The 269871-nt window shown below is 37.5% G+C and overlaps 14 protein-coding genes, 1 long non-coding RNA gene, 1 other non-coding gene and 1 pseudogene across 27 annotated transcripts in view; 12 read left to right on the top strand and 5 right to left on the bottom strand.

Moving 5' to 3' along the window:
- Nucleotides 1–304: 304 nt before the first annotated feature.
- Nucleotides 305–4913, top strand: LOC135771250 (uncharacterized). Its single transcript, XM_065281428.2, has 15 exons — nucleotides 305–738; nucleotides 1128–1226; nucleotides 1306–1380; nucleotides 1603–1677; nucleotides 1761–1856; nucleotides 1998–2307; nucleotides 2569–2854; nucleotides 2966–2989; nucleotides 3083–3292; nucleotides 3388–3473; nucleotides 3622–3726; nucleotides 3832–3946; nucleotides 4024–4105; nucleotides 4359–4523; nucleotides 4613–4913. The coding sequence occupies exons 1-15, from the start codon at nucleotides 560–562 to the stop codon at nucleotides 4869–4871; spliced, it is 2166 nt and encodes a 721-aa protein (XP_065137500.1). The 5' UTR covers nucleotides 305–559; the 3' UTR covers nucleotides 4872–4913.
- Nucleotides 4914–6272: 1359 nt separating this feature from the next.
- LOC141282512 (uncharacterized) lies at nucleotides 6273–7288 on the top strand (annotated as a pseudogene).
- Nucleotides 7289–14147: 6859 nt separating this feature from the next.
- Nucleotides 14148–76258, top strand: LOC135771257 (integrin alpha-D-like). The gene is made up of 10 exons (XM_073815619.1): nucleotides 14148–14251; nucleotides 14445–14547; nucleotides 67251–67330; nucleotides 67456–67529; nucleotides 73553–73658; nucleotides 73744–73821; nucleotides 73907–74028; nucleotides 74205–74356; nucleotides 74455–74608; nucleotides 75769–76258. Exons 1-10 carry the CDS (start codon nucleotides 14224–14226, stop codon nucleotides 76078–76080), a joined length of 1209 nt encoding a protein of 402 aa, XP_073671720.1. The 5' UTR covers nucleotides 14148–14223; the 3' UTR covers nucleotides 76081–76258.
- Nucleotides 15356–28463, top strand: LOC135771266 (integrin alpha-E-like). The gene is made up of 12 exons (XM_065281452.2): nucleotides 15356–15438; nucleotides 16018–16123; nucleotides 16199–16264; nucleotides 16350–16471; nucleotides 16623–16773; nucleotides 16873–17026; nucleotides 17786–17930; nucleotides 24889–25010; nucleotides 25187–25338; nucleotides 25811–25964; nucleotides 27560–27695; nucleotides 27968–28463. Exons 6-12 carry the CDS (start codon nucleotides 16922–16924, stop codon nucleotides 27970–27972), a joined length of 819 nt encoding a protein of 272 aa, XP_065137524.2. The 5' UTR covers nucleotides 15356–15438; nucleotides 16018–16123; nucleotides 16199–16264; nucleotides 16350–16471; nucleotides 16623–16773; nucleotides 16873–16921; the 3' UTR covers nucleotides 27973–28463.
- Nucleotides 47765–51118, bottom strand: LOC135771268 (uncharacterized). 2 transcript variants are annotated; one of them, XR_010542874.2, is made up of 8 exons: nucleotides 50848–51118; nucleotides 50322–50489; nucleotides 50069–50141; nucleotides 48983–49545; nucleotides 48684–48861; nucleotides 48453–48605; nucleotides 48012–48384; nucleotides 47765–47911 (listed from the first exon to the last, which is right to left on the bottom strand). It is a non-coding gene; the product is annotated as an uncharacterized lncRNA (long non-coding RNA). The 2 variants fall into 2 exon arrangements; XR_010542873.2 differs by having other exon boundaries at nucleotides 47765–48384.
- A 3457-nt stretch (nucleotides 76259–79715) lies between the features above and the next one.
- On the top strand, nucleotides 79716–91121 carry itgae.2 (integrin, alpha E, tandem duplicate 2). Its single transcript, XM_065281419.2, has 32 exons — nucleotides 79716–79857; nucleotides 80014–80116; nucleotides 80227–80306; nucleotides 80403–80476; nucleotides 81456–81558; nucleotides 81661–81726; nucleotides 81821–81895; nucleotides 82058–82179; nucleotides 82326–82477; nucleotides 82577–82730; nucleotides 82846–82990; nucleotides 83522–83592; nucleotides 83736–83856; nucleotides 84939–85066; nucleotides 85192–85332; nucleotides 85412–85615; nucleotides 86154–86278; nucleotides 86755–86888; nucleotides 86971–87119; nucleotides 87431–87550; nucleotides 87707–87777; nucleotides 87860–87983; nucleotides 88081–88170; nucleotides 88253–88332; nucleotides 88430–88504; nucleotides 88591–88663; nucleotides 89034–89135; nucleotides 89225–89257; nucleotides 89607–89687; nucleotides 90016–90102; nucleotides 90175–90285; nucleotides 90604–91121. The coding sequence occupies exons 1-32, from the start codon at nucleotides 79830–79832 to the stop codon at nucleotides 90655–90657; spliced, it is 3276 nt and encodes a 1091-aa protein (XP_065137491.1). The 5' UTR covers nucleotides 79716–79829; the 3' UTR covers nucleotides 90658–91121.
- A 1125-nt stretch (nucleotides 91122–92246) lies between these two features.
- On the top strand, nucleotides 92247–109256 carry cul5a (cullin 5a). Of its 4 annotated transcripts, XM_065281422.1 has the most exons (21): nucleotides 92247–92375; nucleotides 93634–93743; nucleotides 93833–93932; nucleotides 94759–94935; nucleotides 95019–95160; nucleotides 95298–95342; nucleotides 95441–95586; nucleotides 95713–95793; nucleotides 96037–96130; nucleotides 97611–97741; nucleotides 97913–98020; nucleotides 100027–100091; nucleotides 100873–100956; nucleotides 101055–101187; nucleotides 101296–101427; nucleotides 101527–101650; nucleotides 101752–101927; nucleotides 102684–102845; nucleotides 104702–104820; nucleotides 104902–105025; nucleotides 105115–109256. In XM_065281422.1, the coding sequence occupies exons 1-21, from the start codon at nucleotides 92358–92360 to the stop codon at nucleotides 105307–105309; spliced, it is 2466 nt and encodes an 821-aa protein (XP_065137494.1). In that variant the 5' UTR covers nucleotides 92247–92357; the 3' UTR covers nucleotides 105310–109256. The 4 variants fall into 4 exon arrangements, with proteins under 4 accessions (XP_065137494.1, XP_065137496.1, XP_065137495.1 ...); XM_065281424.1 differs by lacking the exon at nucleotides 100873–100956; XM_065281423.1 differs by lacking the exon at nucleotides 95298–95342.
- A 946-nt stretch (nucleotides 109257–110202) lies between these two features.
- trnastop-uca (transfer RNA opal suppressor (anticodon UCA)) lies at nucleotides 110203–110289 on the top strand. Its single transcript has one exon. It is a non-coding gene; the product is annotated as a tRNA-Sec (tRNA).
- Nucleotides 110290–110635: 346 nt separating this feature from the next.
- On the top strand, nucleotides 110636–112880 carry mrpl28 (mitochondrial ribosomal protein L28). Of its 2 annotated transcripts, none has more exons than XM_065281449.2 (6): nucleotides 110636–110774; nucleotides 111086–111397; nucleotides 111558–111710; nucleotides 111938–112072; nucleotides 112163–112252; nucleotides 112666–112880. In XM_065281449.2, exons 2-6 carry the CDS (start codon nucleotides 111110–111112, stop codon nucleotides 112759–112761), a joined length of 762 nt encoding a protein of 253 aa, XP_065137521.1. In that variant the 5' UTR covers nucleotides 110636–110774; nucleotides 111086–111109; the 3' UTR covers nucleotides 112762–112880. The 2 variants fall into 2 exon arrangements, with proteins under 2 accessions (XP_065137521.1, XP_065137522.1); XM_065281450.2 differs by having other exon boundaries at nucleotides 112166–112252.
- A 2299-nt stretch (nucleotides 112881–115179) lies between these two features.
- relb (v-rel avian reticuloendotheliosis viral oncogene homolog B) lies at nucleotides 115180–128758 on the bottom strand. The gene is made up of 11 exons (XM_065279990.1): nucleotides 128725–128758; nucleotides 128172–128267; nucleotides 127863–128044; nucleotides 124532–124831; nucleotides 123893–124053; nucleotides 123661–123752; nucleotides 123402–123533; nucleotides 119603–119707; nucleotides 119300–119515; nucleotides 117431–117508; nucleotides 115180–117344 (listed from the first exon to the last, which is right to left on the bottom strand). The coding sequence occupies exons 1-11, from the start codon at nucleotides 128756–128758 to the stop codon at nucleotides 116905–116907; spliced, it is 1836 nt and encodes a 611-aa protein (XP_065136062.1). The 3' UTR covers nucleotides 115180–116904.
- A 2986-nt stretch (nucleotides 128759–131744) lies between these two features.
- On the top strand, nucleotides 131745–132994 carry mos (v-mos Moloney murine sarcoma viral oncogene homolog). The gene has a single exon (XM_065281444.2). It carries the CDS (start codon nucleotides 131828–131830, stop codon nucleotides 132815–132817), a length of 990 nt encoding a protein of 329 aa, XP_065137516.1. The 5' UTR covers nucleotides 131745–131827; the 3' UTR covers nucleotides 132818–132994.
- A 1568-nt stretch (nucleotides 132995–134562) lies between these two features.
- On the bottom strand, nucleotides 134563–152134 carry clptm1 (CLPTM1 regulator of GABA type A receptor forward trafficking). The gene is made up of 14 exons (XM_065281433.1): nucleotides 152060–152134; nucleotides 144917–145038; nucleotides 144367–144490; nucleotides 144064–144222; nucleotides 141256–141373; nucleotides 141067–141152; nucleotides 140863–140983; nucleotides 140063–140307; nucleotides 139840–139933; nucleotides 139563–139753; nucleotides 139373–139468; nucleotides 139152–139287; nucleotides 136127–136294; nucleotides 134563–135721 (listed from the first exon to the last, which is right to left on the bottom strand). Exons 1-14 carry the CDS (start codon nucleotides 152111–152113, stop codon nucleotides 135543–135545), a joined length of 1893 nt encoding a protein of 630 aa, XP_065137505.1. The 5' UTR covers nucleotides 152114–152134; the 3' UTR covers nucleotides 134563–135542.
- A 2223-nt stretch (nucleotides 152135–154357) lies between these two features.
- On the top strand, nucleotides 154358–201976 carry hip1 (huntingtin interacting protein 1). Of its 2 annotated transcripts, none has more exons than XM_065281420.2 (31): nucleotides 154358–154739; nucleotides 176760–176823; nucleotides 178543–178685; nucleotides 179107–179163; nucleotides 181130–181210; nucleotides 181973–182049; nucleotides 182239–182300; nucleotides 184751–184891; nucleotides 185922–185979; nucleotides 186129–186204; nucleotides 186319–186462; nucleotides 187378–187475; nucleotides 187586–187658; nucleotides 187744–187927; nucleotides 188636–188724; nucleotides 190701–190817; nucleotides 190902–191003; nucleotides 192201–192395; nucleotides 192480–192627; nucleotides 192744–192830; nucleotides 193228–193335; nucleotides 195768–195904; nucleotides 196169–196279; nucleotides 196386–196444; nucleotides 196651–196744; nucleotides 196848–196948; nucleotides 197135–197240; nucleotides 197323–197446; nucleotides 200063–200124; nucleotides 200198–200315; nucleotides 200419–201976. In XM_065281420.2, the coding sequence occupies exons 1-31, from the start codon at nucleotides 154620–154622 to the stop codon at nucleotides 200427–200429; spliced, it is 3147 nt and encodes a 1048-aa protein (XP_065137492.1). In that variant the 5' UTR covers nucleotides 154358–154619; the 3' UTR covers nucleotides 200430–201976. The 2 variants fall into 2 exon arrangements, with proteins under 2 accessions (XP_065137492.1, XP_065137493.1); XM_065281421.2 differs by lacking the exon at nucleotides 154358–154739 and adding an exon at nucleotides 168176–168567.
- Nucleotides 201977–211885: 9909 nt separating this feature from the next.
- ypel2b (yippee-like 2b) lies at nucleotides 211886–226153 on the bottom strand. 3 transcript variants are annotated; one of them, XM_065281453.2, is made up of 7 exons: nucleotides 225978–226153; nucleotides 224697–224816; nucleotides 221746–221890; nucleotides 220830–221059; nucleotides 220580–220623; nucleotides 216523–216631; nucleotides 211886–215889 (listed from the first exon to the last, which is right to left on the bottom strand). In XM_065281453.2, the coding sequence occupies exons 3-7, from the start codon at nucleotides 221774–221776 to the stop codon at nucleotides 215800–215802; spliced, it is 504 nt and encodes a 167-aa protein (XP_065137525.1). In that variant the 5' UTR covers nucleotides 221777–221890; nucleotides 224697–224816; nucleotides 225978–226153; the 3' UTR covers nucleotides 211886–215799. The 3 variants fall into 3 exon arrangements, with proteins under 3 accessions (XP_065137525.1, XP_065137527.1, XP_065137526.1); XM_065281455.2 differs by lacking the exon at nucleotides 221746–221890 and having other exon boundaries at nucleotides 225978–226144; XM_065281454.2 differs by lacking the exons at nucleotides 221746–221890; nucleotides 224697–224816 and having other exon boundaries at nucleotides 225978–226143.
- A 798-nt stretch (nucleotides 226154–226951) lies between these two features.
- On the bottom strand, nucleotides 226952–235609 carry gdpd1 (glycerophosphodiester phosphodiesterase domain containing 1). The gene is made up of 10 exons (XM_065281445.2): nucleotides 235099–235609; nucleotides 234589–234631; nucleotides 231637–231772; nucleotides 230273–230318; nucleotides 230029–230150; nucleotides 229769–229858; nucleotides 229553–229686; nucleotides 229182–229241; nucleotides 228865–228916; nucleotides 226952–228719 (listed from the first exon to the last, which is right to left on the bottom strand). Exons 1-10 carry the CDS (start codon nucleotides 235232–235234, stop codon nucleotides 228582–228584), a joined length of 957 nt encoding a protein of 318 aa, XP_065137517.1. The 5' UTR covers nucleotides 235235–235609; the 3' UTR covers nucleotides 226952–228581.
- Nucleotides 234899–239879, top strand: tmem120ab (transmembrane protein 120Ab). Of its 4 annotated transcripts, none has more exons than XM_065281441.2 (13): nucleotides 234899–235064; nucleotides 236156–236283; nucleotides 237128–237246; nucleotides 237355–237471; nucleotides 237564–237623; nucleotides 238181–238276; nucleotides 238359–238448; nucleotides 238518–238583; nucleotides 238766–238827; nucleotides 238944–239036; nucleotides 239151–239215; nucleotides 239373–239441; nucleotides 239563–239879. In XM_065281441.2, exons 2-13 carry the CDS (start codon nucleotides 236215–236217, stop codon nucleotides 239671–239673), a joined length of 1017 nt encoding a protein of 338 aa, XP_065137513.1. In that variant the 5' UTR covers nucleotides 234899–235064; nucleotides 236156–236214; the 3' UTR covers nucleotides 239674–239879. The 4 variants fall into 4 exon arrangements, with proteins under 4 accessions (XP_065137513.1, XP_065137512.1, XP_065137511.1 ...); XM_065281440.2 differs by having other exon boundaries at nucleotides 235047–235184; XM_065281439.2 differs by lacking the exon at nucleotides 234899–235064 and adding an exon at nucleotides 235899–236075.
- Nucleotides 239880–240045: 166 nt separating this feature from the next.
- The window catches only part of tyw1 (tRNA-yW synthesizing protein 1 homolog (S. cerevisiae)), an 85532-nt gene continuing 55706 nt past the window's right edge, over nucleotides 240046–269871 (top strand). Inside the window, exons 1-10 of the mRNA XM_065281426.1 lie at nucleotides 240046–240244; nucleotides 240846–240976; nucleotides 241093–241227; nucleotides 241334–241435; nucleotides 243949–244143; nucleotides 244223–244501; nucleotides 246435–246554; nucleotides 254920–255052; nucleotides 268781–268833; nucleotides 268921–269039. Of these exons, the coding sequence (XP_065137498.1) occupies nucleotides 240163–240244; nucleotides 240846–240976; nucleotides 241093–241227; nucleotides 241334–241435; nucleotides 243949–244143; nucleotides 244223–244501; nucleotides 246435–246554; nucleotides 254920–255052; nucleotides 268781–268833; nucleotides 268921–269039 (1349 nt within the window). The 5' untranslated portion in view covers nucleotides 240046–240162. The remainder of the gene's footprint in view (nucleotides 240245–240845; nucleotides 240977–241092; nucleotides 241228–241333; nucleotides 241436–243948; nucleotides 244144–244222; nucleotides 244502–246434; nucleotides 246555–254919; nucleotides 255053–268780; nucleotides 268834–268920; nucleotides 269040–269871) is intronic.

Raw genomic sequence — 269871 nt, forward strand, 5'->3', positions numbered from 1 at the left:
GAACTGCCCAAGGAGCTCAGACACAGGCTGTTTTTCAATGTCAAGGATACTTTCTTGGCAGGACTGGTCTTTCCAAGTCACTTCCTTCAGAGGTTAGGCGAGGCTCCTCTTTAGAATTTGGAGAACAAGTAAATGGAACAGGCAAGCAAGTGAACGTCATTGCGTCATCACGTCAGTTAAAGACACACTATGCAGTTATTTTACCTTAATATAACAGCTTCAAAGTCATTTCGATGGTAAACGAAGTCATAGTATGGCGAATCATCCTCCTGTTGAAGCTCGGGGAGGACGCCGCTAGCAAAACCACCAATGCAAGCTTGAAAGAACCGCCCCTGACAAATCTCGCGAGAATCACGACTTGCTTTACGGCAACGACGTCACACACGTTAGGCCTGTTCGGCTTCGTGCAGCGCTGCAAGAACCGGCAGTCGGATGACGTAAAATTACCGCGAGAATGATCCGAGACGGAACTTTGACGTAATCCGGCTGTCGGTTCCTGCATGAAGTCGCACAAGCCTATAACAACAACTTCACGCGCGTACTTGAGACGTGATGCTTGATGATGGAAACAGCTAAGAAAACCCGTTCGGAAGAGAGTAGAAAGCGAAAAAGAGAATCTGACCGAGTTAGGAACCGGACAAGAGTCCCACTCGGCCAGGCTTTTAGTCGTTGGCGTGAGCTAAAAGACAGCACTGGATGCAAAAGGGATGCTGATCTGGCGATCTTGTTGATGGACAAGTAAGTAAATCTCTTATTTGTAAATTTGTTTGCGGTCTATGTTGTATGTGGTTGCGCTTGCTTGTAGTGTGTATTTTTTTACTATGCTGTTCATTCATCCAGTGTTGATAATTAGACCAGTAAAATAATTTCGACATGGGTCTAGCTAGCTTACGATCATAAGAGCATTTAGCAGACTTGCTAACAAACACTCGTTTCTCTTACATGTTTTTTTTTTGCCATCTAAACTCAAGTGTTGTGTTGTGATGTGTACCTAGTCATTTGTCTAATTATGATTTCTTATGGCGTGTCTGTGTGTGTGTGTGTGTGTGTGTGTACTGTGCGTTTACAAACTTTAGCTGACTAAAAGTTTGTTGATTGAGAAAATACCGATCTTGACCTTTTATTAGCTACCAGGATCGGGTCGTAATGTCTACACCCAGCAAAGGACACAAAAGACCACCAAAGCCACCCGTGTCAAGTATAACAGAGGAGTCAGAATGTGATCGGTATGTTTTTCTGCTCAATCCTAATAATTCAGGAATACAAAGCACACATTGTAAACTATTCATTTATCTTTTGAATTAGAGATGAAAATTTCCCTGAAACTGGTGTCCAGCCATTAGTCACAGAGACAGAAGAGGGTGGTGTTTTGGAAACCAGGTTTGATTTCATATATATCTCCATGTATTTCTCATTCATATATATATGAGGATATAATAGGAATTATATAAACCTTTATTATTATTATCAATGAAATTAGTTGTTGGTCTGTCATTTGTACAGGTTTGTTTATCAGGATCCTTTGATGAATAGGACGTTCAAATGAACAGCATTTGTTTGACATATAATTGAAATAAAAAATAATTTTATCTCTAATTGCAGCATGCGTTCTCTGAGCATTGCTGAAGAACATGACTCTACAGATGAGGGGGATGCCAATGACTTGAGGAACAGCTTGTAAGTACTGTGCTGTACTGGTAATTTGCCTTCTACTGACATGTCCTTTCAGTCTGATGTTCATCTGTGTATCTCTTGAACAGCATCGAAATGGATGATTGTTGGGTTGATCCTTCTCACAAGGACTGGAAGGATGACTATAGCTCGGATGAGGATTTTGTTCCTTTCCTACAGTTACGGTACATTTCACGTAGTAGTTACATTTTGGGTTCAACTAATGCTATGTTCATTCTCACAACTATACAGTTCTTTCATTGTCACTTGATTTCTACCATCTGGTTTGTGTAATCAATGTCCATATACTCTGCTTATATACACAGAACTGGTCGTGTCAACACAAATGATCTTGCTGAAATAAGTTTAGATGAAGCTGTGCTTGATGTAGCAACACCCAATCCCCCTGAACTGGAATACATTCCTGAACAAGAACGAGTTCTCTGTGAGGATGATCTGGTGGGAAAAAGTGCCAACATCACCTACAACAACAACCTCCATCAGCTTGCCATGTACTTGATGCTACCACTACAGAAGTGCAACTACATAGACAGTATGTCTGGTGTAGCATGCCATGGTGAACCGCCATTTCGGGTGACCCTGAAACCTCGGGGGACTGGAGTCATTTTGGAATGGGTAAGATAAGATGTACATGCATGCAGGGTAGAAGAGCGAGTAAACTGTTTGTAACCAGTAGAGTTGTTATAACATTTACGTACAGCTTATTTATTGTTGGTGTCACCAAGCAATATATTATGTCCTTTACAGTACTTATGCATTTGTGGGTTTTTTATATTAAAGTTTTTCTACACATTTGAGAAGACTATGTCCAAGTGGGGGCAATTTTTTTATTTATTTATCTTTTTAAATATTTTTTATATATATATCACAATGCAGTTATGCCCCTTTGGACACACTCTGTGGAAATGGAACTCACAGCCAGTTTTGAAGTTCGGCATGCAAGGGGGTGACTTCATGCTGGCTACCAATATTCTTCTGTCTGGCAACAACTACAGGAAGATTGCCCTCCTCTTTCAATTTATGAAAATGGCAGTGGTTGCTGAGGGGACTTTCTTCCGAAATCAAGACGCTTATTGTATTGATCCTGTCCAGGAATTTTGGGAAAAAAATAGGGCAAACATCATAGACAGGTTGCGTCAGGAAGAACATGTCGTTGTCCTAGGTAAGGTGTAGCATATTTGTTAACCACCATTGAATGTATATGAATTTTTAACACAATCACATCTAAATACAATCATTATTCTAATGGATGTATTTTTGCTCTATTCAATAGGTGATGGCAGAATGGACTCTCCAGGTACTTTGTGTTTGTGAGCAAATGATCCATAAAGTCCAAATGCTGATAGCTGAATTGTGAACTAAAAATTATTATTTTTTTACTTTTTACTAGGACACTGTGCACAATACTGCACTTACACAACTCTTGAGCAAGAGTCAAGAGACATTGTGCACATTGTCACCGTAGACAAGCGAGAAACAAAAAGGAATTCCGTGATTATGGAGAAGGAGTGCTTCATCAGGACCATGGATGCACTAATCAAGGAAATTCCTGTCAGAGAAGTTGTTACAGATGCCCACCCACAAATATCTGCCTTGCTTAGTAAGAATAACTTCTTTGATATGTTGTCTAGAGTCATTGATTTTTATTTTCTTCTGATATTGATTTTATTAGAAATGCTGTGTTTATTGTTACAGATCCTGAACGTGGACGCTACAAAGGCATTCAACACTCACTCGACATATGGCATGCTGCCAAAAATCTTGGAAAGAAGTTACGACGGGTATGCAATCATCTAAATTTATTCAGTATTCTACAACTAATCAATGAACCTGAAGATTTAAGATTGCATATATTGACTGGCCATACTGTCTTAGTATGGTAATATTTTAGAGCAATATTTTAACCATAGCTTTGTATTGTGTGATCAGGCTGGCACCATAAAAAATCAGAATTCAATTCTGGTTTGGATGAAGGACATCGTGAACCACTTTTGGTATTGCTGCAAACAAGCATTGACAGAGGAGCAGTTCAAGGTATTTTATAAGTTTTTGTAATGTCACTGTAAAAACTATTACTTTGGGCATGCAGAAAGGTGAAGCTTCTAGCTTTATGTAATTTGGGGTGGTCCATTTATGCAGATGATGTGGCATGGAGTCTTGCACCATGTCCGCAACCAACATTCATGGGCAACTGGATGCTGTGAACATGAGCCTCTGGATGAAGGAAGCCAAAACAAGCCATGGATCCAGCAAGGTTTGAATGATTGTAGCCGCTTGATTTTGATTTGATCTTAGATTGTGAATTTTCCTCACTCTGATATGTAATTACAGGTTCAGCAGCTCATCAGGCACTTACAGCGATTGTGCTTGACAAGCGCTGGTTGAGCCAGGTGAAGAAGTTCATAAACTTTAGGTATGCATCTAATGTCATGAAATTATACATGCACAAAACAAAAGTTGCTAATGTATTTATTTACTAATATACATACTCTAACTACACTTATACATAGCCATATTCCATTTCATTCACATTATTGGTAGATGTGTGGGTGTGTAACACATTTTGGTAATTGTTTGAAGAGTGCAGGCTGAAAGTAGTGCCAAACAGATTTAGCCTTTATGACCATTGTGATAAGAAATGTTACTAATGTGTGCCTCCCCGATAGGACCACATCTGATTTGGAAAGCTTCCAAAATCATATTCTAATGTATGCGGCAAAGCGCTTCGCCTACAGCCCACCTGTATACAAGACGCGAGTTTTGCTTGCCGCCTTAGATTACAATAACCACAATCATCGCCTGCCAGCCCGTAACAAGGATGGACACAAAATGTAAGTATTTACTGTTACTACTGCACTTTGAGTGGATCTTACCAAACATTTTGAAAATGACTATACTAAAATCGACACTTCCTGTACAGATATAGAAGATACTTCAACAAAAAATCAAAAATCTGGAGTGTCTACACCACAAAGGAAAAGAAGCAGTATAGCTACATACAAGACCTTCAGAAGGCCATTCTGGGGAGAAGAATTCGAAGTGGGAGAGGCCTTCCCCGCAAACAGATGCTCAGGTCCGATGACCCAAGGCGCATGGGTTTGCTTGCTGCTGTACCGCCACCACCCACTGCAGAACTTGTGCAGGACCACATTGAAAGAGGAGACATTCCTCCACAGTGACTGTTGTACTGTAATCTTGTTCTTGTAAATATTTGTAATAAATGATGGATAATATTGAACTTTTCATAAAAATTCTTTATTTATATGCAAAAACAAAATAAGTTAAAATAAATAAAAGTAAAGTGCACAAATGCTGAGGTAACAGAGAACCAAACATACAATTCCCAAATGTTTATAAAATAACATGCTGTTTAGAAATACCTATATAACTATTTACAAATGGATAATAAAAAAAAACTATTCAAGGCGGCGCACCCGGAATCCAGTGTATTGGCCTCTTGGGTCAGGGAACTTGATTCGGACCTTCCATACACAACAGCTGGGTATGACAACTCTGTTGCCCACACCCAGGCGGCCATGCTGCCACAGCACATACTGTCTGTAGGCAGCATGTCTGTACTGACGCTGTTCAACACCTGGCTCCTGGCTGTCATCAACCGCAAAAATGTCATTCCAGGCCGCACGGGCCAGCCGTAACACACCCTCATCCAACACATAGAACTCCATATGTGCGGAGTTGCTTATGCAATTAGCTGGTGTCTGCTTACAACAAAGCCTTTCCAGGTCTGTGGTCATTTCTCTACAATTGGTGCAAGTGCACCAATGCAGGACATCTCCGACAGGGTCAGGGCTATGTGGTATCTCAAGCATGGCCATGACATCGAACATGAGACCTGGCAATCTTGTGAGTATAGAATTCAACAGCTTGTCTTTCTGGTCATACTCAAGCGATTGCAGTTTTACCTACAATGCAAAACAATTCGTTATATCATATATACACACGTCTGTCTGTCTGTCTGTCTGTGTGTGTGTGTGTGTGTGTGTGTGTGGGTGTGTGTGTATAATATATATATAATGTATATATATTGGGGGTAGGGCATATAAATATATATATATTGGGGTATTTCTACACACACACACACACAAATATATATAGTGGGGGAAAGATAAAAGATAAATTTATCTAAAATGACATCTTGAGCAATAATAAACCTTCATTTCAGCTGCACGTCTTGACCGCAGCTCCTGCAGCCTCGACTGCTCCTCAGGGTCGAGAATTTTTGCACCCTTCGCCCCTTTCGATTGCCTCCTCCGCGGAGGTTTATATTGCTTCGATTTGACCCCAATCGCCTGAGGGACATCAGACGAGGCTGACGACGCGGATTCCTGCGATTATAATTATCAGTACATAAATATACCTAGAGGTTGTAAATAGTGTAAACATGCACAGATTGCAAACCATGATGATAAATAGCAATAAACAAGTATGACATAATGGCCAATGTTATGAAAAAATGCAACGTACACAATTAACTTTGTCAATGCATTTTGTAATGTTTACATTACAATTAAAAAAAAACTTCTTATTATCCAATTACCATCATCTGTAGTTTAGTAGACATGCAGTAGCCTAATATTTGTATGAAATTGTGAAACATTACCTGGTCATTATCTTCGGAGTCCATCTCTGCATATTCACGCCCAACACAATCCTTACAGGTACGTACAGAGTGGGGGTGCGAAATTACGACAGTTGCAAGTTTTCCCCAGCGACGCTAGGGGTCGCTGTTTGACAAAAACGTCAAACTGCATAGAATGCCTTTAAAATGTGTGCTTTCGGCGCTGCATGCGCGCATAGGATTGTGGGTGATTTGAGAGCGCGAAGAGTGCAAAGGATACACATATGCATCCTTTCCAGTATATGGGATATTTTTCGAATGAAGGACTCAGTCCTTGGTTGCAATTCCGAGGATCCTTGACATTGGATCAGTCCTTCGACAGATGTCGATGACATAGCATTCTCGAAATTCTGGCTCCCGGGGATCCTTCCTTGACATTGAGAAAGGCTCACAGAATTGTGGCACGGCATGGATCTGGCCAAGGTTACAAAATAATTTCTGCAGTACACAAGGTTCCTAAGCGCTCAGTGGCCTTCATAATCTTTAAATGGAAGAAGTTTGGGACGACCAGAACTCTTCCTAGACCTTGCCCTCCAGCCAAACTGAGCAATCGTTGGAGAACAGCCTTGGTGAAAGGTAATGAAAAACCCAGAGATCCCTGTGGCTGAGCTCCAGAGATGCAGTAGGGTGATGGGTGAAAGTTCCAGAAAGTCAACTATCACTGCAGCCCTCCATCAGTCGGGGCTCTATGGCAAATGGTCCCGACAGAAGCCTCTCTTCAGTGCAAGACATATGCAAGCCTGCATAGAGTTTGCCAAAAAACACACAAAGGACTCATAGACTATAGAAATAAGATCCTCCAGTCTGATTAACTTTTTGGTGTTAATTCTATAAGCGGTATGTGTGGCGAAAACCAGGCACTGCTCATCACCTGCCCAATACAATCCCAAAAGTGAAACATGGTGGTGGCAGCATCATGCTATGGGGGTGTTCAGCTGGACGACCGGTTGCAATTGAAGGAAAGTGCTCTGGACCTCAGACTGGGCCGAAGGTTTACCTTCCAACAAGACAATGATAGTAAGCAAACAGCTAAAATAACAAAAAAAGTGGCTTCTGAACATCTCTGTCACCATTCTTGACTTAAAACCAATTAAGCATCTCTGGAAAGACCTCAAACGTTCACCATCCAACCTGACGGTACTGGAAAGGATCTGATAGGAAGATTGGCAGAGGATCCCCAAATCCAGGTGTGAAAAAACTTGTTGCTTCATTCTCAAGAAGACTCATGGCTGTACTAGCTCAAAGGGTGCTTCTACTCAATACTGAGCAAATGGTCTGAATACTTATGACAATGTGATATTTCAGTTTTTCTTTTTTAATAAATTTGCAAACATTTCTACATGTCTTTTTTCTGTCAAGATGGGGTGCTGAATGCTAAGTGTACATTAATGAGAAATAAAATGAACTTTTTTGATTTTAGCAAATGGCTGCAATGAAACGGAGTGAAAAATTTAAAAGGGTCTCAATACTTTTCTGGCCTGCTATTTACTTTCTCAATGAGACATGATAATATCACAAAATGTATATTAAAAAATGCAGATTTTTTCCAACTTACCATTTAAAGCCACCATAAAACCCCATAAAATCACAATCTGTGGAATGTACATCATGCACGTCATGCAAAGTGTCAGTAATAAATTATCAAAAGCTACAGCGTCTAAGAACAAGACAAAAAGACTGATGTCCTCTCTAGAGGGGCTGAGGTGTGATTTCTCACCCTTAAAGCTTTGTTTATACTCGCTGTTTGCTTTGCACCGCGAGCCTCAGCTGATCGCCTGCGCATCTCAACAAATGGACGAGACTCGTTGTTGCACTATTCTTTAAAACGACAGGGGCAATCGAGTCTAAAACCAACACAAAGTAAAGGACAGAAGTTGTTCTCAAACTTGTCATGAACTTTCCAAGCAACAAGATATACAGTCTTCATCAAACACCCAAGCACAGGGTAAAGAAGAAACTTTATTGATTATAATCTGAAACCAATGGAACTAAAGAGGACACAATCATTAACTATGGAATCAATAGAGGATTTACTTAAACTAATTATAAACCCAAGTGATAAGGAACCCAAGAACTGGCAATTATAAACTGTTAAATGCAAACTGCTGATAAAAGAAAGAGAAAGAAGAAGAAAAAAGAAGAAGAAGAACAAGACCAACAACAAGAAGAAGAACATACAGAAACAAATGGGAACAGAAAACATGAAAAGTGCACATGATACAAGTTCGTATGGATTGACTCATACTCCAGTGCAACATAAGGACAATCACTTTCCAAACCACTGACACTAAATTTAGCATTTTTGCGGACAATAACTCCATTGTGGACATTTTAACTTTTAAAATTGTATATTCACATCCTATAAATGATTACAAGTTATACCACAGGGCTGTTGAATGCTTTATTCTGATATGTTTCATGGGTATGCATTATTTTTAGATAAACGCACAGCTAAACTGTCAAATGTTTTAAAATAACTTCCAGAGCAATGTCTGTGGTAACCACGTTATAAGCAGAATAATGGACTCCAGTCTTTGAATTATTTGAAAATAATGCACACGCTCCGCTTCACATTGCTGCATTACCAACTTGAGTCTGCATTATTTTCGAATAATTCACTGGCCCTTCATAAATTATTCTTAATTCCTTACTTTTTAATAAACATTGTATTCTTTAGTATCTTTCAATGCTTGAATACTGAGAAACAGCTGACCAGGTCCACAATGTGTATGAGACCTAACATGTCTCAAAAGTTGTTTGATCGAAATAGCTTGTAGGAAAAGATTGTTACCCATCTTTGTATGTACATGAGCAGTACAGTACTGTATTATTATTTTTATATATCATATATTATTATTAACGGTTTATGTATTGCCAACAAACAAATCAAGCAAAAAAGTATCACTAATAAGTACACTCCATGAGAAGAAACTCATAACACATAATGATTCCAGAGTAAATTATGATGTGATGTAGCAGTCTCAACAATACACTCATTTTGCCCTGGACAACGCTAACATATTCCCGTTATAAAACATTTTCAAACACATTATTTTCCGCAAATTACAGAAATTTAGACCTGGCGGGGGATGTATACTGCTTGTGGACCACGTGCTAATTGCTAGAAGCTAGCGGGAGGTCCGGATCGTATATTGGGAAAGTGATAAGAGACTCGGGGGTACATTAGGCTCGTCGGAAACGCCGTAACGGTAAGGCCCGGTCTTGGTTAGCTTGGCAAAACACTTTTAGTTTGGCAAAGCACTATTACTTAGTTCATGTAGAATTGTAAAATAAAGCAAACTATCTAGCCTGCAAAAAATATCTATATAGCCTACTGTCTACAAACATTAATAATATAAACATTACTATACATACAAAAGGTATAATTTACGGGATTAGCATCAATCTATGGTCTATGTTTTGAGATACAGATGCTCTAGCATCATAAATGTAGTATTTTGTAACAGAAGATGACAACATGCAGAATATAAACGTGACTTCTTACATTTGTGTGTATATAACGATCGCGAATCGAATCCAGTCTGTTTCAGATGTGTGAATATTAGAGTTGGGGTACTCGAATGTGGACTCGAGTCCGGACTTGAGTCCAATTTTGAATGAACTCGGACTTCTCACGCACTCGGGTGAATTTGTACTCGGACTTGACACGGACTTGGACATTTTGGACTCGGAAAATATCCCGAGTACAGTCGAGTCCACGTCATGTGCAACATTAAAAACAGCATAAACCTGAGATGAGAAATTAATTAATGTCTCGTCTCGTACACACTGCAAACTTTCGAGAGTGACAACCGCATTTAAATGCGGGAGTGAATCCCCTAAATGTTCGTTTCATGTCTGTATGGAACAAGACTCACTCCCGAAAATGTGATGATTGACACAGAAATAACCATAGCAACGTTCTGCCGTCTCGCGTGCTTATCAATCACAGCTTTGACCAAAATAATCTAACAGCATTGTGTTTTGCAATGAACCTCCGTCCGGGCGTTGTGTATTGTACATAGGGCTGTGACGGTTAGGATATTTTCTCACCGCGGTGAAGCATAAAAAAAATCATGCGGTTATGCGGTTAACCGCACAACAGTAACCCCCAAAGCCCAAAAGCACAACCCCCCACCCCCGCAAAGCATCGGAAACGTCTTCTTATTTATTATTAAAACAACAAATTATATTAGCAATAACAACATAAAATAATATTTATTTCCATAGGTATAATATATATATATATATATATATATATATATATATATATATATATATATATATATATATAGCAATACATATATATATTTTTATATATAATATATATAATAATTATATAATTTTTTGTCATCGTTTATAACCCATTTTGTACAATACATTTCATACAATAGCAACCTGAAAAAAACTAGAAAGAACATGTCGAGCTTAACATTGTTTCCTGTAAGCAAAACCTTGATTCCAATTTCTTTAGACATTTTTAGAGTGTTTTTCGGGTAACACTCCGTGGATATAACGCACTCCTCCAAACGCAACGGGTTGACCGTTAAATAATTTATTGCACAATAAAATGGGTTACAAACAATGACAAAAACTGTTCCATAATTCATATTAAACTCAAAAGAAACGAAAATAAATGCTATTTCATGTTACTATAGTTAATATGTTTAATTATAATTTTTCAAAGCAGATACGAAACGAAATAACGTATTGCATCATCATCCCGTAAATAACTGCGCAAAACTTATGGATACTCCAATCAATGCTTTAAATTACTGCTGTCCATTTACATAATCAAGAAGATAATAAAACTTTTTTGATCCCGAGCTGGAGAAATTAGTTTACAGCATTAACGGGTCACGCGGTCAGTAAGCCCTCACCTGCCTGACTGATGTCACTCTGGTACTTTGCTCCTCTCGCAAAAGTCTTGGAGATTTCCAACTGTCGTTGCTGGGCTGAAGTTTTATGCTTTACTAAAGGTATGTTTGGTGCTCCCAAGTCCGACAAACGCCACAAGATAGTTAATCATCACAAGATGTGATTTAAGATAGTGGCATTTCCTCGCTACGATAGTCAGACATATAGGTCTACAGCCGACCGCGCTAGCCTTCATAACTATAGTTGGCATGTTTGACCATTATAGTTTTAAATAATTATGCTATTATTATCAGTACCAACGCGCATTTCGTGCTGCCCGGTGACCTTCTTGCACCTGAATAATGTAATGCGCGTGGCTGTGAGATTTCCTTGCACTTGAGATTTTGTTATTCGCGCAGTGAGTGAGTTGGTACAGTTCCATGGATTGCAATAAATATCAGAGCACCTGGGCATGACGCGCTTAAAGTAATGGCTTCATGTTTAAGAAGATTGCGCCCGTGACAGTAGGCTATTGTGTGTATTTAAGTACTGAAACTAAGTAATTAAATAACAATTATAAGACATGCGCACATAATAAACCCCTATATATGTTTAATGCACCGTCCCTCCCCCTTGTGCGGAAAGCAGTTTTTTCTCTAGAACCCTTGAACACAGGATGGAAGACAGTAAATTATGATTAACAATGACTTTTGTGTATAGTTCATATCATACACCATATGACTTCTGTAACTTTCACCAGCAAAATAAAGAAAATATAAAAAAGTGCGGTGATGACGATGATGAACTCAGCACCGCGGTTGGCATCTCATTACTGCGGTGATGCGGTGACGCGGTTATCGTCACAGCCCTAATTGTACACGCTTCTTTTGTGAGGCTGCTTCACAGCGCGCGGTCTTGCAGTGTTGCCAGGTCCTCGGCTTTTTTGTACGTAAATACCGTAAATTACTGAAGTGTGTGTGTACAGAACAGGATTAAGCATTAAAAGGTGAAGTGGCAACCAAATTAATATGCAGTGTGTATGGGACCGTCTCCCCTCCTGTTATTTTACTGCAACACACTGGCAGGCAGCAGCCAGTGGCATCATACTTGCAGACAAACACATCACACACATCAATGCGTGGCTAGCACGATGTCCTCAAAGTCAGCAATAATTTGTTTTGCTTACGAAAATCATAGAGAATTTATTTGCATGACATCTGGTAAAAAGAAGATACCTCTATATCCCTTTCTTTTCTTTGAAATCAGTTTTGATAGGAAACAAGTTGACATAGAATAAAAATGTTCAATGGCAATGACAAGATGCAATAGAGAAATTTTTATTACATATTTATATTGCCATTGGTTAAATGGGTTGAAAGGTTAAAGTATTAAAAGAAAGTAACCATTTACAATACAAATTTTGTATCTTTTTTCAATTTAATTACTTTATGGACTCGGGCGGACTCGACTTGGACTCGGCCTTTAAGAACTCGGACTTGAGTCCAACTCGGACCCTTTTGGACTCGGACTTGGACTCGGACTTGATGTTTAAGGACTTGGTCTTGACTCGTACTCGACAAAGGTGGACTCGGACCCAACTCTAGTGAATATCCCATGAAAACCGTCTAGAAAACATCCAATGACCATTTTTGTCCACAAATGCGTATAATCCCAGCCCAGTCTCACGAAATTTCGTTATATAGTCACGTATTTTTTTTATTCTTTTTTCGTGCTATTATCACGAAATTTCGTGTTTTTTCGTGATCGTATAACGAATTCTTGTTTTCGTGTGATTATCACGTAGTTTGTCCTATTTTCTTACCATTGTCGCTTCGGTTTAGGGTTAGATTTACATAAAATGACATCCCTAACCAAACCCAACTCTAACCCTAACACCAGGCGACATAGAAAAAAATAAATCAGAAAAAATAGTATAAACCAATATATAAAGTGACATTCTAATGTAAGCACCAAATCTAACCCTAAACCGAAGCGACAATGGTTTAAAAATAGGAAAAAGCAGTTGAGTAACCAATACGTGATAATCACACGAAAACAGGAATTCGTTATACGATCACGAAAAAACACGAAATTTCGTGATAATAGCACGAAAAAAGAATAAAAAAATACGTGACTATATCACGAAACTTTGTGAGACTGGGTAGATAATACGTGAAATATAGATATATAGTCTGTTGTTTACATCAGATTTTGCATGAACGCCTTGTAGTAGAATATAATATACAATCTGAGAACTATTACGTCATAACTGTATATGAGATTACACTTTAGGTTCCGATAAACGCGTGTTAAAACTTTGTGATGTGATGTAGCAGTCTCAACAATACACTCGTTTTGCCCTGGACAACGCTAACATATTCCCGTTATAAAACTTTCAAACACATTATTTTCAGCGAAGTGACTGCTCTCTAGCTACCTCAAACAGAATGTGACGACAAGGCTAGTTACGTCACAACGGAGCTGATTTTGCAATCTGAGACTCAGGGCAGAGGACATTCAGAAACCTCTCTCTCACTCAAAACAGCATGGATGGATTTTTTTCCAAGTTTGTATGCGTGTGGAAGCACCAGAGACACAAAAGAACACCCCAAAACCCAGAAAAAGTGAGTTTTTCATAATATGGGCACTTTAAACAATTGAGTTTTACTGTTTTGGAATCCATTCAGCTGATTTCTGGGCCTGGCGGTACCACTTTTACCATAGCTTAGCATAATTCATTGAATCTGATTATATCATTAGCATCGCACTCAAAAATGACCAAAGAGTTTTCCTTTAAACTTAAGGATCTACAGTATTCTTCATTTGATGCAGCGTGATTATAACTTCATTTATCATGGTTTTAATGATAACTATTTTAAAATGACTTCCTTATATTATTCAGAGGTGTGGTAAAATGGAAAGAAGGGGAGGGTTTAAATATTGACCACAATGAGCCGTTTTCTCTGTCACTTCTACTAAGTGCTCTCTCTGTAGATTTGAGTTTTAAAAGTGTAGGATTTATCAAATGCACAAAAATGTATGGAGGACTGATTTTTATGCTTGGTATGTATTAAAGTGTTATTTTCATATTTATTTCGTAATGAACATTTTATTGCCACAAGACATTTTTTAAACTCTTATTAGTTTAAAATGTCTTGTAAAAAGACAAAAAACATTTCATTTTATTAATCCTAATGAAACTGAATGTGCAATGAAAACCGATTACTGATCACACTGATTATGTTTTATATTACAGTGACATGCAGTGTGAACGGCTTCAACATTCACACCTCACCGGTGAAACATTTCACAAATGCTGATCTACTTTTTGGGCAAACTTTAATTCAGTCAATGGAGGGGTTAGTCATTTCTGAGAATCTTTTTGGAGATTTGTTTGTTTTATTAAATAATATTAGTAAAATTATGCTTTCCTTGTCATCTCTGTTTAAAACATTTCACAATCGTCTCTTTTTCAGTTTTGTAGGTGTGTTGTGCACTTCATGATGTTGCTACATTTTCTCTATCCATTTTAAATTTTTTGCAAAGTCTTGTAAACAGGAAAGGCATGTCTAGTTTAATATTATGCCTGTTATTTATCATATTAATTGACTAAATGTCAATAATATAGAAAAAGAGTATACCATACATTCTTTTTAATATACTATCTCATGATTTTCCAATTTTCTGTGTTTTCTTTCTTTATTTTCATGTAAAGCTGAATAAAAATGTGCTATATAAATACATTTTAATTAAATTATTATATACAAGTTTATCATAAAGCACATTGTGATCTGTTATAGTCAAATTATGTCATTATTTATTTTGTTTCAGAGTTTTTGTTTCTTCCCCCACACATGGAAAACTTTTCCGTTGCACACTAGAGAATGAATGTGTCTTGGTAAATTCTCAGGGTAGGTTTGTCATGATTTGTCCTTGTCTTTTAGCTGTAAACTTTAACTCCACACTGTAAAAAAATGCAGCATGAAGTTAAAACACCCTACTATTTTAAGTTTTGACCTGGGAATAGTTTAAAAAGTTGTGTAATTAAAATTCTTAAGTTAAAGTAGCATACAAATGTATGTTGATTTAATAAAAATTTAAAAATGTCTCACTAATTTATAGAATTGTATTGTACGATAAGCTTTTATTACACCAACACCAATATCTTTTCTAAAGATGAGACAACAAAAGGCCTGAGACCGATAGCATCACTAGCTGCTAGCGTGATATCAGACGAAGAGCATCTTCTGGTATGTTTACAGCTTCAGAGGTGGTAAATGTGGTAGAAAAGTGTGAATGAGAAGTGAACTGTTAATAATCAGATAAAGAGAAGCTTTTTATCTGTCTTACATTGGTTTCCAATGCAAGGCAGTGACAGAAATGCATCAGTTCTCATTTTGAGAACAGGAAAAATATTTAAGAACAAACCAATTATAAAAAACAGTTATTTGGGGAGTTTATTTAAATGTATTGACTTGAAACACATTTATTTGTGTGTTAGTATTTTGGGTCAACATCAGAAGGTAGTCGTATTGGGTGGTTTCACTGAAATCACTGATTAAGTTTTAACTAAAATTTTCTCACTTTAAGTAAAAAAATCTTAATAATAATGTTCATGTTTTAAATGTTTTAGGTGTTACCAATTGAAGTATTTTTTGTTTGTTCACTTAAAGTGAGAAAATTCTAATTCTAAAATTCTATTTCTAATACCAATTTTTTTAGGGGTTAGCAATTAAAGTTTTTAAGTAGAGCAGCTTTAATTTTTTTTGGAAGATATGTATTTTATTAAATTAGAATGGGATGTTTACATTTTGTTATTTCTTCTCAAGTTGTGTAATCAGGTTCGCACAAAGAAGTCATCAACCGAGTATTTGAATGGATATTGCACAATGATAAATCCCACGAGGACAATCAAATTGCATCCTGCTGAATTAGGTACGTTTAATGTGATATTTGATCATTTAATAATGCCAAATATTTCTGAATGTTTTGCATCCATTTTTTTTTCAGTTCAAAATCAAAATGCAGCACTCAACAGCAACAACAACAACAATCATGGTGGACGCATCAATCGGGGTGAGAAAACTCTTGTGATGGTGTTACTAATTGATCATGTAAATACAATCAAACATGTACTTTAGAGATACTTTACATGTTGTAGATGCTGGGACAGAGATTGCTTTTGTGTTGGATGGTTCTAGCAGCATTCACCCTGATGACTTTCAGAGAGCCAAAGACTTTATCAGCAAAGTCATGACAAATGTTTGGAAAACATGTTTTAATGTAAGTAAAGCTAAAGGTTTTTATTTTACATATTCAGCTCTTTATGTTCCTGCAGCTTAGTAAAGCTGTGGTTGTCATGGTTTCATAAATGTGTGAACTGTATTATGTTTGGTAATGAAAATCAAAAAGATTTAAATGAATCTCTTTTTAGTGTGCTTTTGCAATAGTGCAGTACGGAAGTAGGATTAGGACTGAACTTCCACTTCAAGACAATAAGGATGCCAGCACGACTTGGAAAAAGTCAAGGAAATACAACAACTTGGCAATCTCACAAAGACCGCCTCAGCCATCCACTATGTGCTGTGAGTTCTTCTATATTATTTATAATGACAAAAATCAAGCACCTTTGCTTCAGGGATTAATTAAGTCATGCTCTCTTTTACTTCATTTGCCGACTACAGTACAAATATTTTCGTCCCTGAGAATGGATCAAAAAATAACTCCAAAAAAATGATAATTGTCTTGTCTGACGGAAAGATGTTGGGAGACCCAATGCAGCTTACTGATGTTTTGAACATGCAAGAAATGAAGGAAGTAACTCGCTTTGCCATTGGTGTAAGTGACCTGTTTACTACTGAATGTATGACATTTATTTATGTACACACTCTTTCTTACATTTTTATAAAAATCTTTTCTATAAATGACTCCATACTAAAGATACTTCATACATTAACCCATACAATGATTGAAAAGGATTTTGCTCTTGTTAAATGTTTTGTGTCTTTCATGTGGTGGTCATGCTGGCCATTCTTGAAAAATGACACAAAACAGAACAAAGCGGTTTTAATGTCAAATAAAATAAATATGTTAATTTTAGAGTGGCAAACATTAAACAAACAATTTTTCATATAGCTACAGTTTTGGATTCAACTATGGACACGATATACTTATCAATTAAACAATGACTATTAGAAACATTTAGTATGTGCAGAATGTGTATATTATTAAGTTTCTGATTATGAGACAAATGAATCCCCACATTGCATTAATGCAAAAGTTTCTGAAGCCTCGTCTGCTGCTGCTAGAGGTGCTTATTTAGTAAATGCTTCTGTGTGTCATATTTAAGGGAAGTGAGCAACGATCTATGTCGAAAGTGTTGGAAATCAGGTTGGTATTTATAGTTTAAAGAACCTTTGCTGTGGAAATTAAAAGTCATTTATGGAACATTCAGCCCCCCCCCCAAAAAAAACACCCTTTAGGAACCTTTATTTTTTAAGGTTTCAACTTCATTTATATACAATACTTAAATAAATTACAAAATATATCATAACATATGCAGCCTACTGTTGCAATAACATCATAAATCATCTGTAGGTTGGTGACAGCATTCTGCGCAATCCAGAGGCAGTACAAGAAATGAAGGACATAGCAGATGCTGATAAGTTTTTTAATGTATCCAGTTACGCTGCCTTATACGACATCCTTTCTCACATGGAACTAAGCATAACTGGAATTGCAGGTATGAGTTTTATTCATAGACTGAAAGATTACAACATAAATATAGATTCTGATTTTACATTTTACATCAGTATTATTAATATTCTTCACATTGAAGGAGAAATTATTCAGGGTTTATACAGAAATCCTTAAGTTAAATTTACTACTTTTTACTACCTTTTTTACTACCTTCAGAATATTTTTTAAAACCATCACAACACTGAATTGCAAGTGTTAATCAGCGACCTTTCTATTATTTACACAGATTTTGACATATATAACATACAAAAAAGAATTAAAGTGAAAAAAATTCTTCTGACTGAAATATTTTTCAGGCCAAGTCATATTCCTTTACCTAACACTTTATGTAGGCAAGACCAATAGCATTTTAAGGGGAGATTTTATTGCCATAAATTCCATATTGAAGTCTTATGTGGCATATAGGTAGCTGTAGTTTGCAGGGCATTTCAGATTAAGGCAAAACATAAATAACTCACTATACTGTATAAAAAGAAAACATGAATATCACCACCTTTAATGAATCTTTTATTAATTATTTATTAATTGTAAATGTATTTATTTTAGCATTTACTAATAATTTTTTAATCAAAGTTGAAACTGTTAACATAAGTGAATGCACCATGAACCACGGTCAATTACTGTAATGACATAAACAAGAATAAATTAATGATTATATACTCTATATTTTTCATTGTTTGTTTATGTTATATAATTTATTTACTAATGTGAACAAATACAACTTTTTCATATCATATTATTCAGTAAACATAAACAAATAATCCAGGGTCTGTTCTGTTCACACAACAGCTTACAGTCACAGCTCTAATACAGAAACGTTATGTATGAACGAGTAACTCGAGTCAAACTCGTGTAGAAATCGCACAGGATGTCTGTAACCATCGTGACAGTTGTTAATTGAATGACTGTACATTTATCAACAAATTATTATTTTACAATAGAGGCAGCGCTGATGTGCTAGTTTATGCGCAATGTTTCTGCTGTTTACTTTCTCCTAAGACCTAAATGGTCGTGTTTATATGAGGATATTTGCAAAGACGGGATTTTTGACGCATATGTGTTATTTAAGGCCAATAAAGCGGCAAAAGTACGTACAACACAAGCTCAATGAGAAACGAATGCGCGGCTAGCGTGCTCCTCTGACACAGAAACAGCGGACGCACTGTTGTTTGTGTTTGAATGGCTTAAAATCACTTGTTTTTAAACTGCTGTGCTTAAATATATGTACAAATGTTACGTTTTTGTGCCCACAAGCAAATGCAACTGCAAGAACCGACAGGTGGATGACATCAAAGTCCCGCGAGAGCATTTCGGAAGCAGTCTCCTCTTATGATTCCTCGTCATTCGCTCTCGCAGGATTTGGACGTCATCTGCCTCTTGGTTCTTGTGGATCCACATGAAGTTTACCCACGAGTTAAACAAACCCGTTGTACCAGCCACTGGCTATATCAGCATAGCATTAAAAAGCGTGCCGCGGATGATCAGTAACGTGAGAAATCATTTACCCCCAAAATAGAGGACCCCTTACGTTAGTCATACTGTGCAAAGACACGCAATTACCTGTTTTCTTAGCCCACGAACTGAAAGGCTTGCCAATCTTCTTTTACACCTTTATCGATCTTCAAAACATCGGAGCCTTCCTGCATTATAAGTTTGACCATGCTAGCTGAAATAAAGTTTTACCTCAGCTTAACGTAATACAGTCAGAAAACCCGGAGTGGATCCGGTCCATAGTGATTACAGAACGCTTACAGCGGAGAGAGGAACGTGATTTGGTTCCACTCCAGGCTTTGATCACATCCCAGAGACGAAAGACCTTTGATTATTTGCCCAAATATGCAGGTGATTTGAACTAATTTCCAGGCATCATAACATTACAAAAGGCAATCGAAAATTTACTACCTCGTCAGATGACGCTTACTACTTTTTACTACTTTTTACTGGCCTTAATTTGGCATAATTTAATTTACTACCTTTTACTACTTTTTACAACCCCGCGGAAACCCTGTTATTTCATAATTTAGCACCCTACTGGCATCCCAGTGCATTAATGTTAACAGTTACAACCTTTGATTTTAAACATGCATCAGTAAATGCTGAAATTAACATGAAGAAATGCTGTGGTATTTTTATATTAAAAAGATACCCAAGAGACCACAGGCACTAAGTAAGGGATAATGTACAGGCAGCTTTGCGTCAGGTCCTGATCACACTGTCGGGGCTTATTTTCAGACATTGTTTGCCTGAATTACAACAGCTTCCAGTTTCATGGTGAAACATCAAACTTTGCCAGGCCGCCACGGACACACCTTTCAACGAAAAGTCAAGATCTTTACAATCTATCATCGCAAAGTCCTTAAGATCTGTCTGACCAAATAAGATGATGATCTAATTAAATTTTTTATATGAGAGGTAAATCACAGTGTACAACCTGACATTTCCTGCTGCCAGCAGGTGGCGCTATGACTGTATTTGAATAATTCCATGTTGATGTGTTCAGACCAGGGCACTTATCAATCATGTGAAGTGTGGGTCAGATTAGACTTTGTAAGCCTGAGTTAGAACAACTTCCTGTTTTATTGAGAAAAGCAGAAATTTGGCAGGCCGCCATGGACACACCCTCCAACGAAAAGTCAAGATCTCCGCAATTTAGCATCGCAAAGGCCTTAAGATGACACAGACCAAATATGGTTTTAATCTAATGAAATCTGTAAGAGGAGTTTGTTAAAGTATGAGCCTGGAAATGGCAAAATTTGCACTCAAACTACAGAGAAAATTAAAAATGGCTGACTTCCTGTGGGGTTTAGAACTTCGCTCCAAGAGACTTTTTTGTAGGTCTTGGGGTGATACATTATCCTATCACATTTCATATTTGTACGTTTACCGTAGCGGGGGGGCTGCTCTCTTAAGTTTTTGTAGGTGGCGCTATAGAGACATTTTTACACCTCCCCTTCTAAAGCCTATTTCAAATTAAAAAAATCCATCACATTTTACGTGTATGCAAAATTTCATGACTTTTTGAGCTTGTTTAGGCTGTCAAAATTGCGATTCATTTGTCGATATTTTGCAAGGCCACCACGGACATGCCCTTCAATGAAAAGTCAAGGTTGTTGCTATTTATCATCACACGAGGTCTTGAGATTAGACTGATAAAATATGATGTTGATATGGTTAAATCTCTAAGAGCAGTAAGTCACACTGTAAAACGTGGTATTTCCTGCTGCCTCTAGGTGGCGCTATGACTGTTACTGAATTATACCATGTTCAGTCCGGGACCCTTATCAAATGTGTGAAATCGGGGACAGATCTGACATTGTATGCCTGAATTACAACAACTTCATGTTTCATTGCGAAACATCTCACTTTGCCAGGCCGCCACGGACACGCCCTTCAACGAAAAGTCAAGATATTCACAATTTATCATCGCAAAGGGCTTAAGATCAGTCTGACCAAACAAGATGATGATTTGATTAAATCTCTAAGAGCAATAAATCATGGCGTAAAACATGGCATTTCCTGCTGCACCTAGGTGGCGCTATGAGTGAAGCTGAATTTTGGCATGGAAATGTGTTCAGGCCAAGACCCTTATCAAACATGTGAAGTGTGGGTCAGATTGGACAATGTATGCCTGAGTAAGAACAACATCCTGTTTCATGGCGAAAACGCTGAAATTTGTCAGGCCGCCATGGACACACCCTCCAACGAAAAGTCAAAAGCTCTGCACTCTAACATCGCAAAGGCCTTTAGATGATACTGACCAAATATGATGATGATCGGATTAAATCTCTAGGAGGAGTTCGTTAAAGTACGAAGCCTGGAAATGCCAAAATTTGCACAGAAAACACAGCGAACATTCAAAATGGCCGACTTCCTGTGGGTTTTAGAGCTTGGTTCCAAGGGACTTTTTTGTAGATCTTGAGGTGATAGATGACCCTACCAAATTTCGTATCTGTACGTTTTTCGTAGCGGGAGGGTTGTTCTTTTGAAATTTTGCAGGTGGCGCTATCAAGCCATTTCTACACGCCCACTTCTGACACCTATACCACATGTACATTTTCGTCACTTCTGACGCGTGTGCAAAGTTTCATGAGTTTTCGAGCATGTTTAGGCCCTCAAAAATGCGATTCATTTCGGAGAAGAAAAAGCAGAAGAAACTGAGCAAAAACAATAAGGCTTTGCACCCACGGTGCAGGCCATTCTGGCCTGCTCCTCGGTGCTTGGGCCCTAAAAACATGTCGTTAGCAAATTTCCAGCAACAATCACAGACATTAGGTAGGCTTATTCATATTGGCACGTGTAATGCAGCATATTGAACTTAATAAAACCACAGTGGAGATAGTACAGGGGTGTAAACAACGCGCTTTTCGCGTCAGTTTGGGTGACTTGGGTCTGAGAGGGGTTGGATTATAATTTCACAAAGTCATCTGAAGCCATTCCATAGCTTAATGTGAGGGACAGAAGTCTATTTACATCATTACATTAAAGTTTACGTAATCTCGTTCCCTCCTCCCTAAACATAACATGTCTAGACGTCTAAGCATTTTTCCTTGTGTTGTCAAATAGGCTAGACCTCAATATACTCAGATCTTGTCGTAATGTATTACTTTAGTATTTGTATTATTAGTAACGGTGTACTTATGGTAAATAAAAACACGCAAATTAAATTTTGGTTTCTTCATGAGGTGTGTAACCAAGTTTTTCTTTTTTATAGGGACAGCAGAATGAAAAGAAAAAGCGATATTACCAACTTCTTTCTAAAGAAGCAAAAGTCAGGTGCAGATCAGGGCCAAACAGATCCCAGTTGTTCTATTTTTGCTGTATACTTAATACATATAGGCTATAATTGTGTACATTTTGGAAAATAAACAACTTCAATTTAATATACATTTGTGGAAAATAATTTATTTTTAGTGTAATTAAATACTTTGTATATTGACCCCCCAAAATAATACCTTGCCACCCATTTGCCACCCCTGTTTTAAAAGTCTAGCTCCGCCACTGCTTATTTTGCGATAACTACCGGCTGCCTGTACATTATCCCGCGTATTACACGGCTACTTGCCACAAAAGGAAACAAACTGGACATGAATATGAATTTGAAACCTTTTATTGGCATATGAAACTGTTCAACCCGGCGCTCAGGTAGAATATTTGTGTGATAGGTGCTCTTGGGGTAGGGAAAAATCCAAAGACAAAAAACACAAGTCCCAGGCACTCAATCAAAAATAACAAAAGGAGAAGGAATTAATCAAAAGCCTTTAATATGTGTGGCTTACATTATTTAAAATCCAAACACCAACATGTTTCGACCAGCAAGTGGTCTTCTTCAGGGCAAAGCCAGTTTATTGTCATATTTGTTTTAAATTAACATTTTTATCCTTCCGCGAAACGAGTGACTAACATTCAAAAGGAATGTACGTTAGTACGACAATTTATAACATCTACATATGAATATATAAGTATTTTATTTATTTACAAGTATTAAGTTGCACATTTCTATTAATTGTGAACTGTGACATTGAAAATGTGGTCCCGGCACGGATGTTGAAGTTGATGTTTTTGGTAGAGTCAGCGAAAGTTTTCTCTATGGACTTTTTGTTGATTGCCCCTAAAATCACATTTATCATTAAATGTTGGTCCAGTGTTTGTCACAAGATGACGCCAAACGGTAATCTTTGTTGGCGCGGAGGGATTTTAAACATACAAGTAGTACCGGCTATTAGTGCTGGGCGATAATTCGATAACGATAATTTTACCGATATAAACTTTTCCGATAAAACGATAAGGGAAGTTCGATAAGTGATCGATAATGTTTACGCACTGTGCGTAATGTTGCGCGAGCACTTCCGGATGCGGCACGCGCTCTTGGTTTACAATCAACAGTGTCAGTTAGACTTGAAGGAGTGGAAGATGAGGCAAGTTATTCATTTATTAGTAGAGACCTATGATTTTCGCGATGCGGATAACGCGGACGGAATCACGAAATCCAAATGCGCGGAAACATTTTCTTGTGTGTAATGTTGGACGCGCAAACAGGGTTCGTCAAACACAGCAGACACAATAGGTGCAGTATACTGTACTTTTTATTCAGCGTCCGCCTTGCGTCCGCACAGCTTTAAAAGTATATTTACAGGACATTCACAAATTCAGGAAACTGAGGAAAAGCAGCAGATCCACCACTGCAGTGAATATAGTGTTTGCGTACGTGCGCTCCCTCAGCAACGTGACACTCTTGACATCCATTTATCAGCGTGTATAGCTCGTACATGTATAACACACGCGTGATCACTGAACTAAGTTTTCTTTCTTGTTTAAGTGAACATAAACAGCTGTTACTCAGTGTATTGAAACTAAAGCAGTCTGTCTTGGGTCTTAAAGTGACAGTAGTCTGCTGCTTTTGTGTCAGAAATGTGTTGATTTCATAACAAATAGATTTAAATTTAATACAGATGCATTAAAACAAGATTTTAGTATTTGTATTTGTCATGTTCTTAATAAAAAGTAGTTTAAAACCATTATTAACTGTCTGTTTTTTAAAATTTTCATTCAGGAGCAAAAATCTGCCTTTAAATTTGACAGGAGTAAAGATTTGTTATTTATCATGATAATTATCGATATCGACTGATATGGAAAACATTTTCTCGATAATTTTTTGGGTCATATCGCCCAGCCCTACCGGCTATACGTTATTACTTTGGAGCAGTTATTATTTGAAAAGAACGAACCTGCAAATGTCTCAACTGACCAATCAGAATCAAGCATTCCGGAGAGCCATGTAATAAAGCAAATCAACAAACCCTTTCTAATAAATTAAAACTAGTCTTTGTTATGTGATACATGGATATAGAGGATTTAAAGACAGAAACAACAAATAGATGGAGCAATTGTCTTACATTTAGAAACTTCTATGTTTGTACCAAACCCTCTACTGTATGTTGTAGATGCCGGGACAGAGATTGCTTTTGTGCTCGATGGTTCTGCCAGCATTTATCCGGATGACTTTCAGAGAGCCAAAGACTTTATCTGCAATGTCATGACAAATGTTTGGAAAACATGTTTTAATGTAAGTAGAAGCTAAAGGTTTGTATGTTATATTACATATGCAAATCAGTGTCTGTCATGGTTTCCTAAAAATGTGATCTACTACAATATGATGTCAAATCTTTGATTTGTTCAGTTTTTCTATGGTACAAATCAAATGTGGTACAAATTCAACTCAGAAAATTAATCTCTTTTTAGTGTGCTTTTGCAATAGTGCAGTACGGAAGTGGGATTAGGACTGAACTCCCACTTCAAGACAATAAGGATGCCAAGAGGACCTTGGAAAAAGTCAAGGAAATACAGCAAATTGGCAGTATCACAAAGACCGCCTCAGCCATCCACCACGTGCTGTGAGTTCTACTACATTAACTGTAAGGGGGCATGCACACCAAAGCTTTTACGCCAACAGCCGGTGTATGTTTTCAATAGTTTCCAATGGAAGCACAGAGTTTTTTAAAAAAGCAAGCAGCTGGCGTTTTAATTCACGCTGAAAGAGTTGAAAAATATTCAACTTTGAGAGAAAAGCACAGCTCGTCAATGTCAGTTCTCACACTGCCGTCCAATCACAGTGGAGGAGGGGTGGGACAAATATCACAACAACCAACCGGCACCTCTTACAACGACTGATAAACAAAGCAGAAGTATCACAGCAACCAAAGCAATCAGCTGAAGAAAACTGGCAGTCGGCGTCCGCCTGGCGTTTTCAGCCGCTTTTAAAAGCTTTGGTTTACCCACCCCCTAATGTAAAATATTTACAAGTGTGTGATAAATTTGGGGATGAGTTAAGTTATGCTCTCTTCTGATGTAATTTCCTGTTTACAGTACAAATGTTTTCATCCCTGAAAGTGGATCAAAAAGTAACTCCAATAAAATTATAATCGTATTGACTGACGGAAAGATGTTGGGAGACCCAATGAACCTTACTGATGTTTTGAAGATGCCAGAAATGAAGGGAGTAACTCGCTTTGCCATAGGAGTAAGTGACCTGTTTACTGTTGATTTTAATTACATGATATTATACAGATAACACAGTTTTTAAACATCTATCATGATATTTACTTTTCATCATGAAAGGAAATTTGTCCATCACTACCAATCAAAATGCAGGTTTGTTTATATGTGAACTTTGTAGATGGTCCCTTTCCCACCATTTTTCCAACATTCAATTAAAAAAATTGAATTACATTTGGCAGACGCTTTGTATACAATGCTATTATGGTATACTTTTAATCAGTACGTGTGTTTACTTGGATCAAAGCTTTGCAATGCTATTTTGAATGCCCTACCGAGTTACAGGAATTACTTATAGACCTTTTGCGAGTCGACGTCACAGTTACGTCACGCGCGCATGTGGTGGCAGAAAAAACAGTGGAACTGAATGAGACACGAGTGAAACAAACAATATAACTCACTAGAAAATGTTTTGTTGTGCTGTTGAGTGTCAGAATAGGAATGCCAAAATAGATGACCTTCATTTTTATAGTATACCGTCGTCGAAGACACCATTTGAAGATAAACGTAGGTGTTTATGGTTGCAATAAAAGCCCTCAACCGACAGACTGGAGTGATGAAATCATTTGGAAATCTTTTAATAATTACAATAGAAAATAATTAGAGAAGATATCCGTAGTTCTGTCGAAGTCTGATCCCTCTATGTGTTTCTTATAGCGTTTTCATCACATTACGTTTATAATTTATTTAGAAAGATTAAAGATTTGAATTAGTTCATAATATTAATAATATTACCATTTATTAAAGTTTTCGTATTTTTTCGTTTTCTATTATTTCTTTTTACCTTATATCTTAGCTTATGTCTTCTTCCTGTTTGTTCTAAATTATGATGTTTACTAATAAATATATAAACATAGCACACACACACGATGTAAAGTGTTAGTAATATATAAACAGGCCTATACAAATTAATTTGTATGTAAACATAATAGTTTTAGAACAAACACGTAGGCTAGAAATTTAAGGAAGAAATTGAAAACAGGACTTTATGATAATAAATGATATTATACAGAATGCATGATAGTATTGCTCTTATAAGTACGTCAGCGATTCATACTGTAAAAATAATTGATTTACCAATAAAGAACAATACATATACATTACATACATGCACATATCAGTAGCCAAGCCATTTAAACTTTTAATTTATTTAAAAAATAAACGTAACTTGGTGAAAACGTTATAAGAAACATTACACTTAAGAGAAATATATGGGAAACAGACTTCTACAGAACACCGGATCCATAAAATCACAGTTTAACGCTAAAACACTTCACACAGCTATTGAGAAGCATTCATTTTCTGCCACCAGTTGGGCTCCGCCCACAAAAAAACGTCATCTCTGTTTGCAAACACGCAAAAGGTCTAGAATCATGCAGATTAAACTTCACTCTGCAAAAAGGGTAAAGTTTTTGTGGCATCGTTTGCTTCTGGTAGAGACGCTACACTTTTGTGGGTCATACTTGACGGAAGTGACATACGGTTGTATGGGTTGGGGGACTCTGAATAAAATGTAATAATAAAATGTAAACCTACTCAATTATATCGTACTGTCTGTAGGTTGGTGATGCCCTTTTGTCTGATCCCGAGGCAGTTGAAGAGATGAAGGAGATAGCAGGAAACAATCAGTTTTTTAAAGTTTCTAATTATGCTGCCTTAGGTGACATCCTTTCTCAAGTGGAACAAAGCATTAAAGGTAAGCAGGGAATTGAGAGTAAGAGTTGTTAAGCGGCAGGATGTTCACACATGTTTGCCATAAAAGTGGATGGTTGGATGCATGCACAAAATGTATACATATCTGTTCCTAAATAGTTCATGTTATGACCTTTTTAAAGGATACTTCTTCAGTAACAGCTAGCTTGGGACCGTTTAACAAGGCACCCAAATCCAATAGGGTTGAAATATCGAATTTGTTTTCCAGAAAGCAGACTCTCCTAATTTCCTTTTTTTGTTCTTTGTTTTTTACAGATTGATGTTGGCGGCTAACAACATGATATTTGATATGGAGGACCAAAGGGAGCGTTACCAAACTCATGATCAAAAACAAAAGTATGAAACTCCAGCTATAGGTTATTACAGTATTAGTTAACTGTTAATTGTTATAGTATACTATAATTACAAATCACAGTTCATATTTGACACAGGACAAATCTGTACAACATTCTGAGAAGAAATATTTAACTGTAAAGTTACCTTTAACTGTGTACTCAAATTAGTTTTGCCTTCAATACATTTAAATAAAGGTAGGATGTAAAGGGTCAATGGATTTGTCCAAAATAATGAATGTTATCACTATGGAATCATTCCTAACAATGTTTTGTTTTTGTACTTTAAAATGAGATTGCAATTGTTGTAGTTTTTGTGTATCCAAGAGATTACTGGAGAGTGCAGACAGCCATCACTAGCTACGTTTACATGGACACCTTTTCCCTCTGAATTAAATCATTTTGATTGATGAATCCTATTATAGTGTTTACATGAACACTTAATAATGCAATCAAATTGATGTGGTGTTTATATGGCACAGGCTTCAAATCAGATTTAATCATTTTACATGCGCACATTGCACAAATATATATATATATATTTATATATATATATATATATATATATATTTATATTATATTATTTTATATATTATTTTATATATATATATATATATATATATATATATATATATATATATATATATATATATATATATATATATATTTGTGCAATGTGCACATGTAAAATGATTAAATCTGATATATATATATATACATACATACATACACACACACACACACACACACACACAACAGTTCTTTCTGGTTCTCGAATCTGATTAGCTAAGAGCTATGCTATATTCTACTGATAACGGCACTGTAACCGCTTCACCTTTCGTATCATTCCGCCACCTAGTGAATGGAGGTCCTTTAAACAGGCTCATCTCTGAATGGAAAAACTGCACGCACACACGGACACACACAAATGCACTCTCCGTGTGTCTCATTAGTTCACTAGCTCATAAATCAGTCTGTGAATCCCAATCGGAAGCGACAATTCCGTCAAAGATCAGCGCTCATGGATGTTACGTTAAACTTAATGGGAGTAATGTCTTGTCACATCGTTATAAGCAGCATGCAAAAAACATCTCTCTGACACTTATTAAAAAAACAGTTTTATATAGTACTGATAAGAACAATCAATAATCGAGTGCTCGTATCGCGTTAAGAATAAATGGGAAAGCAATAGTAACATTATATAAGTATAGTTTTATAAACTTTTACCTCGCGCCAAAACAATAACAACACAAAAGACACTAAATATGAATAAGAAAACAAGTAATAGTTTCATCATGACACCAAATACTGCTGATTTGATCTCATTTTTGACCATCAAACACAGACAGGGCCAACATCAGAGCCAGGGAATCCCTGTTGTAGCCCAGATAGGGCAGTGGTCAGCGGGGCGAGTGAACACTGACGTCCGCTCATGCTCTGGTTCTCATACGCACCGAATCTTACTAAGCAAACGTTCAAACAGGCGCTATCTTTAATAATCAACTGTAGATTAAATATAACACATATATATTCTCGACTGAACTAATCTTAAAACTACACTTTGTGACCAAGAAACGTTCATAAAAAGAAATGGCTTTTCCGTCCATTGAGTTATTAACTCTTTCACCGCCAGCGTTTTTAAAAAAAGTTGCCAGCCAGCGCCAGCGTTTTTCATGATTTTCACCAAAGTTTAATGCCTTCCAGAAAATGTTCTTCTTTAAATATATAAACATACAATATACCAAATGAAAGAACAGACCCTCTGCTTTCAAACAAAAAAAAACGTTTCATCCTACCTTTAGTGGTTCTTTTGCAATCAGCTTTTGAATATGGGTAGGTTTTTGCAAAAACACCATATTTTGAGCAAAAAGCAGAAATAATTCCATTTTTATGACGGACTTTTCATAGAGATCCGATTCAGAGCGATCTTTAAAACAGACACGGACATGCAGCAGCTTGGCATAGGGCAATACTTCCGGTTTTAAAAAGTTGCGGAAGGGCGCCACCTGGTGGATAATAGCGGTATTGCGGAAAGACGGAATATCTCGTCATTGGCGGGGAAGCGTTTTCTCTTAATTGACGAGAAATCTCGTCAATGGCGGGGAAAGAGTTAAGAGATTCAAAGCAGCCGAAAGTGTTACCTGTCATTCTGGCCGCCCTCAAATCCGTGGCGGAAGAAAGTAGTTCCCAAACAAAGAGGCTTTTAAAATAACTCCGTTGTTGTTTTCTAGTTCTCTTTTTTCAAACGTGTGCCGTCGAACTGTTGTATAAAAGCAATATCGCTCTCGGAGTCGTGTGATATAGCTCTATATCATCACGTCTGTGATTGCCTAATCACAGCCATGATGATATAGAGCTATATCACACTCCTACTCGAGCGATATTGCTAATATTCAGAAATGCATTCTCCGCTCACAAGCTCTGATCGGAACATACCCGAACATCACTGTCTGCTGAACTTGCGCAGAAACATCAAAATATAACCAGCTTTTTAAAATGGTATTACTAAAACTAAACATTTTGACTATGTTAGCACTAGGGATGCTCCGATTGATCGGCCGCTGATCGGTATCGGCCGATAGTGGCATTAAATGACTCGATCGGTGCTCGCTAAATCTGCCGATCTCATAAACCGATCTTTCTGTTTACTTTTGTCATCAAAAGGATCCTGAATGCGGCTGCAATTAAAGACATTTTTACGTAGCGCGGGCATTTTTACAACCCGCTGCACATGTACGGCGTGCAGATTTGTATGTCTCTCTTTGCCTTTACAGAGATATGCGTATTTTCTTTGAGGACGCGCTCCGGTCAACAGCGCGAGGCGTCTTCACATCCCCATCAAACAGCGTATACAACACATATCTATCACGGACAATTTTATTCTCATGCCAAAAGTTTATTATTTGCATGCGTTTTAAAGTTTTGAGCGTTTAAACTTTAATTTTCCTCACAGCTGCTCTTGTCTGCGTTCAGCTGCCGCCCACATACAGCAGCCGGTCATCAGTGCACGTGAACAGAGTGATCTCTCTCTCTCTCTCTCTCACATCTTAAAGCTGCAGTAACCTAATTCAACTCTCAATAAAATCACTCTCTGCTCTTGACTAAAGAACTTTTATACTTCATACGAATGCGTGTATATTTAATTAATACAGTAAAGACTGTGAAGTGTTTTATTTTCAGTACTTTTAAGAGACATAAGCCTTTTTAAAGCCATATTAAATTTCTCTTTGCAGAATAAATATTTGTTGTGCTTATTTATCCTCTTCAACCCTAAGGACCCTGTCCCGGGTCCAGAATTTCGTATTTTGACTTAATATAAAATATTATTTTAATCTTTAATGCTCCGTCATGGACCCCAGTACCACATATGAGATACTGTTTGAAAGCTTAGAGTCTCTACTTTCTGCAGATATGCATCACTTTGAGATATCTTTTACTGTAAGAAAGTTATTTACACTTAATTTACACTATCACCCCCCCCCCCCCCGATATTTTTTATATGATTTAATATTCACGTGTTTCATATTTTTCAAGTATGACAAACATGGGCAAGTCTTTTATCAAATGAAAGCTCTCACTCTCAGGAATAAGGCTACAGCGTTATTTTTGTTCTATTATCAACACATATCCAACAATCATCGAATGAATAATAAGGTAAAAAATGGTCTTTTGTAAACATATGTGAAACTTGAGTGTGAACTGCCTCAGATAGCCACAAATGATACACCATCTTTTATTTTAGGTCCTACTCTAAACAATTATTCCATTCACAGCATTTTCTTTGGTTGTGTGCATATATAATCCCTTGCTATTTATTATATGTGCAAAACAAAAAATTTATATTTATATGAAAAATGTATTTTCACACCCTTCAGTAAAATGAGCATAACTTTTGAATGCGACATGCTAAAGAGTTCATTCTTTTTTTGGGTGTTTACTGTCTGCTGCTGGTAACAACCAGAACAGTCTGCAGTCTGCTAGAGCACAAAGAACCAGAGTTATACACTATCAAATACAGTGTTTACAACATAAAAAAGAAAATTTGGTGTTTTATAGGGGTGTGCATTGGCACTGCCCTCACAATTCAATTCAATTACGATTCCCCAGGTAACGATTCAATTCAATTCGATTCTACGATGCATTGCGATGCATCAGAATTCTACTGTACACAACAAGGCAAATTTTTAATAAGTCAAGTAGTAAACTCAAGTGCAACTATTTTCAACAAAAACGAAAGCTGACCAGGGCTCGCAAAATTTTAAAATCCCTGGTAGCCCTTCGGGCAGACACTCTTTAATTTTTGGTAGCCCGAAATGAATATAAGTAGCCAGAATAAAAAAATACACTGTTTAATGTAGAATATTGATAAATCCTGGATTTCCATGTAAGCCAAATATTCCTGCCCATCCCAGCTAACAATTTGGTTCCCAAAACGTTCCCCTATTTTCCAAGGTTTTTGGTTAGCCAGGAATGTTTTCTTTAAGAAAATAAACATTCCCCTAATGTTATTTTTAGGTTATTTTAATGTTCCCCTAACGTTAGAATAATTTAATTGTTATATTACTGAAATATTATATGAATGTATTATAACACAGGTTATTTTTTATAAAAAATACCTCAACACATCACACATTGTATTTAGATAACATGGTATTTTATCAAATATATAAACAACCAGTGACTTTAACACAATATAGAAGACTTAAAGCAGATATTTATTAAAAAGGAATAAACATAATTCCCTTTATGTTCCCCTAATGTTAGACTCTGAGGTAAAACGAAATGAAAAAACACACATTCTATTCGCTTTAGGTAAACATATCTTACCACTGCTTTTTAGTCACCTTTCAGCTTGTAACCTAATACTCTCAATAACCTAGACGTAAATCACTCAAACATATTTTCCTTCTCACATACTTAAGTTACTAACTGAAGAAAGAAAAAAAATACGATAAAACAATGTTAGTCTATGAGGTAAAAATGAAATGACGTTATTTTATTAAATGACTTGAGTTCGCGCAAGCAGGTGCTCGTGAAGAATCTAGCCGGTAGAAGCGCGTGCAGAGGGTCGCGCGCATATATCAGACGTGCACATTAGAGGAAGAGTTTATTTATGCTTTCACTTCATTTCCTGACAGTTTCACTTGGTACGTGAGGATAATGACTGACAAGAGGACACCGAAATACATACACTATAATTACCTAACTAAATCTGAGACAAAGCAAAAACATTAAAATATTATTTCCTCCCCAAGATAGCCCGACAGGCAGGGTGGAGATACATTTTGGTACCCCGACAGGAATTCACAATAGAAACGAGACGTCGGGCTAGCGATTTTGCGAGGCCCTGCCCGAGATGAGAATTTTACACACAGCGTAAGTCTTGTTCCCCATTAGCTATCGCTTTTAATTTAACGGCTAATTTAAAACAATTATTTATCAAACAGATGGAATTTGAAATAAAGGCCTGTCTCTAATAAAAGCCTGCTTCAAATAAAAGCCTGTTACCTTTGGCAGTTTCGGTAAATAAAGGCCCCGGTCTTTATTTGAGGAATTACAGTATTTTATTATTATTATTGTAACAGCTCAGGTATGTTCCATGAGCAACATGTTTGTGCAATTTCTAAAGATTTTAGTTCTGTTTTGTATAAAGGTTTGGAAATTAATGCTTATCTTGTTTTTTGTTTTTTATCCGATTCATCAATTAATCGTAAAAAATCATCGACTGATTAATCGATTATTAAAATAATCGTTAGTTGCAGCCCTACACAATTCACTTCTAATATATTATTTTTACTACAGTGGAAATCAATGATGCGTCAGATCTGCTTGGATACAAACATTCTTCAAAATATCTTCCTTTGTGTTCAGCAGAACAAAGACATTTTTACAGGTCTGGAAAAACTTGAGGGTGAATAGTAATCATCAAACAATCATCTCTACGGCCCTTGAATATTTACAATTTAAAATTCTACTTACTTGCTCATCATAGTGTCTTAGTATTGCAGCCATCTTATTGCCACTGACAACACACTTCGCTGCCTTGGCTCTGAAAAGAGTTAGAAGCTGTGGAGTGTGTTTATCCAAGGAAGATGTCTGATGCAGATTTTGATTAGTGATTCTGTGAAATACTGCAAGTACCTGTAACAATGCATAAAAATGATGTGAAATTGACATAATAATTTGTCATACTTTTCTATAGAACAAGTCATTTCTGAACACTAAAGAGTTGCCAAGATGTGCTTAAAAGTATAGTTCACCCAAAATTATTGCAACATTTTAATTTACTCACCATCAGGGCATTTAAAGTGACATTTTTTCAGTAGACCAGTTAATAAATTTTTGGCTGAAACTGTGGTCCTCTGTGAATCATATAATAAATAATGGTTAGTATATTATATTTTTCTGAGAGTCAAATAAATGTGCAGACAGAACAAAATTAATACCTGTGGCTCATGACGATACATTGAAGCAAATTGATTGGACTTGCAGAATGATGCATGTGTGGGAGCAGATGTTTATTTCAAATCAATAGTATTTCATGATATTTGTTTTATTCAACGTGTTTTGCAGCAGTGAGTAATGTAGCCAATCACGTTCTCAAGATCACTCATTTTGACTTGGACTCTGTAGGAATAAAAGCAACAATAAATAAATAAATAAATAAATAAAGGTGCTTTTGGGGTATTATCAAATTTATTTTGTAACTACGTAATATTGTGACATAAAACTGATAAGCTATTAGGGGTGTGACGAGATCTTGCGAGATTAAATGTGTCTCGCGAGATTTCTTGTGGAGGTAAAATGCTGGCCGTTTCTCAAATAAAAGACTGCATCCTTCAGAGGTCGCATTTTTAAACTGCATTTACTTCATAAAGACTGTCTTTTTAGAGACTATTAACAATTATAAAGTTTACTAATTTTTTAGTTAATCGCAATCGACTTGCGAATGTAATGCTCAGTTAATGATCTGAAATAAACCTTGATGACTTTTACTGCGTTTGCTTTTTTGTTTGAGTTTCCAATAATGTTCGTTTGGGAACTTGTGTGAAGTCTGAGACGCGTGGGTTTGTCTGTTGATCAGTGTCAGATGTGAAGTCTCAGCAGATTAAACCCTCACTCAGAGTTTACATGATTTAATGTCTGCATGTTCTTGCTCAAAAAATGACAGTAGCTGTATAATTTCCAGTGTAAAGAAATAGAGATATATTAAATATTAACATTGATTTAAACATTGTTTGGCCAAAAATAAGCATTTCTCTCCATCTAAAGTGAAAGTGAAGATAGCGTCTGCGAGACGAGTCCACTATCGCCCCCTGCAGGCATTTGTTTTAATACATACATAATGCTTTTTGTTTATAGGCCACATATGTAATGTGTTTGTTAATGTATTGTTGTTTAATGTAACTTGGTTTTAATACTTTATTTGAACAAATTATTATTGCATCTTCATTATTATGTAATTTTAAAGGCTACTGCTCACTTGGGTCTATTTTTATTATCCAAAAAAATAACAAATTACTTCATTATCAGTTAGCAAAATAATTGTTAGAGCCAGTCCTTGATTAGTTAAAACATTTAAAAATAATGTGATTTCAGTTTCTTATTTATTTTATCATTGAGGGTTTCTTAAAAAGTGTAAAAATATCGTCTCGTCTCGTGGATTAAGTATCTCGTCACACCCCTATAAGCTATACACCAACCATCAAGAAATTAATCAAAATTTGTTGTGTTGAAGATTTAATTTATAGGCACTTACAATTGACCCTGATGTGTACTGGTCAACAATGCAGCAGCAGCCTACTGTTGTTCAAGGAGCGGGATGAACCTCTTTATAGTAAGGAGTTTTTGGCTTTTTACCCTGTAAGCAGTCAAAGGAAATGTATCATGCAATTCATATGCTGATCTGACAAAGAAGATCTCCACAATCTGCGAACTGTCTACATAGTTTGACTCAAATTTCTTCAGTACAAAATAAACACTGTCATTTAACAGTAAACTGTGCCTTATTTCATGTATCTGTGGCAACCCTTTATGTATTCCAGTGCAAACAAACATGACAGGTCTAAACACGGTACCATCAATGTTTACTTGATCTGCAGAGTAAATGGTGTTACTGTCAGTCATCCTGGTTATAAATGCCTGTGCATCTTCAGGCAATGTAACTTCTAGGACAGACTGCAGCTTTGTGGTTTGGACTTCAGGTTTTAAAAAGGCTGGAGAGGACAGATAGTATGTCATCATTTTTTGGTGTCGTTCTGCAAGCACTTTCAAATGAAGTTGTGTGTGTCCCGCACAATCTTTTTGAAAACTTTGTATTTACCTTCAAACCTCATTGTCCAGAGATGTATCAAAGGACCAAAGCATTTTATGAGGTGAGGATAGTGTTCAATGTAATGATGCGTCAGTCAATTAGCCTCATTTGCGCGACCTGGACGTGCCCGCGCCTCGCTAAATGCCTCATTGGCGTTTATCATGTGTGTATATTCTCAGAAGGCGAAGCACTGCTACTGGGTGGAGTGATATATAGTTCTCAGTATGTATACTGTTAAAATGGCTGTGTCCCATATGACCTTGTTATTTGTACACGGTGTGACTACAAATCACAACACACAAATAGAAAAATGTTTGTGTTATTTTTTTACTTATTTGGAGCAGTATGCTAGCTGGAGCCATTCACTTCCAGTCTTTGTGCTAAGCTAAGCTAGCGGGGGCTGTGTCAGACAGAGTTACAGCACGCACAGAGATGAGAAAGGTATGTACGAACTTATCTAACTCTGGGGGATACGGTGAATAAGCTAAATTCCCAAAATGTGGGCGTGTTCCTTTAATCAAAGGCTCTGACAATTGAAAAAGCTGATCTAACTGCTCAACAATTTCCTGAATAGCTTTTTCAGAAACATGCAACATTGTTTGCATTTTGAGAAATAAAGCTGCCAAATTGTGCTGAAGCTGGTCAAATAATTGACCCGTGTCTAACACAGCTGGCTCCAAAGTAGAAGGACTTTTATATACCTCAATATCATCAGAGGCAAACTACTGTGTATTGCATTGTAACTAACAATAGCAAACCAACCACATTTTCATCTCATCAACTGTTATTTTGTGATTCACGATTCCTGCGTTTATATCGTCCATTTTTTATTTGAATGTAGCTTCCAGACAAAATGCTCTTCTGTTCGAGTTTTGGAAGGCTTATTTAAAGCACTGCATGACACTATCAATGAAACTATTATTCATAATAAAGATTAAAAGACTTAAATAACTTGATATTTTATAGAAAATTTGGAATGGGTAGATTTACAATAGCTGTTTCCTTAGTTTTTCCACGTTAACGGCGGTCAATGTAAATAACGGTCAGTCAGTCAACACAAAATAGCGCGAAGCATATTTGTCTGTGGTGACCTGTGAGAAAACACACACCAAGATCGATTAATTTTTTTACTGACAAACCGGTAATGTAGTCACAGCTAAATTACTGATGCTGAGAAAGTAAAATAAACTTCAATGCAGTCTCTGCAATGGCAATTGTAATGTCCAGTTAGCTCTTCATAACTTTAACATTAAACAATACGGCATAAATTATGGCACTATCGATGAAACTTTATCTTTATTACAAATAAATATTTAAATAATGTGATATTTTATTGAAATATTGGAATGGGTAGATTTGCAATACCTGTTTCCTGAGTTTATCCGCGTAAACGATGGTCAATGTGAAGGATGGTCGGTCAGTCTCCACAAAATAGTGCGAAGCACATTTGTCTGTGGTGAACTGTGAGAAAACGATTAGTCGATTAGTTTTTCACTGACAAACCGGTGATGCGCCAACCTTCTCGAGCTGCTTTGACTTCTCCTCACAGCAGCGACACTGTCTGGCCTGACGTGATGACGTGCGTTTCAGCGGTCATCAACGTCATTAATCTTCCAAATATTTTTTATTTTATTTTTTTCCGTGTATACATGTATAACATTGTCATACTAGTTTTGCATCAATTTACACACAAAAATAAACAAATTAATTGTTGTAGTCCATTCTTTAGCTGCAGAGAAACCCAAGAATGTCAAAAAGCTATGGCGCCATCTACAGGTGGTATTAGGAATAGAGAATATGAATGGGCATTGTAGGCCCTACATTTTTCATACTTAAAAATTAAAAAACATTAAATAAATATGATCATTTTTTTAAGAACCATAGCATTGCATCTATCAGCTAAAGACAAGAAAATCTTAATAATTTTAAAATATGTAGCATGTTCACTATGAAAAATCTAACTAATGTAAATTTTTCATAAATTACCATGTAGTTGTAATACTGTATATGCTTACAGTGTATTGCAATTTCAATATCAATTACAGCAAATCTATTTTAATTTTAAAGTATACATCACTAAAAATAAAAAATGATTTTTTTTAAAATAAGGACTTCATCTGGTGTTACAGCAAAAATGCTGCACTTTTTACTTTTTATTGTAATTAAGCAAATCAGTATATTTTTTGTCAAATATAATAATTAATTATTTCATTATCTGTAATTTACATAAATCGTTTTTTTGTTTGTTTATTTGTTTTACAGAAGTTACAGAAGTCCACTTTTATGCTGAAATCTAACAACATATGATTTAAAACATATGTGCCAAATGGATGCATTTTGAGGCCCCAGTTAATTTTTTATTATTTTAAATTTACATTGATATCAATTTGATGTCAATTAGACATCAACTGAAGGCCTATAACATGACGTTGATTTGACAACTCAATGTCAAACATGTTGGCCCATATACTTACATAATCAATTTCAGTATGGAATAAACTCATATTTTCACAAATTAACCACCAGAAGGACTTAATGTATAATCTAACTTTGAAATGATGCTTTGCAGCATCTTGATCAAATCTTGCCTAATATTTGACGTCAAATTGACATCAAGGTGCCCGCTGGGGTATTTTCATTATAGCAAGTATAAAAAAATTATATGATGAAATTAAAAGATGAAATTACTTTTTGCTACTCATATTGAGCTGCAGGGCATTGGAAAGGCAGTGTGATAAAAGTCTCATTTGTGTAAACCACACAAAAATAAGTCTGACAACAGGCCTATTTGGTCTTTCAAGGTGTGTTCGTAAAAGATGGTGTTTGTAAAAGATTAATGTGTTGCCAGTATCTCCTATTCTGTCCATAAGGAGACCTTGGACAGAAATAACATGCAACTGTAACTTTGTAATAAAAGTGTGTCACCTAGTGGATGTATGGAGAAATGTCATGGAACTCGGAAAATGTATAATTTTGAGTTTCATGACATCGTTGTTACAATTCAGTAAAAGTGACTGTTAATCCTAAATAGAAAATAATGTCTAGTGAATTAATCTATACTGGCCTACTATACCGTAGCCTATAGGCTAAATAAATATATGAAATTATTAGTTTTAGATTTTATTTACTATTCACGACATTTAATACAAATACATTTCCTTTTTTCTCATGTCAAATTCAATATTTAAAATCAGGACTCATATTTTCTATGGATCTCGCGGTACTTTGACGTCAAACACTGATTGATCTGCGCAGGGCCACGTGATGTCGAAAAGATGAACACGTCTTTTATAATCCTTACAATGAAGATAAATGTGTTACAATGTCTGTTACACGTAAAAAGTAGTTCACATATCTCAATAACAGAATAAACATCACTCGTGTCACGTACATTTGTCGTTTCAGGAATGTGTTGACAAATTTTCCACAAATAAAGAGGAGCAGGAAAATGAATTTGCCCTAAAAAAATGAATGAAACTATTAAACATGTTATTACATGCATTAAAACAATTAAAGGCTTTAGTCTGAAAATGTGTTGCATGTCTGTGTTAGGGAAGTCTAGGCCTATTAGACCTTAAGAATATTAGACATAATATATAGTACTGTTTAAATATTACTATTTATTTATTTATTATTGAGTGATTTTGTTTTTTTACTGTTTGGTACTGTCACTGTTATTCGTAGGCTTTCAGTTGATTTAACTGAATTGCTTGGTGTGTTGTTAAGTCGCCTCGTATCGTTCTGCAATGTCGGTCCTGCAAGCATATTGCATCACGATGACGTATGATCGAGAACACTATAAATAGGAGTGCAGCGGCTTATTCTGGCGTAGAGAGTTAAGGTAAGTTTCAGAAATTAATAATACTTATTTTGTTATGTTTGGATACCACACACCAAAGCAAATGTTTTTATTAATTGTGTAAATTTATTTGTTAATATTCGTTAATTAACAGATTAATATTACTACTTGTAAACATAGCTTTGTATATTTTCCTTATTGTTGAATGTTAAATGCTTTCACATTTGTAAGTCGTTTGAACCTCAGCTAAATGACTTTTTAGAGATAATTTACCCTATGGGGGTAAATTGATTTACCATGGGGTTAATTATCATAAGCTTTTATGCCCGCGGCCGGCGCATGTTTTCAATTGTTTCCATGTTTTTTTTTTTTTAAGCCAAAAGCTAGCGGTTTTTTCCCGCTAAGCGCCGATAGTTAAAAAAGAATCAACTTTGGGTAAAAAGCATCGCTTGTCACTGTAAGTTCTCACACGGCCGTATAATCACAGTGGAGCAGGGGTGGGACAAATATCACAACAACAAACCGGCGCGAATGATAAACAAAGCGTATCCTAGCAACCAAAGCGCGCAGCTGAAGCTGCCAGTCGGCTGAAAAAATATGGCATTCGGCAACAGCCTGGCGCTTTCAGACGCGTTTAAAAGCTTTGGCCTTTGTCTCAATCAGCTCCCTTTTTAGGTAGTCCAGTGCAAATCCGTCCAATGCACTGGAACGATCGTTCCCTAAAAATTTCTACAATGCAACGCAAAACCCAGTGAGCATCACTACGCTCCCTTATCAGAAATCACGTGACTTTTTCTATAGCTCCTCAACTGAAAATCGCGTGAGCCAACTCAATAAACTTCATGAAATGCAACAGAACTTTTATAAAGGCTAACGTTTGATTTATTTTAGTTTTAAATATAGACACACATCACTAGAATGTAAAGGAACAACAATCTACTCAATATTTAAAATAATAATATTCATTTAAAATTGTAAAATAAAATTAAAATGTAATTATATTCCTCCAATTTTATGCAGGGATATGTAAGAGAATAATGACAATTCTTTTCAAGTCAGAGAGATGTTGGTTTTGCCGGTTGTTGATAACAGCTGTGAATGTTTACAACATGCTTATGAGCAGCCACGTAACAGGATAATAAGTGAACAGTCTCCCAATGTCAAGTGAGCTAGGGTTCACACCAGTGCCCGAACATGTGTACACGATATATTCAATTCAATTAAATTCAATTTTATAGCGCTTTTCACAAAAGTCAATTGTTTCAAAGCAGCTTTACATAAATAGAAGCAGTGAAAAGCACAGAAAAACGACAGATAGCACAACAAAATACATGATAGCATAAGCAGTTAAATTTGCTGCGGCTATGACTCAATATTATAAGTGAACGTATTACTAAAGTAACGTCTAGAAGAGGAAGCTAAGTAAAGCCCAAAAAGGCTGTAGGATATAGTAATTTACAACCTCGTAGCTAGGGAACAAATTGAGACACAGGGTTGGTGTGCACAGCCCCTAAGAGGTGGCATATGCATTAACATGTAGCTAAGGAGCAGCAGTTGCAAAAAAATAATAATAATAATTTAAGGGATTTTTGTGAAAAATAAAAATATGAAATGAAGAATAAGAAAATATAATTTTTAGATTATGAAGGAATTTATGCTTTGTGAGAATAAACCTGGCTATTTTCATGATAATGTAAAAATGCCATTATAGACCATGATACAAATGCTGATATAAATCTTAAACAGAATATGAATAATTTATGAACTCCAATCATTGTCAATTTTCAGGCGAAATCTGTTGTGATATCAATTGTGACATTCATAGCGAGATTCATTGTGTGAGCCATTGTGCGAACAACTTCAAGATATTTGACAAAATAAACTGCGGGATCAGTTGTGAGTTAGAGGTAAGTTTAAGAATTTGCATTTGTTACTTATTTTATTTGTAAGCCTATTTTAGATTACTTGTTTTTTTTTCCTGCTAGATCCCTCTTGACAGAACAACTGCTTCATCCATTGTGACATCCATTGCAAGATTCACTGCGGGATCAGTTGTGAGTAAGAGGTAAGTTTAAGAATTTGCATTTGTTATTTGTTACTTATTTTGTTTGTAGCCTATTTAAGATTAGTTTTTTTTTTTTTTTTGCTGCTAGATCCCTCTTGACAGAACAACTGCTTCATCCATTGTGACATCCATTGCAAGATTCACTGCGAGATCAGTGCTGTATTAATAAAAAGTCAGAGGTTTCGATATATTTATATTTTTGAGACCTCCCACTTAGTCTTAGAGATCAGTCTCTACTAAAATGAAGCCCTGGAGGAAAAAAATTAAATGGCTTAGCTTCTGCTGGCCGTGCTCAAACCTCAAAAGACAGCAGTATGCCAGTGAGGTTTACATTCCAACACAGGCATATTTCAGTGAAACAGAGACCCAGCAAGGAACAGATGCGGTACCCTCTTCACCTGACAAAGTGGCAAAACCATTAAAGGATCATGTGACACCTCAGCATCAAACCTCACTTGATGACTTTGAATTTTTTACACATTTTCCAGCCATCACATTGGTAGAACCACTGGTGATTGAAATGACCCCTCAGCACCAAACTTCACCTGTGGAAGAAGAAGAACTGCCAATGTGGCCATCCTTCACAGAGAAAGACTTAACTCAGGCACAGGGAACTGAGCAAGAGAGACCTCCTGAACGCTTTGGAGAAAGAAAGATAAGAAAGGAGCCACTGGTGATTAAAGTAACCCCTCAGTGCCAGATTTCACCTGTGGAAGAAGTAGAACTGACACTGTGGCCATCCTTCACAGAGAAAGACTTAACTCAGGCACAGGCGACAAAGCAGGAGATACCTTCTGAACGCTGTGAAGAAAGAAAGAAAAGAAAGAAACCACTGGTGAACACAGTAACCCCTCAGTGCCAGATTTTACCTGTGGAAGAAGAAGAACTGGCACTGTGGCCATCCTTCACAGAGAAAGACTTAACTCAGGCACAGGCGACAGAGCAAGAGAGACCTCCTGAACGCTTTGGAGAAAGAAAGATAAGAAAGGAGCCACTGGTGATTAAAGTAACCCCTCAGTGCCAGATTTCACCTGTGAAAGAAGTAGAACTGACACTGTGGCCATCCTTCACAGAGAAAGACTTAACTCAGGCACAGGCGACAAAGCAGGAGATACCTTCTGAACGCTGTGAAGAAAGAAAGAAAAGAAAGAAACCACTGGTGAACACAGTAACCCCTCAGTGCCAGATTTTACCTGTGGAAGAAGAAGAACTGGTACTGTGGCCATCCTTCACAGAGAAAGACTTAACTCAGGCACAGGCGACAGAGCAAGAGAGACCTGCTGGCCGCTGTGAAAAAAGAAAGAAAAGAAAGAAACGACAGGTGAACACAGTAACCCCTCAGTGCCAGACTTCACCTGCTGAAGATGAAATACTGCCGCTGTGGCCATCCTTCACAGAGAAAGACTTAACTCAGGCACAGGCGACACAGCAAGAGAGACCTTCTGACCACTGTGAAGAAAAAAAGATAAAGAAACCACTGTTGATAACAGTAACCCCTCAGTGCCAGACTTTATCTGATGAAGAAGAAGAACTGCCGATGTGGCCATCCTTCACAGAGGAAGACATAACTCAGGCACAGGCGACAGAGCAAGAGAGACCTCCTGGCCGCTGTGAAAAAAGAAAGAAAAGAAAGAAACCACTGGTGAACACAGTAACCCCTCAGTGCCAGACTTCACCTGCTGAAGATGAAATACTGCCGCTGTGGCCATCCTTCAGAGAGAAAGACTTAACTCAGGCACAGGCGACACAGCAAGAGAGACCTTCTGACAACTGTGAAGAAAAAAAGATAAGAAAGAAACCACTGTTGATAACAGTAACCCCTCAGTGCCAGACTTTATCTGATGAAGAAGAAGAACTGCCACTGTGGCCATCCTTCACAGAGAAAGACTTAACTCAGGCACAGGTAACAAAGCAAGAGAGACCTCCTGGCCGCTGTGAAAAAAGAAAGAAAAGAAAGAAACGACTGGTGAACACAGTAACCCCTCAGTGCCAGACTTTATCTGATGAAGATAAAATATCGCCGCTGTGGCCATCCATCATAGTAAAAGAACCGGCTCAGGTCGAGAGGATAGTGGAACAGAGACCACGTAAAAGGGATGGTAAAATAAATAAAAGTAAGGTACCTTTGCATCAGGCTCCACATGCTGTCGTCGAAATGTTGCATGTGCATGAAAAGCTAGAAGAGAAAATTGTGAACGAAACTGATCATCCAGAAGTTATAATTCAAAGACCTTTACCAAAACTTGCTTGGATGGACACAGGCAACAAACCAGTAACTCAACTGGAGGATTTACAGGTGGATGAAAAAAGCAGGCCTGAAGATCAAGTGATGAGAATAATAAAAGAGAAAGATGTTGAACCTCAAGAGGATGAACCTGGGGTTGAAATCTCGCCACTGTGCACTTCCATCACCGTGGAACATCTAGATCAGGTAGAGGAGATAAAGATACTAACTAAAAGGGGAAGACCAAAAAACATAAAGAAGGTGACAATAATGGATAATCTGAAATTCAATACTCCACCACCTTCTACTCCAAAACTTGCCTGGCTGGATACACCTGTAGTAACCAACATGGAGCCTGAAAATACACCACCACCTGCATCACTTAAACATTCTTGGAAGTCATCCAGCTTTCAAGGGACAAAACGGGTGATTTCAGACTTGTGTCCCAAGCCATCTTTTGTGCCATCATACACTGAGGATACATGTTTTCAAAGGAAAAAGAGGATACTAAAGGTTGACCCGAAACAGTTTTCAATAAAAATGGGAGTGAACAAGCTTACAGCATGGAGGGTCTATAGAAAAAGACAGAAGAAGGAAGAGGAATTAAGAAAATGGCAAGAGAAACAACAGATACAGGCTCTTCGTCAAAAATATTTAAACGATCCGGCAATGAGCCATCTTTTAATTAACAAGTACAACCGCTTTAAACAGGAAAAATAATAGGCCAACCTCTTCATGCAGTCTTCCATCTAGATTTACACTCCCTCCCCATCTATATTGTAAATAAAATCTATTGAAAATGTAGTAAAAAAATGTGTACGTGCTTTATTGGGATTCACACTTAAAATCAAATAATCATGAGAAATGTTTACAGACATTATAAAGCTAGTGAGTTGGTCCAGGTTATGCACTAAACTGAAAACAGTGGATAAAGCGAGAACACAATTAATCTCTGTATATTTATACACTGTAAAACCCGATAAGTTGACTCAACTTAAACCGCTTGATGAAACAGATTGCGTTAAACCATTTAAGTTTTAAAACGAATACATATGAGTACTGTAAACTGTAAATTATAAGTGCATATGACTAAAAATGTTTGACTTACCTTTACTCAAATATATTAAGTTTGCTTAAGTTCATACCACTCAAATAGTTTTGTTCACTTAATACATTTTATTTAGTTCACACAACTGTATAGCTACTCAAATAGTTTGAGGAAACCGATTGCCATAAATGGTTTAAGTTGACTTAACTCAAATGAATTAAGTTTCATAAGATCAGAAAAACATAAGTATAAAAATTATGACAACAAAAGGTAAAATTATTACAGTTTATTGAACAATCATTTATTTTACAAACATTTTTTTAAACAAAACAAAAGTGTGCTTTTGGGTCCAAATTCACATTTACACATTTCTTATGAAATAAATCAAGTATTCCTTTATGACTCAATGTACTGTACACTTTTGGTAAATCAAATGTACTGTTCCTTAATTCAAATGACATTTAAACATTAAGACGTACACTTTTCCCATGAAATTTCCAAATTACACAGGGTCACATTAGTCTATGCCAAACAGTGAGAAAACACAAATATTATTGTTTTACTGACAAAACTGTGGTGTACTCACAGCATGATGAGTAAATAAATGGGTCCACTTGTAGTAACATTTCTTTAGTTTTTGTTGTGTTAATGATGGTAGGAGACATTAACAGAAAACATAACATAAGTTTTCACTGCTATGCGGATGATACCCAGCTTTACATCTCGTCACATCCTAGCGAAACCCACCAGTTTGCTAAGCTAACAGACTGTATTAGTGATATTAGGGACTGGATGGCACATAACTTTCTTATGCTAAACTCCAATAAGACTGAGATACTTATTATTGAACCAAATCGCTCCAAACATAATATGTCAGATTACAAGTTGCCCATAGATGGCTGCACGATGGTGCCATCTTCCACGGTTAAGAATTTGGGCGTAATGTTCGACAGCAATCCATCTTTCAATAGTCATATCTCCAACGTCTGCCGCACAGCATTCTTCCATCTTAGAAATATCTCAAAAATACACCATATGCTGTCTGCAACAGATGCAGAGAAGCTTATCCATGCTTTTATGACCTCTAGAATAGACTATTGTAACTCGTTACTCGGGGATGTCACGCAAATCAGGTAAACAAGCTACAGCTGGTTCAAAACGCTGCCGCAAGAGTGCTTACTCGATCTAAAAAGTATGACCACATTTGTCCAATTCTGGCATCTTTACACTGACTACCAGTTAAATATCGCATACAATTTAAAATATTACTAATCACCTACAAAGCCTTAAATGGCCTAGCGCCCTCGTATATGAAAGAATTACTATCAGAATACAATCCACCACGTAAACTGCGATCACAAAATTCTGGTCACTTAATTATCCCTAGAATATCAAAAGTGTCTAAAGGTGGTAGATCCTTTTCCTACTTAGCCCCTAAGCTCTGGAATGATTTACCAAATAATGTTCGAGTATCAGACACAGTCGATCAATTTAGAGCTAAACTTAAGACATTCTTCTTTAACTAGAAGAATGCTTCTTGCTCTAGACGCGTTCATATTTACCTGTGAGAAAACACAAAAATATGACTAAATGATCCACAAACAGAACTGTGTTATACTAGCAAACTAATAAACAAATGTGGTACCTTTAAAGTTTTGATGGTTAGTTGAGAACAGTCAGCCAGTCTCCTCAATGGTAAAGATCCCAAATTATGCTGGATGCATTCGTGCTAACCTGCGAGAAAACACACAAATATGAATTACTTTTCCACTTAGAGAACTGTAGTATACTCACAACATAATAAATGTGGTAACGTTACCTTTTAAAGGTTTTATGAGTGAAGGGGTTATGTCAGTACTCACTGAGAGAAATTCAAACTCTCACAGGAAACGTTTGTGCTAAACAATGAGAACACACATAAATATGAATTAATTTTCAACTTACAGAACTGTGGTGTACTCAACATAATAAATGTTGAAATAAATGTGGTAACGTTACCTTTTAAAGGTTTTAGGAGTGAAGGGCCTAGGGTGGCCATTTGTGCCAGTTCCGCCGGACACGTCCCGAACATGTTTTCGGGTTTGTTCCCCGGAAGTCGCGTTAGTCGACCGCATACGTCATCAAGGTTTAATATTTGGGGTTTAATTCCAGAAAAGCAACAGTTATATTTCAAGGTAAGAATGAAACTACAATGATTGTATGTCTTAAAATAAATAAATATTAATTTTCTATTGTATTTTAATCTGAAATGCGAGAACCTTGATGACGTATGCGGTCGAGCAACGCGACTTCCGGAGAACGAACCCGAAAACATGTTCGGGACGTGTCCGGCGGAACTGGCACGAATGGCCACCCTATAAGGGCCGTCCGTCAGTCCTCACCGAGAGAAATTCAAACTCTCACGTGAAACGTTTGTGCTAAACAACGAGAAAACACATAAATATGAATTAATTTTCCACATACAGAACTGTGGTGTGCACAACATAAAAGATGAATAAATAAATGTGGTAACGTTACCTTTTAAAGGTTTTATGAGTAAAGGGCTGTACAGTGTTTCCCACAGATTTACAATCTATTATTGGTGGTAGGCCCCAGGGTGGGGGGAGGTATATAGCGGGGCAGTTTTTTTATGTTTAGTGGGTGCACCGGAGCAACGGTGGTAATGAAACAATGCAAAAATATGCTCCAATATTCAAACTGAAAACTTTATTATTAACTTGATTATTCTTTATGGCACATTTTGCAACCTTTGTTTGCACATGCTATTTTACGGGGCTTTCTGAAAAAATATTCTAATGCCCTCTCATATGGAAAGTCCTCTGTTTGAGGTCCATTTATGGAGATCCTTAGACAAGCAGAGAGGTGTTCTCCTTGAAGCTGATGTTTTCACCTAAATCAAAAAAGTAGTGTAAAGAAAATGCATAATTATATGTTTGTATATCAAAGTGTTTAACTTACCCTGTTCATGGTCGAGAAATCACGTTCACAGTGAACACTGGAAATGGGGATAACAAGGGCAATGCTTGCAAGAAGGCTCAGGAAGGGGTAAAGGTTGGCCCACTCGTCAAACTTGCTTGCCAGCAGACTCAAAAGCTCCTCCTGGGTCTTGTTCTTGAAAAAATATTTGATTTACTAAAGCATGATTAGCATCTTGTGTGTGTTGTAGTCATGCCCTCCTATTTTACCTACCTTAAATGCATGCCCCAATGAGAGCATGATTCTTAAATGAGAGCCATTCTTGCAGGACCTCCTTCTCATGTTGAGGGAATAATTTCCTGGCCAGAATCTGCAGATTAGCAATGTCTCTGTTATCTTGTGGGACAGCCGATTGTGGTTCCAAGACACTAAAAGCCCCAAGAATGTCCTTCTGTGAAGGTGTTTTTCCAGGCCACTTATGTAAGGGTGGATGACCCACAATGCACAGATCAACATCCTTTGTTATTAATTATAAAATTTCTTCTAAAAGAAAGGAGAGCATAAATACATACATCTCGCTGGAATCTTGCCCATTGCTCCTCCCTCTGCATTTCTTTTATGTCTTGCCCTCTCCTGTTCCTCTCCTCCTCATGCTTTATGTTGAAGGCTTCAAGTCTTTGGGGATCATCAAGGTCCTGTTGAAGTTGGGACAAGAATGATCCAGGAAGCGGCATCTGTGCAGTCTCTTTGATGCTCCTCAGACTTTGAATTGTACTTTGACCGGAACCTGAATAAAAAAGGATAGCTGCAGTGTAGTATTAGTCAGACATGCAAACTAAAGACATTTTAATGTATATAATTCACTTCAAGCAGATACAGTATAATATTTAACTTTCTTGCTCCTTAATATGGAGAAAGTTGACATTTAATTTTTGGACAGGTGTGCAAGGTGTGGCAATACATCAGCGTGGAGGCAAACAGCTGCTACAAATCTGTATGAAGCACAAAATGTGTAGAGTCCTTTTGCTCCTGGACATCTTCTCATCTCTGCCAAGGCTCCAAGGACTGAGTTGAGATTTCTCTGTAGGGTTTCAATGGCCCTGTGCTGAGAAAGCCAGCGTGTGTCCTTCACTTCCTGAAAGTGTTATAGACATGATGATTTAGTACAAATATAGAAGATAACTACTAGTGATGCACCGATGTATCGGCCGCCGATATTTATCGGCCGATTTTTGATGAATTTGAAACCATCGGCATATTGGCAATAGCACGAGAAAGGCCGATACCGATTGTTTATTAATTAACTGCATAAAGAAATCCGTAAAAAATTAGTTAATGTTGTTAATAAAATAAATGCTGAATTGCAAAAACCACCTTTGAAGGTTGTCATGCTGTCTTATTATATTTGTTTTAGCTTAATTTGTGCCTCTCTTATTATGTTGGTCAGTTGAATGTTAATTAGATCCAATCCATGTTCAGTAAAAATAATTTGATGCAGAAATAAACTAGCTAATAGACAACTGTATAGTCGGCCAGAAGTTGTCTGTTTAAATCAGTATCGGCCCAAAAAAATCCTATCGGTGCATCCCTAATAACTACTAAGGTATCAAATTACTGTATTAGTTATGAATAGCCTATTAATGATTTATTACTATTACCTTAATTTTCAAGTCACTCACACCCAGGGTGGCGGATGCTGCCTTAAGTGTTGCAGTTCGATTTGCACTGTTTCTAAAATACAAAAAAAGTTCTTGAAGGTGGTCCCTGAAAGTGGCAATGTATTTTACATCATTAGATGAAAAGTTGCTTTGCCACACCGTTCACACGTCCTGAATTTAAATACAATTATTTAGTGACAATGATGGGATACATCAATTGAATTCTGTCACAGGACCGTAATAAAATAATTACCCGTCATAATAACAGCTGCCCCATCAGTTCCCAGTCCATACAGTTTCTTAGTTGGGATAGCCTTCTTCATTACGTTCTTGATGGCTGACAATAGTGTCTGCTTTGCCATCAGGAATAGGGACAAAGCCCAAGAACTGATTAAATACATGTCCTTCTTTCTCCAGGTATCTGAAACAAAGGACAGGTAGGTTATTTAGTATTTACAGTTCATTAACAGGTTACAGGACTTTTGATTTATGAATATTCTGACTAGCTTCTAATAGCGGACATGCAAATCAAGCTGCCTGGACATCGACACATCTGTGCTCTCATCAACTTCAAGGCTTATTGCTTGTGATGATCTGATATCACTAAGAATTGGCTCCTCTACAACTTCTGCCAAGATCTCAAGCATATCATCAATAATGCGATTAGACTTATAATTATTCCTCTTGTCAATCTCTCTGACATGAATGGGAAAGAGAAAAATTATTTTTACTCAATATATATTTAATTCAGTCCTAAATAATTGCCAAGTTTGCTTTACCTTTGACTTCCTGAAGTAGTCACACCCTAAAAGCTCAGCCAGGCCCAAAAGCTTTGAGTAGTTTGTGTGGTGGGCTTCCTTGAGGAAATTTTTTTTCAAAAGAAGAGGAGGATACCAAACTCCACAAGCAAGGTTGACCCGAAACATTTTCCAATAAAAATGGGGGTTAACACAATTACAGCATGGGGGGTCTATAGAAAAAGACAGCAGAAGGAAGAGGAATTAAGAAAACAGCAAGAGATACAACAGAGACAGGCTCTTGGGACAAAATTTCCCGAAGAGGAGCTGCATGGAAATGACGACACAGCTGTTTCATGATTGGGCGGATTCACCACCTGACAACAATCACGTGTGTTTCGTGTTTAGTTTCACGCCCTCAGTTCCACAAATGCTTACAAATCTGTATTTTTTATAACAGTTAAAGCTATTTTCATGTATTCGCAATGTTATATTGTGTCATACTCATCAAAATAAAATGGATAAAAAACGTAGACCCCACTACATTGGTATTTAAATAATATATACTTATGTTAAACTTTATTCCTGTAAAAACAGATGCTGTAAGCCTCTTCTGTTCCACTCATGCTCATACTCAGACATTCAGAACAGTAAAATTCACTTTTTATGTTGTTTACATCTTAAAAATCATGTTTACTGCGATAAAGCAAGCAAACGGCACGTGATCAGCCATGCCTGACGTAAATGCAGCAATCTCCATTTTCAGCTCCTCCCCGCCTGCACGCGGCTAATCTCGCCGATCGGTTACATCCAGCCACTAACCGGAATGCACTGCTTCAAGTCAGCCGCCGATCGGTCTGCGCAGCGCCGCATGAAGTCGAACACACCTTTTGGCTTGTTCGACTTCATGCGGCGCCGCAAGAACCGACAGCCGGATGACGTCAAAGTTCCGCGAGAGCTATTAAAAAGCAAACTCCTCCGTATGATTTTGCCAGAGTCGTATAAAGAGAGAAGGCTTGTTTGAGATGCAGCTTGCCTCGCCTGAAATATAGGCGAGAGTAGCCGGCTGCAGTGAGGGGAGGAGTGAAAAAAGTGTAGGCAAGCCGGACGATTCATGAATCTCGCGCTGTGTTGTTGACTGCAAACGTCAGCAATGGAAGAGATCGCGTTCGCGTATTTTATCGCGGATTAAATAGATGCAACTGAAATACCAACAAATGCATTCACATTAAGATGTTTATAAGGGGAATCAACAAAGCTGAACTGTTTATTATTGGAAAAGGCTTCTTAGTAAATGTTGGGATGTAATGTCTAGACGTAATACAAATTCGTTTCTGTGTGAAATATAAACAGCACACAGTACAAATAATACAACACCAATAGAACAGTTTAAAGGAATTTTTTAATAATATAAACTTCATAAGTCAAGAACAAGTTGATTAAATATAAAAACTACTACAGGAAGTGGAGTTTTTAGAATTAAAAAGTCATCAGCTGACATTCCCGGGCAAATGAGCATTAAGCTGTGTCGTCAGCAAGTCTTTTCCCATCGTGCTTTTCGTCAACGCAGTCGGTGGAGAGCAACTGCGCTCGGCTGTAGAATCCGACGAGCCCGCCTCTCCATCGCGAGAGTTATTTTGTACACGTCAGCGTGACATCAGAGCAAGTCGGACGTAAGTCGGACACTTTTCTAACCGGAATGCATCTTGCGCTGATCACCGGTGATCGATTCTGTGCAGAATTTGCTCATCTCAAACAAGCCTACTGTAACGACTTTGATCTCGCCCCCGCGTGGTCACGTCATTCATGTAACGTTCTACAGTTCCAAACCAAGCTGTGCTGTCAATCTGTTTGCATTGGTTTTCAGCTATTTTAGGTAAATATTAGCTTGTAATGTAAATTGATTGACTTTTTTTACTAGGGAGTGATGGAAATTCAGTAAAACAGTTAATAAAGATAAACAGTTAATGGTGACCCAAAGAAAACTGCCGTTGTCTTGTCTATAGCCACTACAGCAACACAGTTTATCTTTTATTTTTGTGGCAAAAATATGGCTATATAAATTGCTATCAATCTGCTAAAAACATAATTCCTGCACTTTTACTATATTAAAAGCACGAAAAATATCGCCAACGCGGTTATTTGTAACAGTGAAACATAACAGAAACAATAAATTCATATTTAATTATATTTATAGTACACATTAAATGTTAATATAATTATACATGATTTTCAAGGATACATTACTAATGTTACCTACCAAACACAATGAAACACATAGCAGCATTGTGAAGCAGTGTGACTTTCTTATGAGGCATTTAGCTTCTCGCTGTTGCCCCCTAGTGTAACTCATTATAGATAAAAAAGATATTATAAGTATATATTAAAGTAGATGGCCACCAGTAATAAAATATTAAACCATTAAATCTATATTATTCACACATTATACACAACTCATTAAAATATAAGAATTTAACTAGTTATATTATTAACGATAATCATTACCTACAGCAGAGTTCATAAAATATCACTGTTGACTATATTCATGAAATGTCCGAAAATGTAAAGAGAAACGGTAATTTCATCGATTTACCAGCAGGTGTCATTGAAATGAATGGGCTTCAGTGCTGCGTTTGGAACTATGGGTCACTACATGACACGCTGTTACTTCCGCATTCCATTCTTACAACGGACGTCTATGTGAGTGTCGTAACCATAGATATGTATATAAAGGCTAGATGGCTCAAGGCGGAGTCAGCTGTGTCGTCACTTGGCGGCCATCTTAGGTCAGTGCTGCCATAGTGCTGCTCCCTGCTGCTGTGGACGGAAGGTGAGTGACATACGCCAACTAAAATGCTCGTAACTTGCTGAATTCTTGACGGATTACGGTTTGGTTTTTTACAAACGTTATTAACGTGGCTATAATTATGGATGCTTTAACATGTTTCATGAATTTTTTATTTATTTTTAGTATACGTATTCAGTGTCATAGGTACATCTTTGACGTTTATAACAAACCAATCCGTTTGAAAATCGGTAAAAAATTAAGCAAGTTATGGTCATTTAAAAGTACCTGCATCATTAAAACTCAATGCTACGAGTGAGCGAGCGCCCTGTCCTAAGATGGCCGCCAAAATGCGGACGTTCAACTCAATTGGCCATCAGCGCGGACGAGCCATCTAGCCTTTATATACATATCTATGGTCGTAACTCTCTTATTATACAACTCTGGATTTCGCGAATCACTCTCGCGGTACTTTGACGTCATCCGGCTGTCGATTCTTGCGGCGCCACAAGAAGTCTATGAAGGTAATTTAGCGCCTAAAAGATTTGCATGCGCAGGATAAAATTTGTAAGAATGTACTTAACATTGCAAGCGTAAAATAAATTTGCATATGCGAAAACCGTTTTGTAAAGGTGTAAATCAAGTTGCAAGCGTAAGAAAACAAGTTTTGCAACATACTACTGTTAATCGTAAGTGTAATTCATGTCTTGTAAAACTGAAACTTCATATTTACACTAAATAAGTATGAACTGTATGCATCTGACCTCAGTTTTTCCACGCCCTACACTTTTGGCACGGTTTTTGCGCTGAAATACTGCCAAAAGCATTGCAAGTCTGCAAACAGTGTTGAGCAATGAAAAACACACTTTCATGAACGGCAAATATGAATTAATCGCGCTGAATCTGTCTCTGTGTGTAAAATAAACCAGTTGTAAATGACTTGTATACGGAGGAAAACTATTTCCTGAAATAACCCGACATCTACTGGTCCCTCTGCGCTTGCAGTTTTGTCACGATTCTCTCACTGATTTGAGTTTGCAAGCGTGGGTGGGAAGGCGTATGGGGGTAATTTGATCCGCAAATGTAAAACAAGATCTACGAATCGACTTTGTGATCCACAAATATAAAGCATGATTTACAAAAAGAAATCAGTGACTTGTACTTGAAAACCAGAATTTGAATGAATGTAAAGTGACTTCTTTGCAGATGAATATCATTTTCTATTTGTAGATTGTGTCACATTTTTTCAGAATTCTGACACTATTGTTTCGCTTTTGTGACAAAATAATGCCATAATCGTTGAAAATGAAGAGACTACAATTTGTAAACACGAAACAAATCTGCAAATAGGTTCCAAATCTGCAAACAAACTCCTCATGATCCGCAAATGTAAAACGAGATCTACAAATATATAAAAATCCACGAACAGACTCTTCATGACATACAAATATAAAATGTGATTTACAAATAGATTTAAAATCCGCAAACCAACTCTTTATGATTCACAAATAGAAATCATCGACTTGTACTTGACAAACAGGATTTAAATGAATGCAAAGTGATTTGTCTGCGCATGAGGGTCATTATTTGTTTGTAGATTGTGTTGCATTTGTTTTCAGAATTTTGGCACAACTGTTTCGCTGTTTTCCATTAAAAAAATCTACAAATGCCCTCCTCATAATTTGCAAACAAACACAGTCTAACTTGTATTTTCCAACCATTGTAAAAAGACATTCTTACACATTCTGTGCAAAGTTCAGCATGCAAGTGTTGAATCTGTGTTTGCAGATCACAGGGCATTCACGAATCCTTCTGCACAAGTCTACAGATCTTTTTGGCACTATCTTTCCGCAGAGTTTGTCACTACGATCCACGCGTGTAGTCAGCCAATCAGGGGTATTGCTTCAAAGTGATGCCACGCCCCCTCAATAAGCTCTTTTCAAAATAAAAGCTGGGCTCACTGCCATTTACCGTTGCCGGTGTTACAGCGCTGAAAGGCGGCCAGACCGGGTTATCGATATTATATTAATGATATTAAAGCATTTATGTATAGCATGGCAAATATGTAGCATTAACGTGAACTAGAACAACCCCTCGTTTAAGTTATTATCAGTGCCTGACAATTCAGCCGGTTGACTGTATGCAAGTCTATTTTGTGAACAACAAATCCGTGTTGGAAATAACATAGCTAGCAAGTGGCGTGCAGCTAATGTAGTGTGTGTTTACAACTAAGCGTTACCTCCGGCTGGTGCTCAGTGTTTTAAGTTCAGGAGGTTTCCACCGGGAGGCGAATTAACACCGAGGTCATTAAATCGTTAAAAATACTGCATGAAGCGGTTTTATCCTTAAAACATCAGTGTCTCTTCAACGAACATTTGCCGAGCGTCAGCGAGCCAGCTGGATGGAGTGGAGCTGCTAAGGTGACTCAGCTAAAATAAAGCAAGCGGTTGCAACGATAATGTCACAGGTGACGGTTTGTGAGGGCGGAACCAAAAGCGTGGAAGACGATGGTTCCGCCCGGACGTTTTACTCTGAACACCGGAATCTCCGGGGTTTCCCCGAAGACGAAATCAAGCCTGATTTCGCCCAGGTGAGGATAATTTACACAGCGGTTGCTGATAGGCTGATGAGGAGAAGAGGTAGAGGATATAAAGACCTTTGAAGACATCAAACGGGGTGCTTGTTGTGTACTTTGTGTACGCTGTGTTGCTGCTTTGCAGACGGACTACGCTGGTCAGATCGTTCCCCTGGGGAAGAGAGAAAAGGAAAGTCAACTGGGCGAAGGAATACTGGGTGATTTCATTCGTGAGTGGGCGGATACAGAGCCATTGAGTTTGCAAGTACAGGAAACTATTGACAACGAAGAGTGAGTAACAGCTGTAGTACTTTTCTGTGCAATACTTGGAAGAGGAGTTGCTTGGTGTGTGTCTTTTTGTGTTTGAGGTCCCTGGCCCCACTGGAGAGGGAAGCGTGGGCGAGCCGCGGGTTGACCGGAAACACGGACGAGATATTTGGTAAGAAGCACCGTTTACTAGTAAAGCAGTGGCCCTGCGGGAAAAGGAAGCGCGGGTGAGCCAGAGGAGTGATAAACAACACGCTGGGGCTGTGAATAACATACATCTTACTCTCATCGGTAGCCTAACTATCGCCCAACTATCCTCTCGAGGAAGTCGAAGCCAGGTGGCTAGGTCGATTAAAAATCACGTGAAGTGTGTACAAGAGTGCTGTGGGTGAGTTTCACTTATTAATGGTGTTCACGTTATGCTTGCTGTGTGTATGCTGTGTTTGTAGCGACCAAACTGCCCAGCCTCGGACGGGTCGCGAGAGGACGACATCTGTTGTGGCCTGAGTCCTACGGAGAGAGAGAAAACCTAGTCTTTGGCCCCGGGTGTGTCCACGAGAGCTTCACTCCTCTAAAGAGCAGGCAGTGGTGAAGCCCAGTGGTGGATAGGAGTGAGTATTGTATAAAGTCAAGTGCACCGTGCGGATTGAGGATCATAGCTGTGTATACTGACCTGTCCAACAGAAGCCCGTGGTGTGCGGAGCCTCGACGAAAGTTCGCCCCAACTCGTGACCCCGGTTGTGGAAACAGGAGGGGGAGTTCTGGGAAGCGTTCGGCTCCGTGCCACTGGATCCATCAGTCCCTACGACGCCCGGAAAGCTTGAGTGAACGGGTGAAGGAATACGGTGCACCAACGCTGTAGCGAAAGCCCACTGTCTGTGAGTGAGTGTGAAGATCCCCCGTGCTTTGAGTAACCTATCCTGTGCAGTGATATTTGACCTGTGCTTATAGCAATCACTTACCTGTGTCCCAGTGAATGCTCTGGGTGAATGAGGATCCCCAGTGCTGTGAGTAACTTATTTTGTGGAGGGATATTGACCTGTGCTTATAGCAATCCCCTACCTGTTTCCCAGCGAATGCTCTGTGTGAACGAAGATCCCCAGTGCTGTGAGTAATTTATCCTGTATAGTGATATTTGACCTGTGCTTATAGCCATGGGCGTCGGAAGCAAATGAAAAGTGGGTGGGTCCCCACGTCAACACCCCCCCCCCCCCCCCCCCGAAAATACATTTACTGCAATAAATGCAATTTTCATGTTTCCTTTTAATTAACCTGAACATTTGCGTTTAAATAAAAGACAGTATTGCGGTCAGAATTCTGGTAATAGCCCTTTGAAAATTTTGCAAATAATGGCAGCTGTCATATTTCATTTATTTTTTTGTGTGACATTTTTTTTCTCTGCTGACAGTAGGCTACAATGTTTCTTTTTTATTTTAAGGAAATAAAAGGTAAGAAAAACGAATGAAGGTAACTGTTACAATTTTTGTATACCCTTTTTATTTGTTATACCCAGTCTCTCTTTCTCTCTCTTAGAGAAATATAAATGTGAGTTCTGGAAATGAGATCAATATATTTAATGGTATCCGTCGGGAACATGCTGTCATAAGAGTTTGAGCATATATGTACTTCTAAAACACAATCGATTAAACAATTGCAGAGGTATGACTTTATGAATCATTTGCAAATGTACCTCGCAAATAATGTTAATACGTGAAGACGTTATAATCGCATGAAAAGTAATTGCAGGCTTCTGTAAAAAAAAAAAAAACTTTATGGTGCCACGATCGCTGGATAATTTTAATCAAAATAAACTATTTTACTGCAGTAATAATATTTTAACGAGTAGTCTATACTTTTAACGGTTTGAAAGGGACCACATTTAGTGTGTCAATTATTATCAATAAAAGCATATGCTAAACTTAACGTCTCCGTGCCTCCGCAATTCATATCTGTCCTCCTCATCTCCTCCGTTTTTTTTCTTCTGTTTCTTGAACTTGGGGCTCGAGTCGACCTAATGTTCGAGCTGCCTTTAAAAACAGCAAGAGTTCGTTTACCGTTAATTATTAAGACTAAATGGGCAGGCAAACTCGTGAAACAGTGAAAGTAAAATAATTCGCCATAATATGGTTTTACACGTCTATAGAAAATATACTATAAATAAAGCAGTTATTGATTTTCCTAATGCATGGATGTTTGACCTTTACCTCCGTTTTTAACGTTATTCATTTCGCAAAGGAGGTTTTACAGCACTTTGTTTGAACAGCAACTCAGCAGCACCTCCCTCCGCGACTTTTTTTAAAAAGCTGAAACGGTCCGCGGTGTAAAAAGCAAAGGTTGGGGATTCCTGCTTTAGTGGAATGGATTTTGACTAACAGCGCATTGATAAGGGAACAGACAAATGCGCTTAAGTAGAGAAAAAGTGGGTGGGTCCATTATCATTGGTCTTAAAAAGTGGGTGGGTCCTGTCCCACCCACGTATAATGGTTCCGACGCCCATGCTTATAGCAATCACTTACCTGTGTTCCAGCGAATGCTCTGTGTGAACGAAGATCCCCAGTGCTGTGAGTAACTTATCCTGTGTAGTGAGATTGACCTGTGCTTAAAGAAATCACTTACCTGTGTTCCAGCGAATGCTCTGTGTGAACGAAGATCCCCAGTGCTGTGAGTAACTCATCCTGTGTAGTGAGATTGACCTGTGCTTAAAGAAATCACTTACCTGTGTTCCAGCGAATGCTCTGTGCGAACGAAGATCCCCAGTGCTGTGAGTAACTTATCCTGTGTAGTGAGATTGACCCGTGCTTAAAGAAATCACTTACCTGTGTTCCAGCGAATGCTCTGTGCGAACGAAGATCCCCAGTGCTGTGAGTAACTTATCCTGTGTAGTGAGATTGACCCGTGCTTAAAGAAATCACTTACCTGTGTTCCAGCTAATGCTCTGTGCGAACGAAGATCCCCAGTGCTGTGAGTAACTTATCCTGTGTAGTGAGATTGACCTGTGCCTAAAGCAATCACTTACCTGTGTTCCAGCGAATGCTCTGTGTGAACGAAGATCCCCAGTGCTGTGAGTAACTCATCCTGTGTAGTGAGATTGACCTGTGCTTAAAGAAATCACTTACCTGTGTTCCAGCGAATGCTCTGTGCGAACGAAGATCCCCAGTGCTGTGAGTAACTTATCCTGTGTAGTGAGATTGACCCGTGCTTAAAGAAATCACTTACCTGTGTTCCAGCGAATGCTCTGTGCGAACGAAGATCCCCAGTGCTGTGAGTAACTTATCCTGTGTAGTGAGATTGACCCGTGCTTAAAGAAATCACTTACCTGTGTTCCAGCTAATGCTCTGTGCGAACGAAGATCCCCAGTGCTGTGAGTAACTTATTCTGTGTAGTGAGATTGACCCGTGCTTAAAGAAATCACTTACCTGTGTTCCAGCTAATGCTCTGTGCGAACGAAGATCCCCAGTGCTGTGAGTAACTTATTCTGTGTAGTGAGATTGACCTGTGCTTAAAAGCAATCACTTACCTGTGTTCCAGCGAATGCTCTGTGTGAACGAAGATCCCCAGTGCTGTGAGTAACTTATCCTGTGTAGTGAGAGTGACCTGTGCCTAAAGCAATCACTTACCTGTGTTCCAGCGAATGCTCTGTGTGAACGAAGATCCCTAGTGCTCGAATGCCCTGTGTAAACCAAGATCCCCAGTACTGGAAGGCCCTGTGAGAACCAAGACCCCCAGCGCCGTGAGTAACCGACCTTTGTGTGGTGACACTTACCTGTGTTCGCAGCAACCTCTATGTGCATTCCAGTGCACGCTCGGTGGGTTGTCTCCCTGAACGTCTCGCTAACGATTCTCTGCTTCCAGGATCTGAAAAGCAACGTACCTAAGGCTCAGGAGAGAGAGAGAGAGAAAAACGGAGAGTTAGAGAAGTAGTGACCCGAAGCAAAGTACAGCTGGATAATTCTTTGTTTGATTCTGCCTCCAGGAAGAAGCGGAGTGCGCCACGGGTTTTAGGATTGGAGCCCCGAAGGAGCCCCTGTCCCCCATCCTTGGCATAAGTGGCCCTGGAGGCGAGAAGAAGCCACATTAGTTTTAATTTGCCCTTTCCCCTTTTTCTCCCTTTTAAATATTTAAATAAAGTTTATTTTAAATGTAGTTTACTCGTCTGTTTGGTCATTTGGGGTGGTCTTGGGAAACTCCTCGAGGTGGAAGAGTTGAGAGGGGCGTGACCTTTAGTATATTCGGGTCCGCCCCCGGCCGTGACAATAATACTGGATGTAACTTGCCGTAATTAACAAAAACATGAGCCTTATTTGACAGCAGCATTAATTGAACTATTTGACCATATGCATTTGACCGGAATGCACTTACAAATGGCGTTGTTATTAGAAACATTTAACTCTTTCCAGACTGAGCATGGAGACAAACAAGCACAAGCCGTTTATAGAAGCAGCTGCCTGTCAGCGTGTACGGAATGAAATCAAAACGGTCTCGGTTTTTAGACCGGCAGTCTGCCTGTGCCATTCCACCCTAATCCGGACAGCAAATGACATGTTAATATTATATCCACCGTTTACAATCCTTCCTTTAAGGTCTGTTCTGCTTTTAACAGCTCAAAGCTATTACTCTCTGTAGCTTTCGAGTCCGTTAGGCTACAGGTAAATTTTGCAGTTGTTTTAGTTAACTTTATCATTTTATTGTCGGAAATGGTCCTGGGCTAGGTTTCCCGATAACAATTGAACTTAGCACTCAAGAGCGCTTTCTACGAGCTTAAACGATCGCTCGCAGCTGGGTTTTAAAGGCTACTAACGAGTCGCTATCCGTTTCTCAAGTGCTGAAATGTCACTTACTGAATGACTCGTAATTGTAGCAGAAGCTTGTTTAGGCTAATGATCTACAGCCGATGTGCACTAATATTTTTTAAAATATTATTAATTATTTTTCAATGACTTATTAAATGTTTTAATAATTTGTGCATCATGAAATATTCTTTTTTCATATTTAGTTAGGACTCGTCCCACTGCGCAATGCCTTCTGCATTTTATAATATATATTATTCTTTTTATTTGTTGTTTATTATCTATGTTTATTTATTATTAGGGATTATTGCATTGTACCGTGAATATTTATTTGGTTTCTTTAATCAGATGCCATACCCTTCAAAAAAAAATTTTTTTGTACTGTAGCCTATGAATTATAGCAGCAATTGGTAGGAACCATTTATCAATTTGCTAGTACCAACTTTTACCAAATTTGTACCAAATACGTTTTCCTTCTTAATTAATTTATGTTTAGTCATTTAAATTTCATTTCTCGTTTGAATTTTAAATATATTATATTTAAGTAATTTAAACAAATAAACAAAGAAAACCCCAATGAATAAATATAGCCTACATTTTAAACATTACATTATCGTTATTGCAGGAGTGCAATTTGCTGGTTGTCCTGCAGGTGACCTTGTAACACTCCTGTCTTACGATGCACTTATAAATTAACGATTACTCCAGAGCACTCGTAGATCTACGATGATTTTCGAGTGCTACTTAAGCTACAAAGCTTTTGGGAAACGGCCCGTAATTCTAAGATGAATTGTACGATTGTTTTTACGATCCACTTAGCCTTACGATGCTTTTGGGAAACTCTGCCCTGTTCGTTTGGAATTTACCTGGCGCACAGCTCTAGTCAGAAAGATTAAAAGGCGGGCTTTGTTTTAAAAAAAATGTAATGCATTTCTTTATATTACAATAATGAACAAGTCACCCATTTATCAAGTATTGATTCATTATTTTCACTTAATCCTTTTTGCTTTATCCTTTAATCCTTTAGTGTTTTTAACGATTTAATGACCTCGGTGTTAATTCGCCTCCCGGTGGAAACCTCCTGAACTTAAAACACTGAGCACCAGCCGGAGGTAACGCTTAGTTGTAAACACACACTACATTAGTTGCACGCCACTTGCTAGCTATGTTATTTCCAACACGGATTTGTTGTTCACAAATGCAATTTCATCGAAAAATAATAGACTTGCATACAGTCAACCAGCCGAATTGTCAGGCACTGATAATAACTTAAACGAGGGGTTGTTCTAGTTCACGTTAATGCTACATATTTGCCATCCTATACATAAATGCTTTAATATCATTAATATAATATCGATAACCCGGTCTGGCCGCCTTTCAGCGCTGTAACACCGGCAACGGTAAATGGCAGTGAGCCCAGCTTTTATTTTGAAAAGAGCTTATTGAGGGGGCGTGGCCAGGGGCGTGTCTAGAGGGGGGCATGGGGTGGCACCGCCCCCCCTTGGAATATGATTGGCCCCCCCTGGTGCCCCCCCTCCAATCTCATTGGGCCAGCTAGATTTACTGTCAACCTGAAAATGCCCACCGCACCATTGGACCAGAGAGCTGTCAATCACTGTTTGATTTGAGACTCGCGCGAACGCGAAGACGAAGCGAGCAGAGTAGTTGCGCGTTTTTAAAACAGGAGGAAAGAGATACCATGACACCCACCACACCATTGGACCAGTTGTCAGACACCCACCACACCATTGGACCAGTTGTCAATCACTGTTTGATTTGAGACTCGCTCGAACGCGAAGGCGAAGCGAGCACAGTAGTTGCGCGTTTTTAAAACAGGAGGAAAAAGACACCACGACACCCACAGCACAATTGGACCAGTTGTCAATCACTGTTTGATTTGAGACTCGTGCAAACGAGAAGGAGGGCGCCCCGCCACAGACTCAACAGCCGCCACAGACTCAACACTGGCACAAATCAAAAAGATTTTCCATGATTACCATTTACATTTTATTTACTATTTAAAACGGCTTCATGTGCTTTTGCAAGCGCTCAGCAGCGCCTCTCTCTCTCTCTCTCTCTCTCTCTCTCTCTCTCTCTCTCTCTCTCTCTCTCTCGCGTGCACGCTTTCTCACTGCTGCGTGCGGAACCTCGACAGTGCCTCTCTGACACTGAGTGAGGGAGTTAAAAGTTGGCGGTGTTTCCACCTGGGTTCCTCTGTTGTCTTTTCACGTAAAAGTTAACAGCCAACAGATGTTACTGACAGAGAATACGGTTGATCGAGTATTATGACTTAACGAAAGGTTAGTGTTTTCCCCCCCACACACACACACACCAGTTCTCTGTGTACGAGCTCTCTCTCTCCCTCCCTATGGTGCGGTATGCGCGCGCACGCTTAACAGTATTCTCTGATATTTTTGAATTTGCGCTGAATTGCTATGCGCGATCTACAATAAAACTATCACTCGCATTTAAAATTAAAAGCGCTCATAAACACAATCAGATGAGAAGAGCAACCTTGCATGAGACACACAGGTAATCCGAAATCACCTCGTATCAGCTCTTCAATGTAAATTGTATCAGACAATGTCACATTTAAATTAGGATTTTAGCAGTATAAAGTAACAGCTGGTTGGATAAAACACGAGGTGTTATTGGGTCGTGTTAGTCACTAGCTTAAACTCTTTTTTGTTGTCTGACAACAGAACAGATAATATGTAAAAAATAGCATTCAGTTGTGTTAAAATACAATATAGGCTAATAAACAATGAAAGTCAGATCAGACAAAGTAGAAAAACAAAATCCTGATATGTCAGAATGTTAACTAATACCAGCTACACGCAATGTACTTAAAGGAACAGTTCACTTAATTTAAATGGTCATATACATAAACTTGTTTCAAACCTGTATGAGTTTCTTTCTTCTGCTGAACACAAAAAAGAAAAGAGTTAAGAATGTCTGTAACCAAAATCAGTTGATGGATCCCATTGACTTCATATGTAGGAACAAAATAACATGCAGTCAATGGGGTTCATCAACTTTCTGGCTACTAAGATTCTTCAAAATATTTTATTTTGTGTTCAGCAGAAGAAAAACTCATACAGGTGTGAAATAACTTTAGGATGAGTAAATTATGACAATTTATTTAAAGTGAACTATTCTGGAACAGAACTGTTGTTTAATCCATGCAAAATACAAAAAATTAATACCATCTATATTAGAGCACGTGGCATTGCACAAGAACCATGCTTAATATTTTCCAAACCAGTATTTATTTTCATTTGAATTTTTTGATTGGCCCCCCCTGACTGGTTCTTGGTCCCCCCTGTGCCCCCCCATTTATAAAATCCTGGAATCGCCCCTGGGCGTGGCATCACTTTGAAGCAATACCCCTGATTGGCTGACTACACGCGTGGATCGTAGTGACAAACTCTGCGGAAAGATAGTGCCAAAAAGATCTGTAGACTTGTGCAGAAGGATTCGTGAATGCCCTGTGATCTGCAAACACAGATTCAACACTTGCATGCTGAACTTTGCACAGAATGTGTAAGAATGTCTTTTTACAATGGTTGGAAAATACAAGTTAGACTGTGTTTGTTTGCAAATTATGAGGAGGGCATTTGTAGATTTTTTTAATGGAAAACAGCGAAACAGTTGTGCCAAAATTCTGAAAACAAATGCAACACAATCTACAAACAAATAATGACCCTCATGCACAGACAAATCACTTTGCATTCATTTAAATTCTGTTTGTCAAGTACAAGTCGATGATTTCTATTTGTGAATCATAAAGAGTTGGTTTGCGGATTTTAAATCTATTTGTAAATCGCATTTTATATTTGTATGTCATGAAGAGTCTGTTCGTGGATTTTTATATATTTCTAGATCTCGTTTTACATTTGCGGATCATGAGGAGTTTGTTTGCAGATTTGGAACCTATTTGCAGATTTGTTTCGTGTTTACAAATTGTAGTCTCTTCATTTTCAACGATTATGGCATTATTTTGTCACAAAAGCGAAACAATAGTGTCAGAATTCTGAAAACAAATGTGACACAATCTACAAATAGAAAATGATATTCATCTGCAAAGAAGTCACTTTACATTCATTCAAATTCTGGTTTTCAAGTACAAGTCACTGATTTCTTTTTGTAAATCATGCTTTATATTTGTGGATCACAAAGTCGATTCGTAGATCTTGTTTTACATTTGCGGATCACGAGGACTGTGTTTGTGGATTTTTAATCTATTTGTAGATTGCGTTTTGTGTTTACAAGTTGTAATATCTATTTGTGACTTTTACTCTGTCTATTTTCAATAATATTGGCATCATATTACCCCCATAAAGGCGGGGCTATGAAATGAGGCTCCTGATGACTCATTGTTTTCGAATGACAGCCAAAGATTTGTAAGCATCAATGGAACTTTGCTAACATCTCTGTTCATGAGTCTGCAATATGTAAAACACTAAACAAGCAGGGTATCTATGGAGTGAATTTTGTGCCATATTTAAACAAACAAATACAGCATGTTGCAAACAAACTCAATCTGCTTTGCAAAGGGAAAACTCGACTCGCAAACAAACAGAAAACGCTTTGCAAATACAAAAGGCAATTTTAGAAAAAAATGCAGAGGTGTTACAAATATGTACTGTGTTTTGCACTGGAGATTCACAAATGTGAGTTTCTCACAGATGTGGCCATGAGTTTCTCACAGATGTGGCCATGAGTTTCTCACAAATATGACCCTGCAATCCAAAACAGCAAAACAACAAAACTTTATTGGTGACATTTTAACTAGTGAAAATGTATATCTTACATCCTTTTATTAAATATTACAATATAATTACATTTAAAATTATTACAGTTAAATGTGCTTGCCATTTTAATTAATGATTTACTTAATTTGATCATTGATTTCGGATTCTCCCCATCTTCTAGCTACAAAATTGGCACTTATATGGCAGATTATTTACGGAAAATCTATTGACTGCCATACTACCACCCTTCTGTGCCTCAGTCTGCTGCAAATTTATTTAATAAACTTTGTTTTCTATCTTCTGATTCTTCAATACTGAGAAACACAGCTGCGTGAGAGCAGCCAGCAGAACTGTAAGAGTCTATTTACAGTATTCCTTATTTGATGCAGCTTTATTATTACTTTAGTTTCATGTTTTTTTATGATAAAAATTTTGAAATGACTTCCCTATAAATTAATTATTCCGAGATAAAGGTAAGATAGAGGTAAAGAAGGGGAGGGTTTAAATATTGTCACAGACAGCATCTGTGTTGTTCAAGACCACAATGAGCCGTTTTCTCTGACACTTCTGCTGAGTGCTCTCTCTGAAGTTTTGAGTTTAAAGTGTGGGATTTTTCAAAAACATCAAAATGTACGGAGGACTGATTGTTATGATTGGTATGTATTAATGTATTATTAACCTAATTATTTAGTAATGAACATTGATTTGACTTAAAACATTTTTTAAACTTTGATTAACTGAAGTTGAAATGTCTTGTGAAAAGACAAAGAACATTTTATTTGATCAATCCTAATCTGAATTGTGTAGTAAAAACATTGATTTATACCACAGTGACATGCAGTGTGAATGGCTTCAACATTCAGACCTCACCAGTGAAACATTTCACAAATGCTGATCTACTTTTTGGGCAATCCGTTATTCAGTCAATGGATGGGTTAGTCATTTCTGAGACTCATTTTGGAGATAATACTAGATATTTGTTTTAATAGATTATTGTTGTATCAGAAACATTATGCCTTCTTTGTCATCTACGTTTCTCGACCTCCTCTATTTCAGTTTTGTAGGTGTGTGGTGCACTTCATGATGTTTCTCAAATTGAATTTCTCTATCCAATGAATTTCTCTATCCATTGTTCTGTGTTTTCTTTTCTGTGTATTTTTTAATGTAAAGCTGTATAAAAGTGTGCTACTTTATACAAATCCATTTTAATTAAGTCCATCATAAAGCACATTGTGATCTTTGGTAGTCAAATTATGTTATTATATATTTTGTTATAGAGTTTTTGTTTCTTCCCCCATAACTGGAAAACTTTTCAGCTGCACACTAGAGAATGAATGTGTCTTGCTAAATTCTCACGGTAGGTTTGTCATGATTTGTTGTTGTCTTTAAGCTGTAAACTTTAACCACACACTGTTAATGTCTCACTAATTTATAGAATTTAATTATTAGATAACTTTTATTACTCCAATATCTTTTCTAAAGATGAGACAGCAAAAGTCCTGAGACCAACAACATCAGTAGCTGCTAGTGTGATATCAGACGACGAGCATCTTCTGGTATGTTTACTGCTTCAAAGTTGGTAAATGTGTTAGAAAAGTGTGCATGAGAAGTGAACTGTCAATAATCAGATAAGATATATAGAAGCTTGCAAAGGGATTTTTGTCTGTCTTTCACAGTAAAACCACATAGATTGCATAACAACCAAGGCATATCCTTACATTCTTTCTCTTCACTTTGTGATACTGAAGCGTCGCCGTAGAGTATTGCATGCAAAGCGGACATAGGCTTTCATGCGTTACAGCTGACATTTACACGGATAATACTGCTTCGCTTCTCGCTGTCCCGTGTTGAGTGTTCTATACCTTTACAGTAGCAGGTAGCTGGCCGCGATGCAGGCTGTCTACCTCAAGGGTTTTCAACGCAGCTCCTGTGGCGTTTTGCACGATGCAAGATCTGGGCGCGCAGTGGCTGGTTATTAGAATTAAGGGAGTGAAGCGGGATGCCTCGTGTCCCATTGGGGATTATTTGCCTGAAACCTTCCTCAGCGCCGTTAGAGTGCAGGCGGTTACAATCTGGTTTTACGTGAGCTATGCCCAGTCTGGGCTTTATATGTTTATCTGACTTCTTGAACCACAACACAGCAGTCTGAGCAGCTCTTTGTGCCGGGCAGCCTCTTTGTAAGCAGAGAATTTTGCGGTGGATGCAAACGCATTTGATGGGGCTTTCCGAGCTTGGGTTGAATGCTCAGGGAGGGCGACACATCGCCTCAGTTTTTAGGTTGTGGTCGCGTGGTTAATGCAAATTCACTGAGTCTACCACATGTTGCCAGGACAACTGTGTTACTGCTAATGTTGAGGTATGGAACTGTATTCGCTTCATCCTCGTTTCTTTCAAGCTAGCCTTTCTGATGTGCATCTTATGCTACGCCAGCAGATGCCGATCACAAGTATGCTTGCTTTGGTAATTTATTTCATTGTGTTTATCTGCTGCTCTGTGTAGTGCAGCGATAAGACCTATATGCTGGCTGTGTCTGTACTGTATGTACTCTGTCCTGGTTGGGATGAGTTTCTGATTGGGTCCCTAGAGCAGGGAAAGGCAACTCCGGTCCTGGAGGGCCGGTGTCCTGCAGAGTTTAGCTCCAACTTGCTTTCTAGTATGCCTAGTAAGACCTTAATTGGCCGCTTCAGGTGTGTTTAATTATGGTTGGAACTAAACTCTGCAGGACACCGGCCCTCCAGGACCGGAGTTGCCTATCCCTGCCCTAGAGGCTCTGGCATACAATCTTTTTCACGTTGGCTTACACCAACTGGGTTAAGACTGTGCTATGTGCTACTGCTAAGCATTGCAGTGCATGTGGTTGAGTAAGTTCCACTTTGCTCTTCGATGTTCTCACGGCATTCTCGAAAAGAAACGTCTCAGTTACTATCGTAACCTTGGTTCCCTGAGAAACAGGATCAAGACATTGCGTAAGCTGCCGTGTCACTGCTCAGATCAGCTCTTCTGTTGTTCAGTCGAAAGAATTTGAGGATAAGCCTTAAAGATGGTCGTTATGTAGCGGCAAAAGCCACGCCTCTATAGGTCGTCATGGAAGGCATTGGCCAGTACACTGGCATTGGTCTATAAAAAAACTTTAGAAAATCGGAAGACGATCTCCCATAGCATAAGCTATTGACGCAATGTCTCCTTCCCGTTTCTCAGGGAACCATGTCACGACTCGCACACACAAATAGTAAGATCCAAAAGCAGTTTAATAGGGGTGATCCAAAATCATAATCCGTACAAGCAAAAGGTAAATATCCATAAACACAGTCCAGAACAATAATCAAAAACACACACACAGAAGGCGATGTGACATACAACAAGGAATCCACAACAATGACTGAACGGACAGGGCTAACAGTTTTTTCAGTCGCTAACAAGCATTTGTCCAATCAGTTGTCACATTTTCAAAATTCTAAACACAATTAGCACAGCATCGGTCTTTTGTGGCCATACCATTCATTCATTTCATGTCGTTTTCACACAATATGCAGTCAGTAAACACATTTCCACAATGCATACATTTTCCTAACAGACAAGCTATACCTCCCACCAAAATTATGGATTGTTTTTGTAGTATTTACGAATGCTTACACACAACATCCCACAATAGCAAAAACAATATTCCAAACCATAGATACAGTATAAAAACCTTTATATTGGGTAAATTGGGCCAACCACAGCTGATTCCAGTCTGGCTTAGGTTATTTTTTCTATTACATTGATACTTATACAGTAAAAGCAGGACTTTGAGGAGTGATGTTTTTGAAAACAGAAACAGACAAACACTGTTATGTCTGGACGAGGAAGCATAAAAGCAAGGGGCACATGAAGAAGAGCAGGCCCAGTGAGAGGTGCAGTGAGAGATGCAGGTGCAGTGAGAGGTGAAGTGAGAGATGCAGTGAGAGGTGCAGGAGCAGTCAGAGGAGCAGGGCCAGGGAGAAGAGCAGGCCCAAGGAGAGGGCAATGTAGAGGTGTAAGAATGCATGGTGGTGGCATTCCAAGGGCTGCAAGAACAGTAGTCAGTGATGAAATTCACTGATTTCAGTAAGAGAGGCTGGTGAAAGAGTGCATCCCAATTTTAGGAGGTTGCCTCCATTATACGCATCTTTCAACAAACCAACAGGTAAGTATTGCATTTTACATGGATTGTTTCTATTCTCACTTGACGTGTCAATAAGGTCATACAGTAATGCATATGTAAAAAATTTTGTCCCTCTAAAGAATGCAACGTCTTCCACCCTCTGGGGGAAGAGGAAAGCTCCTCAAAAATTATCAAGATCAATACTGTAAAACTTTTTCTGTTCTATCATATTGTGTATCTACTTTACCTCCTGTAGTCAAGAGTAAGGGGAAAAACTGCTTTTTACTGAAAGCTTTTGAATGTGAACATGGTTGGGAACTGTGTGTCCACATGTACAGCAAAGACATTTAGCATAAAAACGGTGGATTGCATGTTTTGCATGCAAATACCTGTAAAACTGAAACATAAAAGTCTATGCAGTTTTTGTAATGTAAACAATAGCCAGTAATTTGAAACCTGGTGTACTTTGATTGACTGCATGTACCTTGTGAAGTGAAAAGATGTGTTATTCTTTGAAAGAATAATTTTATTTTGAGTCAGATTTCCAGTGTTTTGGTAAAGGTATTATGTGCAGAGAAAGATTTGTTCTATTTTGAAATGAAGAGTTAGTATTTATTTAACAAAATGTGTTTTTGAGAAGAAAATTATGCATTTGGCCAATTGTGTTTTGTAGGTGGAAAACTGTGTTAAGTGTTTAGAAAAATTATCTGAAGTATGGGTAAGCGCTTGTTAGCGATTGAAAAAAAACTGTAAATACACAAACACTAACAAGGTGAGTGGGAACAGCTGAGTACGATTAATCATGACAGACAGGATTATGGGAGATGCAGTTCAATGGCACATGTGACAGTGAGGACAAGAGACATCTGGTGGCTACTCGGGGAACAACACAAATACATCATTACATACACAGAACACAGTTTGGCACTGTGACAAACCAAGGTTAAGATAGTAACCGAGACGTTCTCCTTTACAGAAAAGGAAAAATATTTAAAGAGCACCTTTTGTCCGATTCCTTCAGTGTGTATTACTGTAGTACATGTTAAAGGAATAGTCTACTCATTTTCAATATTAAAATATTTTATTACCTTAACTAAGAAGAGTTGATACATCCCTCTATCATCTTAGTGCGTGCACGTAAGCGCTGGGGCGCGCTGCGACACTTCGATAGCATTTAGCTTAGCCCCATTCATTCAATGGTATCACTCAGAGATAAAGTTAGAAGTGACCAAACACATCAACGTTTTTCCTATTTAAGACGAATAGTTATACGACCAAGTTTGGTGGTACAAAATAAAACGTAGCGCTTTTCTAAGCGGATTTAAAAGAGGAACTATATTGTATGGCGGAACAGCACTTTTGGGAGTACTAATGAGTTTGGGCTCATTCCCCCAAGACGCAGCAGCATGCAGGCATAAATACCCCAAATACCAATCATCCAGCCATGAGTGCTCTGGGGAGGGCGAAGGGTTCCACTCCAGCCCAAGGATCTTGGCTGCCTAGGAAAGCATGTTCGCCATTTCAGCATTTGCCTCCGAAAGCGCTGCAACGCCTGAAGGCAGCTGCGCACAGGAGTTGTCCGCCTCTGATGTCGATAACACACCCTCCGATGCTGCAAGAGATAACTCATCTTTCTCTCGCATTCCAAAAGTAACAAAATTGCCAGCCAGCAAATCTTCCATATACTCTGGAGCTCAACATGCTGCAACAAACGTGTTGGGCAATGGACGGCTTGAGAGATATTATCTGACAAAGACACATCCACTGAAGATCCCATATCACCCTCATCACTACAATGTCCCTATCCACTGCCCCAGCAGCAGAGGGCGCGTGGTCGAGGGAGCGGATGAGGTAGTCATCCTCTTCTTAGAGAAGAAGGAGACATAAGACCGCAACGTTGCCAGAGACATGTTCTCGGTGTGAGAACATAATCCATAGATGAATGCTGTCTCCTCATTTGAAAGACCCAAATGCCCTCGACAGTGCCAGAGGGGGGCCCCCCACTGCACGACCGAAGAGGAAGTGAGGTCAGAGTGGTGCGGGACAGAACGTGTTGTGTCCATGCACTGAAACGAAATCGAACCAAAGAAAAAGGAAACTGCTATTTTAATGAGAAAATGGGGGCCCGCACCAAAGCGCAGGCCAGATGTGAAGGTCTCACCCTGCTCTGGGTGAGGCAGGACAGCAATGGCAACCTCACCCAGAGAGGGCTAGCGGTCGAGGGAGTGGGTGAGTTAGTCATCCTCTTCTTAGAGAAGAAGGAGACATATGACCGCAACGCTGCCAGAGACATGTTCTCGCAGTGAGAACATAATCTATCCATGAACGCTGTCTCGGATGGGAAAGACCCAAACATCTTAAGCAGCGATCATGCCCATCAGAGGGAGCAAGGTACCAACTGCACCCATAAGCACATACATGAAAAGGCATTGTGGATGTAGGAAATTGCACTATTTTAGTTGCTGGAAACGCCAAGGAGAATCTTCTTGCACTTCTCTGTGCGCTGGAACTCGGAGAAGAAGCTGCTGATCATGTCGTCCACAACCGCAGAGCAAGGTAAGAAATCAGAGCGATTGTGAGAAAACCCACATGAAGGCTCCAAAGCAAAAATTTGAATGAATGAGCATACCGGCCTCCCTTTTTACCCGGATGCACATTTCATTGGCCAATGTTCATTGATCATTCATTGGCCATTTTCAGATAGTATCAGAGTGATCGGTCTCCCAAGGTCGAACCCCTAGTGTATATTATCAACACAGAAGGTGTTGAAGGTGACACAAGTTGAACACTAAATGGAGTTTAATTTATATCGAATATAATGAGCCAAGTGGAATGAATTTGAGGAAGCAGCAGCGTGGAGGTCAAGGCTGTAGCCAAAATTCAGAAATGGACTTCAATTTATTAGGGCATTCCTTTAGTGGAATGGATTTGACTGACGGCGCTCTGACAAGTGAACAGACGCTGGTCTTATCCCACCCACATATAATGGTTCTGACACCCCACCATTGATGTGACTATCAGAAGGAAGTCATATTATGTTAGTCAATGCTGTTAATCATCATGAACCTAAATAACTATGGTGTGTGACTGAGGTTCCCTAATGAAACGTATTAAATTATTCAAATCTACAGACACATATCAAATCTCTATCATAAGGCTGCTCAAATATTTAAAGTTTAGCTGAATATAACAAGGAAACAAATGCAACACTTAAAATATACAATATGAGTGCCTTACAATGTACAAGTACAACTTTTTAATTTAAAAATAATTTCATTTGGTTATGCCTAAAAATGTGAAAAGTTTTATAAACTAAAATTTTCTCACTTTATTAAAAGTATTAAATTTATTATATTAAAGTAAGTTAGAGTAAGTAGAGAAGCTTTAACTTTTTTGGAAGATGTTTATTATATTTAATCAGAAGGAAATGTTTTAGTTGTGTTATTTCTTCTCAAGTTGTGTAATCAAGTTGGCACAAAGAAGTCATCAATTGAGGATTTTAATGGATATTTCACAATGAGAAGCTCAAAACTGAAGCTCAAACTGAATCCTGCTGAATTAGGTATGTTTAATGTGATATTTGATCATTTGATAATGCCAAATACAGTCTCTGAATCTCTGAATTTCTTGAATCTATGTATTTTCAGTTAAAAATAAAAATGCAGCATTCAACAGCAACAACAACAACAACAACAATCATTATCATGGTGGACGCATCAATCCGGGTGAGAAAACTCTTGTGATGGTGTTACTAATTGATCATGTAAATAAAATCAAATATGTACTTTAGAGATACTTTACATGTTGTAGATGCTGGGACAGAGATTGCTATTGTGTTGGATGGTTCTGGCAGCATTCATCCTGATGACTTTCAGAGAGCCAAAGACTTTATCAGCAAAGTCATGACAAATGTTTGGAAAACATGTTTTAATGTAAGTAAAGCTAAAGGTTTTTATATTACATATTCAGCTCTGGATGTTCCTGCAGTAAAGCGGTAGTTGTCATGGTTTCATGAAAGTGTGACCTATATGATGTCAAATCTTTGCATTGTTTAGTTTTTCTGTAATGTACATTAAAAAGTTTTAAATAAAAAAATCTCTTTTTTTAGTGTGTTTTTGCAATAGTGCAGTACGGAAGTAGGATTAGGACTGAACTCCCACTTCAAGACAATAAGGATGCCAGCAGGACCTTGGAAAAAGTTAAGGAAATAAAGCAACTTGGCAATCTCACAAAGACCGCTTCAGCCATCCACTATGTGCTGTGAGTTATTCTATATTATTTATAATGATAAACACCAAGCACTTTTGTTTGGGATGAGTTAAGTTATGCTCTCTTCTGACTGCATTTGCTGTTTACAGTACAAATATTTTCATCCCTGAGATTGGACCAACAATTAAATCTAAAAAAATGATAATTGTCTTGTCTGATGGAAAGATTTTGGGAGACCCAATGAACCTTACTGATGTTTTGAACATGCCAGAAATGAAAGAAGTAACTCGCTTTGCCATTGGAGTAAGTGACCTGTATATTGTTAATTTTAGTGACATTTTAGTGACATCATTTACCTTTAGGGGTCCAGCTTCATTCATGTTATATAGTATACCTGTCAACATTGGGATTTAAAAATATGGGAAATTTCCCAAACCTTAACACCACAACCCCAATATAGCACAAAAAACTGCCAATGGGGTAAGAAAAAAAAATCTTGAAATAAGTTCCCTTTTTCCTTAAACACTTAATTCAAGAAAAATGAATGTAACATTTTCATACCCATTGGCAGAAATGTTTTGCTTGTTTTAATCACAAGTTCACTAACTTTGATATTTTTGTCTAAACACTAAACTTACTTTCTTCTTAGAATTTTTTGATTTTTGATTTGAAAAATACTAAGTAAGAGAGTCATTTTATGCAGTGTATACCTTGAATCATTGTTTGTATGGCTCTCTTGCATCTGCAGACTTGTTTTACACATAGGTCGCAGAAGTTGCAAGTTAAGCAGGAAAGCATAAACAGCAGTATTTCACACGCAAAGTTACAAAAAATGCACACCCTGCAACACGCATCAGCATGCACATTAAAATGTGCCGTTGGTTGTAGCTTTGCGCACAGCTCGTCATCCTCTACCCAACCTCAGGAAGCGAACATCAAATACGGCCAGGGGAATCTTTTTATAGAAAGACTAAAATACGAGAAATTGTTTAAACAGAATGATGGGGGAAAGAATGGTAAAATACGGATTAATCCCGGCAAAAAATGGGAGGGTTGACAGGTATGCTTATACCATGGGCTTGCTGAAAGCTTTATTCTGATTGGTTGATAAATGTTCCATGGGTGTTGATTATTTTTCTGTAAACTGCACACCTACCCTGTCAAATTTTTCAAAAGAGGAATCATAGCAATGTTTGTTGTAACAGTGGTATAAGAGGAATTACTGACTTCGGTCCTTACTGAATTACTGAAAATAATGCACATCCTCAGTGTAACGGACTCCACTTCACATCGTGCTGCATTGCCGCCTTGGGTGTGCATTATTTTTTAATAATTCAACAGCCTGTCATCAATTATTCCTTACATATATTGTAAACCTATTATGTAGTTTGTTTATTATTATTTTATCAAACAAAACAAATCACAATATATCTTACCATACAAAAATCTTAAATCATTTATAGGTAGGAGAGGCGCTTTTGAATAATCCTGAGGCAGTTCAAGAGATGGAGGAAATAGCAGATACCAATAAGTTTTTTAATGTTTCCAATTATGCTGCCTTAGACGACATCCTTTCTGAACTGAAACAAAGCATAACTGGAACTAATGCCTTAGATGACATCGTTTATGAACTGGAACAAAGCATAACTCCAACACAAGCCTTAGATGACATTGTTTCTGAAATGGAACAAAGCATAACTGAAACTATAGATGAGAAAGTTTCATGGGTTTTTAAGGGATGTTTAGTAGGATGTACAGACTGCTCTTCGCCATAAAGGAAGGGTAATGTTTTTAAACCAGCATATAAGACAAAATGTCCCAGTTTGACTTGAATGACTTGATTTGAATTATTCTTAACAGAACAAAAAATTGCAATTTCTTTGTTCTGAACTTTAAAATAAAATATTATAACATTGTATTGTTAATATTCTTGATATAAGTAAAACATTTAAATTCAGTGGGTTAATAAACGCCTTTTGAAGTGAAACAATAGGTGTGTGTGAGAAAAGGTTCATATTTAATGCTTATTTAGTTATATATTATTTAGCTTATACTTTTATAAAGCAAAATCTAAGTGAGATAGATAGACTGAAATGCTGTAGAATTGAGTCCTGGGGCAGAACCTTGTCTTTTAGTGACTTCATGTAATAATTTCTAGTGCCAGGAGTGTTTGTTATTTTGCTTTGAAAATTACAATGAGATTTGATTTGCTTTATTAGATACATGACCATTGTACACAACAGTCTGTTTATGTGATAAAACTCCCTCAGCTGATGCGGGTACATTGTAGAGACCTGTCAAAGGTCAAAGAAAGGAAAAGTGCAGCCTGATCAACCAACCTTTTCACAAAGGTTGCGTGTGCGTGTGTGTTTGTACATACATACATCTGTGTTGTATTTTCTTATATAGGCTATGTATGCACTAACATTTGCAAATTTGAATATATGAATTTCACTATTTACTCTTCTACTTATTTTTACTTATGCTGGTATAATGGCCTTATTAATGACCTTGTCTGTGAAACCAGGTAAATATCATTTTCCTGACAAAGAGAGAGCTAGTGAGAGCTATTATACAAGACCTGTCTGTCTGTCTGTCTGTCTGTCTATCGTCTGCCTGTATGTCTAAAAGTCTTTTAAAGTTTACATTTCTTATCTTTGGGTTTTTAATGGTTTAATTTGCTTGATTGCCTTACATATGACTCTTTTGTAGCACTCTGAGATTTTCTTTAAAATGTAAAGTGCTTTATAAATAAAATGCATTATTATTATTATTATCCACACCCTTTTATGTAAAACTAACTTGAACCTATAGGAAAATTGTGTAAAACTCTGTTCTATGACAGTAGCATTGAGAGGGGGCTTTGGGTTCTTAGCCCTTGTGTTTGGTCAAAAGCCCCTAATCTTTTAAAGATTTACAAGTTTAGTTCAAAAATGTAATCAATTTTATTATTATTACTTATTAATTGTTTTCATACTACACAAATTATTATTTGACGTGTGATTTTTTTCTGTTAAAAGCAGCTGTGAAATCGTTTGTCTAGCGTTGTTAAACTGTTCCGGCCTGCAGGTGGCACTGTTCACCACACACAATTGAAGGAATAGTCCACGCAAAAAAAATGAAAATTCTTTCATCATTTTCTCACTCTCATGTTGTTACAAACCTGTATACATTTCTTTGTTCTGATGAACACAAAGGAAGAAATTTTGAGGAATGTTTTTAACCAAACCTATCATGAGCCCCACTTCTTTCCACCTTTTTTCAAACGTGAAAGTAAGTGATGTGATGTGACGTATTTCCCTTCTTTGTGCGAGACGTCCGTTTCGATAGCCGGTAGTGATGCAGAGTCCGATTCATTTTCGCGAACCGGCTCTTTTCGGACAGTTCGGTTCATTGAACCGGTTCAAAAACCGGTTCCTGACGTCATCAAGAAATTACATTACTACGCATTTTTTGTATCAATGAAACATTCAAATAAAGTCGTTTGTGTCAACACATTAAAACATTTAAATAAAAGTTGTTTTTGTGAAGGCATAACTGATTTATTGCCTTGCATTCACAAGTTAGTAATGTTTGTGGTCACAGTTTAAATCGCGGATCATAAATAAATAGTAAATGCCAGATATAATTGACCAGTTTTGACAAGCCTGATGCACAATTGCGGATTTGTGTAATAATAAATAAACTTGTGTGTTAAACTCATTGGTCTTTCTTCCTTAAACAACTACAATGATTTGCATGCAAAATAAATCGTATCAAAACTAAAGCTTTCTAATAAAAGAAACATATCAAGAAACTAATAAAACAAAAAACTTCGCGTATCAGGCTCGTTCAAATCCTCGGTGATTCACACGCAGTGTCAGCAACTCATCCGTCAGAATCGTCGGCAATCCTCGCCTCGGCAATCATCGACAAACTTCGTCCGGGTCTTTACGAGTCCGACGTGCTATTTCGGCTGTGCGTCCTGCGTCATCACTATGCCCAAAACTAAAGTTCGATTCAGTTCGATTTGCGAACCGGCTCGACCGGTTACTTCTTGAGAACCGGCTCAAAAGAACGATTCGTTCAAGAACCTAACATCACTAGTAGAAAACAGTGTAGTGCGAGAACGCATAAAACATGATTTAAAAAGTTAATATTTACTACACCTGCCATGTATGAACCAGTGTGAGGATGAAATTAAGAAGTGGCTTGATATCATATAAAGATATATTCAATCATTTCATGTTGTTGATTGGGGGTGACGGGTCTTCAATCGGAAAATATAAAAGCACAGAGACATACCATGGGACAGTCGGTCCAGTGTTTGTACATGGGGGCGTGCACACCAAAGCTTTTACGCCTGTGCACACAACCCCTTGAGGTTTACGTACTAACTCACTAGGCGTCCTCTGTTACATCAGCATAGCATTATGAGGGTTCTGTGTCTTAGATGTGAAAAGTGATGTCTTATAATGACCCTCATATGTCAATGTAGGCCTAATGTAGTATACTTGCCATGAACTTTCCAAACTACAAGATAATCAAAGTCTTTTCATGTTTCCTGCATGAATGTGGAGGCTTGATTTCTGCCAGTTTCTTAAAAGACTTTTAAAGGATTTTATGTATTGTTTTTTTCTTTTCAGGTCATTTCTATAGGCAAACCAAACGTAGATACTGTGGTCAATTTTTATGATGTATGAATTTATTTTTGCTTTTTTCAGGCTGTAGTCTCTGTTACCAAACTCAGACGTGCAGCTTTTTTCATGGTTACCACATCCTGCTACAAGCTGTGTGACACAAATTCACATGGCTAGACGTTTGTTCTGTTGCAACATAATGGCAATTGCTTTTCGAACTCCTCACGTGAAAATTAGCATTTAGGTTATTTTAGAAAAACATGTAAGCAATATTTTTTGTCGATTTGACTTGTGAAAGTTTATTTACTTTAAATTGTTTTAACTGGTAAAATTGTTGATATTCATCATCCTATACATTTCAAATGTTCTTGTCATTCTCATTTACTCACTGACATCATTGATTTCACATATAGTTTCTCTTCATTTTCTAACAAAATTGGCCCTTTTATGGCAGATTTTTTTTATTGACAGGCATACTAGGTTACCATTCTTTTGAGTCTCAATCTGCTGTAAATATATTTTATCTCCCAAAACTATAATACTGATAAACACAGCTGCATGACGACAGCGCCCAGGTCTTTCATATGGAAGAGTCTACTTGCTGTTTGATGCAGCTTTATAACTCAAGAACCTGGTTGAAACAAGTCACATAATCCTCAGTGTTGCCCCAAAATTTCTTTCATGAGTTTAAATGATAACAGTTTTGAAATGGCCTCCCCATAAAAAAAGTTTTCAGAGGTGTGGTGTGTAAATTGTAAAGAAGGGGAGGGTTTAAAAATACCGACAGTATCTATGTTGTTCTACTTTCTCAAGACCACAATGAGCCATTTTCTCACTTCTGCTAAGTGCTCTAAGTCTCTCTGGATATGATTTTTTAAAGCGTGGGATTTATCAAATACACCAAAATGTATGGAGGACTGCTTTTTATGATTGGTATGTATTATTTAGATTTAACATAAGACAGTTTTAAACTCCTATTAACTGAAGATTAAATTGTAACATAAAAAGACATTTATTTTATTAATCCTAATAAAAATGAATTATGCGGTGAAGATGATGTGTTCATACTGATAATATTTAATTTTACAGTAACATGCAGTGTGAACGGCTTCAACATTCAAACCTCACCAGTGAAACATTTTACAAAGAATGATCCACTTTTTGGGCAAACCGTTATTCAGTCAAAAGATGGGTGAGTTCTCTATGCGAGGGATTATTCAAGATATATCTTTTATTTTTACAAGTTTTCATAAAGCACATTGTGATCATAGTCAAATTAGATTTTTATTTATTTTGTTTCAGAGTTTATGTTTCTTCCCCCATCACTGGAAAACTTTTTAACTGCATACTAGATAAGGAATGTGTCATGGTAAATTCTCAAGGTAAGTTTGTCACAATTTGTCTTTTTCCTTTGGCTGCAAACTTTAACATAACAACATAACTTTAATAATTTTAATACATCGATATCTTTTCTAAAGATGAGATAACAAAAGGCCTGAGACCGATAGCATCAGTAGCTGCGAGTGTGATATCAGATGAAGAGCATCTTCTGGTAAGTTTACAACTTCAAGTGTGCATTTTAACAATTGAAGAGTTTTGTTTTTTGGTTGTGCATTCCAATTAATTTCAATTCAACTGCAGTTTTGTTTGTTTAAACCTTTATAACTTAAAAAAATACCGCTAAGTAGCACCATAAAACAAAATAATAACATGATAACATAATAATAAACATGTTTTGACAAAACTTTTTGTTAACAAAACTCTTCAATTGTTCTTCATTCTAAACGTTTTGTGAAATAAACGGCTGTGCTGTTGGGGAAGCTGTGGTAAATGAGAAGTGTTAATAATCAGACATCCAGTAGCCTGCTTGGGGCCTTTTGTCTGTCTCACTAAGCTTTTCACAGTAAAACCACAGACATTGGTTTCCCATGCGAAACAGTGACAGACAGTTATGCATCAGTTCTTGCTTAGAGAACAGGAAATTGTCCTTATATAAATGCCGGGTTATTTTCAACCTATGGACATAACCAACCGTTGGGTTATAAATTTATAACAGCCCAGCATAGGTTAATTTAAACTCAGAAGTTGAGCTTGTCTACATTTTACCGAGCATTTATTAGAGCGTATAGAAAACTGGAAAATGTGGAAATATATCAAGACTAATGTAAAAAGGACCGTTATTGGGGAGTTTATTTATATTCATTGACTTGAGACACTTTTCTTTGTGTGTTAGTATTTTGGGAAACTCTATCCGGTTGATGTGACTATCATAAGGTAGTCATAAAGGTTGTTAGTCATGAATTGTACGTCACCTGAAACTATGATGTGTGACAGAAGTTCCCTAATGAAACAAATTGAATTCTGTAAAATGACAGAAAATCTCGATTTGGCCGCGCTAATACTTTAAGATTGTGACAGAACAACTAAACTACAATGCTAAAATGAATACAAATCCAACCATTTATTCAGTTAAAATTAAAATAACTAGCCTATTTACTGATTTAATTTTTTGTTTTGTTTTTCTTCTCAAGTTTTGTAATCAGGTTCGCACAAAAAAGTCATCAACGGAGGATTTGAATGGAAATTGCACAATGATAAATCCCACAGAGACAATCAAACTTAATCCTGCTGAAGGTACGTTTAATGTGATATTTGATCATTTGATAATGCTAAATACAGTCTCTGAATCTCTGAATGTCTTGCATCCATTTATTTTCAAATAAATCCAAAATGAAGCACTCAACAGCAACAACAACAACAACAACAACAACAATCGTTATCATGGTGGAAGGATCAATCCGGGTGAGAAAATGATAAATAATTTAAAATAATAATGATGAACACGTTTAATGAATAATATAATTAACACAAACTTTTACTTGGCACTGGTAAAAAGCTCAAAGACGAATAAAAAGAGAAAATCAGGAGACGACAGACACGGCAGCAGGCGATGATGAAGATGATGATGATGGTATCAGTCTTTATTTGCCCTTTGTAATAAATAATACTATTTGTTATGTGATGACAGTGGTGTTATATCAACATACTATAGAGGATTTAAATACAGCAACCACGGTCTTATACATGAAGAAACATACATTTCTGTACTGATACTACATCCTGTATGTTGTAGATGCTGGGACGGAGATTGCTTTTGTGCTGGATGGTTCTGGCAGCATTCATGCTGATGACTTTGAGAGAGCCAAAGATTTTATGCACAACGTCATGAAAAACGTTTGGGAAAAATGTTTCGACGTAAGTAGAAGTGGCATAAATAGAATCATGGGCTCAAGATACTCAGCATGATGCACAGTATGATTTTACATGTTTACTTTGCTCAGTTATATTGTAGTGCCATTTAAAAAATTTCTACCTAAACAATTAGGAAACTCTCTTTTTAGTGTGAATTTGTAATAGTGCAGTACGGAAGTAGGATCAAGACTGAACTCTCACTTCTAGACAATAAGGATGGCAACAGGACCTTGGAAAAAGTCAAACAAATTAAGCAAATTGGCAATCTCACAAAGACCGCCTCAGCCATCCACCATGTGTTGTGAGTTCTTCTATATTAAGTGTAATGTAAAATAGTTGTGTGATGAATATCATGCATGAGTTAAGTTATGCTCTCTTCTGATTGATTTGCTGTCTACAGTACAGACGTTTTAATCCCTTTGAATGGATCAAAAAATAATTCCAAAAAAATAATGATTGTATTGTCTGACGGAAAGATTTTGGGAGACCCAATGAACCTTACTGATGTTTTGAAAATGCCACAACTGAAGGGAGTTACTCGCTTTGCCATTGGTGTAAGTGACCTGTTTACTGACATCCTGAAGTTTAACATCCCAAACAAAACAAATCACTATATGTACAGCGTACTCTGCACAATACAATAGCAATAACATCTTAAATCATTTATAGGTAGGAGACGCGCTTTTGAATAATCCTGAGGCAGTTCAAGAGATGAAGGACATAGCAGATACCAATAAGTTTTTTAATGTTTCCAATTATGCTGCCTTAGACGACATCCTTTCTGAACTGGAACAAAGCATAACCGGAATTGAGGGTAAGGGAGTTTCATTACACATTAGACACATAATAACAGATTATATATGTATGTTTGCGTGTGTGTGTGTGTGTGTGTAGCTCACCTATAGCATATCACCTCTGATGCCAAGGTTGTGGGGTCAATTGCCAGGGAAATATAAAAAAAAAAAAACTCAGTAGGATGCAAAAGTTAAAAAGCCTTTATTATTTGTTGAGGGCTAAAACATTGAAACACCAACTTGTATCGGGCCGTAGGCTTGGACTTTTTTTCCAATTATTTTTTATGAATTCAACTAACCCTTCCAAGAGCACCAGATGATACAAGGGAATACCACCAGCGCTCCAGCTCTCCTTTGCCAGAGAAACATACTGGAATTTTTTTCCTTCAATGCACTGCAAGTTGCTTTGATGTGTAGTTTAGTTTTAAATCTCTGATTGGATGAGTTATGGTTAAAGCTATTTAACATAACTAATAAGTGCAGGGTATACTGTAGTTTTACCACATACAAATCAGTTTTATATCATGTTAACTTTTTCTGTCTTGTTATAGGTACTCAACAAGGTGCAGGATTTCAGTTAGAGCTGGCTGAAGCTGGATTCAGCTCACACATTATGCATGATGTAAATAGAAATTAATACATTTAAAACAAACCTTGTTTCATACACTACATAGACTATGTGTCAATTTTTCTCAATATTATTCTGTTTGATATCATTTGATATAGTATACTATATTAATGATTTAATTCTTGTTTTCTGTTCAGAAATCTCTTCTTTTTGGAGCAGTGGGGGCTTATGACTGGAGTGGTGGACTCATTTTAAAATCCGATGACAAAGTGAAGTTTTTGAATGCTTCTAAAGATGGACCCAAATTTTCCTATTTAGGTGAGTGATGGCAAATGGAAAGAATGTGGATTGGGAAACATAATGGGTCAGTTTCTCAGACCGGGTTTAGATTAAGCCAGGACAAGGCCGTAGTTACAATAGGACATTTAAGTAGTTTTTACAACCATGCCTTGAAAAAGCATTAAGTCTCATTCACTAAGCATGCATACGCACAATTTGTTCATAAAATGTGTGTACGGATGTTTTAAAAACACTTTCATACTAAAATGTATTTTAAATGTATGTAAAAATGTAGGAACAACTTAGACCACACAAACGCAATAATCACGAACAAGGAAAAAATATATAAAATATATAACACAGACAGTGTTGGACGTAACGCATTACAAGTAATGTGCATTACATAATAATATTACTTTTCTGAAGTAACAAGTAAAGTAATGCATTACTTTTTAAATGTACACATTAATATTTGAGTTACATTTAAAAAAAGTAATGCGAGTTACTTTTCAGTTTAAATAATTCGCTAAAAAAAAATTATGTACTGAATTAAACTGAACGTAGTCATGAAGAATTACGCAAACTCTATGCGTGCGCACCTGAGCGGAAACAGTTTAAGTCAGAAACAGAGATGGCAGGCCAGAGCTTGACATTTTTGGGATGGAAATATGCAATTTCTGAATGAAGAACTTCTCGGTCATAAAAAGTAAGAAAAAGTAACGCAAAAGTAACGCAAAAGTAACATAAGTATTACTTTTCATGAAAAGTAACTAAGTAAACGCAACACTGAACATAGATATACATATTATAGGGTTCTTTTTCCTTGTTCATGATCATTGCACACGTTGTTCTTACGTTTTTGCAAACATTTAGAAGAAATTTTAGTATAAAAGTTTTTGTTGATTCATGTCCGAACACACATTTCAAGAACAAATTTGTGCGTACGCATGCTTTGTGAATGAGACCCATTACATCTTGGGATAAAACAATGGAACTGATATATCTTGTGTCAGTGCAAGCTGTTTTCAGTTAAGACAGCTAGACTAAAGCCATTTCTGGGAAACCGCCCCATACATGACTTATAAGTACATATCATAACATAACATCTGTCCTGATTACAGGTTACAGTGTTACTTCTGCTCGTTTACCGACTAAAACTCTGTACATATCTGGTGCACCACGGTATAACTTGACTGGTGGAGTATTTATATTTGAAGAGACTGAAAAGTATGTGCTCCAGGGAGAGCAGGTATGAAGTATTTTATGAACTTAATATCATTTATAATTTGTTACGAAATCTCAAGAGTTCAAGACCTCAAGGGACATTCACAAATGAGTCATTGTTCATGATGGAGTGTTGTATAATTCTCATAGGTTGGATCGTACTATGGATCCGTTCTCTGTGTCTTGAACCTTGATAGAAAAAATGAACTGGATTATTGGTTATTAGTTGGAGCACCACATTTTCATAAAGATGGAGAAGAAGGCAAAGTGCTTGTGTACAAATTAAATCAGGTAAGCTCATATATGCCATTGCAATGGGAAGTATACTGTATGGGGCAATAATAACCTCATGATCTTTAACATCTCACAGGAACAAAGGTTTGAGAACGTGAACATGGAGTTACAGGGCGATGCAGGACAGACCTTTGCCAGGTTTGGTGCTGCCATTGCTTCTATAGGAGATATTGATAACAACAAGTACAATGACGTAGCAGTGGGGGCTCCGCTTGAATCAGACACTTCTGGTAGCATTTACATTTACAACGGCTTCAAAGATGGTCTGCGATTTTCACAAGTGAGTTTAAGTTTATGTTCCGGCTAATGGAACCATCTTGGATTCAGTCCAAGATGGTGTCGTTACCGGAAGCTATTTGTTATAGTTTTAAATATTCTTCTTAGAATATCGCATCTATTAACCGCAAAAGACCTTTATTAACCCCTTGGAGTTGTGTGGATTACTTTTGTGAAGAATGAATGCACTTTTTTAAAATTGTTCCCTGATTCCTGTTTTCTCCCCAAAGCATATTATTAATGATAAATATATTTTGATAGCCTACATATCAATAATTTTGATTCATACAATGTTGGCTATTGCTGCAAATATACCCATGTCACTTATGACTGGTTTTGTGGTATGATATGTCCTTGATGGAGAAAAAATAATAATTCTAATAATTCTATACATTTCTATAAAAATTGCATAAATATGAACGTCATTACACAGTAAAATAATGACCACTCCGTTTTATCCTCACAGTTTAGATCCCTTTTCTTTTTCGAATGTGGAGTTCAGGACATAGTTGTGTTTTAAAGTTGTTCTGTTTTCTTTCCAGAAAATATCCCCATCAAATTTTGGAATGAAACTTGTGCATTTTGGTCTGTCAGTAAGTTCCGTAACTAATACAGAACCAAATAAGTATATTGCTGTTGGAAGTCAGGGAAGAGTAACAGTTTTTGAGTGAGTATAAAACATTATCTTGCCCTATTATTTTTTTTAATAGAGAGTGTCGCAGTGATGATATATTTTTGTAGGCCAACCCGGATGTGACGCTGGTTCTCTATCAAAAAGCCCATTTATTTTTCCCATAGACTTTTGGATTATCGCAAAAAAGCGCTCTGTGTTTAACAAAAGTTAAATGTAACATACATTTCGAATTTGGTGCCCATTTGACCAAGAAAAGGGGTGTTTGTAGTCTCACTCCCTCAACAAAGATATTGGACTTCCTTCTTTCAATGATGCAAAATGATGATTTTTACATCATTGAAAGAAGGAAGTGCAACACTGAAATCTGTATTTCTCCTGTCTCAGCGGCAACTGAGGGAATGATGCATGACCATTCAAAAACATGACTGGGGTTCTAACTATACAAAGCTTAATGCAAATGGGTGAAGTGTCCCTTTAAAATGTTGCTTCGCATTTACATTTTTTTACAGGACAATACCTGTCATAATAATAAATCCAATCATGACAATTAAACCGGATCTCTCAAGCATTCATCCCTCTCGGAAAACAGAAGATTTTAAATTATCTGTCTGCTTTGATGTTCTGAAGGGGCACCCTAAAAGTAGTAAGTTTTATATTTTAACCTAATGAATATTTTAAAGATATTCTCATTGTTGACTTTTAACAACATTTCATTTTCTTTTTAGCTGAAACCATTCCTATTCAATACCAGATTGATTTGGATTTTGATGGCAATGAAAAGCGCCTCAGTTTCGATGGCAGCAGTCTGTTGAACGAAACCTTCTCTTTGGATGAAGACAATGAGTGCACTTCATCTATCAACTTGAAGTATTTGGTATTTTTCCTGTTTATCTCTTTAGTAAAAAAATTGTTGTCATTATGCAGCTGGTTGCCAGTAAGTAACTTACTGTAGAAGATAAAGACTGAAAATGTTTCATGTTCATTTAACTTTGAACAAACTGTTGCCAGTAAATAGCATAAATGTAAAATCTACAGTAAGTTACCGGCAGCTAGTTGCCAGTAATACCCAGTAATACTGTAATTTCCACAGAATTTTTTACAGTGTAATATAGGAATTTAAAGATTAAAAAATATGTTCAGTATTGACATTGTTTCAAAAAGAAATTCACTGTGTCTTCTTTTCAGGGTTGTTATGATTGTTATTCGCCTATTAAAATTAAGTTGAATTTTTCACTGGCCCCAAACTCTGATGGAACCCCTATCCGAATCCTTGACATATTTACACCAACAGAAACTTTTAAGGAGGTAATAATAATATTTTACAGTAATTTCATTACATTAAAGATTTCACAAGCACATTGTGCAGTTTTTATTCATTGGTGAATTAAATCAAGGCTAAGTGTTCATATATTTTCAGAACAGTTTGAGGATGTGTATTTGCAATGTCTCTTTAATTTGTAGATCCCATTTGAAAAAGAGTGTGAGGATAAAGATTGTAAGCCACAGATTACATTATCTGATTCAAAAATAAGGTATGTTAATACAGTTCACCTAAAATTATATATATATATTATTAGTTTAACTAAATTTAACCTAAAACAATTTCTTTTACAGTAACAATCTTATCATAATTGGAGAAACCGAAAGCTTGAGTGTCATTTTCAATCTTACAAATACTGACTCCCCATCCTATATGACAACGTTATCTTTGACTTACCCCAGCATCCTCAGTCTAAAGGTAAAACAATACTTTTACCTCACGTTAATTTGTTTGAGACTGTATGTACATTAGCTGGATGCGTGACTACCTGTATTACTTTGTTCCTTGTTTTTAGAAAGCTGAAGTTCACTGTCCCATAAAGAACGACAATCACATACAATGTCTTCCTCTTCACCCTGAAACAGTTTTCAGAAAAGGTGTAAAGGTATGAATCTGTCACGCATCTTATGAACAACCTACATTTTTTTACAATTTGCACATTATGATTTTATTTTCACTTTTGACAGACCAGCATCCCCATCTCCTGGCAACCCATTGACAAGAAATATGAGCTTCAGAACTTTGAGATTATTGCCAATCTAACAAGGTTTAAGATGATTCTCACAGTCTCACTTCATGTCAGAAATGCAAAAATGCTAATATTTGAATGTGATGTTCTCTAAAACTTTTTCAACTGTTTTTAGTAAAAATGAAGCATTGCTGGACTCTAAAATATACACGTTTAATGTGATGTACTCCCTACCGATCCAGCTAACGGGGTAAGTTAACAACACACTAAGGATTTGTTCTTTGAGGTATTTTTTAATGTGTAATACTGAAGTCAATTGACTTTTTACTACAACAGCAAAGCCAATCGAACCAGAATCACTGTAGAAGAAGGAGAGAGAGACACTTCACATCTGGAATTCGTATTTGAGGTACAGTGCACATAAAAAACACCAGACAAAATATTTACTAATGTAAATCATTGGCATACTTTAACAGTTTGGCATTTTGCATGGACTAACACTGCTCACATTGTCCTCATACAATGTAAAAGTCTGGTTTACTAATAAAAAGGTAGCAGTTCGTTTTAAATGTAATGTGTTTCTGAGATGGTAAGGCATTTTGTTAGCAATGCAAATACTGTTTGTTTGATTCCTTGGAGACACATTCTGATAAAATGTATAGATTGAATGCACTGTATAAGTTGCTTTGTCTGCCAAATGCATAAATGAAATGTCCACATTATAAATCAGTATATAATCTAATATTATACTGTATTTTATTGTATTGTTTTTTTTTTAGTTTATTGGTGTAAACAAGTATGGTGCCACAATTGATGTAGTTGTAAACATAACAAAGGAAACATTCAACACAGATGTGACCATCAACAGTGTCACACCAAAGGTATTTTACTTTTAGTATCCGGTGCTTAAAGTGACATTAAACAACATCAAAGTTCTCAAACTAACATTTTATTAATCTTTTTGAATTAGAATTGCTCTCTGCCCCCAAATAAGAAAGTAGAGGTAAGATATCTTCATATCCTAATTTTGCTTAGTACGACATCTTTCCCAGTCATCCTTGTTAGTCATGGATTGCAACACAAAGACATTAAGTTCTACTCTAATCTCAAATGTTAACCTAAAACAAGTGAAAATAATAATGGTTGGTAAATGTACAAGCCATTACTCTAAAATGAGCACCTTGAAATGTGATTGGCTATCAGGATTGTTGTTCTAGGACCAACAAGGATGCTGACCCAAATACATGTGGAAGATTCACTAGGATATTCTCCTGATACAATAATGTATTACTTTAAAATAAAACACCCAAGTAAATTTTATATTCCAATCTAAATAAAAAATTTACTTTTAGGCATCTTATCTTGTCAAGTGCACCATGGAAAAGTTGCAGAAAATCACCATTGATGCCAAGGTCGAAATATTTGATGTTCAGGTAATCTCTTAAAACATTTTTTTTGGCCAGGTTTCAAAGACAAGGCTTAGCTAAAGCCAGGACTAGGCTTACGTTAAATTTAGATGTTTAAGCATTTTTTATAAACATGCCTTAGCAAAAGATGTTATTGGTGTCTATTTTGAGACAAATCATGGCACTGGTATATTTTAAGATCTGTCAAAGTTATTTTCAGATGAGACCACTCAAAAAAGTGTCTAAATCTAAGGTCTTGTCTGTTAAACCGGGGGGCTAATTTAATAACAATCATTCACACCTACCAACTGTTGTTTATGCAAAAAACTTTACTGTTCCTTTTAAATCCGTTCAGGACAAATCAGACAAGATCATAGCTGTAGGGCAATACAGCTTTGATAAGACCACCTATGTTGCAAATAATCCTTTGAGGACCGATCAAGTGAGTCTTATTTTAAGCATTAATCATTAATGTTTAAAATGATGTACTGACAAACTCATTAATGCAATGCAGGTGGAGGTGATCATTACAAAGCTGGCTGTAAAATTGTCTAAAGGATCAATCATAGGAGGCTCCATAGGAGGACTATTGCTTCTTATTATCATCATCATCATCCTCATAAAGGTAGAATTAACCCTTTCTGTCTGTCTACACATTAAATAATATGCGAAAACCCAGCTAAAGAAATTTTTTGTGATTTACTGTTTCTACATAAAATCATCCTAAATAATGTAACAAACATTGTGTGGAAATATAACCTTGATATATTTAATACTGACTGAATAAGGCCATGTCAAAAATTGAAATCAATGAGTGAAATCAAACTTTTAACAACCGGGATTTTACAGACAGGGTCACATATTATCTTACTGCTTAGGGTATACTGTGTTTTTTTTCATACTATTTTTAATATTCATGCATTTTATATGATCTCTTGTTTAGTGTGGCTTTTTCCGTCGGCGGCGTAAAATGGACCAAGTGCAGACCCCAGACTAACACCAACAAAGCCAAAGAGGGACCATATTTTCCCATCTATATTCCTTATATTTGTGTCAAGAAATTATTATTTTAAGAGATGTATTGTTTGTGTTAGCAATGTATTATTATGGAACTATTAAAGCAACACTATGTAGTTTCCATGTAAAAATGACTTACAGCTCCCCCATATGGTTGAAAAGTGCAACAGAGCCTGGTATCAGACACTCTTCTGCAGGCAGGGGGAGGGGCGGGGCTGTGTTTCCTACCCTTCACCGCCACTTTCAGAGTGTGCTTGTAGCAGCTAGGAGGCTGCTCAGGTTGCAGCAACAGTACAATTTGTCCAGTTAAAAGTTCTTCTATCACTGAAATAATTTTAGAGACATTATTTAAAGGTAAAAAAACTACACACTGTTGCTTTAATAAATGATTGTATTTAGTATGTACAGTACATGAAATACACAATTACTATATTAAAAAATATCTCATCAAAATTACTGAAATCCAAAATAACTTGAGATCAACTGGCTGACTTAAAATACTCTGCACTTGATTTGTTGCTCATCATGAGAAAATGACATTTATCTCACATGTGACTTACAGTATCAAGAGTTTCAGAAGAGATCTCAATACTATCGCAATGCTTAGATGTGCAAAAGTTGGCACAGTCAGGGGTTGCAAAACATTCTTGAATATTTATAATTTTCCAGTATAGAGATAGCCAACATGAAACAAATTAAACGTATAGATCTGTTGTCTACACTGCAAAAAATGACTTTCTTACTTAGTATTTTTGTCTTGTTTTCAGTGAAAATATCTAAAAATTCTTAAATAAAGCTGTATTTTCTAGATGAGCAAAATGACTTAGGAAAATTTTTCATGAATTAAGTGTTTATGAAAAAAGTCATTTTTTTGCAGTGTAAATACCTACAATGCCACTGTAACACCACCAAGTTAGATATATATTATTTGTTTCATTTATTATGTTATATCCTGTAAATTAATGATGTAAATAAATAAAAAACACAAACAAATTCTTGCTATCAGAGGCCAACCAAGTCCATGACTTTTATTATTATTATTATAACTTTGTCAAACAAATGACACAATTATACAATTTTAATGGCTTTAAAGTTGCTGAAGTCAGTAAGATTTTCCAGGTAGGACCTCCTTAGAAAACAGAAAATATGACTTGGCACCTTGAAATTTACATTTGTGTAAAAAAATTGAGTAAAATAAATAAACCATGTGTCTATATATTTTCATACGCGCTGCGCGGACCGATCAGCCTATGACATCGAAGTACCGCGATGCTTTCGACTCACCATCGCGGTAATTTGATGTCATACGCCGATCGGTGTGCGCAGTCCGTGTGAAGTCAAGCAGACCTATAAACATTCGCGCACACACCATGTGATAAACCCTTTAAGGATTTCTCTCAACTGTCTGCCTATGTTTAGTCATGTATCTGTTCCATTAATGCTACTGCCAATTTTTTTTTAAATAAACGAGCAAAGATTTGACATTACATCTTAAGGGGTAGAATGGTGCAGAATTGCACTTAATCGTTACATAAACATTTAAACAATACAATTACAGTCCCACCACATGCACATTCACGTTTCAACATCGACTGCGTGTGACCTAATCCCGCACACTGCGTTCTAAACCGAAGTCTCGCGAGAGGTTCGTGAGAGGGGATAAGTTAAGGAAACACGGCGATGTCTAATTTGTTAAAGGTAAGAGATGTTTAAGCTCTTTGTCTCCAGATTTTTCCTAAGCATTTAAAAGTTCGCCTCTATGACTGATTATATTTTTTCATTTGCTGGATTGTTACGTGCATTTCCACTGAGCTTATTAGCTGTGTTGTTGACTGTCTTTAGCTAGCAGGCTCTGTGCTAGCTGAGATTCATAAAGCCAATAACAACAACACTGCTGGACTGCATACAGACTAGTTTAAATCATTATGCACTTCACAGGGCGTTGACCATCACTGTTGTGTTGATTATGAGTAACGTTATATATCCTTAAAGACTTTTGCTCCTGTTGACAGTTAGCACTTATGTTGCTAGCTTGGCCACTGGTTAAATGACACTGATTGTAATAACTGTATGCTAATGTTCTAATATGTTTGTCACGTGCTGTTATTTTCCTACCTTGCCATATGTCATGTTTCCAGAGTTAGACATGGTATACGCATTTTATCAAGCGAAATAAGTGGTCAGTGCATATGAATAATGCACTAACGTTAGACCAATGACACTTGTGTCATAGTGCGAGAGTTTGTTTAAATAATGCTAAAATGATGGTTGTATCATAAAATCTAAAAAACTGAATATTAAATTAACATAGGTGTGTTACAATGCACCTTTGATGCCCAGGTAATCTGTTCACTAGGTTTTCAAACACATACAGTCTAGATAAAATATATATTTTTGCTGTTGGTTGAGAAGTACATACCTGAAAGTAATAAATGCTTAGGGTCTTTAACATGCAAACATAACACTTTTCAAAAATATGAATACTTAAACAAATCATGCACTACATTTTTTTAATTTAAGTAAGTCTAGACAACATTTTGGGGCATCACGGTGGATGTTCAAATAAGGCTTTATGCCCTGAAATGCTGTAGGCAGCATAAGTTATTAGGAACACCATCAGTTTGGTACAGTATTTAAACTCACTTATCTGCAGTTTTGAATATGTGCTATAGCTTGCAAATAACTTATCTATTCGTCTTTATGTTCTAGACACACAAATGTCTTAGAAAAATATAAAATATTTCTTTGGATTTTATAGACCGCCTTTGAAACACAGGTACAAGTAATTGCAGATTTGTTATTTGCTATAGGTTGTTACTACTACATTTGTTCAGTGCTTGAAAAAGTGCCAATTGTCTGAGTCCAGTTCGCCATAATATCTCTGTTTTCTTTGCATTGTATGTAAATAAAAATATTTGTACTGACTGTATTCTCCCAAATGTCCTTTTCTTTTTAGAACAAGGGGTCCCTCCAGTTTGAGGACAAGTGGGATCTTATGCGCCCCATTGTCCTCAAGTTGCTTCGCCAAGAATCTGTAACTAAGCAGCAGTGGTTCGATCTTTTCTCGTAAGGCCCGTCAAATCTTTTAATATCCTAAACCTAAAACGAAGCCTGACCATTCAAGCCCACCTTCTGTTCTTTTCTCATTGCCACAGAGATGTTCATGCTGTTTGTCTATGGGATGACAAAGGACCAGCAAAGATCCATCAGGCCCTCAAAGAGGACATCTTAGATTTTATTAAGCAAGCCCAAGCGGTAAGATTTGTCCTGAATTTAAGCAAACTACCGTATGGTTCTTTATAAATACTCATATCACAAATACTCGTATTCCTTATTCAACACCACCCAGATGGAGATTAAAGGGGCCATGGCATAAAAATCTGACTTTTTCCATGTTTAAGTGCTATGATTGGGTCCCCAGTGCTTCAATCAACCTAGAAAATGTGAAAAAGATCAACCCAGTAACTTAGTTTTGGTAAACCATTCTCTACAAGCACATGAAAAAATAGGTCGTTGAAATTTGGCTCTCCTTATGATGTCATAAGGAGCTCTTATTATAATAATACCACCCAACCACAGCACTGCCATTTAGTGCAGAGAAAAGCACAATTGAGTTTTAATTGCAACAAACCACCATCATTGTGATCAGTGTTTGAATTTTATCTGCTCATTTGCATTTTAAAGGACACACCCAAAACGACACATTTTTGCACACACCTACAAAGTGGCAATTTTAACATGCTATAATAAATTATTGATATGGTATTTTGAGCTAAAACTTTATTTGGGACACCAAAGATTTATTTGACATCTTAAAAAATCTTGTGCCATGGCCCCTTTAAGTATAGTGATGAGACTGCTTATTCAGGCTGCTTTACTTATGTTATGTAAATGTGTCACTTAATAAAATAATAACTATATATGTTGCTATTAGACATTTAAGTCACCTTCTCCTCACTCATCCTTTTGGGTTTTTGGGAAAGGACCATCTGACTGTACAGTACATGATCCCATAGTTAAAACAAGCCTGCTGATGTTTTCTAATTCTTGATCATTGTCGGTCTAACCCAATGTTGTTTAGCGAGTGCTCAGTCATCAAGATGACACAGCGCTCCTTAAGGCTTACATCGTGGAGTGGAGGAAGTTCTTCACGCAGTGTGACATTCTGCCCAAACCGTTCTGCCAGCTGGAGATCACCTTGATGGGCAAACAGGGCAGCAACAAGAAGTCCAATGTTGAGGACAGCATTGTTCGGAAGGTGAGCATGACGCGTTTCTGCAAACTTTTCCTTGATGTGATTGGAAGTCGTTCTGAACTGTTCTGTTTTTGGTCGTTCCTCAGCTGATGCTGGACACTTGGAATGAATCCATCTTCTCCAACATCAAGAATAGACTGCAAGATAGCGCAATGAAGTTGGTCCATGCTGAACGACTAGGAGAGGCGTTTGACTCTCAATTGGTCATTGGGGTCCGAGAGTCTTATGGTGAGAGAGAACCAAAAAAACATACAATCAAATGATAACTGACTTCTGTTTCATGTCTGGTTGAGTCAAAGAGCTTTGAATTTTGTTAGTGAGGTGAAAAAAATCGATTCACTGATGCATAACAATTCTTTCTAAAGACACAGAACAGAGAATGAAAGCCACAGAGCCGCCACTGTTACTAGGTTATTGTATCTGCATATATTTTCATTGGTCGTTAAAATGCATTGTGAATCATTTTGCAATCGAAGCATGTTAAGAATCTGTTTGATCTCTTCCTCAGTGAACCTGTGCTCCAATCCTGACGATAAGCTGCAGATCTACAGGGATAACTTTGAGAAAGCCTACCTAGACTCCACTGAGAGGTTCTACAGAACCCAGGCACCATCATATCTGCAACAGAATGGAGTACAAAACTACATGAAATATGTACGCTCCTCAAAAGATATATGTGGTTGACCAAAGCAGGATAAACTCCAATTTAGGCACAAATCAGTAATGTACAGTTAAGGGCAGATTTGCTTAAATTACACCTGATTTTGTCTCTGTCAACAGGCAGACGCTAAGTTAAGAGAGGAGGAGAAACGTGCACTACGGTATTTAGAGACACGGCGTGAATGTAACTCTGTACAAGCAGTGAGTATATGAATTAACTACTTTAAAAAGTCTTAGGCCACCATCACCAGCTTTGTTGTTTTAGCTAAGTTTTTAAGAATTAATTTTTATATAATTAATTATATATGATCACTATACAATTGCAAAAACAACAAATTCAATGGTAGCATGGTTGCCTAAGACTTGCACAGGATATTATTTGTTTAGTTACAGTAATTTATTGTCTACTAGAGTCTGAAATGTTGGATTGTTTTGTTTGTCCAGCTTATGGAGTGTTGTGTGAATGCACTGGTGACGTCCTTTAAAGAAACAATCTTGGCCGAATGTCCAGGCATGATCAAACGAAACGAGACAGACAGTAAGTTCAACGTCTAACATTTTTGTTATTTATTCATTTTTCTGCCAGTCAAGTAAAGCTTTTGTATGTAGGCCTCTGTGCACAGGTCATGTTGGAACAGAGAAAGACTTTTTCTACTGTAAATTAGAATTTTTGCCGTTTGTTAGTAATGTGTGTAGCTGCATTAATCAAAAGATGTCATCCACTGGAAATGCACCGATATTCTGTGTTTGTGTGTGTGTTGTTTTTTTATAAAGTTATTGGCCGATTCAAACCTATTTATGTAACCCCTAATAATGCACCTTATATCTTTTTGCTGTAATTTACAATATATTTCTTTCTGACAAAATATATTTTGAACAGATTTTGTTTTGTGTTGGCAAATATTTTTTCTGTTTCTATCTTTGTATTTTAACTAAATAGAATTTAGAAAGTAATTAGTAATAAGTAATAACTTACCCAACACTGATCTCTAGTGTCCACAAACATTGGCCATATAGTGTATCAGGCATATCAACACTTATGACAATTGAACGTGGTTTGTCAAAGTGACCTGCTTAACTCTTTCACCACCAGCTTTTTTTTAAAAAGTTGCCAGCCAGCGCCAGCGTTTTTCATGATTTTCACCAAAGTTTAATGCCTTCCAGAAAATGTTCTTCTTCAAATATATAAACATACAATATACCAAATGAAAGAACAGACCTGTTGCTTTCAAACAAATAAAACCGTTTCATCCTACCTTCAGTGGTTCTTTTGCAATCAGCTTTTGAATATGGGTAGGTTTCTGCAAAAACACCACATTTTGAGCAAAAAGCAGAGATAATTTAATTTTTTGTGACGGACTTTTCATAGAGATCCCATTCAGAGCGATCTTTAAAACAGACACGGACATGCAGCCGCTTGCCATAGGGCAATACTTCCGGGTTTAAAAAGTTACGGAAAGTAACACCTGGTGGATAATAGATATCTCGTCAATGGGGGGGAAAGAGTTAAAAGCCGCCACACACTAAAAGAGTATCGGACCGAATTTTGGTCGTTTTTCCCTATTACGACAATCCTTAGTAAAGTCCTGATTCGTACGCATGCTATACATTATCACGTGGAACTAAACAAAACCCAATCAGAAAGCGAGCTGATGAATGATGAAACAAGAACAACCACAGTCATGGTGCAGCAGGCACAGTCCGAAGTGAGATGGACATCAGAGATGTAAAAAGCTAAATGTAATATCACGTTTGACCGCGAGAAACATTGCAAGATTTCCTGTTCACAGTCGAGACTCGTGTTGTTTGTGAAGGGAATCTGATGGTGTGTGGTGTGCTGTCATGACCACAGCAGCAGTCTGACACTACAGAAACAAAATTGTTAAGTCATCGATTTTGATGTTGTCATGTTTATGGTCTCTCACATTTTCAGAACTTTTTTGATAAGTTTAACATAATGATATCCACATTATCTCTACATAACACTTCTTGGCACTGTGTGACCACCTGCTCCACAGAGCTGCACCTCATGTTCTCACTGATGGATAAAGTGCCCAACGGGATCGAGCCCATGCTGAAAGATCTAGAGGAGCACATCATCAGTGCAGGCCTGGCAGACATGGTGGCGGCCGCTGAGACCATCACAACTGTGAGCATTATACTCACATAAAAAATAATTTAGAAATCATCTTCACCAAGTAACCAATCACTGCTTGAGGCTATATCTTTGATCTTCGCTTTAGCAGCATAGATCTTGAACCACAAGGCCACCAGTTTGCCCAACTGGTTTTAAAGTTGTTGTTAATGTGCTTCTCCGCAGGACTCAGAGAAGTATGTGGAGCAGCTTCTGACGCTATTCAATCGCTTTAGTAGATTAGTGAAGGAGGCATTCCAGGATGATCCGCGATTCCTGACGGCCAGAGACAAAGTAAGTGTGCTGTCAGCCTACATTCATTTGGGTATGGTTGGTCTTATTAAGCCAGGCTAAGTGAGTAGATCAAACCCAAGATGGTTGACAAAGATCTGATGACACATCAGTATAAGAGAAGGTTGTATTATAAACTCTCTTGATTTCACTGAATGTAAAAAATTGAGGTATTTTACCTTTGAATGAATCAAACCTCATTTAAGTTGTTTATTTTTTCTTACACACCTAGGTCCCATTTTCAGTAAGGAGGTTCAAACAACTCTGAGTTAAAGCTTGAAATTTAGTTTTTGGTTTCAGAACAGCTGTTAAGCAACTCTGAGTAAAATGACTTTGAGTTAAGTGCGCGTACAACCACTATGAAAAGCCACAATCAATATGATTACGATTTGCCATCGCAACAGCACGTATAAAAAAGGTCCAGATACTTTCCACAAGTAAAACAGGAGTTGCTGCTGCAAGTGTACAGCAATTACAAGCATATATTTTAAAGAAACGAGTTGCTGAGGGAAATTGCTGCAATAGTCAATGCATAAGTTACATAGTTACATTTTTCAGCACTGTTCAAATATCAGAGGTAAATAAACTGACAACTGTACGTTATTCAACCTTATATACATTTTCATGCAGATGCAATCCCACAGACAAAAAGAACATGACAGCAACTAAAAGTGAAATTAGGCATTAGAGGCTACCTGACTTTACAAATGTTTGACATTAATTAAAGAAAAGTACACTAAGCTGGTATTCAAAGCTGGTATTTAAAAGAATTGTTATAATTGTATGTAATGTAAAGGCAACTGTTCGGATGTAAAAGCATGCCTACAAAGGCTGATAGTAGTCACGTAAGGGTGAGTATTGATATATCTTAAATGACTGCAAAGAAAAATACTGCTTAAATAAATGCACATGGATATGACAAAAATCTACTCTGGGACTCAAAGTCCTCCATAACTGTACAAATCCCCCTACAAATTAATACAACACCATCATCTACAGGATCATCTATAAAACGAAATGACATTTTAGTCACTTAGACTGTCTCTGCACCTAAATATATCAAATTGGCTTTACAAGTCATTTCAATTTACTATTTCAAATTTTAAGTATACATTTTTGTGTACTAAATAAAATAGTATGTTAAAATGACTTGCACTGCCAATTAGATCAAACTTAAAGACAGCTTAAACATTTTGCGGTTGTACATAATAAAATGTGCACAATGAATGAATGTACTGAATTACTTATCAAGATATTTTAACACAGCTACTGCTATAGAAACTGCTAGAATAAAACCTGCTCCCGACCAAGTTAGGTTCACAGAGTAAGTTGGAAACAGTAAAAGTTACCTCTCCTTCTGAAACACGCTTGACTTACCGGTAACCCGCTTTCTCGGGTTTAACATACCTCCCATTCTGAAACAAAAAACTAAGTGCTTTCCTCATTTCATGGTTAAAGGAAAACACCACAGTTTTTCAATATTTTACCATGTTCTTGACTCAAATAAGAAAATAAGAACTATATTGTATGGCGGAAGAGAACTTAGTTTGCAGCACTTCGACCTCGGGTGCAGTAATATTGACAGAAGTTGGAGCAAGAGGGGGAGTAGTCAGGAGTGATGATGTTACTGTGCGCCGAGGTCGAAGTGCTGCAAACTAAGTGCTCTTCCGCCATACAATATAGTTCTTATTTTTTATTTGCTTAAAAAATCGCCACAATTTATTTTGTGCCATGGAAAACATGGAAGTGTTTGGTGGCTTCTTAATTCATCCCTGTTTGGATCCTAAGGAAAGAATGGGTCTAGGCTAAATGCTAACCCATTCACGACGTGCTGTACAAAGATTAAAAGTGCACGCATTGAAAAAAGATATATATTCTTTCGTCTAAGTTGAGGTAAGAACACAGTAATATATTGAAAAACTGTGGTGTTTTCCTTTAACATACTCAGAGATTTCACTAAACCTCCTTGTTGTTTAATACAGAAACATAATGGTTTTCATTACTTTTAGGCCTACAAAGCGGTTGTGAATGATGCAACAATATTTAAGTTGGAGCTGCCATTGAAGCAGAAAGGGTAAGTGATGATTTCTTTCTTGGCTTTTGTTTAAGGTCACTTTTTTGTGTGATGCACTATACATTGTTATTTTTCTCTGATGAAGATTGCTGTGGTTCTCAAATGTTTTTCTGGAGATTTTTTTTTAAGGAATAGATGACCCAAAAATTCTGTCATTACCCTTAATTCAAACTCAAATGGTTTTTCAAAGTGGCGCACCAATGAGGATGTTTTGCAGATCTAAACTCTCTTCCATGCAGTGAAAGTGGATGGTGACCTTCCTACTGAAGGTCTGCAAACCATGGCAGCCTTGAATGGCCAAGAACCGCCCAAGCGGCCATAAACAACCAATAACGTTTAGCTTTGTACAGCATATTTAGGGGCATGGAGATGTTGCAACCCATCATTCACGAATGTCTCTTAAATTTATAACAACAATAGCAAAAATGTAAAATATCTTGCATACTTTTAAACATGCAGCGTTTATTCGATCTTGATTTAGCATGTTGTCACCGATGTAAACATGACAGCTTTCTTCTTCGATCAGACGGCTATGTGTTGTTTTCGGAAAGCTTTGTGTTGTTAAAGATCGCAACACGCACATCTCCCAGAAATCCTGTATATTTCAACCAATCAGAGGAAGACTTTGAAATCTGCTGAAGTGTTTCCAGAAAAGTGTTTTGTATGCATCAGAGGTTCATCCAAGGGGCTAACAAACTTCATTTAGGACAAAAGAGCACTTTAAAAGTATCATAAAACCATGATTTATGCACTATATTCTAATATTTCACTAAAATGTAAGGTGTGGACCGAAAGCCTTACTGAATGGAAAAGAGCACCTGGACATTCTGCTACAAACAACTCCTACTGTTCTCCAGCAAACAAAGTAAAGCTATACAGTATTACACAAGGGTTGGAAAGTGGAAACACAATTTTAATTTTCAGCTGAATTATTTTAATGCCTTTGAATATATCTGCATGCAGGGTGGGCCTTAAAACACAGCCAGAGTCAAAGTGTCCCGAGCTGCTAGCCAACTATTGTGACATGCTGCTAAGAAAGACGCCACTGAGCAAAAAACTGACCTCAGAGGAGATCGAGCTCAAGCTGAAAGAAGTGGTGAGGGGCTTTTGTTTTACTGTTCCTCAAGTATCTGATAAATAAAAATACATTTTTATCAATGTCCTAAAAAAAACATGTGTGTCAACGCTTTTGTTTTTCTTGTAGTTGCTTGTGCTAAAATATGTTCAGAATAAGGATGTCTTCATGAGGTACCACAAAGCCCATTTGACGAGGCGTCTGATTCTGGACATATCAGCAGACAGTGAGATTGAAGAGAATATGGTTGAGTGGCTCAGGGTAAGATCAGAAGATATGATAAAATGACTGCACCTCTGTCTGGTTCATATAAAAAATTATTTTTAAATACTTTATCTACTTTAATCCGTCTTGCTTCAGGAAGTCGGTATGCCTGCAGACTATGTTAACAAGCTCGCCAGGATGTTTCAGGACATCAAAGTGTCAGAAGATCTCAACCAGGTTTTCAAGGAGATGCACAAACACAACAAATTGGCTTTACCAGGTGATTTATAAGCATAGTTTGATCTGTCTGTGTGTTTTATAGTTTTATAATGTGAAGATATTAAAGTATAGAGTTTCATTTGATGCTTTTTTGTGTGCCAGCTGACTCTGTGAACATAAAGATTTTGAACGCTGGAGCGTGGTCACGCAGCTCAGAGAAAGTCTTCGTGTCTCTGCCCACTGAACTAGAAGACCTCATCCCTGAGGTGGAAGACTTCTACAAGAAGAACCACAGTGGCCGCAAACTTCACTGGCACCATCTCATGTCCAATGGCATTGTATGGTTGTTTGGCAAAATGCTTTTTTATTAAAATACAAACAGAAAATACAGGAAATGTGTACACAAATGTAAAACTACCAAACAAAATGGCTAGTTCTGAACAAACTCAGTTGCTGCGTCCCAAACCGCCTACCTTCATACTATATAGTAGGTGAAAACAGTAGGTGAGTAAAACGTCCGAACTCATAGTATTTGAAAAACAGTAAGGTGAAAAGTTCCCAGATGATCTACTACTACCGGCAAGATACTAAAGTGTTTATTCGATGGACACTTTACTATCCCGTGAGCCCCGAGAGGAGCCATCCAACGAAGAAGGAGAGACGTTGTTTTATTTAGAAATCTCTGAAAGCAGTAACTTGGCTCTATTCAACTGTAAATACATACAGTATACTTCATCTAATTCAGTACCTACTGTCACAGTATGCAATTTTGGATGCAGGTAAGATGTTAGTGTGACCTCTCTTGGCACTAAGCACATCTTCAGTCATTAGATTAACATTAGGATTTTATTTCATTTAGGTTTAGGAGATCATCCAGGGATCAAACTAAATACCCTTAAACTTTGGTTTACAATTTTATTCAGTTTTTATTTCAGCAGTGCATACAAATTTTCTGTGTTTACTGGTTGTATAGATACTGGAAAATAATAAAATATGATCACAATACCATTGGAATGACAACTAATCTAATGGTACCGTTTATTTTGGTTAGTTAATTGCAAACCCTTAATTGGTTGTACGGTCTTCTCTTGTAGATCACTTTCAAGAATGAAGTAGGGCAGTATGATCTGGAGGTCACAACCTTTCAGTTGGCGGTACTTTTTGCCTGGAACCAAAGACCCCGGGAGAAGATCAGCTTTGAGAATCTGAAACTTGCCACAGAGCTGCCTGATGCTGAACTGAGACGAACCCTCTGGGTAAGATCACGATCGGAGGTCAAAAACCAATGCAGGTTTTGTTTGGCTACATACAGTAATGTGCCAGTCTTTTCTTATTTATACATACATTTGAAGTTCTCGCGAAAACTTTCCTCCTTATTCACAATACGTGCACACTACGCACTTGAATTTGTTCTTATGTTAGTGAATTTGGAGAGTTTCCATAGAAAATTTTAGAGCAGTTTGTCACTGAAGCAAAAGAGCTCGAATAGAAATCCATGATCAAATTTATTATCAGTAATGTTCTGTTTTGCTTTACATTTTCGATTTGGGAGGTTTTGCTGTTGGTGGAGGAAGCCAGATGTGCTTTGTGTCCACTGGAGTAACATTAGTACTAAAAGTATGGGATGTGAAAAGACATTTCACCAGAGACGCGCATCTGTATCTAAAATGAAACACACAGGAGATCAAGTGATTGACATTTGAACTTCTCATTACATTACGTTACGGCATTAAGCAGATGCTTTCATATACAGAGATTTAAAAAGTTAGGAAGCAAAGGGTTAAGATTTGTCATTATGTGCATCTTCTATATGTCTAGAAATTATAGTTAGGTTACATATTAATAATATACTGTATATAATACATAATAGTATAGATCAGTGTTTCTCAACCAGGTGGCCGTGCCCACAGGGGGGACTTAACAAATCTTCAAGGGGGCCTCAAGATGACTTAAAATGATTCAAAATAAGACAAAACAAGAATTAAAATAAGCTAAGATCAACCAAAATCTTTCTTATTGTTTGGTTATTTTTGTTACAAATATGCATCTGCCTAGTCTCTCTTATATTTGTACTTGTTTGGGGGGCTTCACTTGTTGTGGACAATAGGGGGGGTTTGAAGACATAAAGGTTAAAGACATAAAGAACAACTGGTATAGATAATGTATATAACAATATATATAATATAGAAAATAATACAAAATAAAATACAGTACTGTACAAAAGTCTTAGGCCACAATTAGATTTGTTGTTTATGCAATTGTGATCATATATATTTATTTCTCAGTCTCTTTATTAGAATACAACTAGAAAATACAGGAAATGTGTATGTAGTATTAAAAACAGTATAAAAGTATAAGCTGAAGTGTCAAGTATGTAGGGTAAACTCCCCTTCCACTTGAGCAATAGCAGGCAGCTGCAGGATCTCTTAAACCTAAATAAAATAAAATCCTAATTTCTAATTCTAATGGAATGACTTCAGGACTTCCTCAAAAAAAGCTCAAGATGTGTTTCGTGCCAAGAGAGGTCACACTAAATACTGACTGATGCCTGAGGAAGACATTTAGTTCTGAAAATTTAAACATATTTCCTGTATTTTCTGTTTGTATCTTAAAAAAAAGTGAAAAATAAATATGGATGGACATTAAATCTTTGCTAAAACAACAAAGCAGATGATGGTCGCCTAAGACCTTTGCATAGTACTGTATAAAAAGGTACATTTGAAATATTATTATATACATTATAATTATAACCTAGTATTTGATTATAGTGTATGTGATTATTGCATACATGTGAAACTAGTTGCTCTTGAAATTTTGATAATTTTGAAAATTTTTGTTGAATCATAATTTTTCTGTTAAAATGTACTTAGAGCTTACGCATGCTTAGTGAATGAGACCCATTGTTTTTGTCTTTTGTTGTAGTGCGTCAGTAGGAAATAGATATTTTTTGCCATAAAAATCAAGTGAGTGGTCCTAGTGGCCCACTTAGGGTCTGATCTAACCGTCAGTCAGTCAGTCAGTCTGGGATTACTTGATAAGAAAATAATAGGTCAAAACCTGTTGCCCCATCTTCAAAATGCTTGTTTTAAAATCTTGAATCTTTTTTCTACAGTCTCTTGTTGCCTTCCCAAAGCTCAAACGCCAGGTGCTGACATATGAACCTCAAGTGAGCTCTCCCAAAGACTTCACAGACAGTACATTGTTTTTCGTTAACCAGGAATTCTCTCTTATGTAAGTACCTATGTTGCTTTTCTAAAATGACAAACATTCACTATTTTTACAGAAATAATCATTAATTTCGTCCTTTCACAGAAAAAACTCCAAGGTTCAGAAGAGGGGGAAGATAAACCTGATTGGTCGATTGCAGCTGACGACTGAGCGAATGAGAGAAGAAGAGAACGAAGGCATCGTCCAGCTTAGAATATTAAGAACGCAGGTATGAAACTCAAAAAAAATAGACAACGCAACAATATCATTAATGCAGATTCTCTTGTCTTTATCCCACGACATTGTGATGTTTTTCAGGAGGCCATCATTCAGATCATGAAAATGCGTAAGAAGATCACAAACGCTCAGCTGCAAACCGAGCTGGTGGAGATCCTGAAGAACATGTTTCTTCCTCAGAAGAAGATGATCAAAGAACAGATCGAGTGGCTCATCGAGCACAAGTACATCAAGAGAGACGAGACGGACATTAACACCTTCATCTACATGGCGTAACTTCGAAACGACTCCGCAGATGATTCGCCGCCGTTTTGGGGATGACGTACTTTTCGCAGGACCAGCAGCAGCGGCGGAGGGATAGTGATGTCTTGAAGATACTGCTTGGGCTGCTGGTCTTCCAGCGTAGTGATGACACCAGAAAAGTTCATTTAAAAAATAAATAAATAAATCCCTGCCTTACCTTACAGCGAAGACACGAGATGAGGATAGGAGATTTAAAAAAAAATATGAATAAAGACAAAGGATTATATTTTTGCCATTGGTAGTCAGTATGCATGGTGGGCGGTTTGCCTTTATTTGTGCACATCTCCAGCAGCATGCCGCCAGTGGGAATGTCACATTCATCTGAGGACTTGTTTGTGTGTGCTGTGCTAGAGTGTTTTTCCCTCCTGAATCCTCCGCGTGGATCTCGTCACCCCGCCCGTCCTCGGCGCACAGCCTGGCTGAGAGCCGCCACGCCCGCTACTGCCGTGCGCACCGTCGCCTAGGGATCCACTAGGGAGCATGGCCTGGGATGTAGGACCAGCATTAGCACTTTTCACAATATCTGCCTAGTTTATCAGCATGGCTTTGTTTTAACATTATTTTCGGGTTGTTTTTCTTGTCTTTGGGTTTTATTTGAATTTGTTGTTGTTTCATCAGAGTGATGAGTTTCGAACACTTCAGGCTACCAAGCAAACATTTCTGCACCTATCCTTAGGCTACAAGAAATTCAAACACAAATTGGGCTTAAGCTTTATTAATGCCAGGATTTGTACTGTAAGACGTCCTGGCATCTAAAAAAGCTTTCAGAAATTCAGGGTCCGCCGGCTCACGCGGCGGTTTCGGATACGTTTTCGCAAGTGTTTGTTACGTAAGAAGTCTACACCTAGTCAGGAAGGTTTGCTAATATTTCTTTCATTTCACGCAAAGCCAGATGGAGACGGGCAGTGTGTTTTCTTTTTTGCTCCATTGATGCTGACTGATTTATTTCAGGGCTGTTTTCTTGTAAGGGCCCTGTAATCAAGAGGGGGCCACTTAAGTCTTCTCATTGTAGGGCCCGAAATCAAAAAATCCATCAAAAGTTTGTCACTGCCACTTGAGTTTTATAGACAACTCTCGCCCCATTATTGTTGAGTCTGCTCAACATCTAAAGCACAGGGGTATTGGCAAGCATCGCTCCAACCTTAGGTAAAGTGGGACAGGAGACTAATTTAAGAGTAGATCGTTCTGCCTTCATTTGTGGCTCGCGGCCCTCGCTAATTACATTTTGCCAAAGCAAAACACAGGAGTGCTGATCTAAAAATGAAATAAAGTGGATAATGTATTAATTTTTTCTCCTTAACCTGGTTTTGATGAATTCATGTGATCTCAAATTCTTTGCCACTTTAATTTTACATTCTATTAAAGGGATAGTTAACCCAAAAATGAAGTTCTGTCATCAGTTACCCTCATGTTGTTCAAAACCTGTATCAATTTTGTCCAATGTTTGTAACCAAACATTGGGGCACCATTGACTTCCATTGTATTTTCCTACTTTAGAAGTCAATCGTGCTCCTGGTTCCTGCTTAATTTTAAAGATCACTGAAAAAAATGATTCATTCAATTGACTCAATTTTTTAAGGTAAGTGGTTGCATTCAATTTATTTAAGCTACATTTGAACAAAAAAAATTAGAAAGACAAAACAAAACAAAAAACTTTTGTTTAAATGTACCTTAAATAAATTGATTGCAACCACTTACCTTAAAAGAATTTAGTAAATTGAATGAAACATTTTTTCACTTTTGTTTAGCAGAACAAAGACATGTATACAGGTTTGAAACAACTTTGTGGTGAGTATCTGATGACATAATTTTCATTTTTGGGTAAACCATTTAATTCATATTTTTAAAGCCACCTTTAGTCGACAACCTTCTCAATAAAACTTTTTTGACGTTTCTTCTATTAAATGACTAGATGCAGTCACCACATTTGAAGAAAAACTTGTGCAACTATTTAATAAACATTGATATTTTGTTTATTATAATAAATAAATGCAGTGTCCCACATATGTATCACGGTTATTATTTTGTATGAGTACTAAAAGCTACAGTATTAGTTTCTTATGGGCATGTTTAGGATATTGGCAGCCTCTGGTCAGTGAGTTTGATATACAATGAGAATTACTAATGGCATTATTGAATATAGGCGAACGTGCATAACTTAAAACTTTTTGTGTCACATTATATACAATCAGTCTTTTATTATGTGTAATAAAAAAATATCCAAACGAAATATGAGACAAATAAGTTTCTGAGGACGACAACATAACCTCCCAATAAAATATGTGCCACTGATGATTAAATGAAGTGTCTGCAGAATAGCTGTCCATCTCCACTAATGCTTTTCTTGTCAGGCATTTAAATTGAACTTGTTTGATTTTTGCGTGGTCGAGTGTAAATACCAGAAAGATTCCCATTGATTGTAGTGTGAAGGCGTTGTTTATTCTACCCAGATGTACAACAGTATTTGAAAACATTGTGTTATTTGAGTGTCCACTTTATTTATTTATAAGCTGAACATGTTTGTGAGGGTGAAGAGAGAGAGTGTGTATTTGTGCGTGTGTGTGTGTGTGTGTGTGTGCGTGCACAGGCTGCTGCCATTTTCTGTTACGTTTATGCATCTACATTTTTGAAATTTAAAATCATTGTTACTGTATGTTTTCCTGTATCAGTTTTTCTAGGTAATCACATTTTTTAGGACAAGCACTATCACATTTATCAATCACAGAGGACATTTCTTTGTGCTTGTTGTCTTCTGGGACTAAATTATGATTTTTTTAAATGATGTCAAATGCAGTGTATAGTCCCAAAAACTGAAGTTTCAGTTTTTTTGAAGTGAAAGAGGATGAAATTAAATAAATTTTGTGTCTAAATTTGTGTGAATGACCTTAATTGGAAATGTTATGTGAAATTTACAAATGTACTCTTTTTTTTTTCCATGCATTTCCATTTTTTGATGCACAAGTTTCAGTAATTGGAGTCTATGTGCATAATATTTAGTGATACAATGCAATAAGTGATCGGGAAAGTTTATCAAAGACCATTTTTGATCTGTTAATGCAGCTTTCTCTAATAAATGTTCAATTCTGAATGCGTATTCATATGAACACATTATTACGATTATTGTGTCCCACTAAAAGGGTGTCATTTCTATTTTGAGGTTAGTAATTTGTCCGTGATGTTTTATTTTTAAGATGAAATTAATTGAGAGTCACATTATAGATAAAATGGATTCTCTAATCATTTCTAATGCTGTTTCAATACTGTAGTAATAATGTGTCTTGTGATTTCCTAACACTGACTGTCCCACTTTATCACATAGCATTTTTTTCTGTGCCCCCCTTCTGTCTTCCATCTTCGTATGAGTTTTCAAAACTTCATTCAAACTTTCTATAAACACAACTGAACATTTGTGTATCTTAAAAACATCTCTTAATCGGTTTATTCAGAATTAATACTTTAGCCAGATATGTTAAAATTGCATTTGTAATCAGTATTTATATTCACAGAGTGACTCTAAAAATCTCTGTATTCATTTGTATGAGATTAAATATTAAACTGATCATTTCGTTATGCGGTTCAATGGGAAACTGAACACACAAACTTGAGTGGCCTGCAATGTGACGCACAGCTTTTGTGACAAGCAAAATGATCTGTAATCCTGAGAGGGTGACTTACAATTGCCTGCTTTCAAGATTTCTTGCCTGGAGCCAACAGCTTCAAGAATATTTGAAATGTATCTCTGAAATGTCTAAGGTGTGCCACTGTCCGGGATCTACCGGTAGATAAAGGTTAAACAGATGCTGTTCTTGGAGTTAAGTTGGAGTGAGCCATGTGTACTGCTATCTTATTGGGATTCTATTTGTTTGTTGAGTTGCAATATTTATTTACTGGCAAAATAAAAATGACTTAAAGGAGGCTGATATTTGTATTGTGTCCATTGATTGTTGAAAATTAAATATTGATCTTAATCTTATCTCTGCATGGTATTCTTATCAAATGTATCATGACATGATATAATGTGAGTTAAAGATATATACATGCAATTATAACTGCATTACTAGTACATCTTATATGCATATAATGAAATGCAAGAAATATCATTCAGAACTACAGACATTCGTACATTTTAGGATGTTTAGTAATAGTAATATTGAAATGATGGTCAAATAATTATTAAATGTGATTCAAGAGACAAAGGGAATACATTATATAATATTAAACAAATTAAATAACGTAAATAGGAAAATAAATAACTATTTAATGTTTGATTTTAATATCTCAACTGCACAACCACTGTCTGGCTAGAAGAAATACTTTTTTTTACATAAGAGTAATATTATAAAGTATACATTTATAACTTTTATTAATGCTATAAGAGTTTAAAAATAATATCCCATCTCACATGCACATAACCACATAACTTACTTGCATACACAGGCTACGTGTGTAGCTTAGCAGGTTACTATTCATAATGTATGGGTTTAATTTACCGGGAATATGGTTGTAAATAAGTTACAAACTCATAATACTGTAAACCAATCATTATACACAACGTTAAAATATAAAGTCTGATTGAGAAAAGAAATAAAGGAGGAAACAGGGAACCCCGCCCACGTTTGAACTATTGGTTTAAACCAATGAGCAGTAAGTAATTTGCATTTGTCAGCACATCGCACTTTATGTAGGATTTTTCCAAAATCTACTACTCTTTCAAACAATATACTGTCGTATAATGTCCGATCAATGAATTTGTTATAGACTAATGAAAACAAGCTTGTAATTACATGCTCACATATTACTCACCATTGATGAAACACATATCAAAATAAGGAGCTTTATATTGACTCATCTCTGACGTTTATAAATGCCCGGATGAACCTCGGTGGTCCGGGGTGCAGGCTTCAAACCTGTAGCTGCTTAGCGGCAGAGTGGTTCAATTCCACCTTTCGGGCGAAACATTACTTATTTTCTGTGGATTTGCGACTTATACGTTTTCGTGAAGGAGTTAACAATTATTTTTTGTGAATTTATTGCTGACCGCATAACATGCGAATAAAAACAATCGCAAAAGCGTAGCTCTACTAGAAAATCATTGCGTTTGCAGCTCAAAGGTCATGTGTTGTTCCGCAAACCGACATGACATCATAGTACAGCGAGAGCGATTAGAAAGCTATGCTTTCAAGTCGCTCTCACGGTAATTTTATGTCATTTAAGCGATCAGTCTGCGCAGCAAGGCATGAAGGCGAACAGTGCAACCAGCCAATCAACGTTGTAAACAACGCATTGAACCAATCGCAGCGTTCAATCGTAATACGTTCAAATGACGTATTATGCCCTTGGTTAGCGTTAGAACGCATGCCTTGCTGTTATGTTATCAGGTTAATATTATTAATGTAAGATTAAATTAAATGTTCTTGGATCGCGTCATTCTCTTGTAGGTACGTCAAAATGTTTACGTATTTTGTATTTGCTTTACAGGCCCATGTTCTTGTTATATTTACATTTTAGCCTGTAGCTTGCTAGCTTCCAGTTCCCATCACATAAACTATCACGTGTTTAAAATGACTTCTTATCAACAGTTGTTTATTACAAAATTCTTTTATGTATTTTTATGTTTTTAATAATGGGCTGTTTAATGACATTTTGACACGTGATCAATGCTCATTTTAATTACGGTATTAATATTTAGTATTTGATCCATTAATTATTGTTTAACTCTATTGTTTCTCACTCTTCCCTTCTTTCCAAGGATTTGTCTGTTGTATTAAGCAGAATGCCTTTACACAAATACCCCCCAAAAATATGGGAGGCACTGAAATTGCAGAAAGGCATCTATGCCCGTCTGCCCCAGCATTACCTCCGCTCTCTGCAGGACGCAACCCCTCCTACTGCTGTACACTGGAAACCTCTGGGTGTTAAATACAGACTTGATCCTAAAACTGGACAACGTGAGCGAGTGCAGGATGTGCCCATCCCAATTTATTATCCACCAGAATCACAGGACGGACTCTGGGGTGGAGAAGGCTGGATTTCCGGCTTTAGATACGCCAAAAATGACAAGGTAAGCTACCTGTGTATGAAATCAAAGAGTAATGTTGCATTTGGGTTGGTAAAACATGTCTGTTTACCTTTTAGTATTGTGTTGAATATAAGAATTACATAACTAGCTTTGCCAGAAATTGTATTATGTATATTACTGATTATGGATCATTTGTTGGCAGCTTTCTACTAGATTGCGGAAAACCTGGAAGCCACAGCTGTTTAACAGAGAGCTGTACAGTGAGATCCTTGACCAAAAGTTTAATGTAACAGTAACATCTCGAACGCTTGACCTTATTGATGCAGCTTATGGATTTGACTTCTATATTCTTAAGGTAAGAAATCTATACAATTACGTATTTTGCAACTGGTATTTTGGTTTTATATATAAATCATTAAACACATAGTATTTCTGATTCTCTTGTTTTATATTAGAATGATTTAAGGTCATTGTTTGGACTTTTCACCTTTTATTTGTTCACTTTGTACACAAAGAATTTACCCATAAGCACACAGACACTAAATTTACTCAAGTTAGCGGCACAATTTCCTTTATATTCAGACCCCCAAGCAAGATCTGAACTCCAAATTTGGCATGGATCTAAAACGCGCTATGCTTTTACGGCTGGCGCGCAAAGAGACGGATCTTTACCCCGATGATCCATCCCGGCGGGAGAAGATATACAACCGTTACAAGGTGAGAAGAGAATATGCTTTTTGTCGTTCATGTGTTTCGTTCAAGTGAAATCTGCATTGTAATAGTTTCTTTATTTTCTGTTCTTGTAAGCAGACGTTTGAGATCCCAGCGGAGGAGGCTGAATGGGTGGGCTTGAGTCTAGAAGAGGCTGTGGAGAAGCAAAGACTATTAGAAAAGAAGGTGATGTATTGTGTTGGATTGTTAGTTCACTACGTACACACCAAACGTTGGCCATCGCGTTACTCGCTCTAGATTACTCGTGGGATTTAACTTCGTGTCATGCCAATTTTTCGCTCGAGTTGAATATTTTCAACTTGGGCGAAGACGCGTTTGAGGTGAATAGTGCATTTTTTTTGCGGCAAACACGCAGCCCATATTGCGTCATTCGCATCACCCCATGCGAGGACACGTCTTTGCATTGACTTTGTATGTAATCTGCTCGTGCAAACCATTGAACTCGCGTCTGATGTGAACCCACAGTAACGCGATGCCCCGCGTTTGGTGTGTACGTGGTGTGAACCATTGCTTTAGTACGTTCAAGTAGACTTTCACCAGGGCATACACTAAATATTTCTTGATTTTCTGTGTGTCAGGATCCAGAGCCTCTCTACAGTGGTTTGGTGGAAAAGCTTGTGAATGAATTTGCCCTTAAGAAGCTGTCTGAGCCTCAGATCGTGGAGAGAAAGTGAAGACTTTTCAACTGTTAAATATACCTAATGTATTTATTTTGTATTAAAGGGATAGTTCACTTTAAAATGAAAATTCTGTCATCATTTACTCAACCTCACGTTGTTCTAAACCTGTATGAATTTCTTTTTTCTGATGAACACAAAAGAAGATATTTTAGAAATGATGGTAAACACACAGCAGTAAGTGACCATAGACTTCCATAGTAGGAAAAAATATTTTGGAAGTATTGTGATAAATGATGATGAAAATATTTTGAAAAAAATGATGGTAAGCACACAGTTGACGATACCCATTAAATTCCATCATATTTTTTTATTCCTACTATGGAAGTCAATGGTCACTTACTGCTGTGTGTTTACCATCATTTCTCAAAATATCTTCTTGTGTGTTCATCAGAAAAAAGAAATTCATACAGGTTTAGAACAACATGAGGATGAAAAAATGATGATGACAGAATTTTCATTTTAAAGTGCACTATCCCTGTTACATCTGCAACAACAACAACATGCTTGTGTTCTGTATATATTTCATTTTTACTTAATAAATTCATCCAGAGATATGAATTTGTCAACTGGACTGGAATACCTTTAGTTTAGTTTGATTTCAGAAAGACATTACTCTTACTGTAGATTGCAGTAAACACTGTATGCTTCACACCTGTATAATGGTAAATGAGAGCTTAATGGTTAGAGAGTCGCAGTTGTAACCCGAAGGTTGCCAGTTTGAGACGTACGACCAGCTGGTTGAGACTGAGGTGCCATTGAGCAAGGCCTCTTTCCCCCAATTGTTCCCCGGGCAATGCAGTAATACGTGCATGTTCAATGCTTACTGGGTGGTTTAAATGCTGAGGTCACATTTCGAGTATAGGCTACCATACTTGACATTCACTAAATAAAAAATATGCAATAAACAACTGCATGCATCTGATATGCATTTCTGATATACAGTGCACAGGATTAAAGAGTACACCCCCTTTGAAAATAAAAAAATTTCTCCATTTGTTTTATTAAACATTTATTTTTATTAACAGAAGAGAGAAAGTCACTGACCACCTTTAGAATACAAAAAATAACTCATTTAAATCAAATGAAAAATGCATGGTGGTGGCAGTGCTCTTCTGTGGGCTTGCATGAGTGCTGCAGGTGTCGGAGAGTTGAATTTTATAGATGGCATCATGAATACACAGATGTACTGTGAAATATTTAAAGAGAAAATGCTACCATCAATCTGTGCCGTTGGTCACCGGGCAATCTTTTAACATGCTTGTGACCCAAAACACACATCTAAGGTCACTAATTCATTTTAGAAGCACAGGGTAAAAGAGATTCACAGGTTGAGGTATTGGGAGTTCTAAAAAGACAAGCAGAACGTCAATTTCCATCGAGCATCTATGATCTGAAAGAGGTCATTGTTCAAGAATGGAGAATTAAAGATGCAACTGTATGTTGTCAACTTGTTTATTCAATGTCTAGAAGAATTAGTGCGGTTTTAAAAAAAAGAATGGAGGCCATACAAAATATTAGATTGGTTTTTTTAAAGAATTTTTGTAGGGTGTACTCATTTTTGCATCACCTCATTTGATTTAAATGTGTTATTATTCCTATCCTAAAGATGGTGACTTTCACTCTTATGTTAAGAAACATAGAATATTAATAAAACTGGTGTGTAAAAATACAGCAAATTGGTCTCAAATTGACTAACAAATGGAGAAAACTCTAAATTTTTTAAGGAAGTGTACTCATTTATGCTGAGCACTGTATGTATTTTTTTTTACTGTTTTATTTATTATTTAGAAGACTTACACAAGTAAAAAATTTTTTGGCATTGCATATAGTGTTGTTGCACAAATGTTTTTCAAAAGTAGTGTGTAGCATAGTGTATAAGATGAAAAATAATGTTTTATTCTGCGAAAATCAACATTACGAAATCAAGTTCACATAAGTTTAAAGGAACTGTAGTTTCCAACTGGAGAATATTTCATAACATAACAGTGGGATTACTCAATATTAAACTTTTCTCATTTTTGCAAAGCTTGTCAAAATTGAACCTGATTAGTCTTGAACTGTGGGGGTACTATGTATAGTCTCAATTAATAATGTTGAAATTGCGGAGTGTGGTGCGGGAAATCCATTCCCATGAAAAGCTGTGGAAGGTAGTTTTGTCGAGCATGTGTATTCATCATAACTCTATTAATAGCGCAGCTACACATGATTGCTTGTGAATGAGGAAGTGACAGCATTTCTCTTTGTATAAAATCCATTGAGTCTGCCAATGACAGAAATATAAAAAGAGAAGGCAAACACGTTTGACGGTTTTGGTTGGACTTTGGCCATAGTATCCATCACCCACTCGATACAAGAGAGATAATCATTTACCTGGTTACTAGTAACTACATGGGCTAAAAAAGTGTCAAAATATTTGTTTTTCACAACACAACTTTATTCACGTTACACATATTAGGTGTAAAGCAACAAAAAGATGAATCACAGCAGTAATGTAGACATATATAAATTTATATACATACATGAACGAAATGTCTTTGATAATGATGCTTCCTTCAAAACATTGATGTGTATTATTTAAAATGTACAGTTAAAACAGACAAAAGCACTACACAGTGACTACATAATGTATTTTAAATACATTCCTCCATTTGTAATGTAATGCAATGTTCCTGCAGACACGACGTATCTGTACACACTGACAGCTGATGCTCTTAATCTCATCAATAATAGATTATCAGACTTCAGCTTTCATAGACAGGTTTACAAATATTTCACATTTGATATGTAATAATTAAATTGAACAATTCTTCTTGGTCCATTGATGTCTGGTTTGTCTGTCACGGACTTAAAGGGCTATAGCTACCATGTGATGTAATGCTACCGAACCTTAAACATTAACCATGGTAGTAAAAATATATGGGTAAACTATGATTAATGTAGCAAAACCATGAATAATTTGTGGTAACCATGGTTCAACGATTTTTTTATTATTTGAAGTAAAATCTACGAATTTGCATTAGGGGAAGACTTTAAAGTAAAAGTTTAACTTGGAGTGGGCATCATTAGGTGCATTTTAGTGCATTTTAAAAAGTAAAAAAAAAAATCAAATTCAATCCACAATGTGCTTTTTTAAGTCACGAAAACGCTTTCGTCTGAGAGAAATCTTACTAGTCCGGTTTCACAGATCTGGGTAATTTGACAGCATCTCGACTTTATCCAGCACGTATATTCGAGGAGCTCAGATGCAAAAGCCACTAAATGCCACCTCCATCAAAAATGAGAATGATATTGACCGTATTATATATATAACAATAATATTGACCGGACAATTGTACGTTCATCAAATACTTTCACTTCAAATACCGCTTTGTTGGCTTCTACGTTTATTCAGAAAAGAAAGTGAAGAGTAAATGTCGAATTTTGATGCACTTAGAGGGTTTTGCAGTAAAAGACAGTCAAATTTGTTAAATACCAATAAAATGACTTGAGTGACATTTTTAAAGGTATTTCAATTTCTGACTAATAACCTTTTCATTGCCATTAAAGTGTTATTACTAAACCTAAACATAAGAGCCTGATAAAAAATGCTTATTTACAAGAAAACATGTCAGACGCACATAGACGGTTTCGCATCTGAGCTCTTCATACGTTATTCAAATCAACAATGGGTCTCACCAAATAGGCCACTATTAAATCAAATTTCAACGTATGCAAATCACAGTGGCTGTAAACAGTCAGTAAATATTGATGTTTATCATGTCGTGTCAGGTGGTGTGATTTACGTTATCAAATCTAACTGCTAGAATTGAAGAATTGTCTTCAAATGGGTCATTTCATTTTTATCCTATACTTCACAGTCGAAACCATTCAGAAATGTTAACCAATGACAAACATCACATTACATACCATGCTTAAATATGTTAGTGACCTTGAGTGTGAGACTATGCATCTACTAATAGCTGGCATCTACTCTTAAAGCCAAACAATAAATTAGCAAATTTTCACAACTGGCCCATTAAAAGCGGTTGAGCAGCTTTTTAAGTCTTTTTAAACTACCAAACTGCAGGTCATCCTGGTCCACATTGTGTTCAAAGTCAAGCAGCATCTGTACAGTACCTCCAAAGTCCACAGGAGCATTCAAATGTCCGGTACACCCTCACTTTTCACAGGGTATAAGACGTCATCCACGTTCTCCAGGTCCGCTAGATAGGGCTGGCTCTCGTTCACCATCTGACTAAAGTGTGCGTCGTTTATAGTAGACATGTTCATCAATGGTTGGTTGACCTCTAAGTTTGAATTTGCGTCTGCGTTGTCTATAAAGCTGAAACCTAAGCACTGACTAATGCTGTTGTAGATGGTTTCCAGAGCCTCTGGATCCAGACTAATGCAAGTGTCTTCATGTTTAAAATCCTCATATAGAATTTCCTCCATGCCTTGGTGAACGTGAACGGCTCCATCCTGAGCAGGGATCGCCATGGGAACGTTAGGAACGCTACACTCCGGAATAGGGTATGAGAATGGCTCGAATTGCTGTGATGGGATGGGATCGTTCACAAAGAGGTCTTGACCTGTAGGAACTGAGGATAAAACATTTATTTATATCTGGTATCTATGTAGTTACCAGAATTTATTTGTTTTTGGTAAAAAGCTGAGGTTTCGCTACCTTGTGGGACACTGCACGGCTCGCTGAACTTTTGAATGTCCGACTTCATTTTCCGCTTGCGGTTCACTCCATACGGATCTGCAGATGAGAGAGTGAAACGCAAATCAACTTTTGTACTTTGCACGTGACAGAAACATGTTACAGAAGAGCTACAGAGTGGGTGCTCAAGATTACAGTCTGTTTTTTACTTGTAAGCGAATGTTAGTGCATGGTGGTCACATGCGCAGCCTTGCAAAATATAGTTTGACTCATACATGTACAAAGACGTTCGCAATGCAATGCATCTCCTGGGCTACAAACTACATTCTTCTGTACACGTAGTCATACAGTACGTGCACACAAGTGGAAGTCATACTTCGGACTTTACAACCTTGTTTTTTACAAAAATCCTTTTAAATAGGCAAAAATATTATTGGTATTTGCAATGATTGGTACAATACAGTGAACCATTAGATAACAGAAACCAATAATGATAGCTATACTATATTGTAAAGGTCACTATGGGGCGGTTTTCCAGACAGGGCTTATCTTAGTCCCAGACTAAAATTTATGTTTGAGCTGCCTTAATTTAAAAACGACTTGCATTAAAATAACTTAACATATGAAAAATAGCTTATTGAAATTTGGCTCCCATTGTGATGTCAGAAGGGGATAATGCCACCCCTTAATCTGCACTATCCAACCACAGCACTGCCATTTAGTGCAGAGATCAACTCATTTGCATGTTAAAGGACACACCCAAAAACGGCACATTTTTGCACACACCTACAAAGTGCCGATTTTAACATGCTATAATAAATTATCTATATGATATTTAGTGCTAGTACTTCACATATTTACTCTGGGGACACCAAATATTTATTTCACATCTTAAAAAAGTCCCCTTTAAAGATATGTTCTTTACATAATGTAGAATGATTTTATGTAGAAAAAGAGTAAAAAAAAAAGACTTTAGCTGGGATTTCACAAGCAGCAACATTACAAGCACAGCCAATGAAAGACTTATAAAAGAGTTGTCTTCTGTAAATAACAAAAGTCCCATTGATTTAACGTGTAACAGTTTCCTCTTACATACTTTCGGTTTCACTTGGCATGATGCTGCCTATTTGTAAGTTCCCTTAAATGACTGACATCATGGCAGCTCTTCATTTTGCAATTTCAGAAATTGCGCAAGAATTGCTGATTCATTTCTATATGAGGCCGTTTGGATTCAATAAGGATTATTAGTCTGCTACCACATAAAATAGCATATTAAGGTGTACCTAATAAATATTACTTAAAATAGAATTATAGGTCACATTTTTCCCGATTTTACTGAACTTTAGTTAGTGTGTAATGTTGCTGTTAGAGCATAAATAATACCTGTAAAATAATAAAGCTCAAAGTCCATGCCAGGCAATATATTTTCTTAAACAGAATTCCCTTTTCAAAGCCTACAGCGAATGGCTTGTTTGAACTACAGCCCTCTACTTCCCGGTTGAATGATGTCAATATTATAGTTTTTGACTAAACTCCGCCCACAGGAATACGTCAGTCGACAGCTAAGCTCAAACGGCTCTGCTAAGCTAAGCTGCTGTCGAATCACAACACACTAAACAAACTACACAATCAGAACTCGACACGTATTTCTGAACGAGAAACTTCATAGGACAAGGATGACATTTCCTATTTTGAGGAAAGTGAAAACAGCACTATATAGATAAGTAAATAGTGTGAAAAATATATATCTATATTTTTTGCGCAGTTTAAACACAATCAAAGCTTTAAAAACACAAAAAGAACGGGACCTTTAAGCATCATTGTAGTGTTCATTGTACTGTAAGATGATTTCAGTATTAAACATATATATATGACACTGTCTGACATTACCTGCATTATCTGGAACATAGGTAAACTTGACTGGCTCACTGTCCATCCGATCAGAAATACGGCGGAGACAGACATTAACCTCCACCTCCTCGGCAATGTTCTGCTCCCGGAAGGGTGGGGACTTGAAGACGATGGCGATCTGTCTGTGGACATCTGTCTGAGCAAACTCCGCTTTGGCCTCCCAGTCTTCCAAGTTGAAGATGATCTCAATGTCATCTGTGCGCACAAATGAGTGCTTTAAGTATAAATGCACTGAAAAATGGCATGAAAATTGCAGTGAGGTGGCTTTCCATGTTCGCTTACCTTTTTGGACTTTGTCACAGAGCATATAAATTTCAGTCTTTCCTGTGCAAGGGCCTCTGATGACATTAAGCCGATTAATTTTCAATTCTGCCGTTGTGGTCGCCTCTAACAAGACACAAACAATCCAAACATCATTTGGCAGGAAAGTGCAAACTCAATACTTGCACGGTTTATGTCCACTTCAAATAAATTAAACATTAAGGGGGCAGTTTCCCGGACAGGGCTTAAGTCTAGTACAAGACTAAAATGCTGGTTTGAACTGCCTTAACTGAAAACAGCTTGCACTGATGCATCTAAACACATATCAGTGCCATTGTTTTATCTCAAGATGCACACCAGCATGATCCAGCATGATTGTAATAAACCGGAAATCTTCTGGAAAGCCTCACATTTTGAAGTGGCTCTTGGATTTAGGGTAGGTGGTAGTAGTCCATGGGCCAAGCCAGAATGTGGTACCACCTAAGGTGGCAAAATATATTTGGTACCAGTTTGTTTGTAGAGTCCATATAAGTACTTTGAAACATGATAACCATTTTAAATGAGTAGCTTTACTAATCTTTTGGGACAATCATTATTTTTGCCAGTATAGTCCTACAGTATCTGCACAGCAGGTCTAATGTAAGAGGTAGCCATACATGCTGTATGTTAATTTTTTCAGGACAGTCAGGGGTGTCCAGATCTGCCATCATTTGACATGATATTGGTTGTATAAGTTTTATTTTAAGCTTCATATTAATGAAAGCATCTTTTAAATTGTTATATTTGTAAATCTTATCTCAAAAGATATTGGTGTGGGGGGACATCATTTCAGATATGGATAGACAAGACTGTCTGTAATCTGGTGATATCAGGACCACGAGGGTGGGACAATCCATGACATAGCAATTTGAAAAAATATGTATGTAGTATGTACTGTATATGAAAATTGTATATTATCCAATAACAACGACTGGTGCTAATTTCAAACGTTTCAGATAACTCCACTATACTTCATTGTACATGTAACCCATGTAATCACGAAAAGGCAAGTCCTACTGTTTATTTTGATGTGTGTTACCCTTGTAGCCTAGTAGCACTTTGCGACTTATTCAGTATGACTCAGCTGTGTTTAAATGAGTGAAGAAATTACCAATGATTGCAACTTTGTTTAATTTGATGCATTTTCAAATCAAGATTACTCAGACCATCTTTGTTCTACAAGCAAGATACTTGTGTCACTGTGAAGTATCCACACTTTTTCATATGATACCTGTTTTATACAAGAAAAGATTGACGAGTGTGTGGACATGCAGAGATTGAGCGGGTGTCAGGAAATGTGACAACAGAATGCTAGCTATAGTCAGCCATGAACTAGTACCAGCTGGAGGTCATTATCACAGATCCTGCTACAGGGTGTACAAAAAGGATCCAAATACAGACATAGACAAAGGTGAAATTAACTTGGACCAAGCAGAATGTCATTATGAAGCAGCAGAAAGAATGGCCCTTTATAAAGTTTTTGCATACATTATGGAAGGACTGATTACACATCCTACAGTGGTACCATTCACAGACCTGACCTCTAAACTGGTGACAGAAATGGCAGAATGTGGTGTAACACAAGTGGCATCTTCTACAAAGAAACATATTCTCAGGTAGAAAAAAAAATGACACAGCCCTTTGCCTTCAGAAGCAAGCAACAAGTGGAGATGCCATCCCACTACCACGAAACATCAAGCCTGGTCTGTTCACAACATTGGCATGGGACAATATAGAGAGACTAGAGGAGACAATCAGTGGTGAAGGGACATCACATAGAGTGAACGGAATTGCATGCAAACAAAGCCTACTGCTGATCATCCTGCTGAGACCAGAGCTTTGCCTTGCATCCCCAAAACCAAGAAGAGAAGCATTGAAGCAGTAGAGATGGTACTTCCCATTTACAATGCAGGAGAATTATACAGATGATTGATACTGATCATGCCTCCTTTCTACAGGATACAATAATAAAATTTCCCTATAACTAATAATAAAATAGAATAAATATGCATAGTTCATTTCTAGACATTTGGACACCTCACTGAAATGGATGAGAAATATCTCCCACTTATTTGTACAGGTATGCTAATGTTAGACTAGATGCGGTGACCACCAGCACCAATGGCTGTTCTGGAGCCTATGGCCTGCAAGTGTTCACGGACCTGCAAGCTTCCTGACTGTTCCTGTCTTGCCAATAAATTAAAGTGCACAGAAATGTGCAAGCTACAACCCTGCAGCAATTAGAGGGAGGAGGATACTGATGTCATGAAACTAGAGTTTCTTTGCAAAACGAGATAACTCTTTAATATTTGAGAAATCTAGTTTTTTGGTTGTGCATTCCAATTAATATCACTTCAACTGCAGTTGGTTTGTTTTGATTTAAACCTTCATGACTTAAAAAATACAGCTAAGTAGCACCATAAAACAAAATAATAACATGATAACATAATAATAAACATGTTTTGACAAAAATGTTAAAAATGGAGTTATCTTGTTTTGCAACAAACCTCTTCATATGATGATGATGATGATGAATAAACCGAAACAGTTTGCAATGACCAAATAAGTTCATGAACAATGTAGAATTATTTTGTTTTTCTTTGTATGACATGTTCTGTTCAAATAAAGTAATTGTCGTTGAAAGCTGATTTCTGTGACAAAGCTACCACTTACAAAAGGTTATCATGTTGAAATATCATCTACAGATATGGACTTAAAACAAAAATCAAACTAGAATTTGCCACCTTGGGTGGTACCGATTAGTGAAAATTTTGGCCTGGGCCCATGGACTATAGCCCTTGAAAAACTCTCCTATAGTCTGCATTAAAGGATTGATATTTCTGAGGGAAATTTCTCAAAGCAGTAGCAAGAATGTGACGTGACAAAACAATGGCAATGGTAAATAATATTATAATTTATTTTACATTATACCGTTGTATGCACTTTATACTGTTACCATTTACTGACTAATTGTTTCTTTTATGATCGTTTCTGTGGGTTGTATTTATGTAAAGTACTATTGTTTATACCATTTTGTTTGTAAATAAGAAAATCACAAAAAAAAGTGCAAATCATAAGAATTTTTTTAAGGTATGTCTGTTAAAACTACTTAAAAATGTCCAAATATAACTAAGGTTGGTCATGGCTTAATATTAACGCTGTCTGGGAAACTGCCTCATAAGTACGCAAATGATTTACACAAAGTTTTGTTCAGAAATGTGTTGGACTCTTACATTACATTCACACGGAGCGCAAGCGTTAAAGTTCCTCATTTACTTTGTATGGCTGAGGTCTTTGACGTGCATTGCAGAACATAAATTGTGGATCCGCCGACGTCACGTCACTGCCGGTACTCATGGCAGAAGTTGAACATTTCTCAACTTTTCAAGCGCTAACGCCAAATAACCTAGTGCAGAGCCAGCCAATTACATTTATGCAAGACCGGCAAACCAAGGTGCATGTGTTGTGGCCACTGGGATTGGCTGTTGGCCAAACTTCAAACACGCCCTTTGTCAAGCGTTAACGCTGGGGCCCAGTGTGAATGTACCGTTAGTGTGACCACAGGAGGCAGTATTGTACGCATTAGAATTTACTAGTTAGTTAAACCGTCAACGTTTCTAACTAGCTATATAAATAACTACAAATGCAATGTAATGGTACAGACATTCGAAAGACTCACAATCACCCTCAGAGCACTGACACTTACTTTATACCTTCGAAGTTTTATAAGAATGCATTTGAACGTGCAGATTACTTTTCTGTCCTAATGCGTACCACTTACTTTTGTCATAGATGGGATTGGTCACCACAGGGGCGAGCTGAAACCTGTCTCCGTCTTTTCGCTCCAATTCACACTGGAAACAGAGTCTCACCACATTCATATCCATGTCTTCAATGCTCTTGGAGTGCCCCGCTGTCGAAACACAAGACAAAAACAACATTCAACAGAAAATCCAAACACCATCGTGTTGCACACAGGACAATTTAACCAAAACCTTGCTATGCTGACAATAAAGGAAATTACGAGATTCAACACTCACTGTTAAAAGGATCGATATTCTTCTTTCTCCTCCTCGCCAACGACTGATCAAGTTCCTTCCTTCGCACGCACTGAATACCCAAATTCGCAAAACTGGAACACACACACACACAAAAATCACACTACATTGTAAAAAAGTCTTTTTTATAAGTTATGTCAACTAAATACAAGTTTAAATTATTGAACTTAATTTGTTAAGTTAAAGTAAAGCTGATATCCATCAAAGAGGATACCTGTGTCTGCGAGAACTATTGGGATTAATCTGGATGACACAGATGCCATCCGAACAGTCTTTCCCAACCAGACAGTGTGGATGTGGGCGGTAAGGGATGTCCTTTGTCACTAGAGACACTGTGACCGTCACTTTCTTGATGTTGTCAGTGGGACCCTGGATCTACATGATGAAGAGATGAAATACGCTTTCACTTTTGCTTTCATAACATTGTGTGGAATGGGTAAAAGTACCCAAACACAAATATTTGCCAGTGGCGCCGATGACTGGTGAGGGTGTTTATTTGTGGGGTTTAAAGGTAATTCCCTCGGATGGGCCCACGCGTTGTACACCTCTCCAGGAAACGTTCTTTTATAGATGCACTAACGTTCAACACCATTTTATACAATCGCCACAAACCATATGGGGGAACCCCGCTGACTTGGGAGAGTCGGTGCATTCCAGACACACCCACTAAATCAAAGAGGCCTAATCAGTTTTGCATTTGCGTTAATGGAAAATAACAGCTTGAGGTTTCACTGAAGGTTTAACATTTCATCAAGGTATTTTTTTGGAATTGAATTGCATTAAATGTTGAAACTGTTAAGAGTCTACGGCCACATGATCACCCTAAACTCAATACACAAAGAATTTGACTCACTTCAATGGCTGGTAAACTCTTGTTGACCTCAGTGCTGGAGGCTCCGAGGATGCTGCCTGCTGATCGTCCTTCACACTCGTAGCGAAATCTCATCCCGCGCTCCTTCGGCTGCTCCACCACCACCAGCTCCGGCTTTTCCAGAAAGCGCTCCAGATGTTCTGTTCCGGTCTGCAGAGGAGGATGGCGCCGGGGCCCTGAAGATCCCGGTCCACGGCGATGATTTTTATAACCTCGGTTTGCATGCATCGGTTCCATACCATCAGTATGAGCGACCGGGATTTGGTTCAAGTTGACTGTTTGCTGTTAAAAGAGAGATAGTTTCAGTGGTTTCTAGGGTGTTGTTATGTGGTTGCTAAGTCAAAAGCAAATCCATAAGTCTTTATGATTTTCAGATTTCTAGATATGGCTTGACTGCCTCCAAAGCAATAAACTTTTCATTTTCGTTTTCGCCCACTGCCTTGCCCTAGCAAGCAGCGCTAATAAAGCAAGTTGGGGCACAGCTAGACTTTCAGAAAGAAAATAAATAAATAAATAAATAAATGAGCAACAAAGAAAACATTCAAAAAAATGAAAAATTTAAATGCCACGCACAATGAATCGGCCACACAAAGGATTTCTCATGAGCTTGTATTATTACACTGTCATACTTTTGCCATTAGATGTTTCTAGTTGGACTTTCCAAATGTTACTAATAAGACAAAGAAATCACCCGCAAGCCACAATCTCCATTCAACAAGTTTGTGCAATGTCAAACACATTATATTGATCTGTCAAACTTTGAAAACAACATGTCTAATCAATAATGTCCTGTTGCAACCAATACGAACCAATCACCTAAAATAAAAGACTTCAGCCAGCATTACTGAACCAACACAAAAGACGACAAGGGGGGAAAAGGAAAGTGAGTAGAAAGGGGGAGGAAAAAGGAGGCTGACTAACGGCTTGTTTGAGTCATGCCTATTGTCATCAACATGAAAACAAGAGAACTGAACTGTCCGAGAGGAAATATATATTTCAAATTATGAGTTTTATCTAAAAGAATAGCGAAAGGCTAAGTCTGGACATGCCTGTGAAAGTACTCAGATCGCTTACACAAAGGACCGCTGAGAAGAGCCAGATGGAGCATGGTAAAGAAACAGGAAGTTCACAGCGCTGGTAAGCCAATGAGAAAGTAAGAAGTGCAAAGAGGAGGGTATTTGTCACCCTGTCATTCGTATGGGGGAAGAGAACTGCACTAACTGAAAGTAGGCATCAGATTACAGTCTCAGAAACGCTCCTTTTGTGGGTTTGATGCCCATGCTTGAACTGAACAAAGTGATTGTTTGTGAAAGCCAGAATTACAAGTTTTGATGTTTACAAATACTAAACTACTGTCATGTATTGTTTAAACATGAAAGCTGACTTCTCTATCGTTTCTATTGTTTACCCAAAGTGTCAAAGTCAGTCATGCACAGAACCCAACAGACTACTTTAAACAACATGTTAAAACTGGTATACCTATAGGAATAACAGTTTCACTTTATACAAAGAACATAGTGTAAACTAGTGTAAAACTCGCCATACGGTGTCCTGGGTGGTTGCCAGGCGAATACCAAATCTCCATTATATACTGGTCCATAGATATGGTACAGGCCTTGTTTCTAGTATAAGTCTTTGACATTATTGTGTCAGTTTCATCTTCACGCAGGCAGTGGAAGTTTTACTCAGAAGCACACAGTTGTTTGGGGTTTTCTGGTTACTGTGGGTCACCATATTCTCCCAGAAATTCTTTGAGCTTCAAAACGACCCCAAAGTGTTAAAATAATAACTTTACTTGGCTTGTGTCTGTGTCATATATTTTAAGTGTCCTGAGTGAAGACATTTACTCCTCTACTTTCCTTGTTGTAGATATCGCTTGTTGTTTCAGTTGTTACACATGATTTAAAAGTAAACATTCTCAAACTTCCTTAAAGACAGTTCAGACACAGAAAATGTGCACTGAGGAGTTCAAATGACAGGAGGGTGAGTAAATAATGACAAAACTTTAATTTTTGTGTGAGCTATCCCTTTAGGAGTTATACACCAAATGTATTAGTTTTGGGGCTTTTAGTATGAATATATTGATCTTAAAGATATCTATAAACTACTGCACTTCAAATCGCTGACCAAATTCCAATTTAGAAAACATAAGCATTCAAAACCTACAGTCTTTTAGTTACGGCAATATGGAGCAATAGTTTTTATGACATCATTTTGCACTTTAGTGGCTAGATGCATAAACATAGCCACCGAGTTAAAGGAAAAACACCACACCATATTTTACTATGTTCTTACCTAAACTTAGATGAATTAATGCACACCCATCTTTTTTCAATGTGTGCACTTTGTACAGCGTGTCATGCATGTGTTAGCATAAAATAAGTACGGTGGCATAAAATAAAACTTAGTGATTTTTTAAGTGTATAAGCAATGAGAACTATATTGTATGGCGGAAGAGCACTTAGTTTGCAGCACTTTGACCTCTGGCGCAGTAACATATTTACATTTTACAGGACTTATGATGTTACTGCGCCAGAGGTCGAAGGGTTGCTAACTGCGTGCTCTTCCGCCATACAATATAGTTCTCATATTTTATACACCACGTAAATCGCCACGTTTTATTTTGTTTCACTTACTTACTCATGTAACTTTAATGTAACAGTCTTTAAATAGGGAAAACATGGAAGTGTTTGGTGGCTTCTAAATTCATCCCTGTTTGGATCCTAAGGAATGAATGGGGCTAGGCTAAATGCTAACACATTCATGATGCGCTGTACAAAGATTAAGTGCATGCATTGAAAAAAGATAGGTATGTATTCATTTGTCTAAGCTGGGGTAAGAACATAGTAAAATATTGAAAAACGGTGGTGTTTTCCTTTAAAAACAAAGTCTTAAGAACTAATCTGACAAACCAGCAATTAGTTAGGACTAAACAGTCTTACTTTTCGGCTTCAAATTAGACCAATCTACCTTGTTTATAACTTACTTTAAAAAGATTTGACCAATTTTAAAAGAAAAAAAAAAGAGATGAGTAACTTTTTAAGACTAATCTAAGCAGTTTATACAACCGGCCACAAATTAAGATTGCAGGCTGTAGGGTAAACAAAATACTATTGGCTATTATAAAAGAGGGAGGGGCCAATCAATATTATAACTTCTTATTTTGGTTGAAGTTACATCAAAGCATCAAAAAAGTTGCACATTTCAAAACATTGAAAGGTTTTTAAAGTTTGGGGTTTCAAGAAAGTATGTCAAAGCACCACTAACAACAATCTGCATAAACTGAAGTAATTGTAATAGCAGCAAGACTCACCTGTGGTGCTGTTCCTCTGGGAACCAACACTGGACCACTACACCTGCTCCTAGATGGTGTATCAATTGACTGAAGGTCCTGGTCCACAGGTGGAGGTGGAGGACCAGGGAGCAGTTTTGTTGAAGGGACTGCCAATGACAACTCCTTTGTTGACTTTTCCAGAAGGTACTCGTTAATAATATCTGGAACAGTATTGAAGAGAATGAGCTCAAGTTCCACAAATGATTATTTACCTACACACTATTATAATAAAGGAAAATGTAGGTCGACTAAGGTAAAATCAGGAAATTACGTCACAAAGACACTCACCTAGATCCAATCCTGCGCAGGTATGAAAAGAAAAGACAGAATATAAATGAGTTAAACTGCATCTGCATGACCGGAAAACGAAACTGAAAGTAGTTTTTATTTATGCATCAGTTAAAGGGCATTTAAGGACGAGCGTCTATGAACAATACATATCATTCATTAGCTTCAAAAACATAGCGTAACGTTAGCCATCTAAATGTAAGTTTGGGTTTTCAACAGCGTCTTTACTACTATCACGCGCTACAGTTTACATTCGAAACATACGACAATAAGATTGTTGCCACGATTGTGTTATTGTTTCGATGCAGGCCTGTAACGTAAGATACTCCCACTTCTCTCAAAGAAACTAAGTTACTTAAATTAATACGTTTCGCTTTAACGTAATGAATACGCTACGAAACGTAGCGTATAAAGCGTGCGTTTTTATACACTGCATGTGTGTAATGAAGTACATAACCTAAAACTACAATTTTAAACATTTATTAAAACAAACATGCTGAATCACAATGACAACAGGGCCGATAGTTCACAACACATTAGAATGTAAACTGACCTCCATTATCCGTAGCGCCGTTGCGAATACTCATGTTTATCATCGCAAGCCCAACAGGGAATGATAAGTTCTTATCGCTCTCTCCCTCTCTTTCTCTCTCTCTGGTTTCTTCTTCTTCTTCTTCTTTGATTTTTATGGCGGATTGCGAACCAACTTCATAGGTGCATACCGCCACCTACTGTGGTGGAGTGTGAAGAGAATAAACTAACAAAACAAACTAAAAAAAAAAAAAAAAAAAAAAAAAAAAAAAAAAAAAAAAAAAAAAAAAAAATTATATTCTATTTTTTAATCCACTTATCCTGATAAATCTCATGATTGCATTTATCATTTTCCCTGCATTTAATCCGTTAGTTAATATTTCAGTTAATGTGAACTCTTGGATTCCCAGTGATTGCATTTCCTCTTTAAGACTTTCCCTTTCTCTTTCATATACCTTACATACCATCATTACATGTTCCACTGTTTCCTCTATTAAACATACTTCACATAACCCTGTATTATGTTTTCCTATTAAATGTAACGTGTGATTAAGATAAGAATGACCTGTTCGTAAATGAGTGAGGATAACTTGTTCCCTTCTACTTATATTATGATTGATTTTAGCTTTCTTAATACTCCTTTGAACTTTATGAAAATGTTGACCTTTTTGACATGAATCCCAGAATGTTTGCCATTTCCTATTACATGATTCTAAAATTAATTGTTTCCCTTCTGATCTACTAATTGAAATATTAATACTTGGTTTATCCATATTTAAACTATCTTTAGCCATTTTGTCTGCTTCTTCATTCCCTTGAACTCCCACATGTGCAGGTACCCATACAAAATTAGTTGTTATTCCCATTTGTTTAATACTATACAATGTAATCATGATTTCTATTAAAATGTCACTTCTATTTGTTTGCATTGATTGCAAACTCAACAGAACAGCCATTGAGTCAGAGCATATTATTACCTTTTCAGGTCTTATTTCATAAACCCATCCAAGTGCCATTAGAATTGCAACCATTTCTGCTGTATACACAGATGTGTCATCTGTTATTCTTCCAGCCTTCCTAATATCAAACTCTGGAACATAGAATGCAGCTCCTGTTCTTCCAGTTTCTATGTTCTTTGACCCATCTGTCTCTCTGGTTTCTACCAGCACTCGTAGTTAAATATTGCGTCTGAAAATCCTCCGATAGAAATCAGAGCGTAGCTATGAACTCATTTCCGGGTACTTCGTCCGCTTTTGGGCCGCCTGAAGTTAACGGAAGCCTCGAGAGAAAAGACGCGGAGGCTCCTGACTTGTGCGCTAATGATGGTGATATGACAAAAACATCGCACGCTCGTCGTGTTTCGTTTCACTTCTCCTCTCCGCAAACTACGGCGGTCTGAGACGGTGGGTGGAAATCCCCCTACGTCACTGTTGGGGAACCCCCCCAGGACTAGTTGCCATGGCAGCGGACTAACAACAGGTGATTTTCAAGCTAATACATCATCTATCTTGTCTTATATAGGCATTTGAAAAAAGTGAAAGGGTGATTTCCTAAAATAATTTATGCGTTTAAATAGGCAACAAGGTAATAATAATAAACAATATAACAATTTATTGTTAAATAATATTTTATATAGCGCTTTCGTTGCGAAGCAGTTTACAGAATATTATATATATATATATATATATATATATATATATATATATATATATATATATATATATATATATATATATATATATATATATATATATATATATAAACTTGATATATAGAATAAAGAAATGAAAAATAACATTTCTATATATATAATAATAATAATATATATAGAAATATATATATTTCGGGCTTTGCACATAGTTCTGTAACATTTATTATAACATTTCTATGGAAATGTATTATTTTAGATGATATACATATCATTATTAAGATGCTATATATATTTCATCTAAATAATACATTTCCATAGAAATGTTATAATAAATGTTAGAGAACTATGTGATATTTGCAGAACTATCCTGCAGGTAACTGCTGCAAAGCCCGTTCCTGAAAGTCACGTGATTTGCATGTAAATCCTGCAGAATATCTGAAATAAGGACAGTCAGCCTGTATGGAAAGCATCAGTGGAAACGTTTAAAACAGCCAAATTATGCAAATAGTTTGCTAATTTTTTTATTAAAGTAGAACACTGACTTTAACCCCTTTAAAATTCAAATGCACGTGTTGCCTTTCTTAACCGCTGTTTCATTAGGTGCTATCGACTTGCGATGCGCACCGATCGGCATACATCAAAGTGGTAATGTCACAGACAGTTCAGTCTGCGCATTCCTTAGATTATGTGGAATAATTTATGTTTTATTACCACTGCTGTGCTGCATGAGCTGATGCAACAAATAACACCAGGTTCAACTTGACCCAATTTATTCTTGCAGCATTTACTCTACAAATCACGTGACTATGAGGAACGCTCTTCGAGGAACTACCTGTTAGAGTTCTGCAAATATTAAATTGTTACATTTGTAACGTTAACATTGAATTTAATTATTGAAAGTATCACTTTTTGATACTGTAATAAATACAATTTGTATATGATGACATTTTTGCATTTTCACTAAATAATCATGACTTTTTTGCATCACGTGTATCATTATTTTGATACATAATTTTTCTATATCATTATGTTAAAATCTTTATTGTAAAGCTGCTATTTGCAACGATGCACATATATGTGAAAAAGCGCATAATTTTTTATTTTAGTTAATTATAATAAAAATAATTTCAAAATATGTTTCTATCATTTTAATTATTAAGCTAAGTGTAAGTAGTTTTTCAAAAGCAAATATATTCTGTATGGTTTGGGTGAAGGTGGTATTTAAAATGTAAATACTTGATGTCATACGCCGATCTATCTTCGCGGCTTGAAGGAACTGTCACGTTCATTTCCAAACCAAAACACCGCCTACATAACGGCAAACAGTGTGGACCATTAAAGATCCCCTGACGTTTTCTTTCGTTTAGGATTGGTCATATGACAGGCATGCATAAAATGATCACGTGAACCGTACCACGCGAAGCAAATCCCCAAATCGGTAAAGAACGCTTCAAGTCCAGAGTTAACATGAACTATGCCGTCACCAATCCCCATCACCCGTTTATTGCCAAAGGATTTTGGGCTCGAGTTTGGTGCATGCAGCAGCCCACTAACCAAATCAACAAGTGGATGTACCTTGCGCGTCCCCACAAGCACGTTTCATGGTAAAATCGCTCACAGACTGTGGTCCTCCGTGATCAATTGGCGTGAGCTGCAGTCTATGGAGGCTATCGGCAGCGGTGGATTCGGCATGGTGTTCAAAAGCAAGTATTTTGGAGATACCGTGGCTGTAAAGAAAGTGAGGTGTGTGAAAAACAAACTGGCCTCGAGGCAAAGTTTTTGGGCGGAACTAAACGCCGCGCACCTGCAACATAAAAACATTGTGCGCGTGATTGCGGCCACCACGTGCGCTCCGGCGAATCTAAACAATAAAGACAACATCGGGACGATTATAATGGAGTTCGCGGGCACTAAAAACCTGCAACAGATTATATATGGACTCACTGATCTGTTGCCAATGGACACGTGTATTCGGTATTCAACGGACATCGCGCGCGCCCTCCAGCACCTGCACGTGCACGGCATAGTCCACCTGGATTTAAAACCCGCCAATGTTTTAGTGTCAGACGAGGGTGTTTGCAAACTTGCAGACTTTGGATGTTCTTTTAAAGTGACGAGCAAAAGCGACACAGTGACGCATTTGAGTGAAATCGGAGGGACGTACACGCATCGCGCGCCCGAGCTGCTGAAAGGTGAGGAGGTTTCTCCGCGCGTGGACGTTTATTCTTTTGGTATCACTATGTGGCAGCTTCTCACCCGAGAGCCGCCGTATGATGGAGACCGACAGTATATACTGTACGCTGTTGTGGCTTATAATCTGCGCCCTGATCTTACCAGGGACGTTTTTATACAGTCATCTGTTGGACAGGCATGTCAGAATCTGATTAGCAGGTGTTGGGACGGTGACCCCAAAATCCGACCCACAGCAGATCAAATAATCACTGAACTTTCTTTGATCTTATAAATATGAATTCCGTTTATCTATTCTTAGTTAATATATTAAGTGGTTTAACCTAAGATGTATTTTTATTGTAAAAATGACATTTTGTTAGTTTAAATATTGTACATGTGTTTTTTTATTTGTGTAACAAGTTTTAAAATATAAATTAAAAAATGTTTAATGCTTTAATTAAAAATTTTCTTCTGTTTAAAGTTTTTGTTTGTGATTAACATGTTTGATGTAAAGTTTGGGATGGATTAAGATGTTTTTTGATGTTTTATTAAAATACACATGACATTTATGGCTTTTATATTTGTGAATGAACATATCACAGTAAGGTTGCATTTATAAGTTACCTAACATAAACTAACAATGAGCAATACTTCCAAAACCTTTATTAGTCTTAATTTAAACATTTACTCATACATTTTAAAACTAATGTTATCAAGCATGTAAAATGAACATAAATAAACAAAAACAATTATTGGTATGAACTATTATTAACAAATATTAATAGATGCTGTAATCATACGCTGTTTGCTGTTTATTTTTAGTTAACACAACTGTTAGTAAAGGGAACCTTATTATATTTTGCCCATTTTATCTTCTTATGAACTGTTTTTATAAAGGTTTAATAATAAGTCCGACCTTATCTCAGTAAAATCTAAACAAAAGCCATCATTCTCTTATAATGCTATAATCAAATGATATTGCCCTTATAAAATAATAGCTGATTAAAAACTATGATTAGTTCACAATTTTAAAATTAAAGGGCACCTCTTTCATTTCTAAAAAAAAACGTTATTTTGTGTATTTGTTAAAATACAAGTGTTTGCGTGGTTATGGTTAAAAAACATTATTTTCCACATACTGAACATTTTTGTAGCTCCAGAGTTTCTTCTCTTCCTGAAATGCACAGATTTGAAAAGTGCTGTGTCCCTGATTGGCCAGCTAATCTGTACGTTGTGATTGGTCTGAATACCTCTAACTTCAGCCTGAATTGTGACGCTCATTACCATGTTGATTCGGTTGCTAACAGGAGTTAACTTGCAGGTTGTGAGTCCAAAGCGGGAGGAATTATGATAATGAAGGTCTTGTCTACACAATCCCAGAAAGTAAACTGTTGCCTACAATCTGTGTGTTTGTTGTAGGCAAAGAAATTAGATTTACGTTGGAAACGATAACTCGCGTCAAGTAAAAGAATGTACCTTATGCATATCGTTAAAGGCGGGGTGCATGATTTTTGAAAAACATTTTGGAAAAGGGAGTCGGGCAGAGTGCCAAAACACACTTTTAGCCAATCAGCAGTAAAGGGCGTGTCTACTAACCAACACCGTTGCCTGGGTTGCGTATGTGTGGGGTGGGTCTATCAAAAGAAGGTCCCCATTCTATTGGGGTAGGGGCGTGTTTGTTTAGGTGACTTCAAATGTCAACATTGGCTTTCAGAGATCATGCACCCCACCTTTAACATGTACTCGTACAACGTAAATCGGACCATAGGGGCTCTTTGAACTATTTTCCAAATACAAATAAAAAATGGTAGAAGTCATTGTACTAGTGACCATCAAAACATTTCGGCATAGCGATCTTACAAACCCAAAGGATCAAATGTGCCAAATAATCAACATTATAATTTTAAGTGGTGAAAGTGTGGAAAACTTGGCAAAATGTATCATTTTCTTTTGATAGATTTCATAGTTTTTATGAGCCTTCACCACTTTCAAAAGATTTTTATCCAAATCTACAACAGAAACCTCTTGAGACAAAAATAAAACAATGTCCAAACTGCACTTGAACTTTACTATAAACATGAGTGATCATATCTTGAACGTATCAAAATAAAAGCCCAATCAATTTAGAATTACAGCAACAAAAATGGACAAATCAGGCATCATCTCATCATTCTTGGACTGTGCCATGTCTCCATCCGTGATGGACGTGGGATATGGTGAACCAGCTTTGGAGTGTGAATGTAACGGAACAAGTTCTCAGTAGAAGGACTGGTAATTCAGCTATTGCTAAACAGTTTAACGACAGTATGGTTAAGTTTACAGGCTTGGGATGATGTACAGTTTAGGACATACAAAAGAAAGAGGCTTAGAAACAAGAAAAACATCATAGTTATTAATAAAATTAATATGTAATTATATATTAATACCTACAAGGCTGTTATTTCTTATTTTTTGTTCAAGTTTGAAACATCAATTCTTTTAAAAACGTGGAAAGTCTCTCTCTCGCACAGGCAGCTTCTGAACAACAGGCTTTTTTACACCTTACACAACTGCATCCTGGTACCCCTTCATACATGGAATGAAAAGAAAATAATTACACATAATGAGAAAGACAGCGAGGCTACGTTTCACCTCTTCTTCCTCATTTTTCCACTTAAAAAAAAAGAAGATCTGTACTGCAATCGTCCTATTCACTCCAGCAATGCGATTTAATTACAGACCACTTAACCCTTCAAATGATTAGTGTTACCAACCCAAAAATATACAATACAGTACATCACGTTTCACTTTGACTGCAAAAATATGGGAGTTTGAAAAAAACTGATTTTAGGACATCTACATTAAATATAATTAGTTATTTCCCCTGTGGATCCAACAGAGGAGGAAAGTTGAACTGAACGTTTTTCTTCAGTCTTTTGCGTAATACCTTTAATCCAGTTCCCTTCCCTGACAAATAAACAAACTCAGCCTTGAAGATGCATTAACACACCTTCACAAGACTAGAGGGTTAAAACAGGTTAATCATTTTTCTTCTCCCCCTCTGATTTATCTGTGATGGCAGCAGTCGTGTCGGCGGCCACCGGCTGGGCCGGGCTGTCCCCATTGCGTTCAACTCCGCTGGTCCCGAACTCATTAACACGATTAGGATCCACTCTGTAAATCCAGCGCTGGTACAGATAGATGAAAAACACCACATCTGTGGAGAAAACAGTACAATCTCTGAACACGTCCAAAACATATTCATACTACATCATCATTTATTTGCAAAATAGTGAATAGATATGAAAACTACACTTTTGTAGCTTTCCAACAATATATAGTTTGTCAAAATTATTTTAGGTTTAGAGTAAGATATTATCGGTTTAATCGTTACGTATAAATTTGGGCCCACATGTGGGTCTGTGACAGTTAAGGGGTTTAAAGCACTTTATGATCAGTGTTGAGCTATTAGTTCCACGCCCTTATTTTATCCAATGGGAACTGATTTAATAAGAGTTGTGAAAAAAATACACCGTTTTAAAAAACATGCACTGAATACTTGTGCACAAAGTCCAAAAACTACATAAATCAAGTATGAATAAAAAAATGCATAAGCACTTACCATCTCTGAGACAACCTATTCTGTACATCATTGGCATCTTGATGACAAAGGCAAACAAGTCATCTATAAAGGTATTTAGGGCCTTGTAGGTGAGCATCCTCCAGGGGAGATGAGCTACTGACTTCATCTTATAGTTGATGAAGAGCTGTGGCGTCATGGTGATAAAACCTTTAGGAAATACGACACATGAACAGTTAACAGGATGAAAGATTAGCTGGTATTTTACATAATGATATATTGCAGTTCTTTAAAAGGGTATGCTAATAAATATTTTGCAGAAGGGTAGTCCTTATTTTTCAACTTTTAAAAGTTCACGCTCTCACCCCACCAATATGTTTGAATAAATAAAAAAATGGGCAAAATATTTTCACTTTTAATTAATACTTAGAGGTTGCTCAAGACCTCGAAGTTTAACACATTCGCGTATTATGTGATACTTTGTGCTAGCATGTATAATTGTTTAATAATATATACTTATGGCAGCAATGGACTTATTTGACAATGCTCTATGCGATTAAAACTCCTGTTTTAGTTGTGATATGTCTTTCAAAGCAAGAAAGCTTAAATGTGAATGAAGCACAATATACACACGGCTCAACACAAATTTTTTTTATACTGGCGCGGTCGGGCCAGTCGTTCAGGTTTTCACTTGCCCTGCCAAAATTTTCACTGGCCCCAATAAATAATGTCAGTGTCACGATTTAAAAATAATAATTCAAAAGTCAAATATAATTGTGAACATATACAACAGACATTTCTGCTTTACCTGTAAACTGACAGCAAACTGTGCAAATTATTGCATTGTTTCTTTCGTTGTGTTTTACCCAAGTAAATGTCTGCTTCAAAGATGTTAAATAATATACATTGATGAAAATATATTTTAGTGACTTAGGGTGAAGCACCAGCCCGATTGGGCAAGTGACAATACTTTTTACTTGCCCGAACGTCTCTCACAATTGCCCCGGGCCACCGGGCAGTCCTTTGTGTTGAGCCCCGATACACTGAGACAATGGCTGAAGCAACACAATGCAATTCTGCTATATGGTTACTCGGATCAGAAGAGACTGGTACAAAGTTACCCTCCAAGAAGCAAGTTTTATGTGTGTTGTGCGTTTGTAAATGGTACAATATGTGATATTCAAAGGCTTTGAGCAACCTCTAGATATTGTAGGAACAATTCAAAATATTGCACTGTGTGTTTTTATTGATATCCTAACACATTTAGGGGGTGAGAGTTGAACATTTAAAAAATATGTATTTGACCCATTATAAGGACCACCCATAACAATTATCCAATTTTCTTTCTTTTGTTTGTCCCCTTGTTTTGCTCACCAGTTTCTCTCTCATCCACTGTAATTCCATTTGTATTAAATCGGCCTCACAGCTTTATTAATACCGGCCTTTAAAAATAAAATATTGGTCGACCACGGGTTGGATTTTTTTGTATTAGAGCAATCTCAGCTGGACAACTTAAAGGTGAAGTTTGTAATTTCCATACTACTAGCAAATTTACTTGCACAAAATTATTATTATATACAAGCCACTTTTTGATATTAGGGTGTACGCTTAAATGTTTAAAAAAAAATTGTAGACAAAAGTATAAATGTGCCAGCATATTACTGTCTTGCATTACAAAATAGGGATGCATAACGATTAATCATGAGTAATCTATAGCAGAATAAAAGTTTCTTTACATCATATATGTGTGTGAACTGTATATATGACTGTGCATAAATAAATGCACACACATGCATGTATATATTTCAAGAAACACATTTGTATATTTATGTATAATTTATACTACATATATAAATATATATTTTTTCTTAAAATTATACGTGCATGTGTGCATATTTATATATACATAATTATTATACACGTATATGATGTAAACAAAAACTTTTATTCTGCTATAGATAAATCATGATTAATCGTTATTCATTTCTATTACAAAACAATCATTTTATTTCAAATGATTATTTTGAAATGTGTGACTTAGAATAATATAAAGATAATAAGAGCCTAAAGATGGGGGAGAAGGGTAACACTTTATAATAAAGTTGTATTTGAGAAATGTGTGTAACCACAACCGATCAGAAGCCCCACTGAAATCAATAGTAAGAAAAAACAATACTATGGAAGTCAATGGGGCTTCTGATGAGTTTGGTTACAAACATTCCTAAAAATATCTTTCCATGTGTTCAGCAAAAATAAGAAATGTAAACAGGTTTGTAACAACATGAAGGTGAGTAAATAATGACAGAATTTTTACATTTTGGGTGAACTATCCCATTAACTAGGGCTGCACGGCATTGTAGAAAACAAAATGATGCTAAATGATGCGATGCACGATATGCTATACGTTAATGCTTTGGAGTTATAAATTCAGTTTGAACTAATAATAATGTAATGTACTCTCTTTGTCTCACCAGTCTATCTGCATCAACCTAAAACTTTGACTATACATAATTTTTTAAAGCATTTAAAATCTTTCAGTCATTGCAAACCATTGCGTATTGTGTATTGTATGAGTATGTGTATTACAATATCCATGTCTGCGATAATTACATCTTGCTGCCCTTTAACTGTTGTTAACATTAGTAAATGCGTTAGCTAAATAATAATAAAATGAAGAATAAACAAAGTGATTTGTGTGTATATAAAATTACACACACTATATTTCAAACAAGTTACTCTTAGAAAACTTTCCTGTTACACTTATTTTGAAATCTATTAAATATTATTGTGTCGAGTCCACAGGCATCCCTGCTCCAATACCCAACTAGATTTTACACGCGATGCCTGCTCTCCTTCTATTTACAGTACTGCGGAAAATCCATGGAGTGTAAAATGTGAATGTGGAATTCCCCTTTAGAGCATGTGAGCTTTATCTTTATGCATTTCTTGTTCCCATTTCTAATTTGGTGTTGGCCAATGTGATTGCATTGCTGATTACCACATTTTTTGTGTTTACCAGCAATGCAATCAGATGCAGCCATTTGAAACATGAAATAAAACTACTTACCAAAGGTTAACAAGAACCCATAAAGCATACTGAGCACCCATGAGTACCAGCCTTTGTGCTCCACGTATAATAAGCTATAAACTGCATAGCACCCAAAGAGAGGGTACAACAGCCAAGACAGGTACCTAAAAGCCATCTGGAAAAACAAACAACAATCAATGTCATTTAAAAATGTGAACGTTCATTAAACTGCATGTAAGTGCACAAGAAAGCTTGCTTACATCATCATAGATTTTGGTTGAAGACTCCACATACGTAGACTTGTCTTTGAATACCAATCGTGGGAATATTCCAGCAATCTTGTTCTCTCTGTCAAACTGGAAACCAAAACAGTCACAGTCAATACCGTGATGCAAAACATTTAAGCGACTGACGTACAGCACGATTCCTGCTGGTGGTACCATCTCTCACCCTGACATCCATGACTTTGGTTATCTTCCAGAAGTCGATAAGCAGGCCGATAAACACGCTGACCTGGACGACAAAGTTGGTCTCATTGTCCAATATGTAAAGCAGCACCACCAGTGACTGAAACACCCCAAATATGATGGAGCGCACAGACAGACCCTCCAGAGACTGTCGGCTGTTCCAGAACTGAATATCTGCAGAGGAAATTAAATGAGAAAATGAGACACCAGCAGAACCATAGCAAAACATCAATAATGAAAGTATACAAGTGTTCGTTTACCGTTCTTGAAAGCTAAAAACTCAAAAATGCTGTGGACGATGGACACAACGATAGTCACACCCAAGAGGTAAGGGTTGGTCTCAAGAAGCGCCACCTTTTAGGAAAAAAACAACAACCAATACATGAGGGCTTTTTCTAGGTTTATAACATCTGGCCAATATTCCTAAAACCTTTCAACTGCATATTATCATATCCATATAAGATATCTAAGTGCAATGCAAACCTTAACAGAGTCCTGATCCTCATCTGACTGCTCGTACGTGTCCTCAGCCAGGAAATTCCAGGGCGATCGAGCGTTTTGAGCGGCATACAGCTGCCAGCGCCACAAGGACAGGGGGCAGTACATGATCCGCAGGGGCAGGTTCTCCAGAGTTTCGTTTATGGGATAGTAGTCCTTCTGCAGGTTCCAGTAGTCATTGAAGTAAACGATGGGGTAGTAGTCTCCACTTACTGCATCAAACTTTACATCTGGGAGAAGCACGTGACAGCCATGTTAAAGGTGACATAGAATGATTGAACGGGGTATTTATCCTTGTTCTGTGATGTGACATGTAGACAAAAATTTTTTGTTTGGGTCTGTAATGCCTTCCTAAAAACCTCTCTCAGATAGCTCCATTAGGGTGGGGGATTTTAAACAAGTTGTTTTGCACCTATTTGGCTCCCCCTACTGGCTTAACTTGCAATCTCATTACTGATTGGCTGACTTTGCTGCCACTCAAAAAATGTAGCCAATTATTTTAAAGAGGAGGGGCAGTTAGATGCCTGTGATGTCATAAGCATCAGTTTTTCAGATTGGGCCGTTTTCTGGCTGACATTTCTAAAAGAGGAATTTCTATGAGACTGAGATGTTTAGCATGTCTAACACTTTTTGTATGTTCGTGAATGCGGGTAGACTACCGTTATTCAACAAAGACAAGGTAAAAATGGTTTTTCATTCTCTGTCCCCTTTAACAAGATGAGATTTTGGGTCATTTTTATCAGCTACTCTTAAAAAATATGTGTTATGGTATAGCAAGAACTTACGCTGGTCGAGGGGAGGAGGAACAGAACCTTTGACCCAGGCTGTATGATCATCAACCATGTTGATGGTGAGGTTAGGATGCCAGTGAGATATGATCTCCACTGGGCCGTGACTTTCCGCCCGCTGGGAACACAAAAATCCAAAAACGTTAAAATCAAGCGATACTAAATATCTCCAATAAGTTTCTTAGTTGGAGCAAAATTCACCTTGATCATTTCTGGGTCGGCTTCTGTCTCGCCCGTCAGAAGGTTCTTCGTCTTGAGAAACTTCCTCCTCTTGTACTTGTTAAGCACTGTTGAAGATGAACATTGGTATGAAATCATTCGTAACTGCTGAAGTGTGTGTGGAAAACCCAAAAGTTGAAGAGTGTGCGACACATAGGTGTATTTACTCACTTCGAGTGGTGTGTACTGTGGCCAGTCTGCGGTATTGGCCTTTGCGTTTGGGGTCTGGATGGAAGCCACTTTTGGTGAAGTAAATGTGGATGTATATGGAGCCGTTCTGTTTCAGGCTCTGTACAAGTACAAAACATACAAACACTCAATTAAAAGGTAACTGAATGACATGCTGAAAGGTAACTATCAGCAGATAAATATTAGTAGTAGTATTAATTGTTTTCTTGGATTTACAGTAGTCCCAAAAAAGTATTTGTGCCTTTAAGCCCAATGTGTTTGACAAATATCAAAAAGTGAACTTTATTTATAAGAAACATAGTTCAAGCCAAACTTGTGCAATAAAGTTTTATAAAACGATACTGTTCAAAATAAAAAATACTGTCTGGCTGTTAAATGGTACATCGACTATGAAGACTTATATTTGTCTTCTACTATTAAAATCCATTTATAGAAACAAAATATTTTCATTACTCAAAAAATCCCAACATGTAATACTCATTTAAACCTGTGGGTGCCGCCATTGTGTTTCATGCATGGTGCATACTGGGTAGATGACGTGTAATGATTGTCGCAACATATTACTACAGTAAATACTATGGCATCTACTGTATGATATCATGTGAGAATGTGTTATTCCACACTCCCACCTTTTTACCTCTCAGATCTTCTTTATTTTGATCATCTTTTATTTTTATGTTTTCTGTATTGTTAATCATTTATGTTACTATTTGGTTCATACTGAAAGGGCTGAGGGTCAAGACCACATACAACTACATACTGTTTGTGTGCATTTATTATTCCTCCCATCTTCTGTTTTACATCATACTCATTTTAATCTACTGATTGAAGACTTGTTTTCTCACTGTAGCGTTATATGAGATGTTATGTGTTGTAATGTAAACAACATGGAGGCCTCCAAGTGAAAAGTTTTTTTTAAAGGACAAGTTCGGTATTTTACACTTAAAGCCCTGTTTTCAGATTGTTTATGATGAAATAGAACGGTTTTGACTGAAATTTCGACATATGCGGCTGCCCCGAGAATTTTCGGGTGTTTGTTTTTCACCTCCCACCTCTACAATGAAAATCACTGAGTGGTCAGGGGTGTTCACTGATATGCTCACACAAAAATCGCTGCAAACGATGCTTTCCAACAGGTGTTTTACCATTCGTTGTAAACTTGTTTGTTATAAATGTATTTGTTCTGATGAACACAAATGAAGATATTTTGATAAAGGTTTGTAACCAAAACAGTTTGGTAAAACCAAATCAATCTAACATCTGTGTTCACATAGGGCTGTGCAATTAATCGTTTTTCGATTTCAATTTCGATTTTTGCACATTTCGATTGCAAAAACAAGATAATCGAGGGAGATCGATTAGTGTGCCGCATTTCTGTTATTTCGTTTGGAGTCATTAATCAGACGCGTCATAAGCAGCTGCGCCTCGCACACAAAGTAGAAATCCTCATGTATTTGTTCAGTTTTATGCTTTTCAAGCGAGCGGAGGCAAACTATCCCTCACGTTTAAAATATCAGCTGGATCGTGGCGCCGCTCTCCGTGCAGAGAGCTGCGCGCTCAGTCATCTGTTTAAAGTCAGGTCACTAGGTAATAATCCTGTTTATGTTTGTAAAGTTATATGCATTTCAAGCGATGGTCTTTAAAATGTGAATCGCGTTCTGCTGGCACTTAAACACTACTGCTTTGACACGTGTAGCCTTCTGCAGCAACACTAAACAATGCATTGAATGTATGCAGGGCTTGACATTAACACCCGCCAAATGCGGGTAGATTTCGGCTGCGACCGTTTGTGGAGACGCGCGCGCGTTCAGCGGAGCGTTGCGGACCAAAGCGCCACCTCCCAGAGAGCGCGCGAGAGGTGATGGATTTGCGAATGCACAAGAGGACGCAGTCTGAGCGCATACACACTTCGGGAAAGATACAACAATTGCATGGAAGTGATTGGAGAGATATATATTGCGTGCACATTCTCAGGGCAAGAGCGGAGAGAAATTCAGCGCATTCCTGAATGCACACGAAATCAAATGAAACCCGCCAGCTGAGAGGTTCGCGCATCATTTTAATGTAAGCTACTTTGGGCAACAATAATGCCCTCTCGACAGTTGTCATTAAAAGTCTTAAATCCCTTTTAACAGAAAACATGATCAAGCATATAAAATACAATCTGCATAAACAAGTTGAAAGTAAAATTCATGTACATTTCTTGACTGCTGCTGTTAATAAATATTTAAAGTGGTTGTCGAGGGGTTATGTGTTTATCTTTTCAGTTAATAATCTTCTACACCCCTGCTCCACTTTTAATATATTCATTCAATGTAAATCTATTTATGCCTTGCTAGACTGTTTTCATGCACCTAAATATATGATATGATCTATACTGATATACCTGGTATATACCAGCTAATGTTGTCCTAATTTGGGTGGTGAGACTGCATTTGAAATTCAATCTGCATCTAATTTAGCTAAACCAAGTAAATTTGCTCAAATTAAAGTCATTTTAGGATGCCAAAGTCAAGTTTAATCATATAAAATTTATTTTACCAGCAACAAAATTGTGGCCTGTGAAAATGCTGAGTGGCTAGTAACTTTGGAAAACAACTAGCCACTTTGGCTGGTGAGCAAAAAAGTTTATGTCAAGCCCATGTATAAATGCATGTTTTTACAGTCATTTAAGTAATTGTGTTAAATAATCGAGATTAAGATTTTTATCAAAACAATCGGGATTATGATTTTTCCCATAATCGAGCAGCCCTATGTTCACATAATTTCTAGAATGCATTGATGTCCCACCTCGGAAAGTTCCAGCTCTTTATAATGTTCATAACAACCGTCCCCCGATTCTCCTGTGGTCCAATCTCCATAAACTAGATCTTGCTGAAACCAGAACAAGGCTTCTGTGTTGTTGAAATCTGTAAATACCTCATTTTCAGAGATATATACATAAAAATCCTGTGAACAGATAAAAAGACGTGTTATCAGTGCCGTTATGAATTATTTTTACATTTAAAAACCTTAAGCTCCTGTGTATTGAACTAAGTGGTTTTAAATAAAAACCTCAAATAAAAGTCCTAAACATTTTTTTTATCTCATTACCATAAGTGTGTCCTTGGGGAACAGGTTTCGGCTGGGCACACGTGGAGCTCCAGCAGGAGTGTTGGGATCTGGAGTTGATGGACCTCTGCGGAACCAACTGCTTATAGCCCAGATGATAAATATCCTGAAACACAAACATGAGAGCAAATCAGACTTCAGTCTTATGATGCAACACTGTTTGTCTTATAACATCATCTGGTGAAATAGGTATTAGTAAGTCATTAAATCAGACTAGATTAGCCCGCTTTAATATAAACTAATTAAACATGGAGAAATATCACTGAAGAATGACTATAATTCTAATGATAAACTTTTAATTCTGTTATGTTGCATTAACACAAATGTGTTAAAATACATGAGCTCTAGTGGGAGAATAAAACTCTTGACATTAATTAAAACTCCCTGAGCAGCATTGGTAGCTAGTTGGTAGTCAGTTACGCTCCCTTCATGGGAACATCTGCTGAGTATTACAGCCCTCGGGGTACCAATACGCATTGTCACAATATCACACACAATTAAACGATCCCATAGACTCAGATATAGTACTCACCTAAAGAGGACACCTTTGATCACCTGCCAGGCATTGGGCTGCTGCTGTTGTTGTTGTTGGTCCTGAACAGTCGCACCTGTCTGAGCTACCTGACCTGAGGCTGCTGCCCCATTACTGCTCACCTGCACAGATCATTTCAATAATGCATAAAATTAGTCCAAGAACTACCTAAAAAACACAATGTAGTAAATACAAAACCTTGCAATGTTAAGGTCAAAGGTACAGAGACTCGTTAAAATGAATAGCTCATACGAAAGAAAAATCTGTTTATTTTTCAAAGACATCAATGAGTTTAAAGGCGGGGTGCATGATTTTTGAAAAACACTTTGGGAAAAGGAGTCGGCGCGACTATCAAAACACACTTGTAGCCAATCAGCAGTATAAGGTATAATATAGTATCTACTAGGGATGCACCGATAGGATTTTTTTTGGGCCGATAACCGATTTAAACAGACAACTTCTGGCCGATGCCGATATTAAACACTTGTATACAATACTATACAGTTGGTCTATTAGCTAGTTTATTTCTGCATCAAATTATTATTTTTACCTGAACACGGATTGGATCTAATTAACATTCAACTGACCAACATAATAAAGAGAGGCACAAATTAAGCTAAAACAAATATAATAAGACAACATGACAACCTTCAAAGGTGGTTTTTGCTATTCAGCATTTATTTTATTAACGACATTAACTTATTTTTTTTATACATGTAATGGATTTCTTTATGCAGTTAATTAATAAACAATCGGTATCGGCCTTTCTCGTGCTATTGCTGATATGCCGATGGTTTCAAATTCATCAAAAATCGGCCGATAAATATCGGCGGCCGATACATCGGTGCATCACTAGTATCTACTAACCGACAAAGTTGCATGGGTTGCGTATGTGTGGGGCGTGTTTGTTTAGGTGATTTCAAATATCAACAGTGGCTTTCAGAGATCATGCACCCTGCCTTTAAAGGTGACATAGAATGATTGAACGGGGTATTTGTCCTTGTTCTGTGATGTGACATGTAGACAATTTTTTTTGTTTGGGTCTGTAATGCCTTAGAAGCTTCCTAAAAACCTCTCTGATAGCTCTATTAGGGTGGAGGATTTTAAACAAGTGGTTTTGCACCTATTGGCTCCCCCTGCTGGCTTAACTTGCAATCTCATTACTGATTGGCTGACTTTTCTGCCAATCAAAAAATGTAGCCAATTATTTTAAAGTGGAGGGGCAGTTAGATGCCTGTGATGTCATAAGCATCAGTTTTTCAGATTGGGCCGTTTTCTGGCTGACATTTCTAAAAGAGGAATTTCTATGAGACTGAGATGTTTAGCATGTCTAGCACTTTTTGTATGTTCGTCAATGCGGGTAGACTACCATTATTCAACAAAGACAAGGTAAAAATGATTTTTCATTCTCTGTCCCCTTTAATCTCATTAATTATATGAATTCATTATATTTATTTCAAAAAAATATTGAAAACTTGCAAAAAATACATACTTAGGAAATTATCTAAATTTTCAATAAGAAATAGCTGTGTCATATTCATAGCTGTGAATGATCAGAAATTTATATTTCTCAGCAAATAGTACATTCTGACTGCAGAAATGTATGATCTGAAAACATTATCTTAGCTTTTCGTCATTTACCATAAAGTGACAAATCAACCGTTTGGTTGAGTATATTTTTTTAATTAATAAAAACATATGAATGTGTTTTTATATACATATCTAATCAGTTTTACCCTAATCCAGATAATTTACCCTATACAATCTACATAGAACCTATAGCTTCATACTCTTAAAGGTGCAATGTGGGACTTTTAGAAGGATCTCTTGTATTATATACATAACTATATTATCATAAATACCTTACATAATGAACTGTATTGTTTTTAACACCTTAGAATAAGTTGTTTTATCAACATACACCGCGGGTCTCGTTACATGAAAGTCACCGTCATGTTTCTACAGTAGCCCTAAAAAGACAAACTTCACAAAAGAGCGTGTTTCATCCCTACGTTTTCTCAGACAAAGAAATGTTTGTCATGTGGCAGCTCCAATAGCTTCTTTTTGCATTTCGAAATTGAGGTTGGTTGCAATTCGCACTCTTACCACTAGATGCCGCTAAAAATCCACATTACACCTTTAATGCATTTTATTTAGTTTTTAGTTTTATTTCTCCTGGAGAAACATCTGAGATAAAGTTGATACTTTAATAAAACCAAGACGCCATCAAATCTCCTCCTGAGCTATGAAAGTGCAAACTAATAAAATCTTCCTGTGCCTTGAATAAACTGCAAGTTAGTTTGGATAAAATTAGCTGTCAAATACATTAATGTAACTCTAATGTAAATAAGATGCTTAAACAAAAAGATGTCATGGTCAATTAAGGGTGATAAAAATGGCATTTAGAGTATAATATTGCCATATGTATTAGCATAAGGGCACTTAAGCACAGTAGCTCTTTGAGGACTATACTTGTAAATAGTGTGCTTTAGATAAAGTGTCGGACAGATTATCAATAGATAACTGACGTTTTAGAGAAAAGATTACCAAATTTTCTTAACATAAATAACTACAATTGAAGAGCTCAGATGCAAAAAAACCCCTAAAAGTGACTTTTTTGGTAAATCAGCATTTCTGATGTTCAGCATTCATGTTTAAGTTCAGTCATTTTACTTTTATGGCAATGAAAAGGTTATTAGTCATAGTCAGTAACTGAAGTGCCTTATTTTCACAAATGTCACTTTAGTAATTTTTAGGGGTGGGAATCGCTTGGACCCTCATGAATCAATTCAGAATCGATTCTTAGGGTCCCGATTCGATTCAGAATCGATTCTTGACGTACTAATTTGCATATCTGTGACGTCATTACGTCGCATTTGCTTTCAAAGCCAGGTTAATGTTTGCGCTTTTGCTAGTCTCTGAACTGTCATATACTGTACTTTAATGCAACTAGGGATAAATAATGTCATTCTTATATACATTCATGTGTTGTTTCTGTTGTAAGACATTAAAACCAGTAAAAATATTAATTTAACGTGACATATTAATTCTATATGTTAACCGGCATTAACTTCCACGAACGTTAAGCGTCTAATCATCATCATTATACACAGTGATTGGCAGTATTACTGTATTTATATAATGCAGCGCACCCAGCGACTGAATAACAAACTATGTGCATATTTTTACAGAAGTATATTCATGTTATATCTAAACAGTCTGCGGATGGTTTAGGGCAGGGGTGTCCAATACGTCGATCGCAAAGGCAATGCCGGTAGATCGCACAACTGCTGCTCCACGCGCAAAATTGTCATTATGGTCTTTTGGAGTAATTGTGAAACATGCAGGTCATTTTGAGTTGCTGCGCCTTTCTTGTCAAATGTGTTTTGCCATGCCACTGCAGCTCAGTCGTCTTTAACTTCCAAAATTCACATGGATGCGCATTCTTGCCTCACGCAGTTCCTGATTCACACGCACGGTGTGTGTGAGCGAGCAAACGAGAGGGAGAGAGAGGCAGCGTAGCGCTGATTTGTATGCTTCTAATACTGTTAGTTTCACTAAACCGCATCTCCGCTATTTTAAGGAGTACTCGACATGTACTCAAGGATTTTTTTTAAAACTCCTCAAAAAGAATAGAGTAATGGTGACAGCCCTAAATTCAATGTAGAGATATATGCAGTATAGTCCTACAAGCATTTAAAGTGTTCTTTCTCTTCTGCTCTTGTAAGCTCGGCTATGCGCTCTTGCAGGGCGCGCTCTCTTAAGTTGTCCGTGTGCATCACCGCTCCCCCAGTTGAGTTCCGCCTTTTGTTTCTGATAACGTGACGTTATTTTGTAAACAAACATTTAAGAATCGATTCTTGACATTTGTGAATCGATTCAGAATCGGCCCACGTCTGAATCGCGATTCATCTAAGAATCGATTTTTTTGCCCACCCCTAGTAATTTTATTATTTAACTGCTGCAAAACCCTCTAAGTACATACAAAAATGTCCACTACTAAAAAAAGACGACATGAATCTGATTAAAAATTATTTTGCTTACAGTCAAGAAAACTAAAGATAAGAGATTAGATAACAGTTCAAATAAAACCATATTTCTGCAACGACTTGTCACCCAGTCCAGGGAACGGTGTTTAAACAAACATAAAGGTGTAATAAGCATACCCTAGGCAAGTACACAAGCACAGATTAAAAGTTTAAGCTATTGCCTGTCATTATATTCTTTGCAGTCCTGCTGACAAAACAATGCATAATGAAATGTCATCCAACAAATTTCAGAATGCAAATAAATCGAGCAGCTGGAAGCCATCCCATCTATTATAACAATGCTGCAGGACTTCAGGCAAACGTTTACATGACTTAATATAGTGGATACTTATGTCATGTAAATGCCCTGTACCTACACGTGGTTGTTATATACTAGTCAACATTTGAAGTGGATCAAAACCTTTTGTAAAAGTTGTCTTAACATTTTGAACAATACCTGTTCTTGTCTTATAGGACAACTTTGATGAACTATTTTGATCCACTTCAAATTTTGACTACTGTAGTTCAGTATCAGTGCACTTTTCCATTGCATCGTACGGCACTGTACTGCTCACTTTTGGGTCGACTTTTTTTTAAGTGCCAACTCATAACATGTTAACACTTTAGTGCCAACACTACAGATTTTTAATTGGTGAGAGAGAATAGTCACCACCACTGTCATTGCTAAATGCATGCTAAATGATGTCACCATCTGTGTTGTTGTAGTACAGGTTCCCAAACCCTTTAAGCAGAAATGTCCACATGCCGAGAATCAAGAACATCATGCCATCGACATGGTCCATTGCTTGGGTAAAATGAACCAGTAGGGATGCTCCAATCGATCGGCCGTAGATCAGTATCGATCGATCATCGCATTAAATGACTCGATCTGTACTCGCTACAATTTGCTGATCTCATGAACCAATCTTTCTGTTTACTTTTGTCATCATAGAGCTACTGAATCCAGGTGCAATTTGAAACCATTTTTACAACCTGTTGCTCATGTGCAACCTGCAAATTTGGATTTCTCTATCTGTTTTTTCTATGAGGGCGCACTCCAGTCCTAACATGCAGCACAATGCATCTTCACATCTCCATTAAAGGCGCTCTAAGCGAATTGAAGCGTTTTAGACCATAAAACATTTTTTGTTACATACCGGAAACATCTCCTCACTATCTGCTTGCTGCCTGTCCGCTGATCAAACTGTAAAAAAACGCGATCTCTGTAGACAGCCCAGGCTTCACAAACGGCAATATCAACAAGTGGCCAAACCTAGCATCACAAAACAAAACAAAGTATTCCAGCCAATAAACGACAAAAAGGATTTGGGGGTGAGGGTTGGGCGCGTTCATGAAAGCACGGAAGGGAGGGGGAGGAGTTAGCTACGCTCCGTCTGTTTGAAAACAGTTTCAAACGTCAACAATAACTAACGTCTCGCAGATTCGCTTAGAGAGCCTTTAAATGGTGTATACAACATATATCAAAGAGCTTAGATATCAGCTTCAAGAATCAGTATCGGCCGATCATGACAACAAGAAATCGGTACTCTGTATCGGCTGCAAAAATCCTGTTCGGAGCATCCCTAATAACCAGTCAGTCATTGGCCGTGGCTTTGTTAGTGTGACATCACATTAACAAGAGAATCAAACAGCATGTCTAATGAGACTGCTTTGGTTTAATGGAAAATGTTTTTCATTGTATGGTTGTGTTCACACACTGCCACACATTTATGTCCACACCTTGTAAAAGTGGATTTTGCATAATATGGGCACTTTAAAGCAGTTATCTAACTATTGGTTTGTTATATCGCATTATTCAGGCTGTAGCTGACATGCTGATTCAAATTTGTTTCAAAAACTTGCTGATATATCGGCACACCTCCACTATGATTCATTGCCTTTCAAATTTCTGTTAGTGTTTTAGATGCAGTAACAGCTACATCTTCAGATTTAAATAAAACAAACAAGACTAATAAAAACCAAACAAAACAGGCAAATTAAGTTAGTTCAGAAGGAGTCAGTCTGAAAAACAGGAACAACTGACACGAGACCAGTTTTCTGCATTTCGTGGAAAGCTCGAAAAGCCAAAACAGACGACAAAATACAGACTAACCGTTGTCCTTTTGTTTACATTAGGCCACCTACACATGTTATGGAAAAAACATTTGTGCACATGAGCAATCTCTCATGACTTTTATGACCTGTATAATCAGTAACCAGAGTTATTCATTCATAAAACCAGAGCTAACCTTTCTGTCAGAGCTAACTAATCCAGCAGTAGGCTAACCAGAGAATCATCTAAAATCTTTTGAGATTAAGTCCATGCAAAACCTAACAAAGTACCAGAACCAGCTTATAAAATGTTCATGCTCACATCCACATGACAGGCTGAAATTAAACTGTATGAAGCCTGAAAAGTACAGTTCATCCTTGTCTTAAACCACTTATCCAAATACCTTAAACAGCTGACAGCACGAGCCTGATATAATCGCTACAAACGTATTCCCAAATCTATAGCAGGACACATACCGTCGTTTCTCCATAGACCCTTAACAGACTGGACTGCACAATATTCAACCATCTTTAAACTGCTTTGACATGTGAAGCTAACAGGAGAGCTAGGCAGCTAACGTTACGTAGCCAGATTGCTAACACCAGTCAACTTAAAAGTATAGAGATCGTTATATATTTGATTTGCCATAAACAGTATGGCCTGTTTCTCTACACCTAACAAGCTGTCTATTAAGGGGTCGTTTTAGAGACGTTCGACCACGATAATGACCAAAAAATCTTGTTAAGATAACCAGCTAATGACTATGAAATAAAGCTTACAATGTTAAATTGTAAACGGGTTCATCTGGTTCTGCTGAATGAAAATGAAGTGTCCTGGTTACAGTGACACGACATTAACCGACAGACCCTTCGTGACTCAGCCAGCATTTCTCCCCCATCGCATGCCGAATTAAAGGGGTCGCTGATTCAGACCGGCAATCTGGTTTTCCGCTTTTAAATAGACACGAAAAAAGCATCCACGCGCTTGACCGCGTTGAATATGCTATGGTCGTCCGTTGACACGTTAATTTAATGGCTACTCTATATTTTTGACCGTTCTTACCTCTCCGTTGCTTACGGAGGTTTGCTGTGTCGCTTGAGTCTCCTGCGCCGCCATCTTAACTGTCTCTATCGCACACTGTAAAGTGGTGGTATGTAATCTGCAATATCGCGAGATTTCATCAACACATCTGAGAATACCGTTTAACTGATGGCGATGTTGTAAACACACACGTTGCTAAATCATACTTCAAAAGTATTTGCCCTACGAACGATTAAAAACTATAAAAAAGCACAAATAGAAGTAATTAAAACATGAAATATTTAAAAAAATATATATAGATATATATGCTTCATATTTAACAGGTCTAAATTACTTTTTTAGTTACATTTTTAATCATATTAAGATACATAGTTATACCTGGTTCACTACATAACCAATGCCATGCCCTTAATATACTGTTACACTTGTAAATGTACACGCAAATAGTAAACAATGTACCGTAAGCGCTAAGTAAGTGTTACGGCATCTTATAACCACTAGATGCAGCCAAACTACAAGAAATAAAATTATATTAAGTTCCTAAATATATCTAGTATCAGGCCTCATATTAAAATACTTTATTAAAAAACGTAAAGTTTTAAAGAAACCCCAGTTTAATGTTTTTAAAAAAAGAGCTTGACATGTATACAGAGGTCCTGAAAATTATGAGATGCTATATATGCTATATATATATATATATATATATATATATATATATATATATATATATATATATATATATATATATATATATATATATATATATATATATATATATATATATATATATAGTAGCATACTAGGTGTAAACAGGGCCTAGTGGTGTAGTGCTTTGTAAAATATTAACCATTAGATAAATTAAAATAATTACAAAATATATGGAAGCACATAAAGGTTGTCTTATTCATAAACGTATGCTGTCAAATGTATCTTACTAAATGAGAAAAATGACTTACTTTTGATGATCTTGTTTTTATTATTTAAATAATATTTTGTTGAGAATATTAAGCATCACAGTGGTTAGAATATCACAGAGGGATAGACAAAGGTTTACTAAAAAAAGGAAAGATGATCTACTTTAGGAAAAGTAAAGATAAATAAATATTTTAAAAAACATAGCATACAGTATACTGAACCAGGTGTAAAAAAGCACCAGAATAGAACAATAGAAATACATCACAAGCAAAATAATCACATAAGGTACAAAATAATTGCATTTTTTTAATGTCTTGCAGAAATACATGCAAGACTGCAAGATGTAAACTTTGCACAAGTAAAGGCTATGTGAGGTGAAATCCTTTGACATCTTTTGGCAAATAGTCAAATCATTTGGTGTCAGAGTTCTCTGTTCTTTTTAGCTGACATTTTATTATGGTGGTGTTGGCCACACTATGCGCTGACAGCAGTGAAGATAAAGATCACTCAGTGCACAGCCAGACTGAAATGACCCCACACTACAGTCCTCCTGAATCATTTGAAACAAAACTCTGACTGTGCTAGCTGATATAATTTGCATCAGAGGGAAATTGAATCTATGCATTCAGCCAGTCACATTTAGTATATGATGATAAATAACAATATGTCAGCTTGGTCTCCCTGCAATACCTATGAATAATACTTGGTCTGTGAAAACCCAGCTAAAGTCTATCAATGTTTAGGAACTCCTGCTTTTTTGTGTAAAAATAATAAAACATGGTTTCAATACAATCACAAAGTCTGATTTTTCAGCATTATAAATGAAAACTTGAGTAATGCATGTCAAAATCATTAAACATTTCAGCAATTAGCACAGATTATTTTATCTTTAGACTTCATATTAATTGAGAAACTACTAAAAAAAATGCTATAATAATAAAAAAAAACAATATATCATAATGTGACTCATACCACACAACATAATAAACTATAGTACAAATTTATGTGAAAAGAATGCCAAACACCGCGTTTAAAATTTTTAAAAGTCGTGTCAAATTCTTAAATAACCGAAACGATTTACAGTTAAACTTGCACAACACACATTTGGATGTCACTTATGTTCATTCAGGACTGCTATAAATAACACATTCACAAACCTATGTCAACATAACTGTTTTTAAGGGCAGGAGGTAATGATTATCCTCCAGTCCTGCGGAGCTGCGCTGATTTTGACATCAAAGTACCGCGAGAGCTCACAAAACCCTTCAATGATCGTAACGATCCCGCGGTACGTTTATATCATCCAGAATGGTCTGCGCATCGACGCATGACACCAACTGTAACCGCTGGGTGGAGCAAAGAGCCACTGACAGTTTGGGTAGCGTTTAATCTTGCTGATATGTATAGTATACTGCGCGAGTTGACATTGTGGTTTTTGCTTATAGATCTGGGAACGTGCGCAGGCGGCGTGTTTTGCGCGCTCATGTGTAGACAGCAGCGGAATGATATTTATGGGCGGTGGACGTAGAAAATGACCTTTTGTGATAACGTTTGTGAGGGATTGGGATTTTTGTTGTCATCGTAAGATTCGGTCTCTTTCAACAAGTTGATTATTTTAATTTAAGAAGTCGTTCGTGCAGGATTTTGACTGGGTTTTCTCAGCGGAATGGATCGCGTCAAGAGTTCCATGCAGCAAGTACCGAACCCGATTCCCAAAGTACTGAGCCGCCGTGCTGGCGGTGCCAATAGTTTAGAAGTTGAGAAGGAAAACTTCGAGCGTGGTCAGGTAAGGCATTGAACCCACAGCGGGGCAAGTTATTTCATGTATCACCAACGACCTATTTAAGTGGAGACTTTTGCATTCAAAGAAAAAAAAAGTCTATTTATAGTCTATGAATAGTTACTGAGGAACGGCATCATTAAGTTAATGTCCAAACTTGTAGATGCAGTAAATCAAACTTTGTGCACACTTAAAACTTAAAAGGGATGCACCGATATCGTCATTATCACACAGCTATTGGCGAAAACGATAGACAGGCGAACGCCCCTTATAGCTGATTTACATTTGTTGTAATATAAGGTTTCCTGGCGCTTTAATAAAGTTATAACTTTAATTTTCATTATTTTCTTTATGACCAAAAAATGTACTGATTTTATTTAGTTTTTGAAAAATTTCAAACTGCAACAGATACAACTAAAAGTCTTCACGCGGTTTATTGGTCAGTTATGTCTACATTTTTAATGCCGCATCGAACAGATCATTGTTGATTTATGTTAAAGTGATGCCGTTTGTGTATTTGCTTGAAAAATCAAATTTGGGTCTATTTGTAGTGTATTTGCTTGTTTAGACTAAATAAATCACAGCTGGCTCCATACTTGCTTGTTTGTTGAACAGTTTTTTTTTTTAACTACGAAGCAGTACACTAATTCTTGTTTGCGCAAACCACAAAATGAATGTTTATTTGCAATGTTTAGGCCGTCATATTTAAACACAGTAATTCATAGGTAGCCTTTTAAATGTAACCCTTGGCCATGGTCCTGTCACACATCTTTATTAGTGACTGTCAGTCCAACTCAGTGATTTTAGGTTGGGAACTAAGTTTGGCCTTGGTACTGCTTAAATGTAGGTTACTTCCAAAGTGCATTAAGAAAAGCTTGTGTATGCATGTATGTATTCATATATATTGTCTGTCTGTCTTTTTTTATCTTATCTATCTATTCAATTGTATGCATGTTTTTTGCTATATATATATGTAACACTAAAGCCAAGTTCAGTCTGACGGTTTGAAGGATTCTTGTACATGCATGTGCCGGATTTTAGATGATGTCCTGAGGTAAAGAATAATATTTATATAGGCAGTTCAGTATCCTGTGTAGTTATTATTTGTTGCTTTATTTGCAGTGTGCATGCTTTGAATAATGCAGTCAGAGTGCATGAGCCTAAAAGTGTGCTGTGAAGTATTAGAGAAATGCATTCTCATTGTTCATGCACACTTCTCACTTCTCTGGGGGTCTCCCCTCCCCATCCAGAGACAGCAATCACGAAAAGTAGGTCACATGAATGAAGCTGTCTACTGCCCTACTGGTGGGTTTCAAATAGTATATAAAACAGCAGAAGCGAATGCCTCTTTCCAGCTCAGATTTAATTGCATAGACTTCATTGCAGCAATATAAGCGTACTTGATTTTTGGTGTGTTAACAATGACCCCTTTCCACAATTTGAGCAAACATAATTCAGTTCTAAGGTTTACAAGTAGGCCACTGACACGGATTAGTCAGACGCATGCGCCTTTGAAATCCTTTAGGACCAATCACAGGGTCAAAGCATTCAGAATATATGCTTATTTCCTCTCTACACAGGAGATTATATTTTTATTAAAACAAAAGGCTTTAGCTTGAAAAAGTCTTGTTTGTTAGCAGTTACCAGATCATTAGTTATGTACACATGTATACGAATATACTTGCATATTAATAATATTAAATAATATAACCCAAGTGACCATGTTTCAGTGGGAAATTCTCTATTGTGAGCAGTGCTTATCAGCTAGCTTGCCTAAAGGAAGTCTGATCCCATAATATCCCGTCTCTCTTCTGCCCTTGGAACGCTATGTTTAGATTAATGGGTCTTTTGTGGTGTGACTTCGGCCAGTTTTAAATGAGAGGATGTTAGTGTGGTTCTCTGTAATGACATGAGGATGCTTTGCCTTGTGGCTGGGTGATAAAAGGCATGCATCTACTTTACATGGGTTTCATAAGAACAAAATCTAAGCGGGGAAACTTTGTTGTGGTCAAAGCGCGATTCAGCCAGCATCAGAATCCACATGGATGAAATGACATGTTATGCGAGTGTTGCCAAAATGAGTCCTCAACAAATAAGTCAAAAGTATAGTAAACAACTGTATTATATGAAATGCCATAAAATAGAAATAATGGTATTTAGGGATTGAAAAAACTAGCCTTCAGGTCTGGATTAATTCTGATATGTAATGTCCACATTACCATTTTCAGTCAATTCCCATTAAATGAAATCATGACCCACCCATGTTTCTTCTTAATAAATATCCTGTTTTGCTCTGAGATGAGTCACATTACAAAAGTGAAATGGGTTGGAAATTGAGTTTCTTTTTACCTCGTTAAAATACTTAAATCCAAATAATGTAGGCCATGCTACTTTTTAAATTTTCAATATTACTACTTTTTCAGATTAGGCCACTTATTTCTGTAGTGCTTTTTCTAATGTGCATTGTATAGACCAGGGGTCTCCAATGTGGGGCCCGCTGGCATCAGGTAGCCTGCACAGAGTCTCTGAGGTGCCCCCCAAAGCACATTCTATTAATAGTCTCAATTGTAATATTTATTTATTACATATTTTTTATATTATCTTGGCTTGGTTTACGTATGTTTACATTTTAAACAATACTAAAACGTATCAACAAGTAAAATAAAATAAAATCAACAAGTAAAACAAAAAAGTTTTGAGTAGACTCTATAAAAAAGTAGCCCTCCAGATTGTTTTATCCATTGTGATAGCCCGTGCCCACAAAAAGGTTGGAGACCCCTAGTATAGATGGTTTCAGTAGTGACAACATAAACAAGCGGCTTTCGTGGTCAACACGTAGCTTCCGGTAAACTCCGCTTAGAATAAATAACAACAAAATACTTTAAACATAGTTTATTTATATAACAAGCAAAATAAACAACACGTAGATTACCTAGGAAACCAAAACATTTGATATTTTCGACGAGGTATTTGTTCAAGAGTTCAGTTTAGCAACTAGTCAGAAACAAACTGAAACCGGAAGTAAAGTTCGGACCAGACGCGTATTGCGTTACCACACGTACGTCCGATGAAACGTCTATAAAAGCAGCTTTAAAGCAGTTATGTTTGTGATTCTGCATCTCTCGTTTTTCTTGCTGACCAGTGTTGGTTAATGGTTCTTGGTTGTTGCCCCCCTATGTGTTTTACAGGACTCTCCAGACATGGAGCGTCTAATGTAGCGTCTCTCCAAATATCTACTGTAATTGTAACACTTTTTCTCATTTCAATGTCTTACTATATACTTATATCTTTTCCTCAAAATTCCGTTTTATTCTGTACATTTCCCATGTCTAAGTTATCCTAATTTCCCCTTGTGCTTTGTAATCTCCAGTGGAGAGACAGTAGGAGGCCATGTATGAAAAACCCTGATACAGCAGAATGCACAGGGCCTGGCATGTGGCCTCGCTTTAGCCAGATGTCTGTGCCACAAAGAGTGTTCAGATCATACTGCTATCAAACAGACCATTAATGCATGTAATACAGTGAATACGCTCATATCTATGTTTTTAATGTAGAATAGTGCTTGTGGCAAATTTGGTACTTTTACATAGCTTGAATAATACATTTATTTATTTTAGGTTTTGAATAGAGTTCCTGTGATTATGAAAAATCAGGAAATTGTCATTGTGATTTACAGGCCTTCACGAATGAATGGAATCGTTTGGTAAAACTTTTGGGAGCTCTGTTTTAGGGGTGGGCAATAAACCGGTATGATAGTAATTACCGGTATTGTGTCACGCCATGATATGGATTTTGCAAAACCGTTGATACCGGTGTTGTGCCGAATTCTGTGACCTATCGAATTCTGTGACCAGGGGTCGCTGTTTAGCAATTTTTTCACGCGAGACCGCGCCGGGCGCCCGTGCACATTATCGTGAGCGCGGCAAGGGAGTTTCTAACGATATACGTGACCGCCCACTGAGCGATGACGTCATTTACCCTCGCTCGCTCTATTCTATCGTATGAATGAAGCAGTCAGACTTCGTGAGAAACGAACGCGCCGATTAAAATAACGCGAAATAGGTTCTAAAATACCAGAACATCACAAATGTTTTGTTTTTTTTACTTGCGGCTGTTGCCATTTAATGTTACACACATCTGGTAGGGAGTAACAACAGCTTACCGAAATCTGTGACCTCTCTCTGTTTCATTCAGAATTGCAATAATGTTACTCAAATTCAGTCTGGTGATGTCTAATCTCATCTGTAATATATCATTAAATGCATTTTGACCTGATGTTAACACTAACACACATACAGCAGCAGGGTCACACAATCTGATGAACAGTAAAAACAGCCTACCGAAAACTGTGACCTCTCTCTGTTTCATTCAGAATTGCAATAAAGTTACTCAAATTCAGTCTGGTGATGTATAATCTCATCTGTAATATATCATTAAATGCATTTTGACCTGATGTTAACACTAACACACATACAGCAGCAGGGTCACACAATCTGACGGACAGTAAAAACAGCCTACCGAAAACTGTGACCTCTCTCTGTTTCATTCAGAATTGCAATTAAGTTACTCAAATTCAGTCTGGTGATGTATAATCTCATCTGTAATATATCATTAAATGCATTTTGACCTGATGTTAACACTTACACACATACAGCAGCAGGGTCACACAATCTGATGGACAGTAAAAACAGCCTACCGAAAACTGTGACCTCTCTCTGTTTCATTCAGAATTGCAATTATGTTACTCAAATTCAGTCTGGTGATGTCTAATCTCATCTGTAATATATCATTAAATGCATTTTGACCTGATGTTAACACTAACACACATACAGCAGCAGGGTCACACAATCTGACGGACAGTAAAAACAGCCTACCGAAAACTGTGACCTCTCTCTGTTTCATTCAGAATTGCAATAATGTTACGCAAATTCAGTCAGGTGATGTATAATCTCATCTGTAATATATCATTAAATGCATTTTGACCTGATGTTAACACTTACACACATACAGCAGCAGGGTCACACAATCTGATGGACAGTAAAAACAGCCTACCGAAAACTGTGACCTCTCTCTGTTTCATTCAGAATTGCAATAATGTTACCCAAATTCAGTCAGGTGATGTATAATCTCATCTGTAATATATCATTAAATGCATTTTGACCTGATGTTAACACTTACACACATACAGCAGGGTCACACAATCTGATGGACAGTAAAAACAGCCTACCGAAATCTGTGACCTCTCTCTGTTTCATTCAGAATTGCAATAATGTTACCCAAATTCAGTCAGGTGATGTATAATCTCATCTGTAATATATCATTAAATGCATTTTGACCTGATGTTAACAGTTACACACATACAGCAGCAGGGTCACACAATCTGATGGACAGTAAAAACAGCCTACCGAAAACTGTGACCTCTCTCTGTTTCATTCAGAATTGCAATAATGTTACCCAAATTCAGTCTGGTGATGTCTAATCTCATCTGTAATATATCATTAAATGCATTTTGACCTGATGTTAACACTTACACACATACAGCAGGGTCACACAATCTGATGGACAGTAAAAACAGCCTACCGAAAACTGTGACCTCTCTCTGTTTCATTCAGAATTACAATCTTTTTTAATAATAAATTAAATTTTAATTTGGATAACATTATTGTAATTCTGAATGAAACAGAGGAAGGTCACAGATTTCGGTAAGATGTTGTAACTGTCCGTCAAATTGTGTGACCCTGCTGTATGTGTGTAAGTGTTAACATCAGGTCAAAATGCATTTAATGATATATTACAGATGAGATTATACATCACCAGACTGAATTTGGGTAACATTATTGCAATTCTGAATGAAACAGAGAGAGGTCACAGATTTCGGTAGGCTGTTTTTACTGTCCATCAGATTGTGTGACCCTGCTGTATGTGTGTAAGTGTTAACATCAGGTCAAAATGCATTTAATGATATATTACAGATGAGATTATACATCACCTGACTGAATTTGAGTAACATTATTGCAATTCTGAATGAAACAGAGAGAGGTCACAGTTTTCGGTAGGCTGTTTTTACTGTCCATCAGATTGTGTGACCCTGCTGTATGTGTGTAAGTGTTAACATCAGGTCAAAATGCATTTAATGATATATTACAGATGAGATTATACATCACCAGACTGAATTTGGGTAACATTATTGCAATTCTGAATGAAACAGAGAGAGGTCACAGTTTTCGGTAGGCTGTTTTTACTGTCCATCAGATTGTGTGACCCTGCTGCTGTATGTGTGTAAGTGTTAACATCAGGTCAAAATGCATTTAATGATATATTACAGATGAGATTATACATCACCTGACTGAATTTGAGTAACATTATTGCAATTCTGAATGAAACAGAGAGAGGTCACAGATTTCGGTAGGCTGTTTTTACTGTCCATCAGATTGTGTGACCCTGCTGCTGTATGTGTGTAAGTGTTAAAATCAGGTCAAAATGCATTTAATGATATATTACAGATGAGATTATACATCACCTGACTGAATTTGGGTAACATTATTGCAATTCTGAATGAAACAGAGAGAGGTCACAGTTTTCGGTAGGCTGTTTTTACTGTCCATCAGATTGTGTGACCCTGCTGTATGTGTGTAAGTGTTAACATCAGGTCAAAATGCATTTAATGATATATTACAGATGAGATTAGACATCACCAGACTGAATTTGAGTAACATTATTGCAATTCTGAATGAAACAGAGAGAGGTCACAGTTTTCGGTAGGCTGTTTTTACTGTCCATCAGATTGTGTGACCCTGCTGTATGTGTGTAAGTGTTAACATCAGGTCAAAATGCATTTAATGATATATTACAGATGAGATTAGACATCACCAGACTGAATTTGGGTAACATTATTGCAATTCTGAATGAAACAGAGAGAGGTCACAGTTTTCGGTAGGCTGTTTTTACTGTCCATCAGATTGTGTGACCCTGCTGCTGTATGTGTGTAAGTGTTAACATCAGGTCAAAATGCATTTAATGATATATTACAGATGAGATTATACATCACCAGACTGAATTTGGGTAACATTATTGCAATTCTGAATGAAACAGAGAGAGGTCACAGTTTTCGGTAGGCTGTTTTTACTGTCCATCAGATTGTGTGACCCTGCTGTATGTGTGTAAGTGTTAACATCAGGTCAAAATGCATTTAATGATATATTACAGATGACATTATACATCACCTGACTGAATTTGAGTAACATTATTGCAATTCTGAATGAAACAGAGAGAGGTCACAGTTTTCGGTAGGCTGTTTTTACTGTCCATCAGATTGTGTGACCCTGCTGCTGTATGTGTGTAAGTGTTAACATCAGGTCAAAATGCATTTAATGATATATTACAGATGAGATTATACATCACCAGACTGAATTTGGGTAACATTATTGCAATTCTGAATGAAACAGAGAGAGGTCACAGATTTCGGTAGGCTGTTTTTACTGTCCATCAGATTGTGTGACCCTGCTGTATGTGTGTAAGTGTTAACATCAGGTCAAAATGCATTTAATGATATATTACAGATGAGATTATACATCACCAGACTGAATTTGGGTAACATTATTGCAATTCTGAATGAAACAGAGAGAGGTCACAGTTTTCGGTAGGCTGTTTTTACTGTCCGTCAGATTGTGTGACCCTGCTGCTGTATGTGTGTTAGTGTTAACATCAGGTCAAAATGCATTTAATGATATATTACAGATGAGATTAGACATCACCAGACTGAATTTGAGTAACATTATTGCAATTCTGAATGAAACAGAGAGAGGTCACAGATTTCGGTAAGCTGTTGTTACTCCCTACCAGATGTGTGTAACATTAAATGGCAACAGCCGCAAGTAAAAAAAACAAAACATTTGTGATGTTCTGGTATTTTAGAACCTATTTCGCGTTATTTTAATCGGCGCGTTCGTTTCTCACGAAGTCTGACTGCTTCATTCATACGATAGAATAGAGCGAGCGAGGGTAAATGACGTCATCGCTCAGTGGGCGGTCACGTATATCGTTAGAAACTCCCTTGCCGCGCTCACGATAATGTGCACGGGCGCCCGGCGCGGTCTCGCGTGAAAAAATTGCTAAACAGCGACCCCTGGTCACAGAATTCGATAGGTCACAGAATTCGGCACAACACCGGCGTTACATATTTTAAATTCTATTTTTGCACTTATCAGGGTTCCCGCGGGGTGTTACAAAAAACTAACCTTCAGAAAGTTATATCTATGGCCTTAAAACGCCCAGATCTTCATCCTAGGACTTAAATTTAACTTTATGAATGTTATTTTTTAAGACCGCGCGGGAGTTTACCCAAGTCTTAAAAGTCATACCTCCGTTCCCGAGATGCGCTGTCCACAGAAACACAAAACGAAAGGCTTCGATCGCACTTCAATCCATTTTTAATCATCATTTTTTTTAAGAGGATGCACATAATAGTGCACGCAAATCCTGCCAAAGACTATATTTCAGGTGTTGTGATCTGTATACAGCGAGTTTGGCGAGAAACAAGCCCGTGGCTTACCTATAGCATTACCAGGTTCTGAAACATAACAGGACCCAGAAGCGAACAAAATCAACACTGCTTTATTGAAAATCAACTTAAACAGTCGGGTTGTCGAGTCCCAAGGCACCAACAGCGCGTCAACAGTGTTATACATTTAGGAGGCTTTTTTACCTCACTGCTTCAAAGTCGTTTAACGGTGTACTCCCTTTTCACTCAGATCTGCTCTCTCTACTGCGCCCTGCACGCGCTCTCCAGGTAAGCGATTGGAGGACCGAAAGCAAGAAATTACCTTAATAAACCATAATTTGGCTAAAAGTGCAATTTATCTTCTTTTAGTAACCATTCCTTTTTTGATAGCGCAAATGGTTGACGAGTAACGGTTAAATGAATAGCGCTTTCAGAGTGCTTTAGCGGATAAACGTACCAAACACATTAAAAACAGCCTTTAATGGTAAATTTCGTTTTCTTAATGCAGGTTTATTAATTAGAGAGGCTATTAAACAATACATAGTGCCTATTTACGCATAAAAACGTATGAGTTGAGTGTTTTTGGCAATGTGAATCTGCTGGTTAATTAAATTAAATGCAATTAAATGCAATAAATACATTTATTAATATAACTAACTTGTATTAATAAACTGCATTCATTAATGCGTTCAGGGATTAATAATTATTTAAAGTGAGATGGCATCTCCTATCAGATGTTCATATTAACAACAAAAAGAAAATCTTGTTCTTTGTATATTTATAAATCAAACAGACACAAGATATACACAGCACACAGCTTTAAAGTTGTTGGATGTAGCGTAAAACATTGTAATAGCCTACAAGCAAATGACCATACTAATTTCCATATTTTCATACTTCCCATATTAGTGACATGCATAAGAAGATGAGTCCACCCATCCACACAATTGCGCTTTTAAAGGAAAAAATGGGAAAAGATAAAAAATCATGTCTATGTCCAATCCCTCACTTATTAGTAACATAAGGTGAAAAATACTAATTTTGTCCGTAATTTAACTAAGGTTTACTACAGTGTGACTCCAAGTTTTATCTCATATGGCAACATACCGTAATACCGTTATACCGGCTGAAGAGTGAAAAATACCTTGATATGAATTTTTCCTCATACCGCCCACCCCTACTCTGTTTGTATTAGCAAAGGTCATAGATTGATCTTTGATACATTGTGCTCGCAAAATCGCTAGCCCTGAAATAGCCGTCGGGCTATCAAAATGCATCTTCCCCCTGCCCGTCTGGCTATCTTGACTAATAGGAAGGAAAAATATATTTAAATGCTTACGCATTCTCTCACAGATTTGAATGGGTAATTATGGTGTATCTAATTCAGGAATCAGTTTTTAAATTACGTTTGAATGAGCACTTGCAGTTTACTTTCACTTTTGGAAACTGTACAGGAAGCAAGCAGTACTGATTTGTCATAAGTATGTGACACCGTGCAAATCTCGCTCTTAAAGTGACCTTTTTTAAAGTCCCCTATTTTTCTTTCTTTATTCTTTTTACGCCATCTATGGCTATATTCATGGCAATAACTGGTTAATCCATAGTACACAAGTTTATTATTTAGACAAGTTAATCCAGACACATGTTGGGGAGGGAAACTTTGGCATCTCCAATTTTGCCAAACTTGTTGCAGGCATGTTTTCGGCTTGTGGGAGGAATCCGGTATAAACCCACGCTGACAAAGGGAGAACATGCAAACTCCATACAGAAAGGCCACCTAATAGCCGGGGCTCGAACTGGGGCCTATTTTTCTAATCAATAAAATAATCCAATCTGTAACTGGATAAACATTGTATGATCCAAACTGAGTTTTGTGACCCATTGAACCACTATTAAATAGTGAGTATATCCAGGAAACTGATATACTCCTATATCCTGATGAGTTGGAGTTTTTTGTTAAAAAAACAACAGCATGAAAAACAACAATCAGCATGTCTCTTCCCTGGTGAAATAATATACACTGAATTCAAATGGGTGTAAAATTGTTTTTGTGTTATCCTTATTAACTCATTGTTTCTTTTTTGTGTTCAAATAAAAAAAAGGGACGACACAACTTGTGTTAAAACAACACAAAGTTTGTTGATCCTAAAATAACACAGATATGTGTAAGGAAGCCGAGAGAGGACGTGCACTATTATTATTTTTGCTTACTTGTTTTCTCGTGATCTCGAGATAACAAAAGTTGATTTCTCGTGATCACGACTTAATTCTCTCATGATCTCGAGAAAACAAAAAATGTTTTCTCGTTATCCTGGCATGATAATCCAAATGTCATAATGTAATTTCCTGTCCATAATATTTAGTGTATTTTGAAGTGGACTGCTAATGCATATGAGTTAGCCGATAGACTTAATAAATAAATAAAGTTGGACGGTTCATGTTCGTGAATTTAGGGACCATCTCTAAAGTAATACTGTACACGTTTCTATCTTCAATAGTATTTAAGAGTTTATTTATATACAGGGTTCCCGCGGGGTCTTAAAAAGCCTTGAAAGCATTGAATTTATTAATTTGGAAATAATACCTTAAAGTCTTGAATTTTTATGTCTGGGTCTTAAAAATTGTGCTGTATGTAACTTCTCCATATTGTATTTTTCCTTAAAAGTTTCATTTTTCAACCACAATTTGATTAAATCAGGGATGCAAACACAGCGCTTTTCGGCGCCTCCCGCATTTTATTATTAATGGCATTTTGCGTGCGAGCACATCGTGTCTCTTACAATGAGTTTGTTTACGTTCACGTGCTCTCTGTTTCTCGGTGAGTTGGGTGCGACATGAAGCGAGTTCAGCGTCACATGTTTCTGTCACATGTCTCTTTACATGCGCTGCACTTTCTTCCTCCCTCCCTTTTTTAATAATATAATTATTATTGAACCATCTTTTTATATCTAAAAAAGTTTGATGAAAGATCACAGAGATCGTAGCAAAAAAGCTGTGAGCGACAAGCCCATTGCACGAGCAAAGCTCAAGCTGACTCAAGATATAAAAAACGCAATCATCTACACAAGTATTGCTTCATATGTCAGTGCAAAAACAGTAAAGTGTTTTTGTGGTGCTTTGACAAACATTGTCAGCTTTGTTAATTTATGGTTGGATTTATTAAATATAATGTGAAATTAATATATGCAGCCAGATGGAAGGCCCTGGATACGTTGCAGGAGGTGGCCAGGAAGAAGAGGAAGAAGGAGTAAAGCAAGAAGAAGCGCTAGATAATTGATCCAATAATTGAGAGAACGCAACACAGTCCCGGGTCACAGTCCTTTACCCATTCCACATTGGAAAAATAAATGTACACTAGTTCAAGGATTTTGTTTATCTTTGCTGGTAGGGACGTGAAATAGGTGTTAATTTTTTTATATAAATAGTCTTAAAAAGGTCTTAAAAAGACTTGAATTCAAACAACTTTTCTTATCTCGAGATAACGAGAAATTAAGTTTTGATCACGAGAAAAAAGTAAGAAAAAATAATAATAGTGCATGTCCTCTCTCGGCTTCCGTAGATGTGTCTAGTTAAGGACAACACATTAAATGTGTTGTCCTTAACTAGACACAACGGGGTGGTTTTTCGGACAGAGATTACAGTAGTCCTAGACTAAAATAAATGTAAAAGCTGTCCAAACTGAAAACAACTTGCACTGACATCTTAAAATACCTTAAAATATATCAGTGCCCTTTGTTTTGCATCAAAATGCACACAGATAATGTTTTTCGTAAGGCATGTTTGTAACAACTATTTATATTTCCTAATTACACTAAGGCCTAGTCTTGGTTTTAGCTAATCCATGTCTGGGAAACCACCCCAACATGTGTTGTTTTAACACATTCATATTAAAAATGTAGGCTTTCGGAGAAAAGTAACACAAGTTTTGTCAGAACTTGCTATATAGTTTTACTTGTCCTAACACCATTTTTAAAGTCACCATTTTAGTTTTTTAAATCTAAAATATATTATTAACTCTATAGGGCGGTTTCCCGGACAGAGATTAGAGTAAACCACAACTAGGCCTTAGTTATAGGACATTAAACCATTTTTTAAAACATATCTTTCAAAAAACAATACTGGTGTGCAAAACAATGGCACTGATATGTGTTAAAATATGTCAGTGCAAGGTGTTGTTTAAATTAAACCAGCCCATTCATGCATTTTCGTCTGGGGCTAGGGTAACCCCTGGCCGGGAAACCACCCATACGACTGTTATAAATATATTTAAATACACGTTTTGTTAAAAACAACAGATTTTTAACCCATTCTAAATGCTTCCAACTTGGACCAATGAGCTGTGCTTATAGCCCACAGAATTTACTGTCAAATTAATGACATTATATCCATAGTCTTAATGACCATATTTAAACATTACACTGTCCTTATTTAAACCCCACTGTGTTTTCGTTATTCTGTTACACATGAGCACCTGTTAAATGAATAATGGATAGAGCTGCTCGTGCTACATGCTGATATAAAAACAACCAGGGGGCGCCATTCTCCCAAATTAAGTCTTTCCTAGTAACGTGACTGCATGCAAAGAAACATAAACAATAGCACTTGAGGTTCCTTGAGGTTCTGTATTATACGTATTATTGACTTTTTTAATTTGCTAAGTAAAAATGTAAATCTCACGTACATTAGGAATACAGTTTACATTTTTTTAAAGCATTATGCTTTGTGTATGTTGTGTGTGTCATATCAATGCAGATAAGTTTTAGTACAGGAGCAGTGTGTTCGATTGTGCCTCGATTGGTTGTACTTTAGCTTGTGGTGGATGTTATTATTACATCAGTGCTTCTGTGGTGATATTACATCATGGTTAAGATTTAGTGTGTAGGATAAAGTGGTTTCACTTTATCTCAAGACTGTGCTTGTGACAGTGCATTTAAAAGCTCCTCCTTACATTCATGGTGAGATTTAATTCAGGTCAACATCAGAATAGGGTTCAATAACCTGCTTATCACACATGATCTTGTGGGTTGGGAATGACACCCCTCTTCCTGGGCTGGAAGGAATGCTTTTCTAGACCCTTCTCTTCCACGTCCAGTCAATAGAAGTCGAGCCATCTGCCAATCGGCTCCTCAGCGAGGAGGAAGAAGGAGAAATAAGAGTACGACAGGGGAAGAATAGGACAGAGGGGAGTACTCGACACCAGATCGGGACACATGTTGAGTTAACGGACCGTTCCTCCGCCTCCCTTAGCGGATTCGTCTCTCTTCAATCCTGCCTTGGGAACGGATTCACCTCCGCTTCCACATTCCCGTTTGAGCTATGGATGCGAGTAAAATGGTAGGTGGTCGACGAAATGTGAATGTTGTTAGCCTGCATCGGTAGATCTACATGTTTTGGGGGGTGGGTAGGGGGTTGTTTTGTGTGTGTGATGTGTACGTACATTGTTGCTTTGAAGTAACCGCCCTGCTGATTTCCTTCAGAATGCTGCGAGCGTGCGGCACCGTTACGTTTAAACGAGAGAAATGGCGCTAAATAGTTAGCTCGTTAGCCAGTACGTACTAGTAAAGTAGCCCATCTCCAAACATTCCCACGAAGAATGAGCTGCACGCAAAGACTGATAGTGGGCTTATATAAACACGTTTTGTCGGTCCGAGTGCGCTAAAGTGATTTCTAAACGTACAGGAGCACGCGACTGTGTTGATTTTATCGTGCAGCTAATGCAAACTTTATGGAGCTTTCGGTGCAATGATATTGGTGCCTAGCTTTAGTATATGGGAGAGATCAGGGTCACTTGTTGTCTTGTTTTTGGTTAGTTGAGTTTGTTCTGTTTAGTGTTGACTAGCAGCGCATTACTCACACGGTTGGTTTACACCATAATAAAGCAAGGTGCGAATTCAGTCTGAGAATTGTTTGAATTGCAAATATAGCTTGTTTTTGGAAACGTTTAAGCAATTCGAAATAACCCTGCTGAAAAAAACAGCATGGACCAGCATGGGAATTATGCTGGTTTAGCTGGTGGTCACATAGGATGCTGGGGCTAATGCTGGTTTAGCTGGTGCTAATGCTGGTTTGGTACTGGTTTAGCTGGTGCTGATGCTGGTTTAGCTGGTGTTCACTAGCAAACCAGCACCAAAACACACCAAATGCTGGTATGCTGTTTTTTTCAGCAGGGAATTGAATATTTGTGCTTTGCCTTTACAATCAGCTCCAAAGCAGGTGGCTTATCATGTGTTCCCAATTCAGTGCTTCCCAATCCTGGCCTTCGAGTACCCCCTCCCAGAAAGTTAGATTCCTCCTTATTTTAAAACACCTGATTCAACTTCCAGAATGGTTAACATGTCTTGGTAACAACGAGCTGATGAGTTAAATCAGGTGAGTTACATGAGGAGACATCTAAAACATTCTGGAAGGGGGTACTCAAGGAGCAGAATTAGGAAACCTCTTTACCCGCACTGGGGGCAGCTTGGCTCCGACAGAGGCATGTGGACTGAATTTAGTCTATTTGATTGCCTGTATTTTTCTGCATCCGATGTAGGATCTTAAACAGGGCTAGAGATGGTAACTATACCAGCTTTTGTATTTCACATTGTGTTATTGTCACAAGATTCGACTATTTTGACTTAAAACGCTGCACCCTGCTCTCTGCTTTGACTCCCAAGCAGTTATCAACATATTCTGCATGCGATATCTGCTTATTCAAATCCCTCATGTCATGCTCCGCTTAGGCATGGTATGAAAACATGTCTTTGCTTGAGTGGGGTCCTGGGATCCCCACTGGAGTTTGGAGCGTGTCCTGTATGTGTTTGCGGAGGCTGAAGCTTTATGGAAAGTCGATAATTAATGTAATTTGCACTGAACCCAGAGCACTTTTTGGATTTGAGCTGCATCCTTTGGGTTTGCTGAAAGGGTTTGTTGTAGGCTCATTAGCAGGGTTGTAAAACTAACTCAACATAAGGTTGCTTAATACTATTTTGGTTAAAGCACACTCGAGTCAACCACGCAACACCTATTGGGTTTATCAGAGCGTTGCTGACTCTAATGTACCACAGGGATGATGTGTTAGGTGGACAAGCAGCTGTTTGTTTGGCGTTTTAACCATATGAATAACTTACAAGTTGTTGTTGCACTTATCCAAGGCTAGTACAAAGCACAAATATTCAACCCTGTCTGTAAAATCCAAGCCTCATACTCTAATGATGAGATTAGGAGCATCAAAGTATGATTTTCACTCATTTTTGGCAAAGATTGACCTTGACAACAAAGACATCAAGGTTATATTTTCACAGAATGTTCCTTACATTTATGTTGGATGATTTTATGTGGAAAACAGGCACTCAGGATGTTGTATCTGTTGCACTTGCAGAACAAAGGCCATGGGTTCAGTTTTAAGGCAACGGCAGCACACATACTGATAAAATGTACTGCATACCTTGAATGCACTGTACGTCTGTTGGATATAAGCGTCTGCCAGATGCGTAAATGTAAACGTATCTTCTTTAAATATCAACAAACTGTTTATAGTTCACCAAACAACGCCGCATCTGAATGGAGCTCTGTGTTTTTCCATTGTGATTTTTCCATTCCTTCGAGTCCTAACTAGGTGTTGACCTACTGAGAGGAAGTTTGAGTCATAAATGAGTAAATTACAAAATCATCTTTAAAGGGAAGAAAAAGTTATTTCGTAAAGCAGAACACAGTTGCCTTTCAGTGAAATGATCTTTAAAGGGGTGGAGTGGTATCTGAGACCGTGTAGCTAAAAAAACACGACTATCAAAATTTAGGGTGTTCAGGTCTAGTGTGATTGAAACAGAGGGCCACTTCAGGAAGTTCAGAGGTATTTTTAGCTCCTTCAACTTTAGTTTAACCCACCCACGCCACAGAATAAACTAAAGTGAAGCCACAGACCGATACTTCATTCGTTGCTCAATGTTAGCAGTGCTATTGAAAGCAATTGTGCACTTTCGGGTGGCAGCTTGCTTTCTGAAGTACCTCAAAGATTTGAGATTACCAAAAATGGTAGGCTGGATGTGAGAAAGTTGTTTGGGTTGGCCGCGATGCCCTCAGGAGAAGCGTTGGTACAGCTGGGTGTTCCTTAGTCGACAGGAAATGGTAAAGACTGAATTAACTAAGTCAGGAAGCGCTAGAGGAGGCATCAGAATACTCCTGGGATTTGAGATCATATAGACCAGGGATGGGCAACTTCGATCCTGGAGGGCCGGTGTCCTGCAGAGTTTAGCTCCAACCATAATTAAACACACCTGAAGCAGCCAATTAAGGTCTCACTAGGCATACTAGAAACGTTTAGGCAGGTGTGCTGAGGCAAGTTGGAGCTAAACTCTGCAGGACACCGGCCCTCTAGGACCGAAGTTGCCCATCCCTGATATAGACCCTGACCTATTTAGCGACCTTCCCATCCCCAAGCAGGAGGAATTGACAGGATGTATGCGATAAATGTGGTTAACTGATCATTGTCGTGATATTGAATTGAAATTATGGGAAAATCCAGGCTGTGTCCCATAATCTAATAATGAGATATGGAGTGTCAAAGTTTGATTTCACTCATTGATTTCGCATTGTTTTTAATCATTGACAACCTTACTCGGTCAATATCAAATATATCAAGGTTATATTTTCACAGAATGTTCTTTTACAATATGCAGGATGATTTTATATAGAAAAGTTGATCACAAAAAATGACTTTAGCTTGGTTTTTACAGACTGGGTCACATGTAAGACACCCTAGAGCGATTTTCCTTTAATACTTTGGCAGGCACTTTCATCCTAGTGCCGTGCTCTACCAGTTGAACTACATAATTGCTACGTAATGTGAATTGTACTTTTTTCAGGTGAACTTTTTTTGGGTGTTCCTTGTTGTTTGGGTTGTTTTCTTTATTATTATCTATGGAAAAAGTGACCCTACCGTATTTTAGGTGTCATTCTTGTGACTGTAGGATGAATTATGCAGGAACTTTACCCCACATTTATTACTCTGGGTAAGATGTTTGCTGAAAGCAAGCCTTACTAATTATTCATGATCATGGCACAGCATGGGTTAAAACGTATAACTCGATACAAATGAGAGCCATTTCCTTACACACTCCTCTCTGGGCAGATGGGGTCACATGAGGACAGTCGATCTTAGTATCCCTGGTGGCCATTACTTCTGTCTGCGATCCTATTGATCTGATTGATGTTGTGCACTTTGCATTAGGACTATCAGAATAGCTAGCTACTAACACAGATGTTTGCAGATCATCATTCATATATGTTTTGTTTAACAAGCTTGTGTCAGTTTTATACTGAAAAAGCCAGTGCTGTAGTAATTAAGCATCTAATGGGCTGATGGGATTGGAGGACGACAGCTTAGATTAAGTACTCGTGGCGTAACAGGCTGTTTGAGAGCTTTCTTTGAGATACAAAAGCTGGAAATGCGATGTCATTGCTATGTGGTTTACACAATGTGTTGCACCATTTGCTGTTGAAACGTCCCATGTTTTTGAGTCTATATATGGGATGACGATGTAGGACATTATGTCTTCTGTCATGTAATTCACAAACTATGAAAAATATAAAGTACAATCTTGCCCAGTGAGATGTCTTTAAGTTTGTGTGAACGAGTTAGTGCGCTATTTACAGGGGGAGGCAACTGATATCAGTGATTACACGCTGCTTGGGGGCAGAACAGTGGGGCAAAATATTTATAGTTTATTAATCCGAAGGCTGCAGTCTCTGGAGGTCACATTTGTAAGCTTCATACGTCTTATTTCAGAATATTATCAATTACCAAGTTGACTAATATTCGTTAATCGTACGTTGTAATACTCTTATGACTTGCAAATGTAATGCTCAGTCAACTGAAATAAACCAGGCTTGATGATGTATGCAGCCTGCATATTTTGAGAAATTACCATTCTCTCTTGGTCACTGAAAGCTGCGAAAAAGTATCAATCTGCGTAACCAGTACACTATCAGAACGCGTTTTCAGCGTGGCTGGAAACATTATAACCCCAAAAAGGTTTCGCGGTGCTTTCCTCCTCTTCAAAATACGTGGGCGCTCCAGAGCTTCTGTTGTTGCTAATGGCGCCTTTCCATTGCATTATACCCCACGGTTTGGTTTGGGTCAGCTTACTTTTGTGAACTTTTCCACTGGGTGCAGTACGTAGTATCCGATACTTGTTTCGGACCACCTACGTTGGGGTTCCAAGCGACCCAAGCTTATACCAAAACATGATGCGAAAACATTGTAGATCACTGATTGGTCTGAGAGAATCGTCACTACCAGTGTCATTGCTAATGTAAAAGATTTCCTTTGCTCGAGACTGCGCAAGCTAGCACTAAGGTTAACATGTTGTCGTCTGTGCTCTGCTGTAATCACCCAAACTCCCTTTTAGCGATGAATAACATCCATAGGTTGAGATTCAGGAACACCATTCGCAACGCTCACGTCCGTGTATATGCTTAAATGCAACTTAACGTCACGGGTTTTTGTACAAAAACTGTCATATGAGATAGAGGTAGTGATAAGCGCGATGTGCTACTTGTGGTGGTCAATTTTACTTTTGTGGCAGACTAAGAAATAAATAAATGTATGGGGATGTACAACAACGCTCTCACTTGTATGATGTCACAGCAGTAGGCAGCGCAAATATAACGACACGCCTATAATCCCTCCCACTCCGAAGTGTTACTAAACTTGATGGAAAATCTAACCAAGCCAAAGTGGGGTGAGCTGACCCGACCTGACCCAAACCAAATGTGGGGTACTATGCAATGGAAAAGCGCTATAAGTGACCCAAGCATTGCTTGACGCTGTGACCAACAACCACCGGTGGAAAAAGAAATTGGTGCCTTTTAACATGCACATTTGTTAAGAAACATATATCTGATCCTCGTTTACATTGTTATATTTCTAAATATATGTAGGCATTATATATAAGGCCTATATGCATCAATGTGTGTGCACATACGCCCATGCACGCCTCTCTACACACACATACATTCTATAACCACCACACCAACCCGGTCAATTGGTGCGTCCCTAATATTATATTCCATTCTGCATCCTTCTAAAAGTCACCTTTAAAGGACAAGTTGGGTATTTTAGACTTAAAGCCCTGTTTTCAGATTGTTTATGGTGAAATAGAATGGTTTTGACTGAAATTTCGACATTTGCGGTTGCCCTGAGAATTTTCGCGTGTTTGTGTTTCAGCTCAGACCTCTACAATGGGTTTAATGGTGCACTGGAACAATCCTTCCTAAAATGCATTAAACTTTCGTTTACAAAGACGTGAAACTCACCGAGTGGTCAGGGGCGTTCACTGATATGCTCACACAAAAATCGCTACAAAAGATGCTTTCCAACAGCTGTTTTAGCATTCGTTGTTAACTTGTGGACCTATTTTTCCAAACGCTAATCCGCCATTGCCAATTGCAAGAATACAAACAACGGTCCCGGCGACGGAGTAATACCGTACCTCACAGCACATCTAATACAAGTCAATGGAGTTGGTAAAAACTACGATAAAACCTGTTGGAATGCGTATTTTGCAGCGATTTTTGTGTGAACATATCAGTGAACACCACTGACCACTCGGTGAGTTTCACGTCTTTGTAAACGAAAGTTTAATGCATTTTAGAAAGGATTGTTCCAGTGCACCATTAAACCCATTGTAGAGGTCTGAGCTGAAACACAAACACGCGAAAATTCTCAGGGCAGCCGCAAATGTCGAAATTTCAGTCAAAACCGTTCTATTTCATCATAAACAATCTGAAAACAGGGCTTTAAGTCTAAAATACCGAACTTGTCCTTTAAGTGCAAACAGGGTTGTATTTAAATCCCGAACAATGTCACATTTAGAAACGGAGCAGGCTACCTACAAGTGCTTTTGATGATGAATTCATCCCTTGGGATTTGCAAAAGTCACAGACGATGTGAGACTGGATGGAATGTGACCCAGACATATTTTCATTACAGATTCATCTATGGAGATGAACACTCCTCTATCTACTCATACCCTCCCTATTCTTAAGCTCTCACCTTATTTCCCTTTTCTTACTTTATAAAGTGATTATCACTTTGTCATCAGCTGCCGTGCTTGTGAGAGAGCCAAGTTATTCACAGACCAATGCCAAGAGACCTGGGCAGCTGGCACACCGCATCCATACGAATGACAAAGTCTCAGTGTCTACAAATCTCTGAATGGCTCACACTAGCTGGAACTAAAGTGTTTTGGGGAAACTTTAGTTGTGTATCTTTTTAAAGGTCTTAATTTCCTTTTCGTTAATGGAAACTTTACTTCGTCCAATTTTTAACAGACCTGATTATTTTAGTCATATGTTTATCAGTTCTGAATTCTTCGTTGGTTCCTGGAAAGAGTGTGTTGTGATATTTAAACTACTCACATGGAAGAAGCCTACAATTCAACTGCTGTTTAAGGATAGGTGCCATTTTTAGCATAAAAGCATTGCTAAAAATCCTATTGGGTTGGTCTATAAGAAACTAGCAGTTTTCCAAAGTTAGCAATGCAGAGTCCATGTAGATTACGCAGCGCCTGAAAATAGTGCTTTCAATAGCTGGGGACTATTTTCGGGTGCTGTGTAATGTCATTCATTGCGCCTCCAGCAGCAAAGTTCCTTGATTATTACACCAGACTGAGAGTATAGTTCCTAGCCATATCTGTCTAGAAAATTGCAACTTTAAATTTTTCGTCGGACTTAGTACACGATGTAACTACAGAAGAGTCAAGTTTTAAATAGGAAAAATATTGAAACTTTTTGGTCATTTTTGAGCGCGATGCAAATGATCTAATCAGATTTAATGAATTATGCTAAGCTTAGCTATGCTAAAAGTGGTACCGCCAGACCCTGAGATCACCTGAATAGATTCCAGAGCTGCGCACTTAAAAATCTGAGAACCAATGCTGTATGTAAAAAAGAGCTTATTATGTTTATAGGAAGTAAGACTGAGAGACTTGACTAGGCTTACACATCCGTGTGCTGGGCCGGAGAGTCAGATAAAAGCTCATTATGTTCAGCTGACCGTGCTAAATATGTGATGCATGTTTAAACAAAAAGCACCATTATGTTATGCAGGTACCAAATTGTCCTACCTAGAATTAGGCTTTTATGCCAGAGCAGGAATCTGTGAGAGAGGATAGGGCGTGTGCACAACAGATGCTTAATGTCTTTTAGATATCTCACTCAGGTTTGCTCTACATATATATGACCGGCAAATGGATCATAAACACTTAGGATTGCAAGCAGCAGGGTTCTCTCTCTGAAATAAAAGAGTCTTTTAGGTACTGCTGCCCGTTGACCAGCACTACTAGAGTCGAACATCATTTGTATTCAGTGGCTGTTGCACAGCAGCGGTTAGAGTTGCTCAATAGGCCTTCACTGAAACACACACTTACTGTTTCCCTCGGCACACAGGAAGACTTCTCTGCCATGAGCTGCTTTTTAAACTTGAACTCGTGTAGAAGAGCAGAACGAATAACAAAATGTTTCATTTTCTGCATTTTCCCCCACAGGCAGTCAGCATCAACAAAGCCATCAATACACAGGAGGTTGCAGTCAAAGAAAAGCATGCCAGGAATATCCTTTTTTTGGTAGTGGACTGGACTATTTGGTATATAGTGTATAAAAACATGCAGAGGATAAGCTACAGTGACTTAGCATAGTTACATATAAACAAAACTAGTACTATAGACAGTTTCATTGGACACACGCATTTTATAGTGATTACACCCTTGAACCGAAGTGAATTTCCAGTCTGTATTTATTTATCGGTCTTGCTAGTGGCTAAACGGATCTCTGGAGAAAATAAAATGTCTTGGTTTGCTAAAGATGAGTGGAGACGACAAGCTTATGTTGTTGCTGCTGAAACCGCCTATATGCGCATGTATGCTTTATGTAGATATATATGAAGAGTTTTGTTCCAAAACGCAATAAATGCCATTTTTGAAAAAAAAATGAGTTACTGCCAGAATCAGTATTATATCAGTAAAGTAAAGTAAATTCTTAATTTTACGCAAAATCCAATATCCGCCGTGTTATTCTGTCATCTTTTCTCCCTTTTTTCCCAAAACGCAATAAACGCCACTCCTCCTTTTCCACAGAATGCAATAAATCTGCTCCACACATTACAGCGCACCATTCCACGCAATGTAAACAAACAATGGCGGCGCGTTGAGTACACGGAATCTTAGTTTTCCTCATCTACTTTATACTTCGTGATCAACAAACAAACAAAAACAAAATATTACTTTTAATGGCATTGATAAACCTGTGATGGTTTTCTGTAACGGGAAAGAAACGTAAGCCATTAACATCTAATAATTTACGCGAGAGGCACTCGTGAGACGGGTGCTTGTTCTCCCAACAGCATCTAGCTTCTCTCGTGCTAACACATTGACCCCAGGCGATCTTATGAAAAACTTTCCATAATTTTACTCAGTCAACGAAAATCGAGCAGGACCAAAACATTTTACAGTTGATCGCTGTGAAAAATATTAAGAGACGACGTCAAGTATAACCGCAGAAATGACAGCGTTCTTAATATCACAAAGTAAGTGTTTTGATTAATGACATTAATGTTTTTTATCAGTGTATAACACTGTTCAACTAAATGAATATAAAATGGCAAAGATGAATGCACATCTATATAGGCTATTGATTGAATAGATTTATAGCATTTTGAAAAAAATTTGTCATGGATTTATTGCATTTTGTGGAAAAAATAATCCATTTTTATAAAAAATCTTTGAAAATCAAGTTATGGATTTGATTTTTTTATGTTTTTATAACCTAAAGATGCTATGTGAAAGTTTGTAACAGAAAATAGTGGTTTTCATCTTGTCACTTTCTTGGTATAGAAAACATGTTTTTACCGAAATGTATCAAAATAGATTTATTGCGTTTTGGAACCAAACTTTTCATATATACACACAGCACCCAAGAAAGTCATGAAGTGCAGTTCGCAGATCTTTTTGAAAGTACCATCATCATTTTTACAAAAATAACTACTGTACTTAAGACATTTTATAATCGAACGAAATAGCATTGAAACCTTGCATTGATATGAAAGGCTCTTCCAGATATAGTGTCCATGCAACATGCAGTCTGATGTGGTAAGTGGCATATGCACGAAAATAAACCTTAGGTATTTAAGACTCATTCGTCATGATTTGTGATGGGATTACTGAGTTGGATGCCAGTGCCAGGTGTAAACAGGACATCAGGGTTTGTAATGTGAAAGCGTTAACACAGTACACAGCTGTGTTTCCCAGTTTTATCCTTGACCGCAGTTTTCACCTTGTATATTGGGAACGCATCATGAGAAGGGGGCTCACACCTTCTGGCTTGCTGTCAACCGCCTGCCCCTCTCCAGCAATGCGGTGCTCTGCTGGAAATTTTGCCATGTCTTCCACAAGCTGCTGAGGGACGGCCATCCAAGCGTGAGTATGCCGACGTGCATCTAATTCTACCCCTCTATTGCTTCATCTCATTTTATCCGTTTGTCACTCACTCAGTTTTTCAGTTATGTAATGTTTGTCTCAATATCAGCTTTGCTCCCCCCAAAAAACTAATGTAAAACACAGATCCATTTTAAACAAATATACAGCTCTGTTTCCAGTACAAAACAATTATTTGAAGATGATAGATAACACTACTCTTGTGAAAAGATCAAAACATAATGAAATGTGCCAATATCTTAATCGTGAACAACACTTTTTGGCCTTCTGTTTTATTTAGGATCCTACCTTTTAAAGGTAGCTGCTTATAATATAGGAAATAGACCTCAAATTGGCTTAATAGATTTAGGAGCCAAGCTATAAGCATTCCACAGTCTCTCAAACTCTCTCTCTCTCCTCTCAGGTCATTAAAGACTCCATGAGGCACAAGTCTGACCTGACCGACATGAGCAGGATGTGGGTAAGCGAGTATACGCATTTGACGGCAGCCGGACTGAATGATTTCACAGTGAAGTAGAGGCTCGTCCCAGAGAAACTGACAGAAACTGTCAGATTGTCAGTCAGCAGGCTAATTTTAATTTGTGATGATGGACAGCTGAATACATCGACATTCAGTGCATGACTCAGTGCACTATATCTTCAGCAGAGAGATGATCTGAAATTAGCTAATGATGACGGGTTTGTGTTTGGCACTGGAGGTGGAGGAAGACGTGCAGAGCTTGACTTGTAATGGGTACCAGTCCCTTATATTATGTGCATGCCCAGACATTAGTCTTAAAGTCAACTTGAATTTAAATTGGACCTTTTTTATTTAAATTCACTGTCAACAATTACTCATCTTCGTGACTTTTGACGGTCTTCAGTGAAAGATAAAGTAGTGATTTTAAAGGAATAGTTCACTGAAAAAAATACCCTTTCCTTTAGCTAAATTAAATTAAAGAATAACGACATCTGGTGGGAGGGACTTTGTGCATCCACAGGATCTGGTCTTGCTATTCCAAGCTTCCAAACAGGAAACAACTGACTTTAAACCCATAAAAATCAAATTTCAAACTTTATAAACTATAATAGCTAGCTTGTCCAAGATGGTGTTGTTACTGGAAGTTAGTTATTATAGTTCATTAACTTTAATATGGATATTTTTCTTACAATATTGCATCAAATACCCGCAAGATATTTATTAATCCATTGGAGCCATATGGATTACTTCTGTGAAAAATGGATGCACTTTTTTGGGCTTCAAAGTTAGAAGTTGTACCCTGATGACTTTTTTTCCTCCATTATAAGCTTGGAAAGCAAGGACATTTACTAAAATAACTCCAAATATGTTCGTCTGAATGATGATGGACACATGTTTCTTGGATTGCTTTGGAGTGAGTAAATCATGGGGTAATTTTAATATTTGTCTGGAGTATCACTTTAAAGGGGATCGCACACCGGCCACGCAGCTCAGCGCCACGTCGAGTCGCGTCTAGGACAACTCTGAGGTATTGTAAACCGGAAGTGCACATTAAATAGCGCGAGCTTCGTCAGATAGCATCTACTTCAAAAAGGCAAAATATACGTTAGCAGCCAATGTTAAATGTTAATGATTTGGGACACATATGATGTTATTTAATGTTAAATTATGTGAGTGGCGCGACAGGGATTTGAGGAACTTCCTGAGTCACAGTTGGGCGGCGCGGACATGCGTATACTCATGAAAACTATGTTCGATTATTATTATTTTTTTGGCCGGTGTGCGATCCCCTTTAGAACGGCATAAGCAAATAAATAAAAAATATATATGAATCAATGTGCCACTATATTTGAATTTGACACACAGATCACCTTGTTTCCAAATTAGTTTTGCTAAAGCTCAAAATATCGATATAAGAACATTGCTCATTCTGCATTAATTGCATCGGCAGCTTTTCTTACGCTTTTGCTGTGTTTTTGTTAACTAGTTTGAATATTCTTGAAAATATTTCCTGTTGTGTTTCAGAGAAGAAACCGATTGACATGAGGAAAAGTAAATGGTGACAAAATATTTTACACAGGAGTCAACAGGAAGGGTCAGGTGGAACATGCTGAGTTGTAACTTTTTGTGTAGTGTAAGGACCTGTAGTACTAGCTGACGATACACTAACGCAAAACACTTCCTGTGAACGGTTAAGTCCACTTCCTGTTGATGATGTCACAATGAGTGGTAAAGGGGACAGGAAGTGAAAGAATGAGCTCATTTACTATATTTCCAGCTGTTCCTGTTATGTGTGTACACAAACATGTTCACACTCCCCAAACTTGACCTCTATCAGCTCCAATGACTCATAATTGTAGAGAAAAACTGAGAATGCGTCAAGGCCTTATTAGCTGCCTGTGCTGCATATGAAGGGTGATGACATCATTTAAATTTTCAAGTGATCGCTCCGTTCCTCTCCTTTCAGGGTCATTTGAGCGAAGGCTACGGGAAGCTGTGCAGCATCTACCTCAAACTGCTCATCACCAAAATGGAGTTTCACATCAAAGTGAGTGATTGAGACCTTGAGGACCTTTACTGAGCATTTATCATCTCCACAGATCTTCTTTTTGCTCTAGGGCTGTCTTCAAAATCGCCCTCATACACTTGTTCACTATTCCCTATGTTACTATATTGCACTAGAAAGAGTGAATGAAATCAAGTGAATTCACACGGTGAGTTCGCAGGAAGGATTGCTGGTGTCATCTTGTCTTGAAACGTGGGAATTTATTCAGTGTGAGCCTCACTGGATGAGTAGCAGGACAGCTATAAGTGAGCATACATCAGTTGTGTGTTTATATTGCAATGCATCATGGGATTGAATGAGTGCATTTGATAATGTCCACTACTAAATGTACTCGGGTATAGGGGCTATTTCGGACATAGAAGTCTTTCTTTTTGAGCATTGATATTTAGTTAAACAGGAGTTTTAGGACATTGTAGTCCATGTTTGTTAGTTTTTTTTTATTTAAGTATTTAGATATTTAGCAGATAAGCATGTTGCTCAAGCATCTCATGCTAAGTAATGTGTAAAGATTTTTGCATAAAATGCCTCCAGTCCACTTTTTTCCACCTGCCACTGACTGCGAATTATGACTGATGACTTTTTTATTATAAAAAAATGGACAAGCTTTACCATTTGTCCTGCTCTAACTTCCCATTTCAGTAAAAAATACATCAACACGTGACAAATTGTATTCATGGTGTTTAAAAAGATTGTATTGAGTTAGACTCCCACAAATATAATGTACACCCACGTCTTCTCTCCCAGAATCCTCGTTTCCCTGGCAACCTTCAGATGTCAAATAGACAGCTTGATGAAGCCGGCGAGAACGACGTCAATAATTTGTGAGTATTGCTTTGGTCTGATGGTTTCACTTCTGATTGTGAACAAATACCATAACATAGATATTAGAGGTTTATTCTGAGGTGGAATTTGTTTATTTATTTTATTAAATGTAAAAACACAATCTTGCTTTTTGTGTCCGTTTATGAAAAGGGAGTTGATTATGTTTTCTGTCTTCTCAACGTTTGTAGCTTCCAGTTAACAGTGGAGATGTTTGATTATCTGGAGTGTGAACTGAATCTTTTTCTTGGTGGTAAGTTTGTGATTTAAAGGGATAGTTCACCCAAAAATTTTATTTTGCTGTTTATTTACTCACCCTAGGGCCATCCGATATGTTGGTGACATTGTTTCTTCAGTAGAACAACAAAGATGAGAAACCTCAGTGCTCTGTGATTCAAATAATAAGTCAACAGTTTTCGCCGCTTCAAAAAGCAGATACATCCAATACAAAAGTAATCACTGTGACTCCTGGTGACAAATTGACGTCTTGTGAAGCCCATCGATTATTTTTTGCAAGAAATTGAACGTTATTTACAACATTATTAGTGTTAATGTAGAGCCCAGGGTTCATATGGTCCTGGAAAACCTGTAAAAGTTAGGGAATTTTAAAACATAATTTTCCTGGACTGGAAAAGTACTGGAAAACAAATAAACCCACAATGTTTAGGAAAAGCTTTTCCAAAGAATAGATTTTAAGTACAGTAAACTATAAAATAGTACAGTAAAATATAATATGTTAATTTTAACAGGAATTTTAATATTAATGTTAATTTTAACAGGAATTTTAATATTCCTGTTAACTGCTCGTCGGGGTATTTTGACTTATATGGAGAACACAATATATTTAAATGCTTTTGCATTCTCTCACAGATTTGGTTGTGTAATTATGGTGAATGTAGTCCAGGCATCGGGTATTTGAGTCGCGTTAAAACGCTCGGTAAGTCATGAACTGTACTGAAAGCAAGCATCTGGATCTATTGCTCAAAATTGCTAAACCGTTATCACAGCGCTAGGCCGTTAGAAATCACAGTGCTAAACCCTTATCACAGTGCTACACAACAAAACGCGATGGTAAAACCTGTGTGCAAATACTCAAAATAACACAGACATTCTGCGTGATGTGGCTTTTCTAGTGTCAGAGTTCACGCACATTGACTTTTCAAAGTTGTGCTCAAGTTTTGAAATTTCGGTTTTGACCTCTGCCAATGATATGACTTTTCTTTGTAAGCTTAGAATTTCTTCTCTTTACTTACATTGAATGGTAAGTCCAAGGAGGCATCCATATCGTTTCGCCGTATTGATAAACTATAATAGCAGAGAGGGACAAAAAGCACTTGCCTACCAACGCGTTTTCAAAGCGTGTTTTCATTCAGAACATGTGAACCAACTGCATTGGACAAAGGAGATCAGTGATTACATATCGGCTACCGTAGTTGCAACATGCATTTGGAAAGGCGAGGTGCTAGAGAGCACTGTTTTTGCTTGAATGCAAAATACAATTTTACCACTAGATGGGGGTAAATCCTACTTGCAGTTCCTTTAACCAGAGGTGACGTTGAAACGTACAGTAAAATATATATTTTCCATGTTAATCTTTTTTATGTACGCTTTTGTCCTAACTAGCTGTTACAGCGATATGGGACAAGTGAAAGCAGATTCTCTTTTAGAAACAGAATTTATTCATTTATCTACCGTGATGTCACAGCGGACAGCTTCGCCTACGAAGGGATCTCAGTGGATAAAAGTTCTTCATGAATAATAATGATCAGATATAGTCACATTGCGACAAATATATAATTTACTATAGATCTTTAAAGGTAAATAATAGGAAGCAAACGGAACCAATAGCCCAATTTCAATAAATACTGTATTGATTTTTTTTTCAATTTTTCATAAATAATGTATTCTTATAATGTTACATTTTTTTATTTAATAATTGTTTATATACTGACATATTTTTTATATCTTCTGACTGGCTGTGATTTAATTTTTAATTATTTATTTTTTTATTCAGATTTTGCTTGAAATACCTTTTAAATTAAGTTACCACCTGCATGTGTTACATCTCTCTTTGTTTTGCAAATAAGCATGTACTGTAAGTGTGTGACTATGCTATTAATGAAAATTGTCCTGATTGCGCTTAACTGTTAGACCCAAAGTTGCCTAAATCTACCGCGAACACTGCTAGATCACAGTATGCCTGTGCTGGAAGCGTTAGGGAGCCGCTGGCACAAGCACAGCTCACTGGTACAGGAAACCACACCTCTGTGTGCTGAGAACACTGAGTCTCATAGGAGCCTGCATCAATGAGCATGAGATGGGTGGGGGCGAGAGACTGATGGAGATGAATGTGAATGAGGCGATGAGCAGGATAGGTTGGATAAAGAGCATGTTAAAATAAAATAAAAATAAGTTACTGTCGTTTAAGGTAGAAAGTCCCTGAAACGGTATGAGGAAAAACATTATTTTCACTATAAGTGTATTGCATTGAAAATGCATAAATAAAGGCTTGATTTGTGTAAGCTGTAGTACAAAGATTAGCACACATGGCGGTTACATAAGGCAATCAAGGTTCAAGTCTAACCTTTATCTATTGATATATTTCTGTTGTTAGAAAGGGATGATGATAATAATTCTGTTAAACTGTTTGATCTGCTGTCTGTTGTACTTTATATGGGATGTTGTTTGTGTTTTTTTTTTCAGTGTTCAGCTCGTTGGATATGTCTCGTTCAGTGTCTGTGACAGCGGCTGGTCAGTGTCGTTTGGCTCCTCTGATCCAGGTCATTCTGGACAGCAGTCATCTGTATGATTACACCGTCAAACTGCTCTTCAAACTCCACTCCTGTGAGTTTAACCCTCTGCAACCCTTTATGTCTCTAACACATACAGAGGAACATGAAGCAGTAACTTATTTTTATGCATGTGTGAGGGTCCGCATACCGCGATTTTCATCTTTAGTAGAGTGCTCGCGTAATGTATGTACACCGCCTGATTTATGAAACCACCTCATACATTGTACATGTAAGTCACGCATATGCTTGCAGGAGAATGTAGTATTTAGCCCATGAGATGCATTGCATTTTGTCGCAATGCATATGTGTCGAACGTCTGTGTACACGTCAAATATACTGTTTATATATTTAGCCCTTATTCATAAACAGTGAGTAATGTAATGCGGTCTTAATAAATCAAATTAAATGTAATGGTGCCAATAGTTACTGGTCAGGCTTGGCATACAGTCATTTAGCTTTATATTACCATTGATTACGTTTACATGCACCCTCATAATGCGATTATAATTAGATTTTGGAAATATTGTGATTGCATCTCATGTAAACACAATACCTCTATCAAAATAATGCGATTTAAGCTCATAATCGCATTAAGTGTAATCATATTAAAACGTGCGTATGCTGATTTTAATCACAATACACGGCCATGTAAACACTTTAATCGTATCTAAACCCCACTAACTAAAGTGCACGTGCATTTTTTGTCACACACCTTCGTAGTAAACTTGGCATTAGGAATCTGTCAACACGACTCACAGTTTTGCCTTTATCCAGAAACGGCATATGAAATGGTTACAGGCATTGTCATAATATTTCTGTGTTCATCACGGCATGAAAAACAAATGCGTCCATAGGGTCATTTTACGTAAATAAATTAAAATGGTGATTAGTAACACACCTATATGCGAGTTCATTATTTGTGCTGTGCAAATAAAAACCACAATTATTAGTGAATAATGCAGATAATAAAATCATGTAAGCATGTTACTGCGATTAAGTCCTTACTCTGATTATTGGAAATAATCACGTTATTAGTGTACATGTAAATGTCGTCATTTTAAATGTTTTCTCCTATCCTCCAGGTCTGCCAGCAGATACTCTTCAGGGGCACAGAGATCGTTTTCAAGAGCAGTTTAAAAAGTGAGTCTGTCGGTTCAATATTTATTGTCTCTCTGTCAGGACAGATGGTGTGACTCGCTCGAGTTCCCGCTGTGCCGAGTGCCACTCTCCCTTTTGTCATTTTTTCACTTTATTTCTCAGTTTCTGTCTAAATCTCTCTCTCTCTCTAGACTAAAGAGTCTATTCTATCGCTCCAGTAACCTACAGTTTTTCAAGAGATTGATTCAGATCCCACAACTTCCTGAGGTAAGACTCCTGCATACCAAACAGAATGTGTCTTAGTGAAAAGACATGACGTAACTTTATGTAGCCTTCCTAAACCTTTTCTCTGATTATTCACATTTTTATTTGTATTCTCAGAATCCCCCGAACTTCCTGCGGGCGTCGGCCCTCTCCGAGCACATCAGTCCAGTGGTGGTGATCCCAGCGGAGGCCTCGTCTCCTGAGAGTGAACATGTGGTGGAGACTGAAGATCTGGTGGACACAGAAGTACCACCTCTCCCGGTACTACACACAGTAACGCATCACTATAACATATTACGTAACATCTAGGGTTGTGCCGATAGATGGTAATATCGTTTATCGCCGATCGTCAGACATATCGCTAACAGCGGGCTTTCATGACAATAGTTGGCGATAGTTGTTATTATCATCATAGTTTCACATTAACATGCGCATTGCGTGCTTTTCCCCGCATGAGAGGGTTTGTGGGCTTCAGTTTGTGTGAGAGAGATTGTAACGTGTGCGGATTCCTTCTTCCACGCACGTCGACTCGATGCGTGCGTCTTGGACTCTTGCTCGGACCTGAACTCCTTCTAGCACCTAAACTTGTATTGCGCGTGGCTCTGACGTCAATGCGTCTTCACATTCAACATAGTTTTTCATACAAAACTTTGTTTATAAGTGCACTTGTAAAGCTATTAATTATAGTTTTTTTATTAAAGGGATAGTTCACCCAAAAAATGAAAAGTCTGTCATTATTTACTCACTCTCACGTTGTTACAAACCCGCATGAATTTCTTTATTTCTGATGAACACAAAGGAAGATATTTTGAGAAATGTTTGTAGCCAAACTGTTTGTGGACCCCATTCACTTCCATAGTAGGAAAAAGAATACTATGGAAGTAAATGTGTCCATGAACGGTTTGGTTACAAACATTTCTCAAAATATCTTCCTTTGTTTTACAGGTTATAGGTTTGTTACAACATGAGGGTGAGTAAATGATGACAGAATTTTAATTTTTGGGTGAACTATGCCTTTAACTTGTTTTTCCTGATGTGCTATATATTTATAATCAACCATATAGCTATTAGCGCTCATAACCGGACAATAATTATGCTAGAATTTCTGTATTGTACATCCCAAAGGTTGACTGTGTAAAGATGAGAATACCTATCATTGTGCTTGATCTCCATTAGGGCCCTGCGGACACTAAATTCGATGACCTTTTCGGGACCTCTGCCGCAACAGACCCATTCAACTTCAACGGTCAAAACGGCATGCGCAAAGACGATAAGTAAGATCGTTAACCAAAATATCATTACCCAGTGTGTCATCTGTTGTACCTGTAAAACTACAGAGACATTGTTTGCATACGTATAAATGTCGTATTTGTATCTTTATCAGAGACCGATTGATCGAGCAGCTCTCAGCTGAGATACAGGCCCTGAAAGAGGAATTGGAGTCTTTTAGACTAGAGGTGAGAACCTACAGATACAACAGAGGAACAGAAGTGAAAGTATTAAAGTCCCTAAATGAAAATTGCACGTTTTGGCCATTCACAGAGTGGGCGTCTTTGCCAAGCACTGCGGGGGCGTGTGAATGAACTGGAGGCGGAACTAGCGGAGCAGACACACCTGAAGCAGCAGGCTCTGGGAGAGAGCGAGTTCCTGAGGGCGGAGCTAGACGACCTTCGGAGGGTCAAAGAGGACACGGAGAAAGAACAACGAAGCCTCAGTGAAATCGAGAGTAAGAAATTTTGTCTCATCCTGTGTTGCTGTAGCTCAGCTGGTGGAGCAAAGCATCATCAGCATAAAACATTGTGGGTTTGATTCCCAGAATCAATGAGATTAGAGCAAATAAAACTAAGAAGTGGGCATCAACCTCAGGTCCACAAAAGTAACACAAATGATTATTCTCTTCCTCTTTTGTAAACCATAAACACCCTTTCCCTTTTGTATTGTGGTTGTTATTTTTATAAGTTTTCCTTCCTCTTAGATTGAATTATATTGGCTGGTTTGCCTCTGTCTGTTGTATTGGAGCATCAGTTTTTAACAGTAATCATGATAAAGATGCAGCATGTTTTGTGGGCTGAACCTTCAGCATCAGTAAACGCTGTTATATGTTATTAAAGAGCTGGCTGTTTGCAGATGGAGGACAGAGATGGATGTTTATTAGACAGCCCAGCTGCTCTCTGTTGCTGAGCAGCAAACAATCCACAGCATCCTCCAACCCAATACTAATACAGTCCGATTCACCCGCATGCAAGCATACTGTAGATCAACCATGTGCTTGAAAATATTTAATTTGGTGGTTGTTGTGGTGTTATTATAACATTGCTCTGTTTGCATCCTAGTGATCCTGTACTAGCAACATTGGTCTAACTTTGAGTTTTCCAGTTTCTTCTGTGAACAAATAGTGCAAAGATTACATTAATTTCATGTTTTTTGTGTGTAGAAAAAGCCCAGGCGAATGAACAACGCTACACCAAGCTGAAAGAAAAATACACCGAGCTGGTCCAGAGCCATGCTGACCTGCTGAGGAAGGTGAGTTGATATCCTGATATCCACCCATAGCCTGTAAAAAAGATGGATGACGCCCATTCGCCTCTTCCGTTGGTGAAAAGTGAAGCCGTCAGTGTCCCGATAGGGCGCTGACATCTTGAGTCTTGAGTCTGCACTGTAGCGATTTCGGGACCAGTCATGTGCAGTAGTGAGCAGGAAGTAAAGCCGCGAAGTCAAGGGCCGCACTCGCTCTTGCAGAATGCGCATATCACAGCTGTCAATCATGACCTTGACAACACTGTTTTTATAGCATTAAATAACTAACTAAAAACAAACTTATTTTAAAAACAAACACTTGAATTTACATAAGTGATAAAAACTACTAAAGAACTATAATTATAACTAAAGTATAATTAAATTGTTTAGTGGGTCTCAAGTCCCATTGAATAACATGGGGGAGGCGGGGTTTATGACCTATAGGCAATAGAGCTGTTTGGGCTTCACTTTCGGGGCTTGTGCGGCATGCTTGTATCCACCATACACTGACTGTAGTACAAATGTATTCAACCTCTAGTCTCAGGCAAGAGACTAGCGCAAAGTTTTTTTTGCACATTTTGTACGTTTATACCCATTTATCACACGGCTCGTTGGAATGTTTGATTCTGATTGGCCAGTCACGACATTTGCAGGTTTATTATTACCAGAAAACAACCGCTCAAAACTAATAACACACGGTAAGGATGCTGCAAATCATTTTGACAGGTAAAGTTTAATATTACACAAAAATGTAAAGGATTAGTCAATTTTCTTTAAAAAAGTCCAGATAATTTACTCACCACCATGTAATCCAAAATGTTGATGTCTTTCTTTGTTCAGTCGAAAAGAAATTGTTTTTTTGAGGAAAACAGGATTTTTCTAATTTAAATGGACTTTAATGGACCCCAACACTTAACTCAACACTTAACATTTTTTTCAGCGGAGTTTCAAAGGACTCTAAATGATCCCAAACATGGCATACGAGTGTTATCTAGCGAAACTATTGTCATTTTTGACAAGAAAAATACAAAATATGCACTTTTAAACCACAACTTCTCGTCTATCACCGATCCTGTGACGCCCCAGCGCGATCTCACGTTATTGCGTAGTGACGTAGAAAGGTCACGTGTTACATATATGAAACGCACATTTGCAACGCACATTTGCAGATCATTTTAAACAATAAACTGACACAAAGACATTAATTAGTATCATTCCACATACAACAACATCGGAACGGTCCTCTTTCTCCACACTTGTAAAGACTGGGGCGTATTTTCGCATTCGTCATCTGTGACTTCTTGACGCGATGACGTATTGCGTGAGGTTGCGCAGAAATTGTGGTTTAAAAGTGCATATTTTGTATTTTTCTTGTCAAAAATGACAATCGTTTCGCTAGATAAGACTTGTATGCCTCGTTTGGAATCATTTTGAGTCCTTTGAAACTCCGTTGAAAGAAACTGTTAAGTGTTGAGTTGAGTGTTGGGGTCCATTAAAGTCCATTAAAATAAGAAAAATCCTGGAATGTTTTCCTCAAAAAACATAATGTACAGGCAGCTGGTTGTTATTGAAAAAATAACCCCCTTCGGTGTGATACAAGACACTTTACACTTTCTGGGCTTATTTCTGGGATAACAACCGGCTGCCTTTAAATTATCCCTTACATTACAACCCTAGAGATACTTGAGACTGCTTGCGATGGTTAACTCCAGTCTCGTGTCTCTCTGTAAACCTGCAGGTGGTTCAGCTCCTTCACCAGGCTTTACTTCATTTTTCATACAAATGAAACTTGGCACGATCCATCCTGCCACACTTTAAAGCTGGCATCACACTCTCCCTCATTCAAGAACACACTTTGATCTCGCCGGAGGGGCTTATGTCAGCAGGACCCACGTCCTTGCAAGCAGAACTGGGTCAGCCAAAAGCCTTGGCTCTGTACTTTACTGTACTGAACCGCATGTGTGTTTGTGTGCGTTTCCCAGAATGCAGAGGTCACGCGTCAGATGACTGTGGCTCGTGCCGCACAGGATGAAGTGGAGAACGTTCAGAAGGAGATGCAGGAGAGATTGAAAGCCGCTCAGGAATCTGCAAGTCTGCAGGTTGGACGCTTATCGTTAACTTCATAATGCACTTAGTGTACGTAGTACACTTTAATAATAATCCCTGTGTGTGTGCACGAGCAGGAGAGGGTTCAGTTAGAGAAACTTCAAGCTCTACAGGCCGAGGTCATGTCCAGCAGAACTGAACTAGAGACTCTACAGAGCACCGCCACTTCTTCTCAACAGGTGGGATGTCAGCCTTTGCTCTGTCTTTAAATGACCTTTTATACTTATCTTTACCTGATTAGAAGCAGTGTGAAGTTTTAAGCTTAATTGTACATCTTCAGTTAGTAATCAGGGGTTTGCCATGAACATGGAATACTGGGAATTTTAAAATGATTCCTAAATCTAGAGGAGCGATGGAATTGTAGCTAAATTTTTATATCTTTATTCAGTAAGCAGAGTTTATTTTTTTTTATACTTAAGTATTGTATTCTATGCACTAGTAAAAGATTTGGACACAAATGGGAGGACCACCTACTCTTTCTCTCTCTCTCTCTCTCTCTCTCCCTCTCTCTATCCCTCTGTCCTTTTCTGGTCCAATCAGCCAAAAACGAACCACGCACATTATTTTCCTCATTCAATATTTCGTTTCACTCTGAAATGCATAACAATACTGAAATAAAGTTGGTCACAACTTCCGGTTCATACAGACTTCAACGAGGTCACTATTCACTCCTCTTTTTCACAAACTCAACGCAGGTTCAGCGTATCTGTGTTGAGTAGGAGGACGTGGTGATTTTGTTTTAGCATGTGAGACTGAGTTTACCTGCGTGATGTGCGCAGACTAAATGTGGGTGTTAATATATCAACAGCTCTTTATCCCCACCTCCTTCTGTCACCTGCGCAACCTCACTAACAAAGCCTGACGTCCTTCGTTTCCTACATCCTACATTTATTTTCTTATGTGCTTATATATATATATATATATATATATATATATATATATATATATATATATATATATATATATATATATATATATATATATATATATATATATATATATATATATATATATATATATATATATATATAAGCACATAATTACTCTATGCTATTATTGTGCTTTGAGACCTTAGAACTTACTGCTGCTTTTGACACAATTGATCACACCATTCTTTTTTCACCATTCTTTATACGTGAGGCTTATTGACTAGGTGTGCTATACGCCTTATTCAGTCTTCAGCCATGCTGATTCCAAACCAAAGCAGTTAGGGATTTAAGAGCCAGAAAGAAAAAGCCAGTAGACAAAATCATTTATCGTCCGATAACGATATTACTGCTGATATATTGTGCGCCCCTATGAAAATAACAAATGTGCATTAAAGGACTGAAGTCAAGGTTTGAGATCAAATAAATAATTTCTTACTCTCTCTTTAGTCACATGAGCAGATGAGTACTCAGCTTACTGCTCTGGAGGCTGAGAAGGCGGGGCTTATGGAGACGCTTTCTAAGAAGGAGGCGGAGCTGGCAAGTTTAGGGGTGGAGTTAGAGCGAGTGCAGAGCAGTCTGACCAATGAGCGGGAGAGTGGCGTGAAAGTCTCAGAGGCCCTGCAGAACCAACTCAATGAAAAGGTAGGAGGGCATATAACTTGCACATAAATTAATTTCATTTTAATTTCACAAGCTTTCTAAATGCATGATCTTATTTTTCTATAGGAGAGTCGTGAACAGGCTCTGGAGAGCGAGCTGGTGTCTCTGCGCTGGACAGCTCTGCGTGGAGCTCTGGAGGAGGCAGAGAAGATCATACAGGACAGCCTGAATCAGCTGGATGACCCCGCACACATCAGCTGCACCAGCTCAGCCGGTCAGTAAGCGACTTAAATTACTCTCACCTTTACGAAGACATACGGCAGTATAAAAGTTGCACTGTGGACGTGTAATGAATATTACAGTATGGGTCCTGCTGTCTTGTGTATGTAGATTATCTGGTGTCCAGGTGCCAGGTGGCTCTGGACTGCGTGGAGAGCCTGCAGTTGGCCAGGGATGGCTTGGTGTCAGATAACACAGGTGAATTACCTGTTCACACACACACACACAAATATATGCATTTGCTTTCTGCACTGTTATATCACAAAAGTTTGTAGTGTTGGGAAAAGCACTTTATATCATGAGTAGCATTCATGTAGTTTGACAAGTAGTCAGTCAAATATATGCTTTTGAAATCATAGTTGGGTATATTATCAAAAATAAAGTTTGTTAATTTATTTTTAGGGGTCGTATTTATTTAATAAAAAATTACACAATAAGAAACAATGAACAAGAGCAGATTTTTTTACCTAAAGAAAAGTAACATGATGTGCATGCATTTACAATACATTACTATATAATGTGAATATAACCTTGATATCTTTAATATTGACTAAGACCATGTCAAAGAATCATTTCCTGTATGTGTGTGTATTAGATGTTTCAGGGCTGGTACGGGCTGCGACTCAGTTCGCTCACCTGGTGGGTGATGTCATCGTACAGGGCAGTGCCACGTCACACATGGTGCCAGTGGAACAAGCTGATGGTGAGCATGAGATGTCATTCACCTTAATGGTACAATATGAACTTTGATCCTGTAGCTCAGGTGGTAGACCATTGAGTTACCAATGCCAAAGGTAATTGGTTTGGAATCCCACATATTGGTAAAATGAGTACTTTGTAATGCACTGTAACTCACTTCAGATGAATTTGTCTGCCAAACGAATAGAGACAGAGCCCAGCGCGTCATAACCTGAAAACCACGCCCACCGGGGGGAAAACAATCCAATCGTCTCCATTGACTTTGTATTGTGAGAGACTGCCTCCTTGTCATTTCTGGTTTATAACAAAAACAGAATAATGCCTAAAAGCTGCTGTGTGACAATATGTACAGCTAACAAGCCAAAGAACCCAGAAATAAGTTTTTATAAGGTGTCGAGCCGTAAAACCCAGCCTTTAAGGAGAAAAAAGTGGATCGCCGACTACGTTTTCCCCTATTGGACGCAGTTCTACTAACAGGAGTACTATGAAAAGTTGCCTGTTTCCACTTTTGTGTCTTAAAACGCTCATTTTTTGGGGTCGACAGCTTATAAAAACTTCTTTACAGATAAAACTTAAAAACAGAATAATACCTTAAAGCTGCTGTGTGACAAGGTGTACAACTAACAAGCCAAAAAACCCAGAAATAAGTTTTTATAAGCTGTCGACCTCAAAAAACGAGCGTTTAAAGACACAAAAGTGGAAACAGGCATCTTTTCATAGTACTACTTTTAGTAAAACTCTGTCCACTAGGGGGAAACGTAGTCGGCGATCCACTTTTTTCTCCTTAAAGGCTGGGTTTTACGGCTCGACAGCTTATAAAAACTTATTTCTGGGTTTTTTGACGTTTTAGCTGTACATATTGTCACACAGCAGCTTTTAGGCATTATTCTGTTTTTTTGTTATTAGCCAGAAATGACAAGGAGGCGGCCTCTCGCAATACAAAGTCAATGGAGACGGTTGGATTGTTTCCCCCCGGTGGGCGTGGTTTTCAAATTTGCATAACTGTGCTCTGTCTTTATACATATTCATCTTTATGCAATTTGTGCTAATGCTTGAAGTAAACTTTAAAGGGATAGTTCACTTTAAAATGAAAATTCTGTCATCATTTACTCTTCCTCATGTTGTTCTAAACCTGTATGAATTTCTTTTTTCTGATGAAAGAAGATATTTTAAAGAAATGATGGTAAACACAAAGCAATAAGTGACCATTGACTTCCATAGTAGGAAAAAAATATTTTGGAAGTATTGTGATAAATCCTGAAGAAAATATTTTGATAAATGATGGTAAGCACACAGTTGACGGTACCCATTAAATTCCATCATATTTTTTTATTCCTACTATAGAAGTCTATGGTACCATCATTTCTCAAAATATCTTCTTTTGTGTTTATCAGAAAAAAGAAATTCATACAAGGTTAAAACAACATGAGGAAAAGTAAATGATGACAGAATTTTCATTTTAAAGTGAACTATCCCTTTAAGGTGAGGCTGTGGTATTTTGTGATACAGGCGCAACTAAAGAGCATTTTATTCACAATATTTAATGAAATCTGAAGAGCATTATTGCTTTAACAAATACTTTCTATGTAAGAGATAATGAATAGGCAAATGGTTGTCATCGCAGAAATAGCCCAGATTAGGATTGTTATTAGGACCCGATGTGTAGTGGAGGGTCTTGTATCATACCGAAGGGGCTCATTTCGCAATAACAGCCGGCTGCCTGTACATTATCCCACTTATAACACAGCAATTTACCTCATAAGAAAGCTAAGAAACATTAAATATTGATTTAAAATATTGAAAGCAGACCCTCAGCGAGGAAAAACCCATTACTTTCGGTTTTAAGAAAATACGTTCAAATGTCTCGAACACACTTTTTGGTTTTAATCAGGTGTAAAAATAATATCATATATGTTATTAAAAGACATACAAATAAAAAAGACATTTACATTAATTTTTTCTGTAATATTAGACAAATGTCAAGTTGTGTAATAAAAGCCAGCATTTTAATATAAAATTAATAGTTTGTGTTTAGCTAAAGAAATGAAGTCATACAAAATAAAATAGAAAACAATTCATATTTTTGTGAACTATATCTTTTTAAAGTTGACTTCTGGGCAAAAATATTGCTTATTCTCAGATCTCTGTTACAATTACTTCACCATACTAATAGAGACCTTTTCCTTTCCTAAGTCAGTCTTTATAAATCAAAAAGGTCATTTGTGTCACTGTGTCTTGTAATGACTCTGAAGATGCGATCGATTAGTTAAAGCTGCTTCAAATGGCGTTCCCACACCCACAAGCGGTGACGTCACGGCCGTACATGGCAGAAAATCTGTGTCATGCGTCTGGTAAGCTTATGTGTGGTGCATGCGACAGATGGCCCGTCTCACTGCTCTCTTCTTTCTGTCTTTGTCTTTCTCTGTCCGTGGGCAGCGTTGGCAGACAGCGTGAAGGCGTGCGGTGCGGAGGCCCTGGCATTACTGTGCCAACTGAAGCAGCAGGAGTCTATGGGGACCGCAGACTGCAGCCGGCTGAGGGTGGCACTTAACACTATAATGGCCTTGGGCGAGGTGAGTGGGTCTTTAAGTCAACTATTGATTTTTTTTGTAGAAGTAAAAGTGATTTTCTTAGATAGTAGGTTAATACAGTGAAATAACTCAAGTTAGTGATAGAAGGTCAAATCGGGTGCATTGCATTGCGGGAGAAAGCACCCAATGCGTTTACTGTTGTATGCAAATGTAGACGATGCATACATTCACATAATACTATTTCTGAAACATGTAGTATGTACTATGAGTAGTATATTATTTTTCTCACTTATTTCCTTTGAGCAGAAGTTACGACCACGGGGTCTGGAGCTAAAGCAGGGTGAACTTGGAGATTTGGTGGAACAAGAAATGGCGGCCACATCGGCAGCTGTAGAGTCGGCCGCGGCCAGAATCGAGGTATTTGGACTGTTTTCTGTTCTTCATGCTATACAGACAGATGCTTAATAAGAAAATGCTCAGATCAACTGTTGATGTTTCATTTCTCTCTGTTTCTATTGAACAGGAAATGCTCAATAAGTCAAGAGCGGTTGACACTGGTATCAAAATGGAAGTCAATGAAAGGTTAGACCGAGATGCACGTGTTGTGAATACAAATATTGAGCAAAACACAGTTATGACATACCCGATATTCATAGGTGGATTGTTGGGGATTTCCTCATCAAATGCATGTCTCAATTTTGGGCTTGATGTTTACTTTAGCTGTCCCACCCTGTTTGAGAGTATGTGATCGGCCACTCTCAAGTGCTGCTGTTTGTCGCCCCCTACAGGATCTTGGCGTCTTGTACCGATCTTATGGAGGCCATCAAAGTGCTGGTGCTTTCCTCCAAAGACTTGCAGAGGGACATTGTGGAGAGCGGACGGGTGAGCGAACTCGTGCAATTATTTTGGGAGCCAGAAATGTGATCTGTGATGTCATAAGAGTTGAAGTTAAAGCATGAATACAGCAATAAAGTTGTTTTTGCAGGGTGCTGCAAGCATGAAGGAGTTTTACGTCAAGAACTCCCGATGGACGGAGGGTCTGATTTCCGCCTCCAAGGCTGTGGGCTGGGGTGCCACCATGTTAGTGTAAGTATTTCAGACGGTGAGAAAACACATAAACGGAGGCTGTGAAATCTTATTGATGTAATAACTGATAATGGCACACTTGTGATGGCAGAATTGTGAAGTTGCAATTATAAACAGGTTATTGTTAATTCAATGAATGATATGATGTTACAATTGCAGTGTTTGATAATTGTTTTTTCCCCACAGTGATGCCGCTGATCAGGTGGTACAGGGCAAGGGCAAGTTTGAAGAGTTAATGGTGTGCTCGCACGAGATTGCTGCCAGCACGGCCCAGCTTGTTGCAGCGTCTAAGGTACAACGGCAACAAATCACCATGCGATACCATGTGGCGATTACCACAAGGTTTTATATGATCCCATCTCTGTTATCATCAGGTGAAGGCAGACAAGGGCAGCTCAAACCTTGGCCGCCTGCAGCAGGCTTCCAAAGGAGTCACGCAGGCAACCGCGGGTGTCGTGGCGTCAACCAAGTCTGGCAAATCTCAGATTGAGGATACAGGTAAGTGTTTTTATGTGTTTGCAGCAAGAGCCGTTGTATGTGGTTTTGGTTCCCCCATGAAAGTTTCTTGTCATTTGTCTCTGTGGTCTCATCCATAGCGTTGTCCTGGCTGAGCAGCAAGTGTAGTTTTCATTGACCTCCAAAGGCACACTGCCCCAATGTATGTTTAACTATAGCTGTATAAACTGGTTTATGTTGCTCTCCAGAGATACAGGCATCATCAGACCCAACTCTCCTTTGCAGTCTCTTCTTTGCCTGCCCAGGCATTAAACAACACTTAGCAGTCACATACTTGACACATTCACACCCGCTGTGAACATTGTTAATGCTGATAAACACAAAATTATGAAAATAAATACAAACGCCTGCTTCACTGATTTGTATGTTCAGAGCGGTTTACTACCCAAGCTAAGAAACCAAATTGAGGCATAAATGCATTATGTCATTGTCCACAGTACGCAAAATATCACTTTGCATAAAATACCCAAATGACGTAGTGCAAATGTACAGTATGGTACAAATATAGCATGTAGTGTTAATGTATGTCAGCATGACACATCATTTTCTATTTTCTATTGCTAGATCGTTGCATGGGGTGTTAGAAACTGGAACATTATTATGCTACAGAGCATTTTTTTGGACAAAGTTGTATACGGCCCATGATGTATCTAGTGCATATTACACGCATACTAGTTATACCTCAAAGCCAAATGACAAGGAATAGATTTCATTTCACCATCTAGGTTACCTATAGACCTGATATAGTACCAAAAATACTTCAATCAGCAGTAAGGAGTGTGTTTACTAACTGACATCGTTGCCTGGATTGCATATGTGTTGGGCGGGACTATCAAAAGAATTGCCAGATTCTATTGGGGTAGGGGCGTGTTTGTTTAGGTCAGAGGTCCCCAACCACAAGAACGTTTTTTTATAATAACTACGTAATAGCTTAATCGGGTATTATGTCTATTAAGAGCAGACTTTAAATAACATAAATCATTTCCACTTTTGTACAGGGTCGCTCTCTCTTTCTATCTCTACAAGTGCATCGGCGATCACATTGCTGTCATTAGAGTTTGAGCATACAGTAGTACTTTTAAAACACAATCGATTAAAGAATTGCAGAGGAATGACTTTATGAATCATTGCAAATGTACCTCACAACTCATGTAAATGAAGACATTTGACTCTGATTTCACAAATGAAAAGTAATCGCAGACAATTTAAAATTATCCAGCGATCATGGCACCATGATCAAAAATAAAGTATTTTACTGCAGTGATAATATTTGAACGGGTACACTTTAAACGTAGGTTTTTAAAGGACCTAAACAGTCCTGTGTCAATCATCATTAAAAGCAAATGGTGAACGGGAGTCTCTGTGTCTCCTCGCACAGCCGCAATTCTTATGGCATCTCTCCTTTTCATCTCCTCCTTCACTGCATTTTTTCTTCTGTTCTATTACTTGAACTTTAGGCTCGAGCCCGACCTAAGATTCATGCTGCCTTCGAGAACAGCAAGCAAAGTTTGTTTACCGTTCATTATTAAGACTAAATGTGCAGGCAAACTCGTGAAACAATGAAAGTAAAACAAAATAATCTGCCAAAATATGGTTTTACACGTCTATAGAAAATATACTTTAAATAAAGCAATTATTTTGCCAATGCATGGTTGTTTGCTCTTTACTTCCATTTAAAACGTTACACATTCCGCAAAGGAGGATTTCAGCACTTTGTTCGAACAGCAACTCAACGTCCAAACCCGCTGCCCAGTTTTTTTTTTAAACTGAAACCGGTCCCCGGTGTAAAAAGGTTGGGGACCCCTGGTTTAAGTGATTTCAAATGTCAACATTGGCTAACAAAAATCATGGACCCTGCCTTTAAAGGTGCATTGTGCAACTTTTAGAAGAATCTCTTGACAGAAATGCAATATAACTTACAAAACTATATTATCAGTGGTGTATTTTAAAGACAGTGCACTCTTTTTTTTTTTTTTTTTTTATTAAGATTGCACTCTTCTTATGACTGTACATGGACCCTTGCTTATGTGTAAAAATGAGACTATACTTTGGCTTTAAATGGACAAACTGCTCTAGAGAACGCATTTTCGTCACTGTGTTGTCTTAGATGATGAAATGTTTGTCCTGTGGTAGCTACCATAGCTTTTCTATGCATTTGAAAAGGGGGTTGAGCTGTGTACTGAGCCATTGGTTGCAATTCACAATCTCACCACTAGATGCTGCTAAAAATCTACACACAATACCTTTTGAATTTTCACTGACAGCCCAAATTTCAATGTGTTTGGATGGCTATTCATTTTGCTGTTTTTAAACAAAAAGTTGCTTAAAGGCGGGGTGCATGATCTCTGAAAGCCAATGTTGATATTTGAAACCACCTAAACAAACACGTCCCTACCCCAATAGAATATGCACCTTCTTTTGATAGACCCACCCCACACTCAACCCAGGGTTGGTAGACACGCCCCTTAGTGCTGATTGGCTACAAGTGTGTTTTGGTACTCGGTCAGACTCTTTTTTTTTCCAAAGTGTTTTACAAAAATCATGCATCCCGCCTTTAAATTTCACAGCTTTGTAAATGCTAAATGCTCTTTGTTTCAGATACTATGGATTTTTCCACTATGACTCTCACTCAGATCAAGAGGCAAGAAATGGATGCACAGGTGAGCATGTTACCCTGCATTTTATTCGATCTGTACAAGCATGAACACATCTGACTCTTAAATAATCATCCAGGTGTTGGTGTTAGAGCTGGAGACTCGGCTTCAGAAAGAGAGAGAGCGTTTGGGGGAATTGAGGAAGAATCATTACAAGCTCGCTGGCGTGGCCGAAGGCTGGGGAGGAGAAGAGGAAGGTAAGATGGCCGAAAGCACTAAAAATAGCTAAATAATATATTTAGCATCCATCCTAAAGTATTTTTAGTGTACTTTTGTGTAACTCATTCCTTTTTTCTGCAGGAACGGGTTGAGATGCGTCGCATTCTGCTCAGCAGCCCTGCACAGCGGCCGCTTAGCTTCTTTATATACTCGATATCTTTCCCCTCTCCATTTTTATTGTACTTTTTAACTTTTTCTTATATTGTACATTAAAGCCAAATAAAAGGTGCTTTTTTCTAACCCGCTCCCTCCCCTGCCCGTGAAGTTTGATGATGAAGAGGCGGGTGAGAAAGGAAGTGGATTGTGTGGCACCACCTAGTGGACAAATAGGAAAATGCAAGTGCTGCGTGTGGAGAATCTACCTTTAATCCACTACCACATAGAGCAATCTCACCCATGAGACCACACATCCCATGATGCATTGCACAAGGTTAAGTCACCCCATCTGCAGGAAATGTTGATACTGTGCTACAAACAGCACCGGTGTGTGATTTCCACATCTCGAATGCATTCCTCAACGCCAGTCCGTCCTCCAGTGTGAGGGGGCTGCTGTTGGATAGGATACCCCTAATCCGGGTACGGCCTTCCCCGATGCCCTCCTTAGCAGTGGTCTCTGGAGTATGGACAAATAAAAGGGTGTCGGACACAATAAATGACGACCCACTGTGGACTAACACAAGAAAAAAACACTAGTACACATTTTATGTTTTTATGATTCACTTTGTCAGTTTGTATTTGTATCTGTTGTTGTATTTTTGATGGTGTTTTATGTTCCGTTTTAATTTTGTTTTGTAAATGAACCCAGAATAGATTTATCCACAGGCTTTTTACTGTTTAACAATGTTAATTTTTAGGAAAAAACAAACTAGACAGTAAGTTGTCTAATAGCATCTTTCAACAAAACTGTGTCTTGATGCATCTTACCGACTTCAAGTCCATGACTGAAAATGTACCGACTGTTTCGTGACCTCACGATCATTGTTATTGTAATAGCTCTATTAGGTTGTAATTTCCTCAGCACATATAGAGAAGACCCTATATTGAAAATGCATTACCGATAGTAGTTCAGAAAAGCAAGATTGGGATTTTTAAGACTCGAGTTTCCTGTTCCTGCTCGGTTTACACTTAAGTGCTGTTAATATTACCAGTATCTGTTCTTTACTGTCCACGTACAGTAGACGCACCCCTTCACAATGAGGCGCGAGAAGAGACATCCGTGCCTTCCAAAGGGTAATAAATGTCAAGGATCACATTGCCTCATAAAGACATCTAAATCTTGATCTGAGTAGCATTAAGCTGGTGTGTTTTTTAAGTTGGTGGTTTGGTATTAAGAAGTGATGTTGAAATGATCAGGACTGTGTGTGATGTCAGAACAGTCAGCTTCCAATTTGTTTGGTGTCTTGAGCTTCCAGCGTGCCACTTTCTACATCGATGTGTATCTTTTAAAGGGTTAATTTAAAGAAAAACTATTGGGTCAAATTTCACCCCGAAAAAAATTCAGGAATAACAAAGTCTACTGTATTTTAAGACCATAAAGAAGTTTTTTTTTAATGATAACTGAATACACAAAATTCTTTGAAATGTAAGAAAAAATAGCATTTACATTGCTCTGTAAAGAATATCTTATGGGTTGAATAGTTCGAATAAATCCGCAATAATTCATTTTTTATTATTTTTAAAGATAGGCATGTATTATTTCAATTATATTGTATTAATGCACTTGACTTCTTTATTTGTTTTGTGCATTGCAATTCTGTAATGTTTTTCCTGTAGATTTTGGGATGAGGTATGACCCTGATATTTCACGTTTTTATGAGATTGAGTTATAATAGAGATGCAAGAGGAGAGGGCTGTTTATAGCAATGTAGACCACATGGCCTTGTAGACCAAAACTGTCTCCCAGCAGATCATGTCTAAACTAGGACTCAGTCCAGGCACAGAGACATGCAACAAACCACGGTTACCTCAACTTCTCCACAAAGCAAAACTTAATCAATTCCACAAATGACTTAATAGTCCTATTGACTCGATAAGAATTTGGGTAAACCGTGCAGGTGTTTTCTTTCATACTAATATAAGGTCTGTTCTGACTCGTGTGTGTGTGTGTGTGTGTGTGTGTGTGTGTGTGTGTGTGTGTGTTTGAGTGGATGCTGTGACTGAGGTATGATATATATACTGTATATCGCATATGTTGTTGTGTATTAATACCCTCAAATTGTTTTTTCTCGTTGCACTGCTTTGGCTGTTATGTTAAGTTGCGACACTGGGTATTTAATTTCCGTTTTGTGGAGCGCCAAGACCTCCTTGGTTTAGGTTTGGTTGTGTCTAGTCTTGCCAGCTCAGCCACTCAACTGCCTCTCACTTTTGTCAATGAGAAAAACAAACAAAACGCTCAATAACATTTTGAAAAAAATATCTTTGTATGATAAACTTAAATTGTGTGTCGGTTTGTTTTTCCGTTTTTAAATAAATATTTCACACATTAAAGTAGCTTTGTTTGGTAGTTGTTTTGTCATTTAAAAATGAGTCTGCACACCCTGCTGGACATACCATTAAGACTAGCATACGTTGTGTTTTGGTGCTGGTATGCTGGTGACCACCAGCTAAACCAGCATGGGAATTGGTATATGTTGTTTTTTCAGCAGGAATAAGTATTATTTATCCTGGGGTCCACCAACATATTTTTAAACGGAAATATGAGGAAAAATACACATTTTTAATAATCGAGTAGTTTTTATTTTCCTTGAAATTTTATTAATAAAAGGTAAAAAGTGTATATATAAGTATAGATAAAAGTATATTTGAAATATCAAACTATAATAGGTTTTCGTGAAACGCCGCCACTGGTCCCTAAACCCAGTTTGAAAATCCCTGCAAAAAAGTGCAGTAAAGACGTTTCCTCTCTAAAACATACATTTGTGCCCATTTGCAGCACGTATTTTTTGTTTTGCAACTACAAGAAAAGATACAGGTATATAAAAACACACTTCAAATAAGTTACGACATAATGTGAGGAAATGGTTCCACCTGCTGGACAGCGTTGGTAGTGCATTATTTACATGTGTTCAAATTAATGTTTAATAAAATATTTCCTTATGGAAAAATATGGTTTATTAGTCTACTTCTCCAGAACGCCAATAATGCCCTGTGTGGTGACATTAACAAAAGATGGTTTAATGATGAAAGTGAAAGATATGAAGGTGTGACGCTAGTGTCAACCTCATTGGATGCGCCCACAGATTCAGTGGACACGCCCACAGACTGTTCACGCACCATTTATGCCCATAGTCAAACGTCTGGCTCCAGTAACACTGCTGTGACGGGTTACAAAAACATCATCTTGAAGCCTTGAAATATGACTGTACGCTATTTTGAACACGTGTGACTGTAATGTACCAGAACCCAATTGCACTAAGCTAGAAAACAACAATCAACATTTCACTGAATGCACTTTTTATATGACAATACATAAGTGACCCTACCATCTGATTTATATTAGGCTGCATGTATATTCTCAGGGAAAATGTTTAATAATGTAAACATTTACATTTATGCATTTAGCGGACACTTAACCCCAAGGTGACTTTACGTGTATATTTTATCATTATTATGGCTGTGTTCCCTGCGGTTCAAACCCATAGCCTTTGCACTGCTAATTCAATGCTCTACCGCTTGCACACTACAGGAACACTGTATCATAAGAGTACTGAACACACACACACACCGTCTGGGCCTAAATATAGACCACAGGAATAAATCAATCTGTGTTATGTTAAACAAATGCAGAGATTACCTTAAACAAGAGAGAAAATAACATTCACCTTTATTTAAAGCTATAGACATTCCAATAGGGCTGTTTAACAGGGACTATATGTTGTATAATGGACTGTAGATTATGTTTTAATAACATCAAGCCCAATGACCACACTATGCATTAACACTGAACTGCAATATGCCACACACATATCCTATATGTCGATCTTTACACGTATCTCTTAAGTGCGTGCTCAGTTCATTGTGTCAATGCACCAGTCTGTCTCTGAGTCAGTCTCTACTGCAGTTTTGACTCCTTGAAACAGATCGGCTATTTTTAGAATCCACAGCTACAGTAACACTCCATCAGGTTACTGTGGCTTCGCTCTCTATACCACAGGGGCTGAAGACCAAGTTGAGAATAAAGGATTGCCTATGGAGTGATGCTTGTGAATGTCCACTCTGTTGAAAAAGGAAGGGTGGGAATTGGCACCTCCAAACAGTTAATAAAGCACCAAAATCTCATGCATTAAACATAATGCCTTAAAGGGGACATATCATGAATATCAGACTTTTCCATTTTTAAGTGCTATAACTGGGTCAAGCTAGAAAATATGAAAAAAAGAAACCCAGTAACTTTGCAAGCATGTGAAAAAATAGGTCATTGAAATCTGGCTCCCATTGTGATGTCAGAAGGGGATCTTAGGGGCTGTTTACACTTGGTATTAAGATGTGTTTTCATCGATCGGATCACAAGTGGACGAGAGAGACACATTGCGTTTACACCTGGTATTTAAATCCGTCTCTTTTGTCCACTTTCGACCGCATCTGTCCTGAATACTGTGAGGGGGTGGTCTGTGAGACGGTGGGCGAGTCTCTCTGCTGTCATTCAAACGCGAGCGGGAGTAATTATGAGTTTATATGGACGCAAACTTATATTATGTCGGAGCCCGCTGCTTGTTTAGCAAGTAAACATGCTGCACAGTGTTTTGTACGTTTATTTGTTGGAGCTTTCTCTGAATTTTCAGCGCAATTGATGAAATAGGATCGCGCAACTTTCACGCTTTCAAAACGAAACTACGGAGAACACCCCGCAGTAGTTTTATCAATGAAAGGCTAAAAATAGCGCTGTTCAACGTGTGTTCGCGCCAGAAGTCAAAAAAAGACGTAAAACTTGTGTTTAATACCTTAGATTAGATAAATGGGCGGAGAGAAGGCGGTCGCATGTGGCTGTTCGAACGCATTCAACCACGTTTGCGTTCCACAACTCCAAAGCGATCCGATCGAAAGTGGTTTCGACTACCTCTGAATGTGGTTGAAAGTGGTCGAAAGTGGACGCGTTCAAAACGTTTTGAACACCGTTTACACCTGGCATTAACGTCGTCCACTTGTGATCCGATCGACGAAAACGCATGTTAATGCCAAGTGTAAACAGCCTCTTATTATAATAATACCGCTCCTTAATCTAACCACGGCACTGCCATTTAGTACAGAGATCAGCTCATTTGCATTTTAAAGGACACACCCAAAACGGCACATTTTTGCTTACACCTACAAAGTGGCAGTTTTAACATGCTATAATAAATTATCTGTATGGTATTTTGGGCTTAAACTTTGTAATATGTACTCTGAGGACACCAAAGATTTATTTGACATCTAAAAAATGCCCCCTTTAAAGCAATATTTCATCTGAAAATGTCAATTCTGTACTTGTTTCCTACTCTCATGTCATTACTTATCCAAGATTTTTCCGCGACGACAAAGATTTGGGTTGAAAGAATATTTATGTATCTTTCAGTGAAGAAGTGAATGGGGGATGTCAAGCTCCGAAAGGACTTAAAAAGTATTTAAAGACATGAGACTGGAGTGAGTAAAATGTAGACATTTCATTTTTGGGGTAACCTATACCTTCCCCAAAGCCATTGTGTTAAACGTTACAAATAAGCAGGCACTGCATGTTAAGGCAGATGCAGATGTGAGGTCATTGGCCACAAAAAGACAGTTCTCCCCAAGGACTCCACTTTCACAAGCCAATAAACAGAAGCGATCCGATCAGAGTGCAGTGTTTCCATGCTGCAGTCTGATGCTTCAGGAACATGAGTGCACTCGTTGTTCTTTGTTGTTTTTGATTTTCCGCTGACTCATTACCTCTCCAGACACTTCATTTGGTTGGGTTAGGCACCTCTGCCTTTATATTATTCAGACGGATATCTGCCGATACCAATAGTTTGGTGGTTATATTAACGTGCATTAACTAAATTCTGAAGGCTACATTTTTTAAATGATATTCATTCATATAAGGACCATTAATCTTGGATATCAAAGGTTCACCCAAAAATGAAAATTCTTTCATCATTTTCGCATCTTCATGTTGTTCTAAACCTGTCCTGTATGAACACAAACAAAGATATTTTGATAAATGATAGTAGCCACACACCTGATTTTAACCATTGACTTCCATAGTTGGAACAACAAATACAATGGAAGTCAATGGTTACAATCCACTGTGTGCTGCTTACCATCATTTATCAAAATATTTTATTTTGTGTTTATCAGAAAAAATAAATTCTTACAGATTTAGAACAACAAAAGGATGAGAAATTAATGACTGGATAAACTATTCTCTTAAAGATGTTTTTTACATCCACCTTATTTTTGACGTAAATGTGGGCCCCGCCATCTTTGAGCTCCTTTGTGTAAGACTTTCGGTGAGCCACTACTCGTATTGCGAGGGACACGATTGTGCCACGTGAGATCACGCGATGATCACAGTGACCTCACACCATTCTAATACCATGATATTCAATGTGAACTCATTGTGATTTCAGTATGTTGAGTTCATGGTATGAGTGCAAAATAGGTACGTTTACATGCAACCAAATAATCTGTTTGTAATCGTATTGATGGCTCAATCGTATTGAAAAGTCTGCATTTAAACACCTTAATCAATACGATTTAGGATGATCAGATGCAAATTTGGATCGTATTGAAGGGGGTGGTGTACTCCGATCTTTGATCCGATCAGCAGGAGAAAAGTATGCATGTAAACGCATGAATCGTAGTATTTTCATAATCGGATGCAAAAATACATTGTGCACATGCGCAGAACATGCTCCAAGTTCACATATTATATTTACCTCTTATATCACATGATTCTCGTCACAGAAACAAGCAACAACAAGGTAATGCATCACGCATTATGAATGTAACGTCTATGGGGTCATGCGCTGTACACGCGATGTACATTCTGCAGCGTTTATGTGTACTTTTAAAACGTTAAGCTACTTAAAGCAATAAAATAGTGTTGCGCCTTTTGAAAAGTATGTTTTCATTACCTATTTCTGAATACTTCTTAATAACAACTTTCTCCAACTCAGTTTTTACTTTTATCCAGAGATAAAGCGTGAACTCTAACAAAAGATGCCGTACGCAGCGTAGCGTTGCCAAGTCCTCTGTATCTGTTTAAACTTTTTTCACCAGTTGTTTTTTTTCTGCAGGTTAAAGATTAAATGATTTCGTTGCTAAGTTATTGGTATTTGGGCTGTGAATAGTCATTGGGATGCTTTAGATTGCAGATTGCAATGTTTAGGGTACATGTAAACTGTATCGTCATAACCTTAATTTGTATTAAATTCAGTTGGATTAACAAAATTTTGTGCATGTAAACATAGCCAATGAGTGTATCAGGACCTCACATCGTGAACATAGTTTAAGTGCACAGTGAATGCGCTGTGACCTCAGATCGTGACAATAGCTCATGCCACACTCATTGTGTGCTCATACTATCATGATGTGAGGTCACGCCACACTTACTGTGTGCTCATATCATGGTCACAATTTGAAGTCATAGTACACTCACAGTGAGCTCATACTATAGTCAGAATGTGAGGTCATGGTACACTCACAGTGAGATCATACGATGGTCATAATTTTAGGGGAACGGCACACTCATCTGTTAGGGGGCGTGCACACCAAAGCTTTTACGCCCGCGTTACGAACACCACAAACCACTTGGTGAGTAGCACAGTTTTGAAAATGAACGTTAAGTGTTGTTTTAATGACATGTTTGGGCATGGTCATTGACTTCCATTCTGAAGCAGTCAAGAGACGCTTCTAAACGAGTCAAAAACTCAAGACACGACCCACTGTCAAAATTTCTGTGTCCATCACTGTAGTTCATCCAATACAAACCAGAAATGAGGCTCAAAGTGTTAAATACCGGAATTATCCTTTAAATAAAGGTTTAAGAAAGCTCACACAGATTGGAGGTAAAAGTCACCACGATTCACAGATTTGTTTTGTCCAGGCATTGTGGCCTAGTGGTTAGCGAGTCAGATATGTGTGTGTAACCCAGAGGTTGATGGTTCGATTCCCGCAGATGCAAAAAAATCCTTTATAAAGAAACTAGCATAGCATTTGGAGACTATTATAAACGATGGAAATCCTCTCCATTTTGAACCGCACTTTCATCCCCCTTTGAAATTCAATCTCTGGACTCAAACATTGTCTGTCACGCCCGGGTGTGCCTCATAAGCCTTAAAAAGTGAAGCCTCTGGCTCTTTGATCGCCCCCTGGTGGCTGGCTGCAGTACAAGTCATAAACCCCGCCCTCTCCATTCAAACGAATGGGACTCTGCTCTAAATAAAAAAAAATATTTACACTTCCAATAAAAGTTTCCGAAAGATGGTTTTGGTCCTTTCAAGTAGTTGTTCTCACGCTAATATATGTTCCAGTGTTCATTATTGTGGTAAGTTTCATTTTAGCTTGTAATTTGATGCAATAGAAACGGGGCGTGACGTTATGATTGGCGTGGTTGATTGGTCGCGCGGGCGATTGGGCGGAAGTTTGATACCGCAGCTCCGCCTCTGGCTCCACGGACGATTCCTTCTGCGCATTCCTTGGCTCCTAACTGACGTTTTTACGTAACATGGCGGCGACCGTGATCGGACATTTTTGGCTTCAATTCATTACAATGGTGGGAGGCGACGTCGCGTCGTCCATCTTTTTTTACAGTCTATGGTCACGCCACATGAGTCACTATAGGCTATGAAAAGACCAGATGCAAAATATTATAAATATATATTAGAGCCCGACCGATAAAGGATTTTGAAGGCCGATACTGATACAAATGTTTGTTGGTTCTAAAATCCGATATTCCGATATAGCTGCCGGTATTTTTCCCAGAAACGCGCAACAAAACATTAACAGATTTCCCTAATATTAGTTATTTGCAGTTATTTATGAGTTTTAACTAAAATAATATGATAATGCACTTTATAAAGACACTTGTTTCTTTTATTTTCTCGTGACCAACTCACCATGAACTCACTTAACCGTTGTTCTCTCTGCCCGACCCTGGCTGGGAGAGAGAGGGAGGTTGTAGAGTGCCCTCTGGTGGACAAACTATACAACGGCAACACTCATGACATGCTTGAAGGCTATTTCATCCGTTTTTTTAAATATTCATTTATCGGCCATTATGAATGCCGATACCGATAGTTTGGAAAATGCCTAATAGCGGCCTGCCGATATATCGGTCGGGCTCTAATATATATATGTGTGTGTGTGTGTGTGTGTGTGTGTGTGTGTGTGTGTGTGTGTGTGTGTGTGTGTGTGTGGAATTACTGACAATGTGCCGTTGAGTTATTCAAAAATAATGCACGCCTAAGGTAGTAATGCATCACGGCATATTATGTTTAGTGTGTATTTACAAAAAAACAAACATTTTCACAACTCTCAATCTCACTTCTGCATTCAAACGTGGCACATTCACGACACAGAAGAAATAATGTTGTGGCTTGTGTTCATTTCTCTGTGACTAACACTGACGTCATCGGTTATCGGTTAACTTCCTTTCATTGTTTTGAGTGACCAGTTGGGCGAGACAGTGGTGTTCAATCTTATTTTCTATGTCCAGTAAGTTAGGTCAGCCGATAACTCCGCAATGAGAGCATACAGGCATTAAAGAAAAAATGTGTATACATTTGTGCTTCCTGTCTGCTTCATCAACAAGCATACGTCATCTTTATTCACCCTGCATGGCCATTAGAAAAACACCAGCACGGCTCAGACAGACCTTAAACAACCTCTCTCAGTAAGCTGTATGATCTAAATGCTGCGAGTGGGACCCAGACACCGAATGACACCAGGCCTTTGGAGACACGCACTTACCGCCTCCTCCGCAAATCGAGGAGAAAGGCAGGCAGTTGCTAAGAGACGCAGCCCCCAATGCAAACACAGAGCCATCTGTCCGTGTAAAGAGGAGATGCTCGGGTATCTGAAAGCCTGGCACAGTCCCTGGAACAACACACTGACACATCTTGTTTTTTAAGCTCCTCCATATTGAAAGAATGCTTGTTTTGTCCACACCTGGATTTTTACCTCATTTTCCATGTCTGCGTTATCAACTCGAGAGTGTTTGAAAAGTTTGAGCAATACATCTCTAACATATAGCTACAATGTGAACCTGTTCTATGAAATGACTCCAACAAGTTATACATCACAAATTTTAAGAATTATGAAGTTGTATGTGTTTACTAGAACTATAAATGCCGAATTTTGACTTCAAACTTTATAAAAGTTGTGTTCATCAGTGAAGACTAACTTGGACAAAACGTGTAAATGTCATACAATTCTGTTAAACACAATGCTTATTTTTTATAATAACACAAAAGTCTGGGGAAAATTAATAGGCTGTTTTGCAAGGGAACCAGCGTCCCGCTAACTTCCGGGTTAGCCTACAAAATACATCATCCCTACAGCACTAGCTTTAGATAAAACCATCTGCTAAATCAACATGATCTCATGGCAAGTCGTGTTATAGTAACAAAAAATTTGATTAATTTATTTGTGTCCATGGCATGAAATTCAGCTTTTTTTGTGCATTGAGCACAACTTTCTTTTTCGTGTCATTTTATGTATTGTTTTCTCACCCCCTTTTAAATCGGTGTCACTTGGGGTTGGGGTTAGGATGTCTTAAAATGTAACAGAAAGTGATTCTAACACCAACCCAAAGCGACAATGGTAAGAAAATAGGAAAAACTATAAGAAAACATTACATAAAATAACACAAAAAAGAAAGTCGTACCACAAACACAAAAACTTATTAATAGAAATTTGTGCGAGTGACAAGAAAAAGAAATGGTCAATGCAAAAAAAAATATATTTCATGCCATGGAAAAAAATTCTGAAACTTGTGCAGTCGTCACAGAAATACTTTGTAACACATCCAACTGCTTTTTTGACACTTTGCATATGTTTAGCATGAGGAAACAACACTTAACGGTGTTTAAAAGTCAGAATGCATGAAATACCGTTAAACCACCCCTTTAACAATCTCCAACAATAAATTATTACTTAAATTCTATATCTTCGTCTGATACAGGCTCAAACATAAGATCTGTTTACACACACACACACAGAGCTACTGAAATGAGCCGCTCTAAGAAACAGCCAATCAGAGCAGAGCTCAACATTATTATTCATGACCTTTTAAAATAAGGTAAAAATAGACCATTTCATTTTGGGGATAAATTCTAGAGTTGTATATGGACATGTAAAACTGTTTCTGGATCATTTTTGCACTTATTAAAGTCACATACCTTCTATGCAGATATATTATTTCAATGCTTTCTTTGGCACCTTTAAAGATGCACAAAGGTATATTATGGCTTTAGAAGACTTTTTGTTGAATAGACTCCCTCCACAGTACATTTTGGTTTGAGCTATCATTGCAAAAAAAAGCAATTATTTCTTCAGCATTCAGAATTACCAACAAAAATAAAACAATCACACAAACCAGTCAACATTTCAACTTTATTGATATTTTATATCAATATCGATCAGTGCCAATAACATCATTATCCTCTCCACCTCCATTTATAAAACGCACTACAGTTAAAACGTCTTACAGGAGTACAAAAGTAGTAAATTTGGTGTCAAGACATGAATTGTGATAATGCTAGGATGACAGTCATAATAATTTAAAACAAACGCAACAATTTAGTCCCTGACACAGATGAAAATCAGCTGTGAATAAATAGCTGTATACACACACAAACATATATTCATTATATAGTCATTTCAACAAGTAAATAATACATTTTAGAGAGAAAAATGTCAATAAGCTTGCTTTCTGACTATACAACTCCACACCCCACCATTGTCTGCCCCAAGCAAAGAATTAAAAAGCAATTTTTTGTGTTGGTCAACTAATTTGAGGTTGGGTCTTTGGTTAATGATGTCGACACTGAAGTGAATTGTATATCAGTTGTCTTGGGCACACAGGAGCTTTCAAGAGTGGATTGATTTTTATTATACAAATCTAATGGAGAGGCAGTGTACAGTGTCTTACCTAATTTCATTAGTCCCAAAAGAGTCCACTAACAGCAAGAACACTCGCTACAAATACACACCTTGAAACTGGGACCGGCACAAACTGTTAACATGGTACACAGACACAAAAATGTCCAGATACAACACGTTGTAAACTGCTATACACAAAGGTTTACATTCATGTTAATGTGGGCTGCATGTTTTTAAAGTCGATGAGATCCATATCTTTTCTTAAAGAGACAGTACGCCAAAAAATGAAAATGCTGTCATTATACAGCTTACAAGATTTCATCTTGGAATACTTAAATGTTGGTCTTTTTCCCACATAGAGCTGGATTCAAAATATTTCAAATGAGAAGTTCAGATGCAAAACCCTCTGATGTGCGGCTGAAATGTTTTCTTGTAAATGAGATTTTTATCACTCTCTTATGTTTAGGTTCAGTAATTTCACTTTGATGGCAATAAAAAGGTTATTACTGTACACTCACACTGCCACCGGCGAGAGCGTCAAAGTGTCCGGAAGTCATTCATTTTTAATGAGAGCCGACGGGGAGCAGTGGCGCGGCGCCTCATGGACGGAGTTGAAATCAGCTCAACTTAATGGTAATGAGCTATGACGCGGTTCGCAGGCAACCAATCGGAAGACGGAAAAGTTTGACGGCAACCAATCGGAAGACGCAAAAGTTTGGCGGCAACCAATCGGAAGACGCAAAAGTTTGGCGGCAACCAATCGGAAGACGGAAACGTTTGACGGCAACCAATTGGAAGGCGGAAACCTCCAGGAGTCCAAAGAGTGAATTTGCGCATCAGAGACACTTTTTCTATAGCGTTGTTGGCAGGGCAGCCAGAGCATTTTTTTACGCTCTCGTCGGTGGTGGTGTGAACGCACTTTGATCACTTGAAAAAGAGCAGTGCAGCGCGGCTTTTTGTATTGCTAGGCAACCGCAGAGTCACCTGTATTGTCAGTCAAATATTGAAGCGTAAGCGCTCTTTTGCTCTTAACTTGATTTATTAGAAGAAACTTTAAAAAGAGGACGCTTGCTCTGATCTTGTTTGAGGTTGAAAGGTGCACAAACACACAGGAGTGAGTGAGTGGAGTTCAAGCAACTGTAAACCCCCTGTAACCACAACGTAAGGCCCGCCTCTCGCTTAATTCAAGTGGACAATGGAAAGACGCAACTGACGTTGGATGCTATTCCGCTCTCAGCGCTCCTTCAAAAGCGCGTGCTTCGGACAGTTGCAAACAACGCAAGGCCTTGGGCTCATGTAAACAGTGTGCATAATGCTCTCTGTTAGGGGTGTCACGATTCTCCAAATCCTCGATTCGATTAAATTTTCAATTCTGAGGCCACGGTTCGATTCTTACCTTTTTTTTTGAAAGCACAAAAAATACTATGGCATTTTTAGACTAAACTTTTATGAAATATAATATCTGACCTTAAACCCAGTGATGCCCTGCCATGTTAATCGTGCTGTCAATGGAAAAATATGGTACACGCATATACCTGATAAAACAAAACTTCCTGTCAGATGAACATTTCTCTACTTTGCAACTTGTTTTTTAAACGCGAGCGGGAGTAATGACGAGTTTATATGGACGCAAACTAATATTATGTCTGAGTCCACTGCTTGTGTAGTAAGTAAATATGCTGCACAGTGTTTTGTACATGCATATGTTAGAGCTTTCTCTGATATTTCAGCGCAATTGATGAAATAAGATCATGCAACTTTCACACGCTTGTAAAATGAAACTGCGGAGATCAGCCGCTTTAGTTTTATCAATGAAAGGCTAAACATAGCGCTGTACACTGTGTGTTCGTGCCAGAAGTCAAAAAAGACGTAAAACATTGTGTTCAGTACCTCAGATTAGATAAATGGGCGGAGAGAAGGCGCTCGCGTGTGGCTGTTCAAACACATTCAACCACATGTGCGTTTACACTACAAAAGCTTGGCAAGCCGACCAGACGTGACATGTAGGCGTGGCAGCATCGCCGAATCAATTTTTTAATGTCTTGGTTGTGAATTGCCCTCTGGCCAAAGTCATTCAAAAAGGCGCCTGCAATTGCCATAAACGCGTTTGGTGTGATCAGCACCTTAGTCAGTGACTTAAATGCCTTAAGACATTTTTTATTGGTTTTTAACAAATTTGACTGTGTTTCGCTGAAAAACCCTCTATGTGCACACAAGCTTTTTGTATCAAATAAAATCCACTTTTTTGGATATTGACATAGTAACCAGTTGCAAAATCACTAAAGATGTAACTGCAAACATTGCAAATGATGAAAGTCAGAATGTAAAAATGAAGAAACTGAACCACATATCAGGGGGGCGCTGTGATCCATGTGACTGCCATGTTCGGGTTGTTTCAGGTTTAAGTTTGAATGTGAAACACGGTCGTTTCACACGCCGATGTTCATCCAATTTATCTTTATTGCACTTAAGAGGACTTTGCTAAAAAAATCGACATAGCGTTTAGCGAGTTCTTTGTCTCCAACAAAGCAGTTTTTTAATGGCCCGAGGCAGGGATTTTATTTGATGAAAATGACAGAGAGCATAACATCTCATTTTTGACAGAGGTGACGCTAAGCAGCTTTTGCATCTGAGCTCCTCATATATTAGTTAACAAAATGTACAGACCACTATCATGATACATTTATTGTCATTTATGGTGCCAGTCCCCATTTACCTTCATTATTAAGTGAAGACTAGCCTATATATTTTTCTTTAAATTGCCATTTGCCTTTAAAACAACTTTTTATTTCATGTGCATTATCTCTTTAAAAGCAGGAGGGGTAAACTTCATTTGAATCATTGGTTTAAGAGCCTCATTCACTGATCTCTCCAGACCTCTCTGCTATCTGCGTGCGCCAGGCCTCCACGATTGTACAGATGGTGCTATCCTCAGCTGAATGGGAAAAACCCTGGTAGTTTCTTACAAACAGAATGTGGAGAGACCCCCATCAGTTCTGTCAACGCATGACCCCGATCCTGCCAAGCGCAGCGTGCCCTCAGAGCCCTGCCTTATGTCACACGTATGAATAGAGCTGCGTACAGTACAAACAAGCATGACATGCTTTGGCGTATGTGTGTGCATGTACGTCTGTACACCTTGTGTATGCATTCATGTATCTCAGTGTGCTCCCACGCATCGGGGAGGACACACACACACGCACGCGCTCTCCTCCAGGCACACAACGCCCACCCGGGGCGGCCCTCTCTCCCGATACCGGTCCGGGTGGGCACCCGGGGACGAGGTGCGTGTGTGTCAGCAGGAGATGGAGGAATTTTAGGTTTTAAGAGGGTAATGGCAAACCAAAGTCAGTCATCCACCCACGCATTCACCCGTCATCCACTTCGACTCTCCCAGGCGTCTGTTCATTCCCAGCCATTGTCTTTGATCATGTGGGCGAGTTCGATGATGAACTTGCCCTCCTTGTACTTCTGACTGCTTTCAAATGCATGTTCCTGTAACAGGAGGCGAATGGAACACAAGAACAGAGGTGATATTGAAAGGTTCGTGCAAAAGTATAAAAAGAGTTCAGATGCAAAATCCTCTAACATGTTTAAGCATCTTTATTCGACTATTCAACATTCAATATCCTGTCTGTCTTTTCTTTAAATAGCTGAAGGTGCTGAGAGGAGCTCATCAGATATCTGTAGAAGGTCACTGTGTCAAACATCTCTGCTCCCGTGTGTATAAATAACAGGGCCTCTACGGGTGGTAACCTATATCCTTGTGTGTAGGTTTATCACATGCTTACGTTTAAATCGGTCAACACTGCTTATAATCCCGCTGTCAAGGGCGACCGGAAATCCAGTTGCGCTGATATGTGGAAAAAACAATCGGCATGCGGCAAAGCTGCCAATTAAAAACGGACGCCACGCGAGGAATGTGTCCTGCTTAGACAAGCCTCTATGAGCATGCTTACACTCGCATCACATTGGTGATTATGAATTGCATAATGTCCATGTGATTGACTTGCATGCCATATAAACATGCAAACATTCATTTTCTTCTTTACCGTTTGAAAATAAGCAGCTAGCTAGAAGATCATTACTTTAAAAGAGCTGTTATACTGTCTGGTAATGTTTTCTTACATATTTCCAGCCCAATGTGGTTTTGCAGTTTTCACAGTAGATGTCTGCAACTGCATGAAGTCCAGTCAGCAGAACTCTCTCCTCTGCAGGGCCACATCCCACATTCACCCTGAGATACAATCAGACACAACATTACCAAAGTACAATCAGGTTAGAGGACATGACAGTGTTATGCATGAACTGTTTACTAGACTTTCTGGAATACTCAAATCTGATTGGTCAATAATCATAATATCTTAATAACAGCAACACACATGGATACTGGACTACTGATCTGGTGCAATTTAAATATTTAATGCAATAAAACATACCATTTTTATTATAAGTAGGGTTACCTAACAATTAGTTGCGACTAATCGTTTGCAGAATAAAAAGTTTTGTTTACATAACATATGTGGGTGTACTGTGTATAATAATTATGTCTATATAAATACACACACGTGCATGTAAGAAATACTTGCATGTGTATATACACTTTATATTTAATTATTATACACAGTACACCCACATATATTAATGTAAACAAAACTTTTATTCTGCAAACGATTAGTCGCAACTAATAATCAGGCAGCTCACAATTTGTATTAAACGGCTTAACAGTAGTGAAAGGCGATTTCGAAGCACGCTTCTTGACATTTACATTTACGAATCTTTTGTTTCGAATCATTGGTTCGGAGCTTATTTCAAACTGGCAAAAGTCACGTGATTTTAGCAAACGAGGCTTCATTATGTCATAACTGTTTCGAAAATCCGACGATTCACCACTAGGGGGAGTTGATCACAAATGACCAGTGTAGGTAACTCGAGTCAGTTTTATTATAAAAGTTTATAAAACATTCATCCTTCTGACTAATAACACTACCATTTGGTCTACTTTTTGTTTATGGACAGATTTAATGACAAAAATGTGCATAATTAAAAAGGGAGTTCGTTTTAATGATTTGTTTTTCATAAATAAAACTAAAAACACAGAATACACTTTTAATTATGTCTTAATTAAATCAAATAATTTATTTTTCTTAAAAACTTATTTTAAGAACAATCTTGCTATTGTTTTGTAAAAAGTGTAAAATGTTTGGACAGATCTTGCTGCTTTTACACTATTTTGACCAGCAGGTGTCGCCAGCTTGTATGGTGTTTCGAATGCTTCGAAAAACTGAATCAATTTGCGAAGCAATTGGTTCAATTGATTCAAATCTTCGAAAAGCTTTGTTTCTCCCATCACTACTTAACAGTAAATATAGGACAGTATCCAATGGTTACTTTACAGTAAATACAAAAGTACATTCAAATAAAAAAATACATAAGAAATATCGGATGAACGGTATCATTACAAAACACAAACACCTTAGCCTTACCACTTGTGAAAACAATATGACCATTAAATTTACAGTGCTATTAAAGGCGGGGTACATGATCTCTGAAAGCCAACGTTGACATTTGAAATTACCTAAGCAAACACTCCCCTACCCCAATAGAATCTGGACCTTCTTTTGATAGACCCACCCCACACATAAACAACCCAGGCCACGATGTAGGTTAGTAGACACACCCCTTACTGCTGATTGGCTACAAGTGTGTTTTGGTAGTCTGCCCGACAAAAATCATGCACCCCGCCTTTAAACAAGCCCATATATTTACATATATACATAAGCATAGTTTATTTGACTGATACGTGTACAAAGACGTTCAACGCATGCACATTGCGACAAAATGCAATGCATCTCCTGGGCTACATGCTACATTCTCCTGTACGCACATATGTGACCCATGTGTACTAAGTACGTGCCGTTACAAAAATTCGCAGTGCGCATACAGCGTGTGCGGAATTTGCGAGACCCTTACGTATGCTTAACTCTTTCGCCACCATTGACGAGATATCTCGTCAATCAAGAGAAAACACTTCCCTGCCAATGACAAGTATTTCCAGCTTTCCGCAATACCGCTATTATCCACCAGGTTCCGCAACTTTTTAAACCCGGAAGTATTGCCCTATGGCAAGCAGCTGCATGTCCGTGTCTGTTTTAAAGATCGCTCTGAATGGGATCTCTATGAAAAGTCCGTCACAAAAATTGAATTATCTCTGCTTTTTGCTCAAAATGTGTTTTTTTTTTTGCAGAAACCTACTCATATTCAAAAGCTGATTACAAAAGAACCACTGAAGGTAGGATGAAACAGTTTTTTTGTTTGAAAGCAGAGGGTTTGTTCTTTCATTTGATATATTGCATGTTTACATATTTAAAGAAGAACATTTTCTGAAAGGCATTAAACTTTTGTGAAAATCATGAAAAACGCTGTAGCTGGCTGGCAACTTTTTTTAAAAACGCTGGCGGCGAAAGAGTTAAAAGTGGAACTATACTTTTACTTTAAACATTAATATTATAGTTATAGCAAGCAAATATGCATATCTAAAATTGTATTTAAAAATCTAAAAAAATCTAACATTTTTAAGGTATTTAAAAATATTAGTAATGCTTTATGTAAAAATAAAGTGCTATAAAAAATTGTGCATATCAACTTTTTATACAATGTCAATTTAAAGGTGCAGTGTGTAACTTTTAGAAGGATCTCTTGAATAATATACATAATTATATTATCAGTGGTGTATAAAGACCTTACATAATGAACTGTATTGTTTTTATTATCTTAGAATGAGGCGTTTTTATCTACATACACTGTGGGTCTCCTTACATGGAAGTCGCCGTCATGTTTTTACAGTAGTCATAAACGGACAAATCTTTCTAGAGAGAGCGGTTCGTCCCTACATGGAGCACCCACAGAAGTGTTTGTTAAGCGTCCTTGGGTTTTTGAAAGGCGCTATATAAATTAAAGTTATTATTATTAAAGTTATTATTATTATTATTACTACATTGTCTCAGACGACATGTTTGTCCAGTGGCAGCTATCGTATCTTCTCATTGCATTTTGAAATTGAGGTTGATTGCAATTCAAAATCTAACCACTAGATGTCGCTAAAAACCCATACAGTACCTTTGAGCTAAAATTTATATGACAACTTTTGCAACAAAACCATAAAATATAGATAAAATGTTCATATTTTAGTGTTTTTTATGTACAACATTCAACAGTTTTAGGGTGATATGAAACACATCTGGGTGATTCTCGTGAAATAAGACTTATGAGACATTTAGATAAAAAAAGTAAATGCAAAGTAAGAGTATCAAAATAAGATTTTGCACATGTACTATTTTGCACATGATTTCAAATGACATCATACAAACCGATTTTGTTGTTTTTTCCACATTTAAGGGGAACATTTTCATTACTGCAACGTATCCATGACTAGATTTGGGTTCTTTGACATGGAAATATTTATAATTAACAAAATTAAAAGCTTTTTACAGTACAGAAACATGTGGTATTTGGTGATCATTGGTAAATGTAGAGACAATAATAAGGAATATAAATGTGTTCAAGACCAATTTTCTCATCCTCTGCAACAATTTTCAATCAATGTTTAAGTCCTAAAGGAACTAACATTTTCAAAAAAATAAATTGTTGGAAGGGACATAATTGACTGTGACACTCAAGTTGGCTAACAGGTAAGCAGTTCTTATTTTTTCTCTCCAGATAAAAGTTAATATTTTGTTTGTCATAGTACCTAGACAACTTTTTAGTTCTCATTACCGAAACATGAGTTTGTTAATGCATATATTTAATGTAATATCATGCGGTACAATGACAATTTTTGATAATGATATATCATATCTAAAAAATGTAAATAATTCTATAGGAAATATTTTTTAAATCCTCTAAAAATAAATGGTTATAGTAAGTTTAGACCTTAGTCTTATATGTGCAAAAAAATGGACTTCAAGGGCTTTTTAAAAAATCTGATGCTGCACACTTAAATCTGGATTTCGTGAGAATCACCCATCCGCACTGCATGTGGTCTTGATCACCCTGTCAGCATCTATTTTTTACGATAGCGTCTGACGTTATCCTTTTCTTGTTTATACGGCATAAACGCTTAATTAATGTACCAGCAGAAGCAGTTAAGTGAAAATGAGATTTTCTTAAACAAAAATAAACTTACACAGAGTTGAACAGATATGCTCTGCCCTGACTTCCTTGAAAGGACTAAAAGACAGAAAGAGAACACATGAGGTCACTTTCATATATAAATGAGCTTTTCATCTTCATCTAGGCAGACCTGACTCATGACATCAAACAGGAAGTTCACACTGCATGTCAATATGTTTGTGTTGTACGGTTAACAAACATGTTTGTTCCTGCCCTGTACCTACACCTGTTATTGGGTTATTCATTCGCAGCTTGCTATTTACCTTGGAGATGAGTTCATCATGGTTGGCGAGGTGTGCTCTGCAGTGGATGCAGCTGTAGGTACGGTGGCAACTGGGAAGGTACGCCTGGAAGGTTTTGGAGCGCGTCATGGTAACCATGGACCGGGTCGGCGGGCGGTGCAAGAAGGGGCTGCCGGCCCAGGTCGGCTCACAAGGGAAGCACCGCAACACACAGGTGAGGGCCGTGGTGGGGCGGGGTGGGAGGTATACACCTGCGTACACACATGGGGATACCTCGGGATGACTATCACAGCTATATGTTTCTCCCTTTAAAAAAGCAGCAGTCTGATGCTGTCTTGTACTCCTTTCATTTGTAAGGCTTTGTTGAGGCAGGGGAGAGCATATTTTAAAAGTCTGTAGAGAAAAGCAGCTTTTATGTACTTTGTATTGTTTCCAAGCCAAAGCGTGGGGTCGGAGCATAAAGAATCCACTGATAGGCCGAAGCCATTACCCACACAAACACACGGCAGTGGAAAGGGGCAAACACACGCTCCTACTGTCATACGTCTACAAATAAACTCTTTTGCATTCTGGTGACTTCAGTATGCACACAATGGCCGTAAGGATATTTAAGGGCCCAGTGAAGATGTAATGCTGAAAAGTCAGAGACCAAACAATGCATTTAGTGATACGCCAATGATAACATGCATTATAGATGAGATAATGGATGTTTTGGTTTCTTGCACACACACACACGCACACACAGTATTTAGACCGAGGGCTTTTTTCAAAGCTAATACAGGTTTCTTCTCAATGTTGTATTTAAACTTAAATCTAAGGCTGATTCTTAAGGTTAAATCAATTTGTGGTAAGAGTGGATTACTAATGGTTTAGTAATAGTGAATGCTTATTTAATGGACATGTACTGTAAATCATTTCAGCTAAAGGATCCACTCACTGGTCTTGACTTGTGCTGAGAAGACCAGCATAGACCGGAATGATGTTCCATACTGGTCCAGACTGGTGGACCAGCATAGCCATTATGTTAACCAGCATAATCAGCTGATTTTGGTTATGCTATTCAGAGCTGTGCAGTGTTGATCCTTTCAACAGGATGTACATAGAAATAAACACAGTGAAAAACAAATGGTCCCTAGCTGTCACTGGGGCGATACCCTTTCAAAAAGTACACCTTTGCACCCAAAGAGTGAATATTAGTACCTCAGAGACCATTGGTACCAAATGTGTACATTTTTTTCTTGAAGCTTGTCTTCTTCCATTTACTTCTTTATAATGCACTATATTGTTTAAACCATGCATGCATTTGGCAGAAAAATGAATGTTTACATCCCTCCTTAGTCAGCTACAAATTAGCTTCAAATTCAAACCAGGTTTCGCATTGCCATAACAGAATCGATAAAAGCAAAGAGAGCCTCAGAATGGTTTCAACGTGCAGGCCGAACACATCAGCCAAGCTCTGATCCGTGACCCATCGTGCACCGGTTTGACCACTGATCCGAAACATGACTGTACCACAGATCATGAAAGGGCACAGGTGCCAAAAACAAGCGATTGAGTGACTTTTCAACAACAGAGAAATAACATTTACATCAATTTTCAATTGGATTATAGGAGGGACCTTAGTCATAAAAGGGATCAATTTTAAGGACTTGGTGATGAACTCTTCTAACTTGGGCCAGTAAAAAACACCCAATGCACTAAATAAGTTAATAACTGCAGAGTAACACTCCACAAGAGTGGTCAAAATACCCTTTCAAAAAGTACAGCTTTGGACTGAAAGAGTTCATATATAAGTACATCGAAGGAACATATTGGTACCAAATGTATAAATATCTGTACCTAATGGTACATATTCTGACCCTTTTAAAAGGTAATGCCCCAGTGACAGACAGCTGGGGTACTTTTTTATATATTTATATATAAAGCATACAGTGGGAGAAATAAGTATTGAACATGTCAACATTTTTTTCAGAACATATATTACCAATGAAACAATTTTCACCAGACATCAATATTAACTCAAGAAATCCACAAATATAAAGAATTCACAACTTTAATAAAGACGAATGGCACAGGAAAAGATATTGAACATGTTAAGAAAAAGGTAAACACCAAGCTGAATTCCATAAGTACAGGTGAACTATTTCTTAAAGGGGACATATCATGAAAATTTGACTTTTTCCATCTTTAAGAGTGCTGTTATTGGGTCCCAGTGCTTCTATATCAACCTAGAAAATGTGAAAAAGATCAACCCAGTTACTTAGTTTTGGTAAACCATTCTTTACAAGCATGTGAAAAGAGAGTTAATTGACATTTGACTCCCCTTGTGATGTCATAAGGGGATAATACCACCCCTTAATCTGCACTATTCAACCACAGCATTGCCATTTAGACTCATTTGCATTTTAAAGGACACACCCAAAACTAGAGCCCGACCGATAAAGGATTTTGAAGGCCGATACCGATACAAATGTTTGTTGCTTTTAAAATCCGATATTCCGATATATCGGGTGGGGTTTTTTCCCAGAAAGCGCAACAAAACATTAACAGATTTCCCTAACATTAGTTATTTGTAGTGATGCACCGATGTATCGGCCGCCGATATTTATCGGCCGATTTTTGATGAATTTGAAACCATCGGCATATCGGCAATAGCACGAGAAAGGCCGATACCGATTGTTTATTAATTAACTGCATAAAGAAATCCATTATATGTAAAAAATAAGTTAATGTCGTTAATAAAATAAATGCTGAATAGCAAAAACCACCTTTGAAGGTTGTCATGTTGTCTTATTATATTTGTTTTAGCTTAATTTGTGCCTCTCTTATTATGTTGGTCAGTTGAATGTTTATTAGATCCAATCCGTGTTCAGGTAAAAATAATTTGATGCAGAAATAAACTAGCTAAAAGACCAACTGTATAGTATTGTATACATCTGTTTAATATCGGTATCGGCATCGGCCAGAAGTTGTCTGTTTAAATCGGTATCGGCCCAAAAAAATCCTATCGGTGCATCCCTAGTTATTTGTAGTTATTTATTATTTATATTATTGTCACAACAGAACAGAGGAACATCAAAATATATTAAAGTTCTGATAAATAAAATGTATAAAAATACAAACTTAAGATATGAAACGTAAAGGCCTTTGAACAAAAACACAAAAACAACAACAACCAAATCAGTTACCAGTTTTAAAAGACTTGGTTCATAAATATAACTTTGAAAAGGACTGGAGACAAATTATTTTAAGTTTTGATAAATAACAACAACAGCAAAATATAAATTGCTGATCACTTGACTCAGGCAGTGGTTAGACGCCTAAATCTGGACCCCACCAGCACCTACTGGTTCAGAGCGCTCTGTCAAAAACACCAACAGTGAGGAAATCTAATGAAGGCTGTTTCGTCCGTTTTTTTTCATTAAATATTCATTTATCGGCCATTATGAATGCCAATACCGATAGTTTGGAAAATGCCTAATATCGGCCTGCCGATATATCGATCGGGCTCTACCCAAAACCGGCACATTTTTGCTCACACCTACAAAGTGGCAATTTGAACATGTTATAATAAATTATCTGTGCGGTATTTTGAGCTAAAACTTACTCTAGGGACACCAAAGATTTATTTGAGATCTTCAAAAAGTTTGTGAAATGTTTTTTGTGAATGAAGCATCTTTGAAGATACACACAACTCAACATTTTCTCTATTGTGTGTCAGTGATAAATTCATATCTTCATGAAGGTCTGGGATGATCAACACAGGCCAAATACCGCCAAAAACATAAATACCACATTCATTCTCCAGACCCCTCTAATGTCTTTGCTACAAGGGCTACTACTGTAAATGATCTGATGCATTTGTTGTGATAGAGGGGCTGTACTCACCATTTTAAAGCCTATGCACCACAGGAACCTTCCTTATATAACTGGAGCATCACTGATGGGGATAACAGCAGAAATGAGAGGAAAATGTCCTCGTGTTGCATCTCATCCTTAACCGGTTGTCTAGACACAATGGTGCATTAGTGGTAATAACAGTGAGACTGGTTTTCTAATCTGCCTGTAAATGGTGATTTTAGCACAAATCTCTTAAATTATAATTAGGAAAACTGTTGAATGAGTTTTTGTCCCGGCATATGCTTAAACAGCCGCATTTAATTTTCTGAGTGGTCTGAGTCAGCTTTTTGTACTTTCCGACTGTGTTTGCATTTATAAATGCAGGGCATTACTTAATATAATGCAACAAGAATTAGCTCTGTCAATTTTCACTTCCTGAATTTGTTCAAAGGACATGTGAAAGACAAGACTGTTGAATTGAAAAGATGATTGAATTTAAAACAATAATCAATCTTATAATTGCTTTATAAAGTAACTCAAGAAGTGCGTTGCTGGTCTTGATAGCCTACCTGATGATGCATGGATAGAAGATATGTAGGGCACAACCTATACTGCCCTCATTTCTAATGACATCACAACCACTAACACACATTTGAGACTTTCACACTACTAGAGAGAGCACTACTCTTCAAGTCTCAGTAATATATAGGCAAACTGAAACCTTATCAGCATTACACTTTTAACAGGTTAATACCAAACCCAATGGTGCAGTCTCACCAAGTTTCAGAAACTCGAGCCCAAAAATGCAGTGTACTACTAGTACTGAGTGTTCACTTGGTTTAACGACACGTCCACGACAAATTATTTAAAACACAATCATATATTTAAATAAACACTGCAATGCTGTTGTTCCTCTAAAGTACTAACAAGTATGACGCAGGTTAAACTGCAGTAAACAATAATGCATGCATTACGCATATAGGTCTTTATTTAAGACTGACAGCACTTATCGCACGTAACAGAAGGATTTGGTCAAAGATTATACACATGTCACTCTTAAAGCGCTTTGATGCTGCAGTAAAGCTGATGATGCTGCTGCTGTCGCGGGCACGCGCGTGGATGTCATAGTGGAGGTGTGAGATAAACAAGCACCACTGCGGTCCTGCATCACATCACGCTGTCCAAAAACAGATACCATACAGCATCTCCAAAGCCTGCATCGGGTCAACAGCCTAATCCCAATGCAAGTTTGCACATTATTTACATTTAGCCGATGACAACACAAAAGTTTAATATTTGTCTACTTTTGTAAACATCGCTCGCATTTACCTTTGAAAAGAAGAAAACGAGGTTATGAAATAATGGCACGTCCACCTCCTGCGTTGAAGTAATTCAGTATTCACAGCAAAGTTTTCATGCGCATTCCTATCACGGATAATTTCCGCTCCTGTTTCGCGGCCAGTGTTGACGACGTGGTTTATATTAAACCAGCGCGTGAGGCAAGTTTTGTCTGGGCACGATTACAGTGTGCATCACCTACACGATGAATGACAGCTGCTTCCACCAATCACTGAGTCGGACGGACATGGCAACAATACGCTGATTGGTCAGAGTGTGAAAAATCAACCAATTATATTGTGTGGCTGTTGTCTACCTGCAGCTCCAACTAGTTGAGGAGCTTACAAATTTAACGCAATAACCCTCTTTGTTGGATCAGTGCTTGTTCGGTGAGGTAAGTGTAAAGCTTTAATATCCAGCGATTGTATTTTTAAATGTAGTTGACACTTAATATCAAGATATGTGCACATTTTAAAGAACTTCCAAAAGTAATATTATGTACAATATATAGTTTAGGTCCTAATTTAAGTACATGCATGTGTACATCACCATTGTATTTGTATATATATATTTATAATTCGCAAATACATGTGTAAATTGATAGTAACGCACATATTTTACAAATTATATATTGCCTTGGTTATTATTAAACATTTTATGCATTATCGTAGATCGCCCTCTTGTGGTCAAGCCTAATATATTTGTGATTTCTGAAGGGTTTCACCACGGCCCTTTAAAATGTATGTTCGACTTTATGCAGCGCTTGAAGAACTGTTAGCCGAATGACGTCAAAGTACCGCGAGAACGAGTCGAAATTAGCCTTCTCCGTACAGTTTCTCGAATTGCTCTCGCGGTACTTTGACGTCATCCGCCTGTCGTTTCCTGTGTTGCCGTATGAGGTCGCACAATCCGACTATCTTTGAGATCACATGAACACAAAATAACAACACAAAGAAGCAAATGAATCTAGTTTCACTCTTAATATATTTTATGGCAGCATATTTACAAATTCAAACAGAACTGTGCTGCTTAAATTCAGAGGCAAAACCATATCACTTTTGTCATAACTGAATAACAGTACAATCAAACAAAACACTGGGTTCATACACAACCAGTGAAGCTTCTCTAGATATAAATAATAGTGATTTATAAAAAAAATGAATAAAATTGCAAAATTACACACAAAAAAGTTCCAATGAGTTTCACCATACACAAAGTTCACAAACATTTTATAATTTCAATAAGTTGCTATCATGTCCAGCATTCTACAGCAATTCTTCAAGAATTAAGCAAATTCACGCCTTTCTTTCAGATATGGCAACACAACAGCTGAACACTCAACATTGATTGATTATCCAGAGTGCCAGTATTTGTGACCCAGACAAACTGCAATGTTACATCCTTCCTCAAAGTGTCAAACATACTAAAATATATACTACCAGTAGCAAATTTGGATACACTTTACTAAATATGCATTTCTTGTGATTATAAATGCTTATATTTGTAGACATTGATTGTGCTTACAAATGAATTTCATTCATTTTTAAATAATTGGAAAGTTGTCTGATTTTCTTGCACTCCAGTTTATGGAAACTTCATCGATAGTTTAGATTTAGGATGGCTATTTTGAATAGGCTAAAATAAAAGAATATAAGTTTAGTTGTGGTTAACATTTTTTGGTCACAGTTCTTATGCTTTTCTTTTGTTTTTAAAAGTTTTGATACAAAATGAGTGTCTGAACTTGCAACTGGCATTAAAAACAACATAACTGTCTGAAGTTTGTAGTCACAACATACATTGAGATACAATGATAATAACACAGTTTGTTGATTTGGAAAACAGCAAAAACAAAATACACGTGTCAAATAAAACCAGATTATTGCAGTAAACATTAACAATCTGTTTTACTGCTGTCTGAATATTGGTCTCTTGAATGATCCCACAATATTTTCACTGCTTTGGTAAAACATCAGTAGCTTCAGTCTTGACAATTAACTCAAACAGTCATTCACGTGTAAACTTCACAGAAATGTCATCATAACATTCACAATATCACACTAAGATTTATAACTTATCACAACCATAAAACTTCAACTTTTGTGGACCATCTGTATCACTACAGACAAGTTAAAGATACAATCAGATTTCATGATGTGCTTTACAGGAATTCCAAAAATGAAAATGTTGTAATGATTTACATACACTTGTGTCATTTCAAACCTATTTCTTTTAATATAAATCTTTTAAAAATATACTTGTTGCCTTTATTCTTGCAATTACAACAAATTGGGAGTTCACAGGGACTTGAAAAGGATGCACAAACACAATAAAAGTATCATAAAAGTATCATAACTTCAAGAGTGACTAGTACATAACTTAAAATCTATTTTACTTTATACAGGTTTGAAATGACATGACGGTGAGTAAATGATGACAATTTTCATTTTTGGGTGAACTATCCCTTTACAGTTGCTCTTATTGCTGAAGAAAGCAGAACTTATAGCTGCCACTACTTCTACACTCATTCACATAAACAACGCAATGTTTTCAGTACTTATGAGGCCAAAGATCAGCGAAAAACATATTGATCAAGTCTTATTTAAAGTTGGTACAGTAGTTGTTTTTCTCCATGAACTCCTTCAGCTTGGTGGGATAGTCTGTCATAATTCCTGTAGCTCCAAGGTCAAAGGCACGTTTAAAGTCCTCCTCGTCGTTCAACACCCAAACATACACCTGTGGTTTGGATGGGGAAAAAACAACAGCAATGACACACGATGACATTCCGGTCAAGAGTGAAATTCCATACAAAGCTCCTGGCATCTGCTCAATCACATCATACGGTTACCCATAAAGCATATTGTGTGTGAGTTAAATCTACCTGTATTCCTCTGCTTGTCAGATGATCAAACAGAGCTTTTCTCATGAGAAGCCTGAAAATACATCCACATTTTCAATTATAACATTATGGCAAGTCATATTTTTTATGTCAACACATCTGAATATGATGAGGGTTGAGCTTCAAGCGATCATTTACTCTTGTGTAAATACAATTATGCCTGTTTGCATATATATCTTAGTCAAGGGTCACACCAAGCAAACAACATTTCCAACATTCCTATAAGAAACACAAACTGTGAAAGTAAACATTTGGGTGAAAGGTGTGCGAGACCTGTGTGTGCATTTACATATACTCACGTGTCTGCCAGCCATGTTATGAAACGTTGGCTTCTTGTCTGGAGCTCAGGGTCTCGAAGTCTACAAGACATGCAAAAATCATTTTAACTTTTCAGATGTTTAACAAAATAGCTATTGGAATAGCTGAGATTATTACAAGTTCATTTAACATATTGTTAGCAGAGATGAAAACCGTAACTTTGATGATTTTGATGATTCTGATATCAGTTGCACTAAACAAGTATTGTTCCTTAATAAACAAGCATATTATAGTCATTTTCTCGCAAATGAATCTACCCTGTCTCACTGCATGTTTGGAAAAAGAGCTGTAGGATATCCAACTACTTTAAGGCCATATGGAATATTATACACTTTGAACAAGTATTCCTCACTTGGAAATGATGGACGGCATGGGGATCTCCAGGAACTGCTCTTTGAGTGGGACGAAGGGCAAAAGTCCCGTGTAGAAAAGTCCCAATAACAGCAGCACTCTTTGCAAACTGAACAAGACTGGGATTTGTGGATTCTAAATAGGAAAAACAAAACATTGTATAAACAATTATTTGCAATGTAGTTCACAATGGCTTGCGAATCAATATTGATTTTACCTCTTTGTAACATTTCTTTACAATTTCATTGCTGGAGTTTCCCCAAACGGTCAGATGCTCCCTGTTGTACTGAATGACCATCTCAGACACCTGACGGAAAAGGTAAAACTCAATCAGCTGAACGATCTGCTTCTGGCAGACACGTCCTGCTGACTGTGAATAATTTTAGCATTGAGAAACAGCTGCACAGACAGGAATCAAGGGAGTGAAACAAGAGTGGGACAACAGGACCCACATATCTCTCACATACACACACATACCTTCTTGATAAGCGTGTCATTGTTGACCTTGATGTCAATGTTTACAGGGGTGTTTGGGAAAGAATCAAACACGTCTTTTAGCAAAGGGATGCATTTGTCATCTCCACCTTCACAGAAGCACTCTGAAATATATGAATGTAAAACATTTGTACAAACTTACCTTTAAATGCATACATTAGTATCACATTAGAAATCAGTTTGATTATTAATACAATCATATTTGTTGTTGAACATTAACACTCACCTCGCTTGAAAGTCACACCAAGCTTACAAAGGTAAGGTGGAAGATCCTAAAAAAAAAAAAAACAGACGTTCTTCACACAAACAGGTTTTTGTAACACTGACTTTACTTTCACACTGGCATTTTGGTTATATGCCAACTACTAGAGGTGTGACGAGATCTCGTACCACAAAATCTCTCAATATTTTAAGACAAATGTTAAAGATGAAGTGGATTTAAACGCTGTTTGTAAGCAAGCGTGTTTTTAATGTAAAGTGAAAGTAAAATAACAATCGCCAGGATGTCGGCGCCCTCTTTAGACATTTGTTATAATGCATAATGTTGGTTTTTATGTTGGACATTTCACAAGACTTTTTAATGAGCAAAATAAATCTTTAGTACATTATATGAAGTTCTAGTTCAAAATACCATATAGAAAATGTATTATATCATGTTAAAATTGCCACTTTGTAGGTGTGAGCAAAAATGTGCCAGCTTTGGGTGTGTGTCCTTTAAAATGCAAATGAGCTGATCTCTGCACTAAATGACAGTGCCATGGTTGGATTAAGTGCAGATTAAGGGGCGGTATTATCCCCTTCTGACATCACAAGGGGAGCCAAATTTCAATGACCTATTTTTTCACATGCTTGAAGAGAATGGTTTATCAAAACTAAGTTACTGGGTTGATCTTTTACACATTTTCTAGGTTGATAGAAGCACTGGGGACCCAATTATAGAACTTAAACATGGAAAAAGTCAGATTTTTATGATATGTCCCCTTTAATGTTTTTGTTGAATTAAACCATGTGTTAACTTGGTTTTGATACTGTAGCTGAACCAATTATTATTGCCTCAGCATTATGTGTCATTTTAAAGGTTATTGCTCAAAAATATAAAATTACTTCATTACCAATTTCCAAAATAATAAAACAGTCCTAGATTTGTTAAAACATTTCAAAATTATGTGTTTTTAGTTGAATAAAAGAGTATTTTCCATTCCAGCCTGATCTCACGAGAATTGATAGATATTTTGCAATAATTTAAAGTTTGTATAATTCGTATGAAGTTAATCGTGCACAAATAAACGTTTATCATAAAAACCATAACAAAACCCCACCCTTTACCCAAACGTCACAAGGGCAAAGGCAAATCATACAAAAATGTATGAATGTGCATGTACAAATTAATATGAATTAGCCACCACGTAAAATATGTACGAATTGCCATGAGATAGCATTGTCCATTCATATATTTTATAAATGAAGATTTCTAAAAATCTTGTTCTCGTGAATTCAATCTCATGTCTCATGGAGTAAATGTCTCATCACACCCGTACCAACTACAAATATTTGAAAGTGTTCGATGATGTTTGAAGTCGCTCCACTCACAGCATAAGCCACATCAGAGATGTATGCATTCATCCCAGTCGACCTCTTCAGGTTGGAATCATGTAGTACAACCACCTGCTCATCTCTGGTCAAATGACAGTCCAATTCCAACATGTCAGTGCCTAGTTTGACAGCGCTGAGTGGGGTGAAGGCAAATGAGTTAAGATGAGTTAATACAGTGTCTGTTTAATTGTCTCATTAACTTGTTAAGACGATGTTCTTAGTATGTGCTTAAGAAAAGGTGTGTGACCCGCAAATCAGATGCAGTGATCAAATCAACAGAAAATGGCCTGAGATTATTTATGATTAATTTATGATTCAACACAGTTACATATTTAATGTGAATATCACTTAATAATGGGATGATTTCACTAGTTCCAGATTAAAATTTGATCTGTCGTAACTGAAAACCTAAAATATCTCAGTGCCATTTTTTTGTGTCAAGATGATGCACACCAGTAATGCATTTTGTAAGGCAAGTCCACTTGCAGTTCTCACGGACACGCGTTTTATCAACTGGCTATCCTCCAGACATGAGGAACCACGTCTTATTTCATTTCGGTCATGTGGTGTGTGTGTCCGCTCGCGGTGTGAAGCGCGTCTGCGCTATAATCAGAGATGTTTTATCAACTGGCTAGTTACCTCCAGACAGTGACGGTCCGGACCACGTCTTTCTCATTTTGGCTGTGAGGCGCGTATCCCCGCTCGCAGTGTGATTCGCGTACGCGCTATTCTCCGAGATGCACTTGACGGCCTTTTGTGCAGCAATCTTTTTTTTGATGACCTAGTTAAGGCGGTAGGGTTTCCAAGCTTAGGCGGGCCACCTTAACTGAAATATGTTGCGGGAATCCCTGAAATTCTTTCAAAAATAACTTCGAGCACACATGTCAGTTTTCTGAAAAGTGTTCATTGACACGTACACGTGTATATATGGTGTAAAGAGAAGCTCAAGCCCACGTAAGCCAATCACAATCCCGAAAACAGCAACGAATCACTTCCTGTTCCTCTTTTGAACAAGGTCGCACTTTTGACGTAGGTGCGAGCTCTGGCGCATACTTTGACGTTGGCTGCCTAAACATCAGTTTCTCTCAGTTTACATGCAACCGTGTAACCAAAGATTTTCCAAATCTCCACTCTGGCCGGAGTTTTTAGAAAGAATCTGTTTTAGAGGCGAGTTCTCCGTTTGCGTGTAAACGAAGGGAAATGTCTCCGTTTTTCAAAATAACGATGTACGTGTAAACAGGGCCTCAGCTTTTCAAGCACCAATGTGTGCTTCAGCCAATCAGATCGCCTTCTGCAAATAACCTAGTACGAGCATGTGTTGCGGCCCCAGTGATTGGCTGTTGGCTACGCTTCAGACAAGCCTTCCGTCAACTGGGGCACGTTCAATCTCACACCGGTGTGCAACGTTTTGCTACGGTTTCCGGGTCTAACGACATGTTTCCTGGAAACGGTGTGCAACGGAATGCAACAGGTTTTAGAGGCGTTTTCTCTTGTTTGGTGGGTGTGTCAAAAATGTCTGGCCAATCAGCGGCAAGATGTAAATAAACCACGCGGTACTAAAGGGACAGCTCGCTCAAGGGTTCAAGTTGGAATGTTGTCTTTCATTCTGAAGGTCAGTGACTGTAACATCGAGGGTATTTACAGTATTAAACACACATTTATAATGATTTCATCAGGCTTCAGAAACATTTAAAAAAGAAAACAAAGCATGGCCTCTCAGCTACCGTAGTTGCAACTCTTGCGTCATCACAACAGGGTGTTCAACGCATCACTGTTTCTGTTTAATCAACGTTTTGTCGGGGCTGAACGCAGCCCTGTTAAAGCTTTTGCCCCATCAAGTCATGAGATATGCGAGAACCAATGAGATTCAACGTTATCGACGTGCTTCCATGTTTGAATCTACAATGCTGATTTTACAATAACCTCTACAATGATATGCAACTTATATTTATGAAGCATTTTCTCTCCCAAATTGATTGCTCTTTTTCCAGTAGTGTCATTTGGATTACTTTAATGATGGATGTACAGTTATGTGCTTTTTAGAGCTTCACAACACTGACCACCATTCAACATCTCAGGTGTGCAAAGAATGTGTCTGTGAAGTTTCAGCTGAAAATAACCAACAGATCATTTATTATAGCATGTCCAAAATGCCCCTATTTGGGTGGGAGCAAAAACGTGTACCGGTACCTTTAAGCTACTGCCCTCACTCCTACCAACAGACTAGGCATGGGCCGGTTACCGGTTTCAAGGTATACCGAGGTTTAAAACAGTCAAGGTTTCAAAACCACTAAAATGTTCTGTGATACCGTCTCCAAGGTATGAGCTGTGTTTATACAAAATTCATTAAATCATGAAGTCATGTGATTGATTTGATGTTTACATTTAATATATATTACGAAAATATTATATATGTTTTGAAAGCATATTATAATTTAAAGACTTTATTGTACCTGGCATTTGAAAATAACACATTTTAGTGTTGCAATGGCAATACCGCAACACCGTGAAACCGTGGTATTTTTGCTAAAGGTTATCATACCGCCAGAATCTTATACCGGCCCATGCCTACAACAGACAGCGAGCGCTTTCGGGTTAAAATAGATTGGATTCCTGTAAATACAGCCCGAGACAATAGTATATTTAGCCGCATTAACGATACAACATGCTAACAAACGCATTTTTGGGTAAAATTAACCAGTCAGTCAGTCAGTCAGTGGCTGTGGGCGGGGCTTTGTTAGTGTGACATCACATTGCTAAGAGAATCAAAACAGCAATGTCCAATGAGACTGCTTTGGTTTAATGGGGGTTAAAAAAGAAGGAGTGGGTAGATTTGTTTCATTGTAGGGTGGTTTTGTGATATATATATATGGGATGGGATAATCATGTAAAAATTATGGGATAGTTTCATTTTACAGTAATCTGTTTCTCAAATACAGTGAAACTCACTGCTTGAAAGCTGCCATTGTGTTCTCCAAGTTTTCACCAGCACCTGTAGATGAAGAAAAATGTTTAAGGAAAGAAAGTATATTTTTGTCATTTCAAACAGTACTTTCATACACTCATAAGAACACCAGTCAATTACATTTATACGGTGAAAATCTGTATAATATAACACTCTGCTATATCGTAGGGTTCACAGTCCACACACCAATATATCTAGTCAATTATCCGAAGTATTTGAACTTTGACCAAAGTGAAACAGAGATATTGCTGTCTTGTAAATAAAATCTATTATTACAATAAGGAAAACCACTGATTATGCAATATACAGGCCGCAAATTTGCAATCCAGTATTTTGTTCATTTCTAGCTGACAGCATTGCTGGGTGCCAATGACAGCCATTCATTAATTTGACGTACACACCCCACATAAAGAAAGACTGACGGAACACACCCTGAATTCAACACGAGACAACCGTGAAGGTAAGTGAATAGGATTGAAAGAAAAGCACGTTACCTCCGCGGTGTGAGATGTGTTTGCTGCAGAAAGCCGTTCTTTTTCTCCGATGAAGCAGAGACGGACACTTCAGCAATAACGCGGAGGTAAGCACGTACCCGGTCACGGTGGATAAAACATAAACCACAGTGCTCATTTTTACACGTATGTGCCGGATAAATCCAGAACAAAGCAACGGAGTCCGGTAAAATGACTAAATAACTACAAGTTCATTGACAAGTGGCATCAAATGCGACAGTCTCTGGGTGCTGGAGTAAACACACCGGCCGGTTTCTTCATCGAGCACCGCTGGCCATCCACAGCACTGTATCGGCGATCAGAAAACAAACGAGGGAATCTTAAAAAGCTTTGAATGCAATATCCATGGAATTAAATCCTGCTTTTGTTGCACCGTCATGATTTTCACTGAAAACCCACCCATGGGCTTGCAGTCCAATGTTTCTTGACAGGCCATCCCCCCGCGGACAAAGTATGGTTACCGCTCCAGTCAATATTATTACCGCGGTCGCAAAAATGCGCATGCGTTAAATAAAAATAACCTGCAAGTGAACGCAAGAGGATGCTGGTGGACAAATTTCTTGAACGTGTCAGATCCATTGAAATAAAAGGACAGAAACCAAAATAAATACAATTCGCTGGCTTTTATGTATAAAATTAGATGCATGTTTGAGGTGCTTTAATTTAAAAACACCTTGTCCTGTTTCATTTAAACATATATTGGTGACATTGTTTTGTCTTAAGATGCACACCTGTAGTGGTTTTTGTAAGGTGTGTTTGTAAAAATAATTAATTAATTTATAAGTCAGGATTCTTAGGGCAGCTGTAAATATGTGGCCCTTCCTATAAAGTTTTTGCAATCAAGTGTGTCATAGGTCAGCCAGGTTGGTCTGTCAAAGTTCACTACAAAGTTCAATTCTGTCTATTGCAATTCTTTAGTAAGATATACATAGAAGATTGACAAGCGAAATGCCTCAAAAGTAAAGCTTTTTTAAGTAAGCTGTTTTTATTTGCAATACTTATTAAGATATTCTTGTGATTGCATTTCTCCTGCATTCAGGTGTTGGTATCTAAGAAAGAGGAACCCGATTAGTTGACACTTATAAAGTTATTGTATAGATGTCGACAGCACTTGCAACAGCTCTTCAAGAATGGGATATTCGGGAGAAAGAACTGCAGCAGATTCAGGTAGGATCTTATCGTTTGTAGACGTGACTTTATCGTGCATCTATTAAAAGTGGATTTGTGACCTTATATTTAAATGATCTTACACGTTGGGCCAAAAAGAGACGAACTCAGCCGTTGGGCTAAATTTACCCAGGAAATTTACAGCTGACCCAACAATGGATTAAAACAACACAGCATTTTGGGTTGAAACAACCCAGTATATAGGTTAAAGGTCACCTAATGTGAGAAATAGACTTTTATATGTTGTTTGAACATAATTGTGTATCATCCGTGTACACAACCCTCCTGTAAACCTGTCCACTCCTTTTATTTTTTAAATCCCCATAAAACCTCAAAAGTCTCATGAGACAAGTGTTGCAGTTTTCGGAGCAAACTGATGTCACTTTGCAAAGGCTCCGCCCACAACCGTCCAGAGACCAGAGTTAGGTCATAATTTCTATTTTAAATCTTCTTTACATGAGTAATTATCTCATGTTCATTATGAACAATTAAGCAAGATAATTGTATTATTAAAAACAATGTATGTGTTTGGTATAGATAACAAGGGAGGAAAGCAGCTCATTTAAAGAGACAGACCCAAAAATGGTCCCTTCCAACATGGTATAATAAATTACCTATAGGGTATTGGACATGAAACGTCACAGGGACATTTTAGGGACACGTGAGACTGATAATACATATTGAAAAATTTACATATTGGGTGACGTTTAAATTACAACCAAACAAGTTGGGATTGTCTCTTTTCGACCCAGCGTTGAGGTTGAAAATAACCCAGCATTTTTGTATGTGTATAAGCAGAATATCCAATAACTTTTCTTTTGAAACGAAACATTGCTGTGTCCAGGAGACCCATCGACTTTACATACAGAAGTTAGATGAAGTCTCTAAACTTCAAAAGAACTTTGCTGCCTCCATCGCTCGACAGAGGAAAAATATAAAGGACTTATCCAAGACATTGAAAAAGTGGGTAACTTGTTTTTCTAGTTTAAAGTACTCGTACTAGTTTGTTTTAGGCTTTACCAACTGCAATGTTTACTTTTATCATGAATGCTTTTTGTCACTTAATTATAGAGTCAATAAAGGTCTGACAGAAGAGGAGAAGAATGCTGTGGAAAAGGTCAAAAGTCACATTCAGGATATGCCGACCATTTTAAATCAAATGGAAGCATTTCTTCCAAAGGAAAATGGGTATTGGGAGATTACTATTTTTATATTTTAGGATGTGGATATAAGCTTTGTAATAAAATGGTATGTTTGTTATTTTTTCCTCTCTTTTCAAGGCTCTATCTTACCCTTGTCCTTGGAAACGTGAATGTCAACCTTCTGAGCAAAGAATCCAAGTAAGCATTTATAAAACATGAAAAGTATTTTACTGTATACTTTGCCCTATTCTGTACATGAAAATATGTTTGAAATAGGTTATAAAAATCGGTTATGTTTGGATAAATCTTGTTCTTTTTATTTCTCCATTACACTAAATATCTAAACGTCTAGTAAAAAAATAAAAGGAGTGTGGTTTTTAGAATATGGCATATAGATTTAAGTATAAACCTCAAAACATCTTGTTGTATTTTTGCTTAAATTGGAGCATTTTGTTTCTTACTCTTAGAGTGTAAGAAACAAACAAACAAAAAACTTGTTTTAAGGAAGTTTACATCTTAAATCTTAAATAAAAATGGTACAAAAGCTTATTTTAAGAATATTTTTCCCTTATATAAACCTAATATGTACAATGGGTCTGTGAAGTACTAATGTATACATTTGAGAAACTAATATGCACGTGTATTTTTTTTTTTTTTAATTGTACATTATGGAATAACAAGAACTTGCTAACCCTTCTCTTTTAGTTTATATTTTATACTGCATATTTAATACTTTTAATATTTTTTTACTGCAGAGCTGAGTACAAAGATGAGTATGAAAAGTTCAAACTATGTGTGACATTGATTATGTTCCTGTTGACCTTCTTGTGTCGCTTCTTCATCAACTACAGGTAAGACTGAATTCATGCAGGGCTGTCTGGCAGGGCTCGCATTGTCAGATTTTATGTGTCTGCTTCTGTTGTTTGACTGCAGAGTTGTGGATGCGCTTCTGAACTTCGTGTTGGTGTGGTACTATTGCACCCTAACAATTCGTGAGAGCATACTCATCAGCAATGGCTCCAGGTCAGATCTGTTAAAACGATATGACAATACAAGCTTGCGATCATAAAATTAATCTGCATACTTTTTCAGGATTAAGGGCTGGTGGGTTTTCCATCACTATATTTCCACCTTTCTATCTGGGGTAATGTTGACCTGGTAAGTAGTGTCAAACTATTTATTCCATATAAGTTATGTTTATATACAGTACAGCACAATATTGAATGGCTTATAAGCTCTGATATATACAGTCTTTTAAATGGCATTTGCTGAACTGAATTCTGGGAAACATCAATTGCTACAATTAGTTTACCCTCATACTAGAATTCCTATGTATTTAGGCCTGATGGTGAAATGTATCAGTCATACAGGAACCAGTTCCTGGCCTATTCTTTGTATCAGAGTAAGTAATAAACTTTATATGCTATCTTATGCATCTGCCATGGCAGAAAAAGCACAATGGCAGGACTGCACATGATATTTAATGGCTTTAGAGGCAATGTCTGATTTTTCACCCAGGCTTTGTGCAGCTTCTTCAGTACTACTATCAAAGTGGATGTCTCTACAGACTTAAAGCACTAGGAGAAAGACACAATTTGGATCTAACTGTCGGTGAGTATGTGAGTTACAAAAAAATTAAAAAGCATTTATACCAATAGGGTGTGCATAAACATTTTTATGGCAAATGACATTTATAATAAATAAAACCTGTTTTTGTTTACACAGAGGGATTTCAGTCGTGGATGTGGCGTGGATTGACCTTTCTCCTTCCGTTTCTCTTCCTGGGTCAAGTGAGTTTTCTCCTTTCTTGATACTTTCAATACAAGCATATATGTACTATTTGTCATGGGTGACTTTTTGAAGAATCAAGCTTTAACTTTTTACAGCATACATGCAATGGCATATGAATTTTATATGGTTAATATTTAAATGTTGAATGTGTTACAGTTTTGGCAGTTTTGGAATAGTATAACTTTGTTTAGAATGGCTCAGCTCCCAGAGTGTAAGGAGTGGCAGGTAAGTGTCGCTTTACTAGATCTTTTTATTGCATATAGGTAATACATTTTTTATTAAATATGTACGACTCAACGTTTGAAAGTAATAACATTTTTGCTTTTACCTCTGCACTACTTTCCAGGTGTCCATGTGTGGTTTTTGCTTTCTGGTTCTGTTTACTGGAAACTTTTTAACCACTCTTGCAGTTGTTCGTCACAAGCTCAAGAATGATGAGAAGATCAAGAGGCTGTGATTTTTTTCCCACTAGTTTTTAAACAGAGAATGTATTTCAGTTTAGTTCATTATGTTGTACTTTTATCGTGTTATATTTATAAATATTGCTAAATAAAAGTTGTAATTGCATTTTTAATAAGTAATCAAATAAAATTATTATTTTATATAATAATGTTATTTACATAGATTTAACACAATACAATACAAATTTAAAAACAATGTACGAACCCCTTTCATAAACTCATTATATTTCAAAACAAAGTGTGTGTTAATTTTTGTTCATTTATCGAACTCTTACTATTATTATTATTATTATACATATATTCAAACATTTAATTATTTAAGTACCCACGTGGAGCGTGACCTGAAGTGACCTCATTTTCCCAGCATTCCTATCATAACAACATGGCGGCGTCCATCGAGATGCACCCGTAAAGTTAGCTTGTTGTATAGTTCGCATAAGATCCATAACTTTCTATTGTTGTAGATTTATAAAAAAAGTGCTGGCATGTTTGATAAACTACAGACGATGTTGTTTTTAGCGACGTTGTCGAGTTTGATGTATTGTGCAGTCGGTTGTGAGGTCTCAGGTGAGTTTATTCCTGCACGCGTGACTGATCACTAGCAGATACCATAGCGAAGAGACACAATTATTTAGTAGTTATATTAAAATGATATACGATGGTATAAATCTATATTAACATTCACACATATTTGCACAACAACCGCGTAACACGAGACAGGTAATGAGGCTGCGTCTTGAAACCTAGTGAGCGCCCTATCTAGGCAGGTTTTTGGGGCATGAAAGGCGCCTCGTGCTTTATAGTTTAACGATATTTAAAGTAAAATGTACGTTACGGCCCTCTTTACAGCTACGATCGCTAGTTATTTAATATACCGCACATTTTCCTTCTGATAAAAATAACCATGCAAACTATTGTTTACCTATATTATTGTTTAGCTGTTTACCATAAGGACCAATACAAAATTCTCTAGTTCAGAAGGATTTTTAAAGGCGTTTAATTGGTTCCAATCTGCCAGATGACATCTCATTAATATAAGTTATATTACCAGCAGACCCTATAATAGTTTCCATTAAATCAATACAGTTCTTATTATATCACTGTTTCGTTTCTAATGTTTTTTTTTTTCATGTTTAGTTTGGGTTAACTGTATTATTTATTTTCACAGATGCTTTAAGTGACATTTGGGGCTACACTGAGCCTTACCTGCTGGCTGTATGGCAAAACAGGTTATATTTGTATACTGCTGCTGCTGTTCTCATAGGAGTCTGGTTTACTGTGAATGTAGCCTTCAAAAAGGTAGCGTGTCTGTTTAGTCTCTACGTTGTTCATTACATTCATAACTTACGTCTTTGCTCCTGACCTCTTTTTAGTGTCCAATGTCCATTATGAAATAATGCATTGTTGTTTTATAGAAGAAACCGATCCAGCCTGTAAATCCATTGCCTCAAAGATCTGAGAGAAAGAAGGAACTGTCATCTGAAACAGAGAAAGTTATTCATGTTGCTGGGGTCAGAATATTTTATGGATCCCAGACTGCGACAGCGAAGGTTGGATATTAAAATGTTACAGTGCCAAAACCTTAAACAACCCTTTGACACCTTTAGTAAAACCCTATGCAAATATCTGATGTGGTTGTAAATGTTACATTTCTAGGGGTTTGCAAGAGAGCTTGCTGAAGATGTCACGGGTCAAGGGTTTGAGTGTGAGATCACCGATATGAAAGATTATGATCCAGATGACCGTCTAGCAGAAGAGGTGAGCACAGCATGTTTTGGGAGGACCAGTTTTAGCATTACAATGTCAAGCACTGTATGTTGAGCAGCGGATGCATGCACAGTCAAGTGGCAGCAAGTTTGGCAGGAGCATGACAGAGGAAAAAGAGCTCAACAAAGTTGTATAACAAAAAGCTTGTTGTTAATAATCAGTTTATTTCTGATTTAATATAAGCGCGTTTGTTATTGTAGGACTTTTTTTAGGAAGTAAACGCTTTTCGTCGTACTATGAAGTGAGATGATAAGCTTAAGTCTCTGCTCGTTCTCCATCCTTGTGTATTCAGCAGCCAAATACCCAGAATTGCCACCGTGTCTTTCTCATAGCTGCATTGTTTTCAGGATGTCTTGATTTTAAATGATAAATAAAACTTGTAGGGGTGGTTTCCCGGACAGGAATTAGACTAGTCCTAGACTCAAATAAATATTAGAGCTGTCCAAACTGATAACAACTTGCACTGACATATCTTCAAATACACCAGTAGCCTCTGTTTTGCCTCAAAATGCACACAAGTAATGTTTTTAGTAAGACATGTCTGTTAAAACTATTTAAGGCCTAGTCCTGGTTTAATATAATCCCTGTCCGGGAAACCACCCCGTAGTGTTGTATGTTTTTGCATCGTTTTCGGGACATTTTAAAATGCTTACCATGTGCTGCATTTGCGCACTGACTCTGCTCTGGTTGCTATTTGATCACGACATCAAAGACCTCATTGTTCAGTAAAATGTATTTTATTTATAATAAATAGTCTTTTCACTTGTTTGGTTGCTGAAGAACCATTGCATCCATAGTGTCCTCATGAATGTAGAAATTGTTTAAATTTATAATGTAAACCGCTAGATCTGTTATTGTTTTTTGATGGGAAATGTCACTGGGATTACTGGGAGCACTGGAGGTTTTGGTTGTAAAACTTGCTATCAAGAAGTCTTAGACTTTTTGGGGATAATAACATTTCATCTTTCATCCACACTTTAGCTACTTAGACCAAAAGAACGTTGTTATTTCTAACAAATATAAAGAAATGCAGTTTAATTAATGAATAAATGCAACAAATAAACAATCATTGTTATAATACATTTAAAATATACTGATCTTAAGTAAATAACATGTTTCTGTCTGGTCAATTTTTTATTATTTAGCTTTTTTCTCCAAATATAACAAAACACAGACAAAAGACACCCAAAGTAAAATAACAATAAAAAAGTATAAATAAAAATAAACTAATAAATAACAATAGTTATAATACATAAAATGTATAGTCATTTCAAGTAGATGAAAACTATTCTGTTTGAACAATATTATTTTTATTACTGTATTATAGTTTTTTTTTTTTTTTGCAGTACAGTAATGAAAATTTAGAGGCAACAAGGGCTTAAAGGAATAGTCAATTTTCTTTAAAAAAAAAAAATCCAGATAATGTACTCACCACCATTTCATCCAAAATGTTGATGTCTTTCTTTGTTCAGTCAGAGGAAATAGTTTTTTTGAGGAAAACATTCCAGGATTTTTCTCATTTTAATGGACACAACACTTAACAGTTTTTTTCAACTGAGTTTCATATATGTAACACATGACCTTTCTACGTCACTACGCAATAACGTGAGGTCGTGCTGGTTCGTCACACAGCCGGAAGAAGAGAAGTTGTGGTTTAAAAGGGTTTTTTTTGTCAAAAATGACAATCGTTTTGCTAGATAAGACCCTCATGCCTCGTTTGGGATCGTTTAGAGTCCTTTGAAACTCCGTTGAAAAAACTGTTAAGTGTTAACTGTTGGTGTCCATTAAAATGAAAAAAAAATGGAATGTTTTCCTCAAAAAACATAATTTCTTCACGACTGAACAAAGAAAGACATCAACATTTTTTTAAGAAAATTGACTAATTCTTTAACTCCCATTAAAATAACATCACATTGCAAAAAATTATAAATGTCCAATTTTACAATTTAAAATTTCCTTTGGTGTGTAAGTGTGTATTAGTTATATGTTACCGATATGGAAAAGGTACAAGTTATTATTTCCAACATAAATTTATTTTCTTGGACTACAACAAACACAAGGATTGTAGGCAACATTTTAATTCCTAGGCTTGTTTACTGGGACAAGACCGACATTATCATCGTTCCTCCAGCTTCTGAAATACAGCTTGTAAGTTAACTCGGCATTGCACTTTTTCAAACATGGTAATGAGCGTCACATTTCTGGCTATCGTCAGAGGTATTCAGGCAATCACAATGTAGGTTAGCTGGCCAATGAGGGACACAGCGCTTTTCAATAATCGATAAACTTTGTAAAAAATCTGAGCATTTAAGGAAGACAGGAATATCTGGATCTACAGTAATGTATGGTATATGTAAAATAATGTGGTTTTTGAACCATAAACCACGCAAACATTGTATTATACCAAATACACAAAATAACATAAAAGGTGCTCTTTAAAAAAATCTATTATAAACCTATAAAACATCTTTACATGCTCACATATCAAAATCTTTTTCCTTTAGTGTTCAAGCAAGATGATCTGTGTGTTTCTGGTGGCCACATATACTGATGGACAGCCCACTGAGAGCGCTGAATGGTTTTGTAAATGGCTGGAGGAAGCGTCCACTGACTTTCGCTATGGCAAAACCTACCTGAAGGGAATGAGATATGCCGTTTTCGGCCTAGGCAACTCTGTTTACGTTGGCCATTATAACACGGTGAGGCATCGTTATTCTTTTATTAATTTCACTCCTCTTCTGTAGCATCACCATTACTCTTACTGTTTTGTGTATTCAGGTGAGTAAGAACATAGATAAGTGGTTATGGATGCTGAGCGCCGCCCGGATCATGACCAGAGGGGAAGGCGATTGCAACGTGGTGAAGAGTCGAAACGGCAGCATCCAGGCGGATTTCCAAGCCTGGAAAACGAAGTTCCTGAGCCGTCTGCTGGCCTTGGCTAGGGGTGAAAAGAAAGTTTGCTCAGGGAAGTGCAAGAAGGAAAAATGCAAAAATAAGAAGAAACATAAGGAGGAGGCAGAGGACGATCACTCGCTCGCCCAGAAGAACAGCTCAGAGGTAAGCCGGCTCCCTCTCTCTGATCTCTTTGAACACAGGTATTCATGGTTACCATTCTCAATGCACTAGCGGTGAGCAGATTGTTCTATGGTTCACTCATGTAAATGGGATCTGAACAGCAGGGGTGACATTATAGACCCAAGAATAAAATTTGTTCTTGTAGATGTGCTCTTTTATGAAAGATTTTTATGAGATTAAAATGAGCTATTTACTTGCACAAATGCATGGATTATTAAGCATAACTCATCAGTGCACAGTGTTTTATTCAATATTTTTATAATCAAATCGAAATGCATTTACATTAGCCTGGTTTTCTTTAAACATTTGCGCAAAACTTTTGCAGTATTTTCTAAATGTCGATGAAAACTGTTGTGAAATGATAGTGTTTCCTTTTACGTTTTAGTCAGATAACATTGGTTATTTTGTAAAAAGTAATTTCAAAACGCATAGCGTTGTAATGTTCGACTTCATTTGGCGCTGGAAGGAACAAGGGATGTAACAATTAATCATGTGTCCCATTAAAAATGCCTGTCTGAAATCGATTCTGAATCGCAAGGCTGAGATTCTTTGTTTCATTCACAGCTTGTGTGTGTACTATGGCATTTGGTCAGTAGGAAATCCTTATTCATCTAAAATCATTAGGAGTCGGAGTCGTTTATAACGTGCATTTAAAAAAGCAACACTCGTTTAATAAAAATCATTCAAAATTTTCTTTATTATCATGAAAATACCTGAAACAATTTGAAGAACAGCGATATAAATATTCCTGTAGACATTTCCTGTAATGCGTTTGTAATGCTACTTCTTCTGTGGCACAAAGGGAGTTTCTGCACGAGAGCGCCCCCTGGCTTTTGGATTTGCCGGGATTTCACCATAATTCATTAAAATTCATTCATTGAGAAAACGCGCATTTGCACGGTTACACTCCTACAAGGATTGACGTGCGGATGAAATCAAAATACTGCAAGAGCGATTTGAAATCATACTGAGCAGGTTTTTTTGTTGTTATGTGCTGTCCTCATACCAAACATACTGAACCATAAAGAGTGATCATGTGACTTCGAATTGCACTAAAGCCCACATCATCCAAACGTAAAAACGTTTTTTTGCGATATGCAGGTTTTTTTGTATTTCCTGTGGCTGCTTTTTTTATTTGCTCGTCAATAGAAGGGTCATGGAAAGGTGTCTTTATTTACCTATCTATGCTTTTATTCAAAGAGACTTACAAACTGAGAGAGCATTTGTAACTTTTCTCTGCCTGTAAAACACATTTTCTTATCTTCTGTTGTTATTAACTCTTTTCCCGCCATTGACGAGTTATTTTGTCAATTAAGAGAAAACAGTTCCCTGCCAATGACGTTTTCCTGACGTGATTTACCATAATGTGTATATCTGCACTGTAAAAAACTTTGCTGCCTTAAGATTTTTTGTTAAATCAACTCAGATTTTCAAGTCATGTCAACAGAAATTAGTTGTCACAACTTATAAAAATAGTTGAGAAAAGTCAACTTAAATTTATAAGTTATAACAACTCACCTGTAGTTATAACAACTCATCTCTAGTCAAGATAAATAATAGTAAGTTGAAATGACTTGTAAATCCGAGTTGATTCAACAAAAATTGAATTGAAAAGGCAGCAAGTATTTTTTTACAGTGTGGTGGGGTGAACAGATGATGGATATTTAGTAATAAATAATAATTAGTAAATGTAAGCTGTTATTAAGCAACATGTCATCTGTCAAACTGTCTTAACCTCCACAAACACAGCCAAATCATGATACAGAGATTGTAGAGTTCCAGTGCTGTGATAGTAAAACTCACTCCTGAAATGTTTTGGATCAAATTACAAGAATCAGACTTTGAGGCTTTATGTTTAATCGTCTTCTCTAGGCCTTTTCTTAGGTGAAACCCTAAAGCTTTGTCTACTCCTCAGGAGGAGCTGATGGAGTCCAGCAGTGATGATGAATCCTCAGGTGAAGAAGAGCATTCTCACGGCTCGGTCATTGACATGGAGGACCTTGGGAATGTGATGAACAGCATGAAGAAAGCCAAGGTAAAACTAGTAATCGCACATTCTGTGGTGGTTAAAAGTAGAAGTCCACTGTGTGCTTTTCTTTCAAAATATCTTCTTTTGTGTTCAACAAAATAAAGCAATGTGTGAATGCAATGTAAGTTGCTTTGCATAAAAGTGTCTGCCAAATACAAAACAATACAAATGCTGGAGTAGAAACTTGGAATATATTTGCAAGCTTTTGTTCCTTTTGCATTTATACAGACATTGTCACAATCAACCATCTAAAAGTTTACAAAAATGAAACAACAGCATATTAGTTTGTAATGACACAAGGTCAAGATTATGGCTGTGTAAATGGGTTGCAATGCATTCAATTTACTAATTCAATTGTATGGGTTGCGATACTGTGAATTGCAGCAATATTTTGGGATGTTTATTAATTTAGGAATATAATAGGATATTATTTTAGGAAAGTTGTCTTTGAGAACACACCACCATATGCAAACCTTAGCAAAATTTAGAGAAAAGTTTAGAGATGAGAAGAATGCCAACTAGTGGACGGGATGTAAACTCAAAATGAAATGACTGCCATGAATCTTGCATTACGATTATCGAATCGATACATTATTGCCCCCCAAATTTTTTTACATCCCTAGTCAGTATGATGAATGAATTCTCATTTTTTGTGTGAACTGTTCCTTTAAGAGGGCAGAGTTCTGTATAGACAGAAGTATTGTGTCCATTGAAAGAGACTGAGTGGCAGATGGTTTACTGCAGCAGACAGCAGCTCCAGCAGGCACTGCAAGGACTTGCGTAACCATGAACTGTGATCACTGACGCCCACTCTACAGGCCTGTGTGCAGGAGTGATTCATGAGACAAATCTCTACATACACACATGTACCCGCTATATCGCATCCTCATCTGAACAGTGAAGGCTGTGAGTGAAAAAACAGAGTGACAACCCATTTTAATCCAGTAAGAGCCCTTTATAAACAATTTCAGGATCAGATACGTGTTTAACTGGTTTTAAAAAATAGATTTGGAGCTCAAGCGATCAGCTATTTGCATCGTTTCAAATATGCAGATCAAAGAAGATCCCAGACAGTTACATTTTTTGTAAACCATCTGTTGAGAGCTCATTACAGGAGAGAGCAAGTTTGTGATCCTGCCCAGTCTGAAGTCGCATGGAAATATTTATAGCAATAGCCAAGACTAAATTGTAAGGGTCAAAATTATCTATTTTTCTTTAGTGCCTAAAATCATTAGAATATTAAAGGAATATTCAATTTTCTTAAAAGAAAAATCCAGATAATTTACTCACCACCATGTCATCCAAAATGTTGATGTCTTTCTTTGTTCAGTCGAGAAGAAATTATGTTTTTTGAGGAAAACATTGCAGGATTTTTCTCATTTTAATGGACTTTAATAGAGCCCAACTTTTAACACTTAAATCAACACGTAACAGTTTTTTTCAATGGAGCTCAAAGGACTCTAAACGATCCCAAACGAGGCATAAGGGTCTTATCTAGCGATTGTCATTTTTGTCAAGAAAAATAAAAAATATGCACTTTTAAACCACAACTTTTCGTCTAGGTCCGGTCCACCGTGACCTAACATAAATGCGTAGTGACGTAGGGAGGTCACGTGTTACATATATAAAACGCACATTTGCGGACCATTGTAAACAATAAACTGACACAAAGACATTAATTAGTATCATTCCACATACAACAACATAGGAACGGTCCTCTTTCAATACACTTGTAAACACTGGGGCGGAGTTTCGCGTTGGTCCTCTGTGACCTCTTGACTTCATGACGTATTACGTGGGGTCACGCTGGCGCATCACGACCGGATCTAGATAAGAAGTTGTGGTTTAAAAGTGCATATTTTTTATTTTTCTTGTCAAAAATGACAATCGTTTCGCTAGATAAGACCCTTATGCCTCTTTTGGGATCGTTTAGAGTCCTTTGAAACTCCGTTGAAAAAAACTGTTAAGTGTTGAGTTAAGTATTAAATGTTGGGCTCTATTAAAGTCCATTAAAATGTGAAAAATCCTGCAATGTTTTCCTCAAAAAACATAATTTCTTCTCGACTGAACAAAGAAAGACATTAACATTTTGGATGACATGGTGGTGAGTAAATTATCTGGATTTTTCTTTTAAGAAAATGGAATATTCCTTTTAGTAAAGATCAGATGTTCCATGAAGATGTATATTTTAAATTTCTTACCATAAATATATCAAAACTTTTTTTGTGAGTGGGTGCAGTTGCTTAGGACTTTATTTGGAAGACTTTAAATGCGATTTTCTCAATATTTTGATTTTTTTTGCACCCTCAGATTTCAGATTTTCAAAAAGTTGTATCTCGGCCAAATGTTGTCCTATTCTAACAAACCATACAGCAATGAGAAGATCTAAAGCCACATCAAAGTATATTGCTGTCACATAAATAATCTGATTGCTATAGAGAAACATGTAGTCTGACTGCATGTTTATACATATATTCATAGATATAGAAGAATGAGAGAAGCCCAGTAAGGCACTATATTTGTAAAACTGGGTTGAAACAACATAAGTTAAGGACTGTAGGTCTGACAGAGATGGATTTTATGCCTTTCAACAAGTACCCCAAAAGCTAATAAATGAACGGCCAAAAACACAACTGCTACAACACTAATGTTTCTAAATGAAAATCTAACTCTAAATTTTCCTGTATCATGATACGCATCGTACTGTGGGCTGGTATCGGTATAGGTATCATATACACAGCCCTACGTATCGTGCCATGATACACAGCCCTAATGAATAATACCTGTAAAAAGCTCAAACTTCTCTGCCAGGCGATATATTTTCTTTAACAGAACTCGCTTTTCAAAGCCTACAGCGAACGGCCGGTTTTACTGTTTTCTGCTTGCGTCATGTAAAGAACATTCTCTGAAAAGATAACCTTGATATCTTTAATATCTTTAATTAATATTTAATATTGAGTAAGGTCATGACAAAGATTGAAAGTCAATGTGAAATCAATGTTTAAAATCAAACTTTGATGTTCCCAATTTCATAATTAGATTGAGACTTTAGCCTGGATTTCAAAGACAGGGTCACATTTTATAACTTGGCTGTTTAAATAATATTCAAGGCTGCTATAGATGCATGCATAATTCATTTTTTATTCCTAGTGGAATATGAATAAATTATGAAACCAGTTAAATTGAAGACTTGAATAATGAAAACGTCTAAAATTCAAGGTTTACTTTGAGCAGACCTGCTGGTTTTATCTATTTTAGTTTGTGTAGAATTACTCCGCTTTGTCTCCAGGTGGCATCAGAGATATACTTAATATTGGCTTTGCTTGTACAGAAACCTGACCCTGTATCACTGCAGTATCTGCAATGCATAACATTCACTTTATTGTTGTTAAACATATGTGCGCACCTCTGAAAAACTTAATTAACACTCAATTCTGTATTGATCTATTTATTGATTTTTTGCATTGTAACTCAGATATACAGCACTGCTTTCTTATATTTACGAACAAGCATATCCCAGCATGCAGAGAAATTGATGCTTCTGGAAGTGCAGAATATACACCACACCTTTAACTCTTACACCGCTCGCGTTTTTAAAAAAAGTTGCCAGCCAGCGCCAGCGTTTTTCATGATTTTCACCAAAGTTTAATGCCTTCCAGAAAATGTTCTTCTTTAAAAATATAAACATACAATATACCAAATGAAAGAACAGACCCTCTGCTTTAAAAAAAAAAACCGTGTCATCCTACCTTCAGTGGGTCTTTTGTAATCAGCTTTTGAATATGGGTAGGTTTCTGCAAAAACACCACATTTTGAGCAAAAAGCAGAGATAATTCCATTTTTGTGACGGACTTTTCATAGAGATCCCATTCAGAGCGATTTTTAAAACAGACACGGACATGCAGCCGCTTGCCATAGGGCAATACTTCCGGGTTTAAAAAGTTGTGGAAGGGCGCCACCTGGTGGATAATAGCGGTATTGCGGAAAGATGGAAAATGGCGGGGAAGCGTTTTCTCTTAATTGACGAGATATCTCGTCAATGGCGGTGAAAGAGTTAAAATATCATTTTGTGTGGCTTTTATGCAAGCAATTTTAGTTCCTAGAAATTTGATAAGCCTTATTATTAGATTGTTTTTATGCTCTTATATCTCCTAGTTTCCTTAGTCTTCAAGCAGCATTGACGTTAATAAGGTTGGAAGTGACTAATCTATTCTTAACTATTTTTCAGTATCCTATTTGGCAGGAGTCCGTAAATAGACCTACCTAAGTCTATAAACAACTGGGCAAAATTCTCATGTTTTGACTATTGAAGCTCCTATATGAGATGTTTTTATAATCTGCTGCTGATTCACACTCAAGTTTATTATTCTGATTGAGATTTTTTTGTTTGTTTTTTTGTTTTGTTCGCTTTTTCCTATTTTTCCTGTGTAGATGTCTATTAAAATAGTGGGTTAAAGTGATAGAATTTTCATTTTTGGGTGAAGCATCATCATTTATCACCCTAATTTTGATCTAAACCAGTTTGTTAAACACAAATGAAGATATTATGATAAATGATGGTAACCACACGGTGGATGGCACGCTCTGAATTCCATAGTATGAAAAAAATAAAATGAAAGTCAACAGTAAAAATACTATGAAAGTCAAGGGGGGCCGTCGGTGTGTGAAAGACATGACCCTGAATCTCCCAAATAATACAGGGTTTCCTGAAACTCCATTTGTCCCATATGAAATGGCTGTGTCTGAAAGCTTAGGCTTTTTACTTGTTGCCTTGCTGTCCTGCTGTCTGTCAAGCAAGGACTCACATGTAGCATTTGCACAAAAAGGCATCTTTTGGACAGCTTCTACTATTAAGAAAAAATATATTTGAAATATTCATAGACAGTATGTTGGTGAAAACCAAAAAGAAGAGCTCTCAAAAGATTAACCGTGATTAATCGCGCCCAATCATGATCAATTGCGCCCAATCATGATCAATTGCGCCCAATCATGATCAATCGCGCCCAATCATGATCAATCGCGCCCAATCATGATCAATCGCGCCCAATCATGATCAATCGCGCCCAATCATGATCAATCGCGCCCAATCATGATCAATCGCGCCCAATCATGATCAATCGCGCTCAATCATGATCAATCGCGCTCAATCATGATCAATCGCGCTAGAAAATATTATTTACGTATAAATATCTTTAAATTTAAATATAAAATATATAAAAATTTAAATATGCATTTTTTTCCCTTTAATACATACATGCATGTGTGTGTTTATATATACAAAATAATTACACACAGTGCACATATATGTTATGCAAAAACAAACTTTGATTTTGTTTGCGATGAATCTTTTGACAGCCCTAAGAATAATACAAAAACAAGATACAAATTTATCGCTAGAAAAGCAGAAGATCAAAATTAACACAGAAACTCTTATAACATTTTCACTGAACCCATGTCAATATTTTGAGATCACCCTGCTCAACCAATCACCTTCCCTGTGGATGCACACAGGACTGTAGGAGATCAGAGGTAGTAAAGGTTAAATCCATGCTGCTTTCAAAAATCAATCAGATAAAGTATCTCAGGAGACAAGAACTGATGCAAACATTGGATTTGGACATGCCTTGATGCCTTCTTACCTTAAAATGGATTTTCCAAAGGCAGCATTTTTCAGCTTTTGTATGCAGTCAGTATATATTTAGCACACCCTAATCATGTATAGATTTACTGCATGTGTGTATTGAGGCTGAGTTTTCAGCATATGGTATTAGTAAGGTGAAATTCGAGATTAGAGCATTAACCCACAGCCGCTCCATCGAACATGGGACGGGCGGCAGCCGGAGCGACTCGTTGTCACTTTGGCTGTTTGTCATTCTGAATGTGTCAGCTGCTCAGCCTGAACTCTTCAGAACCACCACCAGCATCAATGCTGTCACTTGAATGAGTGGATTGTGGGAAATGGAGCATCCTCCAGCTGAAGATAGCTGCCTCGGTTCTGTCAGTCTGGAGGGGGGAAGCTTGAAGGACATAAGCATGGAGACAAGAGAGATGAATTCTAGGTGACAGATTGCAGCTATGTCAATTCTACGTTTGGCACAGCAGTTCCTCAGCAGATCTCGCTGTGATAGGGCATAGCTCCCACTTTCTGCTCTAACTTCACCCGATGACTTCCACCCGCACTGTTAGTTTTTGGAATTTGCTCAAGGGACACCGCATACTCTGAAACAAATGAACAAAGTCAAAACAGTAAAACACACACAGGGAGAAACCTACTGATTTAGTACCTGTCACAACTTCAAGAAAATGTTTGGATGAATGAGTTTTATTCTTAAACTTGAATCAAAGGTTGAATGAATGTTTTCACGTGGCCCTCTGAGAAACTATTTCAACCTTAAAATCCATATCATTGTCCTTAACAACTGAAGAGAGGTACCAATAATATTGCATGTATCAAAAAACTTCTTAAGAATCTTTACTCGGATATGCTTGTGTGGATTTCTGTCATTCTGACACCCGTGGGTTTCAGATACTGTGCGTTGCTTACAAATCCTTTGAATAAGCTGTGACATGCCGTCAGGCTCAGACCATCTAGTGTGACCTAAGGAGTCCAGCCACATGTACCCCGAGTCGGATTATTCACTTCAGCTGCTATGCACAGCACTGAACCTTTTGACTCATAGTGTCTGAATCTGAAAAGCCAGACTGTCTCTGACCTTTTAATACGGAAAAAATAGCAAATACGGAATGATAACATTCAGGGAACTGAAACCGGAACTATCATGTCAGAATTGATTTAGCTTTGATTTCTATATTCAGGTTTCTCACTGCAGGCTGGAATTGCAATAAAATTGAATTGAAACTGTTAAGTATAAGATTAGGTTCACTATGAAGGTCAGTGATGGAAGTCTAAGACCTTCATCAGGTTGGCGCAACAGAAAGGTATGGTCATATTTCAGTTTAAGTGTGTTAAAGTGTCAGGTCTTTTGTCACTTGTGGGTGCCATTATTTTCAAAGCAGGGTACAGTGAAATTCTGGGGTCAGCAACCTTTTGTATTAGTATTTTTTCCAGCTCAATCTATTTGCTGGCCACACTGGTGCTTTTTATTTCTATCTATAGTTTTTTTTCAGTCATTTAATATGTAGAAAATGTGGAAACCTACATTTAATTTGGGTATATATATCATATATCATTTTGTTCAAAGAGGGTATTTTGTATGTACATGTATTGTAAACCCCCCCCCATTTACACTTATCACCTCTTCTTCTTCGTTGCATAACTCTGGTTCTGGTGCATTATGGGATAATGAAGTGTCCATCGTATGCACGCTGCAAAATCTAGCCGAAAGTAGTAGGTCATCCTGCTTTTCACCTACTATATAGTATGGAAGCCATAGATATATACACTAGATGTCGTTTTTGGGTTCTAAGCATGTGTCAAAACCACCACCATCTAAGAACAGAGGTCTTGTCATAGGAAGTAGCTAGGTAAAGCTGCTATCTCCGCCTGTACTCCGAATTCATGGATGATGCCGGACTTTTGTGCTGCATATGGATGTTAGGCCTACTAGCACTATGCATTATAGTTAGAAAAAGTAGATTTTTAAAATATCAAAACTTAATTTTTTTTCTGGACTCAATGCTAAATACATGTCTGACTGTTGAAACCAACCAAAAGAAAACCAAGAAAATTGCATTAATGGTGATTTTATTTCTGTTACACCATTGCCTACAATGACGCTGATGCGGGGCTCCCGTTTCAAGATGCCGGCTTGAAACATTTGACGCATTCGGTCCAATGAACTGCCGTAGCCAAGGCGATATCTAGTGTACATATCTATGGGACGCAGCAATAGCTGTGTGTGTACGGTTCTTCGTCTGCAGCGCATATTGAGTTTCTGCATGCGAGCGCCCTCTGGCTTTTGGATGTAGCGGCATTTCACCGTAATTCATTGAGAAGCATAGCAAGCATCATCAGCCAATTTATCGGTGCATCCCTACAATTAATTTTTAACTTTCTTGACTAGTTAGGAGTTGCTTTAAATTATAAAAAAAAGTTGAATTAGGTTAAGTTATTTCAATGTTTTGATTTTTATAATTTATAACAAATCCTCACTAGTCAAGAAAGTTGAAATGAATTGTAATTTTAATTGATTAAACTTAGGGATTTTTTTTTTTTTAACTTGCAGATTTAAAACCTGGTAAAAATCTGACACCAAATGTCATAAAAATTTTGCAGATAGGGGCAACTTATTAGTGAAGCATCTTGCACTATAAATGTTGAATTGGGGAAATGTGTCCAATGAACTATGGTTAAATTGTGTTAAATGGTGTAAGTTAAGTATTATTTTAACAAGTCTTATTTCTTTTGCAGAGGATGGAGGCAGACGAGGTGAACTCCCAGCGGGTGAAGCTGTCAAAGCAGAATGGAGTGAGGAAGAGCGAGGCAGAGGAAGAGAGCAGAGAAATGATCACTCCAGCCTTGAGAGATTCACTCACTAAACAAGGTACACTGACGCATTAACCTTCCTGTGTTATTCACTCTCTCAATGAAAGATGTGTGTGATGGGAATAAAGCTGTTATAACAGATATGTGACCCACTCTGTGAAAGCTGTGATTTGCTGTTTTCTACATGGAAACATGGTACATCATGTAAAGAACATTGTGAAAAATATAACCTTGATATCTTCAATATTGAGTAATGCTGTATAAAAGATTGAAATGAGTGTTTATGACTACCTTCATGATCCTAATCTAAAAATTAGGTTATGAGACCATATCCTGAATTTCACAGACTGGGTTGCATATCTGTTCAAATACACGGACGCATACAAACACATTTTCTTTTCTTTCTTTTGCATGGTAAAATTTCAGGTGTGCTTTCATGTGCTAGGTTCTGTGACTAGTTTTGTACGTTGTCTAAAAGAAAATTGTTGTTGTCGTTTTTCATTGTTTGCCCGGATGTTGATATAGGGTTCAAATGAGCATTTAAAAATTGTTCACCCAATAATATACAATTTTATAATTTACAATTGCACACCCTTATGCCATCCCAGATGTATATGATTTCCTACAGTTAAACACAAATAAAATCATACTGTGAAATGCCATCACGATATTTTCTTATGCTGCGCTCAGACCAGCTGCGGTAGAGGCGTCAAGCGCAGGTGATTTCAATGTTAAGTCAATGTGAAGACGAGTTGACGCGCGTCTGGAGGTGTCGTGGCGCGAATGAGTTGCGGTAGACGTGATTCCGCCTCATTCGCGCGTCGAGCGTTGCCGTGGGAAACGCGCGAGTTGAAAAATTTGAACTTTGGTGGAAAACCATTCAGGAGGTTACTCTAGTAGTGACGTAATTACAGAAAGTGAGCCGAGTCGCAGAAGCCACTCCCATGACATGAATTTCCGCCTGAATGTCTCAATGACTAGAATTTTACGCACGGCTTTCACACGCGAATGAAGAGAGTAAACTCTAAATGTTCAAGCGGCAAACTAGACGTAAATTTGACCCCTCAAACTCGGCTGGTGTGAACCCACAGTTATATGAGATTTTAAAATGTTCAAAATCCAAAAGCACATTTTGTACATCCATCATTAAAGTAATCGATATGATTCCAAGTGTGTTGATAAATGTGAAACTAGATCACAAAACAAGTCTTAAAGAAAAACCATTTTTCAATATTTTACTATGTTCTAACCTCAACTTGGACAAATTAATACATACTTATCTTTTTTTCAATGCGTGCACTTTTAATCTTTGTACAGTGGGTTGTGAATGTGTTAGCATTTAGCCTAGCCCCATTCATTCCTTAGGATCCAAACAGTGATGAATTAAGAAGCCACCAAACACTTCCATGTTTTCCCTATTTAATGACTGTTACATGAGTAGTTAAACGAGTAAGTATGGTGCCAAAAATAGTTTTTTTAAAGCGGATAAAAAATGAGAACTATTTTGCATGGCGGAAGAGCACTTAGTTTGCAGCACTTTGACCTTGGCGCGCAGTAACATCATCACTCCTGACTACTTCTCTACAATTTAGTTCTCATTTTTTATCAGCTTAAAAAATTGCCACATTTTATTTTGTGCCACTATACTTGTGTTACTACTAAAAGATAGATGAGATATAGGGGTTGTTTACACTTGTTATTAAGATGTATTTTCATCAATCGGATCACAAGTGGACGAGAGAGACACATCACGTTTACACCTGGTATTTTAATCCGTCTTTTTTGTCCACTTTTGACCGCTTCTGTCCTGAATACTGAGGGGTTGGTCTGTCGAGACGGTGGGCGAGTCTCCCTGCTGTCATTCAAACGCGAGCGGGAGTAATGATGAATAGTTTATATGGACGTGAACTGATATTATGTCGGAGTCCACTGCTTGTGTTGTAAGTAAACAAAATGAAACTACGGAGATCAGCCGCTTAAGTTTTATCAATGAAAGGCTAAAAATAACACTGTTCACTGTGTGTTCGCGGCAGAAGTCAGAAAAGACGTAAAACTTGTGTTTAAAACCTCAGATTAGATAAATGGGCGGAGAGAAGGCGGTCGCGTGTGGCTGTTCGAACACATTCAACCACATGTGTGTTTAAACTACAAAAGCAATCCGATCGAAAGGGTTTTCGACTACCTCTGAATGTGGTTGAAAGGGGGCGAGCTCAAAACGTTTTGAACACCGTTTACACCTGGCATTAACGTTGTTCACTTGTGATCCGATCGATGAAAACGCATGTTAATGCCAAGTGTAAACAGACTCGTAAATGCGGTCAATAAGTATTTTTTTGGAAAAGATGGGTTTTAATTGTGTTTTGAATGTTGCAAGGGATGTGGCTGACTGGATTGCAATAGGAATGTCATTTCACCAGCAGGGACAAGTGAAGAAAATTGAGTGGGAACGTAATTTAGTGCCCCTTTGTGATAAAACACAAGGGGCAGCTCATTTGCATAACGTAAGGTTCTGGATGGGGTGTATAAATGTATAAACGTGTGAAAGTATGCCGGTGCAATCCCAGTGAAGTTCTGTAAGTGAGTAGTAGTGATTTAAACATGACATATGCTTCAATCGGTAGCCAGTAGAGAGAGATGAAGAGCGGCGTCTCCTGATCTGTGAGTGGCAGTTAGGTTGAATGAGGAGGTGAGTGTGGAATTCTGCAGTGTACGGCTTTTCTCCAGGTGGATGTTAAAGTCTCCGAGTACTATGAGAGGGCTGCCGTCCTCAGGGAATGTGGAGAGCAGCATATCCAAGTGAGATATCAGAAGTGCACCTGGAGGGCGGTAAACTACAACAATGTGAAGTTGAGTAGGAGAGGTGATGTTAACAGCATGGTATTCAAAAGTGTGATTTGTGCATAGTGAAGTGAGTGGAGTGTACTTCCAGCTATTGTTAATGAGCAGACCTGTGCCTCCACCCCAGCCTGATTGGCAAGGAGAGTGAACGTAGTTTGAGGAAAGGGCAAACGGGTGTTGCCAAGTCCTCTGGACAAATCCATCTCTTAGTCAGGGCTAGGATGTTGAGTGGCATATTAAATCATCATGTTAGTTATTAATATTTTAAAGGTGCAGTGTGTAAATTTCAGCGGCATCTAGTGGTGAGGTTGCAAATTGCAACCAACGGCTCAGTCTAATGCTCTCCTCTCACTTTGAAACACATAGAGAGGCTATGGTAGCCGCCACGGGACAAATATGTCATTGTCGGAGACAATTTAGTAAAAAAAAATGTCCGTTAAGGGCTTCTGTAGAAACAAGGCAGCCCAAAATGGCGACTTCCATGTAAGCGGACCCTCGGTGTATGTAGATAAAAACGTCTCATTGTTAAGTAATAAACACATAACGGTTTATTATGAAAGGTCTTTATACACCCCTGATAATATAGTTTTGTATATTATTTTGCATTTCTGTCAAGAGATCCTTTAAAAAATTACACACTGCACCTTTAAGCATGTTCAGTGATATATTGAATCCAAAACAAAATCATTCCATTATTAAATTCATAGCTCAATCCCACCTCGAATTTCTATGATATTCAAAATCCTAAATATTGCTCATGAATATAGCTTCCTTTTTTATGCTGTGGGATATTATGTGACAATCAAAATCTTATTGTTTAGAAAAATGAAACCGCACACCTCTCCATAAAAGCTGCATTTTCAGCTATCAATCTTGTTCAGCACGTACCCAATTGCCAGAGTGTATTTTTTGGGAGTTTTTTCAAATTCCTAACTTTAAGCATGTGGAATAGTCATTATGTTTGCATTAGAAAGCATCACTGTTAAAAACTAGGCTCCTTGTATTTATAATAAAAATAGTTTTAAAGGATTGACAGCTAGCTTATTTGTCAGTTGAAGCATATTAGCTCCACAAACACCTCACTGATTACTGTTATGTCCCATTTCCCTGATGATGGACACTCATTTCCTGCTTTCCCAGCTGAGAATAATTGAAAACGTCTGAGATGTATATTTTCATCGCCTGAAAACCGGATGCCAGGGTCCTGATGGTAATTAGGTCTTCATTGCTGGCAGACTGTCATCCACGTTACCGTAAACCACGTTTTCAATTATGATTATTTCTCATACTTTTGACAGTTTTTCCTCCTTGTAAGTGTTTCCTCGTGTGCGTTATTAATAAATCGGCTGCCGAGCTGTGGTTTTTCTCTTCGTGCGGTACAAATTTCACCCCTGTCGCCCTTTTTGCGTATGGAGCCTGTGATGGTGTGACTATGCCTAACGGAGCTTAATGATGTAGCAAAGTCCAATTACTTTTCTCTTGCTGCTGGAGTTCCCTCGAGTTTCCAGCACCACACCTTTTATTAGCCAGCCTGCTTCCAGACCAGCTGCACACTAAAGCTCCTTCAAACTAGAAGCTGACTGGCTTTCACACTTCCACCAAGGGCACAGTGTGTGCTACCAATCACAGTTTGTAATGGGACAATGTGCTTGCGGCAGTGTGCAACACCTTTTGAGCTGTTGTTATTTTATTATGTTTCAGACCAAGAAATTTCCACATGCTCCCAGACTTTTTCTTGAATGGATGTCATCCTTTTTGACATGAATCACTATAAAGTTTAATTTTAGGCAAGAAATGAGAAGGAAACTAAAAAAATATATTAACTTTGGTTTGTTCTTTCAACCTGTGAAACTACTTTTAAAACCCTGGCTAATGTTGCATAATTTAATTTTATGATTAAGAGTTTCAAAGTAGTCATGACCATAAAAATGACAAAAATGTGTAATTTGTGTTAATTGCTGTGAATGAAAGATTAAAAACTAAGCCTTTGATATACAGTGCTTTAACTCTTATTAAATCGTGACTAAACCCTAAACCAACTTTGTTTAGTTAAAGATCTGTAAGAATGGGGCTTTATTAGTGCTGTTCGTTCTTTCTAGTAAGTTTTTTGACATTTGGATATAAATTCCATTTTCGATACAACAATGTATGGTGTAAAAACGTCTAACTGTGCATTCAGACCGCCACCGGCGAGAGTGTCAAAGTGGCCGGAAGTCATTCATTTTCAATGAGAGCCGGCGGCGAGATGGTGCGGCACGTCATGTACAGTGTGAGCGTCGAGGAGAGTTGAAATCAGCTCAACTTTATGGTAATGAGATATGACGCGGTTTGGCGGCAACCAATCGGAAGGCGGAAATGTTCACCGGCAACTAATCGGAAGGCGGAAACCTCCGCCTGAGAGGAGTTCAGAGAATGCATTCGAGCGTCAGAGCGTCCACTACAACTTTTCTTTAGCGTCGTTGTCAGGGCAGCCAGAGCTTTTATTGACGCTCTCCCCGGTGGCGGTCTGAATGCACAGTAAGTGCTGCCCTCTTCAGGTTGAACGGTGGCTACTGCAGTTGAATTTTCCTATTGGATGTTGTGTCCAAAAAATGCCTTGTGACGTAAGCAGGATTAAGCTCACCATGCCCTTGTTACGATCTCACCACACACTTAGTTCGTCCCCTCTATCTCCTTTGGGGTCTGCCCACTTTTCTTGCATTTTTCAATTATTGCCAGTGGGTAGAGTCAGGCTCTGACCAGGGGTTTAGTTACGCTTTAAAGGTCCCATATTTTTACGGTTATATTTTAGATTATGATGTCTTTAAGAATATATATTTACGGTTTAAGTGCCAAAAACAATCTCTATTAGGGCTGGGCGGTATGACGGTATATTCCGTTACCGCGGAATAAAATGTCAGACGTAACAGATTTTTCTATTCCGTCTATTCCGCGGAATGCAAATAAGTGGGCGTGGCTAACTCTGCCTCCAGCATGTTAGACTGACTGTGACGGAGAAACATGTAAAATAGTTCAATTATAAAAAATGAACGAGTTATTTGTGTATTTTTTATAATAAGTGCCAGTGAATCCACCGCGGGTCACGCAGCGAGACTCTTGTCTTGCTCGCTCTCGCGCTCTCTCTCTCTCATGCGCTCTCTCTGTGCTCATGCAGCAGCCGGCCGGTCTCTTGTTTCACGTGCAGAGGTCTCTCTAGGCAAGCGCAAGGAGCTGCGAGGCCAAATAAAGAGTTCTTCTCACACATAATGCTAATAGTTGTAAAGTTTTTTGAACTTTAGGCAAGCTAAGACAAAACTCGCGTTTATATCAGTGACACGTGCGCTGCTGTAGTTTGATGCGCCATTTGCTTATATAAACATATTTGATCGGAGAGACGAGAAAGAGATGCAAATGTTAAGGGCGTCAAGACCTTTAAACAAACTTTATGATCATCACATCATAGCATCTGTCATATTTATAATATTCAGAGCTTCCTCTCTCATGTACAGGTATTAATCCTGTCTGTAGGTTTTTGCATATATTTATACCTGTTCATTTTACATATTGCATATGTTTAATGTAATGTTTGCATAAATACAAAATACAATGAAGCCATACTACACTTTCAATAGTCTATAAAATTAATAACTCAAAACAAGCTTCTGTCTAATCAAGACTTATCTGTTGTTATCTTCTGGGCATTTTCACTTTAACATTATTAACTTTAAATTGCTCATATTTTAAAACTGTGGTGAGCATTTAGTTAAAAGCTATAGTGAGTGGTGTATTTCTGTACATTTTTATCATCCAAAAACTATATAAACTGCAAAACATGTATACTGTGAAATATTCCGTTCCGTGAAATAAAATGACTCATTCCGTGAAATAGATTTTTGGTCATTCCGCCCACCCCTAATCTCTATATATTTTTTTCAGCTCCTTTTTCTAAAAACGGGCCGTTTTGGCCTGTAATAAGTAATATTCATGAGCCTCTCTTCTGATAGGCCTGTTCTTTTATGAGTAAAATATGCAGTTGAAATATCGTTACCCATGGAAGTACACTAAGTGTTAGTTTCTGTACACTAAATGTTAGGTTAGTAAACCAACAGACACAGAGACTAAGAGATTTTAACCTTACCTTGTTTAACTCAATAAACAATCAGACACCAACAGGGCCGGTGTCTGTAACTTAATAAAACAAACAACGTCTGATTTCCAACAGATATTCTATCAAAACCGGTGGTTAACAAAGCCTTTAACGTTACAAAACAACATGTAAGCATCTAGTTAGTATCACGTTAGCATTGCATAACTGTTTACATATATATAATTTAAGTTTTTTCTGGCTCCATAATGTAACTTAAAAGTTAGGACTCCTGATAAATCACATGTGATTGTCTCGTGCACCTCTTTAGTAAAGCCGGTTCATTGATTAGTAGTAAATCACCATCAGCTGCTTTTACAAGCGGCAACCGGTTCTGAGAGCAGGTGATGCCCCTTTACTACCAATCAACGAGATGCCTGTGACCATTGCGTGCAAGTTATCATGCACCCTTGCTTAATGTGTTTACTTACGGGTTTTGGATTTGAGGTCGGACCCAACAAAGTAAAGACTGCAACATCATCTTTTGAGTAGATTCCTGGAGAAACCAGCATAGAAATGCCACACCGAAGCAGTCACTTGTGAAATGTTTAGAACTGACTGCTAAATCGAACTAATTTTTGAGGATTTTTTGAATAAATGAACATTGTTGTCGTATATAAATGTTTTTCAGAAGCCTGTGCAATGATTTAGTTTCCTGACATCCATCAATTGAACAGCATTTTCTCACATGGTGTTATTTTCCTTATGTGGTTGTTTGGCAAAAAGGGGGGGGGTGGGGGGTAGACGGGAACAGTGCTCGGGGTGGAGACTGAAGGTAGTGACTGTGTTTTGGTGACATAGCAACTTTACGCGAGTACAAACAAACCGTTTGAACTCGCAGCTACTTCAGTGCATTTGACTCTTAAATTACTGTTTGAAACTTGTATGGTACTTACATAGCACCTAGACCTCAGTTATCATGAAAAAGCCACAAAATTTCAGTTTTGACAATATGGGACCTTTAATAATGTGAATAATTTAGAAATTAATGTTTGTATTGACACAACGCTTTATTGCACCAAAAATTCAAACTTTGCTTGCCAAAATGTTGACATTGATCATCTCTCTGTTTACTTTAGCCACAGAAACACATGAGAATGTCAAAATATAAATTCATTTTTGAATGTGCTCATTCCGTCTCAATTTGCGTGCATGGCTCACAAATAATGCAGCAGCAAACCGAAATAGAAAAAGAAAGGGTCTTCTGGAAGGAAAATGCATATATTAAACAATGGCTGATGGTTTATTGATGGCAAAAATGTAAATGTAAAAAAATGTAAATTTGCATAAACCATCTATATTTGTCCACACCCATTTAGAACAGATAAAAATGTGTGATTAATCGCGAGTTTACTCATGACAACCATGCGATTAATCTAGATTAAATATTTTAATCGATTAACAGCCCTACTTTATATAGAATGATATATTGAGAAGCTTTGAATTGTACACATGCAAACAGATGCATGTAATTTAGCAGTGCTAGCCCGCAGTGTAGATATGTTACATTATATAACACTCATTTCCTTGAAGAGCTGACCGGTAATGTCCTCTCGCTCTTCATTATTTTTGCTCTTTTACTGATAAACCAGAATTACCCTTGAGCATTAACAGTGGTGATTTAAAGCGGAGCGAGGAAGAGAGCAAAGGGACCCTGAGATGATTTCAAATTCTTAAAATCAGAAACATACAGTATAGAGCAGAAGAAAGGGACAAGAAAGCAGATTGAGGCTAATAGAGTAAGGTGTTTAATGTCTACTATTTGTATATTCACATTCAAAACATACATAAAAACCATTAAATTTATGATTCCAAGTATGTTTCTTTATTCCTCACCAGTTGATATTTAATCAATTTAAAACAATCAGCATATTGGATATTGCATAAAAAGTCAGATAAAACAAACAAATTGTTAATTGACTGTGTAAAAGCATTGAGGTGTATATGAGATCTCAACATTTTTCTGTGGATAAAATGAATTCTTGGTCAAACAAAATCAAATACGTGCAAAACATAGCTTAATTAAGTTTGGCCTATTAAATGCATACTCGGAGAAAAAACTTTCTGAAAGTGCCGAGTGTATTCGTCACAGAATGTCGTCCATCATATGTTTGACTAGTTTTTGTTATGTTTAGCATGAGAATCAAACTCTTTAACTGTGTAAATATATCAGAATGCATGACATAGCCATTACAGTATTAAAACTTGGTTAACATTTTAATGATAATAGTTCATGTAAGTGAGCAAAGTGGTAAATAATCCATATATAGTTGATTTTTAAAATCAGCCTAAATATGTACCAATACCTAAAATCTTCACTTGCATCCAAACACCAAAAAATAACTAGAAACAAATCTCACCCTCTTTCCATTGCAAACATTTAGGCCTCCGCCATTCTCCCATAGACATTTATAATTTAAAGTATACAAGTATATACGCTGTGAACTTAAAAATTATATTTTATGTTGTCTTAAAACATTTTTACTTTGTCAAATGTGGACACTTTTAGAATATCTGTATCTCTTGCTGAAGTCTCACTTGTTTTCAATGCTTCTCAGTTTTTGTGAATGTTGAATGTACGAATATACATCCCCAACAAAAGCTCTGTGCTCGATCCATGAGCAGGGTTTCCTGCAGAAAATTTGTTATTTAAGGTGGTAAGGGGGCGTGGTAATCAAAGTGGCGGGGCATATGCGTTATAATGAAAATTTTAAATATTTTTATTTAAAAAATTCAAATAAAACTTAATTTTGAAGAAACTATGACAGAAAAGAACGCATACTAGATTATTAATGAATTAAATGTTTTTAGTCTAACGGGAATAGCTGCCTGATGAAGTGAAACTAAAGGGTTAACCTGATAAGGAACACTGTGCCGTACACGGCACACCCCCTCCCTTGCACGTGAGGCTGCATTACGTCATTGTAACTTTGAAGCATTAAATCTTCAAAATATACGGTCATGCGGCACATCGTTGTAAAGCTTAGACTTTCGGGATTCCATTAAGCGCACACAGAAAGCATAATATGATTTTTAGCAGTCATAAAACTGTAATTTAGTTGTTAGTTACCTGAACCGGGCGGCGCCGATTTAGGATATTTACTTACCTTCAAAATCTTTCCTTTATCCGCTTCGGTGAAATTGTCCAAAACAAATTGTTCATAAATCCCCAAAAGTCCAAGGAAATGGAATATCCAAGCCTTTTAATCCAAAACGATTTGTTCATCTCACAATCTTGAAGTTTCTGACCGAATTACGATATAAATAGTGTATACAATAAGTTCACTAACAGACATTCGTTCGAATCTCACTTTTCATTCATGATTTATAATGAATATATTCGGATCTCATGTTTATTGTGCAACGTCTGAGGAACAAATGCGCCCCCTTGTGGAATTTCAGCCGTTCCATAAGAGGCTACTAAAACAAACACAAACTAAAGCAGATGTTGTAGAACGTCTGGTGAACGATGATAGATAGCGCAAAAATGGTAAAAACTGATAATTTCCCACTATTAATTACATTATCTTAAAGGAATGTAACAACTGTAGCATGTAAATAATGCACATAAATATAGTGAGCAAGAGTGTCAACAATAATATCGAATCAACAGGCACGTGAAACCTAGCTAGCAGGTTGCTCAAACAACAAAATTACCAGCTAACTTACTCTAAATTTGCAAGAACTATAGACGAATACAATAACAGGCTTAAATAAACCCAAAACATAAGTCCACTTAAAGTTCTCACAGACAAGTGTTTTATCAACTGGCTATCCTCCAGACATGACGGACCACGTCTTAAACTCATTTCGGCCGTGTGGTGTGCGTGCACGCTCGCGGTGTGAAGCGCGTCCGCGCTATTCTCTGAGATGTTTTATCAACTGGCTTGTTATCCTCCAGCACTTGACGGCCTTTTGTGCAGCAAAAATTTTTTTTGGACGACCTAGTTAAGGCGGTAGGGTTTCCAAGCTTAGGCGGGCCGCCTGAACTGAAATGTGCTGCGGGAAACCTTGATGAGGGTGCAGCATGTATCACAGCATGTATCCTTTATGTCAGGGGTAGGTAATGTCAGTCCTGGAGTGCAGAGCGTTTAGCTCCAGATCAAACACACCTGAACAAGCTTAATCAAGGTCTAAAGAGTCACCTCTTTTCAGGGTTGGAGCTGAAATCTGCAGGACATTGGCACTCCAGGACCGACGTTGCCTACCCCTACTCTATATCGACTTTTTTAATTTGGCCAAATGCTGAGACTTTACAGAGGGGAAAGCAGAGTGGGTGTGGTTTTAGTTGAGTAGAGTAGAGTAGAGTAGAGTTGAGAATTACCTTTTTTATCAGACTTTTTCAAACTTTGTTATTTACTGTTTAATTATCATTTAAATTTGGCATGGGGTGGTTAATTATGGAGGGCAAAAAATTACGCAAGTGTATATAAATCAATTAATACATACATACATACATAAATGCAGAAATAAGTAAGTAATTAATTGAATGCATAAATAAATAAATAAATGTAGAAATTCAGAAACAAATAAATGCAAGAATAAATCCATAAATGCAGAAATGACTTTTCGTGTCAGTCCATGCTTGCCTGCTTTTGCTTTGCTCATGGGGCAAACGCAAAACACTAAATGCGTCGCTCCCATGTGCTGAGCCTGCGTTTATCAGTAGCAGTAGTTCTTACAAACTCCATTTATGTAATTATTTATGTATATACACTTAAAGGGGACATTCCATGAAAATCAGACTTTTTCCATGTTTAAGTGCAATAATCGGGTCCCCAGTGCTTCTACCAACCCAGAAAACATGAAAAATAGCAACCCTGTAACTTTGTTTTGGTAAGGCTCTCTCTGCAAGCATGTGAATACATAGGTCATTCGGATTTCGCTCCCCCCATGACGTAGGTAGGGGCTCTTATTATAATGATACCGCCCCTTCAACTGCGCTATCCAACCATGAACGGCCTCACGAGTGCGATAGACAGAGAGAAAGAATGACTGACAGCACGACGCGTTTGTATTCCCTCAAACTCAAACAGGAGCCTACAATCTTATAACTTGTAGTTTTAATAATCTTTCTAAAGATTGAATTAACGTTCTAAAGGATTAACCTTGTGAGTGAGTGAGTGAGTGAGAGAGAGCGAGTGAGCGAACGAACGAGAGAGAGAGCAACGCGATGGTTCGCGATGGTTGCTCCGGAGTGTAGTCCTCATCAGAGTCAACAATGCGTTCATCACTGAAACTCTTAAATGCAAAACACTTTATATGTAATAAATCTTGCACGATATTCACCTTCATCACAGTGTATGATGGTAATGAAAAAACTTGTATCAATGCAACCTGTTTTTAGATGTCTTATAGGCTAAATATGACTAGCTCGTTTGTTACCTAATATAACAAAATATATTTTAAACTTTACCAGTATAGATATGCTAGTTTGTTCTTGAGGACAGAATTTTAGTTTTTTGGCGCACTGTCTCTTTAAGATTTAAAATAGGGCTATGTCAGGTGGCACTGTGGATTCTCATTTTAGACTCTGATATCCATTTGTTTTCTAACATGAAGTTTTGTTAAGCTTAGAACCCTTACCGCTTTTTCAAGCACAGAATGACGTCTTCATTTTCCACTGCTTTATTAAGACTGTTTCAGGAGTAATGGTTGCCCTAGTGATGGCTCTTACGTGTGGATTGAGGCCAAATTGAGTCGAATTCCCCAGGGTGCACAGCACAGTTGTGGGTAATTGGATCTGTGGACCTTAAAAGCGGGCGGACTTTAAATGCTTAGCAGAAAATACTCCTGTTCGTAAACCTAAAAGCACGTGTAAACCCTGACAGGATACATTATGCAGCTTTATTATCAAAATTTCTCCAATTTCTCCAGCAAGATGATGATGGTGATCCTGAAAAGATTGTAACATGAAAAACAAAGGAACAATTCTGTTTACAATATTGCGGTTTATAAAGTTGTTACTGTTATTACTGAAAGTTGGTTTTATAGTTGGCTACACTGTTAGAAAAAACGGTCAAAATATATTCCTCAGCTTTCACTGGAAAAGCATCTTTTTTATAAAAGGTCCTAATATATAACATTAGGTTCAGATATGTATACATTTGATACCGATATGTACCTTTTGAGACACTAATATGAACTCTTTAGGTACAAAGGTGTACTTTTTAAAAGGGTACAGCCCCAGTGACCGCTAGGTTATATATTTCTGACATATTTTTTTGGCAAGACAGCTTTGCATACTTTTCACACAATTTTATAATAGCTAATACATAATCAAATTCAGTGATCATTTTTACCTTTTCAATGTACATTTTGTAGGTTTGAAATGAGGGTTTGATAAGGGTTTCGCTCGAGTCAGACGTTTTCATAAAGACGTCCACTAGATGATATCAAGTTCGGCATTCATGCAGCTTGTGCAAAACAATGAATCATTATTCTTTTGTCTAATGAGCTCATTTTCATATCCGTGTAACGCAGAATAATTACTTTTCTTGAAAGTAGGCCAACCATATTAGTGAAATTACCCACCTCATAAACCCTAAACATATTGGTGGCTAATCCAGTAACAGCTGGCATTTTTAATATATAGACTAGCATTCAACAAGTTTGCCTGGATTTCATTTCAGCTTGTCTTGTGAGCCAAAGTTTAAATTAATTTTAAGTACAGAAACCCAAAGGCAGGGTAAAACCAATGTTAGGTTGTCTTTGATGACAAGCGATACATCAGTGAAATCTCTCAAAAATGTCTACAGTAATTCCTATATAACCACTTTGCGTCGATCTAACATTAACACTTGTTTTTTTATTTCTTGTCTGTAGGTTATAAACTAATAGGCAGTCACTCAGGGGTGAAACTGTGTCGTTGGACAAAGGTGGGTTTTTCTCTCTCTAATTTTGTTGTCAGGGCTGTTTAGTAACTAAAGCTCTGAAAATATAAAATGTTGCCCTTTCTTTATTAGTCAATGCTGAGAGGCAGAGGAGGCTGCTATAAGCACACCTTTTATGGGATTGAATCGCACCGTTGTATGGAGACCACACCGAGTCTGGCGTGTGCCAACAAATGTGTTTTTTGCTGGAGGTAAGAGCAAGTCTTTTTATTAATTAAAAATGAATTTAACATAACGCTCCTGGTAAAGGTACTTTATGATGTTTACTAAGACGAGCATTGCTGTTGTTACTCCTGCCCTGATTTGCTCACCCTCAAGCCATCCAGGATACATAAGACCATCTTTTTTCAGACGAACACAATCAAAGTTATATTAGAAAATGTCCTGGTTCATTCAAGCTTTAAAATGGTAGTAAACAGGGCATGAGATTTTAAAACCCCAAAACGTGTACCCATCCCCACAGAGGTAATCCACACGGCTCCGGGGGTTAATAAAGGCATTAAGGGTAATCAATGCGATTTTGTAAGACAAATCATTATTTAAAACTTATAAATATAATAATGAAGGTCACATTTGGACATACCCCGGGCTTTACAGTGCATTGCATACTATACATTGGGGAATTAGTATGCACCAATTGTTTATTAGTTTACTGCCGATTTCATTTAGGATCTCGATTATAACATTGAATTTGTCAGACTTTTACTCGGAAAGGATGTTTCTGTAAAATGTCTCTGAACAAATTATAAGTGCAGAGGAAGATGCGACGATGATTCAGTGTGACATTTGTGAAGAGAGGCTAGCTTTCAGCAATCTTGCATTTGACAGTGAGGTTTCATCGGAGGAAAGAAAAAAACGCTTGTCATATGCAATCATTCAGCTCAGCTCTTCTGAAGAGTGGATCTAAGATGATTTTTAGCATTATTGACCCTTATTTACCTTATGGTTTGATAATAAGCTGGTGCTTCTATAACAAGTGGGTGAGTAAGATGGACATGACCAACCACATCATCCTATGTGTGA

This window comes from Paramisgurnus dabryanus, chromosome 8 (genome assembly GCF_030506205.2).
Source record: "Paramisgurnus dabryanus chromosome 8, PD_genome_1.1, whole genome shotgun sequence".
Taxonomy (NCBI): Eukaryota; Metazoa; Chordata; class Actinopteri; order Cypriniformes; family Cobitidae; genus Paramisgurnus; species Paramisgurnus dabryanus.

What these genes read in the sequence shown, in the direction of transcription:
- LOC135771250 (XM_065281428.2), top strand. Translation starts at nt 560, where the DNA reads ATGATGGAAACAGCTAAGAAAACCCGTTCGGAAGAGAGTAGAAAGCGA. An exon ending in GTTCCTTTCCTACAGTTACG is followed by an intron (nt 1,857 to 1,997) that starts GTACATTTCACG and finishes TTATATACACAG; the next exon opens with AACTGGTCGTGTCAACACAA. An exon ending in ACAAATATCTGCCTTGCTTA is followed by an intron (nt 3,293 to 3,387) that starts GTAAGAATAACT and finishes TTATTGTTACAG; the next exon opens with ATCCTGAACGTGGACGCTAC.
- LOC135771257 (XM_073815619.1), top strand. Translation starts at nt 14,224, where the DNA reads ATGTATGGAGGACTGATTTTTATGCTTG. An exon ending in AGGACTGATTTTTATGCTTG is followed by an intron (nt 14,252 to 14,444) that starts GTATGTATTAAA and finishes TTTATATTACAG; the next exon opens with TGACATGCAGTGTGAACGGC. An exon ending in TGGTGGACGCATCAATCCGG is followed by an intron (nt 73,822 to 73,906) that starts GTGAGAAAACTC and finishes TACATGTTGTAG; the next exon opens with ATGCTGGGACAGAGATTGCT.
- LOC135771266 (XM_065281452.2), top strand. Translation starts at nt 16,922, where the DNA reads ATGATAATTGTCTTGTCTGACGGAAAGATGTTGGGAGACCCAATGCAG. An exon ending in AAGCATAACTGGAATTGCAG is followed by an intron (nt 17,931 to 24,888) that starts GTATGAGTTTTA and finishes TGTATGTTGTAG; the next exon opens with ATGCCGGGACAGAGATTGCT. An exon ending in TTTGGAAAACATGTTTTAAT is followed by an intron (nt 25,011 to 25,186) that starts GTAAGTAGAAGC and finishes ATCTCTTTTTAG; the next exon opens with TGTGCTTTTGCAATAGTGCA.
- itgae.2 (XM_065281419.2), top strand. Translation starts at nt 79,830, where the DNA reads ATGTATGGAGGACTGCTTTTTATGATTG. An exon ending in GGAAGAGTAACAGTTTTTGA is followed by an intron (nt 86,279 to 86,754) that starts GTGAGTATAAAA and finishes ATTTTTTTACAG; the next exon opens with GACAATACCTGTCATAATAA. An exon ending in TTTTCAGAAAAGGTGTAAAG is followed by an intron (nt 88,171 to 88,252) that starts GTATGAATCTGT and finishes CACTTTTGACAG; the next exon opens with ACCAGCATCCCCATCTCCTG.
- cul5a (XM_065281422.1), top strand. An exon ending in CAGTGGTTCGATCTTTTCTC is followed by an intron (nt 93,744 to 93,832) that starts GTAAGGCCCGTC and finishes TCATTGCCACAG; the next exon opens with AGATGTTCATGCTGTTTGTC. An exon ending in AGAGCCGCCACTGTTACTAG is followed by an intron (nt 95,343 to 95,440) that starts GTTATTGTATCT and finishes TCTCTTCCTCAG; the next exon opens with TGAACCTGTGCTCCAATCCT.
- mrpl28 (XM_065281449.2), top strand. Translation starts at nt 111,110, where the DNA reads ATGCCTTTACACAAATACCCCCCAAAAATATGGGAGGCACTGAAATTG. An exon ending in TTGACTTCTATATTCTTAAG is followed by an intron (nt 111,711 to 111,937) that starts GTAAGAAATCTA and finishes CTTTATATTCAG; the next exon opens with ACCCCCAAGCAAGATCTGAA. An exon ending in AAAGACTATTAGAAAAGAAG is followed by an intron (nt 112,253 to 112,665) that starts GTGATGTATTGT and finishes TCTGTGTGTCAG; the next exon opens with GATCCAGAGCCTCTCTACAG.
- relb (XM_065279990.1), bottom strand. Translation starts at nt 128,758, where the DNA reads ATGAGTATTCGCAACGGCGCTACGGATAATGGAG. An exon ending in AATAGTTCTCGCAGACACAG is followed by an intron (nt 123,753 to 123,892) that starts GTATCCTCTTTG and finishes TGTGTGTTCCAG; the next exon opens with TTTTGCGAATTTGGGTATTC. An exon ending in CTATGTTCCAGATAATGCAG is followed by an intron (nt 117,509 to 119,299) that starts GTAATGTCAGAC and finishes TCTCATCTGCAG; the next exon opens with ATCCGTATGGAGTGAACCGC.
- mos (XM_065281444.2), top strand. Translation starts at nt 131,828, where the DNA reads ATGCCGTCACCAATCCCCATCACCCGTTTATTGCCAAAGGATTTTGGG.
- clptm1 (XM_065281433.1), bottom strand. Translation starts at nt 152,113, where the DNA reads ATGGCGGCGCAGGAGACTCAAGCGACACAGCAAACCTCCGTAAGCAAC. An exon ending in CCTCCGTAAGCAACGGAGAG is followed by an intron (nt 145,039 to 152,059) that starts GTAAGAACGGTC and finishes TGATCTGTGCAG; the next exon opens with GTGAGCAGTAATGGGGCAGC. An exon ending in TCCCCAAGGACACACTTATG is followed by an intron (nt 144,223 to 144,366) that starts GTAATGAGATAA and finishes ATCTGTTCACAG; the next exon opens with GATTTTTATGTATATATCTC.
- hip1 (XM_065281420.2), top strand. Translation starts at nt 154,620, where the DNA reads ATGGATCGCGTCAAGAGTTCCATGCAGCAAGTACCGAACCCGATTCCC. An exon ending in GGCATGCGCAAAGACGATAA is followed by an intron (nt 187,476 to 187,585) that starts GTAAGATCGTTA and finishes TATCTTTATCAG; the next exon opens with AGACCGATTGATCGAGCAGC. An exon ending in AGAACCAACTCAATGAAAAG is followed by an intron (nt 192,396 to 192,479) that starts GTAGGAGGGCAT and finishes ATTTTTCTATAG; the next exon opens with GAGAGTCGTGAACAGGCTCT.
- ypel2b (XM_065281453.2), bottom strand. Translation starts at nt 221,776, where the DNA reads ATGCTGGTCTTCTCAGCACAAGTCAAGACCA. An exon ending in CTCAGCACAAGTCAAGACCA is followed by an intron (nt 221,060 to 221,745) that starts GTGAGTGGATCC and finishes GTGTGTACGCAG; the next exon opens with GTGTATACCTCCCACCCCGC. An exon ending in ATGATGAACTCATCTCCAAG is followed by an intron (nt 220,624 to 220,829) that starts GTAAATAGCAAG and finishes TCTGTCTTTTAG; the next exon opens with TCCTTTCAAGGAAGTCAGGG.
- gdpd1 (XM_065281445.2), bottom strand. Translation starts at nt 235,234, where the DNA reads ATGAGCACTGTGGTTTATGTTTTATCCACCGTGACCGGGTACGTGCTT. An exon ending in ACACATCTCACACCGCGGAG is followed by an intron (nt 234,632 to 235,098) that starts GTAACGTGCTTT and finishes CTTCATCTACAG; the next exon opens with GTGCTGGTGAAAACTTGGAG. An exon ending in TGACAAGCAGAGGAATACAG is followed by an intron (nt 228,720 to 228,864) that starts GTAGATTTAACT and finishes TCCAAACCACAG; the next exon opens with GTGTATGTTTGGGTGTTGAA.
- tmem120ab (XM_065281441.2), top strand. Translation starts at nt 236,215, where the DNA reads ATGTCGACAGCACTTGCAACAGCTCTTCAAGAATGGGATATTCGGGAG. An exon ending in AAGAACTGCAGCAGATTCAG is followed by an intron (nt 236,284 to 237,127) that starts GTAGGATCTTAT and finishes TGCTGTGTCCAG; the next exon opens with GAGACCCATCGACTTTACAT. An exon ending in CGTTTCTCTTCCTGGGTCAA is followed by an intron (nt 239,216 to 239,372) that starts GTGAGTTTTCTC and finishes AATGTGTTACAG; the next exon opens with TTTTGGCAGTTTTGGAATAG.